Source organism: Poromitra crassiceps (genome assembly GCF_964638095.1).
Source record: "Poromitra crassiceps genome assembly, chromosome: 1".
Lineage (NCBI taxonomy): Eukaryota > Metazoa > Chordata > Actinopteri > Beryciformes > Melamphaidae > Poromitra > Poromitra crassiceps.
This window is the reverse complement of record NC_139623.1, coordinates 7,353,253-7,641,610: the sequence shown is the minus strand read 5'-3', so window position 1 is coordinate 7,641,610 and position 288,358 is coordinate 7,353,253. Positions and strand designations below refer to the sequence as shown.

At 44.2% G+C, this 288,358-nt stretch overlaps 7 protein-coding genes across 9 annotated transcripts; 2 read left to right on the top strand and 5 right to left on the bottom strand.

Moving 5' to 3' along the window:
• Positions 1-2,263: 2,263 nt before the first annotated feature.
• hcst (hematopoietic cell signal transducer) lies at positions 2,264-7,314 on the bottom strand. Its single transcript, XM_083642251.1, has 5 exons — positions 7,204-7,314; positions 6,682-6,754; positions 6,255-6,275; positions 5,918-6,049; positions 2,264-2,584 (listed from the first exon to the last, which is right to left on the bottom strand). The coding sequence occupies exons 2-5, from the start codon at positions 6,722-6,724 to the stop codon at positions 2,535-2,537; spliced, it is 246 nt and encodes an 81-aa protein (XP_083498377.1). The 5' UTR covers positions 6,725-6,754; positions 7,204-7,314; the 3' UTR covers positions 2,264-2,534.
• A 10,398-nt stretch (positions 7,315-17,712) lies between these two features.
• nfkbid (nuclear factor of kappa light polypeptide gene enhancer in B-cells inhibitor, delta) lies at positions 17,713-30,162 on the top strand (the record flags this gene model as incomplete). Its single annotated transcript, XM_083648256.1, has 12 exons — positions 17,713-17,811; positions 21,482-21,591; positions 21,843-21,894; positions 22,856-23,082; positions 25,097-25,290; positions 25,681-25,786; positions 25,906-26,052; positions 26,146-26,197; positions 26,397-26,554; positions 27,862-27,978; positions 29,305-29,469; positions 30,091-30,162. The coding sequence occupies exons 1-12, from the start codon at positions 17,796-17,798 to the stop codon at positions 30,160-30,162; spliced, it is 1,416 nt and encodes a 471-aa protein (XP_083504382.1). The 5' UTR covers positions 17,713-17,795.
• Positions 30,163-37,076: 6,914 nt separating this feature from the next.
• Positions 37,077-43,767, bottom strand: LOC310787719 (FXYD domain-containing ion transport regulator 6-like; the record flags this gene model as incomplete). Its single annotated transcript, XM_083649208.1, has 9 exons — positions 37,077-37,195; positions 37,412-37,449; positions 37,558-37,598; positions 37,749-37,785; positions 38,769-38,843; positions 41,210-41,233; positions 41,528-41,551; positions 43,509-43,535; positions 43,716-43,767. 8 exons carry the CDS (start codon positions 43,765-43,767, stop codon positions 37,442-37,444), a joined length of 288 nt encoding a protein of 95 aa, XP_083505334.1. The 3' UTR covers positions 37,077-37,195; positions 37,412-37,441.
• A 5,650-nt stretch (positions 43,768-49,417) lies between these two features.
• Positions 49,418-62,253, bottom strand: fcgbp (Fc gamma binding protein; the record flags this gene model as incomplete). Its single annotated transcript, XM_083648243.1, has 16 exons — positions 49,418-49,521; positions 49,629-49,683; positions 52,505-52,791; positions 52,920-53,300; positions 53,879-54,078; positions 54,203-54,773; positions 54,897-55,495; positions 56,079-56,646; positions 56,979-57,577; positions 58,693-59,275; positions 59,362-59,690; positions 59,844-59,985; positions 60,353-60,552; positions 60,675-61,248; positions 61,674-62,015; positions 62,143-62,253. 15 exons carry the CDS (start codon positions 62,251-62,253, stop codon positions 49,674-49,676), a joined length of 5,496 nt encoding a protein of 1,831 aa, XP_083504369.1. The 3' UTR covers positions 49,418-49,521; positions 49,629-49,673.
• A 34,786-nt stretch (positions 62,254-97,039) lies between these two features.
• LOC310783956 (uncharacterized protein) lies at positions 97,040-125,841 on the top strand. Of its 3 annotated transcripts, none has more exons than XM_083644895.1 (8): positions 97,040-97,137; positions 110,291-110,348; positions 111,382-111,417; positions 113,579-113,614; positions 119,238-119,321; positions 121,002-121,070; positions 121,290-121,332; positions 123,298-125,841. In XM_083644895.1, the coding sequence occupies exons 2-8, from the start codon at positions 110,300-110,302 to the stop codon at positions 123,341-123,343; spliced, it is 363 nt and encodes a 120-aa protein (XP_083501021.1). In that variant the 5' UTR covers positions 97,040-97,137; positions 110,291-110,299; the 3' UTR covers positions 123,344-125,841. The 3 variants fall into 3 exon arrangements, with proteins under 3 accessions (XP_083501021.1, XP_083501023.1, XP_083501022.1); XM_083644897.1 differs by lacking the exon at positions 97,040-97,137 and adding an exon at positions 100,011-100,087; XM_083644896.1 differs by lacking the exon at positions 97,040-97,137 and adding an exon at positions 110,075-110,204.
• On the bottom strand, positions 123,780-141,401 carry LOC310783946 (uncharacterized protein). The gene is made up of 11 exons (XM_083644882.1): positions 141,123-141,401; positions 139,785-139,830; positions 137,748-138,038; positions 135,801-135,875; positions 134,978-135,106; positions 130,112-130,162; positions 129,463-129,501; positions 129,011-129,052; positions 128,442-128,516; positions 128,232-128,277; positions 123,780-127,376 (listed from the first exon to the last, which is right to left on the bottom strand). Exons 1-11 carry the CDS (start codon positions 141,171-141,173, stop codon positions 127,352-127,354), a joined length of 870 nt encoding a protein of 289 aa, XP_083501008.1. The 5' UTR covers positions 141,174-141,401; the 3' UTR covers positions 123,780-127,351.
• A 14,357-nt stretch (positions 141,402-155,758) lies between these two features.
• nphs1 (NPHS1 adhesion molecule, nephrin) lies at positions 155,759-286,460 on the bottom strand (the record flags this gene model as incomplete). The annotated part of the gene is given in 33 exon segments (XM_083648232.1): positions 155,759-155,833; positions 156,203-156,392; positions 172,236-172,315; positions 172,436-172,605; positions 174,017-174,095; positions 174,699-174,831; positions 175,401-175,449; positions 184,698-184,820; positions 185,995-186,045; positions 186,440-186,621; positions 187,299-187,410; positions 206,790-206,941; positions 209,417-209,573; positions 209,740-209,899; positions 210,685-210,806; positions 216,368-216,508; positions 217,133-217,273; positions 218,054-218,226; positions 218,368-218,497; positions 218,706-218,874; positions 223,963-224,087; positions 224,481-224,622; positions 225,337-225,494; positions 226,992-227,163; positions 227,782-227,903; positions 234,778-234,881; positions 238,173-238,254; positions 244,780-244,902; positions 266,724-266,846; positions 278,729-278,915; positions 283,725-283,766; positions 283,768-283,824; positions 286,437-286,460. Coding segments are annotated over 32 exon segments (3,996 nt in total). The 5' UTR covers positions 283,795-283,824; positions 286,437-286,460.
• Positions 286,461-288,358: the final 1,898 nt, after the last annotated feature.

Genomic DNA, 288,358 nt, shown 5'->3' with positions numbered 1-288,358 from the left:
GACTGGCAGGCAATTAGACCAGAGGTTCTCAAATGTTTTTCAGCCAAGGACCCCTTCCTTACAAGATAGAAAATATACCGGGGACCCCCTCATTCTGATTTGTGATTTTGGGCTAAGCTTAATTGTTTCCACGGTAACGTGCTTGACTTTTAAATTGATAGGTTTGTTAGATTAGAATGTAATCCATGAACCATTTTAGATTTAAAGCATAACATATTTTTGTTGAAATATGAAGCTTTTGCAAAAAAAAAAAAAAAAAAAAAAAAAAATGTAAGACTTAAGACCCCCTTGCAAAGTGCCATGGACCCCGATTTGAGAACCACTGAATTAGACAGATGGGCATTAATATGCTTTTTATGTGGAAGGAAAGGATTCAATTACATTTGTTAACACTACACTAAATATAATTATAAAATATAATAAAAATATATATTATATTCTTTATTTATTATACTCTAGTATTAACAAAGACAGTATAACTGAATCATTTCCTTCCCCATAAAGATGTTTTTTTTAAGCATTTCCATTCATTTGCTGAGGCCCCCCTATAGTACCCCCTGGCCGCCCCCACATTGAAAACCACTGGGCTAGACAGCTGTGTGTGTGTATGCGTGTGTGTGTGTGTGTGTGTGTGTGTGTGTGTGTGCATGCATGCATGTACATGCGTGTGTGTGTGCGCGTGTGTCCGTGTGTGTGTGTGTGTGTGTTTGTGTATGTGTGTGCATGTGAATGTGAGAAGCCTGGGTTAACATGTTCTGTTTGTTTGACTGAAAGGACAGGCAGACGTTTAACCACACCAACAAGTTTAATCACCTCCAACTTCTTCTAACAGATCTACAGCATGATCAAATGGATAAATAATAAAATAAACATTTAAGAAGTAAATGGAAAAGATGTGCAACTGAGTAAGCAAAAAAAACGACAACAAGCATGTGAACTCAGTCAACAGTCAGTCAAAATCATGAAATATACAGCTTTTGAAAATGTAAAATATATTTATATCTATGCTCTTAACAATAATAATGGAAAAAAAGATACAGCACTAACGAATCATTCTCTGTGACAGTCACACTCTCTCATATCTTTGGAATCTGACAGTCCTCTTTTCTCCACATGGTTTCTTTTCATCAGTGTGTTTACTGTATGCAATGCATGACTGTAAGCAGAGCTCCAGCAACGTGCTCTTTCCTGAACAAGTTTAAAAATATGTTCAACACACTATTGTAAATCAGTCTAAAGCCAAAGGGTTTAGTATACTTAAACCCTTAATTCAACCATTAATACTTAATGCGTCCTTAATGTGTGCTCTGTGTTTGGGGAACAACAGGATGTAAAATATAACGATTCAAAAAGTGCTATTATGATTTGCAGAACCGTGGAAGATAGACGTATGACCTTTCCTGACTTTAAACTGTCTGGTAATGTTCTGAATGTCTGCAGTGAAGTGAAATATCTTGGTCACGTGATCACAGACCAACTCACAGATGACGAGGACATTTATCGTCAGTGTCGTATGTTGTATGTGCGAGCAAATGTATTGTCACGTAAATTTGGTTGTTGAACTGATGGAGTGAAGCTGACTCTGTTTACAGCATTGTTCACCTTTGTACACTGCACATCTGTGGTTGAACTATAAAAAAGCCAGCCTTCAGAGACTGCAAGTGGCATATAATGATGCTCTGAGAATACTGCTAAAAAAGGCCCAGGTGGACTAGTGCGAGTGAGATGTTTGTGAGTGCTGGAGTGAACACACTGCAAGCTGTCTTGAGAAATGTAATGTACAGGTTTATCTGTCGGTTAAATGATTCTGAAAATCAACTTGTTGTGGTGCTGGTGAACATTGCATACAGTGCCACACGCTGCACGTCTCAGTTTTGGGAGCACTGGTATAGGTGTCTTTTAAAATGAGTCACTAGACTATTTTTTATTTTGTGTTTTCTTTTAATCTTTTTTGTATTGTGTGTATTTGATTGTATTTTTGTATGGACCTTGAGTCTGGAATAAATAAAATATATCTATCTATCTATATATCTATCTATCTATCTATACTAGATGGCACAGTGCCAGCACGCTATTTGTTAGTCTGGGGTTACCCACCTTCAAAGCGCTTCTCAGGAACCTAATGTACAGTTTTATGTGTCGCCTGAATGTTTCTGTCAATGACATCATAATGAAACTAACAGACCCGGCCAAAAGCTCATATAGATTCAGCTCCAGCCTACGGCGCCACTGGCGCAGGAGCCTATTTTTGTATGTGAATTGATTCTTTTAAATGTAGGCCTCTTTTATGTTTTTTTTTTTTTTTTTTTTTTTATGTCAGTATGTAATGTTTTTCTATGGATCCTCTGTGAACTCCTGAATAAAGATTTATATATATACAAGAGTTTGCTTTCACCTTATACCAAAGGGCTTATTATACAAGCGTTTGATTTAAAACAGTTCAGTTAATCTTAAGTTGACATTTTGTAATCATTACAAAAACAAATGATCTACAAAAATGTGAACATAACTTCTTAATATACTGCATAGCATCTTCAGGTCTTGGACTTGCAGTTTGCCCTGACATTCATATACACCTTATCAGCTGTGAAGAGATGAGAAGAGAGAAAGAGAGCGAGAGAGAGATAATTATATACTTCCAAACTTACCAAATACACCAAGAACATGCTGGGATAAAATTAATACAGTGATGATTCCAATTTCCCTCTAATGACCTAACACACCCTTAGCAGGGACACAAAAGGTCAAAAACGTTGGGGTTGTCCTACAACCCAGGTTTTACGAGTGAGAATGAGGAATCTCACACTAATGGCTCAATTCCACCACATTTTACAGCCCTGCACAGCCCGTCACCACTCGGCTCTACTTGCTTCAACCCGATGGACGTTCTGCTTCGACCGCCGTTCATCTGCCCCCGCCCACACCTGGTCGTCATAGCGACCGCATATCTGCCCTCCACCCATGTTCCGAAGTAGGCTATAACATATAACGTTACAATTAAATCCATACACAGAACTTTTAAACTGTTTATGAAATACTGGTGCCTCTAAATGACCTACAGTGTGTGTGTGTGTGTGTGTGTGTGTGTGTGTGAGAGAGAGAGAGAGAGAGAGCAGTGCTGGCATGACCACAGTCCTTGATCCTGGCCTGAGCAGCCAGCTCATAGCATCACAGCATGTTGGGCGGGTGTTACAGTGTACATGGGCAAATGTGACAATCGACCAGGAGAATGGATATCACTTTGTTGTTAGTCAAAACTCACAAGCGCTGCGCGAGGGACGGGCACGAGGGACGGGGGTTGCGCTAGAGTGAAGCCTCTACCTCCGCGGCCTCTCACCAGGCAAGACTGCGGCTTCACCAAGCGCCTGCGGCCTAGCAGAGCCGACACAGCACTGAACTACACAAGCGCTTCAGAGCAGCGGACTTTTGGACAATTGAAACCACCGCGCCGATTTTATTTCACCAGAGGCGAAGGCAGCAACACAAAAGACTGATGGAAAAGCATAACAGAAGAGAAGGTAATCCCCACTAAACTGGTATGCAGCGCTGCATTGACAGTCAGTAGGATAGAGAGTAAACACGATTCTGCCTGACCAATCAGTCGTCTACAATGTTTTCACGTCACCGTATGAACCCGGGTTCGCAGAATAGAACCCCGACGAGGCAGGGACGAAAAGTAGCACGACTCAGCCTCAAATCAAACCGGGCTGGGCCGGTTTATACCGGTGGGATGAGACCATTTATCGAGTCGAGCGGAGCGGGACCGCGCTACTAGCTGCGGTGGAATTGGGCCATTAGCCAAGCTGCTCCCTGCAGCACACCAACTGGAACATGTCTATTTTCTCAAAATTAACCCCTATAAAACCATCCACTGCGCCTGAAGGAGTCATGGCATCTGGCTTATGACGTGGCCACCCGCTCCGCCCCGTGACCACAACGTCACATCCGCGCCATATTGCCCAGATCGTCACTCAAAATGTCCAGCAACCCACTGTTCCGAAGAAGCAGCAAGGCTAGATGTGTGACATTCCTCGTTCTCACTCGTAAAACCTGCGTTGTAGGACAACCCCAACGTTTTACTTCGTTTCGAACTTCGGAATCTCACACTATGCCCATATCCAACCAACCTCGCTGCAAGGAAGCACCTTGTGCGACCCTGAGACCCGAGGCTGGCAACGGAGCACATGGCCTCAGCCCATGGCAAACCGTAGGCCTAAGAGTGACTTAAAGCAGGACTAAACCCCAAAACACTTTTTTCAGCTTTTAACCAATATGACTTTGGGGGTGGTGTGTGAAGAATTCTGGTCAAAATCTCCACATTTGAGACCAAACTGTTACCATTGTACCATTTGTATCATTTTCAGCAGCATAAGTTCCCTCTATGGGTTGAACACTGCTTTTTTTGTGCCCTCAAATGAATGGGATATTTGGTACATCGTGACATCACAGTGGGTTTAGCACGCGCCCCACTCATGTGAAAAATAGTTTTTTTCCCCATTGATTATTACTGTAGTTCACGCGGCGCGAGCCCTTTAAGACCAATGCATCCCTGGGTAATGCCTACTGTGGCTAATATTAGCCGCTAGTTATGTTATATGGCAGTAAAATGCCACTGAATGACCAAATTGATATAACTTTTAACCATTTCGAGTAACACTGTTTCCATACGGATCACCAGCGTTAGTTTGTTGTTTATAACGTGGCTATATTCATAACGTAATCTCGGATGCGTTATTTCGAATCCCACATAGGTTACGCCAAAACCCACATAGGTTACGCCTCGAATCCCACATAGGTTACGCTAAAACCACCACCGCAAAGCGTGTGGGTTTCAGGACGAAACAGTCTCGAGCCACTAACGTTATCTTTAGAGCACAATATTCCTGGAATGCAAGTTTAACTAAACAGTTACATGTCCTCTGCATTCTACATAAAATTAAGATATTACGGGTTGTTTTATTTTGTATGTTACATAATTATTGGCCAAGATATGTTACTTTATGGGGGAGGAATTCTGCCAGCTAAGGAGGAGTGTGGGCGGCCATCTTGCCTGCGGGGTTTTCGGATCGAGTGGAGTGCCGTTTTGCAAGAAATCTGGGGGGTTTAGTCCTGCTTTAAGGAACTACTGCAAAAAAATGTGTAAGACAAATGTCTTCCACTGACACACCACGCAACAACGCCCAGGATGTCGCGAAACCTCGCGTAGAGTGGGCCGTAACGTGTCCTGCCCACGTAGGCCAGGATCGCCCGCACCGGGCAAAGCGTGTTCAAGCGTTGCTCCACCTCCGAGCTGAAAGGAGGGGGACAAAAGGCATCCAGGTCCACGACCATAGATCTGAAACTGGCGTTGATATTCTTAGGCTGGTAGGCGGGGTTGGGCCGAAGCGTAACCCTTCGCTCGTCATCAGCAAATACCAAGCAAGACTGCTGGACCGACAGGGCAAATCAACGAGAGAAATACTCTTAGCTTTCATAGTAGGTCCCGCCGTTCCTGGCGAAGAGAACCGGGTCGACAGAATGTCCCTCAGTCCTCGTCCGCCGCTCCCGTTACGGTTGGTGGAACACAAGGGGACGGGTATCCACTACTGGCTAAGAGCTAACTGTTAGCTAGCAAGGGTCAAGAGAAGACACGTCTCAATGGGTTGCTGGACAAAAGCAGAGTGACGATCTGGGCAATATGGCGCGGGCGTGACGTGGTGGTCACGGTGCGGAGCGGGTGGCACCTTCAGGCGCAATGGATGGTTTTATAGGGGTCGATTTTGAGAAAATAGACATGTTCCAGTTGGTGCGCTGCATGGAGCAGCTTGGCATAGTGTGAGATTCCGAAGTTCGAAACAAACTCAAACTCCCAAAATATTTAAACACTGTGACAACATGGTTGCTTTTGTGAAGACATGTCATGACCCTGTTTCCTTACCGTCTTCGCTCCTCTGACGCCGAGAGCTGGCACACTTGTAGGTGACAACGACAATGACGAGAGTGAGCACCAAGTCTGCAGAGATGATGCCGGCCAGTGTGCCCGGCTCGATCCTGTAGCATGACACGCAGTCTGGCAGGAAGACAGTGAACACAGACAGCACAGATGAGTAGGATGGAAGAAGAGGTGTGACCTGAGATAGGACTGGAAATACTGACTCATCATGTGACCCTATCTCGCTAAACGCCTGTATGTCTTTTGCTTAGTGTACTCTTTCAAACTTAAACTACATTATTTTTGGGAAAAACCTATTTTACATCCAGTTTGTTGTACACACCTGCATCTGCCATGGCCAAGGCTTAGGGAGACAAAGAGAAGAAAAATAAAAGGTCAATTTCAGTGAAATTCACTGCGTGCAGCAAAACCTCGACACCTCCATTCCTACAGAGGTGTTGCTTTGCTGCATGAAGTGAAGTTTCCATCTGTTGCAACATATCTGTGGTTTCATTTTCCTGTGAAAGACCCCCTATTGTGTGTGTGTGTGTGTGTGTGTGTGTGTGTGTGTGTGTGTGTGTGTGCGTGTGTGCGTGTGTGTGTGCGTGTGTGTGTTGGGTGTGTGTTGGGTGTGCGTGTGTGTGTGTGTGTGTGTGTGTGCGTGTGTGTGTGTTGGGTGTGTGTTGGGTGTGCGTGTGTGTGTGTGTGTGTTGTGTGGCTGTGAGAGAGAGAGAGAGAGAGAGAGCATGATGCCATGAAAGTTTACTTACAGAGAGAAAGCAGGAGAACCATCAACACTTTTGTGTCTGCCATAGTCGAGTGAGAAACTCTGTCATGTGCTTCCTGAAAGTGAACGGGGTTGAATTTAGTTTCATTTCATTTCTAAGCCAAACTAACTGAAACTGTTTGAGACAGCGGACACATTTGTCTAAAGACTTTGACCTATGTTGTCCCCGCACCTATGCCACATGAAGTATGTCTGTATCAGAATGAGCCATGTTGCTGTGTGGCCATTAAAAGATCCAATGTAAAAAGCACAAATCCTATCTTCAACTTTAAAAAGATCTCCAAAATGAAATCATTACAAGTCAAGAAGAAAAAGAAGTTCAGTCAATTAAACATTTCATGCGTAATGTGCTGTCTTTCCAGTTGTATAAAGTCAAGTGAAAAGATAGACACAACCATTTGGATCAATGGATGTGACTTCACAGATGCAGCAGATATTAGGACATGAGGAAGAGAAGGGCTAGGATTAGGAAGAGAAAATCAGCACCATGTTAAGATCCTCGTACCTGCTCTGCTACGACTGCGTCTGTCCTATGGGAACCAATAGATGTGTGTGACTGACTGTGGCTTACTATTAGTTTTCACTTTTGAGTGCTGACGTCAAATTTGTCTTCCTTCCCCTGCCCAGAGAGTAATTGAAACACTGCCCGTTTGTCGGCATTTCATCACAAAAATAAGCCAACACCGTCTCACTTGAGGAGTAGTAGGGTTAAGAATGAAATGAGTCTGTACTGACTTTCACTAGCTGCTAGATCTTACCAGATTCAGCATTCACACTATCGCTGAAAACCAATATTAATGCAGAAGTGTTGAGGTTGTTGAGTGTCACTCATGTCCCCATGAATAATTGCTCTAGTCACTGCTGCCTCTTAGTGGCCAGGCAATGAAACGTGCGTTTTTATTTGGTAAACTGCATTCAGGATGATGAAAACATGTTTTCATGGCTTTTTTTTTCCTAAATTGTATCATGAATTGAATTGTATGCGCTGCCATCCGTCCCATTCACTTTGACTCAAGGATGAACTGATTCGATTTTGGTGGTCAAAGGAGAAAGTTCAAGGTCACTGTGACTGTCCGTCCGTCTGTAAAATGTGCTCTTTTTAGTCGTTTTGAAATTGTATTTCACACATTTTGTAGGTCACACATTCTTTAGGCCAATTTCACACATTCTGGAAATCATCTCGGGGGCCACCCAGTGATGTCCCGCGACCCCTACTTTGGGAACCACTGTACTAAGTGGGCAATGTTTGTTTGTTTCAATTTTTGTCCCACTGATGATGTCACAATGTCTATGACATCATCCGTGATGTCATCAGTGACATCATCATTGACCAAAATCATCTTATGACATCACTGATGATGTCATGGCATTGTGACATGCCAATAGCCGTAGCCGTAGCTGTCACACTGACACCTGTCTTCCGGGTTAGAGCACTGCTGGCGTCTCTGCTTCGACTGCCGCTTCCACTTGCGTCCTCAACTAGTTTAACGTGACCTGTTTTCTTGTCTACTTGTTTTCGTGCCCTTGTCCTCGTCTTTTAGTACACTTTTACTTTTTCCCTGCCAACGATTAACGCGTTACCTCCCCTCCGCCGGCTCGGACACGTCATCATCAGCCTCCCGCCTGCCTCTCCCACCACTGGATTACCAGCAAAGCCGATATCCTCTGCAGACGCCGTTACGTCCACCGAGGCCCCTGTCACAACCGAAACCGGACTCCACACTACTCCGAAGGCACAAACATCCCCTCTTTCTGGACTAACTCTCGCACACCCGTCATCATCGCACACCGCACCGCTAACCTCAACAACCCCCCCCCCCCCGCTCCTCCCTCCATCTCCCTTGCACTGCTGAACACTCGCTCTCTCTCCAATAAATCACCTGTCATATCTGAACTGATACTGGACAATATCATCGACCTGCTCCTCCTCACTGAACCCTGGCAACAGCCCTTGGAATTTTACTCACTAAATCAGGCGACCCCCCCCCCCCCCCCCCGCCTAACTATCTCTAGACCCCGCCTCTCTGGGCGAGGGGCTGGTCTTGCCGTTCTCCATAAACAAACTTTATCCATCACTGAACTTGACCTCAACCTCCCACCCATGTCATCCTTTGAACAGCTTGCCTTTAAACTCCCCAACTCCATAACTAATCCAACCCCCCCCCCCCCCCCCCCCCCAAGCCTCACCCCTCTTTTCTCTCTGAACTATCTGAACTCCTCACCATTGCTGCCTCCCTTTCCACCCGCCTCCTCCTCACCGGTGATTTGAACATCCACATCGACCAACCCAACTGTCACCTAACGTCTGATTTCCTCTCTCTCCTCGACTGCTTCCACCTTACCCAGCACATTCACTTCCCCACCCATGTAAAAGGCCACACACTTGATCTAGTCTGCACTGCCTCTCTACCCATATCCAACCTCCACCCTCTCTCATTTACACTCTCCGACCACCACTGTATCCTCTTCTCTGCCCCTCTGCCCTCACCCCATCACCCCAACAAACGCTCCATCTCTTTCCGTAATATCGAATCTGTCTCTCTCTCCCAGTCTACAGTATATCCTCTGCCCTCCCCCCTGACTCCGCCCCCTCCTCTCCTGACGACTATGCCATCTTACTCAACTCTGTACTCTCCGACTCCCTCGACTCACTGGCCCCCCTGAAAACCTCTACAGTCTCATTCACCACCTCCTCCCCCTGGTACACTCCTGAACTCCGCACCATGAAACAGACCTGCCATCAACTGGAAAGACTTTACAAAAAAAACACCTCACCGTCCACGCTGAAGCCTGAACACATCTCCTCCTACCGTGACGCACTCCAAGTTGCAAAATCTGCCCACTTCTCCACCCTCATCAACACCACCAACAGAAACCCCCCGCACCCTCTTCTCCACCATCATCAAGAAACTACTCCAACCCCCGGACAATAACACACTTTCCTTCCCTGATCTCTGCAACTCCTTTCTCGACTCTTTCAATAACAAAATCTCCCAAATCAACAGCTCACTGACTGCTTCCATAACTCCTCCACCCCTGCACCGCCCACTTTCCTCTCCCGCACGCCTGACCACCCCCCTCCCCCCTCTCTGACTGCCTTCTCCCCCGTTGACTCCTCCCTCATCACTGACATCATCACCACCTCCAAGACAACCCCCTCCCTTGACCCCCCTCCCCACCACTCTAACCAAGGCCTGCCTCCCCGCCCTCATCCCCCCCCACCTCACCGCCATCTTCAATCAGTCACTATCACAAGGTCACGTCCCCTCTGTCTACAAACTTGCCGCTGTCACCCCAATCCTTAAAAAGCCCACTCTCGACCCAGCCAACCTCTCCAACTAGCGTCCCATCTCCAACCTACCTTTCCTTTCCAAAACCCTTGAATGCATCGTCGCCACCCAACTTCACTCCCATCTTCAGTCCAACAACCCCTTCAGTCTGGCTTCCGCCCATCTCACAGCACCGAAACCGCCCTTGTAAAAGTCATCAACGATCTTCTCACCTCTGCAGACTCAGGTGCCCTTAACATCCTGATACTACTAGACCTCAGCGCAGCCTTTGATACAGTGAGCCATTCCATCCTCCTCCAGAGGCTGCACCAACTGAATGTTGGGGGCACCGCACTGGACTGGCTCACCTCATACCTCACCGACAGACAACAGTTCATCTCCCTCTCCGGTCACACCTCCACCCTCTCCTCTGTCACACAGGGGGTCCCCCATGGCTCACTCCTTGGCCGCCTGCTCTTCATCTGCTACATACTCCCCCTTGGTCACATCATCTGCAAATTCAACCTGGATTTCCACTGCTACGCCGAAGATACCCAGATCTACATCAGCACCAAATCCCTTCAGAACCCACCCCTCACCCACATCGATACCTGCATATCTGCAATAAAAACCTGGCTGACCCACAACATCTTCAAACTCAACAGTGACAAAACCGAACTTCTTCTCATTGGCACCAAATCCACACTCAGCAAAACCGGACCCATCACTCTCACTATCGACGACTCAACCATCACCCTCTCCCCCCTGGCTCGCAACCTTGGTTTCATCCTGGACTTCACCCTCTCATTTCGATCCCCATGTCAGCTCCATCATCAAGACCTCATACTTCCACCTCCGCAACATTGCTAAAATCACACTGCCTCTCCCCCCCTGCTGCTGAATCCCTCATCCATGCCTTCATCTCCTCCCGCCTTGACTACTGCAACTCCCTCCTCACCAGCATCACCTCCCGCTCTCTCCATAGACTCCAGATGGTTCAGAACTCAGCCACCCGCCTGCTCACCCATACCCGGTCCCGTGACCACATCACTCCTGTCCTCCACTCTCTCCACTGGCTCCCCGTCAAAGAACGCATCAACTTCAAATTACTCCTCACCTTTAAAGCCCTCCACAGCCTGGCCCCCCCTTATCTGACTGACCTCCTCCCCCCCATCGCCCCTCCCGAACCCTCCGATCCTCTTCCACTGCTACCCTCACCATCCCACCATCCAAACTCAAAAGCTTTGGTGACAGAGCATTCTCCAGAGCATCACCCCAACTTTAGAACTCCCTCCCCCAAACTGTCAAGAGACTCACCGTCACTCTCCACTTTCAAATCCCGACTAAAAACCTACCTGTTCTCCCAAGCTTACAACCTGCCCTACCCATAACCACCTCCTCCACCCTCGCCACCTCCATCTCTCCTTCCCTCTCTCCTCTGTCTCTCCCTCACGCTCCCTCCCTCCCATCTGTTCTCCATATATCCCTGACTAGACATCTTAATTGTTACTTGTATCTGTTGCCTGTTCCTTGTTTTCTATTTTCTTGTTTTTGGGTCATTGAAAAGCAGTATATAAAATAAATGAATTATTATTATTATTAATAGAGCAGGCGAGGCCATGCAGCAGCCGAGCTGCGTGTTTCGCCCTGAATGGACCGATACCCTAGTTTTGGGGCCAATACCCTAGTTATTACAAAATTTCACACAAATGTCTAATAGGATAAAATGATGAAGTGATTACATTTTATATCTAAAAGTTTCAAGGTCAACTTCACTGTAGTCTCGCTGGCCAGCCTCCCCTCCCTTCCGTGAGAGGAGTCTGGCTGCACGGAAACAGGCTACTGGGATAAGCCCTCCCCTGCTTTATAGCTGCTCCCCAGTGGAGCAACTTTTTCATTCGCTGCCGGATGTCCGCTCCCCGCTTATTACAAGCTCTGTCATTGGCTCCGACCATGTCAATCAGAGCGGCTTCCGCTCCCTCCTTCCTGTGTGTCGCTGTAAACAGTGCCCTGCCGCCTCAGTGAAAACAACAACGCTAACTAGCTAGCAAGCTAACGGCAGAAACCTACACGCTAGCTCGTTGCTACACGCTGAAAATGGCAAGTTGGATTGTTGGAAACTATTTTCCAAGGGCACTGACGCCAAGCGCCGCCCATCGCAATTCCACAATGGAGACCTGTGCCGCCAGACTCCTCTCACGGAAGGGAGGGGAGGCTGGCCAGCTGGACTAACTTCACTGTGACATCATAATGTTTGCCACTTTAGCCGAGAAAAAGATATTGGGTCATTCTACAACTAGAAATAACCACCTTGCAGTTGTATGCCTCCACCAACAAGTCAAGTTGCAGTCTACATCCATGTCTGTCCAGACTTTTCCAAGCTCAAATACCTTGAAGCCCACGTTGCAGTGGTGTGGCCATTCAGCCTTATGACACTTTATGCAATGTTTTGAGGTACCTCAAAACAGTCAAAGTAAAAAAGTAAAAGTAAAAAAGTAAAAGTACCTCAACAAGATGGATAATTGTTTTCAACATGGAAAATGGTCCTACCCCTATACTCCCACCACCCACACCCCCCTACCCGCCCCTCGTACCCCGACTCTCTACAACAGGGGTTCCCAAACTTTTCAGACCATGTACCACTACATACCAAACCAGATTTCCCAGGGACCACTTCCACTGTGTATACCCCCCTCAATAAAATAAATTAGCTGACTTAACCATGCAATAGCAGAAGATGAACTAAATAACAATATAAGGCTACTAGCTGGTTCAAAATGGACACACACGGACACAGACAGACACACACACACACACACACACACACACACACACACACACACACACACACACACACACACACACACACACACACACACACACACACACACACACACACACACACACACCTGTCAACATTACGTTGTGAAAAAGAGGCTCCACCTTTGTAAAAGTGTTTTCCCCTCGCCAAAATGTAGCCGATTCTGTGTTTGGAGTGTTATTTAGCTACCTTCCTGACAAGCTAGCATGACATGGTTGGTACAAATCAATTCCTTAAGTCTTCTAGTTTCATATGATACCAGAAACTTCACTCTAAAACTGAGCCTGCTGCAGCCTCTGAAAGTAAGTAAAATAAAATTTTGATGTTTCTCAAATATCGCGATATTTCCGAAAATAGGCCCAATCCGGCAACTGCTCAGGGTTAATGTGTATGTAAAAACGGTCTGTAATTCTTTTTTTTTTCAATTCTCTGGCGAACCACCAGGCGGAGCACCGTTTGGGAACCGATGCTCTACAACATTCCTATCTGTAGCTATGGTGCCTTTCCCCTAGCCCCGCCCCTTTCCTCACCACACCCCTCCCACCACCACACACCCCCAGTCAGTCTCCCTACCCACCCCTCAAACCCCAACTCTCTACGACCGTCCTATCCCTAGCTATGGCCCATTTTCCCTAGCCCCGCCCCCTTACTGACCATGCCCCCTCCCACTACCCACATCTCCCTAGCCCTTCCCCCAACCCACCCCTCGAATCCTGACTGTCCACAACCTACCTATCCCTAGCTATGGCCCCTTTTCCTCAGCCCCAACCAACCACAAACACCCACCAACACAGCAATGCAATTTCCCTGGAGTGGCAGACCAGGGTGGTGGTTCCTCTGTTCAAAAAGGGGTCCAGAGGATGTGTGCCAACGAGTAGCGGCTGGTACATTTTTGTTCAGGGAGGGCTATACCAAATATAGGACAATCAATATGATAATCATAAGGGTTATTCTCAATATCAATATCATATGTTTCACGTATGCAAAATCTGTGTTCATCTCATTGAACTGAATGGTGATGTCAAACAAACCTTACATTTTCAAATAATATTCCTGCCATACCTCATTTGATCAGTTTTTAAGTAATATTTGCTTGTCATCATCAATTTAGACAGCAGAAATGTCACTATTAAAATAACTTCATATCATCACGATGATTGTACTGAAAGACAACAAACAATAATAGGCTATTGAATTATCATCCACTCCAGCCCTAAATCAAGCAAGTAGTAACGGACGTTAGCCTACTAGTAGCCTACCTTCTGAATCATATGGGCAACAGATTAGTAGGCATATAAATCACGGAGCAGATTACAGAAATAGACAGTAACCTGGTCAGCAGCCCTCTGATCTCTAAATCAAACTTCCCTAGCATCCATATTTACTTGAAAAGCACATGGCCTAAACACTTTGGAAGAAGGACTTGCCACAGCATGTGAATGAGTTACATTACATTACCTATGAGGAAAGCACGTTCATTCGTGCATGCAAATAGAGTCCTCAAGAATGCATTGCCATTGCTCTACCTGGCCCCACCTCCACCTGGTCGCTAGATCCCAGCGCCCCGAATCGCCCCGAATCCCTTTGTTTTGAGAGCGAACAGCGCATGTGCAATTTACACAGATCCTGGCTTAGCACTGGTGGAAGCCGGAAGTGCCCGGACGGCGTCCGTGGCAGAAAGTAGTTGACCCAAAACAGTACACATGTAGATCATTATGAATCTACATATTTATTGCAGATTATATAGGCTACTCACTATATAATATTCACCTCGCTCATAAAAAAGAATATATATAGGCTATATATATATATATACGTTTTATTTCCCCCTCATTCATGTGCATAGGTGGGGCGGCGCCCTCTAGTGGCCGGCCGCCACTGGTGCCAACTAACCTTGCTTGCAAGATGGATAACCTCGCGAGATCAAAAGAGATTCTCTCGACGTAATCTGGTTTAGTGAAACGTAATGTGGAGCTAAACCGTCCATCTGGTAGCGTCAGGTTAGTGTGCCAACTACAGAGGCATCACATTACTCAGCCTCCCGGGGAAAGTCTACTCTTAGGTGCAGGGCCGCGGGAAGTGGCACCTGCAGCACCCTCTGCTGTTTTGTATTGGAATTGCAATGTCAATAAATATATATGATTAAAATGTGTTTTATATGTTTAATACTGCGATATTTAGGGTTTAGTTGAAGACTATGAGCAAAGCAAAGAGGGTGGAGATGTTATTTTTTACGTTTGGTTTATAATAATAAGATAATAAAATATAATAAGTTCAATGCTTCTGCCTGTGTTGCTGTCTGTTGTAGTGTAAAACGACCTAAAGGGAGAGAAGGTGGTGACATGAAAGTGAGTGAGAAAAGGAGAAAATACAGAATAATGACATCACAACATTATAATCCTAATGTTAATTTAAAATGAGATATTCCTTCTAAATATGGCTAAAAAACATCCAAAAGTCCAAAAAACTTAAATTATTTTTCTCCAAAAGTCCCTTCCTTGCAGCACCCCCTACTTAAAAAGACTTCCAGCTGCCCTGCTAAGGTGCTGGAAAGGAGGGTCCAGCCGGTAGTCGAACCTCAGTTTGAAGAGGAATAATGCAGATTCCGTCCTGGTCATGGAACAACAGACCAGAGCTCTTCACTCTCGCAAGGATCCTGGAGGGGCCCTGGGAGTATGCTCATTCAGTTGTGTTGTGTGGATTTGGAGAAGACTTATGACCATGTTCCCCAGGAGATACTGTGGGAGGTGCAGCAGGAGTATGGCGTGAGGGCGTCACTACTCAGGGCCATCCAATCTCTGTATGCCCAAAGCGAGGGCTGTCTCCGGGTCCTCGGCAGTTAAGTCGGACCTGTTCCTGGTGTGGGTTGGTCTCCGCCAGGGCTGCACCTTTCACCTATCCTCTTTGAAGTGGCTGGGATGAGGATCAGCACCTCTAAATCGGCCATGGTTCTCAGCAGGAAACTGGTGGATTGTCTACTCCAGGTAGGGAAGGAGTTCTTAACCCAAGTGACAGAGATCAAGTATCTCGGGTCTTGTTCTCAAGTGAGGGAACTACAGAGCGGGAGATGGGCCGGAGAATCGGAGCAGTGTGAGCGGTATTGCGTTCGATTTACAGCACCGTTGTGATGAAAAGAGAGCTGAGCCAGAAGGCAAAGCTCTTGATCTTAATTTCTACTTTCACCTATGGTCATGAAGGTTGGGTCATGACCGAAAGAACAAGATTGTAGATACAAGCAGCCGAAATGGGTTTTCTGAGGAGGGTGGCTGGCATCTCCCTTAGGGCTAAGGTGAGAAGCTCAGTCATCCGTGAGGGACTCGGAGTAGAGCCGCTGCTCCTTTGCGTAGAAAGGAGCCAGTTGAGGGGGTTCGGGCATCTGCTGAGGATGCCACCTGGTCGCCTCCCTAGGGATGTGTTCCAGGCATGCCCAGCTGGGAGGAGACCATGTGGCAGACCGAGAGCTAGGTGGAGAGATTATCTCCACGCTGGCCTGGCAACACCTTGGGATCTCCCAGTCAGAGCTGGCTAATGTGGCCAGGGAAACAGAAGGTTGGGGTCCCCTGCTGGAATGGCTACCTCCACGACCCAGCTCCAGATAAGCAGTTGAAGATGAATAGATGATGCAAACACAATAATGCACAAGCATCAGCGTCATCAATATTTCTGCTCCATCCTCCATGCCCAGAAGAGCCAACTCTCCTTGCATGTCAAGTTAATCTGCCTCTTCTGAAAATCCTCAAGGGTACAACTGTGTTTTTATGATTTGTCAGGCAAGGGTCAAATGGTCTTTTATCCGTGATTCATTCTCAGCATCATAGACTCCTTGCAATGGCTATAGGCCTACCAATTCTTCCAATGAGCAGTAGAGGGGGCTATGGCACTTTAAAGCCTTAAAGATTTAGAGCCTAATTATTTAGTGGTTGATTTTGTTAGTTTGTTTATTCATTTGTGTTTGTTTCTTTGTTTCTTCCTTTGTTTGTTTGTTTGTTTGTTTGTTTCTTTCTTTCTTTCTTTCTTTCTTTCTTTCTTTCTTTCTTTTTCTTTCTTTCTTTCTTTCTTTCTTTCTTTCTTTCTTTTCTTTCTTTCTTTCTTTCTTTCTTTCTTCACCACTACTCAAAGTGTTTTTTTCAGCCATCTTCTCTCTCAAATCATAGCATACCAGTCCAATCTTCACTATATAGGCTATAATGAAGTATAGGCTAGGTGATAAAACTGTAACTAGCTGTATGTAGAATGTTATGTATAGGGCCCTAGCTCTGTAAATTACTAGAATAGTGTACATATATATATATATTCCCTTCATACACACACTTACAATATAGATGCTCTTTCATACACTTATTAATAATAATAATAATAATAATAATAATTATTATTATTATTATTATTATTATTGCATTGTATAATGTAGTTAATGCTAATGTTGAATTATCCTTTGTGATTCTTGTTTGTTTTAGCCTGAGCCTACTTTTTCTTTTCTTTTCTTTTGTGTGAGAGTACACTGAGAGTTAAGCGAACCGGAGCCAATTTCCTTGTATGTGTAGTAGCCTACTTACATAGCCTACATAATGCTGATTCTGATAGTCTAAGATTCTTCTTTTGTCCTGACCAACAGTCCACAACCCAACAATTTTAGTAGCTATAATATATTACAGTTCAGAGTTTGAACCAATCCCCCCCCCCCCTCTCTCTCTCTCTCTCTCTCTCTCTCTCTCTCTCTCTCTCTCTCTCTCTCTCCATCCCTCCCCCGCCCCCCCCCCCCCCGCCCCCCCGCCTCTCTCTCTCTCCTGCAGTGCTATTCTATTCTAATTAAGACAGCGGAGGCGTGGCTTGTGGTTTAAGAGGGCGGGGCGGGGGAACAACGTGCTCTGCTCGGTGTATACAAGCTGCGGCCGTGACACAACAAGCAGAGAACACCACAGCAGGAGATCCTGTATGACACTGTAGCTACAGACTGATGATCACACGACAACCTGTTGAGGGTTTCAAAGCAAAAGCGTTTCTGATATGCCCTGGGAGAAATGTGAGTATGATGCTGATTTATTGTGCCTAGCTTGTCCTAGGCTTTTTACCCCCCTTAACTAGTTTAGCAGATTATTCCTCAATGGTGTGTGATTATGATATGTTGACAAACTGATTGATGAGGCTACTGCACATCACATCATTCAGCTACTATGCTACTACATTATATATATATATATATATATATATATATATATATATATATATATATATATATATATATATATATATATATGTATATATATATATATATATGTATATATATATATATATATATATATGTATATATATATATATATATATATATATATATATATATATATATATATATATATATATATATATATATATATATATATATATATATATATATATATATATATATACACTATAAACATACATATATGCCTAACAACATATAGGCCTATAGGCTATATAATGTTTTAGCCTATATCCTATCCCAACCCCTTAAACATTAGGCTACTACTAACTTGTTGAGAGTTGCATGGGTTCGACTTTGGGTCCTGTAGCCTACGTCCTGAAGCTGAATGAAACCTAATTGGTTAAATAAATTACAGAAAGAAAGAAAGAAAGAAAGAAAGAAAGAAAGAAAGAAAGAAAGAAAGAAAGAAAGAAAGAAAGAAAGAAAGAAAAATAATATATTTCAGAATATTTCAAATCATCACTCAAAACAACATGAAGAGATCCGTCGCCTTGACGATGTCTGTGGGGGTTGAATGACGCTGTGCCTCGGGGCGGGTCGGGTGAGGAGTCCTCGGTAGGCTGTGGTGGGGAAACCCTGAAGCCCTCCCGTGTCCAGCCCAGCTCGGATTGTTTTCACTTCCCGTTTTGATACACGAGAAGAGCAACACGTAGCCTACTAAAACTATCACGTAACGTTATACCATCATTTGTCGTGTTCTGCTGAACGTCACTCAAATTGAGGAAATTGCTGCTTTCTCTCTCAGTGCAAGGAGAAAGGTCTTCGGAATCCCCACCTCCCACGCATGTGAGTCAGTGTCCAGGGGTTTCCACACAGCCCCTATTTGAATAGAGCCACACGAGAGAGAGAGAGAGAGAGAGAGAGCGAGAGAGCGAGAGAGCGAGAGAGAGAGAGAAATTCGTGTCAAAACGTCAGTGGAAGACCAGCAGTTTCTCTCCTTATCTGGACTCTAGACTACTTAATTTTTCTTATCAATACCCTAATTTGGAACCAAATCCGAGAATATTCTTTATGATTTTGTCCAGAATTCAATGACTGTCTATCTGTATAGAGAGATAGGCCTACGTATAACCAGTGTTGGGGGTAACTCATTGCAAAAGTAACACATTAGGCAGGCTACATGTAATATATTACTTTTAGCAGTAACTCAGTAATATAACTTATTACCTATAGGATTTCAGTAATATTATACCAGTTACTTTGTCAAGTAACTCAAGTTACAAATTGAGTTACATTTGATTGAATCAAAGCACATAATTTCAAAAAGATACAATCATTTCCTAATCAAACTGTGTTTTTATACAAATAACCACTATAGATGAGAATAACAAAGGAAAATAATAACATTTAGAATTTTGGATTGTTTACACTGATTTCGAGGCGGTTTAAATTATTTTTCGGGATGGTTCCGGGGCAGCGATGTCATTCTGCTGCTGCTGTTGTTTTAGTAAAAGTAATGCAGTAGTGTAATAAGTAACGAGTTAGGCTACTCTACACAGAAAGAAATATCTTAAAGTAACTTATTACTTTCAAATGAAAGTAACTAGTAATATGTAGTATACCGGTATTACATTTTGAAAGTAACTTGCCCAACACTGCGTATAACAGTGAACATATGACCAAAACACAGTCATTACATTACATTCTGTAGCTTAACTTCTGGTCAATAAAATAATGGTGAAGTTCATCAATTTGATTCATCAGTCAATTCATCAATCCAATCACCCCCCCCCCCCCCCCCCCCCGGAACCCCCTCACGAACCCCTGGTGGTCGCCGGGCCACATTGAGAACCACTGCCCAATCATCAAACTACAATTTGCTCAGCTATGTTTGGTAGCCTATAGAATTAGCTCCTGTTGTAATATAGATAGGCCTAATATAGTATGGCTAATTACATAACAATACATCATCAACCAACATCCCAGATGTGACATTCTATTCTAAAGATCAAATGAGTCAAATTGAGAGTTGAGTACAGTATAGTAACACCTTGTGAATTTGAAAGTGAAACTATGTATCAGTGAGTGATGTCAACAGCATTCTGAGAAAGTGACCTTTATGTTGTGGTGGGTCACATGATATTGTTAAGGGCAGGGTTTTCATACCAAGGTGACATCATTATAGTAGAGAGAAGACGACTAACTGACAGAAATCGAACAATCGAATCAGTGGACTCATGTTTCTCTCCCCTTATGCATCAGGGGGTACATTTGCATGAGTATATTTTTGTCGAGGTACACCTGCTTCTGATTTGCACCAGTGGACAGCGCTGTCTGGTGTGGCTTACCATAGGACAGTATTCCCTCTGTCACTATTCAAAAGTCTCACACTTTAATCAGAGAAACGACAGAGGGAAATGTCCCATCTGTCTGTCTCTGCTTTGTCTCTGTGTCTTTGCTAGACAGCACATGGCAGTTGCACATGTTTTGACGTGACGCGGCCTGTGACACACACCAAAGGCAGGAAGATGTGGTTTGCGTTCAGCGTAACGGAGCGAAACAGGAAGAAGATGTCATAGAAAATGAGTAGTGGCAATCCCATAGCACAGTCTTCTGGTGAATCTCTCTGCTGAGACTGTTCCTAATGGAGGAGGTGTCTCAGAGTGTTATCTTCTGCGTGCTGGTTCCACATAACAGGGTGGAAATATCACTTTATCTTTCACGTGTGGGGTGAAGTCTTTGAGGAAACAAACCCGTCTGGTCACATTATGTCAACTGGAAACATCAGAGAATTCTACTTTGTGACATTTTTTCCCTGATTCTTGTTTCCTGTACCTGCTTAATGGAAATGCTATTTTTGTGAAACACTAGGGGAAAACATACTCATATTATCATAGGCTTGATAATATACTGATGTATGTCCCAAGCAGAGCAGAAAAATGACATCATGGTGAAACTGAGAATGCGTCATCATCATCATCATCATCATCACCACCACCCAAGTGATAACAAATTGTAGAAATGTTATCATCTTACTCCTATTATATAGCGCCTATGTCAAAATGGATAATCCAAATCTATGTCACATTTGATGTTACTTCCATGGTCAAACAGCTCAGTCTAAATGTGACTGACTGCCTCTCTTGAGACTTGAATACTGGAGCTGAGAGACTAGGCATAATGATCCAGATTTCTGTGGTGATCTGGGCATCTTTTGTGGCTCATAATGATAAGAAAAGAGAAGTCACCTGGAAGTGACTGTCTCCATGTCACTAGGGGGGGGGGGGGTTTGTCTTTAATAACACAGATGACTTTGATTAGTGATTGATCATGTTCTGACAGCAATAACATGAATAGTTTTGTTTCAATATGTGGACATGAAATCCAGCTCAGATGAGATTTTCATCACATCTAGTGAGCAAAACGTATCTGGACACATCATGTTGGGGTCAAAACGTATCTGGACACATCATGTTGGGGTCATTCTGGTGCAATGTTGCTTCCACAGCGCAAAAGGAGAAGCCGTGTTACACTCTGCCCACAGTGAAGAAACTCTTGGAGCAGAAGAGAAAGCGTGAGACGTCCAGAACAAGTCCTGTCCCTCCCACCACTGTTCCAGTAAGGCACCAGCACACACACACACACACACACACACACACACACACACACACACACACACACACACACACACACACACACACACACACACAGAGCGGGGGGGGGGGGGGGGGGGGGGGCAGCATACACCTGCCAACATTAGGCTGTGAAAGAGAGGGAGGTTTCGGCAAAAGGACTTCCCCTGTCCATTTATGCTGCCTTGTTGAAAAATGTTTGCACCGCCCTCTCGAAAAATGCTACGTGATCTGTAGCGGGCAGACTTGTGGGTGCCCACAGAACCCATTTTCATCCAGATATCTGGAGGTGAGAGGTCAGGGGACCACTTTGAAAGTGGGTTTTCCCTAAATTTAGCCTAATTTTGGAGTGTTGACGTAGCATGACATGTTTGGTACCAATGGATGCCTCTTAGGTCATCTCGTTGAATATAACACCAGAACGTTCACTCTGGCTTTAAGACTGGGCCCACTACAACCTCTGAAATACAGAACGTTCACTCTGGCTTTAAGACTGGGCCCACTACAACCTCTGAAATACAGAACGTTCACTCTGGCTTTAAGACTGGGCCCACTACAACCTCTGAAATACAGAACGTTCACTCTGGCTTTAAGTCTGGGCCCACTACAACCTCTGAAATACAGAACGTTCACTCTGGCTTTAAGACTGGGCCCACTACAACCTCTGAAATACAGAACGTTCACTCTGGCTTTAAGACTGGGCCCACTACAACCTCTGAAATACAGAACGTTCACTCTGGCTTTAAGACTGGGCCCACTACAACCTCTGAAATACAGAACGTTCACTCTGGCTTTAAGACTGGGCCCACTACAACCTCTGAAATACAGAACGTTCACTCTGGCTTTAAGACTGGGCCCACTACAACCTCTGAAATACAGAACGTTCACTCTGGCTTTAAGACTGGGCCCACTACAACCTCTGAAATACGGGAGAAATTACCAATCGGGAGCACAGCAGGAGAAAGGGGTAGAAATAGGGAGACTCCCATGAGAATGGGGAGTGTTGGCAGGTATGGGGCTCAGCATCACTACAGAGATTTATATGGGCACGTTTGCCTATGATTCACTTTTCTCTCTCTCTCCTAACAGGTGTCAACACCAGAACCATCGATCTGTCCAGGTAAGACTTGGATACAACACTTTCACTCACCAATCCTGATCATAATGTTGATGATGAAAACATGTAATACTAATAGTCATAGATCAAGTCACTATGGTGATGAATAGCAGCCTATCTCCTGTCGTTCCAGGTGCATCGAGCAGCTACTCAGACATGGCAGTAGGAGCAATGGACGCCGGCACCAGAGTCTACTCTCAGTTACTAGAGCAATGGACGCCGGCACCAGAGTCTACTCTCAGTTACTACTCCTCTTCCCAAGACGTCAGCTATGCTACCAACTACAGCCTCCCAGCAGCGCCTGCATACAGCACACAGCAGCAGATCCAGGGATATGAAGATACAATGTGTCAGACATATGTAAGAGATACTTCTTATTTGCAAAGACTATATGCACTGCAGCAGGCAGACACCACACCCTAGCATTTTAAAGATGCGCTCAGTTTTTTGAGTAACTTACTGTACTTTTCAACACTAATACACCGATCATTATCAGATTTCTGGAGTTACGAAATTATTCAAGTGGTCATAAACTGATATGCTTTATGCTTAATCAGATAATCAGATATTTAGTGTTTTGGTTATCTGCTCATGTCACCTTTCAACAGTGCACATGTAATGCTGTCAAATGTCAATCAATCAAATGTTGCTGCTGTATGTGAATAAACTGTGTTTGATTGAAATGATACAGGCTTTCACAAACTACAGATAGCTATGGACGTTAGATCTTCAATGCAAATACACTTGGGAATTTGATGATGTTTACATTATATAAAAGAATATGGGCTCTATCTTCCGACAGGCGCTATCCCTAAATAGCGATTTGCGCACTGTTTGCGCGTGCCTTAAGGCACGGAAGATAGCATTCCGCCTTGCGCCGTCCGCCAGGTGTTCTGCCGAGTTTTGCTCCCCCGCCGAGCAGCAAACAAAAGCATCCCCACCTCACGGGAGCTACTTACTTGTAATGATTTATACAGAAATGTAACTGTTTAAAAGTGATATAATGATATAATAAAGACGTGACCTCCCTGATTTCTAAGTTAAAACAGCCCCGAAATATGTTGGGGATGCAATTCTCGGCGGGCATGCGGAAACGTTCACGGCACCTGTCGCAAGCGCAAATTAGAGCCGTGGCAAAATCATCTGCGCCCCAAAATCCCTGCGCAAATGTGATTTGGGCGGTCTTAACTACCAGAATTATTCACAGGCGTGGCCAGGCAAGGCTGGGCATTACGTCAATCAAAACCAATCAGATTCCCATCTTGCAATGGCTGTTTGCCCGAGGCAATGCGCGAGGCATGCAATATGCTGCCTGTAATTCTCTCCATGCATAATAGACTGTACTCACTCGTGCGAGGACAGAGGGAGCTTATTGACAGATCGTCTGTGGTGCCAACGACCCTTCGGGTTATGAAGGTAAATAGCCTATGTCCATTGTCCAACCAGTTTTCTCAATTAATTTCCCTCTTTGCGATGTGATAGAAGTTTCTCAGTGAGTTATAGTTGATTGCCTCACTGAATTATCTGCTAATACCCAGTTTTAGCAGCATAATTTGATGTCTTGGCGTGGCAAGGCTGTGCGTATGACATATCCAAAAGGAATTCCAGCGCAAATACCTCTCTGCTGGGAGCGCAGCCGTAATCTCCGTGCAGAGCACCCAGCGCAGACAGGTATTTCCGCGTAAGAGGTCCTTTTCAAAGCTCTTAGCGCAAACTAATTGCGCGCTGCTGACGATAGGGTAACGCCATCTATCCCACATTTTAGTGCTGAAACGCCTGCTTTGGCATGGGGCAGCCAATGCCCAGTACAATTACCACAGGCATACGCTTGTGTCCGCCCCCAATTTGCATTGCGCACGGCGTTAAACGAGCGCAAACGCTAAATTAGCGCTTTTGGGAAGATATAGCCCTACATGTATATATCTGCAGAAGATACCTACTGGGTATTTAGTGTGGAATCATATACAGTACTGATATCTTATTTATTTATTTATTTATTTGACAGGGACAATACCTAAGCATTGCTACATTTAAATGAAGTGCAACCGATGCAGTGTATATAGGACTTCTAGCCATAGCTAATTTGCAGCCCTTGTCCCTGGTTAGGCTTTAAAAAAATACATACATACATATACAGTCTTATAGCAAAACACTAATACATAAATAAAAACTCCAATACACAATAAAATGCACAATAAAACAAACATTAAACAAACAACCATTACAGACAGTAATTGATGCAACATACAATGACTGAAGGTTACATTTGAGAAAGTAAGTACGTATAGTAAGTACGTAAGTAGTATGTACAGTAGACAAGCCTTCACTCCTCTGTCAAAAAGCCTGATGGTTTGTCCTGCTTTCTTTTGAACAGGAGTGCCCTGTGACAGTGTCGAGTCCTGGTCTGTCGAGTCCTGGTCTGACATCATCCTGGTCCTTTCAGGGCCCAAGTCAGAACGGACTTGTCTTTGGTTCTCAGCTGGATGCCTCCAAGCTGGAGGAGGCCAGGAGGCTGCTCAGAGGGATGGACTACAGCCGGACCACCGGCCAGGACGAGGATGGAGACACGTGAGTGCTTGTTACGTGTGTGTGTGTGTGTGTGTGTGTGTGTGTGTGTGTGTGCGCGCGCGCGCGCGTGCGCGTGTGTGCGCGTGTGTACCCACCACTGTATATTTAATGATGAAAGAGTTTCCCTGTGTTTTAGGTAGTGAGCTAAATGTGAGAGCCATGTGTGCCATCTAGCAATCCTAGTAAGATTTCAAATCAACATTTATAGGATGAGTCAGCCAGTTACATCTGTAGGATTAGAAACCTAGATGACAAACGATGACATATACAACATGGAAAGTTCATTTTCACTAAGAAGGGACTATTGTCAAATTGGTCATGGGGATTTACACTATTTTGAACCCTACGAATCATCCGAAAGCAATGTGTCACGTGTTGTTGTTTTGTCAGCATCCTGCACATCTACACTGCCAAGGGGCTCAGGGAGTGTGCCATCGCTGCTGCAGAGAGGCTCAGCCACTTAGGGAGGCTCGACGCCAAAGAACACAAGGGCAAGGTACAGACACACCACTCTATGGCAGAATATAGATCATATTATTTTGTGACAAAATACAAATTGCAATACAAGCATTTCTTTCTAAATCAAGTTGTGTAATCGTGTTGCTTCTGCACCAGACTGCTTTGCTGGTGGCCGTGACGGCGAACCAGCCAGAAATCGTCCAGGATCTGCTGTCATTTGGGGCAGACGTCAATGCGTGTGATGTCAAAGGTCAAACTGCCCTTCATCTGGCTGCAAACGATGGCTTCCCTGCGGTTCTACAGGTAAAGCAGCATCCAGATTGACTTCCTTCAGCAGGTCAGAGAAGAGGTGGTAGCCCTGATCAGACCCCAAACTGGTTACATTTGTCTTTGTAGGTTATTCTATCTAGCGGAGCTGCAGTGAACCTGGAAGCCCGCAACTTTGAAGGTAATTCTATTTCATGCCAATTGTAATAACTGCGGGAATAAAGTATGAACCATATAGAGAAATGGTCTTAGAATGTTTTGTAAACGTATGATTTGGACATTATTTTGTGTAAAGCCTTGCAACTTCACATCAACACAAGCATTATTACATTATTATTAATAATTCACGTGTCACGGTGTCTGCTCCTTCCTTGCCACAGGCATGACTCCTCTGCACTGTGCAGCCATTTCCCACAGTGCCACCATGAAGGCTCTGTCAGCCAGTGGGCAGGGAGATGTTAGCCTTCAGCCCAAGGCTGCGGAGAAGCTGTCCTGTCTGCAGATGCTGCTCAGTGCAGGGGCGTGTCTGCTCAGCCAGGTACAGTGCAGCTCTCCCACTGCTCAGTGTCACTGTTAGGATGAGGGCTAGCCTAGCTCTGGATCCACTGCTGTGTGTTAAAGCTAGTTCAGAGGGGGAGTAAATGCCACTCTATTGGTGAGTCAAGAAGGTGGGCCCCGGGCTCAATTCTAAGGCATCAGTATCTTTAAGGTTAGCAAATCCACCATAGATCAATCTGATATTTACAATATTTACAATATAGAAACATAATTACATAGAAAAATAGAATATTTTGTATATACCACATATAGTGGTACAATATAGATGATTGATTCCAATACTTTACTGGTTCAATCATCGCGATGATGCCCCTGAGCAAGGCATTGAAATCGAATCTGTTAACTCTTACCTTTCATCAAATAGATAAATAGACAGACAGACAGACAGACAGACAGACAGACAGACAGACAGACAGACAGACAGACAGACAGACAGACAGACAGACAGACAGACAGATAGATAGATAGATAGATAGATAGATAGATTGATAGATAGATGGATAAATAGATAGATGGATAGATAGATAGATAGACAGACAGACAGACAGACAGACAGACAGACAGACAGACAGACAGATAGATAGATAGATAGATAGATAGATAGATAGATAGATGGATAAATAGATATATAGATACAGTAGGTAGATAGACAGACAGACAGACTGACAGACAGACAGACAGACAGACAGACAGACAGACAGACAGACAGACAGACAGACAGACAGACAGATAGATACTATAGACAGACAGACAGACAGACAGACAGACAGACAGACAGACAGACAGACAGACAGACAGATAGACAGACAGATAGATACTGTAGATAGATAGACAGACAGACAGACAGACAGACAGACAGACAGACAGACAGACAGACAGACAGACAGACAGACAGACAGATAGATACTATAGACAGACAGACAGACAGACAAACAGACAGACAGATAGACAGACAGATAGATACTGTAGATAGATAGACAGACAGACAGACAGACAGACAGACAGACAGACAGATAGATACTATAGACAGACAGACAGACAGACAGACAGACAGACAGACAAACAGACAGACAGATAGACAGACAGATAGATACTGTAGATAGATAGACAGACAGACAGACAGACAGACAGACAGACAGACAGACAGACACAGACAGACAGACAGACAGACAGACAGACAGACAGACAGACACAGACAGACAGACTTTTGTTTGGGAATTTAACTCCCTCTTCTTGTTGTTTCCCTTTGACTCGTCATGTTTTCGTTAACATGGGCTCCAATTCCAGGAAATCAAAAGTAACAAGACCGTCCTGCACCTGGCTGTGAAGGAGGGCAACATGGATCTGGTTCGTGATCTGCTAAGGATTCAACTGCCGAACATGAAGGATTTTGTCAACATGAAGGCAAGTCCCAGGAGGGCATGAAATTCAAAACTGGATTTGACTGTATTGTTACAAGTTCGGTAGATTGGTTCTATTTAAGCTGGAGTCTAGGGGCAACTAAATGGCACGGAAAGTCTGCAACATGAAAGTGACAGGGCTGCCATTAGAGAGAATGACAGTATGGCTCACCTGGGGTATCTGGCGGGGTCTAGCCCAGGTGTGCTGTTGCGGTGGCCTCCCTCGAACAGCTCAGGCCGATGGGACAGGTAGCGGTTGGTGAGGTTCCGCTGTCCCGTTCATTTAGACCAGGGGGGCCACATGAGAAACCCAGATTGTCATGCCGTAACCCATGGATGGGCAATTTTGATGATAGAGAGGGCCACAAAAAAATTTCCTCGCTACCAGATTTTGCTGAGGGCTGAACGGCGCCAGTTGTGATGTCATTATTCAGTCTTTAACCAAAAAATATGTGATATTTTTCTCACTCACTCCTATGTCACCACCTGCTCTCCATGCAGGGCTTGAAATGAACTTTTTTGACCACCTGCCAATATGGCTGCTAGATTTTAAAGTTACCAGCCAATTAGAATTTCCACTAGCCGAAATGTCTTTCTTGAAATAAACCAGAATATGAGTGGGTTAATTTAAGCATAAGTATCAGTAAGTGGCCCGGGATTCTCAAAGCCTGTGTTGAGGGTCACACAAACAAAAATGCACTCTTGAAGCTAAATAAATCCAAAACCAACAAGTTAATTATTTAAATTTCTACTTCAATGTAGAACAGTCATTTCTTACACACGAGATTACTTTTAGTCTTTTAGTCATAAAGATTATTGAAAGACATTCCATATTCCAGACTGAAATGTTATAACTGAAGTGGAGTATTGACCAGAATGACATGAACATTTGGACACTTATTCAGCGGCTATCTATTTTTTTTGCAATTCCATCGTGGGCGCCCGCGGGCCGTATTTTGCCCATGTGTGATTTAGACGCTTAACATAAGTTAGAGACACAACTCATAAATAATGTGACATAAAGGAAAGAAAAGGGGACCTGTGCAAGCCGCTGTCTCGCTCCTCTTCTGCATTGATCTTATGAGAGAGAGATCGCCGCTTCCGGGGCATGCTAAATACTAGCATGCTAAATACTAGCCTGTGACATCATTTCCTGAGCCAACCCCCTTCTCTTCAATGACAGACAGAAAAATAGGAAAGAATATGTATGACGTATAACGATGAATACCGCTATATTTATGAGAGAGGGTAGCGAACTGTAACAGTATGTCCCTGTCTGTGTTTGACTGTATCTGTGGATGTAAATAGAGTGTCATGTCATGTTATACAGGCTCATGGTCACACAGCCTTACACATGGCAGCTGGTCTCCATGGTAGCTTCCACCAGGAAGACATCCTGCGCCTGCTGCTGAGCAAAGGGGCCGACCCCAGCATCCGAAACCTGGAGAACGACCAGCCCGCCCACCTCCTGCAGAGCGGCCAGCGTGGAGAGCAGGTGAGCCACCAGTAACTCTTAAGAGCCAATCATGTCAGGTCAGCAGGGTCTAGTTTAACTTGTAGGGGCTATTTGTTCACAATGTCTGTCTTTTTTTTATCAAATGTTTTTTTCCGGATTTTTCTCTAATTTTCCCCCCCAATTGTACTTGGCCAATTCCCCCTGCTGTCCTGGTCGTTGCTCCACCCTCTCTGCCGATCTGGGGAGAGCCGTAGACTAGCACATGCTTCCTCCGATACATGGGCAATCACCAGCCGATTTTTTTCACCTGACAGTGGGAGGGTCACACTATTCCCCCAGTTGCCCTCCCCCCAAACAGGTGCCTTGACCGACCAGAGGAGGCACTAGTGCAGGGGCCAAGACCATAGGCCAAGACACATACCCTTAATCCGGCCTCCCATAGCCAATTGTGTCTGTAGGAACGTCTGACCGAGCCGGAAGTACCGCTACCGGAAATGGAACCCCCGGTCTCGTCGGTGGTAGGCGACGAGGCCAGTGTTTTGACCTCGACACTACCCAGACGCCCCCTGGTGGTAGGCGACGAGGCCAGTGTTTTGACCTCGAGACTACCCAGACGCCCATTTGTTCACAATGTCTTGCTTGTCATCTTTTCATCTCTAGCTCAAGCTCATCCTGAAGAAACGGAGTGCCTCGACTCGTCGACGCATAGTGTCCTTGCAGGGCCAAGAGTAGTCCCATGTGTGGACGCATAGTGTCCTTACAGGGCCTAGAGTAGTCCCATGTGTGGACGCATAGTGTGCTTACAGGGCCTAGAGTAGTCCCATGTGTTCCACTGCCTCTGGGAGGAAAAGAGTCTCAATGCTGTCTATTGTTCCTCTGATGAGGAGGGGATTGAGGGTTTAGGGAGTCTCTGGCCTGTATATTGTCACAGTGTTTTGTTTTTGACTAGTTTGACAATTCATATTGAAATGATGAAATGTTGCTTTAGTCCTTAAAGCCTGGATCATCTGTAATGAAGTGATGCAAGATATAACTTATTTGACTGTCCTACTTGCAGGTTATCAAGTGTCCATCTGCAATTGAAGTTTCATTTTCAAAATTAGATATTTGCTATCGACCCTTGGTCATAAAGATGTTGTCATGTTTTTGAGGATAGATGCAATGCAATGCAATGTTGGGTGATCATCAAGAAGCACATTTATTGCCAAAAATGAAACTCTTCAATTTAATAGGAATTAGGGTCACAAGTTATGCGTGGGCTAACCACAACGGGAAAGTTTTTAAATGTTTATGTGCTGTGTTTTCCTAGAAGGTCACACACACAGTCTCAAGTTGATTTCTATGAAATCATGAACATGACTTCAGGGTCAGTCTCTCTGAAACCTCTCAATCCCTTGTCAAAACTACCCATCATGAGAAGTAATCATATTGGTTCATTGAATGATGGTCACGATTTCAATCATCACGTGTGCTTATATTAAGAATCCTGCTCTCTAAACGCTTATATTCTATCGTATAACTTAACGTTTCTTTCTGTATGCATCATACTTGTGTATGTAACAGACAATAGAATGCTATTATCCTCTATGGACTGATTTACTTTGTGGAAAGAGAAACTTGATTTTACTATGTAAACCTACTATGTATTTGGAACCATTGTTGTATGACAAAGAATGTGTTTTCTTACCAGAGAGAAATTACTTGTGACAAATTGTCTGACTAATTACACATTTCAGTCATGAGTCATGAATAAAAGTACAGTGTGAATTCAAAAGTTCCATGTTGTTCACAGTGCCCTTTGAAATATAGTCACATTGACATTTGATTGTAGAAATTAACAAGATGGAAAATAGACTCACTAGAAAACATCTTTGGTAATTATTTGCAACAATCACATAGATATTTATATTTCAAGCCTGATTTCCCCTGACCGTTGGTGACATTATAGGAAGCCTTAGTCACAGAAGAATAAGATGTCTGTTTGATGTCATTGTAACGTGATGGGTGAATGAGTTCACTTCTGTCTTCACTTTATGATAGTGTCATATTGGTGCCCAGCCCACATGGGCTTACAAGAAGTGAAACAAAGTGATCAAACAAAGGTACAATACATATTGTCATCTATAATTCACTTTAAAATGTCATTACAAACAATGGATTTCAGTATCATAGTATCCAATATCTAATTCTGAACTCAACATAAATAAGGATTCCTTCCTTCTTCCCGCACCTTAGAGATACAATAGGGAATAGGCTATATTGGGCAGGGTCAAAGTAATTTGCTATTAGACTAGCTTCTTTGCATCCTCCTCATACGCACCTGTCATACACTTTGGTGTGCAGAGACTGTATTCACTACTATTAGACTGTTGGAAATACTTGGACTGCACAGGGAACAGATACAGTACAGTAGGTAACTAGAGACCAATCACACCAGCCATGACTTAAAACGAATGTGGGCCAGGGGTTTAAAGTGGAAGGGGGGGGCCTATTTCTGCCCCCCTCGCTTGGACCACACCCGTTTTCAAACTTGGCTTTCCTTTTAATGTGAACTACAACCTGTAAAGTTTTGTGACTGCATCTTGCATGGTTGTGACGCTGTCGCGTTCACTAAATCTGTCCACAGACAGACATAAACCACACACAGACTCACAAGGTGAAAACAATACCAGCCCTTCATAAAATGGTGTTCATGGCACTGGCACTAGCATTCTATTTTCTCATTTAACTGCCTCTGATTGCTGCATTGCAATCCAACACCAAGCACAAGATCACACACATGATCCAAGTCACAAATGAACATTAAAAACATGTTGAAACAATGACATGGACATCTCTTTGGGTAGACAAATGGGTAGACATGATTTTTTTTTATTTCAGCAGTGGCCTCATTGGTTGTATGGATAATTCAGTTTTTTTGCCTATAGAGTCAGGCCTTATAACGTAGATGATATCGGCTTAAAAATAGAATGTATTAAAAAAATCCAAAATCAAACTATAATTACATTACATCCATACAGAACATTTCATCCATTAGACTGGATTTCAGAGCAGTTTTATTACATACAATAATTTTGAACCCCAAATTTCCATCAAGATATTATGCTTGAGAACATTCTACTGGTTTCATAATGACATGCTAGTTTGAAGTCTGTCTAAAGACAACATTAAAAACAGAGAAAAAAGGAAGAAATTGACAGCAACAAAACAGAATAATAAACAGATGGAAAATACAAGAGCTACAACTGGTCAGTGCATGCACTTCACTGATGAAACCTGAAGATTTGATTGGCTCATTGTTGTGTTACAAAGTTGTGCGCTTCTAAAAATGTGCAGTAAGTATTATGCAACTATCATTAATTATGGATTCATGCAGTCATCTTTATTGTTTAGGAGTAGGCTAAAATATGAGAGAGAGAGAGAACTATTGTTGAACTGGTTGGATCAAAAGTAAGTACCCTGTTGAATGTCATGATTTACTTTCACACAGCCATTGTCATAGGCCATATACTTTTTTGCTTCTGGTCTTGGGGGTGAAAGTGAATGCAACTGAAACCTGACCAGCACTAAGCCATTTCCTCCCTTGTATTTAAATGTGAAGCACCAGTGTCAATGGCAAAATTTGCAGACAGTTGCATCTTAGTGCAAGTTGAATGAAATGTATGTCAGTTGCATCTTAGTACAAGTTGAATGAAATGTATGTCAGTTGCATCCTAGTACAAGTTGAATGAAATGTATGTCAGTTGCATCCTAGTACAAGTTGAATGAAATGTATGTTAGTCTTGGACAAGTTTTTGGCTTTGTTTGAGAAATCTGCCCCAACAGTCACAAAGACATTTACCCATTGATATATGTTAGAATTTCTGAAGGATTCAGTTGTAGACTCAAAAACACTAGGTGGGATGTGTTGGAAATCCATGGTCGCTGCTGCTGGCACCTGTATATACGACTGGTTGTGACGAGATCGTGTGTGTACACGTGTGTGTGTGTGTGTGTGTGTGTGTGTGTGTGTGTGTGTGAGTGTGTGTGTGAGTGAGTGTATTCGTTGCCATGGATCCCACGATGAATTCTCTCTCTGTCAAGCGTACAGTATTTCCTATACAGTTTGAGGAGGTACTGTAAAAAAAGAAAGCAAATCAGAGTTACACAGACAAACACATTACAATCACAATTAAACATAATGATCATCTCCCGCTACAGTTCCCCCCAGCAAAATGAGCTTACTCTCTGTCTTTGGTATTTGAGTGCCAGATGAACTGGAGCTGCAAATGGGAAGAAGGGAAGAAATGAGCAAAAATGTGTCACTTATCAGTTCCCCAAATGCAAGAAAAAAACCATAGTGCAGTTTGAAAACTGTGGCCACAACTTCAGTTGTACATGAATCAAGTGGATTTGGATGACATAGATCCAGGTACCAAAATAGTTGAAGCCACAGAGTTCTGAGGTGATTGATGTTTAACTAACAGACAGACCGAATGCACATTTTTCATCTTGTTCTGTTGAGACAGCAGCTTGTCATCTCTGAGTTGCCATACAAGCGGCATGCCATCAGCAAACAATATAGTGACACCACCCACTCACTATACCAACACATTCATGAGGATATACCTTAATATATGTAGACTAAATAAAATATGATTTTCGAGACCATATAGAGATACAAATATCAGATGTGTTTCTGTCAGATAATGTTCTGGTTAAGCTCTTGAGTGTGTTGGAAGTGTGTTTGGGTTGTGTACAGTATGGAGGACAGGGGAGGGGCATTTGGAGAGAAGCATCCAGGGCAGGGAGAGGAGGGTGTGGGTACTGGGAGAGGAGGGTGTGGGTACTGGGAGAGGAGGGTGTGGGTACTGGGAGAGGAGGGTGTGGGTACTGGGAGAGGAGGGTGTGGGTACTGGGAGAGGAGGGTGTGGGTACTGGGAGAGGAGGGTGTGGGTACTGGGAGAGGAGGGTGTGGGTACTGGGGAACATTGTGTTTTAGGAATAGAAGGAATATTGGACAAATCCTTGTCCACACATGGAGTTCTCCTCAAGAGTCCAATTCATACAGCATGCACAGGCTGATATCATCCACCAAGCCTTGGGCAAACTCTTACTTGGATGAGGGTTTTACACATTTTGTCAATTTTTTACCTGTTTAAGGAATGATAAATTACATAAGTTAGGCTACATAGGTAGAGAATGTGTGTATACGTGATGTAGCCTATATATGTATGCACTGAATATGCAAGAGAGAGGAAAGAGAGTCTAAACTTACTCAGGGCTATTAAAATGCCAGAGACAAACATGATTATAGCAAGGACAAGTCCTACGGTCCGCAATGTATCATAATCTGTAAGGGCCACAACAGCATTGCATTTATTATAAGTTATGGTCAAACAGACCCATCAAACTCTGGCATGGACTTCAAGTAATATCAGATACAAAGTAAAATAACAATACAATAACAATGATGTCCTGATTGGTGTGAATCTTACCATATTGAAAGTCACTTTGGTCTGGAAACATGGCTTCTGCAAAGAAGCAAGGAAAGGCTCTCATTAGTAATAGACTCTTCATGAGACCCTTTCATGTGGGTGTGTACCGGGTTCAGCACCATGGACAGCAATGTTATGTGGATGTGTGCCGGGTTCAGCAGCACCATGTAGAACTGCAGTGCAAAGCGCCTTCTCCTGAGAGATTTCTACTGAGGAGCGCTCACTGCAGCTGCAGCACCTGTGCTCAGCAGAAAACGATGCGCCACAGAAAGTGGGTTACAAGCCAGCAGTAACATCATCTGGAGAAAAAAAACACTTAAGTCTGAGTGTGTGTAGTAGACTGACAAGAGGAGCACGGGCCAATCGAGCTGCCAGACCATTTCTGATGCATATTAATGATAGGGTATACTGCTAAGCATGATCGGCTACTCTTGACGAGTATAGGCTATCAGAGCTACAATTATGAAGATTTAGCGTTGCGGGCGGTATGCCACATTACTATCGGCGTGATCGACAATGCGGCTTGTGTTGCTGAACCCCCACTTTCTGTTTGGCTTAGTGGGCGCTTTCCATTTCTCCCCTCCTCTTCCAGAAATGCGGAGTGGTCAGTTTGAAAGAAACCAATAGGCCTACTAAATATATTTATTATATTATTTAATATATATAAGTAAATATGTGTCCATTCCAATGAGTTTAAAGGAGAACTAGTAGGCCTTATTCACAATAGTGAATAAGAATGCCGCAGCAGTAAGCTAATTAGAAATGACTTGGCCTAGTGCACCAATGCACCAATTTACAATCAATTATAGGCTACATGACATGACAGAATGGGACTAAAATAAACATTGTAGCATTAGCCTATTCATCTAGAAGAAATTGTGTATCCAAATTAATACATTTAGGTATCAAACTTAAAGACAACTTAAAACTTAAAACACTGCAATGTAGCCATTCCACACACTTATAAGTCCCCTAAATGTAGGAAAAAAAGACACAAACCTCCCTCAGTTGTCATCACTGCAGTGTAGAAAGGCGATGTGTCACCTCGGTTACCACAAATTTAGCGGCTTGTTGGGTCGCAGGTGCAGAATGGACACAATACTAGACACAACTGCGTGTCTATCCGCTATGTTAACATTTAGCATGGGCCCTCTGGTGGCAAAAGTCAGGCATTGCATCTATAGTTCAGGGAGTGCTGCAGCCCAGCCTTTAGGTATTCCCCGTAGTGAGACTGCCAGACAGTGCCAAGCAATGCGGAAGGTTTTCCTAGAGTAGCCTACAAAGTGATTCGCACATCAGTAGCCTATGCTTTCTCCATAAAGAAAAGGAAACATATTAATGGAATAAGTTGTAAACTGTAGGCCTATCACAAACTGTATGGCACTATAGGAATATTAGGCTATCATAGGACATTCAATCAGATCAGATCGCTATGGAAACTAACTAAATATTTTAGAATTATTTGTCGTTAGTGTAGTATCACACAGATGAAATAGGCCTACTACCAATGGATAGCCTACCTATAAGCCCTATGAATAGATCCATTTTTATGTTTTCTGGGCATTTCTGGGTGGCTTTTTTGGGCTACCCATTCACCCCTTGCTATAATCGTGGCCGGTAATGCTGAACATATATTTAAATTAAAGATGTGTGCTCCAAGTGCACCAGCTTTATTGCTGTGTTTTGTGCAGTGCAGTCACCCTCCCCTGTTAGCCTACTCCATGGAGAAAATCTGCATAAGCTGCTTTTTTCCGCACTTTCACTGGGCTACACAATTCATAGCTGCTTAATTCTTTTCGGACAAGAATCTGTGCATAAACATAACTGGATTGTCATCATTGAATTGAGCTGAAATATCAAAACATCCTTTTCCAAGAAGAAAGCAGTGCATAGATCAATAACACTGTCATTATCGGTGACCATTATGTGTGACTGAACAGCAAAGTCAGCAGAAGCAGATGTGCTGCATTGGCACAGAACTGTTTACTACCAGTGGCAGAGAAAACAACTAGCATAATAATAACAATCATTACAAAAAATATTTGCTTTATTTTGCATCAATTTATTTGAAAGTCAAGAACAATACAATTTACAATCACATCATTACTACCACATGGAACTGGCATTGTCTGATAACAGTCATTATAGATAAAGACATTGAAAAATGAGAAGCAAAAATACGGTATATCAAAAGAGCACATTATGGTGAAATTGAAAGAATCTTCATGTGATTGTCCTCAGCTCTGATCACGTCCTTTGCTGCCACCTAATGGCAAGAGTCAGCATCACTGTAGGAAAGAGAGGAGGGCATGCGAAAAATGTTTGTTTGTTCTGCAACAACTTCTTTTTTTGATTGATTGATTGATTGATTTTTTTGATTGAAGTGTTTATTTCGAATATGAAAGCAAAATAATAAAATAAAAGCCATTTCAGAAACAAAGAAAAATAGAATATATACATATCCATACTTTAAAAATCCTATTGTGTTTTTTTAAGATACGTACCAGTCATCCACCCCTCTATGTCCATCTCAACTACTCAGCTGCAGAAAGAGTTTAAGATTATAATGAATATATCTGATAGACATTTAACATTCCTATTACAGTCTTATTATTCCATTGAAATATGTAAGAGAAAGGGAAATGTTTACCCCTTGGAACTTCTGATTCTCCTGCATCAGGACCCCTGGGCCTGAGGGAAATTAACAGCAATTTAGACATCTTTTCCAAATCATTTACACATTAAGAACTTATGTTCTGTTCACCTGAAATATTTTCTTAGCATGAAGGACATTTGCTTTATGTAATGTTTATTTAGATTTTTTTCTTCCCAAAAACCTACCTTGGCTTCTCACTCTTTGAACAATTACACTTTCGGCCTGTAGAAGGGGGAAATGTAGTTACTGTAATATAATAGTCTCAAGCTGCCACTTTATGTAGGCTACTCTTAATGAAACCCTTTGACCAGTTGCTATTGAGACATCTATATCAATCAAAATAGGCAAGGAATAGCAGGTTAACCTGCTTATCAATTATACTCCATGATGCCATACATTTACACAGCTCTTCAAGTGGAGTAGTTTATTTTTATTTTTTTATTGAAAGGATCCCCATTAGCTGACGCCATGGCGACAGCTAATCTTCCTGGGGTCCACAAAAAAAACGACAAGACATACAAAGTACATGCAATACAATGCATAACATAGAACATACATTAAAATGATACTGTGCAATCAAATGCTTAGGTGCACAGTATCAGTGCAAACAATACAATAGAAGTTAGAACAGAATAGGAAAATTAACCAAACTACATTTGGTTCAGTCACATGGTCAGCTGCATTAGGTGTGTCTTGAGTTGATTTTTAAATGACGATTTATTTTGTGTCTGAGTTATATGAGGAGGTAGTGAGTTCCAGTTTAGAATTCACTCTGATCATGACTTGCAGGAGCAGAACTGGAGTGGGACAGCGTGCGTGCGTGTGTGTGTGTGTGTGTGTGTGTGTGTGTGTGTGTGTGTGTGTGTGTGTGTGTGTCCATTAATAATGTATTGCTTGCTCTTGGTTACAGGGCTACCACTGGCAGTGACAGCGTGTGCTGGTAGAGTACGAGGGGGAGTCTTGGAAGGACCAATACATAGGCTCCTGTACTCCAAGTGAAAAGTGGGATACTGTATGTAGGGCAAAGCGATATGTTACATGGTGCATGAGGGGTTGTGCAAGATGCTGCATGACCTCTGAGAGAGACACAAGTTTGCCTTGTTCATCAGGATGGCGGTGAACATCGTGACACATACAGGGAATGCAATGTGATGACAATGACAGGCAACACATCTGCTGTGCACTTCAGGCGATCAAACACTTACTGACGATGAGGGCGATGCCCATGAAGAACAGTACCACTGCAAAAACCAGGCCACCGATTCTCAGAGATTCATAATCTGAAATGGAACAAATTCATAGTTTGTGAATACCTGTAGACTTAACCTGTGCAAAATCGGTCATTTTTCTTGCAAAGCTTTCATCTCCAAAATCCCAGAAACTTTGATCATAATTCGGAGACCTTTCCAACCAGTTTGATTCAACTGAGGCATTGCAAAGCATTCTAGAGCCCCCTAGCGGCCATGTTGGAAGACATAACTCAAAGCAGCTACAGCACCTATAGTCCGACTGCTGCTGTCAACACTGCAAACATCATGGTCAACTTTAGTTGTGTGAGGGGGGGGCTGCAGTAAGGTATGAAAATGGCAGAGAAGTAACAGCCTGGGGAGACTGTTTTGGTGGGATGATTGTCCAAAAAAATAAAAAAATAAAAACTCCCATGATGATTAAATCTCCCATACCAATGATTAATGTAGTATATAAAGCTATATAAACTATATATAAACAGTTAAAAAAAAACATTTCAGTGAGTGAGTGAAATCAGTGTGTGAATGTGTGCAAGTGTCGGTGCAAAAATCATTTGGCTCCAATTTCAGATCGGACAGGCATTTGATTGGCTGCACGTGGTGGGATTAACGTGTGCAAAATGGCCGACAGCTTTAGATTAGCTGACAAGCTAATGCTAAACTGATGTTACCAGACATGATAGACATTAAAAATATGAATCAGGGTTAGGGTTAGACCCATGGGTTAGACCCCGTTGTGGACCCCGAGCCGAGCACTTCCGGTAGGACGAACAGAATCGGTGAAGTGGCTGAATGAGCAAAGTCTGCCAGGTCAAGATGCGGACCAGGAGAGATATGTGAAGGTGGACCACCTGAAAGCAACGTTATACCGCCAATGTAAGGTGCAGCGGCGGGAGGGGGAGGTCGCAAACCCCAGCCTGAAGTTTCTTTCTCAAAAAAGGTTGAGAAGCACTGAATGAGACCACAGTAGATTGAGCACCATCTATTGCTCTCATTCCTTAATGCAAAAGAGGCGTCACATTCACAAATGTGCTTACATGGCTGTTTGTTTATTTGGCGTTAGGCCTGGTATGGCTTTAGCATGACTACAGAGTACTGCAGGGATGATGTATTTTTGTAGGCTTAACCAGAAATCGCCACCATTTTGGTTCGTCAGTGGCCAAGTCTGGGGTTTTAGAATGGGGATTTCACTTATATGCGTCAAATACGGTCTGTGGTTAACAAGTTTATGGGAACGCGAATTTGGGTTCAGCAGGCTAATCTTCACAAACGTTAATCACTTTTATGCCTTTTGAAGCGCTTTCTAAAAATCGCGTTTAAAAGTCATAAAAGATTATCCTGCTGAACCCAAATTCACGTTCCCATAAACCTTTGTTAACCACAGACCTTATTTTATGCATCTAAGTGAAATCCCCATTCTAAAACCCCATTCACTTTTCCCCTGACGAACCCGGAAATATACTTCCGGATTAATTACTGCGGTTCGCTATAATGTTACTTTGCAAGATTTTGGACAACTGATTGTTTTCCTTAAGTGAGTGACGAGTAGTGTTGTGAGTATCTAGTTACTAAGTAACTAGTTACTGTAACATAACTACTTTTCGCAGTAACTAGTAATCTAACGAATTACTTTTCAAATTTGGTAACTCGGTTACAGTTACTAAAATAGTAACTGGGCTAGTTACTAGTTACTTTATAGGACATGAAAATAACGGACAACTTCAGAGGATTATCCGGTTTCTGATCCTCAGACCTCGTTCGGGGAGAGAGCTGCAGCTGCAGCCAGAGCCCCAGAGGCTAATGACCTTGGGTAGGCTATAAGCCTCCCCAATAAGCGAATGTTCAATGCCACACTGTAAGACAATTGAAGCGGACTTTTAAAAGTAACGCAAAAGTTACTTTCCCTAGTAACTAATTACTTTGGAGTAACTAGTAACTTTAAAGTAATTAAATTACTTTTTGAGAGAAGTAACTAGTAACTGTAACTAATTACCAATTTTCAGTAACTTGCCCAACACTGGTGACGAGCTGCTGGTTTTCTCCCCCTGCTCTTAGTGGGCATCAGGTATATAGGTGCTACAGCATTTAGAAGACTTTTGCAAAGGGCCTATTCCATTAGAAAGTTAAACTACTGATAAAACACAAGCACACACCTAGGTCAACTACCATGATGGGTATTTGCAAATCTAAATTACAATGTTGAATCCATCTGTGTAGGCTGGTGCCTAAGATGGACTCAAAAAGCATAGCACTAGGCAGGATCAGAACTATTTGGCAGTGGGACTCCGGAAGCTTGGCCTCAGGGTGAATATTTTCCATGGCTCCTGGAAAAACAACCCCATCTTGACCTCCCAGATGTTTCCTGTGCAGGGTCGCACGTCCATCTGCTCCACACTCACCATAATTAAAGGCACTGTCATCATCTGGCAGGGGAGAAGAAGGAAGAGGAGAAACGGATGAGATGCAGATTTACCCACTGACACACTTCAGAGAATATACTGCCTGTGATAACAGAGCTATTCAGCACTTTTGGGGCCAGCGTCGTTAATTTAGTCATATAAGACCGAGTCAAGTGCCAACTGCATGTGCATGCCAGCTGAAACGAGGTACGCAACTTAGCTTCATTCAGCTAAGTGGATGATCTAACCCTGTAATACATTCTATATATAAGCTACTATTCAATTGAAACAAAAGCATGCCAATAAAAAGAAACTCACCTTTTGCGCCATCTGCTGCTGAAGCTGCAAAAAAAAGAGGAAAAAAGAGAGAAGGGAGACCATTAGCATTTATAACACGTTCAATTAGGTGGTGTGAGGGAAATGACGTCAGCAATTGGTAATATTGATGGTGGTGGAGCAAAACAACTCAAAGTGGGTGGATATGTGCACTAACTTCAAACTCAACTTGTACTTTGTGGAACTTTTTGTTGAACTTGAATAATCCCTTAAAGCAATGCAATATGAGGAAAACTCTGTAGAAATTTGCTTCCAAAATATTCTTAAGATCAGGACATTTCTCAATATCTCTATTACAGTGTGTGTTTGTCACAATACTAACTTTCATGGCAAATATGACTACTACTCATCTAATACTGACCAGTAGTTGAACTATTAACCCTAACAAAACTCAAAATGACCAATGTTTATTTCTTTGCTCTTTCAAGAACCTGATGACACATGACGGGAGACTAGAGACCCCTCCCCTTTGTCACATGTCTCTGTACTGTCCCATGTGCTGAAGCATGTTGTGAACATCTGCTGTTACTGAATGTTTTGTAGTCATTTGCATTGTAAAGTCATTTTACATGAAGTGATTGTTAAACCTTAATATACTGTCACAGTGGAGAGCATCTACTTTTGTTCCACAGTCAGTTTATGGCTTCTTAATTTTGCTGGTAGCATATTATCGTAATGTGTTGGGAAAATAACCAGAATAACAAAGAAAATCTTGACAAATGATTACTATAGTATTAATGACACAATGCAGATTAGTTTGACATTGGTTATATGAACAATAACTTTGGACCGAGAACAATGTAGCAGTGTAGCAATGTGGTAGTTGCACACTGAATTAATTTCGCAGGGGTAAGTTTATGCAGGGGATCTTGATACAATTTTCCTTCAAATATTCATGGAGCTGTGTTCTACTGCTCAGCAAACTGATGATTTAGTGATGTACAGTTTGGTTGTTGAAAACTGCACGAATGAAAATCTTCATAGACTTAATGGACTTGTGGTGTTATGTCCCTGGACCTATCTGAAATATCACTGACATTTCAAGAGGTTGCAGCAAACACAATAAACATGGTTTATGTAATACAGCGGAAAATAGGAATGGTAACACAGAAAGTCACTTCGCTCTGTCTACAGAGATGTGACTAAATGGAGATGTTTGTGTTTCCAGCTAAAACAAGTACATCAACTGTACTGAGTTTGGGTGTTGACACGCATGGCTGCACATAGGTGAGAGACTTTTATGAGGTCCAGTATGGGGGGATGGCTACGAGCTGTTGGCCGCTAGCTGTCAGCCACTGATCTATGTAATTAAGTTAGATGACTTTAATGTCTGTCTGACATCCGCAATTACAGATGGTAGAGTTCACGTTGGCTTCATTGCCAGGCAGTAAATGCTGATGATGTCACTCTCTTCCTCTTAGAAATAAAAATCACATCTTGGCTAAATGTCGCTGAGGAGCCTTTAGAAGCAGGTCTGACCCTACAGCCACAGTATCCCACATATAGCATTTAGCTAATGCTGTTGTTTCAGTGGCAGGAAGTGTAGTTTGCTTTTGTAAAAAAAAGAAAAGAAAGGTAGGCAATCTGCTCAAGATCAAGTTGAACTGATGGCATGCGCTGCACACAGAAAAACAACTCAGGGCCTAATAGCCTTACAATAACATGAGAAACTCGGCAACAGTCCAGAGAAGGGATTAGTACAGCTACTCCAATACTTTGCCTGAAGAAGAATGGTTTACACTAGTTTGACTTGGCCTCTCGTCACAGCGGTGAGCTCGTTCAGATGCAATATTATTGTATTATGTAGTTATGCTGAAAATCGGTATCATTGTAAAGGTAATTTGAAGGTTTCACATTTTAATATGAGTGCATCGCAAGCAGCCAACCAAACAAAGTAGCAGCCAAAACCAAGACAATGACCATGCATTGCCGCGGAGGGACCATTCCGATGCAGTCAACTTACCCAGCATCTCCCTGCCAAACGCTGATCCTGTTATATAGACAGACCAGCTCATTTAGGATTGCAGGAGCTTAGAACAAACCAAAAAGTTAAGCCTGCAGAATAAACTACTATGGAAGCACGAGCTTGACACAAGCTTCTATTCCTCCAGCGGAACGGGCCTCCTGCAAAGCTTGTGAACCTCTGCTGAAAATGATGTTAATTGCTTACCCAATGCAGGAGCTAGCCAGGAGCAGAAAGCCACCAATGCTGCAAGTTCCATTCTACTGTACCTGCTGATAAGAAACAAACAGGCATGGATGTCAGTTCAAGTAGAAATAGCACAACAATAAACTGAAGAAAAGTACTGTCGTTACTTGTTTACGTGGTGATTGACTTCTATTTTTGGTACACAATGGTTGCATCTTGAGGAGGAGATCTGCTGGACTGACGGGTAAAGTGGGGCCTTGGTTGCCTTTTTACAGATGAAACTTTGTAACTTGCTGACTCCCTCCGACCATAGAAAACTCAGCAACTTTAACTGCCTTGCTAACAGAGAGGGTCTGTTTTCAAAATCAATGCCAGCTACTCGCTTCTCCCAAATATGACCAACTAGCCAGCCTAGAGAAAGTTTAGGTTAGAGTGAACTTTTCTCAGTGGCTCAGTGGTAGAGCTGTTGTCTCACAGCTAGAAGGTCCTGGGTTCGATTCCCACCTGGGACTCTGTGAGCGCTGAAGGAGCGCGTGCCCGTCCGCATGTCCTCGAGTGCCCACCGCCCGGGTGGGGTCGTCAAAAGGGCCTTTCTGTGTGGAGTTTGCATGTTCTCCCCGTGCCCCCTGGTGGTTTCCTTCATATAGGAACCCCACACCAAAACATGCAATATCCTAGTTGCTGAAGTGGTTCCTCCTCTGGCCTTTAGGGGCGCCTGTTCGGAGGGAGGGGAACTGGTTGGAATAGCGTGAACCTCCCACATGCTATGTCCTACCGGTGAAGCTTCCCCTGTCAGGTGAAAAGAAGCGGCTGGCTACTGCCCATGTCTCGGAGGAAGCATGGAGCCAGTTTCGGCTCTCCCCACATCGACAGAGGGTGGAGCAGCAACCAGGATAAATAAATTAAAATTAGCACTACTGGGGGATAAAAAATCTGGAAAAAATATACCAAAAAAAGAAAGAGAAAAAGAGTGGACTTTTCTCATTCTCCACATCCATTAGAAATCAGGAATGAGGCCACTCTTAGTGTATCTATCAACTGTTATTGTATATTGAATTGAAGCTTGGAGTGACATGATTGTTTTAGCCTTGGCTAGGCACTGTAACATAATAACAGGGTCTTATTAGATATGCCGCACATCTTACAGTGACCTTCTGACTGCGGGTAAGAGAAGAGCAGCTATTTCAGGCTCAGAACATGGGGCTTGGCAGTGGAGGGCTGCAAGGCACGGCCAGTGTTGAGTTACTTTCTTACTATCTTTTCTCTCAGGCATCATTCATTAGCATTGGCTTGGCGGCGGGTCAGAGAGCCTACACATGGATCCCGGGTGTCATGACATGAACCAACCAGGCTGTTTTTCCCACAGCTTTCTCTCTACACTATTCTTTGAGTACTCTCTTACACCAGGCCACGCTTCCACAACCCGTCTCTCACTCATGGTAGTACAGGGCCTGCAGTAGTACTGAGCTATTCTAAAAAGAACCAAATCCAATAACCTTGTTTGTTAGCCTTCTGACTGATGTAGTTGAGACAGGAAAAGGAAGTTCAAGCAACACTTGAAATTAACTTGGCTTTTTTTTTTAAGTTGGATTTACATGTCATATGGACACAGCTTGTATTTAAATAAAAGACAAAGATAGGCCATTACATTATAATAAATAATAGGCAAGGTACAGGCCCACCCTGTTGTCCTTTTAGCAATATTTTAACAATGGAAATAGATGATCACTATATCACAGATAACAGGTTCTGATGAGAACCATTGTAAACATGTCTACTCTCTCAAACAAGTTTAGGCTACCGACTCAAGGCCTTATGGTTGCCCATGAATGCCTGTGTTAGATGTGTTTTGGACTTTGTAGTAGAGCGGATAAGCACAATAATTGTGCACATTTTGAAAGAAACGTGAAATTTCACACATAGTTAGGAAATTCGATAAGGTTTATTTTCAGATTGAGAGGGAAGTCAGATTTGACAATAAATCCAAGATGGCCGCCATTTCCCCGGGTCTAATGTAAAAATTTGCACTTTAAAAAAAACGAAATTTCTCACATAGTGAGTGAATACCATAAGGTTTATTGTGAGATGTGGAGGGAAGGCGGATTTGACCTCAAATCCAAGATGGCCACCATTCCCCTGAGTCCAATGTACAAATGTGCTTATAAAGATTGCGCACCTTTTCAGAGACGCATGACATTTCTCACGTAGTGAGTGAATACCATAAGCTTTATTGTCAGATGTGGAGGGAAGGCGGATTTGGTCTCAAATCCAAGATGGCTGCCACTCCCCCAGGTCTAATGTACAAATGTGGTTAGAACACGTGTGCACTGCTTCAAAAAAGCATGAAATTTCTCACATAGTGAGTGAATACCATACGGTTTATGGCCGCCACAAGATGGCCGCCATTCCTCCCTAGTCTAATGTTCAAGTGTGCTCATACCATGATAAAAGTTTCACAAATCTGAAAGTATTTATTGGTGAGAGTGTAGGGTCCCCTTGGTGATCTAGCCCAGATTTGACATGTGTAAATGTAATGGTCTTTGAACTGGACCTGGTTTGATGCGGTCTAGATGCGGAAAAACAATGAAATCTCAGTGAAAATGCTGGCCATCTTGGATTTGAGGTCAAATCTGACTTCCCTCCACATCTGAAAATAAACCTTATGGTATTCACTCACTATCTGATTTGTGAAAACTAAAATAATGTGTGATTTCACTGAGATTTCATTGTTGTTTCTTTCAAAAAAGTGCACGATTCCTCTATTTTTGGGAGCTTATCCGCTATTGCATTTTTGAGGGGGGACTATTGAGTTGGCTTCCATTCAATGTACAATGTAGCTGCTTCATTGATACTTATGTGCAACATTTTTACGTGTAGACTACATGAAAAACAAACAATGTAGCAATTTAGAAAATCTTGCTAAAGGAGTAATAAGCAGCCACAATTTTACAGGTAACTTGGCAGTTGATAAGATAGATACATGTAGCCGCATGACATTTATTTTCTGTTCCACAGCTCCAGACAGACAGATGTTCTGATAACGCTGCTGTGTGATACCGGGAAAAAATCCTGTAGCCTAAATATTGATGCTCGCAGGAGAGGGGATACGAATATACTCTCAATTGAAAATGTTACAAATTGAATCTCCCAAGACTGTGTGGCAAGTTCTGGCAACTAGGCAGCACAGACCATAACGTAACACTGGAAAACACTGTACATATAATGATCTTTCCCCCTTTGTGGGAAAACAGATTTAGTTTGTGCGTCAAAGCGTTGAATTTGAAAAGCACGTCGCTGAACGAGCGGTTTGCTGGAATTAACATGGTCACATGTTCAGAAAGGCATTCATTCAGATGATGTTAGTTGTAAAAGATGGGGGTTGGAAACCGTGTTTGCGGGGAAACGGTTTAAAAAAGATATTGATCGTGCAAGTTAAAGCGCTTCTTTTGAATCCAGTTGGAAATATGCACATTTGTAACCGTCGCACTGGTAGCCTGTATGCAATCTGGGAAATAATTTAAGAAGCATACATTCGTATAGGTAAACTTACCGTGTATAAGTTACCAAATGCTTTTAATAATGACTTTTTCCCCCGCCCGAGTGCGCCAAACCTCTGATGTTTGAAGAAGAGACTTGAAGACAGAACATAAAATGAAAATAACAGATTACAAAGTAATTATTGTTGCATTCTGTGGAGATTTGGCTGCGTTAAGTCAATGCTGCTCCTCTGGTCTTTACTCGTAGCCTCCTGCTTGTAATCTGTCTCAGGAATGAGAGAGAGGAGGGGGTGGGGGTGGGGTGGGGGTGGGGTGCTGGTGTGAGAGTTACACCCCAAAATTAGGCTACCCCAGGCTGCCCTGCTGCACCGAGGTAAACAGCACGGGGAGAGGGAGTGCTACACTAGAGCTACTGTGCAGGGAAATTATTCTCTGTATGTTTGGTGCAAACAATGATACCAAAATATTATTTCACAATGAACTGTAGGCCTAAATCTAGTCACTAGCCTAAATCTAACCTTAAAGAAGAAAACATGATGAGAAAAAAAAAAGTGTAAGAAATATAAACTATTACAAAGAGACACAGTATCAAAACACAGAAAACGGTTGCATTGAATTGTAAATGACAGGCTTATGAGACTGGGTAAAGGTGAACTCCAAGCACAAAACACCATGGTCTTCAACAACACGGTCAGCGAGCTGCAGTTTTCTCTCAGCAGTGAGAACTGGCTTGACCCTAAACACACACCACACTGCCACATTCAGCCAGCCTCCTGTGATATTCCACCAGCAAACAGACGGTCAGAGCCACTTCACATTTGGTAGCCTAGGCAGTTAGTGGTGGTTCTTCTCAACCTTTTTCACATCAAGGACCCCCCTAAACTGACACAAATCACAGTCCCCCATTTGGTCAGATGTTGTCCCAGGCCCCCCCATCTGATAAGATTTGAGCTTTTTTGACAACCCTCCAACTCCTGGCCATGTCTTGCAGGAGCCTAGTGGTCGTTAGGCTGATTGGGTGCACCTGAGACCAGTGCACTTGGGCTTAAGAATACCTTGATCTTCAGTCTCTCTCCCTCCTCACCGATGCACTTTTTGTTATGTTCCGTTTGTTTAATGTAATTTGTGTTGTCTTATTTTCTCTTAGTTTTATAGTTAATAATAAAGTATTCTTTTCACTTTTACTTTGTTGTGACTCCCCTCGTTTCCTAGGCCTAGTGAAAATAAAGTACCATTTTTGATGGGGACCCCGGAAGTTCCCGGACCCCACTTTGAGAACCACTGACCTAGAAGTTACAGAAAGTTAAACAGCCTGACTTGGCTGTTTAACTTAAACAATATTGGTGAATCCAGAAAGCACTTTATTTTTAAGATTTCATAGTTTGGACAAATGTTAGGTCACCCTTGTGTTTTTTTTTTTTTTTACCTTTATTTATACAGGGGGAGTCTCACTGAGAGCAATGCTCTCTTTTTCAGGAGCGCCCTGTTCACATTCACACACACATTCACACCTGGAAGCTGCCCAGTACAACCACAGTCTGATCTGCTGGCCACTGATCAGCTCCACTGGAGCAGTTGGGTTAAGGGCCTTGCTCAAGGGCACCTCAGTGGTGGTAATGAGGGAGGGGCAAGCGCTGCCATTTCACTTTCCCACCCAGATTTATCCTGCCGGTCCCGGGGATTGAACCGACGACCTTCCGGTCACAAGGTCGCTTCTCTTGGTTAGTTTCAGACCGTTTATGGAATTTCATGTTTTTGTAAACTTGCTATCTTTCTCCTCCTACACCAAGGCCCATCGAGTGCTGATAGCTAGTGGCTTGTCAGTTCACACAGGATTCTTCTTTCACTATCTGCCAGCTGTGGTAGATACAGCAGGAGCCCGGCAACATTGTAGCCCTGCAGTTATACATTTATAATTCAGATTGGAAAAACACAGAATGCTGTGTTAGCTGCAAAACATACACATACCATATTGAAAAAAGTGTTTATTGTAAAGAGTAGTTACTGTAACAGTAAGGAGATAGTATTTTGTAAAACGTACACAGGTTCAAAACATTACTGTATAAAGACAAGCTGGACAAGTTCGTTTTGACAGCTGATTATGCTCAGCTTCTGAGTGTTGTGGAACGCAGACACAGACACAGAGAGGCTATGCTTTCTTACTCCACTAGATGGAGTTGTTGGTTAAATGATACAGATCAAGTTCACAAGTCCTGTATCTATTGCTGAAAAGTGAACCAGGGGGAATTGCAAGAATCAAGAGAAATGCAGAAGGGTAATAGCTAATATTACTGTAAACAACTTCAGTTGACGACTTCACAATCTTCATCCTGTTTAATGAGGGCAAAAACAAGGATTTCAGTTACATGTGGCCCCTTGATTGAGCGGGAAATATCACTCCGTTGTTTTTGGAAGAAAATGGACTGTTATTTTTTACCTGCTGTGCACCAGAAGCTTTTCTATCACCAAAGATTCAACACCTCTACAGGTTGCTGGAATATAAAAGAGAAAGAGTGTGGTCACAGTGAAGTCACGTTCACTCAGGCAGAATAAAGGGATTACAAACAACACTTTTGGTAACTGCTGTTTTTAAAGGCCCATGCAAACACTCAGGGGCAAAACTGTGGCTCCAAGACAATAGAACCAAACACCTAAGCGCTCCCTAGCTTGTGTTTTTAGTGTATTGATGAGGAAAAAACTCCCTAAAAGGCATCGGCACTGTCTGGAGGCAGAGGAAAGGTGATGCACAAAAGTTCATTCTCTAAGGGACTGACTTGAGGCTGGTGCACAGCACTGAAGATGAGGCCTCAAATTAATATTGCACCCAGATGAGACTTAACTGTCCTTGGATGACAAGGAGCGATTGGATTGCAAGCTTGGTAGGTTTTGATGGCCCTGCCTGTCGCAGCCTCACCTGCTTTTTAATCAGTAACTACCATAGGGGATTCTCTGGCATTTCTTAATTAAATTGGACCAAATGCAATTAAAAACCACACTCCCATTCCCTTAAAAGGGCTCTGCGGAGTCCTTGTTTAGTTCTTGCTGTTAAGAGAATAAGCGGTTGAATGGTCATAGCACCGTGCCGTCTCTCGCTGATCTGCGCCTGATCATTTCAGTGGCCAAATTAAGTTTGCAGTTTGCATAATAAAGGGCAAGATAGAGTTCAAGATTAAAACGCCTGTTTTAACGAGAATTTAAGATTAAAAGCACAGGAGGAGGAGGAAGCAAAGTGGTTGTGGTATTACAGCAATGACACGTAACATCAGCAGTCACACAGTTATTACAATGTAGTGATTATGAGGGGAAGGGGGGACAGCAAGTCCCTAGAATTTATTTGTTTTCTTTCATGCAGATCTGACTATTTCTGACAAGCACCCCTATCCCACAAAGACCAGTTTATTGTATGTAAATAAAAAAGGCAAATCCAATGCTCTTCATAAGATTAAAAAGCTTTAATTAAAATAATAGTTCATAATAGAACAGATCAAATCAAGCCAACATGTTTAAGCCAAACATGGCCTTGGTTAGGGTGTAACAATGAAGCAGTTCACATCACATAGCGTATAAAACGTAGTATGACATCAGTCACATGACAGTCAGCTGGTGAGGAAGTAGGCTCTTAACAACGATGCATGTCATGTGAACACAATACACGCACACAATATACAAATCAAATCAATCTATAGAAAATAAATCATATCAATAGCGTCATTCAAACCCGGAAACGCCATAGCCTGGAGCTTATGGATCCAGCGGCTCTCTTTTTGGTTGAGTGTTCTCTCTCTCTCTCTATCCTCTGCGACATGAACTATACCGAAAGCTGTGAAAGAGACAGAGTCACCATTGTGAGGGTCCTTAAAGTATGTCACAATAGCATCATCACAATTACCAGTTTTGACAACATATTTATGTTCAGCCAAATTATCATGAAGATGTCGTTTTAGTACGTCCCACAAAGAACAAGAAAGTAGATATAACGTGTATTCTTACAGTTAATACAATGCCTAGCGGTTTAGCGGTAGCCCTAGTGGTATATAGCTGTTGTGTTCCTGGGTGGGTAAAAGCGTTTGATTACACTACAACAGGCATGTCCAAAGTCCGGCCCGGGGGCCAGATGCGTCCCTTTGAGCGATCTTAAGTGGCCCTCGGCTTGTCTCTCAAAATGCATCTTGCCCTCCACAAAGTATTGGTTAATCAAGCAAGTTCAATTCACATTTTTCCCGTTCACCCAACGATGACAGCACTATCATACAGTTTGTAGACAAGCACCAAGTAGGAACAACACAGGCAGAACTAATGTTTTCAGATGGTAAACAAAATCCTTAGAGTACAATTGTATTGTATCTGATTTATTTATTTGTTTTTATAACCCATATGATGCGAGAAGCAGCTGGCTGCATGCCCCCCCCCCCCCCCGGTAATGTCACATGATCTCATCTGGCCCCCATTCAAAAATGTTTGGACACCCCTGCACTACAATGTCACATTGTTTACAATGGCCACACTTAAAGGTAGCCTAGGTAAACCCAGCCCCCACGTGACCTGCTCTCTCAGTTCCCAGTCACTAGCATAGTGCACATAGTGACTGCAGGTCTGAGAGCAGGTCACGTGGGGGATGGGTTTACCCAGGCTAACTTAAAGGTACCACTGGGTACCTAAGCCACGTGACTTGTTTAACAGGTAGGTGACTATGCACCAGTGCATCACCAAGGGTAGGAGCTCTCCAGAAAGAACAGAACAGAACTAAGGTTCATATCATGAGCCTACTTGCTCACCAGCCGATTGTCAGTGACTGATGTCAACCTATTGTATGTTCTATATCAGTGATACTCAACTTGCAGCCCGGGGGCCACATGCGGCCCGCGACAGGGTGCAGAGTGGCCCCCCCGACCATTTTCTAATAATTTCACGTTAGTTTTCATTGTGAATTAGAATCTAATTCACAATAATAAAACTAACGTGAAATAAAGTTTGACAGCTCCAGCAATCCGTTACAGAGAAATCTATACAGTGTTGTTTGTTTATTAACTGGCCCCTGGCCTCCTATCATTTCACAAAAGTGGCCCCCGGGCAAAGCAAGATGAGCCTGTTGATGAAAGCATTCTAATCTCATGAAGGATGCATTGGATTCTTTTTGATTTTTTCTTGCATTTCCCAATTTTCTGACCTAAGAGCACCTTCTTACAACTTTGCTTCACCTGCCTAGTCCTGTTAATAAGCAGCTTATTGTGTTGGCGTAACACCAAATATAGTGATGTATTTTTGCCCATTACATTTCTATAGAACATAATGCTGTGCTTTTCAGATACTCACCATGTAGAGAAGTCCTCAGCCATCCAAGAGCCAACAACCGCAGACACATAAGTGGTGGTTTTCCCATCTGCAGTCCTCATGTCATCTTTGGAGTCGTCATTGTTGTTTCCACAGGCACCACACAGTTGACCGGATAGGTGAGCGTCAACAGTGACGGTGACCTCCTGTGAAATGGAGTAGGTTACCCGCACAGCAGATGCCCTTTCAATGATCACAGCTTGGTCCGCGATCTGGACAGATATGTCACTGGTCAGTTTGCTGGGAAGAGACACCTTCCTGCCATTTACCTGGACAGAGGAAGAAAACAAACACAAAGCCCAATAAAGATGATGGAATCACAAATCGTGTATATATGAATATCAAAAAGTTTATTGTCATCTTCCAACACAAACTATTCTCCCCCAGCCCCTCTCACCCAGGTGACATGTTGGCTGGTCACAGTGACGGTGGTGTCATTGAAGAACACATAGACGGTGGCCACACTGGGAGATGCGCCTTTACCGCAGACCCTGACGTCCACAACGACACGGAACCACAGGGAAGCAGTCTGATCGCACAGAGATGCCGCCTCAAACGCGCCGAGAGCGCCTGCGGCTCCGGACACGCCATCAAAGGAGATGAGGTGGGCAGTGGCACTGACCTTGCAGTGGCTCTGCTTGGCTTGACAACCTCTGACCCCATCTCTTACACTGCAAACATCCCCACTGGCACAGAGCAGCTCTTCACACTTCACCAGCCCCGAGGCCTGGCACACACACTTGGACTTACAGTCTTTGTTCACCACCACTTGGCCCGCCTGGAAACATAAATTGTATTGTGTTAAAAATAAAAATTATTTCAAAAGAATGTCAAAAAGGGCCTTTCTGTGTGGAGTTTGCATGTTCTCCCCGTGCCCCCTAGGGGTTTCCTTCATATAGGAACCCCACACCAAAACATGCAATATCCTGGTCACTGAAGTGGTGCTTCCTCTGGTCGTTAGGGGCGCCTGTTCGGAGGGAGGGGAACTCGTTGGAATAGCGTGATCCTCCCACGTGCTATGTCCTACCGGTGAAGCTTCCCCTGTCAGGTGAAAAGAAGCGGCTGGCTACTGCCCATGTCTCGGAGGAAGCATGGAGCCAGTTTCAGCTCTCCCCAGATTGGCAGAGGGTGGAGCAGCAACCAGGATAAATACATTAAAATTAGCACTAACGGAGGATAAAAATGGGGGGGGGGGGCAATTGGCAAATTGTGTCTGTAGGAACGTCTGACCAAGACAGAAGTAGCACTGCTGGGACTTGAACTCGGGTCATAATTATGCCAATTGTACCGTTATTCCATTTCTTCACATTACCCATGTATAACAACAGTTTAAAATGGATTTGAGCGCAGTCTCACCGTCAGGTATCTGCCATCATGGATGCACCCACAGTTGTCCAAGGGAACACACTGACTGCCATCAGAAACAAAGCCTGCGTCACACTGGCATCCCTCAAAGCAGCTGTCAGAACAGCTAATGGGGTAGATAAGGCTGGCACAGGACCTCCCACAAGTGTCAGCACACAACTCATAGTGGCTGTTGGCAGAACAGGTAGCAGCTGCAGGGGAAGAAGGTATTTGTAAGACACACCTAGATTAAACAAATAGTATAAAACATAACAAAAATATTGACAATTCTTTAGCAGTGGATTGAAATAAGTGTTGTGTGTGTGTTGAACTCACGGCAGAAGGAGTTGCTCCTCCATGGCTGGATCTGAACCCCGGTGTTCTGGCAGGCCAGAACGTAGCCCTGGACACTGTCACACAGGGTGTCTTTGTCCCCTCCCAGGGCGCAAACATCAAACACACAGTCGGAAACATATGGCGCTGGGTCCACCTTACTGTGGCAAGCTTTGAAAGGCCCGTCAGGAGCACTGATGATGCCACAGGAGGCAGATTTGCTGTACAGGGCAGCCTTGGCCTTGTCACATACCGGGCACTGCCCCCCACAGCCCCCATCACACACCCGCCCGGGCAGGTCCAGCGCCCACGCCTTCCCAAAGTCGTCCACCTTGTTCGTATTTCTGCCACCAGGAAGTGCGAAGTCATCGCGGGGGTTCTCGTTGTAGTTGCCACAAAGGCCACACATCTTACGCTGGTATGTGGATGGTATGATCACCTCGACGTAGTAGACAGTGTCATAGAGGACTTTCAGGCCAAAATCGGTCCGGAGGATTATGTTACGACCCTCCTGGGTGACTGTGACACGGCCGTTATCCAGGTTGAGAGGAAGATTCAACTCCTCCTCGTCCACCTGGACATAGGAGGCGGGAGAACAGAATCAGTGTGACACATGTTTCTGTGAATATGTAAAGTATGTAAAAAAAACACACACACACAATCACAGAAGTGAGTTGGAAAAAAATGATTAACTCACAATGACTTTCCATGCCGTTCTCTGCTGGATGTAAATGACGTAATCGTAGACTGTCACTGCAACCGACTTGGTGACAGCGACTCTTCCATTTCCATACTTCTCGTTCCCCTGAGTTATGGTGAATGGTGTCAGCTGGCTTTTGACGCCGTCGCACACTTTGGCCAAGGTATAGACGCAGGTACCCTGGAAATCAAACCTCCGGCCATCAAAGGAAGTGTAATGCGGGTCACCGGAAGCCACGCACTTGCCTTGTCCCTCAGGGTGGCAACCTTTGACTCCCTTCACAAGCTTACAGGCCTCTCCTGGACCACACTTGGTCTTTTGGCAGGACACGGCACCATTTTCTCCGCAGGTGCACTGCTCCACGCACTTGGCCTCTGGGTAGAAGACCTCTCCCTTCCTATAGTACTGACCACCGTAGGAGCAGCCACAGTGTCCAACAGGCACGCACACATCCCCGCTCAGCAGGTAGCCACTGTCACACAGGCAGGCCTCTGTACAGGGCCTGCGGCAGGCGCTAATGGAGGTCAAGCTGGCACAGGTGGTAGGGCAAGCCGAGGCACACAGAGTATAATGGCTGTTAGTGGGACACACCATTGCTGTGGAACAGAGAGGGGGGGGGGGGGGGGGGGGAGAAGAATGAATGGTAAAGGATGGGAGAGGCATTTAGTGCTGGGAGATTAGTTTATGCATTTTAAAGGTAAAAGGTTATGTGACGATAACTTTCTTGAAATAGATTGAGGCAAAGTGACCGCCGCCTACTTCCTGCTTCAGTACTGTACCAGAGATTTTCATCCGCCATTTATTTTCCCATACACATTTAGTAAAATGCGTATAAAATAGTTTTACTGGTTCAAACCAAACGCTACAGATCTATTTAGAAACAGGAGAGATCGCGTAACATTTCACTGGGACCAAAACGTAAAAAGAAAATGCGGGTTTAAAGAAAACTTTTTTTGATGTTGTTTTTTTAAGTTTTGGTCCGAGTGAAATGTTCTATGGTCTCTCCCGATTATAGCGTTAGCTGAACCGTTTGGTTCGACGAAGTACAACTATTTTATAAGCATTTTACGAAATGTCTATGGGAAAATAAATGGCGGATGAAAATCTCTGGTACAGTGCTGAAGCAGGAAGTGACGTTCCACTTTGCCTCTCTATATGAAAACACAGACCGGGACTTACGACAGAAGCTGTCTGACCGCCAGGAGTGGATGGTGACCCCGAGGGCCTGGCAGGCCGAGACATAGACTCCCACGGCATCGCAAACGGAACCCTGGTGACCGCGATACTGACAGGCATCGTACACGCAGTCGTCCAGGTAGGGAGCGGGGTCCACGCGGCTGTGACACTTCCCGAAAGGCCCTTTCTTGTCTGCGATAATTCCGCAGTACTTCTGGGCACTGTACACTTTCCTCTGGGAGTCTGAGCAGCCATCGCACCCTGGCCCCCGGCAGACCGACGAGCAGCCTGGCACCAGCGCCACCTGCCAACTCTCCCCCAGCTCGGTGACATCGGCGGCGGCCTGACCCTTCCGCATGACCAGGTCATCCTGAGGCTTCCCGTTGTAGTTGCCGCACAGGCCGCAGACTGCCCCCTGGTAGTTGCTGAGCAGAGTAACAGTCACCCGACTACCCCAGTCAAAGGTCACGGTGATACCGGACGCTGTCTCCACTACAGCCGTCCGGCCACTGCGATACACATTCAGCTGGCCGTTGTAGTCCAACGGCAAGGAAACCAGCTGTCCAATGAGCTGCAGAGCAGAGAACGAGAGGGGGAGGAATATTTATAGGAGATTATAGATTTAATAATTCTCCAGCGCTGGCTAATCCATTCTAATGCGCAGTTAAGGCTTAGTTTAATTAAGTACGCCTGGATCACAAATTCTAATGTGTAATTAAATATATATGTGAAAGAGCACCGGGGATAGCAGAATTAGCACAATGACGGAAGGCATTATCACCGAGGCTCAGAATATCTGTCCTGTTTTTAGGTTTAATACTGTAACTATCCTTTCCCTCCATAAAGTTACCCATTCAGTCTTCATCAAAGCAGCCCTAGCCATACCTCCCTCTTCACACTTACCAGGACCTTGAAGGGGTACTCTCTGCTGATGGTGAGGGAGACCCCGTAGATGGTGACGGTGACAGTCTTGGTGTAGGATACCCTCTGGCTTCCCCGGTGGTCGTTGGCCACAGTCACCTTGAACGGCTCTAGCCCGGCTTGCTCAGAGCACAGTGCCACCAGCTGATAGATACATGTGCCCTGGAAATCAAACCTCCGCCCGTCAAATGTCCGGTAGTGCGGGTCGCCAGAGGCCGTACACTCGGCGTAACCCATTGGTCGGCACGTGCGCTCCCCGTCCACAAGGTCGCACTTCTCATTGGCGGAGCAAGAAGCCTCTCGGCACGTCACCATGCCCAGTGTGCTGTCACACTCACATAGGCGACCGCATGCCTCGTAATGCCAGAAGCGCTGACCTGACTTGTAGTAGCGGCCCTGATAGGAGCAACCGCATGTTTGAGCAGGCACACAGACACCGGCGCTGAGGACATAACCCTTATCACACACACAGGTGTCCACACAGGCGCCGGGACAGGTCAGCCGCTGCTCGGGGAAGGGGCAGGATGCCTGGCATGGGCTAGTGCAGTCCTCATAGTGGCTGTGCGGCTGACAGTTCATCGCTGGATCAAAGAAGAGCACATTTTAAATTCAAAGACCATTAACACATTGACTGCCAGCCGTTTTTTTTTTACTGTAGGTAGCTTCTGCCAGGCCTTTTTTTGAGGATTCTGGCTCATTTTACAAGAGCCGAGCATAATTTTCTGGTTGGACTTTGTGAACACAAAGTTCAGAAAAGTACTAATAGAATGTGTGCTTTCTCTGTCTAAAAGAGTTAGTTTGTAGAGTTAGTAGTTATGTAGATATTAGCCGTTGAGTACAGCATGGTTTCAGCGTCTGGAAATTTATTCAGAGATAAATGGCTTTTTGTGAAATTCGATAGAAAAGTCACTTTAACCATTCATTTTTGGCATCAGTAAGACCGTCAGACATTCTAAACAATAGTTTTGAACAGTAATTTCCTCCATAACAACAGGAAACACCCCTCTCATTCAAACTCCTCCCTCCGTGTGTCTTCTCCTCCTTCCTCCTGGCTCTACAGCGGGCGTGTCAGAAGCGCGTTGCTGCTGCCTGCCTGCCTGCCTGCGTGCCTGCCTGCCTGCGTGCGGACGCTCCTTGTGCGAGTCAAGATGGGCCGGGGAATGCGTGGGCGATGGGCAGATGTTGATTCTGGCCTTTCTGAGGTGTTTCAAAGTGTGTTTCACCTATAATCTATTTTGCAAATCGCTCTCCGCTCTCTGTGTGCTGCTGCCTGCGCGGTCGCTCTCGGGCAAGACAAGTGTGGATTACTGTAAAATCGCCTCGCCATTTCCTTGAATGGCTTGCTCCCGCGGCAGTTTTTTCTTTGATTTCGCTCGTCTGGGGGAGCACTGTCAACACTTAGTGGGTCGGTAAAATAGATTATACACATTCAATACCTCCAATAATTGTATAGGAGACGTAAAAGGGATTGATCAACGCCCCACCGTCAAAAAAAAAAAACGATTTTTTTGACGTATCAATACGTCGCTGGCAGTCTACGGTTGGATTCTGCTTGACGTATCAATACGTCGTTGGCAGTTAACGTGTTAAGCAAAAAAAAAAAAAAAAGGTACTGTACTTCAATTATTTATTGACTGAAATATGTATTTTTGATGGATTCAAAAGTTCAAATAGTTTTGCACAGTCCGATACTTACGGCAGCCAAACTCTTTCCGCCAACCCTTGATTCTAATGCCTTCCTCGCGACACTGCTCAGTGTAAGAGGCCAGCGCCTGGCACAGCATCCTCTTGTCTCCATGATTCAAACACATGTCGTACACACAGCTGTCCATGAAGGCCCGGGGGTCCAATTTTGCGTGACACCTCCGGAACACACTCTTGGTCTTGTCTGTGAGGGCCTCGCAGGCGGCCTCCGTCTCGTACAGCTTACGTTGATCATCGTCACATGTGGGGCAGCTTCCCTCGCATGTGTTCCAGCATGGAGAGGCCTCGTCCTGGTCAGCCGTTTGCCAGCTCTTGCCCCACTCCGTCACTACGCCCACAGCTTGGCCCGCTGGGGTCTGCAGCTCATCACGCCGGTCGCCGTTGAAGTTGCCACACAGACCGCACACTTTGCCGTAGTAACTGCTCGGTAGCTGGATGACCAGTTTCCAGTTCCAGTCGTAGGTGACACGTAGGCCGAAGTCTGTCTGCACCACTGCAGTGTGACCACGCTGGGATACGGACACCTCGTCCTCCTCGCCTAGTTGTAGAGGTAGATTCAGCATCTCCCCGTTCATCTGAGGGAAATGGATCAGACTATAAAAAACACTACAGGTCAAATATATTGTAACCTTTCAGGCCAGAAGCTCAGCTCAACCCTTACCGTGACGCGACCAATTTGGTTCTTGCGTATGGTGATGGTGAACCCGTATACGGTCACGTCTACCTCCCTGACGTAGGAAACGGCGGTGTTCCCTCGGTTATCATTCCTCTCAGTGACTGAGAAGGGAACTAGGCCAGTCAGGTTCCCACAGGTTGTGGAGATGGTGTACCTGCAGGTGCCCTGGAAGTCGTAGTTGTGACCATCAAACGTATGGTAGTGGGGGTCGCCCCAGGCCCAGCAGGTGCCCATGTACTCGGGGACACACACAGCCTCACCCTTCCTGATACGACACGTCTCCTTGACACGGCAGTTGGCATCTTTGCAAGGATCTACACAGGTTAAACACAAAAATGACAATTGTACAGATATTAAAGTATTTACCATCTATGGATGATATTGTTATCAATTATATCGCTTATTTTGACAGTTTGAGGGCACTCAGTTACTCAGGGATGAGTTAATAATATATGTTTGTGCCTTGCCTGTGTTGTAACATGCTCTGATTCCTTTCCTGACCATGCATTTGGTGTTTTTGGGGCAGGAGTGACCTTCACAGACCAGGCCCTTCGCTGGATCACAAGTGCACTTTTTGTTACAGTCCTCTTCATACACCACTTCACCAGGCTGTGTTCCATTATACAGGGGAAATTACAGGATAACAAGTGGCTCATCTTATTTCACACTTATTCCACTTGCAAGGACAGGCAAGGACAAAATGTAGACAGTCTTCTGAATAACTCCCAGGGGGAATTGTCAGTGCACATGTCAATGATCAATGTGATTGTCTACCACTGTGGAAATTTGCCTTGGGCTATACATAATATCAAAAAAATCTACTGTAATATATAAAACACAATATATAAATCAAACAATAGTACAAATGTATGCATGAGAGCAATGAAGTCACTCATCCTCTTCTGAAGCTCTCTCCTTAACATATATGATGTATGGAATGACTTTTTTTTTAATAGACAGAGGTGTTTAACTATACCGTGTAAGTCTTTCCATTGTCATAGCAACCACACTGACTCTCCTTAACACAGGTCTGTCCATTGAATAAGCAGCCATCGTCACAGTCACAGCCTTCTGTGCAGCTGGTGGAGCACTCGACCATCTCCTGCAGGCCTGGGCAGGCTGAGGAGCAGGCATCTGAACACACCTCATAGTGACTATTGGCTGGGCACTTCATGGCTGAGATCAATAATCAGGAGATAGAGAAAGATGAGATTATAAACCATTGTGTAGACATAAGATTCAACTCCAACAAGAATCATTGTTTTCATTATGGAAGTTAATTTCTCCTTGTCACTCACGACAGAATGACGGCGTCCTCCAGTTGTTGACGTCCACTCCTGCCATGTGACAGTTGAGGGCATAGGCAGCCACACTGTCACACAGGACCTCTCCATCCCCGTTGGAAGCGCACACGTCAAACACACAGTCGTTAAAGTAGGGCCGCGGGTCCAGCTTACTGTGGCATGGTGCAAAGGGACCTTTGGGCGCTGCGACAACACCACAGTAAGTGGGCTTTATGAACACAGTCTTTCGAGCTAGGTCACACTTGGGACAGTTGTTCCCTTCACAGCCGTTATCACACACCACACCAGGGTTGGTGACCTTCCATGATTTCCCAAACACATTCACGTTTTTGGTGAGCCGACGGTTGGACATCTGGAAGTCGTCTCTGCGGTTACCGTTGAAGTTTCCACACAGGCCGCAGGTCTTTCCACGGTAGTTACCAGGTACTGTGACCCTGACGTGGTAAACCCGATCATAGGTGACAAGCAGGCCAAAGTCTGTGATGAGAACATAACGGACTCCCTCCTGATAGACCTTCACTGCCCCATCATTCAGACTCAGAGGGAGGTGGTTGAACTCTCCATTCACCTGAAAGAAAGGCACAGGTCTTGTTTAAAGGAGTTCACCCAAAAATGAAAATTCAGTATCTACTCATCCACATGTTGGCCACCCAAATGGCTGTTTTTTTTTTTTTTTTTTTTTTTTTTGGGTGACATTTTTTAGTCCACAAAACATCATAAGGTTGAGAAGATAATGACAGAATTTTCATATTTGGGTGAACTTATCCTTTAAAATAAAAAGATAATATCAAGAATATTAAAAATCTGTTTATCTGGCTTGCATTACATCTCTTAGACATTTTCTGCTATATATCTTCCACTGCACGATAAAAGCACTAGATATGATTTAATGTATTAATAAAATGATGATTATTATGTTATTATTATTATTATTAATAATTATTATTACTACGTGCTGATATAGAGCTTTGTTCAACAGGTGTCTTTGCTCACCAGAACTCCGGACATCTTGTTCCTCATGATGACAGTGAAGCCGTAGACCTGCAGGGCCACCAGCTTGGTGACAGACACCTTCCTGTGCTTCCTCATCCGGTTCCACTGCACATTCTCCACCTGAACTGAGAAGGCCACCAGGTGGGTGCCTTCCAGACCACAGCTCTTGGTGAGTGTGTATGTACAGGTGCCCTGGAAATCGAACCTTAGCCCATCAAAAGAGCGATAATGGGGGTCACCAGAGACGTGGCACACACCCTTACCAACAGGGTGGCATTTCTGGGTGCCGTTCTCCACCTTACACTTCTCATTAGGGCCACAGGAGAACTTCTTACACTCAACCTATTCAAAACAAGATGTTCAGAAATAAGGATAATGTTGCTATGCGTCATATTTACACTGATATAGTATCAACCCATTCTAATATTCATTACCTCTCCATCCTGTTTGCACTTGCACTCCTCCTCACACTTCCCTTTGGGATAAAACACTTGGCCGACGCGGTAGTAATGGTCATCATAGAGGCAGCCACACTGTGAGAAAGGCACACAGCTATCTCCACTGAGGATGTATCCCTCATCACAGGAACAGCCCTCTTCACAGTGGGCCTGGCAACTCCGTGGAGCGGACAGAGTTTGGCAAGTGGCAGGACAGGCAGGCGAACACACTTCGTAGTGGCTGTGGAGTGGACATTCCGCAGCTGTAGACAGAAACATTAATTAAAGGTGAGGTGATGTTATTACCATTGTAAATTGAAAGCTAGGAGACATATTCAATTTAGAATGCATAATGTAGGAAGGGTTTGTAAAGCTACTACTCTGAAAACACCTTGCCAAGCGTGGCTAGAAAGGGGCTAGACTCACAGAGCAGTTTAAATAAAAAATTATGTCGTTCTTTAAATTGATTGACCTTCTGGTGGAAGCAGAAAGACAATGCAATCAATCCTTATTTTACACATAGTCCCAGTTGTATTATGCGTGATGTCAAATGTTTGGTATTTGTATCATTAATATGTCATGAACAAAATTTGTATCGTTAATATGTCATGTGTGCCTAAGAAATACTTTAATAGCTAAGTTCACTATACCTGGCTGTATACATTGTGCTGGGGCACCATAACCAGTCATATGGGCAACTCCTATACTGTAGACAGCAAAGCGGGACCCAGAGCCGGACATGATGTGTCTGTTGCTAGATGTCTGTTGACTCAGCTCATAGGACACCTCTGCCCAGGAGAGATCTGTCCCTGAAACGTGTCTCCACTTGACAGTACGGGGCAGGGTTGCACCATCAATGCGCAGCTCTACCAATGCACTGTTTTTAGCCACAACCAGGGCTTTGTTATTGAAGCCCTCCTGAGCTTCTAGGGCGTATGAGGAGCAGAAGCGGTTGGTGGGCAGGACGGTCATCAAGAAAGGGTCATAGTACTCGAGTACACCGTTGAATAAGAGAAGGACCTGAATGCCATGGTCGGCCCGAATGGACATAGCCTCGGGATGGCGTATGCTGATGTCCTTTGAGTCTCCCCTCTTCAAATTCAAAATCTCTTCACGCTTCCCCTTCTGGACAGTGACTCGGGTGGGCTGGGAGGCCTGGATGTAGACATTGTCATATTTCGTCTGGAAGCTCACGGGAGGCACAACAAAGTCGGATCCCCAGCGGCTGACTGGCAGCAGCTGCTCAAAAACATGGTTGCACATAGAGAAGCGTTTTGTGCAGGTGTGGCCTGTGAAGACAGCGACGGGCTGCTGAGAGGCAACTCTAGAGCCAGAAAGACAAGAAGTACTCTGGAGCTGCACACTCTCATAGGGCTGGAGATCAATTACCATCCGGCTGCCAGAGGTATAGACACGACGTTGGAACTTAATGGCACCACTTGGGAAGACTTCTACTGTGTTCTTCTGCTTTCCATTGATCACAGAGAATTCTTTAAAGGTGCCTTTGCTAGAATCTAAAGGTGTAAAGACGAAGTACTCTGTGCCCCACTCAGTGACAGGATATACCACAGAGGTGTCTGCTGTGGCCTTCTTGTAGCTTAAGCAGGATACAGTCACGTGTGCTGACGCCTCGATTCGCACCACTTCGGAGGACTTCCGGGAGCGGTACATCTCAACACGAGTAGGAACACTGATGGTGACGCCCTCCCCAGCCTTCACAGTTTTCTCCTGCTTGAAGCGTATCCGGGGTACTTTCACCGTCACTTTAGCATCGGTCTGGAGGGCACTGATGTAAAGCTGGAAGCGAGGGCTATCGTAACCTGGTTTATAATTCTGCATGAAGACAACGGCAAACTCCCGCCCTGACCAGTCCGCACAAGATGGACCTGTCAGACAAGACAAAGAGCAGGGAAGCATATGAAAAAAGATAAATATACATACATACATACATACATACATACATTATATATATATATATATATATATATATATATATATATATATATATATATATATATATATATATATATATATATATAATATATATATATATATATATACACTTGAATATATATTTAAAATTAAGAAAATAACCATTATTTTTTTAATTGTATTTTTGATGTTCCTGCAACCGACCAGCACCTAATCGCACTGGCTGTGCGTGGGGATCCTCTTTACTATTCAAGTTACCAAAATGTAGGTAGTCAAGTACAAAACACTGCTTCTCAAAGCTCATGTAAGAATATAATACGTCAAAACGCATTAGGAAACGAATAGGACAAATTTTGTGCCAAGATAATCGAAAGGATTCACAGACTGGAAATACAAAACTTGGCTTGAGACTTCTTGGATTGCATTCACAGTACAAAGAAACAATATGACACTGCAAGAAAATACGTTCACTGTACTTCAGAGTTAAAAAAGAAGGATGACTGCCATTCTATAATGGATGGATTCCTTTTTTCCTTGATAACAGTTGTGAGAGTTTTACACTCAGGAATAGTCACTTGGCTGCTTCTCAGCAGCACTCAATAAGTCACTTATGCAGACAATACAATTGCATAATGGAAGTCTCATCAATATCTGTGCGTTTGCTGTGGCAAGAACATTTTCCGGGTTCAGTCAGGGCCTGAGGGATTTAGATGACTGTTTCACCCATTCAGTATAATAGTTCCAATAGAAGCTGATCGAAGGTAAATGCTCTTCTTAACAAAAGCAAATCTCAATTTAGATGCCCATCTTTTGTGTTACACTCTCAAATTCTTCACCTGTTTAATATTCTACTCCATTCATTCACCATGCACCTAGAATGGCTGCAGTTGACAACATGGATACATTGATTCAAATTGAGCGATCACTTGGCAACATGTCATGCTGAGGAATTCGACACCATGGTTTGAGGAAAGCCACTGCAATTGATAAGTGAGGTGCCAATTTGAATCAGGTTCAGTATTAGTGGTTAATGGTGGCTAGGATTATTAGGTGGATTGGATATAACAATTTAAGATTTTCCATAATTATACAATTTACATCATAATTCATATCGCTTCATGCCCAAAACATAGTGCCAATTACATGACAAATTTCAAAGAGGACACAAGTGGTTATTTCACATTAGATTGAAAATGTGCAACATTGAAGTAGGTCCCGAAAACCCCAGAAAGATTCTGGTGACATTTAAACTTGATACATTTGATCAAATGTCCACAGTACCACAAAAGAAACACTTACAGCTGAGTAGAGCCACCAAACCACACAACAGCAATTGAGTCCCCATGGCTGAAAGAATGTGGAGAACAAAATAAAGATAACGGTTCTCAATTTCAGTTACAGTATTTGTGAATAACTGACTAATATGATTGATTTAATACGATAAAACTGACAATATAAGTAATCTGTCTTTTTTTAAAAATGCTTACCTGTAAGGGACATTAGCATGCATGATGCACCCCACATAATTCCATCCTTATTTATACTCTTATGAATGAAAACAAATAGCCAATCACAAGGCCAAGAGGTAGGGCTTTGAGAGGGAAATTGACACCTATCTCTAAAACAAACTAGGGCAGAACCTGGCAATTATATTTAGGTCCTGCTGTATATTTACATAGGTGCAGGTCCAATAACAACTACTTTTGCAATATACCACTGCACTGTTGCGTGAGTCAGAACACACCCAGATACACACAAACTGTACTGTACATCCTGACATCCAGGAATTCATCATGCATGAGAGACACATTGATGCTGTCAGTATCAGCATTTCCTGCCCCATGGATCTGTACTCTATTGAAAAATACAATCATCCCATCATCCCTTATAGCGTGGTTTTTGTTTATATTGTATGCTTTCATGAAATTGTTAATAATATTGGTTACATTTTTTAGGTGAAATACCTCGAATAAGGGTTTTCTGTCTCTACCTGCACAAACTTATTTTTATCTACTTATTTCCCGTTGTTTTTTTAAATACCGGTATGTGCAAATATAAATAAACTATAATTGCTTTCTCTTGAAGCCCATACAGTATGTACCATTTCCCAGGGATGCAACGTATTTGGATAGCATAGTGATTAATATCACATTGATCATGATTTTCTTTCTTTATGTTTATTTAACATGACCCAGTTTTGTTTTTTAATCAGCACAGATTATAATGCCAGCATGTGCAAAACCAGGCAGATACAGGTCAATCTAGATAGAATATTCACCCACTTTCAATACATTCTGGTGTAACCAATTATAATGATCCATTTTGGACCGGGCAAAGCAGGAGTGTGATACGACCAAAAAAGCAGGAGTGTGATACGACCAAAACCAGCTTATCCACAGACTTTGCCAAGGATTCTCCTATCAAACAAGGTAGTCTCATATCTAGTTGGGACACATCATTTATCCATCTCTCACCATGTGTGTGTGTGTGTGTGTGTGTGTGTGTGTGTGTGTGTGTGTGTGTGTGTGTGTGTGTGTGTGTGTGTGTGTGTGTGTGTGTGTGTGTGTGTGTGTGTGTACCAGAGGAGGTTTTTCCAGTGAGGCATAGGAGGATGGTCCTCCTCTATTAGATTGGGGATTTTATATAAAAAAAAATATATATTAAAAAAATATATTTTTTATTTTTATTTTTATATTTTTCATTTTTCATATTTTTTTTTATAATAAAATATCAATCAAATGTGTTTTTTCTTATGTGCAGACGCTCATTTTTTCATTCATTATATAGCTCCATGCAGACGAGTCACTCTGGCCCTGGTCCCAGCATGGGGGAGGGGATTAAAAAACACCCGCCCTGTGGGCTTGATTTATTTGGTAATTTATCTAATGAAAAAATAAGATTGGTTGAAAAAGACTTGCAATTCACAGAAAACAGTGAGAGTGATGTGTTTTCCAACGAATCAGATTGAGGAGGAGGGGAGCTCTCCCTTAGCCCGTGAAACCAGGTGAAACCCTAATTGGTTGTTGTTTGATTGATAGATTGCTTGACATTGATTGACATTCTGTATTGTCCAATGCTGAATACGTCTGAAAATCGGCAACGTTGTTCCACTGGCTGGTCTGTGGTCACGCTGAATCAAGGAGGTGAAATCCACTGCTTGACCTGACAGGAAGGATTTACTGAGACAGTAGCAGCATATCATATTTCCCTCTTATTTTTATTTACTTTTTTATCAATCAGTAAGTGTTCACAAGCCAGACAGTCGTTGATATTGGATTACCACCAAAACGAGTTTCGAGTTGCGGGGAGACTTGAGCTGCGCGATACGGGCTTTTTGCAATGTCAGAAAACTGGAATATTTGCAACGTCTCGACTGCAGCGTTTCCCCTACAGACAGCACGGATATTCAAGTAAGTCAATTGATTTCAAGTTATCCGAACCTTCTATTAAATTCGGCGTGGAAATGGTTCACCGAGCAGCGCTATTTTTGTCGTATTGAAGTTTCATCCTGTAATTTCTTATACTAAAACCCGCGAAGCTTAAATTCACACATTTTTTAACTGAATTTGGCCTGTAAATCGATAGCTGACAGCGGGCTCAATTTTAAAGCTTGAGTGGTGATATTTATATCATATGAAAGTAGAAGAAATAAGGAATCGATTGGGATGAAGCATGTCAACCTAGGATGTCGGGAAGGGGGGGTAAATAACGCTCCAAAGTTGATAACTAAATGAGTAGTGCAGCACTGTGCACATGAAGACACACTCTCGTTCCAGATGCAATTAAGTGTAATTTAACGCTATTTGACAACAGTTTCGGCCATAGACTTTGTCAAGTATCATACAAACAGTGCAAGACAGCCATTATAAAGACAGGTTAGCTGATTGAATGGACAACACCTGTCTTGTGAAAGCACACCTGAGTGTGAGACATCATAGGATGAATCAAAACATTGATGTCACAGGTAGGCTGTATACCATAATATATCATGAATCTATGTGAATAAATAGATTTATATAAATCACAGCCTAATGTATAGAGATAAATCCTGAAACCTTCTCGCAACAGTTCTAGCCTAAGCCAGTGGTTTTCAAAGTGGGGTCCCCAGCAAAAAGGGGGGATAATCTATTTTCACTATAATTCTATGCCATCCATAAGTAACACAATCTAAGATAGTGTAGAAGTGAGTAACTAGGCTAATTATAACCATAACAGCACAAATAATTGACAAAAATCTCGAAATAAATATACAGTATTTACTCTGAGAAATGAAATAATGAGAAAAGGAACAATTATTGATGGTTAAAACTGAATAATGACATCACAACAGTCTAATCCTAATGCTAATTTAAAATGATATTTGGGCGTTTTGGGCAAAAACTGCTTGTGGGTGAGAGTATCAGCAGCAGAGCACACGTCATATTTTCCCTGGGACCGCCTCAGGTGCCAGGTGCTGTTCCGTGCTGTAGTCCTCTCACTGGGTGCTAATGCAATGCTCCTCACTGGGTGGAAAGCTAAGAGGCTTGACAGCATGGGAAACATGGCAAATACACACACACACATGCGCGCACGCGCGCGCGCACACGTGAAAAAAAAAAGCCCACCTTCGGTCGCCGCACTAGCTTCCTCCCCTGTTTCCAAGCTCACCAGCCACCACTGGTGTGTACACAGTGGTGGCTGGCTCGAGTATTCAAGAGAGCCGTGTTCTATATATATATTTAGAACATGGCTCTCTCGAATACTCGATTCTGATTGGTCAATCAACAATATTCACCGGTCATTATTTCTCGACAACCGACCGCTGCTCTGCCACACCTGGATTAATCAGTTGGTAAGAGCATTTTGTCCGCAGACGCTACTAATTAGGCCAACCAGTTGCAGCTGTGGTGTCTTGTGTGCCAATTACGAATGAAACCGCTTTGTGTTGAAAACGCTATTAAAAAATCTATTTGAATAATTATTTTTGTCAGATTATTGAATGATTTAGTTGTAGGCCGTGTTCTAAGCGGGATAATGTATACTGAGCCGGTGATTACTGGAAATAATGACCTTCAGGTGAATATTAAGCCCTCCGCTGCGCGTCGGGCTAAATCATTCACCTGTCGGTCATTATTTCCACAGTAATCACCGGCTCAGTATACATTATCCCTTACACATATATATATATATATATATATATATATATATATATATATATATATATATATATATATATATATATATATACTGTATATATGAAAACCTAATGGATATTCAGTGCCCTGAACTTTTTGCTGGACTTTTCTTCTTTCCTCTTCACTTTTCTTCCACTCAGCGTTTTTTAAGGGATAAATAATTGATGGAAGAGATGAGGATATTTTGATCAGTTACTTTCGCACCACCAACAATGCATCATTCATGATGCTAGCGCATAAGAACTTACTCATAATACACTAATCTGAATTTCTAGCAATGCCCTATTTGCAGTGTTAGGCAGTAATACAATACTAAAGTATATTCCGTAATATATTACCTTCCCCAGTAACGAGTAGTGTAACAGATTACAATTTCCACGTCATAATATTACAGTTACTAATCCAAGTAACTTCAAGTTACTGCATTATTTTCTTCTGTGCTGACTCAGGTTAATGTTGCAGGTCTACTGTATTTGTGACACAAACTTGTTATGCAAACATGTACATTGTGTAATGATAGAATGTGTTTGCACTTGTTGGCCTTTTTTCATCTTGTCATCATTTTGTTTGGGTCTACCTGTTTCACATTTTACAATTGCATTATTAAAAACAGAAGCTTTTTCAAATATTGTGTCTCGTCATTACTTTGAGCCAGGTGTGCTCTTCATCAAGCCTTTTATGGATTCATTCATAGACTGTAGATAAAAAAAGATAGTTTGAAGCCTTAAAGGCAAAGTGAATAGGCCTATATTCTCACACGTACTGTACGCACATATGCAAAGTCTGAATTTTAATGCGAAAGGACGCAATTAGAAATTTTGTGGGGTGTAACGGAAAAGTAATATAACGAGTAGTGTAACAACAAATTACTTTTGGCAGGGAGTAATAAGTAAATAATATTACTTTTGAAAATATTAACGAGTCATAGATTAATGTCTTTAGTAATGAGCCCAACACTGCCTATTTGGCAGGGAAGGCTCATGATTAGATTCTATTTTACAGTTCTGGGGCACTACTTCTAATTGATCAGTAAAAAGTCAGGCAGACATGATACATTCCATAAAAGTAATGCAGAGGTGTGATGTTTAAATAAATTAGTTTAGTTATTTCATCTGAGGAAGCCCATCAGACCCAGTGTCCCATTAAACTAGTCCATATGTAAACAAAGACGTGAGGTGGATAAGCCCAGTCAGGTGAGGTGGCTAATCCCGCTCAATAGAAATGGAATTGATAAAACAAATATTGTTAAAACTAATATTGGTGTATTAGACTGGCGTTAGTTGACCTTAGAGGTTTGTTAGTTTAGTGTGTCAGAACTAACATGATGATTGATTGATGAAATCTTCAAGTCAAATATTTAATCCATCTACATTTAATCAGAAGCCTGTGGGCTTAGTTACGGTACACATATTGTAGACATAGAAAAGGCGTGCCCTCATAATATTGTTTTATTGTAATGCAGACAAGGCAGCAATTGTACAAGGTAAAAACAACTTGGCCCTCAAAAGGTTTGTATTCTAAGTTTGCTCATCAAGTCAAATATTTAACTGATCTGCATTTATTCATAAACCAGTAAGCCTGGTTTAATAATGTATCCATATTGTGGAGTTCGAAAAAGGTACGCCCTCATTACGCCACATCTTCTTTTGCAAGACAAACGCAAGGTCAGGACTTTATCTAACAACTAGAATGACCGCACCGCGGATTTATGCCTCCGCCATTAGTTCATTATTGAGGCAAATTGGAAGAAATTCCATCAAGGCGCTCCTGAGATGTTGCATTACAGAGTTTGAAAATGGCGTTGGAGAGGTCACAGTGACCTTGACCTTTGACCTTTGACCACCAAAATCTAATCAGTTCATGCTTGAGTCCCAGTCGATGTTTGAGGCAAATTTGATGAAATTCCGTCAAGACATTCCTGAGATATCGCGTTAACAAGCTTGAAAATGGCGTTCGAGAGGTCACAGTGACCTTGGCCTTTGACCTTTGACCACCAAAATCTAATCAGATCATCCTTGAGTCTAAGTCGATGTTTGAGGCAAATTTGATGAAATTCCGTCAAGGTGTTCCTCAGATATCGGACGGACGTACGGACAACCCGGATCCATAATGCCTCCGGCCTGGCTATCGCCGGCGGAGGCATAAAAAGTGTCGGGGCTTATCACATAAGGATGACACCCACCATAGGTGACACCATGTGAGGAATGACAAAAGTTTGTATTCAACACTACACAGTGAACACCACACATTTTTGAAAATATTAAAATGGTCAGTCTTCATCCACTGAAGCCACTGTGGAAAGAGAAAAAAGAACAATGAAAAAAATGTATTTATCTCCGACCTGGAAAATACACAAAACATTAATAAAAGTCAATCAAATGAAGCCACACAAACATGCTGCACACCGCCTCGCTCAGCTGGTTCTGCTTGTGGGCTATCGGCATTGCGGGCTGTCCGGCAGTGCGGACATCATTCAAGCCGCAACACCAGCTAACGTAGTGTTAGCTAGTTAGCTAACGTCCTAAATGCTTGTGACTAATAGCGGGGCCTCTCGTAGCAAAGGCTACACGGACCAAACAAAAATGAGGACTTGGAGAAGTCAGCAAGTTGGACTAACGTTACAAGTTCTGAACATGTGTGCCTTCGTCATTCCAGCTATTATGTTCATATGTTAGATGAAAGGCAGCTGTGCTAGGCTATATATACAGTAGCAATGTTACTTAGCGCTTCCTAGCACAGCAGGTTGGTTCGCAGTACAACTGATGCTGGAATGAGACATATTTTCAGAACTTACCACTTCAGTCCTACATCCTTGCTCAAGTCGTCTCCTTGCTTTTGCGGCCCTGAATCCGTTGAGAATTCCATGAGACTACTGATGTGTGCGCGAGCCAGTCTGACAGCCAGGTTGGCAAGGCAACAAGTCCTAGCTGACGTCACCTAGACCTGTGGCTCTCGCACAAATCTCGTACCATCTCGTGTACGGGATTTCATGGGGGGGGAGCGGGGATCATGGGGGTAACATTGAAATACTTTCACCTATTTATTTGAAGCTTAGCCCACGTTTAATATGACCATCTTGTAACAGCTATATGATACAAAATTATGAAATGCATAATATGGCCCCTTTAATGCCGAACAAACGTGACCTCTTCACAGCGTAGTGTAACAGTTGACATCTGTCAGGGGGGAACTAGTTGCACATACCATGTATCCCCTGCAAGCTGCTCAAGTACCCCTTGGGGTACACGTACCCCTGGTTGGGAAACACTGAGTAGAGGATCACCTTTGAAGTTGCCACATAGCGTGCCCTTGTGTGGGTTCAGAGTCACAATGGTGGAGCTCCAGTCCAAGACGTCCTGCATGCCAAAGTCAGTCTTCAGTAGAACCTTTCCTTCCCTGTGGGACACCTGGATTACCCCGTACTAAACTGACAGCACCACCACACCATTAACCTGGAAATGAAGGGAAAAACACATGAACGCAAACAACAAAACCCGAGCAATCTTGTCATTCAGAAATACACCACTACTCAGCCATACTCTATTTCTCTCTGCTGAGCGTGATGATGAGCCCATAAGCCTGTATGGTCACCAACCGCGACCGGGTCACTCTTCTGCGACACACCTCAGCTGGTTGCAAGCAGGTAGATGCAGGTACAGGGTATGGTGGCGCAGTCGGTAGCGCTGTCGCCTCACAGCTAGAAGGTCCTGAGTTTGATTCTCGCCTGGGACGCTGTGGGCGCTGGAGTTGTGACCCCCCCATATCTTCAGTGCCTACTGCCCAGGTGGGCTATCTCGTCGAAAGGGCCTTTCTGTGTGGAGTTTGCATGTTCTCCCCGTACCCCCCAGGGGGTTCCTCCGTACATAACCCCCCACTAAAAACATGCAGAAGATCGCCATCCGACCAGTGACGACAACATCTGAAGTTGGTCCAATGATCGTCCAATGATGGTCCCCGGGCGCTGGAAAGAAATAGCGACCACTGCTCCTGGCCTGCCCCCTGGAGGAAAGGACAAGCCTGGATGGGTCAAATGCAGAGGACATATTTCACCGGCCACCGTCAGCATGAGTGTGTGTTGTGGCCGCATGCATGTGTTGTAGTGTGTTCGTGTGACAATAAAGATGGGCTTCCATCTGAAATCGTGTTTTAATCGTACCCTCAGGTAGATGCAGGTACCCTCGACTCGAGCTGATCAAAGGTGCTCAGGGAACATCTCTCTGATTCATCACGTCCTCACATGGATCTGGGCTTTCCACTACTAAAAGAAAGGTACAATTAATTCAGTGTTAACACCACAGATGTTAAGTACTTTAATGGCACCAGCAGGAGCTATCCTATATAAATTGCTATTGTACATTAAAAAAAATCTATTTGAAATGTCATTCAGTAGATAACGTAATTGTTGTAACACAGCCAATACTTACCAGCCTTGCTGCAGCCCATGGTTCATTCTGAAACTATGACAGCCTTCACACACCAGAAGTGCATTTCATGGTGTGCTTTTGTAGAATTTTGCTCTCAGAGGCCTGAATAGAAACACAGGAGAGTCAAAAGTTAATATAGCCAATGCAAAAACGGTATAGGCAAAATACTTTGTGAGGAGGCAAAATGCTCATTAAAACATATGAGGCAAAATGCTCACTCAAACTAAGAGTCTTGGAATTCAGTGGGTTTTAATTTGCGATATGGCATTTTTGTTGTTGTTGACTTAAGCTTCATGCATGCTTGGCTGATGCATCTAAAACAATCTAACCATTCTTAGACTGTTTACACAGTCATGGTTTATTCTTTCACCTTAAACCTCCTCCCACCATGGCCTGTTGACACACTGGCATGGCCATCGTAGAGGTATCCAGCATCACACTGACAGCCTTCCTCACACTCTCTAACCCTAACCCATCATGGAGGTATCCAGCATCACACTGAGAGCCTCCCTCACACTCTCTAACCCTAACCCATCATGGAGGTATCCAGCATCACACTGGCAGCCTCCCACACTCTCTAACCCTAACTCATCATGGAGGTATCCAGCATCACACTGACAGCCTCCCTCACACTCTCTAACCCTAACCCATCATGGAGGTATCCAGCATCACACTGAGAGCCTCCCTCACACTCTCTAACCCTAACCCATCATGGAGGTATCCAGCATCACACTGGCAGCCTCCCTCACACTCTCTAACCCTAACTCATCATGGAGGTATCCAACATCACACTGAGAGCCTCTCTCACACTCTCTAACCCTAACTCATCATGGATGTATCCAGCATCACACTGGCAGCCTCCCTCACACTCTCTAACCCTAACCCATCATGGATGTATCCAACATCACACTGAGAGCCTCCCTCACACTCTCTAACCCTAACCCATCATGGAGGTATCCAGCATCACACTGACAGCCTTCCTCACACTCTCTAACCCTAACTCATCATGGAGGTATCCAGCATCACACTGAGAGCCTCCCTCACACTCTCTAACCCTAACCCATCATGGAGGTATCCAGCATCACACTGGCAGCCTCCCTCACACTCTCTAACCCTAACTCATCATGGATGTATCCAACATCACACTGAGAGCCTCCCTCACACTCTCTAACCCTAACTCATCATGGAGGTATCCAACATCACACTGAGAGCCTCCCTCACACTCTCTAACCCTAACTCATCATGGATGTATCCAGCATCACACTGAGAGCCTCCCTCACACTCTCTAACCCTAACCCATCATGGAGGTATCCAGCATCACACTGAGAGCCTCCCTCACACTCTCTAACCCTAACCCATCATGGAGGTATCCAACATCACACTGAGAGCCTCCCTCACACTCTCTAACCCTAACCCATCATGGAGGTATCCAACATCACACTGAGAGCCTCCCTCACACTCTCTAACCCTAACTCATCATGGATGTATCCAGCATCACACTGAGAGCCTCCCTCACAGTCTCTAACCCTAACCCATCATGGAGGTATCCAACATCACACTGAGAGCCTCCCTCACACTCTCTAACCCTAACCCATCATGGAGGTATCCAGCATCACACTGAGAGCCTCCCTCACACTCTCTAACCCTAACCCATCATGGAGGTATCCAACATCACACTGAGAGCCTCCCTCACACTCTCTAACCCTAACCCATCATGGAGGTATCCAGCATCACACTGGCAGCCTCCCTCACACTCTCTAACCCTAACCCATCATGGAGGTATCCAACATCACACTGAGAGCCTCCCTCACACTCTCTAACCCTAACCCATCATGGAGGTATCCAGCATCACACTGAGAACCTTCCTCACACTCTCTAACCCTAACTCATCATGGAGGTATCCAACATCACACTCTCTTGGGCACTGCCTGTCCAACATCAGCAGACAGCGAGGAGCAGGGATTGGCACACCAGCTGTGGTGGGTGAACTGGGGGCACTGGTATGCTGAAGGGGGGGGGGGGGGGGGGGAGGACATCAGTAGAAATTAATACTGTATACAATACATACCGTTTCCCATACTGTATTCTTATTTTTCTTATTCTTATCTTATATTTTACATCATGCATTTATTTATGAAGGTAATTGTAACAATTGTTTTGAAACATGCTGTATACGCATACGATATATATGCATCTCCAGAGGCAAACCTTCACTACCTACATTTATACACTGCATTAATTTATTGATGGAATATGTACCACATTTTCTATGTTGTGCATTTGTGTGTATCAACATTAGATATACATAATAAATCACCAAAATTATGGGAAATCATGGGCCAGTGATAATGTACAAGGGGCTAGTAAAACTCTGATCTACTGGCCAAGTGGACCAGTGGGGAAAATGTCACGTTGAACACAAGGTTAGGGTTGACCAGTGATGCATTAGTACCATCTAGTGGCACAATGGCAGCTGGGAGGTTGTGGCCTCAATACCAATTATAGCTGCTCAGCCACAGGGTACTCTATCTAAGTCACACTACATTTTTCAAGTCATAAATGCACAAGGAAACAAACTCTACATTATGTGTACCTAGAGGCATGTATCTGATCCATATGCAAATAATCACAGTGGCATTTCCTTTTGATATGTGATCAATAACAACTAACCAAACATGATGAAATGTTGTGAACTTGTGCTCTCTCACATGCTTCTGCACTCCGCCCCCCCCCCCCCCTTTCATTTGGTGTGCAATGGTGCTATCATGCTGAACTCCAAACATCACATCACTTTACATTTGTAGAGAATATTAATTTAAATGACTTGCATAAGAACTGGAAGCATATCAAGACTCGCAGCAGAATGTTGAATCCAGGCATAAACGGCAGCCTTGTGGAAACGGCCGACCTCAGTACAGTCAGCCAGGGAGTTGCACAGTGCAGACTGGAGACCTCCGTGAAGACACAGGTCACTGACACAGCGCTTTTAAAAGCTGGATGGGCCCACTTTGCCATGACAGTGTCTGAATGGTCCATTAACCTCCAGAATCTTCCCACAAGCCCCTGGGTCAGAGTAGTCAGCCAGATGCTCAGATGAGAATTTTGGACAACTTCCTCCTAGACAGCCCTCCACACACACCAAGGATTGTGTCCACCTCTCCAGGCTTTTCCAAACTGCTCAGGGCTAAGACACTCCTGGGTGACAGTGCCAGTCGCTGTGAGGTCAATGGGGTCCGAGTTGAAGTTACCACACAGGCCACGCCCACGGGTAGCACTGGCATATTTAGTGAGAGGCTACTTTTGACTGTGCCCGGTACACTGAGGCGGAACACAAACCCCAAGTCTGTGTGAATGTAAGTGTGCATCCCCAGAGAGGATGCCATAGTACCGGGGCTGAGTAGATAGTGCATGCTCATTTTGACACCATTCACCTGTAGGGGGTGCCAACATTGCATTCAGTAGAGGGCAACACATTTTCAGAATTAATCTCTCATATCCAATGACATAGTTGTTAAGGCTGCTTTGATTGTAATAGTTCATACATCATTTGATTCTCTAGCGGCGAGCGCGTAGCATATTGACGCTTTGTCCCATCCCTTGTGCGTCGCTTGTTACTAACATGGTACCCTTGAGCGACACATGAAACGACTTGGGCTTTCCGACTAAACTCAATGCAAACCCATGGAAGTAATCTTTGACGCTTATGGCAACTGCTCCCCCATTAGCCTAACTGCTCACCCATTAGCCTAACTGCAGACCCATTAGGGTCTGGAGGAGCTAACCTCTCCCAGACCCTAACCCTAAACCTAACCTCTCCCACCCCATGCCTAAACCTAACCTCTCCCAGACCCTAACCCTAACCCTAACCTCTCCCACCTCATGCCTAAACCTAACCTCCCCCAGACCCTAAACCTAACCTCTCCCACCTCCCACGCCTAAACCTAACCTCCCCCCAGACGCTAATGGGGCAGCAGTTGACTAATGGGTGAGCAGTTAGGCTAATGGGGGCGCAGTTGCCATAAGCGTCAAAGTTGACTTCTATGGGTTTGCATTGAGTTTAGTCGGAAAGCCCAAGTCGTTTCATGGGTCGCTCAAGGGTACCATGTTAGTAACAAGTGGCGCATAAGGGACGGGACAAAGCGTCAATATGCTACGTGCTCGGAGTGAGAACGTGTTGCCAGAATTCATAGATGAGTGACAGTCATCGAATGCTTTGTGTGGCATGAACATTTATGAGGTAGAACATTTAAACAGAAGTCATGCTAACAGACAGTGGGATACTGGCACTCACCTGTATCCTGTCAGTGTTTTTGCTGTTCATCTCCACCAGTGTATCACTCACATTGACCAATGAAGAGGTGACTCTATATTCACCTTATTCTTTGCCCATACAAGGACGCTTCTGCATGACGTCATTTCGTAATCGTCTTTCCGGTTTTAAACACGGAAGTAGAGTACGCCTACCGCAGTCATTTAGACTTGCCAAAAAGCTGTTTTCAAGCTAAAAAACCCCAAACTGTTTTAAAGTTTTAATATTTGTCGGGAACGTAACATATATGTGACCAGTTTATCAGAATAACGCCTATTGGAAATCTTTAACGAGCAGCGAGGACCGGGAGCGCTGGCTGTGCTGACACCGGTCAGACTAGCTATCTGTCAAACCCCACTGTAGGCTACTGGCAGTGAGAAAACACTGTCGACGTGCTTTTGTAACTAACGTTAAATGCCGACCGGGTACAGCCATCGGCTCCTCACAGCAGTAACGTTATGAACATGTAACTGAAGTTGGCCGCAGTGTAGCTTAATTCTGAATGTTGCCAAACTTCATTCATACTGATGTTTTATTTTGAAAATGGCCGCCAACTAGCGCTGAACCGGAAGAACAAATACGTTGCGTCAAACGCGGAAGAGAGAAAAAGTGGGCGTGGTGAATAAGGTGAATAGAGTCACCTCTTCATTGGTCAAATTGGATCAGCTGGTGTCTGCTGTTAATTGAGCAGAGTTGAACCACAGACAAACTCCTGTCCCATATAACCTCAGACAAGTCAACACCAAGTTCCTCCTGCCACGCCTCCTTAATCCTCTCACTGGGGGCTCTGACACGGTCATCAAACAGACACACAAATCTAGAGACAAGATGCCTGGAGTGAGGGGGGATTGACAAAACATCAAAAAAAGCATGTTCATTTGGGATAACTTCAAAATCACGAATCTCGGATCGAACATAGTTGCTGACTTCTAGGTATCTGAACCAGTGCGAGTTGGGCAAGTCAAATTTCCCCCTCAAAATATAAAAGGATGCAAAGTGACCATCCATGTATAGGTCTCTGATGGAGACTAGACCCTTCTCACTCCAGGCAGGAGTGAGAAGTAGTTTCTGTCTGACCATGGAGCTGGTTGTCCCGGTTTTTGACTGGTGGAAAGCTACAAAAAAGCGAGTGGAGCCGGGCCAATACCAGCGGTGGAAATGGGCCAATAATGGCTATTCACTGGGCAGGACATTGCTGGGAGACAGAAGGTGGGGGAGGATCATAAGAGTGATCAGTGATACACACACACCAACTAGTATCTTCTCAGCCTCATTTTGATAGAAACAACTGTTGGGTTATGAATACGATCACTAAGTGACAGGACGTGGGGAGCAAAAAACAATCACCTTTGTGGTGTCAATCACAGGTTTCGGAAAATCCCTGGCAAGATGCACAAATCGACTGTACATAATGTGAACAATACTTAGCCTGTGAGGAAATGTCAACCAACCCAGCAGAACCAGCATGGCCTACCTTTTCCCCGCACAGCCCCAGGTCTGGTAAAGGGTGCAGCTCAGTCCCTCAGGCTCACAGCACACGGTAGCAGAGGCAGAGCAGTTACACCGCTCAGAGCATCCCTCAGCCCAAGACGTCTCCCCCATCTACAGAGAACAATGAGTCACTGTTAGTGTGTGTTACTCAACTGTTTTCTAAACACCAAACATCCAACTGACAACCCAGGGTCACACAAAGGCCGGGATTGTGGGCTTAGTCATGCAGCACGTACAGGTGAGAGATGTGCTTTCAGCCAGGCCATTCATGAGTCATGTTAAAGTGCACGGACCAACGGAGGCATGTTACACTGGTTTAGCTATGTGGCAACATGCTCATGTCTGCACCTGCAGTGGAGTCCGATGGAAATGTGCAACTGTGTCATAACAGAATACACCCTCCTCAGCATTCAAATGGGTTTCTCAGAAGTGAAGGAAACCGCATGTTAGCAATTTAGTTTCTGGCGGTAAAACCACACATGAAGAGGGAGGCAAAATGTAAAAACCAAATAATTTACAGTCACGCATCTCATAGTACATTACATTACATTACATTATGTCATTTGGCAGATGCTTTTATCCAAAGCGACTTACAATAACACATTTTTGTCAGCAATAGAGCAATCAACTATGCAACACAGTCTATGACAACTACAACTTCTGAGTATAGTAGTGCCCATGGCAGAAGCAAACACACTGCTTGGCTTTGATACAGCTCTTCACATTTTGCACATAGCCAGAGTGACATTGGCATCCCTCAAAACAGGGCCACAGGCATATCTATCTATCTATCTATCTATCTATCTATCTATCTATCTATCTATCTATCTATCTATCTATCTATCTATCTATCTATCTTTATACAACAGGTAGTTCCGGCCGAGCAATTTGATTGGACAAGAGGGATCCTACCAGTGCCTATATTTCACGATAATGCACTGGCGCTTCACTGTGTGTAGATCACTCCGCTTCACAGCTGCCCTAATCAACAAAATGCTTCACAGCTGTAGAGTACAGTAGTAAAGTAGACAGCCTGCAGTTAATTAGGCTGATTAGGCTACATTTTCTGCAAAGGGAAAGCTGGGGGGACTATTTTTGTTGGCGGAGGAATAAATACAGAAATCATCTATTTTCTCAGCTTTTTGTCATTTTTTTTATCAGCTTTGTTTAATAGAACTGTTGTATAAAAGCAATATCACACTCGAGGTCATGCATTGTTGTCTAATATTGGCACTGCTGTGATTATCTACGGCACTCGGCCTGCGGCCTCGTGCCTGCGACCGAATCACAGCAGTGCCAATATTAGCCAACAATGCACTCCCTCTCGTGTGATATTGCTTAAATCTATCTATCTATCTATCTATCTGTCTGTCTGTCTGTCTGTCTGTCTGTCTGTCTGTCTATCTATCTATCTATCTTTATACAACAGGTAGTTCCGGCCGAGCAATTTGATTGGACAAGAGGGATCCTACGAGTGCCTATATTTCACGATAATGCACTGGCGCTTCACTGTGTGTAGATCACTCCGCTTCACAGCTGCCCTAATCAACAAAACGCTTCACAGCTCTAGAGTAGACAGTAGTAAAGTAGACAGCCTGCAGTTAATTAGGCTGATTAGGCTACATTTTCAGCAAAGCAGAAAGCTGAGGGGACTATTTTTGTTGGCGGAGGAATAAATACAGAAATCATCTATTTTCTCAGCTTTTTGTCATTTTTTTAATCAGCTTTGTTTAATAGAACTGTTGTATAAAAGCAATATCACACTCGAGGTCGTGCATTGTTGTCTAATATTGGCACTGCTGTGATTATCTACGGCACTCGGCCTGCGGCCTCGTGCCTGCGACCGAATCACAGCAGTGCCAATATTAGCCAACAATGCACGACCTCTCGTGTGATATTGCTTAAATCTATCCATCCATCCATCCATCCATCCATCCATCCATCCATCCATCCATCCATCCATCCACATCCATATCTATAAATTTGGCAATGTGGACTCTGTCTGTTTCAAGAATTTTGTCCGGCCACAGCTATGCCGTTTTACGTGCGATCGAGCTGAAACCTTCAGGGTGTGTACAGGGCACCCATGCGGGTGACCTGCCAGAGCCAGATTTTTAAATTAGGCTAATTAGCTAATGATGTGATGTCATCAGTCAAAAATGACATCATAAGGGTGCGCACACATATGAATTCTTTATTTGATTCCACAAATCACATTAGAATATTGTGGGGAGTCAAATATAAAAAGGGTTTAGACAATTCATCGTCACTTATGGATACATATGACATCTTCTCCTACACACAGCCAAGCTGCCTATGATGGCAGAGATAGAGCAGTACTTGGCGAGTTGTTTGGCTTTACATTTAAGCTGTGTTCACACCGAGATATTTATCTTTCTCTCTGTCGCTCGACTGAACCCTTTGGAATCGCTCTGTCACTCTGTTTAAATCGCTTATCAATAGGCACAATAATTGACGGACATCTGGGGGCTATTCACCTTATGTAGCCACGCCCATTTGACCCGGTTCTGTGGCCGTCCTACGACTTCCGGCTAAAAATAATAATAAAATAAAATAAAAAATGGCTGCGCTGCTCCAATATCATCTAACTCTGAATTAACTAATAATTTAGCCAATTGTATGTAACATACCAAATAAAAGCAAACGGCAATGTCTAAGAATGCAACGCCATGTAACTGGCTTGTTAAGTCTCGCATTCCAGGGAATTACGTTAACGTCTGCGGGTCTTATTGACGTAAGTGGCTCGTGCTGGCTCGGAGGAGAGAAAACCATCCGAAACTTTCTTTGTTGGAGTCCAGGTATGTTTTACAAGAAAGTGCTCGTCATTGTCGACGATAACGTTATCTGACCTGGCTAACAGTGGATACTCCGCTTGCTTGCTGTGTACCGAGCTCAAAGTAGTAGGCTACGTTCTTTATTTTACACCCTGCGCTGTCCACTACAAAAACGACTCTCTTCTTCATGACGTTCTTTCATATTTGGCACCATGACCGCCGGAAGTGTTAGACGGACCCTGCTCTCAGACCTATTCTCAGTCACTAGGTGACTGGGAACTGAGAGAGCAGGTCACGTGGGGGCTGGGTTTACCTAGGCTAATAGGAGGGCACGCGCACACACACACACACACACACACACACACACACACACACACACACACACACACACACACACAGAGATGATGTCATCAGTGATATCATAATGGGGCACACACACACACACACACACACACACATACACACACACACACACACACACACACAAGGAGGCATTGTGACAAGACTGATCAGTGATGTGTGATGTCATAGGAGGGCATGCACACACACACACACACACACACACACACAGATTACGTCATCAGTGATATCATAATGGGGCACACACACACACACACACACGGAGGCATTGTGACATCACTGATGCAAGAACATTTAGTTAGCAACACACACACCCGCAGGTGTAAGCGAGGCCACGCAGCAGCCGAGCTGACTAGGAGCTGACTAGGCATCTCGCAAGCTACGCGCGCTCGATGCCTAGTCAGATAAAATAGCACAGGACCCAGGACATGCACTGACACATTTGGTAACCCTTTATTTTACAGGTACCCTAGTTACATATGAACTATTTGTAATTACACATGAACACCAAATGTAATTACACAGTAATTACCAATAGTTATAAATTACGTTCATATGTAGTTACATTGTAACAGACCTGTAAAATGGAGTGAGTCTGTTCAACTGTAGTTCATATGTAGTTACATTGTAACAGGCCTGTAAAATGGAGTGAGTCTGTTCAACTGTAGTTCATATGTAGTTACATTGTAACAGACCTGTAAAATGAAGTGAGTCTGTTCAACTGTAGTTCATATGTAGTTACATTGTAACGGACCTGTAAAGTGGAGTGAGACCGTTCAACTGTAGTTCATATGTAGTTACATTGTAACGGACCTGTAAAGTGGAGTGAGACCGTTCAACTGTAGTTCATATGTAGTTACATGGTACCGGACCTGTAAAGTGGAGTGAGTCTGTTCAACTGTAGTTCATATGTAGTTACATGGTACCGGACCTGTAAAGTGGAGTGAGTCTTTTCAACTGTGGGTCATATGTAGTTACATGGTACCGGACCTGTAAAGAAGCTCCGGGCTGGGACAGAGATTGCTAAAACCCAGTGGTGGATTCGAACCACTGAACTTCTGATTGCAAAGCAAGCGGCTTTAACCACTCAGCCACGAGGGCTTTCCAAATTTCATGGTGGAGTTTAAGAGGATAACTGTATGTCAGTCAGATGTAGTTGCTGTCACTTCATAGCTTTGTTATTATACACAGAGACTTGGGGGAAAATATTGATACTTTATTTAGTTGTAGGTATGATTTTGTCCAGAATTCCAATACAAAAATTATAATAAGTATTGTATATATATATATATATATATATATATATATATATATATATATATATAGTATAAGTATTGTAGATATAGAGGTAACAGTGAAACTATAATCAAAATAGCCATTCTTCTACATTCTAATTGTTAGCTTATTGTAAATAAATTTGGCACAGTCACACTGCAGAAATGCATTCACATTAATCAATATTGCCTGTCTTTCAAGCTACAACTAACAAAGTATCAACATTTTCCCCCAAGTCTATGCTTATAATAACAAAGCTAGGAAGTGACAACTACATCTGACTGACATACAGTTATCCTCTCAAACTCCACTAAGAAAGTTGGAAAGCCCTTGTGGCTGAGTGGTTAAAGCCACCTGCTTTGCAATCTGAAGTTCAGTGGTTCGAATCCCCCACTGGCTTTTAGCAATCTCTGTCCCAGCCCGGAGCTTCTTTACAGGTCCGGTACCATGTAACTACAGTTAAATAGACTCACTCCACTTTACAGGTCCGGTACCATGTAACTACATATGAACTACAGTTGAATAGACTCACTCCACTTTACAGGTCCGTTACAATGTAACTACATATGAACTACAGTTGAATAGACTCACTCCACTTTACAGGTCCGTTACAATGTAACTACATATGACCTACAGTTGAATATACTCACTCCACTTTACAGGTCTGTTACCATGTAACTACATATGAACTACAGTTGAACAGACTCACTCCATTTTACAGGTCTGTTACAATGTAACTACATATGAACATCATTTATAACTATTGGTAATTACTGTGTAATTACATTTGGTGTTCATGTGTAATTACAAATAGTTCATATGTAACTAGGGTACCTGTAAAATAAAGGGTTACCACACATTTATTGTAGTGGGAGTTTTTAGGGCATGAGAGTGCTGTGGGGAAAAATAGAGTACAAAAACAGAGCAGAGACACCCTTTCATGAATTTGGCAACATCACTGTGACAGCTTGTTAGATTCAGTCAGATGTACATGTACTGGCACATCATGACCTAATAGAAAATTAAGACAGTCAAGAGCAGTAATACTTGTAGCACTGCTACCAGTCAGTTACAGTCAGAGCTGCAGGAGAGAGCAGCAACAAGCTCTCCTCCTTGTCAGTCAGATGAGTCAAGCCAGCAGCTTGACAGCAGGAGGCCCCAGCTGTATGTGTGTGTATGTATATACTGTCAAATCCTAATAGTTCCAGATGTATCTTTAGTAACCTAAACAGTTATCTTGATATTGCCTTGATGTCAATGGAATTGTGGTTAATTGCCAGACATTGCAACTAAAGTTGAAACATGTCAATTATGTGTGTAGAACTGGGAAGCTTTATATTACATTTGTATGGTGCTACTCTGTGTGATTGATGGGTCTATTTCTCTTAAATTATGCTTTAAACACAGGAACGTAAGACACAGTAATGTTACTAATTAAAGTAGATATATGTAGTCTAGTTGGGACGAACATGGTAAATTAACGCTATTCTGACGTGTGCCGTGTGCGTGCACAGTGCGAGCGAGTGCGTGTGTTTTTTTGGCTAAAAGTCCAAAAAACGTCAAATTTTCTTCGGCACCGCCCTTGCGGGTGGCGCCGTGGCCACCCCTTCCTAAGTCTGTGCCCCACTTGTGCCACCCTGGTAAAAAAAAGTCTGGACACGCCACTGCCCCTTCCAGGTTGCCCATATGGTAGATCCGGCCCTGGTCATTGTATACCTTTACTTTGCCCCAATTCTCCATCTCCAAAGTCAGGTCCACTCCATAGTAGACCCTTAGGTACATCCAGCCTTGTTGGATATGAATGATGGCATCAGACTGTTCCTTGTCACAATCCTGGGATAGAATATAACGCTAATATATAGAATATAACGGCAGCTTCTCATATGAAAGTCAAAGCTATGTCCATCATAGGTCCTGAAGTGCCTGCCTGCCACTCAGCCACTCATCCACTATCTCACATTTCTTCGCATATGAAACTTGATTGGACAGAATCTACACCAATGTGGATAAACAGCTTTGTGACAGCTCTGGAATGCTCCCTCTTTATCAGGTAACCTCCCACAGAAGGTTGCTGGGGAAACCCTGGGACTCCCTGAAGGACCAGGGCTTAAAATTCACTTTGCACACTGGGGGGAATTCGCCCCTTATGTTCTTCAGATCGATCGATCAATCAATCAATCAATCAATCAATCAATCAATCAATCAATCAATCAATCATTTAAAGGTCCCATTCCGTGCAAAAGCTGTTTTTACTTGTAAATGCATATATACTGCTGTCATCCCTCCCTGTAATGAGTGGTCACAAGCTCAGAACTGCCACAGTTGGATTTGTCCCTATCCAGCTTCCCCCTGCAGTCTCCTTCAAGCCACGCCCCCTAACGCTCTGTTCCCCAGACGGGGTATTGGGACGTCACGATGGTCCTCAAGCATACTGCGCGCGTCTCTCTCACACAAGCTACCTGCACCATTTTGTCTATAGCCACAAAATGAACACTTCTAGCTGGAGCGACGCCAACTGTACGTGATCCAGAAACTGCGGAGATGCATTCGGTAAGTCTAGGCATTTTGAGATGTCCTCTTTAGCGTAGCGTTGCTAACGTTAGTTGTGGACACAACCTAGCGTGCTGGTCCACAGACGCTAATTTGATTGGCCGCTGGGAGCCTGGGGCGGGCTCTCCCTCAGCGGCCAATGGGAACTGTTAGTTCTGAATTATAGAAACAGACCATTCTTGGGATGCAACGAGATGAGGAAGGGACAACTCCGTCACAACAAACGGGGTTGCTATATTTTTGACAAATTAATCCAGAATCATGTTTTATGGACCAGAGACACACGTTTTTAAGAGGTTACAGCTGCACGAATTGGGACCTTTAATTTATTTAACCAGGTAAAAAAACTAATTGAGATTAAAACCTCTTTTCCAAGAGCGACCTGGCCAAAACGGCAGCATAAAGACAGTTTCATCAATACACACAAACACAAAATAAACAGATAAAACACAGTCAGTCACACTCAGGAAACAATAGTGAGGTTACACCGCAGGGCAATCACAAGAGCCAAGAGAACTCATTTATCTGTCTCTTAAGATTGACCTGAATTCCCCCAGAGTTATAAGATTAGATAGTTTCAAGTCCTTCTGCACATCATTCCAGGTGGTAGAGGGGGCAGAAAATTTAAAAGCGTTTTTATCCAGTTCAGTTCTGACTCTCGGGACCTGCATCTGAATGATATCCTGAGAGCGCAGGCCATAATGGCTCAGGTTTCTACACATGTGTAAACACAGATATGTAGGAAGAAGCCCAAGAATAGATTTATAGATAAAAGTCAGCCAGTGAGAGAATCTACGAACAGATAGAGATGGACAACAGCATACAAAGTGCAATGATAGCTGCAATGACACGATAGCTGCTAGTCGTAAAACGCAAAGCACAGTGGTACACTGTGTCCAGTTTCTTTAAGTACGGGTCAGGAGCATTCATGAAAAGTTGTCGTGATCAAGGGTTTCCTGACTTGAGATGAGAAACAAACTAACAACTAAAAAAGAAACCTAATTTAAGTTTCAGCTTACAAACAAGTTTAACAACATGAGATTTAAAAGACAAGTTCTCATCAATTAAAATTAAAATTTGTAAGATGTGACCATTTCAATTTCAACCCCTTGAGCAGATAGGGGGATTGATAGAATTTGGGGGGGATCTATAGACTTTGGGGGGGATTTTTCCAGCTGATACTATAACCGACAAATATCTGCCTCTCATGTCCGATAATAAGCGATAATAATTTAACATTTTTGTATTTAAAAAAGGAAGTTCACCGATAGTTTATGCACACCTGAATCTAAATTACTATGGCTTTTGTCATTGTGTTTTATCTGCAAACTAACAGTCATAGGCTTTTGGTTCTATCAAAGCCTTTATTTTTTGTATTGAGTGATCACTCATATCATATTATATCAGAAGTGTTCTTTGTTTTGTGTTCACAATAGTGATGTCAGTTAGATTTGGTTACATCTGCCTTTCTTACTGTCATGTTACTGACAAAGCTGTTCGAATTTTGCATTGGGGAGAGTTCTATCACGTGAATGGGCAGGCTTTGGAAGTCTGTCCCACTATAAACCATTATTTGTGTCGTTCCACTTTATTGAAAATGTTTCCACCTGATTAAAGAAAAGACATCATGTGATTTTGATGTTTTTATGTATTGCATCAAATATTACATGTTTTCTTTAATCAGGTGGAAGGAAATTTTCAATCAGAAGTGAAAGGATGCAGATATTATGGTTTATAGAGGGACTGACTTACCCTGCAATTTAATGTTAGCTCCCGTTAGCCACCGTAACGTTAGCCGGCTGTTTATGGAGCCACCGACCTACACAAAACCTGGACGTTTCATTTCGAGTAAAACAAGAGGGTTTTTTATATGGATTACGCCAGCTCTGGGAGTATGAAGTTCTTTGAATGCGGGGATATTTGGTCACAAGAAGCGGTTTGCTGTGATAGAGAATTTTTCTCCAACAGCTGCTTGCCGAGTGAAGCTATGTCGTCAAATCTGTCCGACCAGTCGGCAACGTTGGTTCGGCACCGTCGGCGCACAAACAATGCGCGACTTCTTCCGCATTATAAATTACAATTCTGCGGGAATTGACAAAAATATGCGCGATTCTCGCAATCCCGCACCAAATTTTAAGCCCTGGATCCTCTGGCAGATGCTGGCATAGGCTGTCATGAGCCTGCACATAGCAGAGGCAGCAACAGGCTGTCATGAGCCATGCACATAGAAGATGCAGCACCAGGCTGTCATGAACCTGCACATAGCAGAGGTAGCACCAGGCTGTCATGAACCTGCACATAGCAGAGGCAGCACCAGGCTGTCATGAGCCTGCACATAGCAGATGCAGCACCAGGCTGTCATGAGCCTGCACATAGCAGAGGCAGCACCACGGCTGTCATGAGCCTGCACATAGCAGAGGCAGCACCAGGCTGTCATGAGCCTGCACATAGCAGAGGCAGCACCAGGCTGTCATGAGCCTGCACATAGCAGAGGCAGCACCAGGCTGTCATGAGCCTGCACATAGCAGAGGCAGCACCAGGCTGTCATGAGCCTGCACATAGCATAGGCTGTCATGAGCCTGTACATAGCAGAGGCAGCACCTGTCATGAGACTGTACATAGCATAGGCTGTCATGAGCCTGCACATAGCAGAGGCAGCACCAGGCTGTCATGAACCTGCACATAGCAGAGGCAGCATAGGCTGTCATGAGCCTGCACATAGCAGAGGCAGCACCAGGCTGTCATGAGCCTGCACATAGCAGAGGCAGCACCAGGCTGTCATGAGCCTGCACATAGCAGAGGCAGCACCAGGCTGTCATGAACCTGCACATAGCAGAGGCAGCACCAGGCTGTCATGAGCCTGCACATAGCAGAGGCAGCACCAGGCTGTCATGAGCCTGCACATAGCAGAGGCAGCACCAGGCTGTCATGAACCTGCACATAGCAGAGGCAGCACCAGGCTGTCATGAGCCTGCACATAGCAGAGGCAGCACCAGGCTGTCATGAGCCTGCACATAGCAGAGGCAGCATAGGCTGTCATGAGCCTGCACATAGCAGAGGCAGCATAGGCTGTCATGAGCCTGCACATAGCAGAGGCAGCATAGGCTGTCATGAGCCTGCACATAGCAGAGGCAGCACCAGGCTGTCATGAGCCTGTACATAGCAGAGGCAGCACCAGGCTGTCATGAACCTGCACATAGCAGAGGCAGCACCAGGCTGTCATGAGCCTGCACATAGCAGAGGCAGCACCAGGCTGTCATGAGCCTGCACATAGCAGAGGCAGCACCAGGCTGTCATGAGCCTGCACATAGCAGAGGCAGCACCAGGCTGTCATGAACCTGCACATAGCAGAGGCAGCACCAGGCTGTCATGAGCCTGCACATAGCAGAGGCAGCACCAGGCTGTCATGAGCCTGCACATAGCAGAGGCAGCACCAGGCTGTCATGAACCTGCACATAGCAGAGGCAGCACCAGGCTGTCATGAGCCTGCACATAGCACAGGCAGCACCAGGCTGTCATGAGCCTGCACATAGCAGAGGCAGCACCAGGCTGTCATGAGCCTGCACATAGCAGAGGCAGCATAGGCTGTCATGAGCCTGCACATAGCAGAGGCAGCACCAGGCTGTCATGAACCTGCACATAGCAGAGGCAGCACCAGGCTGTCATGAACCTGCACATAGCAGAGGCAGCACCAGGCTGTCATGAGACTGTACATAGCAGAGGCAGCACCAGGCTGTCATGAGCCTGCACATAGCAGAGGCAGCATAGGCTGTCATGAGCCTGCACATAGCAGAGGCAGCACCAGGCTGTCATGAACCTGCACATAGCAGAGGCAGCACCAGGCTGTCATGAACCTGCACATAGCAGAGGCAGCACCAGGCTGTCATGAGCCTGCACATAGCAGAGGGGGGACACCCCGGCATTCCGAAATGTCGGCACTCCGAAATACCGGCATTCCGACAAAATTGACGGAATGGAGATCTGTCTCGCCATTGCGAAATAACCCTAACCCTAACCCTAACCCGGGGGACCGGCTGGAGCTAACCTCTCCCAGCCCCCACGTCTAAACCTAACCTCTCCCACCCCCCATGCCTAAACCTAACCTCCTGCAGACCCTAACCCTAAACCTAACCTCTCCCACCCCCCACACCTAAACCTAACCTCCCCCAGAACCTAACCCTAAACCTAACCTCTCCCACCCCTGTAGGCTAAATAACTCAAGATGCTATGTCGGAATGGCGGACCTAATATCTTTCGCAATGGCAAAACCTTTTTTGGAGATAAAAAGGGCCACCTCTCCGAAAGCATAGAAGTCAATGATCGGAATGCCGACACTTCGGGAATGGCGAGAGGACCCCTAGCAGAGGCAGCATAGGCTGTCATGAGCCTGCACATAGCAGAGGCAGCACCATTGGCAACACACAGATGAGTCATAAAGCTAAGAACATATGGCTCAGGATCAATATAGGAGTGGCATTCAGCACCAGGTCCCTCACTGCCCTGCAAGAGAGTGCAACCAGTCCCCACAGTGTTATGTTTAATGTCACCAGGAAATTGGCAATTCTCTGTACAGATGCCTGTATGACTACACTATCCAAAGTAGGATCCATCCAAGTCCACAGCCTGGGTCTCACGGGCCCCATCAGGGCCAATTAATTCACCCATGGAGGTTTGACTGGCATTTCCACACAGGAGTCCACATAGCTCTGGGCTAACTTCAACCTGGAGGTGGTGGTCCCAGTCATACTGCAGAACCAGGCAAAAGTAATACAACTACTAAGACAATGCTGGAGGCACTTGGATAGAAGTTCAGGGATCCATTCCACCTAAGATAAAGGGAGTTTCTTTTCTGTCCATCTGTGATTGTAAAAGCAAAAAATGGTTAACACACTGCATCCAAACATTGGCAGAGTCAGGCACATATCATCTACTGCAGTGGTTCCCAAACTCGGGTATATGCATACCCCTAAAGGTACATGGAGGTACTACTAGGGGGTACTTGAACTAGAAATTGGAAAGTGTAAGAATAAATGATGAAAATAAATGAAAGCTTAAAGTAAATCTGCTCAGGAGGCACTCATTTGAACTCTTTCACTGCATTTCTTATTTTGTATAACATTACAAAATAAGAGATGGAGTGAAAGAGTTAAAATGTGTATTATTCTTCAAAAGGTGCATTGTCATTCATTCACTGCACATGCTATAGTTTTCTCTTGCAGTTTTCTAAGCAAAATGTTGTAGTTGGGTAAAGGCAGTACTTGGATGCAGGAATCAGAGAAAGGGGGTACTGAAGCCCCAAAAAAGTTTGACAACCGTCCACTGATCTACTGAATGCAGTACTACTAGAGATGAGTAACGCTGTCCATTGCTTGTCCGAAGTAAACAAGTTGAAGAGGATTGTGGCTAGCAATGTGGATCTCAGCCGAACACATCATGAGTAGGATGATGGCCATGACACCACTAACAACAGACACCCAGCGACATCTAGCTCAGAATTGATAGTAGCCATTGCCAACAAGAAATTAGAGCTCATGCCAGTGTTTACCAAGGGAGGGATAATGTAATCAAAATCCTAGTGAGAGACTTGTTCCAAATCAGTAAATCCATAAAAGCAACTACCAGTGGTTGGTGTGTAGCAGGTAAAACCAACCACAACACATACTGTACAGCCTCTTTGGAGTGTATCTCTGAGCCAGAGAGGGGGGTGTTGCTTTGGAGATGAACACTCTCCAGTGCCCCTATACCTAAGTTAAGAGGATATACCCCTGTGGTACAAATTGCCCTCGAAGACCACTTCCCCTGAGAGGGCCACATGTCTCATGGTCCAAGTTGGTGATCACCATCTGGCTGACATCAGTTTGGTCAGGGAACTTCGGGGTGATGGGATATCATGGGATAGTAGTGGGTCCCCCCAGGAATACACATAATGAAGGAGGCAATGATCACAACCGGTTTGAGTGCAGAATGAGGCCAGAAGAATGAGGCCAGATCTGAGTCGTCCTTACTCTATGTGGAGGAAACATCATGAGAAACCTCCAACCAGTTTTCAAGAACCAATGTGCTCACTCCAAAAAAGTCTTGTTGGCCAGCGGGAGCTGGCGCTACAAGAGGCCTTGTCGGGAAGGAATCTTGAAACAACTTCACGCACGAGTTCTGTTCAGTGAGTTCTGTTGAGTGACGTCTGCTCCACAACAATCAGAGCAAGCCTTCCAGCCTTTGGGTGGGAGCTGCGGGACTCAGCCAATCAGGGCCACTCCTGTTGAGTGATGTCTGTTGCATGCCAATCAGATGAAGCCTTTGGGTGGGACCTGCGGTACTCAGCCAATCAGGTCCACTCCTGTTGAGTGATGTCTGCTGCACGTCAATCCGATGAAGCCTTTCAGGCTTTGGATGGGATTTAGCCAAGAAATGCGGACTGGATTGGAACAAGGACATGCTCCAGCTGACACCTCAATGTGTTTATTTGTGTTTTTACAAGATAACCGCTGTGAAACCATCAGAAAACAAGACGACTTCGTCAACCACAACTTCTACTTCAAGTTGTTTTTGCACGCCACGGTGACAAGGCGAGTTCTACTTCAAGTTGTTTTGCCACGCCACGGTCAGTGCACTGTACTGCATCTGTCTCCTGTTCGTGTTTGAAGCGTAGCAAGCTGCAGTTTACTGCACAGCGCATTATAAACAGGGTTCGTAGTACGGTCATCAAAAACCTGGAAAAGTCATTGCAATTTAAAATACAATTTCCAGGTCCTGCAAAAGTTATGAAAAAATATATATATTTGGAACGTTTTGGAAAAGTCATGGATATTCGTTTCATAAATATTTTGATGTCGTTCATTTATGCTGAGTTTACAATAATTCACATGCTAAGAAACAACATAACATTCACAAGCAGGCACGTGCTCACTAATGTTAGGCTACCTGAAAACTAGTTTGGGTTACCTGACTACTAGTTTCGTGGTGCCCTGTTTCCATAAACTCGGGGAGGAAGGCAGCTAGCGAGCTAGCAGGCTAACACAGCTCAGGCAGTCTGCTGTGGACTGGAGCACACTGACCGGGTTCATCTTGTGACTTTCACATTTAGAAACAGTAGGTAATGGCCCATTTCCACCGCTGGTATCAACGCGGCCCCGCCCAGCTCGTCTCGCTTTTTTGTTTCATTCCACCGATCAAAAACCTGGACAGCCCGGGTTGAGTCGGGGTTGAGTCGTGCTAGTTTTGGTCCCTGCTCTGTTGAGGTTCCAGCGCTGTGAACCCGGTACCATACCGTGACGTGAAAACACTGCAGACGACTGATTGGTCAGCCAGAATCATGTTTACTGTATCTACTGACTGTCAATGCTGGATACCAGTTTAGTGGGGCTTACCTTCTCTTCTGTTAATGTTATTTCCATCAGTCTTTTGTGTTGCTGCCTTCGGCTCTGGTGAAATAAAATCGATCTCCTTGCTCAGCTTTAACATGGCGGTGGTTTTCAATTGTTTTGAGAGAGAAAAAGTCCGCTCCTCGGGAAGCCCTTTGTTTGTGTGTAACGTCGGCTCAACTCCCGTCCCCCGCGCAGTGCATGCATGTGAGTTTGAGTAACAACAAAGTGATATCCATTCTCCTGGCCGATTGTCACATTTGCCCATGTACACTGTAGGTCATTTAGAGGCACCAGTATTTCATAATCAGTTTAAAAGTTCTGTGTATGGATTTAATTTTAACATTATACATTATAGCCTACTTCGGCTATGGGCGGAGGGCAGATATGCGGTCGCTATGACGACCAGGTGTGGGCGGAGGCGAGTAAACTTGCTATGGGAACAGAAGGCTCTTTCACACACAGATCCGCAAAAAGGCTTTGCAGAAAGCCTGCAAAGCCTGGCAGCCTCGCCACAGAAATTGCTTTCACACACAGGCCAGCAGGACCGCGACATTCCCGTCTCGCGGTGTCCTTTCAGGCGACAGCCACTGCTCCCGGATTGAAAGGCGAGCCGCTGGAGGCATTTCCACTCAGCTCCTCGCTCAAATTAATATTTTCATAGGTTAGTGTAGCCTAGCCTACTGTATGATGAATTGATTTCGAGAGGGAATATGCTCAGACCAACTCGCCACAGACAGCTATAGCCCTCTGAAGCTTATTATTATATCCGTTAATTTTACCTACTAATGTCAACATCGTTTGAGCATAAAGCCTAACCGCACGGAGCATTCCTCCTGGCGTCCCTGCAGCCATGATTGTATAGGCTACTTTTTTTACTTTCACTCGTGCACTTTCTTGAAACATGAGGTGATTTCCCCTGTAATTCTTTTATGAATGAGCTGACCATTCGCACCTTTTCCGGCTCGCTGCGACGACGCTTTCAAATGGAGGCGGGTTGCCAGGTAACCCGGCGTTGTGACTACCTACCGTGGCGGGACAAAAGGCGTAAAACAATTATCCACCAACCCACGTTCACGACTTTCACATTGGAGGCGCGAATCCTATTTTCCGTGCATTTTTCGGCTTTCAAGGCCGGTGTGAAAGAGCCTAGAGTCTATATCAAGTATAGACCATGGATGTATTAAAATAACTGCATAGGGGACGTGCCACGCCCACCCATGCATTCGGACGGAGGTTGCTCACTGGCGCATGAAGCCTCATGGGCGGTTTTTCTTCCTGATTACTTCCTGACCATGCAGCCCAAGGCGAAGTGCGCATGTGTGCCATGACGTGTTCCATGACGTCTCCCACCCCTCCCACCCATGGATTGTATTACAAGAAGAAAATACACCCGTATACGGCTCTTAGTGGCTTCTGAAGAAAAAATGCCCCATAAAAAATTTGTTGATAATTAAAAGAGTCGTTTTATACTTTGAGTGACACCCGGAAAAAATTCCCCTGGGTTTAACAGCTGCCGGGGTCCCCATGCAAGTGGATGGGAATTTTCCTTTCTGGGCTGCATGGCGTCACGTGACTTGCAATACAGAGCTTCGCCACCATGTTCAAATGGCTTCACAGCCCAGTGCTATTCCTGGGGGCTTGGTAGAGACGAGTAAGACCAGGTCGAGTAGAGCTGTACTGTGCTGTTATATGTGGTGGAAATGAGCCATAAGAAGCTATTTTTCATCCTGTGTCTGTCTGTCAGCCAGCCAGCAGAGTGTTGTTTCTGTTAGATCATACTAGCGTAGCAATGCTGCCCAGCCCAGCTGAACTAACGTTATGTGACCACTGTTTTGCGTTTACATGCTATCCCCCAGAGAGGGCAGAAGTGGACAACGCTACGGACGACCTCTGACCATGTGAAATCAAAAGTATATTGTGGAATAACATCTGTTACACCTCAATGGAACAATGGACTTACCTTGAAGCTTGTTGGGACTGAACTGTCAAAGTACCGTTATGTGACATAATGCTAAACATTTACTTGAAAATCTTATCACATGTCATGTTTATTTGAATAAAGTTGTTTTCTATACACACAAACTTGATTCCCCACCCCCCCAGCGTCAACCTACTGCTTGTAGCTATGGATCGCTGGTGAATATAAGACTTCCGGTGCATGATTTTCAAAGTAAAAGAATGATTCTGCACACGTACAGTGCACACAGAAGCCACAGAGAAATTATTATTTTGCAAATTAAAAACAGTACAAGAAGCTATACAATACAAATTATGTTTCTGGATGACAATAACATTGACAACGTTCTTCTCAGTATCTATTCTAAATAGTAGTAGCTGGTCTCAGGACAAGACGTCCTGTCAATCTTTTTTCAAAATAAGATGAATGTAAAATGTATGGTCTGACAATTGCCAGTTGTGGCACTTTTGACAGTACAGGTGCATTTTAAGTTCTTTGAAGTAGAAGTACAAATTAGCAGCACAAAAAAGAGAAAAAGGAAAATCTCTAATATATTTAGCAAAATGTTTAAGGAGACAGCGTAGGCTATTTCATGATGATTTTGGGATACTGCTAACTGGGAGAGATGTAATTAGAACAATAGAAGTTGAAGAAAATGCACCATGAGGCTATACATAGGGGTGGGGTCCTTTTAATGCGACAATAAATAAATAAAAGTTTTACAATAAATACACACACTCACACCCCACTAAGTTATCGGAGGAAACCATTGATTTCTTTTATTTTTACACGATGACCGTCTGGCTGCACTATCAATGGTCATCATGCAAAACATAATACAAAAAAATCAAAACAGTTTTGTGAGTTTATACTTTATTGAAACCTCCTACCAGCCTGCAGAAGAACAATATAAAATTGATTAACACTGTTTATGGAATGTTGAATGGAAATAAAACCAATCCAAAACAAATGTTTTTAGGATGATGTTCCCACGTCACAACTGCAGGACATATGCATGTAGTCACAAGGGAAAGTCTGAACCATATGATTAGGCTAAAGATAAACTACTCTCTGATGATGATTTTGTGACAGGAAATAATACACTTGCAGCAAAGTGATGACATCGATCCATTGTGAGTAGAGTTATGTTTCCCACCATGATGCACATGTGTAAGTAAAGTCTAGCTGTGTAACAGATAAGAGTGGCGGTGTCAGGTTTCAACAGGCTCAGCAGCCAATGACACAGCTCAGAGTTCCTGACTGGAGTACCTCTGTCTGTATCAACATGCACACTCAGTCTCAGGAAGTTTCCATGATAACAAGGATCCTGGCGTGGGAGCAACGGCATACCAGTAGTAAATAGAATCACCTCTACACAACAACTCAACATCTAAATGTAAGTCTACCTTTTAACCAATACAATATATTGTGATTGTGTATGAGGGTGACTTGCATAGGACTATAATTTTATCTGTTCAATTATCTCTTAGCACAAGCATAATGCTACATGGATTGCCATAGCAACTAATAGCTATATCAATACATGTGTGGTAATGTAAAAAGGAGGAAGCAGAATTCCAAAGAAATTCAACAAAGGTTTTCCTATCCACAATTCACTGTAAGTTATAGTGATAGCACTGACAGATAAGATAATGTGCTGTGAGTTTTTTTTTTTACTAAAGTACTTCCTATAATCACATACCAATGGAGAGAAAACACAAGGTTGAAACTTTGTCAGACATATATGCACTGACAATCATTCATTTGAACATGATCAAGATGAGTGATTGTTGTTTGAAGGCCTGAGAGATAGCCACACCCCAGCCATAACTCAAACTAGACAAATACAAGCCTCTTAAGGTAGACAGCAGAACTGTTGAGACTTGACAGGCTTCAGGGTATACATGTAGCCAAATGACGATGCAAGCTTACTAAACATTCACTACTAAGTCAAATGTGGACATGGCCTCGAGTCTGCGTGAACAAGGTCTGGACAGTATCCTCTGCCTGCAGATTGTGGAATATGTTTTGTAGACTATCACATTCAAACACACACATGGATTGTAGCCTTTTGTGTTATGCCACTTACCAAATCCTAAGAGGCCCACCTGGAGCAGCAACACAAACTGCATTACTGGAAACAAGAAAACTCTGATTACATGTGCAGAATGATTGCTTCATGTCCGTTTAACCCTAACTTGATATTTTAAAGGCTATTTGCACTCCTACGGAAATGCCAAACATCCAAACCTATTGCTGTGATAACGGAGCAATGCCAGGGACAAGAAATATAAAGAGATAGCAACATGACGAATGACCAATCAACCTCTCATCAGTCCACTACAGAGCTGCCAAGTTTCACCCAAAATTTGGAGTGAGACTTTGGAGGAAGGGACCGAGAGAATTGTGGCCGCTTGAAGCCATATTTAGAGGAATTTATCATTTTAAATTAACAGGATTATAGTGATGCCATTATTAGTCCCATCAATATTTGCTAATTTTCTTGTGATTTCCTTATGATTATCATGATATTGATTTCAACCATATCATCCAGCCCTACTTTTTGGTATAGCCTCCCTGGACAAAAATGCACCAGCCGCCCCTGGAGGTCCGTCTACAAAGTAACATTATTTAAACCATGAGTCAATGAGCAAGACCGTCTGTTATGCTAAATAACAAACAACATAATTGGTAGAATATGTACGTAAGTAAGAAGCTCTACAGATAGAATGATTCACAACAACACAGCCATGGCACCAGGATTTAAATTTTGGATGAGCCAATGTAATTTTGGATTGGCATTTCAATTAGGACAGGGGATTACTGTCTGAGACTGTGGGCCTCCCCCCAGACAAAGCTTGGAAAAAGGAGCCCCCCTTGCTCAATTCCTGGAAGCCTATGGTATCATGATTATGTTTTTTGATCTCATAGACACTCAACAATTGAGCCAAGATAGCCTGATATTGCTGTTTGACATTCATACTACACCAAATACATAAAAGGTCTGTCTGAAGGCTGTTTGTTTCTGAGTCTGGGGAAAGTGGGAAAAACTGTCAAATTCCCCCAAACTACTGTATCTATCTCTTTAACCAAATCACACACATTTAGCCTGAGAGTAAGCCTGGGAGTAACCTCCTTTTAATAACTATTGTAATATTTTTTCCACTTCCATTCGCTGAGCCTCCCCTGAAACTGCTTGGAGCCCCCCTGGGGAGGCCTGCCTCCCACTTTGAAAATCTCTGAATTATGGCACCTTCACACCTGCCGGAGCAACGCTCAACCTAAGCTCAACCTACGCTGAACCCACAAGTTTCATTTTGGCGTCTTTGTTAACAGGCGAAGCCTCAAGGCACACTCACGCCACGCTCAAATGATCATTCAGGATTCAGTCCTATTTTCCAAGCGTGACGCGTGACGCGAGTTGTGGGCGGGTTCAATGCGCACCGAGCAAGGCGCTGAGGAAAAGAGAGGATCTGGTGTGACCGGTTAAGCGTGAGCTCAACTTTAGCATGAGCTCAACTTCAATTCTGCTTATGGTAAGCGCCAGGTGTGAACAAAGGCTTAGGTTCAAATCGTGCAAAAATACAGAAATGTAGCATTTTTCTAAGGTTTGGTTCTCAAACCTTTTCATCTTGGAACCCAAAAGACAAATTTGCAGTGAGGAGGTGTGGTGTGAGATGGTGTGAAGAGGGTCATTTGAGTGAGTCTCACTCATTTCACTCTCAATGAGTGAGTCTCACGCATCTCACTCTCAATGAGTGAGTCTCACTCATCTCACTGTCAATGAGTGAGACTTGGCAGCTATAGGACGTCATCATCTGTCGACTAATTAGTGACAGTTGCAGCTGCCAGGCCAGGTGATCTCTGCAGGCTACTAGTAGCTAGCTAGACTATAATATATAAAACCACCATACAGTCAAATATAGAATACTTTTCAAATTCAAGTCACATAATGTGCCTGCTACAATCCATTATATCCATCGAAAATGTTGGAGCAGGTGCCTTTTTCATTTCCATCATATACTTTCCAAATTTGATCATAGTGGTAACTTTTAGGATGAACTAAAGATAAGAAAGGGAAAAAAGTCATATTGGGTTCCACTTATCACCAGAACTTATGGCAAATATATGTACGTTACACAGAGAGAATTTGCCTCTTATTTTTTTTTTGTATTTTTTTTGTATTTTCCGCTGCGGCAAAGTTTGACTGAAACAAGAGTATATATTTTCATTTGGTAGAATTGGCTGTGAATCCCCTACTCGGTGTAAGTTCTTCTCAGCAAGGCAGAGCGGCAGAGAGCTTCCTGTCGTCGGAGAGTTGAGTTGAGTTCACAGCTTCTGTAGTGGTAGGTAAGGTTATATATAGCCTAATCTCTGTATCTATAGCCTAGCATTGCAATATGCTAGGCAAACGAGGTAATCGAGACTTAACATTTGCATCACCTTGTAGCTACTGCACTCTTTGATGCTCCTCATGCTATCATGGCTGTAGTTTTCTTTTACCTTAGCTGGTAACCCTTTATTTTACAGGTACCCTAGTTACATAAACTATTTGTAATTACACATGAACACCAAATGTAATTACACAGTAATTACCAATAGTTGTAAATGATGTTCATATGTAGTTACATTGTAACGGACCTGTAAAATGGAGTGAGTGGGAGGATAACTGTATGTCAGTCAGATGTAGGTGCCACTTCGTAGCTTTGTTATTATAAACAGAGACTTGGTGAAAAATGTTGATACTGTGTTAGCTGTAGCTTAAAAGACAGGCAATATTGATTAATGTGAAGGCATTTCTGCAGTGTGACTGTGCCAGCCCCCCCCACCCCCCCATGAGCTGTAAGTGGCTCATGTGGCTATTTATGATTATAGTTTCACTGTTACCTCTATACCTACAATACTTTAATTTTAACTTTTGTATGCGAATTCTTGACGGAATCATATGTACAACTAACAAAGTATCAAACATTTTCCCCAAGTCTCTGCTTATAATAACAAAGCTACAACGTGACAACTACATCTGACTGACATACAGTTATCCTCTCAAACTCTACCATGAACTTTGGAAAGCCCTCGTGGCTGAGTGGTTAAAGCCGCCTGCTTTGCTCAGTTTAGTGGTTTGAATCTACCACTGGGTTTCAGCAATCTCTCTCCCAGGCCGGAGATGATACCACAACTACATACTAACAGACTCAGTCCATTTTACAGGTCCGTTACAATGTAACTACATATGTACTACAGTTGAACAGACTCAGTCCATTTTACAGGTCCGTTACAATGTAACTACATATGTACTACAGTTGAACAGACTCACTCCATTTTACAGGTCTGTTACAATGTAACTACATATGTACTACAGTTGAACAGACTCAGTCCATTTTACAGGTCCGTTACAATGTAACTACATATGTACTACAGTTGAACAGACTCACTCCATTTTACAGGGTACCTGTTAAGGCTGTTAGGGCTAAGGCTTAGCTTTGTTATCAACAAGCTCACCCATTCAGGGAACTCCTTGATCAGCGTCATCTGTTTCATCCAGCGACTGTAACTCGTGGAGAGGAGGGCTGAAAACAAACGCAGATCTGATTTATACAAAAGACGTCAACGTGACCGTAACTTGAATTTGCCATTCAAATGTTCAGATTGTTCCATAAGGAAGCAGGTTTATTGTAATCTGTTAGGTGACGCTGCTGTAAATTGAAACTCACTTAACTGACTTGGCAGAGGCAAGAACTGTCAGCTCACTTCCTGTGTGTGTGTGTGTGTGTGTGTGTGTGTGTGTGTGTGTGTGTGTGTGTGTGTGTGTGTGTGTGTGTGTGTGTGTGTGTGTGCGCGTGCGTGCGTGCCTGCGTGCGTGTGTGTGTATGTGCGTGTGTGTGTGTGTGTGCGTGTGTGAGATGTCTCTCTGGAGTGTCAGTGTACCTTTTTGGTGTAGGCTATACCTTCAATTCAAATGTCTTTTAGCATGAAATACCTGAGTACATGTTGCCAAAGCAAAGGTATAGAGGCCCTGTTGTAATAAACAGAATATAGAATGATGAGTTACAGTTATTGTTGAATATAAATAGGAAAAACTTTAATTGGGATAATAATCAAATTTAAACAGACCGACAGAGAAATGAGCTAAGCTGTTGTCTCTCAGACTAATAGCAGGCAAATGTTGCCGTTGCATGCCCACAGACTCTTCTCTTCATTCCAAGCAGGCTACAACTGCTATACTGCAGTTTCATTTTGTTAGAACAGAGAGAGAAGTTTGGAATACATTTGAAATTTGACATCATACGCTGCTTCCCCATGAGTTTGAGACGAGAAGCAGTACTGACACCAAATGTCTATAATTCAGTGGAAACTTTGTAGCCAATGCAGAGCTTTTTGAACCCTCTGTATTGCTTATTTCTTGGAGCAAGGATGAAAGGCCTCAGTGTGTGACTGTGATAGGTAGCTAGCTAATGCCTACAGTAGTTTACACTACAAGACATCCCTCCTGATTTTACACAGGATTTCCAGTTGGGCTCTGTCTTTGTTGACTCTAGTCTGCAGTTGTTGTCTGCAGTTGTTGTGCCAGTCGGCAGCAAAATCTGTTATACTGGGTACAGATTTTTAATCTCTTAGTGTAAACTGCCTCCAGATTTATAGTCTTCAAGTGTAAACTGCGTCCCGATGCCAGTCGGAGCCACAAAGATTACCGTATATCATGCATGTTTGAATTTCAAAGTGATAAAATTTCAAAGTCGTGATAAAAAAAATCTTAATGAACCAGTCTTGTAGTGTAAACAAACCCTTTTCATGAACTGCTAAGATTTTCAAAGTCTTCTAGTGTGTCACAGGCATAACGTGGCTCTAGTGGTGTTAACAAAACAAAGAACATCGGTAGAGTCTGCATCTGATAACAATTTACCCAGGCAGTGTGTACTTCATACTCAGTGTCCTCCTGTAGACCCAATTCTGTGTTCATTCTCGTTTATTCCATGGTTTCATTCATACACACACAACCACAGAGAGAGAGACAGATTGAAAGTAGCAGAGAGAGAGAGAGAGAGAGAGAGAGAGAGAGAGAGAGGAGGAGACAGACAGGATATGCGTCTCCAAGACATTCTCAGAAACAGCCTCATATCCTCTGAACTCTGGTCTACTGATGACCTTATTGTGCTAATGCAAAATGTGTCATTATTAAACTCCACTTGAGTTGAGAATAACAACTCGGATGTCATCCTCATTGTTTGGCATGCTTGGCACTGATAGAGGTATTGTGAGTTGGGTTATTTTTCTGTACGAGTTTCCTTGTTGATATCGTTTGTGGCCCATGCAGTGGCACGCTGGAATATGTTACTTTAGAGATATACTGTACAGTCGGGGGGGGGTGGGGGAAATAAAATAAAATAAATCCGTGGCATCAACCTCACCTATATAAACAGCTCCTATAGAGATGACAGAGTTGAGTAAACATTTCAATAAGAATCTTTTCTCTCCTCACTGAGCCATACTAAGCGAGTACATTTTGAAATTGAATGGCAATGAATAACAAATGATCTGGGAGCGTTTCTCCCGCTCTCAGTCTCTTTCCCCCTCCCTCACTCTCACTCAGCCTCTTGTCTGTTCTCAATCTTTCTTAGAGGCCATTTGTCTCCGTTTTGCCACACCATCTTCATCATCGTCACTAACATTTTCTTTGCTCCTTAGCTGTCTTCGGATTTCCCCTCCCATTCACTCTCTGTCTCTCTCCCAGTCCCCCGCTACTTGTCTTCTCCTGTGTACTTCCCAGTCTCCAGTAATTCTAATATCTATTCACATTGGTGATTGTTATCACTCGTGTCAAAGTCATGTCAGCAGTGTGCGGTGGAGCAGAGAGGGTGGTTGTTATCTGTGTGTGAGCGGATAAGAAAGAGATATACAGTCTGTGTTGCCGTGTACAGTGCTGTTTGTGGGTGTGGGTGTTTTGTTTATAGGTTCGACTGGGTGGGGTGGGAGGAGTGGTTAGTGCTCATTATTCAAAACTAAGCCTGGTAAACAAGATGTAGGTGTTCTGTGGGCCTAGCCTGGCCAGACAGGTACTGGGCCCTATCTTGGTACACGCAATATCTCCTATTTGCGCTTGCACACCTGTTTGCGTGCCTTAACGATAGCAGACCGCCTTGCGCACTTGTCCAGGTGTTATGCCAAGTTTTGCAGCCCCGCCCGGCAACAGCTAAACGTATCCCCACCTCACGGGAACATATTGTAATGATTTATACAGAAACACAACTGTTTAAAAATGATATAATTGTTTGGGTAGACGTGACCTCCCTGTTTTTAAGTTAAAACAGCCCCAAAATATGGTGGGGATGCAATTACTCGCGGGGGAGCATAACTCATCACAACAACGGGCTCAAGCGCAGATTAGAGGCGTGCCAAATCATTTATGCACGGTGCAAACGGGATTTGGGCGGTGTTATCCATCAGAATTATTCACAGGTGTGGCCTGGCAATGCCTGGGTGTTACATCAAACCAAATTCCCGTCTTGCAGTCCCTGTAATAGGCTACAGTTTGCATGAGGCATGCTGTAATTCCCCATGCGTAATTTGGATAGGTGTAGGCCTATTGACTCTATATATTATCCCTATCTCATAACGACACCATACATCATATACCTGTTAAAAACATCTGAGTTTTGATGTAATTCGGGTTATTTTGTTGACTGGGGTGGGACAATAGAAACGTGTTTGCAGCGGGTAAACGGCAGAGACAAAAGAAAAGATTGGAGGATTTACAGTGGACTCAAAACTGGGTGAAACATTGAGCTGCCGACTCGTGCCGAGGACAGAGAGAGATGGAGAGAGCTTGTGACAGATTGGCTCTGGTGCCAACGACCCTCCGGGTTATAGCAGGTGAAGGTGAATAGCCTATTGTAGGCTGCAATGTACAAGTTTTCTCAATTAATTTACCATAACCCCTCCTTGCGATGTGATAAAAGTTTCTCAGTGAATTATAGTTGATTGCCTCACCGAATAATCTGCTGGTTACCCAATTTTAGCAGCAGAATTTGATATCCTGGCGTGGAACGTCGGTGCGTAATGACGTTTCTGCGCTGCGCAGTGCGGATATTATGGTGCGCTCAAGCACAGCAAGTATTTTAGCGCCTAAGAGGTGCTTTTCAAAGCTCTTAGCGCAAAGCAATTGCTCGCTGCTGACGATAGGATAATGCCATATATCCCCACATTTGTGTGCTGAAACGCCTGTTTGGCATGTGGCATGCCTATGTCCAGCAGGCCCGTATCCAGGGTTTCGAAATTGGGGAGGTCCAGACATGGCGGGCACCGCCGGAAAAAAATGGAGTCCCCCCCCCTCCCTTTTTTAGCCATATTTAGAGTAATGTATCATTAAAAAAAAAAAAAAAAAAATCTTTACCTTTTTTAGCCATATTTAGAGGAATATCTCATTTTTAATTAACATTAGGATACTGTTGTGATGTAATTATTCAGTATTTTCTCCTTTTCTCACTCATTCAGAGCAAAGAGGGAGATATATAGCATGATGATAATGCTCTATATCTCCCTATTTGCTCTGAATACACCAGTTAACATGACACAGACTTAACATGATAGAAATATTATCAGCAAACTTAATGACTAGACTAATTATTCTGATCTGAATGGCATATATCAAGAAACATTGACTCCTCTCTTTGCTGTATAGTGGGAGGTGCATTTTTGAGTAGGCTATTAAAATAGCATGTCAAGTTCACATTTCTTTATTGCCAGATTAAACAATTCTTATTGGTTGTTGGTTGGTTCAACACAACATGTGCGTGCATGCGCGCTTCTTCTTCTTCTCTAGCCTACAAGCATGTAACTTCCTTGATTGTTATTGTTGATAATTCTATTTAAATAGGCTACATTTTCATTTCCCGAAACATTCTTAAAGTGTAACTAACCCTCAAAACACTTTTTTTCAGCTTTTAACCAATATATATGACTTTGGGGGTGATGTGTGAAGAATGCTGGTCAAAATTTCCACATTTGTGACCAAACTGTTGCCATTTTACCATTTGTATCCTTTTTCAGCAGCATACCTGGCATAAGCCCCTCTAAGGGTGGAACACTGCTTTTTTTTGCCCTCAAATGAATGGGAGATTTGGTACAACCTGACGTCAGGTTGTCCCCAAAGACTATGGGATTTCAAGATAGTTACTCCCCTACTCCCCCTGTACCCTTTCGGCTCCTCACAACTCCAAGCCTATTCCCATGATGTCACTTGACCTGTTAATCACCTGTAAATTGATTACAATCGCCTGTTATTTTCCTATCAACTCCTATGTAACACAATACTATCAATAAACGCCACTCTAATCATAAAAGGAAGGACATGGCATTGTGTTGCTGTAAATCACTCCCAACCAAAAACCCTGTGCTCTTAAAATACTGAACTGTTGTCATATTTGACGCATGTCTTCATTGTAGACAGTTTATCGCTGAATGTGTCATTACATTATTAATATCTTACCTGGATAAGCTCAAATGATGATGTTTATATTATCAGTCCGACTGTCCGAGTTGGAAGCACTGTCTCCAGGCCAGTCAGGCCGTATCCTCATGCATGAGCCCCCAAGCTCCGGGGGCACGGGCAGCAGCAGCTGTGCTCTCTCAGCCAGAGAGAGCACAGTCTGACATTTCCGCAAACAAATCTCATCGCAGTTTAGCGCACATGTAAAATATAACACTATACTACGACGTGACAACGTGACAAAGCTTCTCTAAACACATCGGCTACTATAATATATTTCCCTGCATCTCCTACTGAGATTATATCGGTATTGAGTTTGGACAGACTGAATGGGCTGACTGAGGAGGAGAAGAGCTCTGCAGATCTGCCCTGCGCTGCCTGCGCCCTGAGAGGAAAAATCAGAGGTGCTGTAACTTTTAACAAGAATCACGAAAAGCCCCAAAACGCAAATTAAAAACGGATTTCATGGCGCGGTTTATCGCTAGTTAGACGAGGGAATGACGTGGAGAAATCTCGCATTGTGTTACCCCAGAGCGGGGGGTTTGTCCTATTGTCCGGTGTGCTGCGGTAACGAACCTCGCGTCACTTTGCTCTTAGCGATAGATACACGCTACATACACACACATGCAGAAAAATAATTAAATTTCTAGTTCGCCACTGAATTACCAAATTGATATAACTTTCAACCATTTTGAGCAACACTGTTTCCATACAGGCCAGCAGCGTTGGCTAGTTGTTGATATTTATAAAGATATTGCAGCTCTCAAATAAATTATTTTCGAGGCGGTGGGCAAACTGTAATTTCCGAAAAAAATTCCTCAGCTGAACACAGCCAAAGAGTTTAGTATAGACAAGAGCTTATGTCATTTCTTGGTTTTTTCCATAGGTATTTTCAAATCACTGTTCTGATACATATCTGGGGGGTTAGTCCCCCTTTAAACAAGAAAGGAACATAGGGCACTGCAAAATATTTTTAATTACATTTGTAAAAAAAAAAAAAAAAAAAAAAAAAAAAAAGTTTGGATTTCTTTTTTCTTTTCTCTGAAATTATTAGGGAGGTCCGGACCTCCCTGTCCTCATAGTTGGGACATGGGCCTGATGTCCAGTACAATTATATAACAGGCATGTGGTTATGCACGCCCCCAATTTGCATTGTTAAACGCTAAATTACCGCTTTTGCGAAGATAGGGCCCACTGTCTGCTGCTTGGGGTTAATCCTAACAGAGGGGAACTACATTTTGGAAACAAAGGGAACAAAAACAGGAGCAGTTCACCTTGTACTTAACCTGATATCAGACTGAATTGTTACACTCCATTTTCATCTTCTAGAAGCAGCCAAAACTCAGCTCGGTGGAGTGGGCGGATTGGAAGGTCTGGACCCAGGCAACCTTGTACTAGTAGCAGTACACTTTCTGTCTTAATTGCAGTGCTGCGCTCACTGCTTTATGATTCATAGGTTTTTATATTCATGATCTATGATGTTTGAATCTCTGGCCTGAGGATAGCCAGCATGTCTCTTCTCCTTTATAAGCAAGCCGCTGCTTATCATAAGTTGCAAATTGGGTCTGGTATTAAAGAGCAAATTCAATCGGCATTCAAATGTACAAGAATATATTACCCAATTTGAAAAATAATACAAGCTTCAGGAGCCATTTTGATACAGAGGCGGTGGACTGTGTTGATAAATATTTCCAAATTGGATCAGCTTATTATTTCACCCAAAGCCACTCTGAAAAGCAAATTGGATACAGAAGGGGATTTTATTTGCGGCTTCTTGGGTTGTTTGCTTTGGAGATTTACTGCAGCTATTCGTGAGGCCAGAGCAGCCCAGATTACGCTCCCTCTCAAATCAGTCCTCAGTCATCTGATTAACATCTTTAACCAACATATTTCTCCTTCCATGCCACGTTCTTCTGCTGATTTAGCAGCCTTGCAGTGGACTGGGCCAGACTCACTCTCTCTCTGCAGGATGGACGTTTGTGTACCATGCAATTTTGTAGACATCATGTATAGGGCTGGATGATAGGCACCAAAAATCATGTCTCGATATGTTTAGGCTATTTACACAATGAGATTTTCTAAAATAAATAATCACCAGTAATGTGAATATAGATGGTTTTTAACTTGACAACAAAAACATTCTAAATTGAACCCGAGCTCACTTCCTGTTGTAGTGTTTGCTATGGACAGAAAATAAAAAAAAACATTAAAGTGGAGGACTGACCATTCCATGAAAAACCATCTATAATGACGAAGTGGGAAAAGGCAAACAAAACAAAAGCTAGAACATTCTGGTAAGTTCAAAAAACGACATCACTTTTATTGTAATGCAACATTTAAAACCAGGGAAAAACAACACTTATGCCATATTGCCATATCCAAAATCTAAGACGATATCTAGCCTCAGATCACACTATCGATATAATATCAATATATTGCACCACCCTAATCAGCTAAGGCAGCATGTACAAATGAAATGATATGCCCAGTCAGATTCTTCATGTCAGGCCTTTCTCAGGAATCTGATCCCTTAATGACCAAATGAACTGATTCTCCACCAGCTCAATGGCCCTACCTAGTGTCCTCTAGAGAGAGAGTGGCGTCAGCGGAGGACCAAAATGCATGACTCATTAGCCAATGAACAGCCAGGAAGGGGTCTCGCGCTACTTTTGCATGCTAAAATAAAGCTGATAATGTACGTAATCACGTATGTAATTTGATTCTAAAAAAAGAAAAAAACAATTTTGCTGCAACTCGACAGTGCTGCTTAATCCAGGACCTTACTTCATGGAACTCCTGAGAGTAAAAAACTGGTCCATTGGAGTGAATGGAGATGTCGCCACTCTTCTATATACACGGCTCTGAACCCTACCTCCCTCTCCCCTTACACTTCCACTCACCAAATATGGACACTCTGCTTCCGTAGATTACAGTCATGAGTGTGGGGCCGTAGTCGGTGAGTACGTGTGTGGTGTGAGAGGCTTGCTGCTTTGCTACTGTGTTTGATAGTCTGTCCCTTAACAATGCAGGTCACCTCCGCTTCCAAATAGTCATTAACTATAGAGGAAATAAGCACACAATGGGCATGGCTAACAATGAAGAGGCGCCTGTAACATTTGGCACACATGTCAATGGGAGAAGTCTCCTAGTCTAGTGTGCCATGGCCCATGGGTCTGTATTGTGTTCTGGTTCTGTGCCAGCCGGCCTAAATCTGACCAATGAGACTTTATCCGTCCGGCGGGACCTCCACTGGAGAAGAGGTCATTCCCAAGTTTCCACGTTTAAAAATACCGCCGATTGTGTTCTGCTCACCCAGCTGGCTGCTGGGGATCTTTGTTTAGCGCGCCAAGCACATCTGTGTTTGACATCTGCGTGGTGGTGAATGTGGAGCAGAGGCAGGTCTGCTTTGAGCCCTGTGCCATCAGAAAGTTCTCAAGAAGAACAAGGAAAATCAATCACCCACAGCCAAAGCAAAATGTGACTTTTGCTCTCTCTGATAAAGGGTGAAGTGTCAACACTGAGATAAATGTTTAAGTTGCCATAAAGCTCATACTCTTTTCTTTTTTTTCATGAGGCGCTAAATTAATTAATTTGCTTTTTTGTTTTGTTTTCCTTTGTTTTGTTTGTATTTTTACTGGTGCAAATCAGCACCTGGCCTACACAGGGAGAGAGGAAAATGTTGAATAGACACTTGTTGCCAGCTGACTGTGACGGAATGCCCCAGAGAACAGGTTTTTGCTGAGCACTGTGGGAAATGCGGTTCTCATTCACTGACCCCCTTGCCTCCACCCACCTCAGATTACATTCTAGATTTACACGCAGACCATATACGAGTTGACAGAGTGCACGGACTGGTTGGCAGTCGGTGGGTCTTGAAATGTGTAGTTTTCCACTGACTAGGAGTATATGATTCTGAAATAATTTTGGTAGAGAGGATATCCAGCCAGACAAGCTCCAATAATAGAGACTGTTGCTGAGTGAGCTACAACACCAAGATTTCACCCACATCAATGGCAGAATATTAATATCATGTATTTTAACTTGGTTTCTTCTCCCCATGCAGCATTTGAAGATGATGCGATTGCTGCTCTTCCTGTGTCTGCTGCTGCCAGCTGCTACCGGTACGTTCTCTTCTCCACGCAACTTTCAGCTGATAAACATCTAATCAGGCTCAACACATCTCTACGCCTGCATGTTCTCCTCACCTATGTACGTGCAGTACCTGTACTGTGTACAACAGGATAAATGCATGCACACACTTTTGAATCATATGGTTACCTAAGACAGAAGGTGGAAACTATTAATACATACAAGAAAAACAGGAAAGAAATGAGCAATGATATTCACATTACTGTAATTTCCTGGTAGAGCTGCACGATATGCTATGTATATATATATATATATATATATATATATATATATATATATATGCGTGCGTGCGTGCGTTGGTGCGTGCGTGTGTGTGTGTGTGTAAGCATTTATGGAATGGTAATTTTTGCATTTCTTTTTCATTGAAAAAATATATAAACATTATGACGTAATTTTTCCTGCAGTCTATACCAAAACAAACATGTTCCCTTACATCTGGAGAATATGATTTGTAAGCCAGGGCATCTCTGTAGCGCCACAATGCTTCATTTAATGCTATGTTGTGCGACACATTTTAGCTTTATCAAACAATTGCAGCTCCTGCTATTTGGATATTCCACTTGGCCATATTGCAATTTCGATAATATTTCAGTTAATTGTGCAGCCCTGTTATTTCCTGGTATAGGCAACCAAGTCCTACCCATACGGTATTTCAAGTTATTCCTGTAGATAAGTAGCACTGCACACATATTGCATATGAGTGGCATTAAATGGATGAGTGGCATTAAATGGCTGTTTCTGTGCACAAAAAGCTATTGGGGAAACTATTATTCATGGCGTTGCTATAGATAGACTCCACTAAATACTATAGTGACAAAGAAACACATTGAGAAAGTATAGCATTAAAGTGACTGTAGAGCTACACACAGCAGGCTTTCTATCGTACAGCACAGTCTGTCTACAGGTTCTCTGAGAGTGGCTGTGCTCTGGAGCAGATATGTCATGAATAACGTTTGGTGAAATTGTATTGTGAGTTAATGTTCCTTACTCCACACCTTCATGCAGTTTCGTCGGAGGAGAGTGAAGGATCAGCTGATGAAGGTATGTAGTCATGCATCTTTATCTGTCAAATGAAGAGAAACACAGGCAGGTTGATCTGTCAAGCCTTTTATTCAACAGTGTGCCTTGTCTAGACTCTCTTAATTCTACTCTATTTTTCTCTATGCCCAACCTATAAATGCCATGACTCACTAGCCATAGTGTTATCCAAGAGTTGTAAACAAATGACTTTAACAGCTTTCTACTCCAAAGCCTTTGTCATCTCAGTAAGTAGTGTTGCTAAAAGATTAGACGTGTTTTCAGCATTTGTTATATTATTTACAGCTGGCAAGCATTTTAAGTAACGCTAAGCTTGCTTTCACTCGCTTTCACTCGTTTTTACTGTGTTGTCGCACTCGAGTCCAGGACTCACTGGCGCCGGAAAAAGGGGGACATGGGGACATTTTGTCCCCCTTAAAATTTGGTCCCCCTAAAAAAAAAAAAAAAAAATGTTTTTTTTTTTTTTAATCTGAGGGGGCAACTGCCCCTGACGCTTAGAGCCGACTTTACACTGTTTAAGCTTCTGGCATACTCTTCACGCACGCGCTGGAGGCGGGGCTCCGAGGAGGGCGCGCGCACTCTGCGCGGGCCAAAACAGAACATACTCAGTGCGCAGCTCCAGGCTCCAGACAGTCTGAATTAAATTGAATGTAACGTTCCCAATTCTATGTATTAAATTATAAAAAACGACCCTCAACATTTGGGAAGGCTAAGCCACACAACTAGTTCGTTATAATCGAACGCCATGCTTCAAAGGCAACTTTACGACGGTGAGGACTCAATCACAGCACATATCCGCTGATAGCCTACCACGGAGATCTCACAGGCACAGGCAGCAAAACCCGACGCGCTGCGCTCAGGCCTCGCCCCCCGACACGCCCCGTGCGATGACGTCATAATCGCCGTGCGCCCTATGCGCTTGGCTGGGCGCGAAGAGTATGCCACAAGCTTTACACAGCCTGTGATGCTTGTTAAAGCCGTGATCGTTGTGGGATTATTACACCTGAGACAGACAGACCCAGGGATCAAGTTACAGAGAGCCCACTTTACACTGTTTACACAGCCTGTGACACTTGTTAAAGCCGTGATCATTGTGGGATTATTACACCTGAGAGACAGACAGACCTGGACTCTGTACTGCACTCACTGTCATTGGCTGCTGCTATAATCGTATACGGTTATTGTTATTTTATTTTTGTGTTGAGATGACAAGTTTTGCACTGTGTTTCGAAGTGATAATAATAATAATAATAAGTTCAGTGTTTCTGCCTGTGTTGCTGTCTGTTGTAGTGTAATTATAAAATGACCTAAAGGGAGAGCAGGTCACCAAGTGAGTGAGAAAAGGAAAAATACTGAATAATTACATTACTACAGTATAATCCTAATGTTAATTTAAAATTAGATATTCATCTAAATATGGCTAAAAATCATCCAAACGTCCATAAAAACGTCAATTTTTCGTCGGCGCCCTCATGGGCGCCGTCTAAAGAAGAAAAAAAAATATATATATTAGAAAAAAAAAAATGTGTCCCCCTTATTGCAAACTCGTTCCGGCGCCACTGCCAGGACTCTCAGACTCGAGTCTGAGTCCTGGACTCATTTTCGGGACTTGTGCCTGGACTTAGACTTGAGCACTGATGACTCGTAACCTGACTCTGCCTAATGGTCTGTTTAAAAAAAAAATGTCGTGTGATCGTGATCTCATGATCTTGTGTGAATCCAGCTGCCTTGCAAAGTTAGATGACCCAGACTTGGACTCGATCATTCATGCATTCGGACTCGTAAGCTGGAGACGAGGACTCAGACTTATTAATTGATAAAGACTGTTTTTTTGTTTTTTTTGTTTTGGGTTTTTTTGTTTTTATAATAGGCCCTGGCATACAATATTGATAGCTATATTAATACCGTGACATTATTCAATTTCATACAAGGGCATGCACGTGCGTTCCACCTACAGTACATGTGGATTCACACTCATGTTCAGTATCTCCGGACTCGGACTAGTCTTTGGTGACTTGGACTTGGACTCTGACTTGAACCCTGGAGACTCGATTCGGACACGAGATATATACAGTAGTGACCTGACTACAACACTGGTTTCTCTGTGTACACACATTTGTGTACATGCTTTTTTACATGCACCATATTTCTCTTTGTTCCACAGGTCTTGATGATGATGAGGATTTAAACAAGACAAAAGGTGAGTTACTGTATATGGGGTTGAATGTCCTGGGAGGGGAAGCAGGGGGATTTCCAGTTCACTTACAGCCCTTGTAAGTGCAGTAGTCCAGAGGAGAGTATGTGAGGTCATGACCTCTGTCGTGATGGTCAGGTAGGTCAGCATGGTGTACAGGCTGTTCTAGCCCAGTGAGACATGTGAGGGGCTGTGGCCCCTGTTGCCTCCTCTTCTTCCCAATCATTAAACCCAGAATGGAATCAATTAGCTCCCGGGAGGAGTCCTGTGGATTCTGCCCAGGGGCCAATGAACACGTCGACATCTCCGCCGTCCTGCCAGTCAGCTAATCAACATTGGCATTCTCATTCTCTCTGTGCACCTCTCCCCGTTCTCTCTGTGCACCTCTCCCCGTCACTTCTCTCTCTGTGCACCTCTCCCCGTCTCTTCTCTCTCTGTGCACCTCTCCCTGTCACTTCTCATCTCTCTATGATGGACCTTTGATACAATTACTGATCTGTTTAGGACAGGGCTGCAGCCAGTCCGCTCTTAGAGGAGCAACCTCCCAGCAAGGACCCAGGCCTCCTCTGATCAACCCCCGTCCTCCACACACGCAATCACGCACGCACGCACGCACGCACGCACGCACGCACGCACGCACGCACGCACGCACACACACACACACACACACACACACACACACACACACACACACACACACACACACACACACACACACACACACACACACACACCTCTTGATGACGATCGCCGTTATGGGTCCAAACAACATAGTTAAGATGATCACCTGATGAATTGAATGACTTTACTGTTAAAACTCTCAGCATTTTGAAAAGGCAATGTTTATCATGAAGTCAGCAGACCATTGTTTAGTGTGATCATTGCATTGGTTATGCTGGGTTTTTTTTTGGGTAAATGTACACATACTATCAGTGGCATAACGAGTCAACACTGGGCTCCAATGCAAGATGGTCAAAGCGGGCCCTGCTCATCATAATGCAAAACAGACATCAAAAATCAAAAACAAAATCTGGTGTCGGAGCACCATAACAGATGAAAACATATTCGGCGACAGCACAGCACACTTATGTATTGAATGCAATGTTATGTACGTTCTGTGAGGATCATTCTATTTTGAGAGAAACTCAGGCTAGGTTTAGAAAGAGCTACTCCACCATAGATCACATCTTTCTACTGAAACACATAGTGTATCTGTTTTGTTTTGTTCCTTTATTGAGTATAGTAAGGCGTTTGATACAGTCTGGAGGGATGCACTCTGCTATAAATTGTGTATTAATGGTAAATTCTTGGATGTGGTAATGATAATGTACAAAAATATCAAGTCATGTGTTTTTGTAAATCATAATTTTGTGTAAGCCAGGCAGGAGTCAGACAGGGTGAAAACCTTTCTCCATTATTGTTTGCATTGTTCATTAATAATTTAGAGGATTATTTACTACAGAACGGCTGTCAGCCTATCAATCTTGATGATACAGTGATTGATAGTTATATGCAGCTTATGGTACTGATGTACACGGATGACACAATTATCATGTCCACAACAAAAGAAGGGTTACAGAAAGAAATAGACCATATGTGTGAATTTGGTCAGAAATGGAAATTAAAGGTTAATAGTGATAAAACTAAAGTCACAGTTTTTGGTTCTCGAAAAATTTACAGTAATACATTTAAGTTTAAATGTTTATTGTTTATTGTTTATTGTGGATCCCCATTAGTCTGCACCAAGGTGAGACTACTCTTCCTGGGGTCCAAACACATAACATAAAAACATAATACAATAACATTGTCAACAAGTTGAGAAGTGATGAGGAGAACTTAGAAGTTGTCCATTGTTTCAAGTATCTTGGTGTCATTATGAACTATAATGGATCATTTAAGATCGCCATTGAGGAGCTGTATAAGCAAGCCTCTCGTGCTGCCTATGTTTTCCCTTTTTTCTAAATGTATACATAAATATTATTTACCTGGACCTGGACCTTTTCGACAAGTTGGTTTCACCAGTTGTATTCGTGTGAAGCTTGGGGGTTTGAAAAAATGTATATATTGGAAAAGCTACATCTCAGATTTCTCAAGTATATTTTAAAAGTTACAACGACAATGTGCAATATGGTCTATGGGGAGCTGGGGAGATACATTACCCACTCTGTGTCACTGTCAAAAAAAGAATGATCGGCTACTACTGGGCAAGGTTGATTGAAGGCAAGGAGAACAAACTTAGCCGTATCATGTATAAGTGCCTGCTTGATTTGCACAACTCTGGCGTCTATGCGTCGCCGTGGGTCGTGCGGGTTAAACAGATTCTGGATGACTGTGGCTTGTCTTACCTCTGGCTTACACAGCAGTGCAAAAGCTCTGATTGGTTGAAGCTAACTGTCAAGCAAAGTCTTAAGGATCAGTTTATGCAGAAATGGCAAAGTGAGCTCAGAAGCATGACATCCTGTGACTTGTATGTAGAATTCAAACAAGCACTCAAACTGGAAAGTTATCTGCTGTATGTAAACCAAAGGTACAGTATAGACATGCAATGTGTAACTTCAGGGTTAATAACAGCAGAATCCCCAAGGTTTTTGGCAGATATAAAGGACTGCATAGAAGTATGAGGATCTGTAACCTCGGTGGTGATGATGGCTGTGTGGGAGACGAGTATCATATTGTGTTTGAATGTAAGAATGCAATTATTTTGAATTTGAGAGAGTTATATTTACACAGATATTATTTAACTCGCCCATCTATGTTTAAACTGCTGATCTTACTACTACAATCAGAGAGACCAAGAGTTACGTGTAAACTAGGTGCTTTTCTATAGAATGTCTTGCCTATGACATATGCACTAGCCATGCCGTGTGCCATTGTATATTGTTTTTGGATTGTTTTGATTGTGCTCCATACCATGTGATCTTCCCACTGGCGTTAAACGCAAAAAAACGCGCCTTGCGCCTGCCTGGGGAAGATAGCAACATGGTTTTAGGCCCCGAAATGCGCTTTACGCCAAAGAGGCGTGGCGCAGTGCCAGAATAGGCCAGAATGGGCGTTTCGGCCTTAAATACCGGCCTAACGATATCTTCCCGCCTGGCGTTAATTTAGCGCTTAGCGCTTTTCATAAACCAGGCCTTATTCAGTGCGCCGCAGATATTACTGTGCGTATTTACGCACAGCTCTCCTCTGCCGATCTCACAATCTCTCCCCCTCTCTCTCTCTCTCTCCCTCTCTCGCGCGTCTCTCTCTCTCTCTCTCTCTTCCTCTCTCTCGCGCGTCAGACAGGCACAAAGACCGATGGAAAAAAAGTTGTTATATCTAGTTTTGAGCCCCTGTCATTCAGAGGCTGTTGAGCCACATGTGAAATCTCCCAGCATGCATTGAGGCTAATACATTTCGACAAGAAATATCAACCAAATCAGCCTAAATTGCCTAAAGTGGTAGATAGAAATAATGTTTATGTTCACACAACATGCAATTCTCGAACATTTCAATATTGGCCAAAATAAAACAGAAATCCAAACACAACCCTATGTGAAACATGGAATCCAAACATAGAAATCCAAACACAACCCTATGTGAAACATATATCTAATCCAGGTGGTATATATATCCCTCGCAGATATAACGTGATTTAGATGAGTGACAGCCGTAACACGGTTCTACTGTGATGTCCGCTCCAATAAGACTTCTTACTTCACATTTACTTTTACAATAAAAACACATTTATGCAATGACTTTACATAATGTAGGCTATATTTATGTGCATCATCCTACCTGTGCAGCAGAGGAGAACAAAAGGTACTGAGAGAAAACGATATCATTCTGGACAAACTTTCACCAATCTAATCTCACCATGACATAGGGATAGGCTATATTTTTCTAGCCTGCATTTAGAACATTCTTTTCACTTTGATCTTGCTATAGTGTAGCGTATTTACATGCTTGCAGTATTTAAACTGCAGTGAGATTGGTTTGAGAAGCATAATAATATGGAATATTATATATGGAGACAGACGGGGATGAAACAGGGGGGGAGCTCAGAGCACTTTGGTCGGCTTTTCTGACCAGACTGGATCGCTCCGTGGAATTGGAGGTTAAAAGGGAAGCTTGTGATTCGTTTACTGCACTTCTCCAATGAGCAGCTTGTGCATAATTTTACGCTTAAAAGGCGTGGTTATAATGCTTAAGGCCCGTGTAGCGCCGACACCAAAATATCGAGTGGGCCGGTCCACGCCCACTAATCTGCGCTGCGCCTGGCACTAAGCGCTGTTTTTAGGCTGTTGCAACGATAGAGCCCATAGTGTTTCCATTAAGACAGCCTGGATAGGGTTATTAAGGGTTGATGTACTCAGGACAAGTCTGAGCCCAGCTGGGATCACTGTTTAGAGAAGTCCAGACAATGCTCTTAAAATGATTGATTAAAATAGATATTTGGCTCCTACATGCATACTCAGATCAATCTTCTTTTTGTTATAACATTATTATTACTATGTTTCTGGACTCCTAATTTACCACCTGGAAATTCCACAACAGCACCTTGATACTATATGTAAAATAATATATGTAAAACAGTTTTTTTTACGTTATTGTATTGTTATTTATTTGGTGAATGAAAGATGTATGTGACACCATGGAACAGATGCACTGGCTCATTGAGTACTACATACTGCTTACTGGTAAAGCTTAGTGGTTGCATGTATACTGTAGTCAGTATCATAGATCTGGAGAGTTTTATGATACAATTAACCTCGCGTCACCAGGCTCTCTCAGAGCCTGGCATGCGTTACTGAGGCAGGAAGACAAAAGAAGACCCGCCCCTGTCTTCCGGTGGCCTGTGCTGCAGTGTTTTCGTGCACAGCACAGTCTTCCGCCCATAGCCGGAAAACTCGGAGCGAGGTTTTTCAATCCAGGCTAGATACAATATATAGTGAGATAAAGAGGAGGGGCCGTGAGGGCGGGCCCTAAACCTTTGAGAGGCCCAATGCAGCTGCATTAGCTGCATATACAGTATGGTAGTTACACCTCTGCATACTATTAAAGGATGGCTTTACCGTTAATCAACCCACTTTGTATCATTAATAATCTCTGTAATATAAGCACATGGGCAGTGATTACCTTCTCTCTCTGTTTGTAATATAAGCACATGGGCAGTGATTACCTTCTCTCTCTGTTTGTAATATAAGCACATTGGCAGTGTTTACCTTCTCGCTCTGTTTTCCTCACAGAGATCTCCCATTTCCTCCTCTGGCAAAAGCGCTCCGTTGTGACGCGTTTTACGTCACAACGCGTCACAACGGAGCTGCGGAAGTTCTGCTGGAGAGGCAGAATCTGCTCCGAGGGCGGCTGTTATTGTTTATTTTTATTTTTTAAGTATGCGCACATCCATGGAGAATCGCATGGAGAGCCTTAACGAGCCTTAATGACTTGCAGCTGGTGGGGGCGGAGTTTCTGCAGGCAGCAGCAGGAGCATTTTTCTCCATGAGGTAAACAGAGAGAGAAGGTAAAACACTGCCCATGTGCTTACATTAGCGAGATTATATATGATACAAAGTGGGTTGATTACTGGCAAACCCATCCTTTAATGTACAATTAATAGCTTGTTATCTCTTACTCTCTTTGCCTTTTATAGTGACTCCAGGCCAAAACTCCATCGTGGACGAAGGTGATCCTGGCACTATTGTAGACAAAACTACAGGAGAAGCAGAAACCTCAGGTTGGAATATGCTGTATCTGAACTATATAAATCTGTTTTCATTTTGAACTGATTCTTTTAGGGTTTATCTCCCAGGCGATATTGTATGCTATAGGCCTTATGCTGAAGGTCACGTGACCAAACCGGAATACGATACTCCCAGCTTCCGCTGCTTAGCTGGCCTCGCTGTAAACATTGAATTGACGGCGGCGATATACTGTAACATGTACAATCACTAAGATCACATTTGTTTTTACTGTTTTGATTTGATTATCCTTTTTGAATATGGTGTTATTTTATACAAGATGCCCCCAGGAGCTACCAAATATGAGCATAACCGATGTCTATCGCAAATGCAGGGTGACATCTAAAACCCCTGATACCAAAATGGATTTAGAGTTTTAAGCTTGATGCTTCTTCACACACATGTGACTACGTCAGATATGTATTTGTCCCAAACAAGCATAAGGAAACGTTAATTGTGTTATGTCCCTAGCTGACGCTAATCTGTCACTCTGCAAATTTCGGATACTTGCTAACATTAGCTAGCTAGCTATAAAGTTAACGTAGCCTACAGCCTACGGAGCCTACAGCATAAGAATTTCACACGTGCGTACTTGTACTACGGAGTGACAATAAAAATCTTGAATCTTGAAGATGTCCCGAACAAGCATAATGAAACCATATGCCACTAGCTAACGCTAATCTGATATAAAACCTGTCACTCTGCAAATTTCTGATTAACGTTACTTGTAGCCTATGTTTGCTAACGTTATCTAGCTGATGATATAACGTTAAGGTATAAGACCTAATCACGTTGTCACTTCCCTTCCCCAGTATCAAACAAAGACAGGCTGACTGGTGCTGTCAGCATCAGGGCAGCCTTGAAGAAAAACGAAAAGCCACACAGCCCGAGAGTAACGTTAGGGATGCAGAGAGGCTTCAAAGCTGTCCCTGAACTGGAACAGAGAACTCGGAACAGAACCCAACCCGTGCATCCCTTACTAACCTAACGATGCAGAGCTAATGTTAGCAAACATAGGCTACAAGTAACGTTAATCAGAACGTTAGCTAGTGACATAAGTAAGGTTTCATTATGCTTGTTCGGGACATCTACGTTAACGCTAGCTAAATGTAAGCACAGGTGGGTATACCTGCTGGGCATTGCAGCCTGACGCACCTCCGACTGTGCCACAAACGGTGACACGTTTTCTATCAGATTAGCGTCAGCTAGTGACATAACACAAGTAACGTTCCATTATGCTTGTTCGGGACAAATACATCTAGTCACAGATGTGTGAAGAAGCATAAAGCTTAAAACTCTAAATCCATTTTGGTGACAGGAGTTTTAGATGTCACCCTGCATTTGCGATGGACATCGGTTATGCTCATCTTTGGTAGCTCCTGGGGGCATCTTGTATAAAATAGCGCCATATTCAAAAAGGATAATCAAATCAAAACAGTAAAAACAAATGTGATCTTAGTCATTGGACATGTTACAGTATATCGCCGCCGTCAATTCAATGTTTACAGCGAGCCCAGCTAGGCAGCGGAAGCTGAGAGTATCGTATTCCGGTTTGGTCACGTGACCTTCAGCATAAGGCCTATTCATAGTGTGCAGCTATCATCCTATCAACTTATTTTGTTGTTTATTTCTTCCAAGTGAAGCTATAACCTAACATCACTGATGTTGTGTTTTAGATCAGTTCACTCTAATCGTGGTGGTGGTAGCTGTGAGTGTACTGGCTCTATCAGTCGCAGCGATAGTCGGTAAGTATTCAAAGTCTTAACGAGGCATACTTTTTAGTTTTCTGTGAAAACGCTGCCTGTTACGCTCCCACAGTTAACGAGCACACTGCTGTTAAGCCCTGTGGTACTTGACCTGAATTGCTGTAGTTCACCTGTGGCCCGTAAAGCTCTGTTAATACTTAAGCAAATATGAACTCTTCTCTTGTGCAGCTCTGACCTTTTCATTTTTCTCTCTTGCAGCCATAGTTTTGTTGAGACGCAACATGCACAACAGGCAGCAAGGGTAAGGTCACATTTCGTTGCACTTTTTCCTTTACTCTCAGTTAAGTTTGTATTTGTCTTTGGTTTGTAAAACGTTTTTATTTTATTTTATTATTATTATTTTTAAAGAGGGTTTTTGTTCATAGTGATCGCCCACGGCCAATTTTTGTTTACTTCACTAGCAGCACTCAAACAAATGCTTCCCTCCTGTAGCGGCTGAACATACCAGTCTCTTACAGACATGTATGCTCCACTTGATGCTAAGTCAGTCAGCAGGTGACAGAACCAGTCTGGTGGGTAACAGTCTTTGCCAATTTGATCTACTTCACCCAACTCATCAGCCTCAACACCGGAAAACAACATCATGTGGCAAAACCCAGCTGAGGCTGTCTGGACTGAGCATCCACCCAGCTGAGCCTGTCTGGACTGAGCATCCACCCACCTGAGCCTGTCTGGACTGAGCATCCACCCACCTGAGCCTGTCTGGACTGAGCCTCCACCCAGCTGAGCCTGTCTGAGCCTCCACCCAGCTGAGCCTGTATGGACTGAGCATCCACCCAGCTGAGCCTGTCTGGACTGAGCCTCCACCCAGCTGAGCCTGTCTGGACTGAGCATCCACCCACCTGAGCCTGTCTGGACTGAGCATCCACCCACCTGAGCCTGTCTGGACTGAGCATCCACCCACCTGAGCATGTCTGGACTGAGCATCCACCCACCTGAGCATGTCTGGACTGAGCATCCACCCACCTGAGCCTGTCTGGACTGAGCATCCACCCACCTGAGCATGTCTGGACTGAGCATCCACCCACCTGAGCCTGTCTGGACTGAGCATCCACCCAGCTGAGCCTGTCTGGACTGAGCCTCCACCCAGCTGAGCCTGTCTGAGCCTCCACCCAGCTGAGCCTGTCTGGACTGAGCATCCACCCACCTGAGCCTGTCTGGACTGAGCATCCACCCACCTGAGCCTGTCTGGACTGAGCCTCCACCCAGCTGAGCCCGTCTGGACTTGTACAGCAATTAGCATGACACACAGCCTGGGGCCCTCCACCTGCGCCAGTACACCCCCTCCACCCATCACCTTCTCCATCTCAGTCATCAGACAATAGTCGAGAGAGAGAGAGAGAGAGAGAGAGAGAGAGAGAGAGAGAGAGAGAGAGAGAGAGAGAGAGAGAGAGAGAGAGCGAGCAAGCGAGCCTGCGGGCCTGTATGACCAAATGGGAAAGGAGCTAACATGTCCCAAGCTCCCCCTTGAACTGAGGCCTGCCTTGACAACTCTGCTGAAGAAGAAACTAACCTTGTAAGCAGTAAACCTCATCCTGGCATCATGACAACAATGTGCCAGCAGCCATCAGAAAGCAGAACAGCCTAAACCAGTTGAGCAGAGAGTCTCTCTCTCTGCCTCCTCCTCCCACCTTGCTCTTGTGTAACCATGGTTGGCTCTGTAGGGCCGGCTTTGTGCGGCGCAATCACTTTCTTTTGTTCTGGGGTGCAGGAATACAGTACCGTGACCTGCCAGTTGGGGGTTAGTGGGGTTACAGAGTTCAGATTAGTCTCCAGAGATCTCCGAGCGCCAGGGGATCCAGGCATTGTGGAGCAGACACCCAAGTCAATCTGTAAGGGTTAAATTCCTCTACAGGATTACTGGCTGCCTCCCGGAGGGCTGCAGTCAGCTCTGGCAGTGTTTGGTGCTGACTGATCGCTCTGCTGAAAAGAGGCTTAATCGCACAGCAACCCCGTGCTTGTTGGCTTAACAGTGCCCTGCCAGCTTTTAGAAGTCCCACCTGGGGATGAGCTGTGTTTTGAGGTGATGCAGTCACCTCCTCCTGTACCTTGTCAGACGCCTGCAGCACAAGCCGCACATGCTATCCCTGCTAACAAAACTGTGGAAAAACCCTCAATATCCAAAAGATGAACTAAATTGGGTTTCACCCTGTCTCCCGTCTTGATTTCTCCCTCTCTCCTTCCTGTCTGTCCTCCCTCTCTCTAGGATCTACTCTGTGCCTACAGAGCAGGGCCAGAAAGGGGCAGTCTAGTCCCCTGGAACGGACCGCTCCAATCGCCACAGCACACCAGCGAGAGATGACCAACGATGCACTGAGCTCTATCATATAATGTCTTTGCACAACAGCCTGCTTCTTACAGTATGGTTCCCTGCTCCGCGCTCCTACACCACGCCGTCAACTCAAAATGTAATATAGCTGTTGTGTTGGTTTGTCTCTGTCCCAGACATTTGTTCTGCTTACAGTATACCAGTAGCACCGTTTAGCCTGGGACATTTGGAACACGTTCAAACCTTCTAATTGGTTTCTATTTGAGGCATCCAAAGCCATTGAATATGGCTTAAAGTGGAAAAGCTTTCTTTGTTTAAAGGGATGATTTAGCACAGCCCCATTTTCTACCACCTGAAACGAGAAATTATTCCCACCAGCTATTTGCTGAAACGATATATTTGCGTTTTGATTCGGTGCATTTGAACAGACCTGCCTGTGTGTGTGTGGAGTGTGTGGCTCTTGTTTGAATAAGAAGACAAACCATGCTAATCCATAGTAAGCCAGCCCAGTTCTCACTTCATTCTCCCATTCAGTTGTCTGACATCTCCTGTCCGTGGCCCATTAGGAGTGACAAGGGGCGATGCAGTAGGGAGATGAAGCTTGTTCCACCCTCTTCTCAGGCTGGGTAAAAAAAAGGAACACGTGGAAAAAGCCAGTGTGAACAGCCTCTTCCAAGGCAGCAAATGAATCGACCGCCATGAATGATGTTGTTTTCTTTTCCCCTTCTCTTTTTCCTTTCAAAGGCTTTTTTCACACAACGTCGGCGGCCTCACACATTGTAAATAGCTCTCTGATGGCCGGGGAGGGTTAGATTAATGCCTCATACAACAAGAGACTGTGGGTGTGGGAGGGAGGGGGGGTGATTGGGAATATACCCACAATGCCCATGTTTCATTCATACCGAGCATGACGGCACATTCGCTGCTTCTCCTTTTCATTTAGATGGAAATCAACTGTGCCGTGTGAACAGAAGCGTTGGGACCGAGGCACCCGTTGGCTTATCTGCTCCTATTATGAGTTGCCTTGGCGAAGGTTAAAGGAGAAGGGCACATCCTGGTGATGTTTGGCACCACGCAGGTTTTCATTTGTAGCTTCACGAGGAGTACTTATTGTAGAGTCGACACATCTGAGAATGGCCACATGGGCTTGAAACCACTGGATTGGTTAAAACAGCATCACATGTTTTTCCTACACTCAACCTCCTTGCTTGCAACTCTAATCTCATGAGTGGAGGCCGGGTTTGGCTTGATTCCAGCCAGACTTTTAGAGAGAGCAAAAACAAGTGGAGTGTAGCCTGGATGGAGATCTTTTCTATAGTGCCTTCATGACAATTAAGCCTCCCAGTTTATTTGAATGAGACAACTCGTCAGGTGTGATTGTTGCTCGTTTGTGTGTGTGTGTACAGTATGTTTGAGTGTTCACATTTGAGCACTGTGTACATGTGTATGTGGTATTTCTAATAAGCAGAGTGTAGCCCAGTAAGCCTTCCCTATGTGTCAGCATTTCAAAGGGAGTATTTGACACATGCAGTACAAAACATTTCAGTTGAAGTCTTTGTAGTCTAACCATTCATATTCATATCCTATTCATGGAAAAAACGCTATTTCTGTTGGACAAACAAACCACTATGCAATAACTTCTGAATGTCTTCTCTTTGAATGCTTTTCCAAAATGTACAGTACAAAGCAAACAGATTTGTGGAATGAGCCGAGGACCAAACAATGTGCAGAAAGCCAAAGAGAAATATTTTGTCCAGTCTGCCCCACACGTGATCACTCTCTATTCCACTGTTCTTCCAGTAAAGCCTCTCCGCTATGACGCTGCTCTTGTCAAATTAACAAACGTTGCTGTGCTTTGTTTCTGTCTCATCATATATTGTGGAAAGGACATGCATTTTTTAAATCAGGCTATTCTTTTGTACTTGGGCTTAGAATACTGTATCATTAGGTATTCACTAATCAACCAAGCTATGCACTTGCAATGTGCCTTTTTATGGAAAAGAAATATCTTGGCTAAAAGGACTTTTTATATGCTTGATCAGGTCAGGGATGATGCCTTTTCTGCACACTTTTTTTTTGTAACGTTTTATTTGCCAAAAAGTCTGTATGTACAATATTGGTGTTTTTGTGTGTTTTATTGCAATAACAAAGTTGAATTTTGGACAATACATTTTACTTATCCTCATATGCACTCATTAATCCAGGTTAATCCATATGTCTAATATTGTTTGCCAAGGACATTCACAGTGGTTTTCATTTATATGTACTTTAACTTTTTTGTTAACAACTTAACAAAGTGTTTCAATAATACCAGACCATATCTTTCATAAAACAATTACAGTAGGTATATCATGATTTAATTCCTTTTGTACAGCAGTCTCAACTTTGTTCTGATATCAATTAGAAAAGTGAATACTATATTATGTAGCTACAGTATACTACTGATTGTGTTGATTTTAACATTAAATCTGTTATATAATTTACTGTGTTTTTGTCATTGTTGTCTGCATTGGTGCCATAAACATTATGTGCCAGTGGATCTTGTCTAATCTTAGGCTTTACTCACAAGCACAGAGCCACTAAGAGGCTTAGACACCGCTTACATCACATTTTAGTTGAGATCAAAAGTATAAAGAGCATGCAGAAACTATCAGGAAGGGGAAGTGGCCTAGCTCCGTTTTTAGACCCTGATAGAACTTGAGGGTAAAAGATTGTCAAATACGAGATGTTATGGGTTGTTTTTCATAACCTTTAATAATCCTGCATGCTGCTGTTATCGGTTATAAGATTCTTTTTACTTTTTACGTTTTTATTCCACATATATATGACAAACGGAGATACATATACAATTACACTTATTTTGCAACATATCCTTCCTGTCTGATCCATACATTGATGTAAATGTAGTCTTCTTCGATTGTAATTATATCTGTTCCGGGACAGCGTACATCAAATGGTGTCCTATCTTTACCAATGAATTGACAGTACACTAATTTTAATCCAACACAAATTGTGGATTACTCAAGACAGAAGGGGAAAACAAGGCATATACACACATCCATACAAGTGTAACAGCATATCTATCTATCTATCTATCTATCTACAGTATATAAAAGCGGTAAGTGGGCAATCTCTGTCTGTCTGTTCTCTGTTTCAATTTCTGTCCCACTGATGATGTCATAGTGATGTCATAAGAGTAAAATCATCTTATGACATCACTGATGATGTCATAGGCACTGTTGATGTCATAGGCGCATGCCTATAGGGCAGGCGAGGGCACGCAGCAGCCGCGCTGCGGGCGAGGCTGCGTAGCGGGCGAGCTGCGTATGCGAGCTGCAGGGCTCAGCGGGTGAGCCGGAATCGAGCGCGTGAGATGCCTAGTATTAAAATAAAACCAAAAAAATTATGAAGAAAATAAAATAAGAAAAGATAAAAGAGGTGACTACAGGTCAGACATTGCTTGTATTAAATGAGCCCATCTCACATCAAACATGTCTATTCAACTGTAATTTTGCTGTGATTTTCTCAGTGATTGTTTACCCTTTCTCTCCATTGTGTTCTGCAGGGGGGCTGCGGCTTCAACCAGGAAACCTATCATTTTTTGGGTTACAAGATTTTCAAAGAAACAATATGGAAACTAGCCTTCTTGATGGTTGAGGTGTGATTAACATATGAATCATCTCTTCATTAGCCACCAGGCTAGATAATCAATTTACTTTTCAGTTCATGTTGGCAAAGTAATGGAAATAACATTTAACAAAGATTAACCGGGTCATAATGCCTCTTTCCTTCACTTGTCAGCATGATTCATTTTACTTTGTTTATTCAGTGTTTTTCCATCTCGCTGTTCCTAAGCAAGGTACAGTCATTTAACCCACGCGCATGTGCACAATGATGCGTGTGTGTCTGCGCACACCAGCTGTTGATTGGTGTTTTTCTCGGATGGTTCCCTGTAGCTCGGTGTATCTCTCACTGTACAATTGTCCTCTGCTTATGCTCTGCCCACTTGATATGACCTGTAAAATAAACACACGGAACACTTGGACAATAAGACTAATTAATCAAACAATAAGTCAAGCCTAAATGTACCACACAATCAGGAAAATGATCAACATTTTGTTATGCAGTTCAGTCTATTATAGTATTGCCCAACAGATTGCCTAATCGTAATTGTTGTCATCCATGAATCATCATCACATGGATTTTAGTCAGCAGTCCGAGTTATTAGGTGTGTCTGAAGTGACTAATTATTTACCGTATATTATCCAGTATCATACGAGCTCAAAACCATTCACTTAACCTGTTCAACTGCAATTTATAGCAACATTATATAAACACAGCTGTCCTTCAGGCACATTTGATTTACTAAACAATCAAATGTTTGTTGTTCTCAAATGTTCAATGTTGTTGCTGGCAGCATACTTTTAAACCAATGATAATCAACCATTTTTATATCAAGGATCCTAATTTAGGCCCACAACACCCCCATTTGATTTGATCTTGTCTCTCAAACCTAAATCTGAGAATATTGTTATTGTCAGATATGGTTTTGTCCAGAGCTCCATAATAACTTTCTGTATTGTAGGCAGAGAGATAACAATATGGTCCTTCTTCTACAATCTCTAATCGTGTTAACTTCTTGTGAATTAAATAATGCTGACATTTAACAATCCATCAATTTGCTGCCCCCCCCCCCCGGAACCCCTTCAAGGACTCCTGGTGGTCCCCAGATGCCATGTTGAGAACACACTTTTGTGCAATTACAAAATGTAAAGATGATTTAATGTTCTTGAAGTACAAATGGAAGAATACAGTACTGTACATCATGCCCCCTAAGCATTACAATCTTTGTAATCTTTGCATATACTTACTTCTTCTTTGACCCCACGCGACACTTATGACACTTGACCTTGCCACCTACAACGAGTGATGAAGAAAAAGAAAGATAGCGAGGGTGGTTTGAGTGGTCAGTAACAGTCATATTAATAATAATAGTATAACAATAATAGTAATAATACAGTAATGGTTCAAAAAATGCAAGAGATACTATAGACAGGAGTGACTTTAAGTGTCATACTTACAGCCGATGACCATGATGCCCATGAGGAAGAGCACCCCTGCGATGGTCAGTCCAGCAACACGGAGAGAATGGTAATCTGGACATGTGAAACACAATGAGGCCATTTACACCTGGTGCTAACATGTGTTTTCTGTGATCAGATTGCAATCAGATTGTGTTTTATCACTTGAAATGCCAGGTGTAAACACCCCCAAAACGCATTGAAGAAGGATTGCAATCTGATCGGCCAAACCACCTCCGGAGGTGGTCAGGGATGCATTGTGTACACATTGAACACAAGTGTAAATGCATAGTGTCCTCTCAATCTGGAGACAGCAACTTTATGCGGATTGAGACGACACCCATTTCTGCAATCTGATTGCAATCAGATTGCAATCAGATAGCAGAAAATGCATGTTAACGCCAGGTGTAAATGGAATCAGGCTGAAGTGATCAAATACAATCTGATTGCAATCTGATCACAGAAAACACATGTTAATGCCAGGTGTAAATGGCCTCAATGCTGTTAATGTGCTGCACTTGAGGTGTATCAAAGCTTGGTTGAAAACAATCAAATTGAGCCTCTCTTACCATAGGTGAAACGTTTCTCCAATTCTGGATCTATAATAGTAGCTAAGAAGCAAAGTAGAGGGAAATGTATTGAATTAACTTTGACTGTACAACACAGGAAGCATCTACAGTGAGAGAAAAAAAGTCACCAGAGAACAACAGTCAGAGATGGTGTAACAGATCTACTGGCCCAGTTGACGTGCTGCTGATGGTGTATCAAAAGCCTATTTATGGTAAAAGCAGCACAGCATGGGGGACATACTGTACATATCCTATCTCTTGTGTGAGGTACAATCAAGCATTCATATGTTGGCAAGAGATGAAGTGAGGTGCTCTGTTCTCCCAGTCCTCTGTGGGTTTTGTTTGGGAGATTTGGGAATTGTGATACTGTCAAGTCTGCTCTGAGATAACGGCAAAACCGCGATGCCTGTGGCATTTAAGGTATCTATTGGAGTAGGAATTTTTTTAGTTACCATTGGTAGGTGTAGCTCGGGAGGATGTCCCATTGGATGCTGAGAAAATAGACAAAAACCATTCATTAGTTTCCCTGAATTATTTCATTTTCTCAATCTCTTTTCCCTCTTTCTTTAATATTTATAATATCAAATGCCCAGTTTTATAATCATATAGCGTAATTTCACATATTGGAACATAGTCTGTATTTTTGTCTGGGGCATACTGACTCCTTATCTTTGCCATATGAGTCCATACATAATTACTTCTCATTAAATTCCAGGTGCATTGCCACGTTTAACTCATTTTTTAATTGAATTTCTGCATATTTCAATAGTACGACCCTCAGAGGAAATTTAGTCTAACGACACTTTTTAAAACATATCAGCACTCCCCCCCCGTCTCTCTCTCTCTCCCCAGTGCTGTGAAATGCAGTAGAAATACTCCTCTGTATATCTCAACAAGGCCTGGGACTTTAACATTTCTAATTAGCCTACCTGATAATTAGTTTTTAAGCTTTCTGCATTCTTGATGTGAAAGCTTAAGTGTTTGCAATTGGTGTGAGGGGGCTGTGATACCAGAGTGCTCATGGTCTATCTTCCAGCCAAACGCAATGGCTCCACCAACAGGGTGTTGACAGTCAAGTCAATGAGAGGGACATGCTCGTACCTTGAGTGGTGTTTGTGAGCTTGGCTTTTGGTGTTGTCTGCGTCCTGGGAGCTAAGGCGCAGAAACATGAAAATGACATTCGTTTAATTTGAATTACAGTACATCAGATGCTCTTGTGTACAGTGGTAATGAGAGACCAGACTCAATGCATTACTATCAAGAACAGTTTAGTTCAGTTATGTTTATAGCCCCTTATCACAAGCATCACAATCATGTCTGTCTCACAGGGTTTTACATTGCATCATCACAGTCATATACTACAACATATATCCACACGCAACAATATACATGTTTTGGTAACGCTTTAGAATACAGCCCGCAAATAAGCATGTAGTTATAGTATAACAACGGGGTTTAGGGCTGTAGTTATAGTCTAACTATGGGGTTTAAGGAGTGAATTATAAGATCTGTACTTATAGTCTAACTACGGGGTTTAAGGAGTGTAGTTATAGTATAACAACGGGGTTTAAGGAGTGTAGTTATGGTATAACAACGGGGTTTAAGGAGTGTAGTTATGGTATAACAACGGGTTTAAGGAGTGTAGTTATGGTATAACGGGGTTTAAGGAGTGTAGTTAGAGTATAACAACGGGGTTTAAGGAGTGTAGTTATAGTATAACAACGGGGTTTAAGGAGTGTAGTTATAGTATAACAACGGGGTTTAAGGAGTGTAGTTAGAGTATAACAACGGGGTTTAAGGAGTGTAGTTATGGTATAACAACGGGGTTTAAGGAGTGTAGTTATGGTATAACGGGGTTTAAGGAGTGTAGTTATGGTATAACAACGGGGTTTAAGGAGTGTAGTTAGAGTATAACAACGGGGTTTAAGGAGTGTAGTTATGGTATAACAACGGGGTTTAAGGAGTGTAGTTATGGTATAACAACGGGGTTTAAGGAGTGTAGTTATGGTATAACAACGGGGTTTAAGGAGTGTAGTTATGGTATAACGGGGTTTAAGGAGTGTAGTTAGAGTATAACAACGGGGTTTAAGGAGTGTAGTTATAGTATAACAACGGGGTTTAAGGAGTGTAGTTATGGTATAACAACGGGGTTTAAGGAGTGTAGTTATGGTATAACAACGGGGTTTAAGGAGTGTAGTTATGGTATAACGGGGTTTAAGGAGTGTAGTTAGAGTATAACAACGGGGTTTAAGGAGTGTAGTTATGGTATAACAACGGGGTTTAAGGAGTGTAGTTATAGTATAACAACGGGGTTTAAGGAGTGTAGTTATGGTATAACAACGGGGTTTAAGGAGTGTAGTTATGGTATAACGGGGTTTAAGGAGTGTAGTTAGAGTATAACAACGGGGTTTAAGGAGTGTAGTTAGAGTATAACTACGGGGTTTAAGGAGTGAAAAAATACTTTAACTAGAGGGTAACAAGATCTGTACTTATAGTCTAACTACGGGGTCGCGGGCTGTATTATAAAGCAGGGGACAAATGTTTGTACTTATAGGCTAATTACGGGGTACCACACTGTACTTACAGGGTAACTACGGGGTTTAAGGAGTGTAGTTAGAGTATAACAACGGGGTTTAAGGAGTGTAGTTAGAGTATAACAACGGGGTTTAAGGAGTCTAGTTAGAGTATAACAACGGGGTTTAAGGAGTGTAGTTAGAGTATAACAACGGGGTTTAAGGAGTGTAGTTAGAGTATAACAACGGGGTTTAAGGAGTGTAGTTAGAGTATAACAACGGGGTTTAAGGAGTGTAGTTAGAGTATAACAACGGGGTTTAAGGAGTGTAGTTAGAGTATAACAACAGGGTTTAAGGAGTGTAGTTAGAGTATAACAACGGGGTTTAAGGAGTGTAGTTAGAGTATAACAACGGGGTTTAAGGAGTGTAGTTAGAGTATAACAACGGGGTTTAAGGAGTGTAGTTAGAGTATAACAACGGGGTTTAAGGAGTGTAGTTAGAGTATAACAACGGGGTTTAAGGAGTGTAGTTAGAGTATAACAACAGGGTTTAAGGAGTCTAGTTAGAGTATAACAACGGGGTTTAAGGAGTGTAGTTAGAGTATAACAACGGGGTTTAAGGAGTGTAGTTAGAGTATAACAACAGGGTTTAAGGAGTCTAGTTAGAGTATAACAACGGGGTTTAAGGAGTGTAGTTAGAGTATAACAACAGGGTTTAAGGAGTCTAGTTAGAGTATAACAACGGGGTTTAAGGAGTGTAGTTATGGTATAACAACAGGGTTTAAGGAGTGTAGTTATAGTCTAACAACAGGGTTTAAGGAGTGTAGTTATACTCTAACTACACTCCTTAAACCCCGTTGTTATACTCTAACTACACTCCTTAAACCCCGTTGTTATACTCTAACTAGACTCCTTAAACCCTGTTGTTATACTCTAACTACACTCCTTAAACCCCGTTGTTATACTCTAACTACACTCCTTAAACCCCGTTGTTATACTCTAACTACATGCTTATTTGCGGGCTGTATTCTAAAGCGTTACCCATGTTTTACTAGATTATGATACTACACAAACAGACAGAGCATAGACTGTGGGAGGAAACCACGAAAACACAGGGAGAACATGCAAACCCCCTAGCCCCATATGTGACGCTCGTTCTCTTGCTATACACTCACGTACTAGCGTCACACGGACTTCCATAAGGCAATAGGGGGGAACAGCTGTTCAAAACGCTCTCCTCCCCATCTCCGATGTCCGATTGCAGATCCGAAGACATGATAGTCCTCCTACGGAAGCCAGTAATTTAGCCGGAGCGGTTAAAATGATACTGCTGCATGAAACAACCGTTTAAAAGCCATCTTTCCACAGCCTGTGCTGAATTTACAGCAGGGTGTGTTTGATCTCACTATCATGGTGCACCACTTGCACGTGGCGAGCAAACACATGCAGTCACACGGAGACGGAGGCGGCTGTCAGTGATCAAATCATCCAAATAATCCAGCGCACCTGGGAAGCAAAACATGTCATGAAATACTCAAACTCCCAAGGTTCCTGTCGGCACTAGGAAGCTTCTCCTCTCCTAAATACGGCACAGGCTGTGGAAAGACTGCTTTTAAACTGTTGTTTCATGCAGCAGTATCATTTTAACCATTCGAGGATTATTATATCTTTGGATCTGCAATCGGATGTCGGAGACGGGTAGGAGAGCGTTTTGAACAGCCGTTCCCCCATTGCCTTATGGAAGTCCGTGTGACGCTAGTACGAGTGTATAGCGAGGAAACTAGCATGACATGATATGGGGATAGCAAACCCCATGCAGATCCGGGGTGGAGATTCAAACCCACGACCTACTTGCTGTGGGGCGACGGTGCTATGCCGCACAATTGATTCCAAAAACATCTTGAAACAAATTGACTTGCATGGAAAACTAGAACGGGCTAAATTTCCTTAAGAAAATGTAATTGTGCTTGCTGCCCTCGCGACGCCCCCTCCCCCTTGCAATGCCCCTGCCCTTGATCCCGCCCTTCCATCCAGTATAAATACAGCCCCAATCGGCAATGTGTAGCTAGGATGTCTCTATAGACGGTTACAATGGCGTACTAACTGGTTGCTAGGGCTGATCGCTATGGCATTTGTAAATGTTTGTTAGGCTGTACTAAGTAATTGTGGGCGGGAAATGGGCAGGCGTATGTGAGTAGAAGTGGGAGGAGCCAAGGAAACCAGGGCAGAAATAATTTTGATTGTAGAAGCTAGAGTTCCAAAGTTATGGACCAAAACATTTAGAGGGCAGCTATAGCGCCAGCGTGAGGTCAATCGGTGTAATTTTTTAGGCCCAAGTTGAAGAGTACTCTATGAACCTATGTACCCAATTTGGGAACAGTCGGTCTTATGGTTTGTAAGATACAGGTACTTAATGTTGCTATAGCACCCCCTATAGGCGAAATGACACAATTTGATTTGTCTCAGCTAAGAGTATATACGTGCACACCTGGACCAGGTTGGTTCGCATCGGACAATATGGTCCGGAGTTATGGTGGTTTTTGTGAAATAGGCCCCACCCACAAACATTCAGGAGTCGATTATATCTTTAAAAAAAAAAAAAAAAAATTATGCAGGGCAGTCCACACACACTGTGTGATGTGGTTTGGTGAAGATCGGACAAAATTTGAAGGAGAAATAGTGAAAAAACGCTTTTGGACCAAATTCAAAATGGCGGAAAATCTAGTTAGACGGAAATGGGCGGCGCCTATATCAGCAGATCCGGGATGACCCAAGGAATCCAGGGAAAAATACGTTTGATTGTAGATGCTACGGTTCAAAAGTTATGGACCAAAACTATGTGAACTTTGGGGGTAGCGCCCCGGGGTGGTGAATGGGGGGAATGGGCACTGCACTAGTAATACGTATGCCCCTGAAGAAAAGTTATTTTTTTAATCTTCAGATATTGCACGTGAAAATGATAAAATTGTGTACTACTGACTCTTAAATATATGTGGTATTTTGGATTTCAATATGAATTTATTCACCAATTTATTGTATTAGTCCCTAAAAATTAACTTAAATTCAATTAAAAATGCATTCACCAATCTCATCCATTCTCACAAGGTGGTCTATTTAAATGGGGCTGCCTTCTACACTGGTCTTTGCTACTCCAATGCTACCACACACATCGCTGCTGCCAAGCTTTGCCTAGTTCAGAGTCTTGCACGGCTCAAAGGTGAAACATGTATTCAATGTCTTGCTTTGGGCTCACTCTTGTATAGCCATCAGGGATTCTGCATCATGCTCCCTGATTAGCTTAGCATGCTCCTTGGCTAATCCAGCATATCTTCTGTAAAGAGCGGAGCCAACAGCGCCAAACATCAATGTATTTCCATTCGTTGCAACAAAAAAAAAAAATGTTAAATTTATGACAAGTGTCTCTGCAATGAATGACTATTTTGCAGTGTGGCTACCTGTTGGAGCCTTAGTTGCTGCTGTGATGGAGTTGTTGGTCACTGGCTTGTTGGCAGTAATGTTCTGGTCGGCATTCAGTTTAGGAGGGGAAGCACCTGTTGAAGGCTCCGCCTCTCGGGTGACTCTTCCTGTTACACAAAGGTATGGCTGTCACATTAGGGAAGACTGAAAGCCTTCTGTCCTTTTTGTTATGCTCAAAGGAGAACTTCACCAAAAAGCAATGCGGATTTATCTTGCATATCTCACACATATCCGAAGACTGTAAACAGTTTTGCAGTCATTTATTTAGTTTGACAGTTATTGAGAGTTAATTTAAGTTGTGGACCAGTGATGTCATTCATGCACAAATGACTACATCACTGGTCCACAACTGAACTCAAATCAACTCTTAATAACTGTGAATGCCTGCAGAACTGCTTACAGTTTTCGGACATGTGTGCGATCATCTGCAAAATAAATCAACATTGTTTTTCGGTGAAGTTCTCCTTAAGGTGCTGTGAAGGAAATTGTTTTGTTATTATGGGGCCAGGAGGGGTTAATAGGAATTTGAAACTTAATTTAAATTGAATAAAATACAAATAGGAAAAGAAAAAGAAAATATCTACAGACCTGAAAACAAAGAGCCATTAAAAGCTCGGGTGTACAAGCCAATAGTGCAATATGCACATTGATTTCTATTCATCGTCCAGATTTTAAGAGCAGCCTTTATTAGAACAAGGTCCTGAGATGAATGAGCATGGAAAGCTACTGGGAAAATATGAAATAGTCTGCAGACTCTAAAGGCTGCAAAGTGGCATCTCAGAATAGCCAAGAGGACTTTACCAGCGGGAGGAGGAGCAGGGGTGGGCGTTGCTGAGCGTGCCATAATGCTGCTGGTCATATTCACCGTTGTTAGATCTGTGGGGGGGGTGAGGAAAAGATACATTTGAACACACCAAAAACACAGATTAAGCCTCGTAGTGCGGCAATGTTACTTTGCAGCAAGAACAAAGAACAGTGTACTTTCCCCAACAATGCTGTGATGTATTCCTGGCGGGGGACTTGAGAATGTGTCTGCCAGGCTACAGAAGGGAAATAGGGCTGCTGCAGTCGCACAGAGTAAGTCATAATAATAGTCCTGTGAGGGGGGCAGAGTGGCTTCTGGCTAAAACAGAGCTAGCTTGTTGTATTGAGGCGAGGGGACAGTGAGGCCATTGTCACTGTACTCACTCAGCACATTCTAATTAATGAAGCACTACAAAGCCCTACTTTCTGAAGCTACTACTGTGATTACAACTCAATTATTGAACCCATGTTAAGCTGACTTCAACATTTTACTGAGGGGGCTTCTGAATTATAGATGAATTCTTATTTATTTATTTTTATTATTATTATTATTATTATTATTATTATTACAGTACTAGAAATTTTGCATGCTCAATTTCTAAGGTGGAGACAATGTAGCGCGGGGAGCCAGGGGAGGATAATCATCTGTGTGACATTCTCCAGCTCTGTCCCCGTCTTGTCTGCCTTGGCCTGGGCCAGAGCATCCTGCAGCCCGTTGTGCAGGTCTGCTCTCAACCTGTCTTGGTGGTTCTTCAGGTATAGTTCAGTCTGGCCTGGTCGCACTGTACTATTGGGCTAGTCTCTTCTCTTCAACTCCAGCATAGCGTAACCTGGAGTTAGGCCCCCCTCGTCTGGAACATGACATCATCACTGATGACATCACCGATGACATCATCACTGATGAAATCATCACTGACATCACTGATGACATCACATCATTAGGTAATCAGGGCAATCAGCTAATTAAAAAACCCAGGTCCGTCAGGTCACCCGCACGGGTGCTCTTTACAACCCCTGAAAGTTTCAGCCCAATCGCACGTAAAATGGCACAGCGGCGGAAGGACAAAATTCAGCTCATTCACTCACACGCATGCACACGGACACTTCTCAAATTATAATAAGATAGATAGATAGATACATAGATAGATAGATACATAGATAGACTAGGCATCTCACGCGCGCACTGTGCGGGCGAGCCTAGGAGCCATGACATCATCACTGATGACATCACTGATGACATCAGTAGTAACTGATGACATCATCAGTGACATCATCACTGAACTATAGCCTCAGACTTAGGGCAAACAGCCTTAGGGCAATTGATATGCCCAAATAAAAAAATCTGGCTCAGTCAGGTCGCCACACTGAAAGTTTCCGCTCGATCGCACGTAAAACAGCATAGCTGTGGCCGGACAAAATTTTGGGGAAAAAAAAAGAGTCCACTTTGCCAAATTTATAGTATATAATAATAGACTTATATTTATAGTATATAGTATATACTTGAAAAAGGTCTTGTACTGAAACGTATTAAAATTTCCATTTTTGAGCAAGTGAAGACAGTGAGCCATTCTTTTTCTCATTTTTAAGCGGTGCAACTGCTTTTCTGAGTGACTTTGTGTGTATGAGCGAAGAGTTCACCTGAGATGTAGTCACCGAAAAGTTCACCTGGAAGGGGATAGGGTGATTAACTGATCACTCGAGCAACTGTGATCTTATCTTAGTCACAATTTTGTGACTAATGATGTCAGTCGGGCAGTGTGTGTGTGTGTGTGAAGTGATGTCACTCAACTGGAAATTATGTCACGCAATCCCTTGCATGGCTTACACCCGGGTGTGATTTTTTTATTTTATTGTTTTGACTTTGAAAAGCCCTGCTAGAGACTTGTAGAGGTTATAAGAAAGAACAGCTGCAGAATGCACAAGGCGGATGAAAACAAGACTTACTGTAAAGAAGCACTGTTAGGTTCAGGTTCTTTAGACACTTGTTAGTCCCATTTGGTAGGAGCTGGTTGATGAAGCATTTGGGAGTGATGTTCCCGTCGGTTAGGTTCTCCACTGTCCAGGTCACATGGTTGACACCCTCCTGTAGACCTATGGGGCTTCCCACAGAAGCCTCCCAGCCCATCCCCTCATGTCGTGCTGATGTGCTGCAGTTGACTGACACGGAGCCTCCATATCGCACCACCACAGTGGGAGGGCTCAGCTCAATGGGACAGGAGGCACTCATCACATGGCCTGCAGGTAAACAGCACGGGACAATGCAGGGTCAAAAACAAAGAAGCATGCCTACAATACACTACAGTGAGATACAAGTGGTAATAAAACTATATCTTCAATTTAAAAAAATAAATTCTATACCGCTGCGATAGCTACAAATAATTTATCCCATTGACCAAGTCATTTGATTCATTCATGCACAAATGACATCACTGACGATAAGCTTGGCATGGCAACCTTACCTGATGCTGCCAGACCAGGGCGGTATTGTGTTCACAACAATACCGCCCCCATCTGGCAGCATCAGGTTAATGGCAACGCATCCATCCCATTGTCCTGATGTTGGAGAGGAACTGGTGGGAATGGCTGTCACTGTGTAGAGAGAGAGTCTGCAGCTCAGTGCTGGGGACTGGGTTAGAGAAGGGAGTGAGAGCTTGATGGCTCCATAGCCACAGCACTTGCTGAACATCTTCGCTCCCTACTTCTTCCTGGCCTACTCCCACCCTGGCCTTGTTCTAACCTCAGCACGGAAGGATTTATGACATCCTAGATGACATCACCATGTCTATGACATCAATGATGATGTCATGGATTGTGGATGTTGATTGTGTTCGATCACTGATGACGTCACAATAATCGCCGTGTTCGGAATGGTTCACTCATTCATTTACTCACTATTCCGAGCTACTGTAGTGACTTTCTTCTTCTCCTTCGGCAAAGACAACCAACCGCATTGCATCGTGGTATACCGGCTAAAATGTAGGGTACATTCACTGTTCACTAGAAATCGCTGTGCATTGTGGTTATTTTATAGTGGACTACATAGTGAATCAAATTAACAGTTGAGAATTCGGACACTAGTACAAGTGAACACACTGAATAGCCCACTATTTCTGTCATAGGGACCGATTCCAAACAGGGCTATTTTCTATGACATCACTGATGATGTCACAATGTCTATGACATCACTGATTATGTCATAGGATTGTAGATGTGTGGGAGTGTGGGTGTGGAATCCGCCCGGTCCACAGATTCAGGCTTCCTCATCTGTTGAGTGGATGAGATGTTGCTTTGAACGAAGCTGTCATTCGAGCAAATGTGATGTCATCAGTGATGTCACCAGTGATGTCACTCAAGCAATTATGATGTCACCAGTGATGTCACTTTGAGCAATTCTTTCTTCATCCCCCCCCACACACAGCACTCACAGCGCGGAGCAAAGTGGCAAAATCGAGCTGTGCGCGTCGCCAAGGGGAGCGCTGCCACCTAGTTGACCCAGCGAGCATTTTTCCGTTGAAAAGACATTTAAAAAAAAGACAAGTTCAAAAGTTAAAGTTTTTTCACCCACTATTTGCAGACGTTGTTGATTGAACGTTCACATTTAGACCATATTTCACCAGGATCTTAATTTAAAAATGCAACGCCCCGCACGGGATTCAAACTGCCGATCTCCCACATTCAGGCCACCGTGCTCCACTAAGGGGCTCTCCCCCATAGGAAAACAACAGGACAGCGGAGAGCGCAGCGCTGTTTTAGTCACACCCCAAGTATGACTTCGATCCAACGAACGGTTCTCGAGATACAGACATGTATCATACAGACATGCAGATACAGACAGATGGTCTTGGTATTATAGATAGATAGATATATAGATAGATATATAATTATAGATTGTTGGATTTGTGCAGAGGGTAAGTTGTGAATTCACCCGTAGCGTGAGGTGTTTGAGTGCAGAGGAGATAAAAGGAGATTTTGTGTACTCACCTTTTAATATGAGAAACATGAAAAAGGTCATGCAAGTCAAATGAATCTGAAAGAGAAAAGACATGAGAGTAGAAGAGTCAAACACATTCTCCATGGTGTTGCAACGTGTTGTCTCCTGTCATTAATGCAAGATGAAGCTCTGCTACTTCAACTGAAATCTGCTAAATCATCTGAAGCCCCTTGGGTCACACAGGTGACTCTATAATGAATACAGGTCACATAAATGCACATCTCATTAGTACATAAAGACACTGTTGATATGTAATCTGTCTCTATAGTCACAGGAATGTTTTTCAAATTGTTATACCAGGACAAGAGTACAAGCAAGGTCTTCTCAGATGGTTCTACTAAGAGAATCCTCCACGGAACAATTTGTACTGTCAAACCCTGTTGTTCTGTATTCAGTTACTCAGGTTCTACATGTGACTAACAGACAGGAAGACATGCTCAGGAAGGCAGGGAGCTGCTTTTAACGTTTCATGGGGCTGATATCACCCACATACCTCACACAGTAAGATAGATTATTATTTTGAATATCAAACAGTATAAGTTTCCCAACATAACCAGCTTTGTCTCATTTGTCAAAGAAAAATGATTGAGCCCACATGTAGGGTTACATCTGGAATCCTCCCACACACGCCTTTTGAACTTTTCTCCACTACTGATCAAACCTCATCATATTTTTTAGCTTGCCACTGCCACAAATTAAAAGCCAAATTATGAGGACGCTTCAATACGGTAATAAAAATGCTCTGGGTCCGAGGGTAGCATTCTGAGAGGGAACAATATTTCTCCTCCCTCTCAAATTTTTTTATTGACCTCATGAGTAAAATAACTCTAAAATAGATGAAAAACAAAAAACCGGTCCAATACTGTATTATTTCACAGCAGCACAGGCAGCAGAGACGACAGAGGATGCAGGGGGAGAGCTATGGGTCTGGGCCAGTGGCTTGTTGGTTTGAATCCATCGCCCGGCAGAAATTAACCTCGATCTTTGACCTATCCCGGTGGCAGCTCGTCCTCGGGGGGCTCGGGACACTGTGACAGGTGAGCGTGGCCATCATGGACTGTGACAGCATCAGATTAGCGGCTCGTGCCAGTCTTCATTTCACTCCAGAGCATATGTCAAGATGAGGCCTCATTTCCCTCCAGGCTGTACAAGCGTGTCTCCCTCCCCGGCCTAATGCGGCCTATACACTGACCCACCTGCCTGTTTGTCACATCATCCAGCACGCTGTTCGTCCATTTGTCTGTCATCCTCCATCAATCTCTTCTCGGCTTCCTCCACCAACAACACCCCTCTGCCCTCTGATATTTAGCCATCCATATTATGCTCACCTTAGTATCCATCCTGTGGTGTGCCTTCCACATTGGTATCCAGAGCCTCATCGTCCACGGTGCTGTCCTCTCTGTATGTCACGGTGCTGTCCTCTCTGTAGTAATGGCTGATGGAGCAACGGTTAGTCAACCACACCCGTGTGCTAACCATCACAACTTCCTCATCCAACTGCCTGAAATCTCTCTCGCTCACCCACTCTCATTCACATGACATGGCCGCCTCCTCTGTCTTCCTCTTATGCAGCTCTACTTCTTGTCCTTCAGATTCCTCTCTTTCATTTTGTCTGAGGCATGTCTGTTTGCAGCTCAGCTGTCTCCCAACATGGTAGCCCGTCTTCCTATTTCTGTATCCTTTGATTTGTCTGTGTCTGTGTTTTTGTATGTGCGTGTTCACCTTTGTTTTGGGCTTTGCCTGCCTGTCACTCTGTCTATTTGACTTTCTCTCTGTGTGTTTGTATGTCTCCCAACCCATCTGTCATGTGTTTTCCTGAATGCTACTATCTCAACAAATGAGAATGCTGGCCTTTTGCGGTAATTGGCGATAGCTGGTAAAAGTACACTCACTATAAGCAATGTAAGATGTATTGGCGGAAATTAAATTAAATTTTTACATTTGAACACACTGACATTGACGTTTATTCTGAAATATTTGTGGCCCTCAAGTCCATTAAATACCGACTTCATCCAGCATCTATAGAAGTGATTGTTTTTGTCACATTTTATAATAACAATAATAATAATTATAGCTGCTGCGCAGCAATGGGTCGTGGCCGGGCAAGTCTCAAGTCTTTTAGCTATAGTCCAAGTCACGTCTCAAGTTTTTAGTCACAAGTCCAACTTATGTAGAGGAAGCATGAACGATTAATAGATGACATCATCAGTGATGTCACAACACTGATGACATCAATGATGACATCATCAGTGATGTCACAATGCACAATTGTGCAATGTTGCATAAATACAACATTGCATTTAAACAATAAAACGTTATAAGTTACCACTCATACTAGGGTTGCTAATATATTATTATTTTTCGTCTCCATAAAAAGTGCACAGACATACAGACAGGCAGTCACACACGCAAGTTACTTGCCTCCTTGCTGTTGTGAAGGAGTGGATGAGGTACTGAGAGAGCTGATGTTAGATGCACTGGAGAGGGAGGCTGAGTGACTAGTAGCCACTTGGGAAGCTTGTCTTCTCTGTCCTAGGGTGCAGCTGAACCCTTGCTTCCTAAAACACAATAAAACACTATCATATGTTAACACTCATACTACGGCTAGAAATATTTCTTCATCTCCAGAAAGGTGTACAGACAATCAGACACACAAGTTACTTGCCTCCTTGCTGTTGTGGAGTGGATGAGGTACTGGGAGAGATGGAGAGGAAGGCTGAGCAATTTATAGATGAAGATGACATCATCAGTGATGTCAAAAACTGATGACATCATTGATGACATCATCAGTGATGTCACAATGCACAATTGCTCAAGTGACATCACTGATGACATCAGTTATGACATCATAAGTGTGTATGTTTTCCCAGGATGGTGAGGGCATGTCCTACCATTCCACAGGATGGCAAAGGCATCGGTGCTGTAGTCTACATGAGGGCAGAATTCAAAATATTGTCAAAAGTTCAGTTTTTGAGATAGCATTCTGATATTTTACACACTTCAACTATACTGTGAAAGCAAAACTTGGTCGTTTTTTTCCGTGAAGTTTTGAGCTTTATTTAGCGAGAATTTGCACTAGGTGTTTACAGTACCATTTACAGTAAAACATTTTGATGCACTGTAGGCTCAATTTTTGATCTATCAAAAATCTGTTTTTATACTTTTGTGTAGGACAGTAACGATGCAGATGCTGGAGTTTGGTGTCGTTTGAAGAAAAAATGTGGGAGGAGTAGGGTTTAATTCGTTTTACAGTTTTACAGTCTTTAGACTTCATAATTGGCCATAGGTTGCAGTGTACAAAAGTTTCTCCTCATTTGGGCGCACATTTCGGTGGAAGTGCCAAAGCTGTAGCCCATATGCCTGATTTGTTATGAATTTTCAAAGTTTGAAACTTTAGACGGTCGCTGTAGCGCCACCATCAGGACTATTGGCGCCAAATTCACGTCAACTTAGTTTGGCATGGGACTAGACCTTTGTGCAAAGTTTGGTTTATTTTCATGCATGGGAAGTCGTAACTTCCCGGGAGAAGAAGAATACAGGCAAATACAATAAGTGGCCCTGCCGCTTCGCTGGCCCGGCCACTAATAATAATAATTATTATTACTGCTACTCTTATTATTTTAAAATTTATTTTTTGCCCTCAAGAGGTCCAGCTCTGTCCAACCTAATAAATTAAATGTTTTTGTAAATACACCTGATGCTTGCATTGGAAGGAGAAGATCAAGCAGATATTCAGGTCTCACACTGAAATGCAGTTAAATGGTGGCATTGCAAAGCTGGTAAAATGGGATATTTGCAGATTGTGTAGCTTCAAGGCCACAGGAGCAGTGTCTACAGTATGACTGTAACCCTACCACATTACCCAACAGAGCACAATTCAGCCTGTTACAATGGACAAAGACTGCAATTCAACCTGCCAAACAGAGAGGACAGTCTTTGTCACAGCAGTCGGGGGAGCTTTGGCATCAGCTTGTCCACTCACCGGTCACATTCTCCACCTCTGGTTTCTCAAAAGAAGTTTACAATAATGAATAATGAATTGACAGGATCAACATTACTTATATACCATTTTATTGTTAACTATCAAGTAATTAATTCTATGGCTTAACAGTTTACTAAAGATTCGTAAATGCTATAATGTTTAAATGGATGGTCAAGGATTGGCCATAACAAACACCATGTTCGAGCATAAGGATGCTCATAAGTGTACGTAGTACCAAGGTCAATGAGTGATTTTGTCATCGTGTCATCTGACCTGAGGCCGCATGTCTTGGACAGTCACATGAAGAGAGGGGCAGAGCTGTCAACTCACCATCTGATGGTGGTGAGGGTGAACTGGGAATGTCTGGCGGAAGCCCCTGTCCAGGAGACCTTCAACTACCTCTGGCGGAACTTTTCTGGCATCCCTGTGGAGGCTGATCGGACATCGAACCAGAGGGCTTAGTGTTCAAAGCTTCCATTGCTGAAGCTGTGGTTTCAACTGGAAATGCAACTCTGGGGCTGTATACAAGAAGGGGCAGAGTAGACTTTCTGAGGAAGCTTAGATCCTTCAATGTATGCAGCAAGATGTTGCATATCTTTTACCAGTCTGTGGTGGCAAGTGCAATCCTCTTTGCAGCCACCAGTTGGGGCAGCAGCATTGGAGCCGGGTGACTAAGAAACTGAACAAACTGATACAGAGAGCTGGCTCGGTGCTGGGGACCACTCTGGACTCGTCTGGAGGCCCTGGAGGTGGTTGTGGAAAGATGTTGCACAAAGTGCTCAAAATAATAGACGACACGACACACCCCCTACACAACACGACACACCCCCTACACAACATGACACACCCCCGACACAACATGACACACCCCCTACACAACACGACACACCCCAACCTACTTGGCTGGACAACGGAGTGTTTTCAGTTAGAGGCTCCGTCAGCTCCCATGCAGTAAAGACCGTTACAGGAGGTATTTCGTGCCCACCGGAATAACCATATATAATAACTCCCATACATGCAGAGAGAGGAGACTCCTCCTTTCCCTCCCTCTCCCTCTCTCCTCCCCTCCCATAAAGGCACTACTTAACTCACATTGCACACTGTACACTTTTTGTACACACAGCACACGTGTACTTGGAATGATAGTAATAATAGTATTATATTATAATATGATACACGTGGACAGTAGTAGTTGTGTAAAATATGTATATATTGTTTCAATGTATACAGTATATATACTGTATTATATATTTATGGTATGTACGTATATACCATCTATATACAACCCTAACCCTTTTCTTTGTGTGTTTTTGAAATAAGTATGTTATGTTACTGTCATTGACTCGCTGCTGTAACCCAAGAATTTCCCTCCGAGGATAAATAAAGTACTCTCTCACTCTTTCTCTATCTGTCTATCTATCTAGATATCTACGGTATCTACAGTATCTATCTATATCTTTTCAACATTGTGTTTGTCATGATATTCAAATCAAAAACATCACGAAACTTGGTATCAACTATTTCACAATCTGCACTGCTTATTGAAATGTCCCAAGGTCTAAACAGCTATCAATTCTAAAAACTACGGTAACTTCTCACACCCTCAAATATTCTCTACTACTCCATTCTTGTCTCCTACACTCCCCATCACACTCTAAGTCAAATAATTTATGATTCACTATTCTCAATCTCTAATTCTTATTTCGATAATAATTTGTTTACTTACCTGTCAATTTTTTGTCTATGTAGATATTTAATTTGATTGATTTACATATTTTTCTTATTAATATTTTTTTTGCATCTCAGTGCATATTATATTGGTGTAATTATGTGGATAGGTACACATGAAAAAAGGGAAGGTCCGCACACTGAAGGTCCAATTTACCGTTTATTTAGCCATCCAGCAGCAAGTGACGTTTTGAGCCATCCCTCTTCCTCAGACAGGTACAGATAGGTACACATGCAAATAATTTTTTATGAATGCATATTTGTATACATTAGGGTCTTCATTCTCTAAACAAATGCAAACAAAAGCAAATGTGTTAATGAGAAACATTCAATACACTCAGGTTGATATAGGATTACAAGCATGAACTTTTTTCCCTCATAATCTTTTTGTTAAATGTAAACCTTTGGGCAAAAACATGAGGGGAAAAATAAATATGAACTGCTACGTGAAATGGAAATAAAATAGCAAAAATAATAATAAATATAGCCGCAAGCGGCGATGCGGGGTTCACGCTTCCGGTGACTTGGGGGTTATACATCAGATATACCAAATAGTGCACATTTAGTCAGAGATATGTGGACAAGTGCACCAAGTTTGGTTTAGATCCGGTGACCTGGGGGTTAAATGTGACATAGACACCAAATAGTGCACATTTAGTCAGCGTGTGAGGTTAAATGTGACATACAGATGCCAATGAATAGAATAGAAAGTTAATGTCATGTGGAGTAGGTTGATTAGAAGATTTTAGATATGAATGAGAAGCAATTCATTTGTTTTATTAATTCCTTCATCGCCAGCACACTTTGGAGGACATACAGTTTTTACATTTTGATTGTATAGCAATTATTTTACATGCTTTACTTTACTTTGTTTATTTAGACAGGACACATTAATAAGACAGTTTTACACATACAGAATCATCCATATGTGACAACGGTAAATGTGCCAGGATTAGCCGAAGCTAATTTTCACCCGCAGTCCTCGGGACATAGACAACTAAAAATTACAAGATAAATACAGGATACGGGAATAAAAAAAGCAATATAATAAAAATGCACAAGGGATAACAATACATACACAGGATAAAAGCAATACACACAAACAAGATAAACAGATAAAATAATAAAATGATAAAAAGATTAAATGTCTGTAGAGAAGGCTACTTATTATGGGTGCAGTGTTGTTTCGTTTTGAGCCATTCCTTGAGTTTGACTTTAAAGGTAGGGTATGTGGGGCATTCCCTTACTACGGCCAGGAGATTGTTCCAGACCTTTCCGCCCACAATGGACAGGACGTTTTTTCCGAATGCGGTGCGTCTGTGGCCTAACTCAGTCTCCTCTTTGACACGCCCCGGTGGTCATGCCCTCCACGGACCTCCGCTTAAAAAACTCCCAGAGTGGGTGGGGCAAGACCATGGAGACACTTAAAAACAAAGCAGGCCTGTCTGAAGGTTTTAAAATTGTCAAAATCAAGGAAATTATGCTTCTTTATAATGTTACAGATATGAGCGAAGATGGGTTTTTTATCGAAGATCTTTAGGGCTTTCAGAGAGATTCAATCGGCTTAAGAGTTGTTTTACAAGCCAAACACCAGGGGCCGGTTGCACCAACTGGTCTTAACTATGCCTGGTCGTAACTCCTACGTCGGTCTTAGTTAAGACCATGGATTTACGCCTGTTGCACCAACACGGCTTACGTCTGGTCTTAACTATGCTGGTCGTAGCAATGCGCGTCCATGTGAATTGCCAGGGAATGCACCCTGATTGGATGATGTTGCAAAAAATGTGCCTCGCGACCTGTTTGGAGCACTGTGCCACTGGCCACTACGCTCTCTCAGCCACTACTGTAAAACACCCTCCCTCCTCTCACCCTCCCTCGCTCCGGGGGGAAAATGGCGGCGATTGAGCCAGAAAGACAGTCTGAATGAAATTGAATGTAACGTTCCCAATTCTATGTATTACATTCTAAAAAATTAACGGCAACATTTTGGAAGGCTAAGCCACACAACTAGTTAGTTATAATCTAACGTCGTGCTTTCAAAGACGGCGAACTGGCGGTGTTACGACGATGACGGTCAAAAAGGTCTCCGCGGAGATCTCTGTTACAGGCAGGCTCTACGCCTCCTCCTGACCAGGCGTAGGAGTTACGCGTGGTCGTAGTGAAAATAAGGCTTAAGCCGTCTTGGTGCAACCGGCGTAGCTGTTAGGTCATAAAGTTACGACCAACTTAGCTTAAGACCAGTGTAAGACCAGTTGGTGCAACCGGCCCCAGTTCGTTAAGCAGTAGTCAATGTGGGAAAAAATCATAGGGTGTAAGAACATCAAGGCAGCATCGTCCGTCAGGAAATTTCTGATTTGTCTGAAGTTCGCCAGATTGTATTTGACTGAGTTGGTCACTTTCTTAATGTGTTTCTGAAAGGTGAGGGTTGAGTCCAGGGTGACCCCGAGATATTTGAACTCGTTTACTAGAGCGAGTTCCTCACCGTTCAGGAATACACCTGAGTGACAGTTTTGTAATTTTTTTGGTGAACATCATACAGACAGTTTTTTTTTGTATTCAAGAGACAGGAATCTTTGAGCCATTCCTGGACGTGGAACATCGCTGCCGTGAGGGTTTGTGCAGCATCCGCGGCGTTTGCTGCAGCCGTAAAGATTATGGCGTCGTCCGCATATAACTGTGCATGGACATTTTTGCATACATCAAAAAAATCATTAATATATAAAGAAAATAAGATCGGGCCGAGAATGGATCCTTGGGGGACCCCTAGTGGACAGTCTATGTATGGTGATTTGACTTAGCCTGGGTGAACCCAGCCTCCACGTGACCTGCTCTCAGACCTGTTCTCAGTCACTACAGTCTGGAGCCTGAGCCATTCAAACCGATTTCTAGCGGGTGTTGGGCCCCCCTCGATAGACCACTCCACCAGCCAACCGTCATCCAATCAGCTTGGTGCACAGAGCACATGCGCAGTGCAACAGATGGCGTCATCACTCTGCGACCTTTGTTGTTAGCACTCGAGCTAACACCTTCTTCATTCACTAGGCTACAGCTTGCAACCACAACAGGAGTGGGAAAACGGCTCTAGTCTGCCTTGTCTGTCAGGACTCAAAAAGCCACAGAGAACACACATTCAGACCAATCAGCAAAGCTGCTGAGGAGCTCGAGGGCTTAGCTTGGTTTAATCACAAGATCTTGTTGCGCATGCGTGTGAACTCAGAGATTTTTAGTGACCTGCGATGAAATGGCAGAACACATTAAGGTCCAGGCAGAGCACTCTGAGAAGCAGATTACGCAGGAGTTCTGGAAGCTACACCAGTTTCTGCATGAGGAAGAGCGGGCCATGGTAGCTGCACTGAGGGAGGAAGAACACCAGAAGAGCTGTGCGATGGAGGAGAACATTAAGTGTTTGAGAAGACAGATACACCTTTCAGACAAAATCCGAACCACAGAGGAGGTGATGAAACTTAATGAAGATATAACATCTCCTGAGCAGAAGATCTCTTTCCTCCAGAAGTACAAGGCCATAATAAAAGTAACGGAGCTCCCACTGTATGATCTACCGGAGGTCACTGGGGCTCTCATCAATGTGCCCAAACACATGGGCAACCTGACGTTCAGAGTGTGGGAGAAAATGGAGAAGTTTGCATCCTACACCCCAGTGATTCTAGACCCCAACACTGCAGACTGCAGTCTCCTCCTATCAGAAGATCTCACCGGCGTCTCATTCATAGGTTATGAGGATAAACAGATGCTTCCTCACAACCCAGAAAGGTTTGAGTGTCCTGGAGTCATGGGATCTCAGGGCTTTGTCTCAGGAATTCACAGCTGGGACGTTGAGGTTGGAGACAGTGAGTACTTTGAAGTAGGCATAGTAGCTGAAGGTATTGACCGATACGATCAGCTGGCAGGCCGATGGCTGTTCCGACTTGATCAAGGGGAGTACAAAGTATCCAGGCCAGACCAGAGTATAGAAGACACTTTGAGCTTCCTGGTAACAGAGTTGGGGACGCCTCTGGGAATCACCCGCAAACCCCGGAGAATCCGAGTGCATCTGGATTGTGATGGTGGATCTTTGCTGTTCACTGATGTTGAGACCCAGGAGGTGCTACACCGTTTTGATGCCACATTCACTGAGAAAGTGTTTCCCTACATCGGTAACTGCTGCCCCCTCCACCCTAGTGACTGGGAACTGAGAGAGCAGGTCACGTGGGGGCTGGGTTTACCTAGGCTAGATTTGACTCCATTGATCACCACGCACTGTTTTCTGTTGGAGAGATATGATTTAATCCAATTGTGTGCCTGGGCCGAGAAATTAAAAATGGGCCAGCTTGGTCAGCAGTACACGGTGGTCGACTGTATCAAAGGCCCTCTTGAGATCGAGGAACAGAGCACCGACACAGCCATTCTTGTCTAGGAGACATTTGGTTCTTTCAATTAACATGCTTATAGCCGATTCTGTGGAGTGGTGGGCGCGGAAACGGAATTGCATTGGGTGCAGGGCTGTGAGGCCACTGTTGAGATGTTCTATCAATTGTTTGACCACCCATTTTTCTATGATTTTTGAGATAGCTGGGAGAATATCACCTTCGCTGAGATTTCATTTGTATATATCATATATTTTATGTGTCATCGATAGACTTCTTTTTTCTGTTTTTCTTTTATAAAGTACAATTGTGTAATATTAAGGTTTTGATATTTGAAGGACCCCAGTGGAAATAAGCAGGCTTCTAGTTTGTAACTTTAAGCTGCTTTACTGGGTTATCCTTGGATCATTTTACTTTCGTTTTACATATTGTGTACTTTTTTTACTACTGTATTAATTGTAAATTTGTAATGGTTTTTATGCATTTCTTGATCCGAAATAAACCAAACCAATATCGATATGTCTGTAATTATTAATGTCGGATTTACTTCCGGATTTAAAAATTGGGGTAACCATGCGGCGGGCAGTATTTTAAATACATGTATTTCAAATACATTTGTGTATTTTGTCATTTGTATTTGGCTGGACCGAGAAAAATAAGATGTAATTTGTATCAAGATACTTTCAGACCTTGTATTTTGTGTATTTTAAATACATAAAATACTTTTTTCTTTAATTCTATTCTCAAATTGACACATTCTTACCATTGACACAGGTTTAAACTGTGGAGATTTTTTTTTTGACATGTCACTGTCACTACCTACTACTCTACCTCTGATTGGCTTACCCTCAGAACAAACTCAACGACAAATCAGAGGCACATCACTTCTTCGTCTAGTATGAAGCCTTGTATTGGTGGAAATTCCCTCAGAGATAAATTACTAATATAAATTGATGATTAGATATTGCTTGCACTGGCCTATCAGGCACTGGCATTTGAAACGGTTTACTGCATATTCAAACCAGTGTATCATATTGTATGTATCAAGACACAACTAATTATCTTCGGCAAAGTGGTGGCAGTGTGTGTCATGATTGTGATGTCATCAGTGATGTCACTCGAGCCACTGATTGCCCAACTGTAATGTTACTCAGGCAGTTGTGATGTCATCAGTGATGTCACTCGAGCAACTCTGATGTAGTATGAGCCGATGGCGCACATTTGCACGATGGCACCAAGGTGGGTGGGCAGTGTCTGTCTGTCAGTCATGATTTTGGGAGCCCGTGGAGCCGGCGATTTCCATAACTGCAGCCATGGCACATCATCTCCAGGGATACTGTTATGTCAGATATCTAGGGCTAACATGGTCAAAGTTCCAAAACTTGAGGTTAACATGTAGAAATGCTGCCTGTAAGTCAAAAGCCCTCACCGAAGGTGATTAACAGCTGAAGTGAGGGAGAAATTAGCTGTGCTGAAAAACAGCTAAAACTGAAATGAAAGAACTTTAATGTGTTAGAGGGTACACAATAGGGTTGTGCAATGTCACCTAAATAACCATCGCGATGGTTCCACAGTGAAACATCGCGATGGACGATTGCATCGTCGTTGATGGGGGGTGGGGTTAATTAATGATTTATGAAGTCCATGCGGTGCCGTTTGGCTGCGCCACTGCAATGTACGTTCACGTTTACAACAGGACAGGTGAGCTCTACATGTCATGAGAGACCAGCAGGCTTGGATAGGCTACTACTACAGCACAGAGCCAGGCAATTCAAACAGTAGGCTATCACTACCAGCAATATTGAAAGGCGCAAAACAATCAAAACGTTAACGTTACAGATCGTGACAAACAACGTGTGTGTTTAATTTAACTAGCTGGCAGAAAAGGGGCAGAATTACTGGCGGCTAACGTTAGATTTGTGTGGGCTCAGTTTTGAATCTAACATTGGGTTACGTTAAGGAGAAATAGAAACACAGCAGCAGGCAGCCTACACAGTATGTAATGGAGAGAGTTCCTGTTAACAGGCGAGTTGAATTCACAGTTGAAGACTTGTAACATTACTCACATTGGGTTGAAAACAGGAAAGAACGTGAAGTTTCTTCTTAACATTTTCACAACACAACCGACTTCTGCTTATCTTCTATTCCTCTCCGCGCACTTTACCACTTCTCTGAACTGGGGATAAGGTACGCTTCGCCGCTTGTTTAATGCCGCCTGTGCGTCCCCCGTGTGTCGCGGTTGAGTGGAGTTAGCCTTTTTTATTATTAAATCTGCCAAATTTTTAATTCGAACAGATAATCACGATGGTCCGATGTAGAAGGGTCAGAGGTCGATGGGGGTCGGCCCATCGACGATGGTCGATGCCATCATCCATGGTGCCAACCCTATTACACAAAGGAGAATACTGTCACAGAGGACTAAGAGATGATTTACCATCTAAGGAAACCAGAAAATTTCACATTTGAGAAGTTGGAATCAGAGAATTAGGACATTTTCCTTACAGAAATGGCTCAAAATGAACAGATTATCAAAATAGGCAATTAATGTAATATTTGGCAATTAATTGATGGATTGACTAATTGTTGCAGCTCTTCATCAGTTTTTATCAAATGTATTTTTATGTATTTTCAAAATACAGGTGAGGTCTCCAGACCATATTTCAAGGCCACTCATGCATAATCCGATCATCCCCTGACGACAGTCAAGTCCTAGCATAACGTGGTCAGTCAAAGTCCTAGTATGACGTCTGCTATGACGTCAAATATGACGTCAGTTAATCCTCATATATATAGCAAGGGTTCTACGTCACCTCTCTCTCTCTGGCCGATCATAGCAGCAGTAGCTTCACGGCAGTCCATCTCCCTCGAAGCCGTCCTCCGAAGCGTTGTTTTGCACCAGATCTGCAGACCGAATCAGCACCCACAAGCCTTCTCTACCCGTGGAAGACGTTGGCGAAGCGACCGGACCACAGGCTGCCAGCATAGCCCCGACGAGAAGGCCCAGCGCGCGTTCCCGTGGCACGGGGCGCGCCACTGCGACGGCCCCGGTAGGAGAGCAGAAGACGAAGCGCCGCGCCGTGGACGCCCAAGAACGCGTGCGAGCGTGCCGGAGGGAGAGGCCGCTCGGCGCGGACGTGCGAGAGGCCGCGGGCGAAGACCAGTAGAGGCAGCTGCCCCGAGAGCCGGGAGCCGCTGGGGAAATGCAGGCCGCGGGGCCGCCGCGAGACGCCACGTACTTCCTGGTCGCACTGACCTCCAGGCCGCCGGGCAGATTCACGGTGATTGACGGGAACCGGCTTGGAGAAGCGCTGAAGCTGGAGTGCCGTAGCATCTCGGGCACTCTGGGCAGACCGAAAGGTCCATGGGGCGAACGGTTCATTCTGGCGGCAACAGCTGAAATGTAGTGCAATTTGCTTTCCCTTCCAAATCCAGCGACGTAAAATAATCCATTCACGAAAAGAATAAGCACTCCCAGGAATACATGGACGATAAAATTTTAACGTTACATGCAGTTAAGCAGAAAGTCGCACTCGGCAGTAAAACTCGCATCCATGTAACGTTAATCGGAGGGCACCTGCATAGGCTAGGAGATCCCCTCCATTGGCCAGTGGCGCTGCTCTTGAGGCAAGAGGAGGGCACCTGCATAGGCTAGGAGATCCCCCCCCCGTGGGGGATCAGGAGTCAAGACTCGTTGGTGGCGGACTGGGGAGGTGGGTGGGGCAAAACAACGCTTCGGAGGACGGCTTCGAGGGAGATGGAAGCTACTGCTGCTACAGTATGATCGGCCAGAGAGAGAGAGGTGACGTAGAACCCTTGCTATATATATGAGGATTAACTGACGTCATAGCAGACGTCATAGCAGACGTCATACTAGGACTTTGACTGACCACGTTATGCTAGGACTTGACTGTCGTCAGGGGATGATCGGATTATGCATGAGTGGCCTTCAGCTTGAAATATGGTCTGGAGACCTCACTTCAATCATGAGAGGCCAGTTGGTAGGATTAGACAAACTTTATTTAGCAATCGGCATGCATGGCAAATACTTTGGCGCTTGACTCCATTGGCCAGTGGCGCTGCTCTTGAGGCAAGAGGAGGGCACCTGCATAGGTTAGGAGATCCCCCAAAAGGAAGATCTGATTACCGGAGGTTAATTGAGATCTGCAGGCGCCAGTAGTTGATTGTACTTTTCCCTTCGACCTTTTTAGCGACTTACAGCTATTTGCGGCTGGCGCTCCCAACTCGGTCGGGCACCTCGCGATAGCGCTTCCCAGCTTGGCCTACCTGGCCGCCTTGGCGCTTCGCGATTGTACTTTTCCGGCCTTCGACCTTTTTAGCGACTTACAGCTATTTGCGGCTGGCGCTCCCAACTCGGTCGGGCCTTCGATCTTGGTACATTAAAGTTTAGCTTGGCGCTTCCCGGCTTGGCCTACTTGGCTGCCTTGGCGCAACTACCCTGACTTTCTCCGACTCTCTCTTTCTCTATCCCCCCCAATCTTTCAAACCAGTATTTTGCATTTGTATTGTGATACATTTTTTGAGCAAGTATTTGTAATTTGTATCAAAATACTTTATGATGTATTTTCGCCCATCTCTGACCATGCCCACCTTCCATGCGGCCGGGACAACAGTGTTTTATCGATAGGTTTATCAGGTTTATCAGGTGTGTAATAGGGCAAATCAGAGAGTCCAATTATGTTCTTTCAGAAAGTTGGTATCCAGGCCATAGACGTCTTTCGCATGAGATTTATTCAAGGAGAAGATGATTTTAGCTACTTCTGTTTCTGATATTTGATTTATGGTCAAGGTCATTGATGCACAGAACAACATGCGTTGTTCTGAGGTCCATTTTGACTTGACACAGATGTAGATACAGCACATAGTCTCTCTTAGGATATACATAGTCAAATATACATTCAACTACTATATAAACAGGAATTGCATATAGGTCTCCATCCATCCAACATACATAGTACAATGGTTATCCAGGCACAAACCTAACTCAGTGGAGGAGCAATATTACACTGACAATATTCAGAAAGACTCAGGAGATGGTTTGATTTCAGAAAAAGGTACCTTGTATTAGAAAAACAAAGAAAATAAATAGACAAATACATTATGGCCAAATAGAATTGCATTTGGATACAAATACAGGCCAATCTTTGCCTCCATGTTTAAAAAAAAAAAAAAAAAAAAAAGTCATGCAAAAAAGAAATTGAGCACTCAAGTAAAATCTGGAAATAAACATTGGTGCCAAAACAGAAGTTACAGTGTCACCTCTAGTAAGGCGTTGTCATTGGGCTCGAGGTTGTCTTGGGTTGCATCGGGGTTGGTTGGGTTGTCAGTCATGGGAGTGAACCAGGTTATTTGATCAGTCATGTCGAGTTGGATGTTGTCTAGTCGCATCAGGGTTTCTTCTATTTCGTCGGTGGTCATGTCGGTCGGTGGGGTTGACAGTAGTGGGGTGATGAGTGGCAGTGGGATTGTCTATGCATTTTCTGGAGTTTTATTGTTGACTAGTAGCATGATTTGTATGTGTATCTTGCAGATGGCAGTTTTGGTTTTGCGGCGTTGGTTGCATTTGTATGTGTGGGTGTCCGGGTTAATTGTTTGCATGAATGCTGTACAAGTGCAGAAGTATTTACGTGTAACTGTGGCTCCTCGGATCTCGGATGTGTTTGACTGATGGTGCTGGCATATGAGGTCCAGGTGCAGTGGTGGGTGTTGATGTGGTGGTTTTGGTGGTGGATAAACATTTCTTGCCTTGGAAGGATCGGATGGAAAGGTTAGTGAGGTTGTACCAGTAGTCTAGGGTGATGTCTGAGTCGCCCCCCCCATACAGCCAAGTCGATAGTCCCGGTCGAGTCACTGATGAGGTACTTGGTGATGGTCATGGTGGAGCCGAAGATATTGTTGCTTCAGTGGAGGGGTTTTGGATTTGGAGGGTTTTGGCAGTGATGTTGATCTGCGGATGAGAATGGCATAGACATGAGGAAAATGATGAAGCATGTTTTGCCTGATATTGTATGTTTTAACCTCTACTTGACATTGATATGACCATTTATATAAAGGTTGACTGAGAAAATCGGGTGTCATGCATTGTGTAATGCATGTCTATAATAGACAGTGGCAGTTTATAGACTCAAGGGATATGGGCCAAGGTTCAGTAGGTGCAATTTGTGTTGTTTACATGCCATGTGCCATCCAATGTACGGTAACTTCTGTGGCATTGTATAAATGGCCTGCATTTATATAGCGCTTTTATCCAAAGCGCTTTACAGTCAGTAGGTACATTCACCCATGTATAGTGTGCAAGGAAAAGCAGTAGACTTACTTTTTGGTATTCGATGCCTTCAGCTTGAATTTGGGCAATGCTGATTTGGGTGGGTTTTGATGTGAAGGCTGCATCATACATAAATGGGAGTTCACGCAGAGGGCTGATGGGTGACTGATGGTTGACTTTGATGTCCGGTTTGGAGTGGAAGGAGGTGGTGAAAGTTCTATTCTCCAGTTTGACAGGGTGTCTAGAGAGAAGAGTACAGGCATGATGAGAACAAGCAGCTGTGATGAGTCACTGGCTGGCTGGGCAAAGGCATTGAGCGGCAGACAGCCTAATTGTAGGAAAGCAGTAACATAAGTGAAAGAAAGATAGATTGTTTAGTGGCTACAGGAAATGGCTATATGTATGTAAAGTGTGGGTAGATTAGGTGAAATGAAGGCACAACTAAAAGGGGGGGCAGTACAGTCAGATGAAGGGAACAGACAATAAAATTGCTAAGAATGTAAAAGACTTGCTATTTTGAGCAGCCAAGAAGGGGTTATGGAGTTTTGAGTTGAAGGAGACGATGTCTGTAAATCTGTCAGCTTCTTGTAGCATGGTGGGGTCCTTTGTGAAGCATTTCAGGAGGCTCACCTCATGTATATATCCACAGAACTCTAGTTTTGGAGTTTTGGCTTTTCATTGTTAACTTGAAATGGAGGTAAAAGTTGCAGCATTGTTAGTTATTGGCATAATTTCTTGTCCATTAGTATATTGTATTGATAGAGATTCCAAAAAATTCTTACCTTTCTTTGACTTAGTTGTAGCAGCAGTAGTAGCAAACTTGGCCTGCATAAGCACAAAGCCAGAACTCTTACTCTTAAAATAGTTTGCATTATTAAACAGAGGATAAGAATACATTTCAAATTACATCAGCACAGTTACTATGTTACTTAAAATTAGATCCATAGTCTCTTTAAAGTGAACAGAATTGGCATAAGATGTTGACACATAAGGTTGTGTAAACTTCCCTTCAACTCAATGCAAACCAAACACCTATTAGCTTATCAGGCTACTGGTTAATAAGCTAGCATGTAAAACATTTGACTCATTCAATTCTGGTGGACATTATGAATCAGCAATACCCTTACACCTCATGTTAAGATTGTAATAATGAATTGGATGTAGCTTACCTTCTACCAACCTGGCGCTCTATGCAGCTTCAATCAGGTTGATTCACAGCATCAGGGGTATACAGAACCTGAGTCAACTCTGATTGGCTGACAGTGGTGTTAATCGCACTGGAGGATTATGAGCAGTAATTGGGGTTCAATTAGCAAATTGTATTCACTTTATGCAGTAGGCTATGTATTACACATGTATTACGACTTTCTGTTCAAAACGCTCCCCCAGTTCTCCAGATAGCACTACACACCTGATGTTATATATTGACTGAGTTATGCCCCTAGATTGTGTGAAGTGAATTTTGTATAGATCCATGAGTTTGGCTGTTGTGGGCCTTATGGTTTCTGAGATCCACACACTTTTAGGGCAGAATAAGAACAAAAACAAATAGACACTAGATAATATATGAAACAAATTAACAGATTTGTGAGGAGAGAAACTGCAAGATCTGAAGATGATCTTGAGCCCAATGAGTGCACTGGGCCCAGGTGCCCCCAATCATCCTAATGACCCTAACAGCAGGCCTGTGAAAGATAGGACCAGGAGAGTGGGAAGATCATTTTTTGTTGCAATTTGTGTGACCTCATATCATATGATGTCAATACTAAGAGTACATTCATTGTATATAGACATTTACAAAATCAAGAACATCCAAATTAGAATAATCCATTTTATGTTTCAGCAGGTATACATTACATATTAGGAGTAGGAGTATAATAAAGGACATGCAGGTTGATGCTGTTCACTTCATTCCATTGCATGAATTGTGTTGTACCATGTTTTGTAACTAGCTGACCTAGCAGCATTAGCTCAGCACACCCAAGATAAATATAGTCTACATCATCTAGTTGCATAGCACTATGTTCATCATCATGCTTTCTCAGTCCAAAACTTTGGACGACAACATTGCAGTACAAGTTACACATTGCATAGACCAAAGGATTCCTTTAAGGAAATAACTTATTGTGCAACACATTTCATGATGCTTACCTTTGTGCTTCCTGAGCAAGTCTGCTTGTAACGATGTCACATGACACCAAGTCCTCTTCTTCTTCTTTTGGTTGGATTATTGGTTGACAGCTAGCTTTTGGGTGCAGTACTGCCACCTACTGATCTGGAGTGTAACATTAAACTCATCTTTGATCTATCAAACTATAAACACAATAGACAATGGCATGAAAGGAACCAAGTGATACTAATCGCCTCTGACTCTATTCATGTATCTTCTTAATATTAAATACCAGGACTATCTAATACTTATTCCATAATATGGCAGAAAATCAGGTACCAAAATGGTTTCCAATAGTTGGATACAAAATTGCCATCTTCAGGCCAAATTAAATGATATAATTCCAACCTGTAAAACAAACAAAATAGTTTCTACTGAATACATTTTGCAACATATAAAACAAAAAATTACATTACATTGGAGGTTAAAAAAAGGGGGGATTTGGTGTGATAATCAGAATGTCATGCATGACTCGTGTATTATAACATTGCACCCGACCTGAAACATGTATTACTCACTAGCTGCATTTACATGCACACTTTTTCCTCAATCTGATTGAAATCAATCGCTTTGAAGATTCCAGGGCAAGTGTTTACATGGGAGGTGATTAATACGATCTGGTGTTTACTTGTGCGACGCATTTAAATCAATGTGAAGTGAACAGCTGTGTGACATGCCCAAAAGTAATGGGCTAGAATTCCGCCAACTCTCGCATTGTCCGTGAGACTCAACCAATTGACAGTTCTCACAGGCTACTTCTTCTCTCTTCAAGTAGGCTATATTTCCTCAGTGAAAAATAAATTAATACTGTAATGTGTAAGTGTAGTTGTGTGTGTGTGCGTGTACGTGTGTGTGTGGGGTCCAAGCTTCCGGTGACTTGGGGGTTATACGTCAGATATACCAAATAGTGCACATTTAGTCAGAGATATGTGGACAAGTGCACCAAGTTTGGTTTAGATCCGGTGACCTGGGGGTTAAATGTGACAGACACCAAATAGTGCACATTTAGTCAGAGTTGGTAAGTGCAAAGAGGCACCAATTTTGGCAATGTGCATTGGAGCTAGGTGCTGAAGTACACCAACTAGGGTACAACCTTGCTACAGTGAACATTTAAGCTTGAATCAGGGTGTAAATTACATTTTCAAGTCAACTTGGCATCTCAGGGCTTGTGGAGACTTTGATTACACCAGGTGAGCAGTATGGAAGCATTTTATGTATTCAGTTTTTTACATTTTTGCTCATGGCCAACTTCACTCAGCAGACTGCTTTCTGTGCCTGTTGTGGTTGGAGTGCAGTACTCCCATCAGTGTGTGATGCGTCGAGTGCTTTACCCAGTACACTGACTGCATGCAAGTACCGCATAGGACCCCACTTCAAATAAACCAAAATATACCTTTCACAAATCAACTCAATAAGTGTCAAAGTAAATTAATGCCTGCAAAAGTGTTTTCGGATATGTGTGAGATTATGTGCAAAATAAATCAGCATTGATTTTTGGAGTGTCCCTTTAAGGCCAAAACTCCTTAACATCTTAGTTGGCTTTAATTAAACACAAGGATAGGAATACATTTCAAATCACAACACATTACTGTCACTTAAAATTACGTTCATACCTCCCTTTACATAACATTGAAATTATATTTCAGATTGTGTAAACCTCCCTTTACTCACCGATTTGGCTTTGAGGTTTCATTCAGCAGGTTTCAATAAGATTTACCTTAATTGGATGTAAAAAAAAAAAAAAAAAAAAAAACTTTCCCTCTACACTGCCAACTGTCTTGCACCATCTCCATTCATCTGAATGATTCAATGCACCTGGTAAAGCCTGACCACAGCCCAACTCTGATTGGCTCAGAGTGATGTCAGTCACACATCAGGATTACAAGCCCCGCCAACTACTGTTTCATGTAAAATGCATTGGTGATACATTTTGCAGTGTAAACATTGGTGACCTGAGTTTACAATTATCAAATTGTGTGTTCTTAAAGTCCCTGGAAACCAGAAATATTTCTTTATTATTTAGCATTTTGAGTTCATCACATCACAGGACCCTATGTTAATAAGCCACCAGCCAAATTTGAACGATGATGAACGTCGCAAAGTATATAAATTTAGGTTTGACAGTCTGGCAAAACTCATGAGAAAATCATTATTTTTTAGAGTGTATTTCTCCCGCGGACTGTGTGGGCGTGTCCCATCTACAGCAGGTTTTCAGAGAGAGAGAGAGCGCGAGACAGAGGGGGGAGGGAAACGGAGAAAGAGATCAAGTTACACAGCACTTGCGAGTGTGTGTGTGTGTGTGTGTGTGTGTGTGTGTGTGTGAGAGAGCCACCAGCCTGTGTGTCTCTCGCTCTCTCTCACTAGTCCAGAGAGAGAGAGAGAGAGAGAGAGAGAGAGAGAGAGAGAGAGAGAGAGAGAGAGAGAGAGAGAGAGAGAGAGAGAGAGAAGCACATGGCCTGAAATCCGACACCTTGCTAATCTCACAAGCATAGCGCTTGGCAGACGGCACACAGAGTGGGAGGCAGACGGACACTGAGGGAGCGCTGTCACTGGGGGCAAAGAACGGACTTGCCATAGGTGGGTGCGGATTGCGCGCGTGTACAAAGGTTATATAGAGCTTATGACGTCATAAGCTCCTGCGTTTTAGCACCTCGCGCACTGCTGTCTTCAATGAGGAAGTACTTTGTAGAATCTTGTAGAAAAGTGGCGATTTTAAGGCTTTGGGTTGAAAGTAATGTATAATAATTTCGGAGGCACAAAATTACTAACATAAGACCCTAAATAACATAGTTAGAACGTTTTTGTGGATTTTGGTTTCCAGGGACTTTAAGTTAAAGCAACTCTGCTCAACATGTGGTAAAATCGGCCAGGATGAGCGGTAATGAGTGTCACACCTATGAACAGGTGAGGGCAATGTGACCCCTCAGCACTGGACCCAGATACAACTACAAGAAAAGATGGCAGACACAGCAGGACAAGGTGCTGGGTGATTTTATTTTCCCAACATCAAAAGTGATAGTGAGGCAATCAGCATGTTGCCTGTGGATAACAAGAACACAGATTTGCCCAAATAAACAATGTTAACAAGCAATCCAAATGACATCAAATTAGCAATAAACAAACAATCGAAGCAACAATAAAGCGCCCTTTTAAGAATTTGAGCCCCTGCCCCTCTAATGTTCTCTGCACATCCCGGCTCTCTTCTGTTATTTCCATCAGTCTTTTGTGTTGCTGCCTTCGGCTCTGGTGAAATAAAATCGATCTCCTTGCTCAGCTTTAACATGACGGTGGTTTTCAATTGTTTTGAGAGAGAAAAAGTCCGCTCCTCAGAAAGCCCTTTGTAGTTGCGTGTAACGTCGGCTCCGCTAGGCCGGAGGCGGGGGTTTAGCGAAGCCGCGGTCTTGCCTAGTGAGTTGCCGCCGGGGTAGAGGCTTCCCTTCTGCCCGTAGCGCAACTCCCATCCCCCGCGCAGTGCATGCATGTGAGTTTGAGTAACAACAAAGTGATATCCATTCTCCTGGCCGATTCTCATATTTGCTCATGTACACTGTAGGTAATTTACAGGCACCAGTATTTCATAACCAGTTTAAAAGTTCTGTGTATGGATTTAATTTTAACGTTATACGTTATAGCCTACTTTGGCTATGGGCGGAGGACAGATATGCAGTCGCTACTGTATGACGACCAGGTGTGGGCGGAGGCGAGTAAACTTGCTATGGAAACAGAGTCTATATCAAGTAGAGACGAGTAAGACCAGGTCGAGTAGAGCTGTACTGTGCTGTTATATGTGGTGGAAATGAGCCATTGGTTGAGATCCGGTGATGTGACGGGGTCCTAAGCAGTAGTAGTAGTAGTAGTAGCAGTAGTGGTAATAGTAGTAGTAGTAGTGGTAGTAGTAGTAGTGGATTTAGTCAGTTGATATGTACACAAGTGCACAAAGTTTGGTTGAGATCCGGTGACCTGACGGGGTCCAAGCGGTAGTAGCAGTAGTAGTAATAGTAGTGGGAGTAGTGGGAGTGGATTTAGCCAGAGTTGATATGTGCACAAGTGCACAATGTTTGGTTGAGATCTGGTGACCTGATGGGGTCCAAGCGGTAGTAGCAGTAGTAGTAATAGTAGTGGGAGTAGTGGGAGTGGATTTAGTCAGTTGATATGTACACAAGTGCACAAAGTTTGGTTGAGATCCGGTGACCTGACGGGGTCCAAGCGGTAGTAGCAGTAGTAGTAATAGTAGTGGGAGTAGTGGGAGTGGATTTAGGCAGAGTTGATATGTGCACAAGTGCACAAAGTTTGGTTGAGATCCAGTGACCTGATGGGGTCCAAGCGGTAGTAGCAGTAGTAGTAATAGTAGTAGTGGGAGTAGTGGGTTTTTGACGTGCATACTGTTTAGGGGTCGACCGATTATCGGTTTATCGAGGCCGATATTTAGCATTTTACCGATTATCTGTATCGGCATTTTCATTGGCTGTTTGCCGATATAATAAATGTATTAAAAAATGCGCTAATTTGCGGCTGCTGCACCTGGAAGAAGCCTCTCCTACAGTAGTTCCCTCTGTGTGATCTGGAGCAATGTCCCGCCCACAACGCTATCTGATTGGTTACACATCGAGCAATAGCCTATCAGAGGGCTCAGAGATTAAATCTGACACCTCAGTGCTCTCTCTCTTCAGCCTGCACAGAGGCTCATCGGTCGTCGGAGCTCTGCTGCCTGAGCGAGTGCAGCGGACTCGAGTTGGCTGTTGTGACTGTGACAGTCACAGTGTTAAGGTAAAGCAGCAGATATTGCCATGCCGAAGTTGTAATAAAGTGAATATACATCATAATTACCTACGCTGACATTGCAAAAACACCACGATCTTATGAGCGATTCATATGAAGCGCTGCCTGGCAGCCTCGCACAGTGCAAAGTGTGGAGATAGGTCTGTCTATGTGAGAGAGATGAAGCAGTTTCATTGAAAATGCGTGCATGCACTTTGTTGCAGTGATAACGCGATAACAAGATAAGAGAGATTATTTGTGTACCGATAGCATAATATATCTTTGAGTAACGTTGGTGCCTGCAGTGCTGTGCAACTCAAACTTATCACCCCCGCTGTTGAAAAGGGCAATAGCCTAGTAAACCTCACAAAGCATTGGGGCACTAGTTTTTAGTTCCATAGTAGCGTGTCCACGGTGTAGCGTCGCTCTTTTTGAATCAAATGGCCATGGTTGTCAGTAGCAAAGCTGTTTTATTGATCCAGTCGCGCTGCGTGTCCAAAAAATACATTGGCATGTCTGGGCAAGCAGAGCGGACTTTTTTTCTGTTCTCTGCCTCTGTTTGGAACAAGGAACCGAATAAACTAGGACGATACATTTCGTCAGCGGACTCTCTGTTTGTTTGGAATGAAACAAGGAACCGAATAAACAAGGATGAGACATTACGTCAGCGGATGCACGGATGAACGTGTTTGTTTCAGTATTCTCCTTTGAGAGCCTGGGGGTGAGGTTAGTGTCAGGTGTAAGCAGAGGGAAACCCTCTATTATTTTGTTACTGTAGTGAGTCGGTGTTAGTTTGTTAAAAGTATAAGTCCACAGCTTTATCTTGATAATATGCCCAAGTCTCCACTAGATTGAGCACACACACACACACACACACACACACACACACACACACACACACACACACACACACACACACACACACACACACACACACACACCACTTTGCTTAATGTTAATAGTGTGACTATTTTCAATGGGTTGTGTTATTAAAAATTTTGACACCAAGATTTTCAATTTTACTGCAAATGTATATTGGTTCCAAAATATCGGTTATCGGTCTGCTTGACTCGCGATAATTGGTATCGGCCATGAAAAAACCATATCGGTCGATCCCTACTGTTTCAGCGGAGAAGTAAAATAATAATAAACCGTACAATTACAATAGGGATCCTAGCACTTCGTGCTTGGACCCCTAATAACACAACAATACAGCATCTGATACTGGAGAGACCCATGTGGTGTTTAACAGTGCGATGTTTAGATAACCATAACTCAACTCAACTCCTTTGATTTGCAACCCCCCTGGACCATTAGGCTACATGCAAATGTCATTAGTCTTCTATGCTACCATTTGAATGGATGGTTTTATTTTGTGTTCTCTCTCCATGTGGCCTGGTACAGTATCCATGCCAGGCCATCAAAACCATTAACCAACATCCATAGTTAAAGAGGATCACAATGCTCTTTTACTTTCAGCATGCATTCAAATTGCTCCTCATCAAATATTAACATTTCATTGTGTTTTCATTTCAAAGTTGTCTTTCATGGACTGATGTTATATTCATTCAGGTCTATTTTTCCATCCATATTGGAAGGCAATTTATGTTCCCTTCACTGACACTGGGAGAGCAGAGCCACAGACAGAGTGATAATATTAGCCAATTAATTCATCTTCTAATTTGTAAGACCTGTTTTTTTTATTTATCTTTAATGCAAATAGAAATATCTGAATGAGAGCAATGACAGAATTGCAGAACTCAAGTTAGTTCCTTACTGATAACACACCGAATGATAGTGATAAAGGAGTATTATTATTCAATAAAAATGTTATTATTTAAAATAAAAACATTCAGGAGAGGGATATAAGCACATGGAAATGGAAACAATGCTGAGCTAATTAAAGTCTCTTATTTGTTTCTCTTTTAACTAAATTGTGCACTCATGCAGGCTGTGTGTTCCAGCTCCCTCGGGACCTTCCTTCTGTATATAACATATCAAAATATGCATGAAACGAGGGAAGAAAAATGGATGTTGATGTACAGCATTGAGCTGTCAAACCTTCAGTTTAGCACATTATTGTTCCTCCCTGAGCAGAAATAATGCATGGAGTGAGAGCAGCCTTTGGTAAAAACACAGCAGTCAGCTTGACAGGAACTTAAACAATTGTTCAGTAATGAGACAAACATGCCTTGACAGTTCATGATGGAGAATAGCAAGCCTAATTGAGAGAAAGCGCCACCAGTTCAGTGAATCATTGAGATTTATCTCCCAGCAGTCCCCACTGAGGAAACAAATGTTGTTGGTGTGGAGAAATGCGTGGACAGTACCAGTGTAGCCATCTCTCAATATCACCTCTCACATAAGTAAATATTTCCGTGGCAATTATTGTTTGAAAATGATTTGATGAGAGTGTTCTATTGTACTACAGTAAATATGAGATCTCGTGGGAACATTGGCCCAGAAATAGAACAACGCTTGAAACAGTCCAAATCATCCTCATTAAAATAGAAAAACTGTGGCTTATTATATTTCCCTCCATGGGATCAGTAAATAAAGATAATAATGTGTGTGTGTGTGTGTGTGTGTGTGTGTGTGTGTGTGTGAGAGAGAGAGATGTGTGTGTGTGTGTGTGTGTGTGAGAGAGATATGTGTGTGTGTGTGTGTGTGTGTGTGAGAGAGAGAGAGAGAGATGTGTGTGTGTGTGTGTGTGTGTGTGTGTGTGTGAGAGAGAGAGAGAGAGAGAGATGTGTGTGTGTGTGTGTGTGTGTGTGTGTGTGTGTGTGTGTGTCATTGTGCATGTGTGTGTTCATGAAACTGATGTGACAAATCAAGCTTGAGGGAGAATGAGGAAGCAGAAACAGCATGCGTGTGTGTGTGTGTGTGTGTAGGGATAGGAGCCCAGTGACTGTTCGAGTAATACATACAATGAGGCAGAAGGAACTTGGAGAAGCGATGGAAACTTTGAGGAAGTTGTATTTTTTGACTCAAATTTGACACACAGAGCACACAGACCCTGTTACTGGAATATAAGAACATACTGTACCCAATAAGTATGCATATACTGTCTATTGTCAGGATGATATAACGTGTAACAACAAACCTCTTTGTAGCATATGTACGTCATAAATAGATGTATATTGGTCAGATCTGACCATGTTGACAGAGGAGCAAAATCCTGCAATTAACTACTTTTCCTTGAACTACCATGCACTGTCTTGCACAATAATGAAAACCAACGAAAGGACAAGAGTAGACTTGCTGTAATAGCCACAGCTGCAGCTTAGCTCAACCCCAGCATCCCCCCCTCTCTCTAAGACATCTCCCCCTCTCTCCCTGCATCTCCCCCTCTCTCTAAGACATCTCCCCCTCTCTCTCTAAGACATCTCCCCCTCTCTCCCTGCATCTCCCCCTCTCTCTAAGACATCTCCCCCTCTCTCCCTGCATCTCCCCCTCTCTCTAAGACATCTCCCCCTCTCTCCCTGCATCTCCCCCTCTCTCTAAGACATCTCCCCCTCTCTCTCTGCATCTCCCCTCTCTCTCTAAGACATCTCCCCCTCTCTCTCTGCATCTCCCCTCTCTCTCTAAGACATCTCCCCCTCTCTCCCTGCATCTCCCCCTCTCTCTAAGACATCTCCCCCTCTCTCCCTGCATCTCCCCCTCTCTCTCTAAGACATCTCCCCCTCTCTCCCTGCATCTCCCCCTCTCTCTAAGACATCCCCCCCTCTCTCCCTGCATCCCCCCTCTCTCTCTAAGACATCTCCCCCTCTCTCCCTGCATCCCCCCTCTCTCTCTAAGACATCTCCCCCTCTCTCCCTGCATCCCCCCTCTCTCTCCCTGCATCCCTCTCTCTCTAAGACATCTCCCCCTCTCTCCCTGCATCCCCCCTCTCTCTCTAAGACATCTCCCCCTCTCTCCCTGCATCCCCCCTCTCTCTCTAAGACATCTCCCCCTCTCTCTCTAAGACATCTCCCCCTCTCTCTCTAAGACATCTCCCCCTCTCTCCCTGCATCCCCCCTCTCTCTCTAAGACATCTCCCCCTCTCTCCCTGCATCCCCCCTCTCTCTCTAAGATATCTCCCCCTCTCTCCCTGCATCCCCCCTCTCTCCCTGCAACCCCTCTCTCTCTAAGACATCTCCCCCTCTCTCTCTCTGCATCTCCCCCTCTCTCCCTGCATCCCCCCTCTCTCTCTAAGACATCTCCCCCTCTCTCTCTGCATCTCCCCCTCTCCCTGCCCCCCTCTCTCTCTGCATCTCCCCCTCTCTCTCTAAGACATCTCCCCCTCTCTCCCTGCATCCCCCCTCTCTCTGTAAGACATCTCCCCCTCTCTCTGCATCTCCCCCTCTCTCTAAGACATCTCCCCCTCTCTCTCTGCATCCCCCCTCTCTCTAAGACATCTCCCCCTCTCTCCCTGCATCCCCCTCTCTCTGTAAGACATCTCCCCCTCTCCCTGCATCCCCCTCTCTCTCTGCATCTCCCCCTCTCTCCCTGCATCCCCCCTCTCTCTGTAAGACATCTCCCCCTCTCTCTGCATCCCCCCTCTCTCTAAGACATCTCCCCCTCTCTCCCTGCACACCCCTCTCTCTAAGACATCTCCCCCTCTCTCTAAGACAAATTCCCTGTAAGGTTTCTCTCTCTCGCTGATTTTGGGAGTTGAACTTCAATCTGAGAGAAAACAAGATGAGGAGTCTGGCTCAAGATATGGCTTTACCTTCTGAATACATTATCACGCCCAATTAGCATTTTGTATTAGCCCATTGTAGAGACAGGAGTGGCTAGCTGGGAGCTCCAAACCTCTTGGTATGGGCCAAAGGAGGGGAAGGCCACTGGCAATAGGTCCTCGTCTGTCTGTCATTACATTAGGTCATTTGGCAGACGCTTTTATCCAAAGCGACTTACAATAACACATTTCTGTCAGCAATAGAGAAATCAACTATGCAACACAGTCTATGACAACTACAACTTCTGAAGGAATAGTGGTAAAGTTTAGTTAGTAGTTTTTGTTTGGTTTTTGTTTGTTTTTTTTAATTGAGAGAGAGAAAGAAGTTAGATCAAGAAGGGCTCAGATGGAGCCTGAAAAGGTGCGTATTTAGTCTTTTCCAAAAGATCGGCAGTGATTCAGCCGTCCTGACCGAAGGTGGAAGCTCGTTCCACCATTGAGGTGCCAGGGACGAGAAGAGTCACGAACGGGATGAGCGACTTTTGAGCCCCCGTAGTGGAGGAGGGGCGAGGCGTCCCGCACTGGTGGAGGAGCGGAGGGAGCGCTGAGAGTTTTGGAACCTGACCATAGATTGAAGGTACAGAGGGGCTGTCTGGTGTACTGCCCTGTAGGCCAGAACCAGTGTCTTGAATTTAATGCGTGGAGAGATGGGAAGCCAGTGAAGGTCCCGGAAGAGGGGAATGACATGAGAGAATTGGGGTTGGTTGAATACCAGACGGGCTGCAGCGTTCTGGATGAGCTGAAGTGGTCGGATGTCAGCGGCAGGTCAGATGCCCGGAGCGACACATGTCAACTCTGGATTGTGCAAAAGGGCAGCAGATTGCAGCAGGGCATCGTGATGACTATGTGCTGCTTCTACCACAGTGCCAGCCAGAGCGATATGAATCAGACTGTTAGCATTGACTCTATCTGACTGACTCATGTCTGTGTATGTGCAGGCCAAAGCAGGGGGGGACTGACTCATGTCTGTGTATGTGCAGGCCAAAGCAGGGGGACTGACTCATGTCTGTGTATGTGCAGGCCAAAGCAGGGGGGGACTGACTCATGTCTGTGTATGTGCAGGCCAAAGCAGGGGGGACTGACTCATGTCTGTGTATATGCAGGCCAAAGCAGGGGGGACTGACTCATGTCTGCCTGTGTATGTGCAGGCCAAAGCAGGGGGGACTGACTCATGTCTGTGTATGTGCAGGCCAAAGCAGGGGGGACTGACTCATGTCTGCCTGTGTATGTGCAGGCCAAAGCAGGGGGGACTGACTCATGTCTGTGTATGTGCAGGCCAAAGCAGGGGGAACTGACTCATGTCTGTGTATGTGCAGGCCAAAGCAGGGGGGACTGACTCATGTCTGTGTATGTGCAGGCCAAAGCAGGGGGAACTGACTCATGTCTGTGTATGTGCAGGCCAAAGCAGGGGGGACTGACTCATGTCTGTGTATGTGCAGGCCAAAGCAGGGGGAACTGACTCATGTCTGTGTATGTGCAGGCCAAAGCAGGGGGGACTGACTCATGTCTGTGTATGTGCAGGCCAAAGCAGGGGGGACTGACTCATGTCTGTGTATGTGCAGGCCAAAGCAGGGGGACTGACTCATGTCTGTATATATGCAGGCCAAAGCAGGGGGACTGACTCATGTCTGTGTATGTGCAGGCCAAAGCAGGGGACTGACTCATGTCTGTGTATGTGCAGGCCAAAGCAGGGGGGACTGACTCATGTCTGTGTATGTGCAGGCCAAAGCAGGGGGACTGACTCATGTCTGTGTATGTGCAGGCCAAAGCAGGGGGGACTGACTCATGTCTGTGTATGTGCAGGCCAAAGCAGGGGGACTGACTCATGTCTGTGTATGTGCAGGCCAAAGCAGGGGACTGACTCATGTCTGTGTATGTGCAGGCCAAAGCAGGGTGAACTGACTCATGTCTGTGTATATGCAGGCCAAAGCAGGGGGGACTGACTCATGTCTGCCTGTGTATGTGCAGGCCAAAGCAGGGGGGACTGACTCATGTCTGTGTATGTGCAGGCCAAAGCAGGGGGGACTGACTCATGTCTGTGTATGTGCAGGCCAAAGCAGGGGACTGACTCATGTCTGTGTATGTGCAGGCCAAAGCAGGGGGGACTGACTCATGTCTGTGTATGTGCAGGCCAAAGCAGGGGACTGACTCATGTCTGTGTATGTGCAGGCCAAAGCAGGGGGGACTGACTCATGTCTGTGTATGTGCAGGCCAAAGCAGGGGGGACTGACTCATGTCTGTGTATGTGCAGGCCAAAGCAGGGGACTGACTCATGTCTGTGTATGTGCAGGCCAAAGCAGGAGGGACTGACTCATGTCTGTGTATGTGCAGGCCAAAGCAGGGGGGACTGACTCATGTCTGTGTATGTGCAGGCCAAAGCAGGGGACTGACTCATGTCTGTGTATGTGCAGGCCAAAGCAGGGGGGACTGACTCATGTCTGTGTATGTGCAGGCCAAAGCAGGGGGGACTGACTCATGTCTGTGTATGTGCAGGCCAAAGCAGGGGGGACTGACTCATGTCTGTCTGTGTATGTGCAGGCCAAAGCAGGGGGGACTGACTCATGTCTGTATATGTGCAGGCCAAAGCAGGGGGGACTGACTCATGTCTGTGTATGTGCAGGCCAAAGCAGGGGGAACTGACTCATGTCTGTGTATGTGCAGGCCAAAGCAGGGGGGACTGACTCATGTCTGTGTATGTGCAGGCCAAAGCAGGGGGAACTGACTCATGTCTGTGTATGTGCAGGCCAAAGCAGGGGGGGCTGACTCATGTCTGTGTATGTGCAGGCCAAAGCAGGGGGAACTGACTCATGTCTGTGTATGTGCAGGCCAAAGCAGAGGGGACTGACTCATGTCTGTATATGTGCAGGCCAAAGCAGGGGGAACTGACTCATGTCTGCCTGTGTATATATGCAGGCCAAAGCAGGGGGGACTGACTCATGTCTGCCTGTGTATATACTGTATGCAGGCCAAAGCAGGGGGGACTGACTCATGTCTGTGTATGTGCAGGCCAAAGCAGGGGGGACTGACTCATGTCTGTGTATGTGCAGGCCAAAGCAGGGGGGACTGACTCATGTCTGTGTATGTGCAGGCCAAAGCAGGGGGGACTGACTCATGTCTGTGTATGTGCAGGCCAAAGCAGGGGGGACTGACTCATGTCTGTGTATGTGCAGGCCAAAGCAGGGGGGACTGACTCATGTCTGTGTATGTGCAGGCCAAAGCAGGGGGGACTGACTCATGTCTGTGTATGTGCAGGCCAAAGCAGGGGGGACTGACTCATGTCTGTGTATGTGCAGGCCAAAGGAGGGGGGACTGACTCATGTCTGTGTATGTGCAGGCCAAAGCAGGGGGGACTGACTCATGTCTGCCTGTGTATGTGCAGGCCAAAGCAGGGGGGACTGACTCATGTCTGTGTATGTGCAGGCCAAAGCAGGGGGAACTGACTCATGTCTGCCTGTGTATGTGCAGGCCAAAGCAGGGGGGACTGACTCATGTCTGTGTATGTGCAGGCCAAAGGAGGGGGGACTGACTCATGTCTGTGTATGTGCAGGCCAAAGCAGGGGGGACTGACTCATGTCTGCCTGTGTATGTGCAGGCCAAAGCAGGGGGGACTGACTCATGTCTGTGTATGTGCAGGCCAAAGCAGGGGGGACTGACTCATGTCTGTGTATGTGCAGGCCAAAGCAGGGGGGACTGACTCATGTCTGTGTATGTGCAGGCCAAAGCAGGGGGGACTGACTCATGTCTGTGTATGTGCAGGCCAAAGGAGGGGGGACTGACTCATGTCTGTGTATGTGCAGGCCAAAGCAGGGGGGACTGACTCATGTCTGCCTGTGTATGTGCAGGCCAAAGCAGGGGGGGACTGACTCATGTCTGTGTATATGTGCAGGCCAAAGCAGGGGGGGACTGACTCATGTCTGCCTGTGTATGTGCAGGCCAAAGCAGGGGGGGACTGACTCATGTCTGCCTGTGTATGTGCAGGCCAAAGCAGGGGGACTGTGGGTACTGACCTTGATGGGGCTGCAGCAGAACAAAGTGAGGTTCGTGGGGAGGTGGGAAGACGGAATTGAGCTGGTGGTGTAGTGGGGATCATGTTGGGGGGGAAATAATGTATGGTTTCATATTCTGACATACTGGACTGTATGAGCTTTCTGAAGCTTCCAAATCACTCCGCCTTGCTTCTGCTCAGCCGGTCACACCACTTTACATTCAAAGCTTTTGAAGAAAACATTTATGATTGAAAAAAAGAAAGAAAAGAAACATATGCTGGCCAAAATAATAAACCCTAATTGCATTCAAGACAGCTTGAGAAAATGCCATTCAAATATAATTAAATAAATACGTTTATACAACATTGAACTGAATGTCTGCTGTTGAGTCAGAAGTGCTGCATTGTGGTTGCTGAACAAAGCTCTGACCTTCTCGCTCTCTAGACTAACTCGCCTCGAAGTTCAAATGGCAGATCATAATCTCTGTGCGGTGGTCGATCATCTATGGACTCCTTGACTCTGCCAGTCTCCTGGTGATAGACAGGTTGCATCAGCATTAGTGTTATTAAGGCATGTGATCTACCTTGCTGAGATGTTCTGGACTGCATGAAGACATTGAAGTCTTGTATGGCTTGCTTATTGCTACAGACCTGAGGGTAGTAGGCAGGTGGCATCCAGTTGCCCCTCTGATGTGGCAATCTGTGGTCAAACAAGGCAGGAGGGGCAGGGAGAGAGGAGCCAGGGACATCCTGATACAGATGGCAGTCTCTTACATCCTCATACACATGGCTTTGACATTCCACTGGGTAGCGGGTGACATCTTGAAGAATGACAGCAGAAGGAAATAAATACACATATCACAACCTGAAGATAGACAAAGGGATGTTAAACAAACTTAAAAAAAATATGCCTCTGACTCAAAAGTTGCTAATCATTAACTTAAGATTAAGTGATCCTTTATTTATCCCCATGGGGAAACTCATCCTCTGCATTTGACCCATCCTCTACTAGGAACCTTCCTAGAACTAGGAGCAGTGGGCAGCCATAGTGCAGTGCCCGGGGACCAACTCCAGTTCTTTTTGCCAGCCTTGGTCAGGGGCACTGACAGGAGTCTTAACCAGGCCCGGTTTTACAGGGGTGCAAAAGCCCGCATTGCACCCTTATTTTAATTGTCTGCATGCTCAGTTGAAAAGAGTGGTAACTTCTTTTTTTTTAATAAATGCTGCAGCTGCACACTTACTGTTTAAACTTGAATTATAATTGTTGTTTTTCTTTGTTCTTTTATGTGAATTTATGGCTTTTTGGCACCTATATGTAACCTTTTCAGGTTGAGACAGAGCCGTATAGATAGAAGAGTCCCGACATCTCCATTGACTCCAATGGACCAGTTTTTTACTCTCAAGAGTTCCAGGAAGTAAGGTCCTGGATTAAGCAGCACTGTCGAGTTGCAGCAAAATAGACAGTTTGTGTTGTACTCTGAAAGGGATTTTCCCCCCTTGAATCAAATTGTACATTATCAGCTTTATTTTAGCATGCAAAAGTAGCGCAAGACCCATTCCTGGCTGTTCATTGGCTAATGAGTCTCGCATTATTTTTGGTCCTCCGCTGACGCCACTCTCTCTCTAGAGGACACTAGGTTGAGATAATTGTATTATCAATGATAATACAAATATTTGGACCATATAATGATAATTTTTTATTATATGGTCCAAATATTTCAGTAAAGCACTTGAAACACTTGAAATATTCTTGATTGGCTGGTATCATTCTACTTGAAATGATGGTAAAATGCATTATTTTTTAGTAAAATAACATGTCAAATTTTTTGGCACGGGTCGGCCCGTGCATGTGCACCCCTTCCTATCTAGGATGCATCCCTAGTCATCTTGTTCTGGAACCGGCCCTGGTCTTAACCCTAACATACATGTCTTTGATGGTGGGAGGAAACTGGAGCACCCGGAGAAAAACCACACGAACACGGGGAGAACATGCAAACTCCACACAGAAAGGACCTGGGTTCGAACCCGGGACCTTCTTGCTGTGTGCTAACCACTGAGCCACCGTGCCATCTATACTGTAAATATTAAGATAATATGGAATTGAAAGAGGATGATTAAATGAGAGAAGGCCTATTTCTGTATATTTGAGATGAGGATAACATTTGGTGACATTATGTTACGTGAACAACGACTTAGGTGATTGATTGCCTCTGTGGTCTGGGTGTGTCTCACCAAGCCTGTGTGTTTCCTCTGGGTGTGGACACAGAGGAGGCCAGTATTCAGCAGTGGGGTAATAGTAGTGGGAGCTTTGCTGGAATGAGTCAAACAGAAACAAGAGATAAAATTAGGTTACAACTTTGACCTCTAATTGACTTAAGTGAATTATAATTCCATGTGTTTTAACAGGGGTGTACATGATGACGCCGCGTAGAAGCGTGCCGCTGAGTGCATAAAGTGTGAATTGTTTTAAATCACGGCTAGCTAAAGCCTGTCTCCATGGGGAGTTACGGTTTCATTAGAACACATCCTGGATGACAGAACAGTGCTATCTGTCTTGTTATACCTCACTCAACATTTCTCTTCAAGGTTCAAATCCTCGTTTCACAAAGTGCAATAATCATTTCTCTGACATCGATGTGTATTTTGAATGCTAATTGTGGGTTATTGATCTGTGTTCCATCTCTGAGCACAGCTAAAGGTTTTCATTAGTTTATCTATCCATTCCCCTTGTTATGCCTGCATTGTTACACTTCCTCTCCTGGCAGATGCCTTCACCCCCGGCCCAACCTCTTCTCCTCTCCTCACCTGTTTACTCAACCTTTTCCCTGTCTTTACATATTTTCTCGATTGCCCTTTTCTCTCCCTCCATCCCCGCTCTCCTCCCTCCTCCTCCTCTCTCTCTATCTGTTCTCACCCCAGCGTAGCTCTCGTACACGTTGCCGTCTGTTTCAGATCCAGAGTCGATGAGGAGCGTGCGCTGGGCCGCGGCGTTGATCTTCTCTCTGCTCTCATACCTATTGGAGGTGCTTCCAGTGGACTGGCTGGACCTGAAAGGAGAGGGGCAGATTCTTCACGTGACATCTCTTGCCCCGGAAGTGAGTTTCCCCATTCATTTCTTCCATAGACAGTTTGCCAACCAGTGACCTACTGAATCGTGAGTGACCATAAAACATTTCAGTTTGAATTTTTTGTTTTATTTTTTTGTTTTTGCTCCAACTGAAATGTTTTATGGTCACTCACGATTTTTTGAAATGTCTATGGAGAAAATGAAGGGGAAACTCACTTCCAGGGCAAGAGATGTCACATGACTGTTCAGCTCTATAGCTGTTAATCCCCAACATCAAACACAGATACACACAAAGAGCTCATAACAGCATCCTTTATACGTGTTATGAGCTCTTTAATGAGAAAGCGGTTAGCTTGTGATACATGGAACCAATTAATGCAGGATTGCGGTGGCTGCTTGATGACACTAATCTAAATGGAAAGTGACAGGAGCCTGTTGTTCTGCCTGTTGGGCTGTTGTAGCTGCTGGATCAGCTGGTCAGGTCTCAGACTTTGTCAAGTGGATTGGATGTAGCCTCTCTATTAGTTCTCGTGCAGAAGCTTAACCTACCTTTCGTCTTCACTCTTCTTTCCATCCAACACACTGTCTTCTCTAGCACCTGCAGGTGGAAGAGAGACATTCAACACACTGTCTTCTCTAGCACCTGCAGGTGGAAGAGAGACATTCAACACACTGTCTTCTCTAGCACCTGCAGGTGGAAGAGAGACATTCAACACACTGTCTTCTCTAGCACCTGCAGGTGGAAGAGAGACATTCAACACACTGTCTTCTCTAGCACCTGCAGGTGGAAGAGAGACATTCAACACACTGTCTTCTCTAGCACCTGCAGGTGGAAGAGAGACATTCAACACACTGTCTTCTCTAGCACCTGCAGGTGGAAGAGAGACATTCAACACACTGTCTTCTCTAGCACCTGCAGGTGGAAGAGAGACATTCAACACACTGTCTTCTCTAGCACCTGCAGGTGGAAGAGACACATTCAACACACTGTCTTCTCTAGCACCTGCAGGTGGAAGAGAGACATTCAACACACTGTCTTCTCTAGCACCTGCAGGTGGAAGAGAGACATTCAACACACTGTCTTCTCTAGCACCTGCAGGTGGAAGAGAGACATTCAACACACTGTCTTCTCTAGCACCTGCAGGTGGAAGAGAGACATTCAACACACTGTCTTCTCCAGCACCTGCAGGTGGAAGAGAGACATTCAACACACTGTCTTCTCTAGCACCTGCAGGTGGAAGAGAGACATTCAACACACTGTCTTCTCTAGCACCTGCAGGTGGAAGAGAAACAGCTATCACTATTAGCAAATGAGAACTTGAAGAGAGGGGCATCATCTGAAGTTCTAAGCACTGAAATAGGTCAGAGCAGTTGAAGAGGCCATAGAGTGAAAAATAAAGACATAGCAAAGTAGCCTGGTAAAGCCATCTTGATAACATGACCTCATATTCTGTTTCACTCTACATATCAGTCTGGACCTCCAGCCACCCACAGCGATTTCAGTGGGCGGGAGAACTCCTTCAGCCAATCAGTGTCGCCAAATCTAATCCAAATCCACTCGGAAAACTATGAAAATGACTTTTGTGTGGAGAAAATCCGCCTGTGCATACCCTTGTTCTTGTTTAATTGTTGTATATTTCTGCAATAACTATACTTATGGCTCTGTTACTCTGCTAACGTTAACATTACAGCTGGTTGCTTCAGGAGATGTCATTACTACTATTATTATCTACACTTTGATATATTGCACATGTGGGATGGTAACACAAACTTGGCCACAGCCTGGAGCCTTTGAAGATCTAGTTGAGCTCAGAACCTCCCTTATACAAGGCACATAATAACCCTCTTCCCATCTGCATTCAGAAATTGTTTTCACCCCGAGTCAGCCGGTACAAACTAAGGGGAACCTGCATGTTCAAACAAATGAGAGTAAGAACAAACTTTAAAAGTAGATGCATCTCTGTCAAAGGTGTACAACTGTGGAATAGTCTCTGCGATGAGTTAAAATTGTGGAATTCTATATGTAAATTCAAAAAAATGTTTAAACTAAGAGCACTTAACAAATACAAAACCCTAGTACGACCAAGTACTTATAAGCTATCATTAGGGCTTCTACGATCTATTGCAAACTTTCCTTCTCGTTGTTAACTGATTCTTGCAACTATCTTATTTTTTGTTTTTGTTTTTTGATGTAATGAGATGTAAAAAAGGGTAGCATTCATAAGCTGCGGCTTCAGCCTACACCTTTTCGGTCTCCTATATGTAAACGCACATTATTACTGTAATGCATTTATGTGAAACTGACAAATTGACGGAAATAAATTATTATTTACTTACGTCTAGTAAAAAAAGAAAATAACAAAATTTGGTCTTTTTCTCTTTCTTTTTTTATTACAAGCACCCATGTGTGCCTGTTGACATTTTATAGATGCTGCTAGATTAAGAAGTGCAGTTAAAAGAGATGTGATTTAGACCTCCATCTCTGAAACCGCACATCAGATCTCAATGGAAATCTTATCTAAGTCTCACTAAAAACAAGCAAACAGTAAACATCTTGTCCCCCACCAGTGATCCACCCTTAGGTCAGAGACTGAGCCATTCCAAACCTTGCATCACTCCCTCCGCTCCTCCACCCGGCCAGATCGCATCGCCCCTCCACCGCTACATGGGCTCAAAATCGCTCGTCCCGATCGCGACTCTTCTCGTCCCTGGCGCCACAATGTTGGAACGAGCTCCCCCCTTCCTTCAGAACGGCTGTATCGCTGCCAATCTTTTGGCAGAGACTAAAAACTCACCTTTTCAGGCTACACCTCGGCCCTTCTTGAAGTAACATATTTCTCTCTCTTCTTAAACAAGGCCAGGTCGAAACCTGGCATACGGCCGGTGCAGATCGTCACCCATGTATACCCATACACATTTTAACAATCAACATAACACATATAAGCCGTCATCTGATTTTCCAACTTTTTTCCCTGTTTGAGGGCGGCTTTAGCTCAGGAGGTAGAGCGGGTCAGCCAATGACGCAAGGGTTGGCGGTTCGATCCCCGCTCCCTCCCAGCTGTTAATCGTTGTGTCCCTGGGCAAGACACTTAACCCTCCTTGCCTGGTATGATTGGTATGATTGGTATGAATGTAAGACATGAATGGTATGATTGGTATGATTGGTATGAATGTAGACATGAATGATGATGGTGGTTCGGAGGGACCGTTGAGCGCCAATGTGTGGCTGCCACGCTTCTGAACCACCGGTACGAATGGTGTGAACGAATAATGATTCTGTGTAAGCGCTTTGAGCCTTGGAAAGGCGCTATATAAATCCAATCATTATTATTATTATTATTGTGTTTAGGGATGCAGGATAAAGATTTTTTTTATTTATTTTTTTATAAATGCTGCAGCTGCACACTTACTGTTTAAACTTTAATTATAATTGTTGTTTTTCTTTGTTCTTTGATGTGAATTTATGGCTTTTTGGCACCTATATGTAACCTTTTAAGGTTGAGATAATTGTATTATCATTATATGGTCCAAATATTTCAGTAAAGCACTTGAAACACTTGAAATATTCTTGCTTGGGTGGTATCATTCTACTTGAAATGATGGTAAAATGTATTATTTTTAGTAAAATAACATGTCACGTGTACAATGCAATATTTGTAATGGAATCATTATGGGACACGGCTATAGGGCTGTCCCAAACGATTATTTTCTTATCGATTCGACTAAGGATTATTTTTTCGATTAGTCGATTAATCTAATGATTATTATTATTATTCTTTTTTTATTATATAACAATAAATTTACCCAAAACAAATAAATAACCAAAAACTTCTCAATTTCTGTATTTTATTTAACCATCTCATTCTCTTTAACTCATTCAGTGCCAGCCACTTTTGGAGAACGGATGCTCCCAGTGCCAGAGTTTTCAGAGCGTTTTCAGTGATTTCTCGAGGCCCACAGAATATTGTGTGATATTACTATGTAAACACCGAACACGCACAAGAACGAGCTGGCTCTATTGTATCATCAGCAAAAAAAAGTTTATTGATACCATTTTCCGTTCTTTAGTTATGAGCCGGAGAAGATAGGTTGTTTTCAGCGTTTTCAGGCTTTTCAAATTATTAGCTGAGATAATCCGCCTTTTGTGAAATGCAGCATTTCAAGCACATTCACTGAGTCTGAAGATAATATTTTCTGATGTAGTGACGTAGTTGTTGTGTGATGCCCTGCGTGCACCACCCCCCTCCCCCCCTCCCCCCGTAAACTCCTCCCCACACTGCACACAGCCTCACGCAACCATTATATTTTCGGAGTGCTGCGTTTGTGTGCTGCTGTCGGCTCTCAGCGCCACAGCAGGGAAGAGCCAACCCGGATTGCTGAATGGTTTGGCGTCAGGGGCTGCTTTCCTGGCTGCTAATCGGTTGGAGAAACTATACAGACAGACAGACAGACAGACAGGGACAGAGGGGCTCAGTTGTGAGCGCGGATTGACTCCTGTTCGGAGCCAATGTCAGCTCCCGCGACAGAGCAAATGGCTCTGGGAGCATGCATCGGGTTGTCTTTGATCCACGGCTTTTAGGCTGTTTCTCGGACCTGTCTCTAATCTGGACTGCACCGAGCAAGCACTGTCGCCACCTAATGAGTCCGTAAAATAGGTTATACACCTCCAATAGCTACTATAGTTGTACAGGAGCTGCGGAAGGCTTTGATCGACGTCCCACCGTCAAAAAACGCATTGGACGTCGAAGGACGTCCGTGGCATTCTACGTCACTATTTAATTGGACGTCGAAGGACGTCCATGGCATTCAATGAGTTAACAGTCCAACATAAAATCTCTCAAATAAAATTAAAGCAAGAGCTTGTCCTCAAATAAAATGAATATAGTGCAATTCAAAATAAAATAGTAGAATAAATTAAATTCAAGTCACTTTCAGGAGGAATACCAAAAACCTTGTGCAATGTCAACTGAGTTTAGCAGCAGTCCAACATAAAATCATCATCTTACAGTACAATGGTGTACAATTTTCAGTAACAGTGCTCTTAACACGTTCACTGCCAATGGCGAGTTGAGTCGTCAAAAAAAATCCAACGGTTGACTGCCAATGACGAGTTGAGTCGTCAAAAAAAAAAAAAATTGACGGTGGGACGTTGATCAACGCCCCCCACGTCTCCTATAAAAATATTGGAGCCACCGAACGTGTACAACCCATTCCACCGACCCACTAAGTGGCGACAGTGCACTCCATTCTAGAAAAAGTCGAGCCAAAACTGCAGGGGAACGCGCGATGAAACCATTCTCCTACTGTAAAATGGATTGGCGAAAACGCTTTCGCTTTCGCGCTGATTGCTGGCGGTGCGGGATTGCAAATTTGCATAATAGATTATGGGTGCAACACACTTTGAAACACGCAGCATAAATAAGACCACAATCGCAAAAGAAACCCCGTTTCTTGGGGTTTCTCAACCGAAAACCCAGAAACGAACGAGCCTCATTCTCATACTGTAGGCGAAAACGCTTTCACCTGGCGCACACGGGCGCACAATGGTGGGGGGTTCCAAAAATAGACTGGGTGGAAAACACACTTTGAAACACGCAGCATAAAGCCTAGAATCGCACAAAGCTTCATCAAAGCTCTCAAACCCAAGAAACGAGTGAGCCCCATCCACACTCCCAGGGAGGGAGGCTGCTCACTGCTCAGACAGGCAGTAGAAACTGCTTGTGACAAACGCGCTGCTGAAAGCCACCAGACACGCCCACGGAGGGAGGAGTTTGAAGGAGAGGGCGTTCAGAACTATATTGTTTAGATGTCTGATATCTCACTGATGCCAAAAATAAATGGTTAAAGTGACTGTTCTGCCTGTTTGATTGAATTTCACAAAACTGCGATTATCTCAGCTTTCAGTCTCAGACGCTGAAACCATGCTGTACTCAACGGCTAATATCTACATAACTACTAACTCTACAAACTAACTCTTTTAGACAGAGAAAGCACACATTCTATTAGTACTTTTGTGAACTTTGTGTTCACAAAGTCCAAGCAGAAAATAATCCTTTTGGAGAAAGACAAATGCTCCATGTAAGATGGTCACACATCATCCAGACACAAGGCTGTTAGAAGAGTGTGCTGACGTCAAATGACGCTGCGCTGATGGGTAAGCGCTATGTTAGCGGCTAATTGTTACTTGTCGTTACTTTAAATGGCAGTAAAACGCCACTGAATGACCAAATTGATTTAACTTTTAACACATTGACTGCCAGCCATTTTTTTCTTGCTGTAGGTAGCTTCTGCCAGGTTTTTTTTTGAGGATTCTAGGCTCATTTTACAAGAGCCGAGGTTTCTCTTCTGTTACGACTTCGTGAACACCAATCATCTAAAAATAACTAATAGAATGTGTGCTTTCTCTGTCTAAAAGAGTTAGTTTGTAGAGTTAGTAGTTATGTAAGCATTAGCACTTGAATACAGCATGGTTTCAGCATCAGAAAAAATATTTAGAGATAAACGGCTTTTTGTGAAATTCGATATTACAGTCACTTTAACCATTCATTTTTGGCATCAGTAAGACCTAAACAATAGTTTGAACAGTAATTTCCTCCATAACAGCAGTAAACTTCCCTCTGCTCAACTCCTCCCTCCTGTGGGCGTTCTTTTTTGCTGCAGCGGTGTCACAAGCACTTTCCTACCTTTGCAAATGCACTTTCTCATACTCTCGACCTCTCAAATAAATTTCTGAATAGAAATTAAATTACTCTAAATTATAGCGAAAAAGAAACAAAAAAGAATGGGTTGAAAATCCCATTCTAAAAGCCTTTTAGAATGGGATTTGTTTCCAATTTGGTGTCGGACTAGGGGGCAGTCCCCGCTTGTCACCATTGCTTTGCTGCTGCTGTGCGGGTGTGTGCCTGTCTGTGCGGCCGCTCTTTGAGGAAGTCTGGTTGGACTCGCTCGCGTCTTGGAGTTTTGGTTGAGGGCTTTGATGAAGCTTTTGCGATTCTGGTCATATTATGCTGCGTGTTTCAAAGTGTGTCCCACCCGCAATCCACTATGCAAATCTGCAATCCCGCACCGCCAGCAATCAGCGCGAAAATGAAAGCGCCTTCGCCAATCCACCTTCATGAGAATGGCTTCAGTCACACTGCTTTTTGCTTGCCTTCCTCCTTCCTTGTCGCCACTTAGTGGGTCGGTGGAATGGGTTGTACACGTTGTACACGTCCAATACCTATATAAGAGATGTAAAAGGCTTAGATGCACAACCTACCGTCAAAAAAAAAAAATCGATTTTTTTGACGAGTACACTCGTCGCTGGCAGTTAACACATTGACTGCCAGACGTTTTTTTTTGCTGTAGGTAGCTTCTGCCAAGCCGTTTTTTGAGGATTATGGCTCATTTTATAAGAGCCGAGGATTCGTTTCAGCTTGGAGTTTGTGAACATACAATATCTCAAAAGTACTAATAGAATGTGTACTTTCTCTGTCTAAAAGAGTTAGTTTGTAGAGTTAGTAGTTATGTAAGCATTAGCAGTTGAATACAGCATGGTTTTAGCGTGAAAAAGAATATTCAGAGATAAACGGCTTTTTGTGAAATTGGATGGAACTGTCACTTTAACCATTCATTTTTGGCTCTCTCTCTCTCTCTCTCCCTCCCCCTCTCGCTCTCTCTCTCTCTCTCCCTCCCTCTCGCTCTCCCTCCCTCTCTCTCTCTCTCTCTCTCTCTCTCTCTCTCCCTCCCTCTCGAGTTGCTTCAACTCCGCCCTCCGTGGGCGGACAAGCTTGTCACCAGTCAGTGCTTTGCTGCTCTCCTGTGCCTGTCTGGCCTGTCTGCACGGCCGCTGTTTGAGGAAGTCGGGATGGACTCGCTTGTTTGGAGTTTTGGTTGAGAGAAGCTTTTGCGATTCTGGTCATATTTATGCTGCGTGTTTCAAAGTGTGTTCCTCCACCTGTTATCTATCACCCGATCATAGTAGATCGGCTGAATCTATTATGTAAATTTGCAATCCCGCATCGCCAGCAATCAGCGCGAAAAGGAGAATGGCTGGGCTGAGAATGGCTTGACAAGTTAAAAAAATGCTTTCCTTTCTCTAGCAAGGAGAGCACTGTTGCCACTTAGTGGGTCGGTGGAATGGGTTGTAAACGTTCGGTGGCTCCAATAATTATATAAGAGATGTAAAAGGCTTAGATGCACAACCCACCGTCAAAAAAAAAAAATCGATGCCAAAAACGTGTAAACACGTTGTTGGCAGGGAACAGCTGGATTCTGAAAACGTGTTCATACGTTGTTGGCAGGGAATGTGTTAACAGCTGGATTGTGTTTGACGAGTACACTCGTCGCTGGCAATCAAGGTGTTAACCATTTCGATTTCCACTTTCCATACGGACCCCAGTATTGGTTAGTTGTTTATAACGTGACTATATTTATAACATTTATAACGTAGGCTACTCCGGTTTCCAGTTTATAACTCGGGTCTACAGCCAGAGTGCTGAGGGGTTGGAGCTATAGACCCTTCTCACGGGGGCCATTTTGTGTCGAAAAGGCAGGGTCAACACAGGTGCAAGCAAAACACTAATGAGGGTTTCCAACTTCCATGATTGGAATTTGGAAACCCTCATTAGTGTTTTGCTTGCACCTGTGTTGACCCTGCCTTTTCGACACAAAATGGCCCCCGTGAAAAGGGTCTATTGCGCAACACACAGATTCAGCCCGCAAACCGGAGTAATATTAACGTTATAAATATAGTCACGACGTTAACAACTAACCAATGCTGGGGGTCCGTATTGAAAGTGGAAATCGAAATGGTTAAAAGTTAAATCAATTTGGTCATTCAGTGGCATTTTACTGCCATGTAAAGTAACGAAAAGTAACAGTTAGCCGCTAAGATTAGCCACACGTGACGGACAGGAAGTCCGAAACCGGACATTCGTCAAATAAAACAAATTTCAAAGTAAAAGCCCATCTTGATGAAAGGGTGCCAGAAAGGGTGCCAGGAGTGGTGACTGCAGCGATTGGGACAGACATGCTCCTATAGGCCAGTGCAAGCACCGGCCTAAAAAAGAAAACTAATGTTACTCATTCTTTCTCAAACTACTTTCTACAAAGTGTTACTCTAGTCTAGTCCATCAAAAGGTCTTAGCTGTCATTGATTGTGTTGCATAGTTGTTTTCTCTACTGTTGACAAAATGTGATATTGTAAGTCGCTTTCGATAAAAGTGTCTGCTAAATGACACAATGTAATGTCATGTAATTACTGTTTTGTTTTTCCCTGATCGGCTGGTTACATTGTCAACTATGGTGCAGTTCCTGATTGGCCGGTTACATTCTAATTTGAGAAATTGGCTGTAGAAGTCCAGACTGATCCGTGGAGCGAAACAGAATGTGAGTTTTGACGTGATCAGTTTTACCAACCAGGCTAACGGCAAAGTACAAAGAAGTAAGAGGTGAAAAGTCTATGCAAAAGTTAGAGGGCAGAAGAAGGCGAGGTGTGGAAAGTAAAAGATTGGAGGGGGACAAAGTGACAGTTATGCTGAAAAACAAATAGAAAGAGACAGATGGGGAGATAGAGGACAGACATGAAGCTAGCAAATGAGATAAAAGGAACAGAAGAAACACAGAAGGGACAGCTTTGAAGGATGAATGTGTGAGGCAGGGAGGAAGAGAGAGAGCAGAAGGAGAGGAGACAGAGAGAGGGACAAGGAGAGATGAGAGGAGACCGAGAGAGGTGAGGTGACAGTTGCACCAAGGTTCAGAGTAATCTCTTTGAAGTCTTGTTGAAGGCCTGGGACATTGTAATGACAGAGAGTGTGGGAGAAAACAACTTTCACGTTTATAGATGGAAAAGATCACTATGGTTACCTGTCTGGCCCCGCCTCTTTTTCCACCTCAATCCCAGGAAGCAACCCAATGAATTCAGTGTCAGCAGGACTCCAAACACCACGGTCAACGTTATTGTCAAATAGGTCGGCAGGCCGGTTGCACCTACCGTAGTTCACAAGACAACCCAACAATTACGAACATTAGTTTAAAGTCGAGCTGAACTCATAAATGACATTTCTTTTCTTTTAGTTCAAATACCTGGGTATGCACTGTGCACCTATTTAATAATGTATGCAAACAAAATCACAAAAGTCTAATTTCTTTAGTTTTTCACACTTTTTCACATCAAAAGTTCATTTTTCAAGATTTCATTGATAACAGTAATGTACAGTTTGCTGACGTCACCCAGTACTATCAAATTTCTACCCCATTTCAACCAATCATATCACGACATGCAGCTGTCAATCAAATCTTCATTTCAGGATACTTTTCTCTTCCAAATGAAGTAGAAAATGGCGCCTAGTGCCTGTCATCTGGCAGAATTCCTATCCCATAGACTAACTACTAACTTGGCCAATTGTTAGAAACATGAACACAAAACAAAAACTATAATCTCTAAGAATGCAAAGAAATGTAACTGGCTCGTTAAAACGCGCATTCCAGGGATATCGTATTTACAGAAATAGCGTAAAAGGCGCACGCTTGAGAGCATTTGAGAACGTGGTTGTCAGGGGTCTGCCCTCGGAGATCCAGGCGGGCGGGCAGCACCCATTCATCGGATTGTCCGCTCCCTCCGCACGAAGCAGCTGGCTGCCTGGTACTCCGCGGATCCCACTCGCGTAGCACGACAACACGTTGAATCCCACTTGATTTGGGGGTGGAACACGCCATGATTGACCAATGCCAAAGCCAGTCGACAGAATTGTCAAATCAAATCATCGACATGATACTATGACCCGCCTCTCAATTTGTCATCTTAGACAAATTATGTTTTCAGTCTGAAACGGACTGCGACGCACGTGACGATACGGGTTCAGTTCGACTTTAATGCATAATAATGTGAATGAAAGAGAGGAAGATGGAAATTTGTGATGATAAAAAAAATTATTGATTGGAGACCCAATCACTCTCTCAATTGTCTTTATTGATTAAATTGCAGATGGGGAAAGGTATGGGTGGGTGCCATGACAACCGCTAGCTCTCAAAGAGCAAACATTAAGAGCCTTGGAGGTGCATACATTAACATGATTTAGCCAAATGAAGCTAGCTGCTGTGCAAACAGCAATTTCCAACTGCCCTTAAGAGCTTTTTCGGGGAGTTGTGATAAAAGACTTACTTTGTGAGCCTGAGTCATCGTCTGTTGGGACCTCCTCTGCCTCTGGCATTTCTGTAGAGAAGGACGGCAGAAAAGAGAATTGCACAAATAGCATACCACACTGCTAGAAAACCTTGTGGAATGAGCACGTTTATTGCTGTTGTCCTGTGAAAAAAACCCATAATTCAAATGTTTGTGTTTTTCATGTTTTGACTTAAATTGAAGAATTCCATGCTTCTTTATGGGTTGAGAAACCCCTTGGGCTACTAAATGGATAAACTGAAAAATGCATGGGGGGAGGGGGGGGGGGATGAAAAAGGTTGTCTTTTCTTAAAAAGTCTGCATTTTGAACAGACAAGGTTTTCACCTGACAGCAACGTTATGTTATATTTAAAAAATTGATCGTGGAATGGAATGGATCATATTTGTCCTGTCAGTGTGAAGTTGGGGGTTACTCCAAACTGACCCTCGGTGGTGATGGTCAGTACTGCGTTGTTGTCAGCATAGCCACTCTCTCCCATTGCATTGAGGGCGTTTACAGAAAGGTTGTAGGTGGTGACAGGGGAAAGACCGGTGACCGTGAAGGTAGTTGCTCTGGACGGGAAGACATCCACATACAGGTAGCTGTGTGACTGCGGCCAGCGGTATCTGTCAAGCAAAAAGGCATTGTGAACCATTTCCTGTTACTCGCCCATGTTTGATGATGAAAGGATGTCATTGACTACGTTTACATGCACACAATATTCCGGTTTTTGCCCATATTCGGAAAATGACAATATTCCGACTAAATTAATAATCCACTAATATTCCCGTTTACATGCAGCCGTAGCTCGTCCTCCCCGACACGAGGGAGGGGGGGGGGGAGAGAGAGAGATGTAGCACTATTCTTACCAGCATCACTTGGTCCATTTCAGGAGCCTGCTGCTGAAAAGTTTGGCGTTGCGCATCCAAGTCTTTCATAACTCTCTTTAAATATCTCTCTCTTTAAATTGATGTTTCTCATCTCCTCCCGATCAGAAATGTCGGCTTTTCTTTTCGCATGCCAGAGATGATGAATTATATGATTATATCGCCTCTTCTAGTGCTTTCTAGCACACATCAGTTGACCACAAACAGGCAACATGCATCGCAAACTGCGGTAAAAATCATGATTGAGACACATATTACAAATGCGTTGTATACATGATCAAAGAATCCTCCTAAAACCCGAATACTACTGGAATAACCCAGATGTCTTAATCGAGAAAATGCTAAATTCGGAAAAAGGAATAATTAGTGGAATATTGTGTGCATGTAAACGTAGTCATTCTTTCATGACAGTTCACCTGATACGAAAACGCTGCTGCAAGCCGCCATCAAAGCCGGGTATCCACTCCAGAGTGATCGAGTCCTGGGTGACACCGACTCGGCGGAATGATGAGGGAGGGTCCGGGCGATCTGGTGTGTGTGAGGACAAGAGAAGAGAGGGTGTGAGGGAGGGTCCGGGCGATCTGGTGTGTGTGAGGACAAGAGAAGAGAGGGTGTGAGGGAGGGTCCGGGCGATCTGGTGTGTGTGAGGACAAGAGAAGAGAGGGTGTGAGGGAGGGTCCGGGCGATCTGGTGTGTGTGAGAACAAGAGAAGAGAGGCTGTGAGGGAGGGTCCGGGCGATCTGGTGTGTGTGAGGACAAGAGAAGAGAGGCTGTGAGGGAGGGTCCGGGCGATCTGGTGTGTGTGAGGACAAGAGAAGAGAGGCTGTGAGGGAGGGTCCGGGCGATCTGGTGTGTGTGAGGACAAGAGAAGAGAGGGTGTGAGGGAGGGTCCGGGCGATCTGGTGTGTGTGAGGACAAGAGAAGAGAGGGTGTGAGGGAGGGTCCGGGCGATCTGGTGTGTGTGAGGACAAGAGAAGAGAGGCTGTTAAAAGCAAAGGTACACTGGATGCTGCAAGAATGCTGACCAGGAGTGTAACACCCCCAGTGGCTATTTAAAAACGCTTCATGTGCTCAAAAACGGAGCTGTGTGCCCAGGGACACTTGATTCTATGATATGCGCTGCCTCTGGAGTCACACTCACACATGTGCCCCAGCTGGCCTAGAATCCAGTCCAAATAGAACTTTGTCTCATGTGTCTTCCCCTACTGTCTCCCTCCTGCTTTGAAACTGTTATAAACTGAAAATAGAAATGCTGAAGGTGAGAGCAGTTCCGTCTCTCAGTTCCCTCTCTCCTAAAATGAGATATTATTGTCTTTTCCCCATTTATACAGATTCTGCAGGCTACCTCACGTGCTGTGCCTTTTTACAATATTATTGTTTTGATTGAAAACTTGATTTTCTTTTTTGTTGCAGCTCAAGAAATCTTTTTCATCACTTATGTTAATAAAGTCTGAAAAAGGCAGGCTGCTACAACATCTTATTTAGAGTTTCCTCGAACTGTTCCTCTCAGTAAAACGTCTGATCTGTGAGTGTCTGTTTGTGAGAGTCAGCCTAATTATGTCACTGACGCTCAACACACATTTATTTTTTTGCTTCAGAGGACACATTCCTAGTTCTACAGCGGGCTCGTTGTTGATACATTTAAAATGTGCAACATTTAATAAAGAAAATTGGAAATAACTGCTAATGACAGCTAAAAACAACAACTGAATGCAATGTAATCAAGGAGGAGACATAAGCATAATTACATGATTACATCTCCCCTCTCCCTGTGGAGGACTATGGAGTCCCGGATCTGCCGTATCAACAAATAAATGAATAAATGTATAAATGAGCAGATAAATACATATATATGTATCATAAATATATGTAGAAATAAATGTAGATGACATAAATGTATATATATGTGTATTTTCCTATTTTTGTACGTTTTATATATTTATTTAATGATTTATAGGTGTATTTATACATTTATACATTTATTTATACATTTATACATTTATTTATACATTTATACATTTATTTATACATTTATACATTTATTTATACATTTATACATTTATACATTTTTTTATACATTTATACATTTATTTATACATTTATACATTTATTTATACATTTATACATTTATTTATGGCATTTATTTATGTGTGTTTTATTTTATTTATGTCTGTTTTATTTACCTCCCATTTATTTATGTGCCTTGTATTTAGTGATGTCTCCTTTGTATTTAGTGATGCGTCCTTGCTTCCTTTCCTTTTCTGTATGCATTTCTGCCTACTCAATGCAAATTAGGGGGGCGGCCCGTGCATTTATGCCTGCTGCTCAATGCAGATTAGGGGGCTGGCCGTCATGGGCTCAAGTCTTTGCCTATTGGCTCGAATGCACATTGTCCTATCTGCTCCAAACTTGTCATGCATGATAAGTGTCCATGCCTGAAGATATCTGCACATCAATATCCATTTACACTCATAGCGCCACCTACTGGCAACAGGAAATGACATGTTTTACACTTACATGAACTGCTCAGAGTGGGTTGAACACATCCACCTCGGATGTGGTCAGAAAATCCTTTACCACCCAATGCAGCTTCATTTTGACGATTATGAGTGCTCATTGACTGGCGTGGGCGTGGCGCCATGGCGAATGTTGATGTTTCGCCATCACACAGGAAGTTGGAGTAACTTCATTGTAGATTGTCCAATCTGCTCCAAACTTGTCATGCATGATAACTGTACATGCCTGAACACATCTAGATGTCAATATCCATTTATAGTCATAGCGCCCCCTACTGGCAACACAGAAAGTGCTTTGTAACTTGGCCCTACATGCTCACACGTGCACCAAACTTCACATGTTTGATGAGCATCCCAGCCTGAAGACATCTAGATGACGATTTCGAGTGATAGGCAGAGCACCCCCTACTGGCCACGCAGAAAGCGGTTTGTAACTCGGCCGTACATGGTCACACCCGCAACAAACTTCACATGTTTCATGAGCATCCCAGACTTCACATGGAGTCTGGGATGTCTGGGATGCCACTAACTCCAAATGGTCCTATAGATGTCTTCAGGCTGGGATGTTCATCAAACATGTGACGTTTGGTGCGCGTGTGAGCATGTAGGGCCGGGTTACAAACCACTGTCTGTGTTGGCAGTAGGGGGCGCTATGACTATAAATGGATGTTGACATCTAGATGTCTTCAGGTATGTACACTGATCATGCATGACAAGTTTGGAGCAGATTGGACAATCTACAATGGAGTTACTCCAACTCCCTGTGTGGCCAGAAGGGGGCGCTCTGCCTATCACTCAAAATGTTCATCTAGATGTCTTCAGGCTGGGATGGTCATCAAACATGTGTATTTTGGTGCGCGGGGGACCATGTACTGCCGAGTTACAAAATGATTTATGTGTTGGCAGTAGGGGGTGCTATGACTATAAATGGATATTGACATATCAATGTCTTACCCATAATCCTCACAATGAAGGTTAATCGAGAGCTTGAGGCTTTTCTGACCACATCTGAGGTGGATGTGGTCAACCCACTATGAGCAGTTCATGTACGTGTAAAACTTGTGTCATTTCCTTTTGCCAGTAGGTGGCGCTGTAACTATCACTGAATATTGATCTGCAGATATCTTCAGGCATGGACACTTATCATGCACGACAAGTTTGGAGCAGATAGGACAACGTTCAGTTGAGTTACAATCAACTTCATGTGTTGCCAGTAGGAGGCGCTCTGCCTATAATGCTATATTGGCATGTACATGTGTGAAGTCTGGGATGCTCATGAAACATGTGAAGTTTGTTGCGGGTGTGACCATGTACGGCCGAGTTACAAACCGCTTTCTGCGTGGCCAGTAGGGGGTGCTCTGCCTATCACTCGAAATCGTCATCTAGATGTCTTCAGGCTGGGATGCTCATCAAACATGTGAAGTTTGGTGCACGTGTGAGCATGTAGGGCCAAGTTACAAAGCACTTTCATTTCATTTCATTTATTTATTTAGAAGATGGGACATTGCACATTAATGGACAGTACAGCCGTACAGTAAATATGCCAGGTTTTAGCCCAAGGGCTAGTTTCCACCTGTAGTCCCATGGCACTTTCTGTGTTGCCAGTAGGGGGCGCTATGACTATAAATGGATATTGACATCTAGATGTGTTCAGGCATGTACAGTTATCATGCATGACAAGTTTGGAGCAGATTGGACAATCTACAATGAAGTTACTCCAACTTCCTGTGTGATGGCGAAACATCAACATTCGCCATGGCGCCACGCCCACGCCAGTCAATGAGCACTCATAATCGTCAAAATGAAGCTGCATTGGGTGGTAAAGGATTTTCTGACCACATCCGAGGTGGATGTGTTCAACCCACTCTGAGCAGTTCATGTAAGTGTAAAACATGTCATTTCCTGTTGCCAGTAGGTGGCGCTATGAGTGTAAATGGATATTGATGTGCAGATATCTTCAGGCATGGACACTTATCATGCATGACAAGTTTGGAGCAGATAGGACAATGTGCATTCGAGCCAATAGGCAAAGACTTGAGCCCATGACGGCCAGCCCCCTAATCTGCATTGAGCAGCAGGCATAAATGCACGGGCCGCCCCCCTAATTTGCATTGAGTAGGCAGAAATGCATACAGAAAAGGAAAGGAAGCAAGGACGCATCACTAAATACAAAGGAGACATCACTAAATACAAGGCACATAAATAAATGGGAGGTAAATAAAACAGACATAAATAAAATAAAACACACATAAATAAATGCCATAAATAAATGTATAAATGTATAAATAAATGTATAAATGTATAAATAAATGTATAAATAAATGTATAAATGTATAAATGTATAAATAAATGTATAAATGTATAAATAAATGTATAAATGTATAAATACACCTATAAATCATTAAATAAATATATAAAACGTACAAAAATAGGAAAATACACATATATATACATTTATGTCATCTACATTTATTTCTACATATATTTATGATACATATATATGTATTTATCTGCTCATTTATACATTTATTCATTTATTTGTTGATACGGCAGATCCGGGACTCCATAGAGGACCGAGTTACAGCCCCCTAGACGCTGGGAGTCGCTGCTGCCCATTCATTTTGTATTGGATGCGTCGCTCACCGCCTTGCAAAGCATGCTGCGATACCTGGCGGCACATGACAATGACAATCCAATCAATCCAACTTTATTTATAAAGCGCTTTAAAACAACCAGAGGAGGACCAAAGTGCTGTACAGAGTACTGAAGAGCAATCAGCTAAAAACAATAAATCAATAAAATCAGATTAAATCAATAAAATGAGTAAACATAATAAAAGACGCTATGTAAAATATATAAAAGCAAAATCAATAAAATGCATAAAAAACAAAAACAAAATAAAAAGTAAAGCAAATCAGCAAATTTATTCACGTGTAGGTGTTGGGAGTCGCTGCTGCCCATTCATTTTGTATTGGATAGGTTGCTCATCGCCTTGCAAAGCATGCTGGGAATGGGATACCTGGCGGCGCACGACAGCGACAAGAGGAGGAGCCAATTTGAAATCGACCAATTCAAAACGGAAAGACAGCAAGACAGCCAATCAAGCTGCAGCACCAAGCAAGCAGCTACGTGAATGGTAAATGGTAAATGGACTGCATTTATATAATGCTTTTATTCAAAGCGCTTTACAGTGTGCCTACATTGACCCATTCACACACCGAAGGCGGCAAGCTGCCACGCAGGGTGCTGGCACAGCCATCGGGAGCAATTTGGGGTACAGTGTCTTGCCCAAGGACACTTCGACATGCGGACTGGCGCCGGGGATCGAACCACGACCTTCTGATTAGATTACTGATCTGATTAGTGAATACATGTAAATATCTTCACTCTGTGCAGGGACCGTTACAGCCCCCACACAGCACAGCATGTAGATGCGGCTGCCCATTCATTTTGTATTGAATACGCCGCTCATCGCCTTGCAAAGCATGCTGGGATACCTGACGGCGGAGGAAAGCGATGAGAGGAGGGGCTAATTTGAAATCGACCAATCCAAGAGGGAAAGACAGCAAGTCAGCAAATCAAGCTGCAGCAACAAGCAAGCAGCTACGCAAATAGTACGTGAGAATACCGTCGCTGTGGTGTGTAGGGGCCGTTAGGGGGAATAAGGTCACTGTGGTGTGTAGGGGTCGTTAGAGGGAATAAGGTCACTGTGGTGTGTAGGGGTCGTTAGAGGGAATAAGGTCACTGTGGTGTGTAGGGGTCGTTAGAGGGAATAAGGTCACTGTGGTGTGTAGGGGTCGTTAGAGGGAATAAGGTCACTGTGGTGTGTAGGGGTCGTTAGAGGGAATAAGGTCACTGTGGTGTGTAGGGGCCGTTAGGGGGAATAAGGTCACTGTGGTGTGTAGGGGTCGTTAGAGGGAATAAGGTCACTGTGGTGTGTAGGGGTCGTTAGAGGGAATAAGGTCACTGTGGTGTGTAGGGGTCGTTAGGGGGAATAAGGTCACTGTGGTGTGTAGGGGTCGTTAGAGGGAATAAGGTCACTGTGGTGTGTAGGGGTCGTTAGAGGGAATAAGGTCACTGTGGTGTGTAGGGGTCGTTAGAGGGAATAAGGTCACTGTGGTGTGTAGGGGTCGTTAGAGGGAATAAGGTCACTGTGGTGTGTAGGGGTCGTTAGGGGGAATAAGGTCACTGTGGTGTGTAGGGGTCGTTAGGAGGAATAAGGTCACTGTGGTGTGTAGGGGTCGTTAGGAGGAATAAGGTCACTGTGGTGTGTAGGGGTCGTTAGAGGGAATAAGGTCACTGTGGTGTGTAGGGGCCGTTAGAGGGAATAAGGTCACTGTGGTGTGTAGGGGTCGTTAGGGGGAATAAGGTCACTGTGGTGTGTAGGGGTCGTTAGAGGGAATAAGGTCACTGTGGTGTGTAGGGGTCGTTAGAGGGAATAAGGTCACTGTGGTGTGTAGGGGTCGTTAGAGGGAATAAGGTCACTGTGGTGTGTAGGGGCCGTTAGAGGGAATACCGTCACTGTGGTGTGTAGGGGTCGTTAGAGGGAATAAGGTCACTGTGGTGTGTAGGGGTCGTTAGGGGGAATAAGGTCACTGTGGTGTGTAGGGGCCGTTAGAGGGAATAAGGTCACTGTGGTGTGTAGGGGCCGTTAGAGGGAATAAGGTCACTGTGGTGTGTAGGGATCGTTAGAGGGAATAAGGTCACTGTGGTGTGTAGGGGTCGTTAGGAGGAATAAGGTCACTGTGGTGTGTAGGGGTCGTTAGGAGGAATAAGGTCACTGTGGTGTGTAGGGGTCGTTAGAGGGAATAAGGTCACTGTGGTGTGTAGGGGTCGTTAGGAGGAATAAGGTCACTGTGGTGTGTAGGGGTCGTTAGAGGGAATAAGGTCACTGTGGTGTGTAGGGGTCGTTAGAGGGAATAAGGTCACTGTGGTGTGAAGGGGTCGTTAGAGGGAATAAGGTCACTGTGGTGTGTAGGGGCCGTTAGGGGGAATAAGGTCACTGTGGTGTGTAGGGGCCGTTAGGGGGAATAAGGTCACTGTGGTGTGTAGGGGTCGTTAGAGGGAATAAGGTCACTGTGGTGTGAAGGGGTCGTTAGAGGGAATAAGGTCACTGTGGTGTGTAGGGGCCGTTAGGGGGAATAAGGTCACTGTGGTGTGTAGGGGTCGTTAGAGGGAATAAGGTCACTGTGGTGTGTAGGGGCCGTTAGGGGGAATAAGGTCACTGTGGTGTGTAGGGGTCGTTAGAGGGAATAAGGTCACTGTGGTGTGAAGGGGTCGTTAGAGGGAATAAGGTCACTGTGGTGTGTAGGGGCCGTTAGAGGGAATAAGGTCACTGTGGTGTGTAGGGGTCGTTAGGGGGAATAAGGTCACTGTGGTGTGTAGGGGTCGTTAGGGGGAATAAGGTCACTGTGGTGTGTAGGGGTCGTTAGGGGGAATAAGGTCACTGTGGTGTGTAGGGGCCGTTAGAGGGAATAAGGTCACTGTGGTGTGTAGGGGTCGTTAGAGGGAATAAGGTCACTGTGGTGTGTAGGGGCCGTTAGAGGGAATAAGGTCACTGTGGTGTGTAGGGGCCGTTAGAGGGAATAAGGTCACTGTGGTGTGTAGGGGCCGTTAGGGGGAATAAGGTCACTGTGGTGTGTAGGGGCCGTTAGAGGGAATAAGGTCACTGTGGTGTGTAGGGGTCGTTAGGGGGAATAAGGTCACTGTGGTGTGTAGGGATCGTTAGAGGGAATAAGGTCACTGTGGTGTGTAGGGGTCGTTAGGGGGAATAAGGTCACTGTGGTGTGTAGGGGCCGTTAGAGGGAATAAGGTCACTGTGGTGTGTAGGGGTCGTTAGAGGGAATAAGGTCACTGTGGTGTGTAGGGGTCGTTAGAGGGAATAAGGTCACTGTGGTGTGTAGGGGTCGTTAGGGGGAATAAGGTCACTGTGGTGTGTAGGGGCCGTTAGAGGGAATAAGGTCACTGTGGTGTGTAGGGGTCGTTAGAGGGAATAAGGTCACTGTGGTGTGTAGGGGTCGTTAGGGGGAATAAGGTCACTGTGGTGTGTAGGGGCCGTTAGAGGGAATAAGGTCACTGTGGTGTGTAGGGGTCGTTAGAGGGAATAAGGTCACTGTGGTGTGTAGGGGCCGTTAGAGGGAATAAGGTCACTGTGGTGTGTAGGGGCCGTTAGAGGGAATAAGGTCACTGTGGTGTGTAGGGGTCGTTAGAGGGAATAAGGTCACTGTGGTGTGTAGGGGCCGTTAGAGGGAATAAGGTCACTGTGGTGTGTAGGGGTCGTTAGGGGGAATAAGGTCACTGTGGTGTGTAGGGGCCGTTAGAGGGAATAAGGTCACTGTGGTGTGTAGGGGTCGTTAGAGGGAATAAGGTCACTGTGGTGTGTAGGGGTCGTTAGAGGGAATAAGGTCACTGTGGTGTGTAGGGGTCGTTAGAGGGAATAAGGTCACTGTGGTGTGTAGGGGCCGTTAGGGGGAATAAGGTCACTGTGGTGTGTAGGGGTCGTTAGGAGGAATAAGGTCACTGTGGTGTGTAGGGGTCGTTAGGAGGAATAAGGTCACTGTGGTGTGTAGGGGTCGTTAGGGGGAATAAGGTCACTGTGGTGTGTAGGGGTCGTTAGAGGGAATAAGGTCACTGTGGTGTGTAGGGGCCGTTAGGGGGAATAAGGTCACTGTGGTGTGTAGGGGTCGTTAGGGGGAATAAGGTCACTGTGGTGTGTAGGGGTCGTTAGAGGGAATAAGGTCACTGTGGTGTGTAGGGGCCGTTAGAGGGAATAAGGTCACTGTGGTGTGTAGGGGCCGTTAGAGGGAATACCGCCACTGTGGTGTGTAGGGGCCGTTAGGGGGAATAAGGTCACTGTGGTGTGTAGGGGTCGTTACGAGGAATAAGGTCACTGTGGTGTGTAGGGGTCGTTAGGAGGAATAAGGTCACTGTGGTGTGTAGGGGTCGTTAGGGGGAATAAGGTCACTGTGGTGTGTAGGGGTCGTTAGAGGGAATAAGGTCACTGTGGTGTGTAGGGGCCGTTAGAGGGAATACCGCCACTGTGGTGTGTAGGGGTCGTTAGAGGGAATAAGGTCACTGTGGTGTGTAGGGGCCGTTAGAGGGAATAAGGTCACTGTGGTGTGTAGGGGTCGTTAGGGGGAATAAGGTCACTGTGGTGTGTAGGGGCCGTTAGAGGGAATAAGGTCACTGTGGAGTGTAGGGGTCGTTAGAGGGAATAAGGTCACTGTGGTGTGTAGGGGTCGTTAGGGGGAATAAGGTCACTGTGGTGTGTAGGGGTCGTTAGAGGGAATAAGGTCACTGTGGTGTGTAGGGGTCGTTAGAGGGAATAAGGTCACTGTGGTGTGTAGGGGCCGTTAGGGGGAATAAGGTCACTGTGGTGTGTAGGGGTCGTTAGGGGGAATAAGGTCACTGTGGTGTGTAGGGGTCGTTAGAGGGAATAAGGTCACTGTGGTGTGTAGGGGTCGTTAGAGGGAATAAGGTCACTGTGGTGTGTAGGGGCCGTTAGAGGGAATAAGGTCACTGTGGTGTGTAGGGGCCGTTAGAGGGAATAAGGTCACTGTGGTGTGTAGGGGCCGTTAGAGGGAATAAGGTCACTGTGGTGTGTAGGGGTCGTTAGAGGGAATAAGGTCACTGTGGTGTGTAGGGGTCGTTAGAGGGAATAAGGTCACTGTGGTGTGTAGGGGTCGTTAGAGGGAATAAGGTCACTGTGGTGTGTAGGGGCCGTTAGGGGGAATAAGGTCACTGTGGTGTGTAGGGGTCGTTAGGAGGAATAAGGTCACTGTGGTGTGTAGGGGTCGTTAGGAGGAATAAGGTCACTGTGGTGTGTAGGGGTCGTTAGGGGGAATAAGGTCACTGTGGTGTGTAGGGGCCGTTAGGGGGAATAAGGTCACTGTGGTGTGTAGGGGTCGTTAGGGGGAATAAGGTCACTGTGGTGTGTAGGGGTCGTTAGAGGGAATAAGGTCACTGTGGTGTGTAGGGGCCGTTAGAGGGAATAAGGTCACTGTGGTGTGTAGGGGTCGTTAGAGGGAATAAGGTCACTGTGGTGTGTAGGGGCCGTTAGAGGGAATACCGCCACTGTGGTGTGTAGGGGCCGTTAGGGGGAATAAGGTCACTGTGGTGTGTAGGGGTCGTTAGGAGGAATAAGGTCACTGTGGTGTGTATGGGTCGTTAGGGGGAATAAGGTCACTGTGGTGTGTAGGGGTCGTTAGAGGGAATAAGGTCACTGTGGTGTGTAGGGGTCGTTAGAGGGAATAAGGTCACTGTGGTGTGTAGGAGCCGTTAGAGGGAATAAGGTCACTGTGGTGTGTAGGGGTCGTTAGGGGGAATAAGGTCACTGTGGTGTGTAGGGGCCGTTAGAGGGAATAAGGTCACTGTGGTGTGTAGGGGTCGTTAGAGGGAATAAGGTCACTGTGGTGTGTAGGGGTCGTTAGGGGGAATAAGGTCACTGTGGTGTGTAGGGGTCGTTAGAGGGAATAAGGTCACTGTGGTGTGTAGGGGTCGTTAGAGGGAATAAGGTCACTGTGGTGTGTAGGGGCCGTTAGGGGGAATAAGGTCACTGTGGTGTGTAGGGGTCGTTAGGGGGAATAAGGTCACTGTGGTGTGTAGGGGCCGTTAGGGGGAATAAGGTCACTGTGGTGTGTAGGGGCCGTTAGGGGGAATAAGGTCACTGTGGTGTGTAGGGGTCGTTAGGGGGAATAAGGTCACTGTGGTGTGTAGGGGTCGTTAGGGGGAATAAGGTCACTGTGGTGTGTAGGGGCCGTTAGGGGGAATAAGGTCACTGTGGTGTGTAGGGGCCGTTAGGGGGAATAAGGTCACTGTGGTGTGTAGGGGCCGTTAGGGGGAATAAGGTCACTGTGGTGTGTAGGGGTCGTTAGGGGGAATAAGGTCACTGTGGTGTGTAGGGGTCGTTAGGGGGAATAAGGTCACTGTGGTGTGTAGGGGCCGTTAGAGGGAATAAGGTCACTGTGGTGTGTAGGGGCCGTTAGGGGGAATAAGGTCACTGTGGTGTGTAGGGGTCGTTAGAGGGAATAAGGTCACTGTGGTGTGTAGGGGTCGTTAGAGGGAATAAGGTCACTGTGGTGTGTAGGGGCCGTTAGAGGGAATAAGGTCACTGTGGTGTGTAGGGGTCGTTAGAGGGAATAAGGTCACTGTGGTGTGTAGGGGCCGTTAGGGGGAATAAGGTCACTGTGGTGTGTAGGGGTCGTTAGGGGGAATAAGGTCACTGTGGTGTGTAGGGGTCGTTAGAGGGAATAAGGTCACTGTGGTGTGTAGGGGCCGTTAGAGGGAATAAGGTCACTGTGGTGTGTAGGGGTCGTTAGAGGGAATAAGGTCACTGTGGTGTGTAGGGGTCGTTAGAGGGAATAAGGTCACTGTGGTGTGTAGGGGTCGTTAGAGGGAATAAGGTCACTGTGGTGTGTAGGGGCCGTTAGAGGGAATAAGGTCACTGTGGTGTGTAGGGGCCGTTAGGGGGAATAAGGTCACTGTGGTGTGTAGGGGTCGTTAGGGGGAATAAGGTCACTGTGGTGTGTAGGGGTCGTTAGAGGGAATAAGGTCACTGTGGTGTGTAGGGGCCGTTAGAGGGAATAAGGTCACTGTGGTGTGTAGGGGCCGTTAGAGGGAATAAGGTCACTGTGGTGTGTAGGGGCCGTTAGGGGGAATAAGGTCACTGTGGTGTGTAGGGGTCGTTAGAGGGAATAAGGTCACTGTGGTGTGTAGGGGTCGTTAGAGGGAATAAGGTCACTGTGGTGTGTAGGGGTCGTTAGGGGGAATAAGGTCACTGTGGTGTGTAGGGGCCGTTAGAGGGAATAAGGTCACTGTGGTGTGTAGGGGTCGTTAGAGGGAATAAGGTCACTGTGGTGTGTAGGGGTCGTTAGAGGGAATAAGGTCACTGTGGTGTGTAGGGGTCGTTAGGGGGAATAAGGTCACTGTGGTGTGTAGGGGTCGTTAGAGGGAATAAGGTCACTGTGGTGTGTAGGGGCCGTTAGAGGGAATAAGGTCACTGTGGTGTGTAGGGGCCGTTAGAGGGAATAAGGTCACTGTGGTGTGTAGGGGTCGTTAGAGGGAATAAGGTCACTGTGGTGTGTAGGGGTCGTTAGGGGGAATAAGGTCACTGTGGTGTGTAGGGGCCGTTAGAGGGAATAAGGTCACTGTGGTGTGTAGGGGTCGTTAGAGGGAATAAGGTCACTGTGGTGTGTAGGGGTCGTTAGGGGGAATAAGGTCACTGTGGTGTGTAGGGGCCGTTAGAGGGAATAAGGTCACTGTGGTGTGTAGGGGTCGTTAGAGGGAATAAGGTCACTGTGGTGTGTAGGGGTCGTTAGGGGGAATAAGGTCACTGTGGTGTGTAGGGGCCGTTAGAGGGAATAAGGTCACTGTGGTGTGTAGGGGTCGTTAGAGGGAATAAGGTCACTGTGGTGTGTAGGGGCCGTTAGAGGGAATAAGGTCACTGTGGTGTGTAGGGGTCGTTAGAGGGAATAAGGTCACTGTGGTGTGTAGGGGTCGTTAGAGGGAATAAGGTCACTGTGGTGTGTAGGGGTCGTTAGAGGGAATAAGGTCACTGTGGTGTGTAGGGGTCGTTAGGGGGAATAAGGTCACTGTGGTGTGTAGGGGTCGTTAGGGGGAATAAGGTCGCTGTGGTGTGTAGGGGTCGTTAGAGGGAATAAGGTCGCTGTGGTGTGTAGGGGCCGTTAGGGGGAATAAGGTCGCTGTGGTGTGTAGGGGCCGTTAGAGGGAATAAGGTCACTGTGGTGTGTAGGGGTCGTTAGAGGGAATAAGGTCACTGTGGTGTGTAGGGGTCGTTAGAGGGAATAAGGTCACTGTGGTGTGTAGGGGTCGTTAGAGGGAATAAGGTCACTGTGGTGTGTAGGGGTCGTTAGAGGGAATAAGGTCACTGTGGTGTGTAGGGGTCGTTAGGGGGAATAAGGTCACTGTGGTGTGTAGGGGTCGTTAGGGGGAATAAGGTCGCTGTGGTGTGTAGGGTCGTTAGAGGGAATAAGGTCGCTGTGGTGTGTAGGGGTCGTTAGAGGGAATAAGGTCGCTGTGGTGTGTAGGGGTCGTTAGAGGGAATAAGGTCACTGTGGTGTGTAGGGGTCGTTAGGGGAAATGAGAGGACAGTCGCTTCCCCCCATACAGTGAGTGATGCCGTCCAAGAGGAGCAGAAAGAGAAGACAGCAAGACAGGTAGACGGTGAGGCAGTAAAACAAGCAATCACTGATTACTTGGCTTTGTATGTCTCCTGTGATATTGCTGACTGGACTTTTTCATACTATAAAAATCCATGCTGTCACTAGTTGTGTTTCCATTACCCTCAGAAATGCGCAAAATCTAAATATCGCAATAGAAATTGGGTAATGGAAACACGTGAATTTCGAAAAACCTCCCAAATATCGCAAAAAGTTTTTTCGCTCTCATGAGGTGGTTTTTCAGACGTGTCGATATAGAAGTTTATCGCAAAAGTGTAATGGAAACACATTTTTCGCATTTGCACGTCATGTGACCCATATTATCCCTTGGAAAAGGAGCGGAAAATAAGTTTGGTAAGTAAGGTTCGATAGCCGTGTCAAAACCTCCGCAGCAAGTGGAAAACTTTGAAGCAACGCTACCTAGCAGAAAGACGAGTGTTATGCAAAAGCGTAGCCGGGCAAATTAGATAATGTTTAATGGCAGAAATCGGTCCATGGTGACAGCAGGCTGCCTGTGTGCGCGCATTTGGCACAGCGGCGAGATGAGAGGATGAAAAGCACACACTGGTGCGGTGGTGCTGTCTGAAGTGAATACAGTGACTGTGAGTAGGCTAATACATTGCACACGTTTCAGGTGCAATTATAGAACCAAATCAGCCTTTTCCCCCCTCCATCTCTAAATCGGACCAGTTGTAGGCTATTAGGCTACCTTTTTTCCTCTGCCTGTCGCGCTGACTGCATTCACGCAGCCAGCAACATTTTGCGACTCATTTTCTTTTGAATTGATAATCAGGCTCGTTTATATGCATTGTAACTTCATGTTGGGATTTGCATTGACCATTGGTTGGATTTGAGCATGCAGGGGACGGGATATGGGGCAGATCCCCGTGCGTAATCACTGTGGCAGCTGCTGCAACGGGGAATCACTCAAACGCAACTTCAATGGAAACGCCTACAAGTCGCAATTGTACATTGTCGAAGTTGTAGAAATATCGCAATTCTTTTGCGAAAAACTGTAATGGAAACACAGCTACTGTCACAGTGGTTGCAGTAATTGATTGCTGACTGGGTGTTTGCTGCTTTGCTCAGTTGACACATGTCCCCCTGGTCAAGGCATGCAGATCTAAAGATGTCACTGTGAATCATCTCAATGAAGGCATCATGTTAGTTTTTTTGAGAACGGCACTTTGTTTTTCCACACTGTATCTGTTGTATCATTTCCAGACCATACTGCCAATTCTCATCATGATTTATTTACCCTGTTTTCCAAAGAGCACCTTTTTGACAGCAGCAACTTTGCATTTTTGAACAGTGCAGCTCTCCTTATCCCCTAATGATGCTTTTCTACACATTATCTAGTACATGACATTAGCCTACATGACATGACATGATGTCATTTAGCAGACGCTGTGGCAGCTAGGGGTCAGCACTGTGTGAATGAGTGAAGGAGGGGAAACACGAGCAGAGCTAAAAGCCCATCCCTCTCAGAACAAAGTGGCTGATTTGTTCAATTTATCCAACCAAGGTCTTGCTCTGAAGGATGCAGCTGCACGATTATGATCCAATTCGTGGACAAAGATCAACCAGGCTAACAAGGCCTTCAGTCTGACACAGGCCCCTTCAGTCAGGGGAGTGAGGGAGGAGAAAGTGGCTTATTTTGCATTTGGAGGATGCGGGAAAACGAGGGGTGGTTTTGGGGGCAGAGGGCGGGGGAGAGATAGGCAAGGAGAGGAGGAGGAGGAGGAGGAGGAGGAGGAGGAGGAGGAGGAGGAGGAGGAGGAGGAGGAGGAGGAGAGATGGAGCAGCAGCAACATATGAGGGGGATGCTCCACTCGTCTCTGTCTGCAGGCTGCAGCTCCGTTTGCAGAGTAAATAATTCCCACAGTCAGCTCCACTCATAAGATGCCAGGGCAAAGAGGTCAGCCTCATTTGGCTCTCTGGCTCCTTCAAAATGTAAAAAAGCACCAGGCGATGGAAAGAAGTCTCTCTTCCTCTCAGGCGCTCAAATGATAAGCAAGCATATCAAATGTATTATCGCTGTGTCAGATTAATTATGAATATTCACAGCGCCCAAAAAAAACTGAGTGGGGGGAAAACAAGGGTGTTGTATTTTACGCCTTTTATGGTCAACATTAAAATGTGTCCAAATGATGGCTTTGCTGAGAGGGGGACTTTGTGTTGATGGTGGTGGATACACTGCTAACCTTGGAGGCATGCTGGGAGAGGGAAACGTATCGCTGCAGCATTATCTGAGAGAGAAGAAGAGAAGTAGTGCTATAGGCTCAATAATAAGCTCGAGATATGGCAATGGAATAAGTTCCCTAAAGGGTTGACGCTCGGGAGGACCGACTCTCTCCGGCAGAGACAATTCAGCATGCTCAAGGGCCTATACACAGACACTGTTGTAACTATACACAGACACTATTGTAACGGCGCTGGAAAAGCAAGGAAATACAGACACAACAACAATACTATGTATTCATGTTCAATTAAAGGATTTTTTTTTATATATCACAGTGCCTCGGATGCTGTTTTTGACTGCCACCTGCAACATGTGGACTTCCTTTGGTAATTGAGCTGCACAGTCGCTGCCTTTTGATCTTTATTCCTGTTTGCCCCATCCTTGAAGAGCACCTGATTTCTACTCTCCAACACTGGCTTGGCTTATTGGCCCACCGCAGAACTCCCATCTCTATCTACACCACAGACACCATCTCTATCTACACCACAGACACCATCTCTATCTACACCACAGACACCATCTCTATCTACACCACAGACACCATCTCTATCTACACCACAGACACCATCTCTATCTACACCACAGACACCATCTCTATCTACACCACAGACACCATCTCTATCTACACCACAGACACCATCTCTATCTACACCACAGACACCATCTCTATCTACACGACAGACACCATCTCTATCTACACGACAGACACCATCTCTATCTACACGACAGACACCATCTCTCTCTACACCACAGACACCATCTCTATCTACACGACAGACACCATCTCTATCTACACGACAGACACCATCTCTATCTACACCACAGACACCATCTCTCTCTACACCACAGACACCATCTCTATCTACACCACAGACACCATCTCTATCTACACGACAGACACCATCTCTATCTACACGACAGACACCATCTCTCTCTACACGACAGACACCATCTCTATCTACACCACAGACACCATCTCTCTCTACACAACAGACACCATCTCTATCTACACGACAGACACCATCTCTATCTACACGACAGACACCATCTCTATCTACACCACAGACACCATCTCTATCTACACCACAGACACCATCTCTATCTACATGACAGACACCATCTCTATCTACACGACAGACACCATCTCTATCTACACCACAGACACCATCTCTATCTACACCACAGACACCATCTCTATCTACACGACAGACACCATCTCTATCTACACGACAGACACCATCTCTATCTACACCACAGACACCATCTCTATCTACACGACAGACACCATCTCTCTCTACACGACAGACACCATCTCTATCTACACGACAGACACCATCTCTATCTACACCACAGACACCATCTCTATCTACACCACAGACACCATCTCTATCTACACGACAGACACCATCTCTCTCTACACCACAGACACCATCTCTATCTACACCACAGACACCATCTCTATCTACACCACAGACACCATCTCTATCTACACCACAGACACCATCTCTATCTACACCACAGACACCATCTCTATCTACACGACAGACACCATCTCTATCTACACCACAGACACCATCTCTATCTACACCACAGACACCATCTCTATCTACACCACAGACACCATCTCTATCTACACGACAGACACCATCTCTATCTACACGACAGACACCATCTCTATCTACACCACAGACACCATCTCTATCTACACCACAGACACCATCTCTATCTACACCACAGACACCATCTCTATCTACACCACAGACACCATCTCTATCTACACCACAGACACCATCTCTATCTACACCACAGACACCATCTCTATCTACACCACAGACACCATCTCTATCTACACGACAGACACCATCTCTCTCTACACGACAGACACCACCATTTTGAGATGCTCGCTGCCAAATTAAGGCCAAAAGGAAATTTGTGCTCCTGGATGTTAAACAGATGAAACAGAACTAGTGGACTTGGCACCAGGTCTGAAACTAGAGGCGACTGCAAGGTCCAGCGCAGACTGACCACGTTTGGTCAGAACGTCCTCTCAGTTAAAGGCAGCCAAACGTGGAACAGTCTGCCAGGCCCCATAAGGGGAAGTCCCTCACTTGCCACTTTTAAGGGTTCACTGAAGGAATGGCTGAAAAGCCACCAGTCTTGTGGCCACAGGTAAAAAGGTCAATTTCTGAACTTTTTTTTATTTTTTTATTTTTTTATTTTCTTCTTTTTAATGTATACTGTTGTGTTTTTTGAGTGTATTACTGCTGCTTGTGTTTTGCTGTTTTGCACATGTATACTTGTTTTACGGGTGTAAAGCACTTTGATGCCTATGTTTTGTTGTTTTATATATTCTGTTTTTATGTTTTTGTGTTTTATGTTTCGGGGACAACGGATGGAAACTAGCCTTGTGCTAAATCCGGCGATTTTTACACTTTTATTATGTTCCAGATGTTTTTATCTGTTCCATGGTTATTGTGTTCATTAATTTTGCATTGTCCCGTCTAAATAAATCAATCAAATCAAATCAAAGTTATGTGACCTTTAACTTTGGTCATTTGCCATTCATTTAATATGTGTTTTGATTTGCCATTCATTTAATGTGTTTTGATTTGCCATTTATTTAATATGTGTTTTGATTTGCCATTTATTTAATATGTGTTTTGATTTGCCATTTATTTAATATGTGTTTTGATTTGCCATTCATTTAATATGAGTTTTGATTTGCCATTCATTTAATATGTGTTTTGATTTGCCATTCATTTAAAGGTCCCATTCCGTGCAAAAGCTGTTTTTACTTGTAAATGCATATATACTGCTGTCAGCCCTCCCTGTAATGAGTGGTCACACGCTCAGAACTGCCACAGTTGGATTTGTCCCTATCCAGCGTCCCTCTGCAGTCTCCTCCAAGCCACACCCCCAAACGCTTCGTTTGCCCAGAGGGGAATCTGGGGGAATCGGGACGTCACTAGCTTCCTCCTGCATACTGCGCGGGTCTCTCTCACACAAGCTACCTGCACCATTTAGGCTATAGCCACAAAATTAACACTTCTAGCTGGAGCGACGCCAACTGTACGTGATCCAGCAACTGCAGAGGTGCATTCGGTAAGTGTAGGCATTTTGAGATGTCCTCTTTAGCGTAGTACCGTTTAGTTAACGATAACTCGCAACCTAGCGTGCTGGTCCACAGACGCTAATCTGATTGGCCGCTGGGAGCCTGGGGCGGGCTCTCCCTCAGCGGCCAATGGGAACTGTTAGTTCTGAATATATTATAGAAACAGGCCGTTCTTGGGAAGCGACCAGATGAGGAAGTGAGAACTCCGTCACAACAAACGGGTTTGCTATATTTTCAACAGATTAATCCAGAATCATGTTTTATGGACCAGAGACACACGTTTTTAAGAGGTTACAGCTGCACGAATTGGGACCTTTAATATGTGTTTTGGATGGAAAGACACTCACTCTTTGTATGAGGGCCACAAAGGAAATACGTCTTTTTGACTTTATTGACCCCAAGCCCGTCCACGAGCAGTGTGGTGCCCCTCCCCCCAATATTTGTAACACTTGTGGGCACTTGGAAAATGTATAGATTCCATCCTTTTTAAATTTGGGTAAAATTAATTATCAAAGAAATTCAACCTATGCTTCCCCCAAACCCTCCCCCCTCCCTTATGATTTATGACATATAACTTATACTGCACTGCAAGATATTTTTCAGTTCTACTTCTAGCCATGGTGCTGTTTCCATATAGGTGCAGGACCTATATATGCAGTGGAAAATGAGACCACAGCGAGTACAAATGTGACAGGAGCAACTAGAGCAACAAACAAAAAAAGAACTTGGGGGACCAAGGGTTAATTCCACAATAATTGTACTATGTGTGTTTGCGACTTAAGGGCTATATCATCTATGTTTTTAAATCTGTCAAATAAAATCAATCAATCAATCACACAATGCACACAGACATAGCCTACTTGTGCTGACAAGCTGGATGTCTAGAGTGTCTTCCCCCAGGGAGTTGTGGGCGGTGCAGGTAAAGACAGCGTAGTCCAGCGCAGCGCTCACATTCACCACTACCACTGTGCTGGTGTGAAAGGAGCCCTCCCGCACAGTCCGCTCCTCATACCTACAGCATACACACATGCACACACGTGCGTGCACGCACACACACACACACACACACACACACACACACGCGCGTGCGCGCACACACTCACACACGCACACACACACACACACACGCACACACACACACACACACACACACACACACACACACACACGCACACACACGCAAAGAGATAAGTCCTTAGCAAGCAGACAGCAGGGATTGTGATGTCCTGCAGATTGCACTAAGGCTATGTTCACACAGCCATCCTTAGTGCTTGAATCTAATCTTTTCCCCTCTAAGTGACTCCGGTCAGTCTTTTTCATGACTGTGTGAACAGTAGGCCTACAAGTCACATTGAAAGTGACTTTTTTAAAGACGACCTGGGCTACTTTCAAATGTGGAAAAACATCAGATTCGAATTTGATGTTTTGGAATGTGACTCCAGTGTGAACAGACATCTGGCCCATATCTGACTTAATGCTTCAATGTGACTTTTACGTCATTCCAGAGCGACATTCGTCACTATTCTGCGCTGGCAGGAGGAGGGAGGACTTGTGATTGTGATTACAAACATGGAGGACAGCTGCGAGGGAGCTAATCAGTGGAGGGACAGTGAGGTTTTAGACCTTATAAGTATTAGCAAGAAGTAGCAGCTATTTCTCCACAGAAAGCCATTATTAAAAGTTTGGCTCTCTTTCTCCTCTTCCTCGCTATCATCTGCTCCCGTCTTCGCTGGCTTCCACTGCAGAATAACTTGTAAATTAAACCCTAAACAACAGATGAAACAACATCATCAGCTACCGCCATGTTTACTGCTGTCTTCTTCCGGGTTTACGTAGAACAGTAGCCTGTACTACGAAGCTAGTTTAATGCCTTATCCGAGTAAGTTTGAGTTTAAACCTGGTTTAGCCGTACTACAAAGCAAGTTAACTTTCAATCACCATGGCAACTGACGCTGCAAAGCTAACCTGGTCGCGACCAGGTTAGCTTCAGAGGATAAGATCAAAATCCATGACAGACCCATATAATCGGCTCTCTGGAGTCACTCACCGTTCATATAAGATCGCCATATGAAAAATAGATTGCAATCAACTGAGAATGTAACAAGAAAAACATTTGTGGCTCTGTAGGCTACATAATTAAATTAAGCCTACTTACCACTTTATGTCTTAACAGCTCAACGATGCGTGGAGAAATATGATCACTATTAATCACGCAGCGCATATCATACACGGAGCCTCAAATGGAGTGAGGGTGATATTCTCCTACATGCCAGAAAAGCCTATACATATAATATAGATATGGGATAAATATGGGATAGCCCCAATAGGCTACTAAATATGCAGGCAATTCTTGCATGTTTCAGCTGGAACTGTGTCCTGTAGGCTGTATGCCAATATATGAGCAAAAATAGGCTAGTTTTTATCAATGAAAACTATGCCCACATCGTCTCAATTCAGTTCAGCAGTTTTCTCTTTTATATTAGGCATCAGCATTATCATTATTTTATATATTAATTATTCGATCAGTGCAACTACACACATAATGAGTGATAGAGATCATTATTCATTGAGCATGCGTTTCTAAATCTATGGTCTAAATAGGTTTACAGATTGTGGAAATTTATAGGCTGAGATTACACATTTAGGGGACAGAAATCGCTGATCAAAGTAAATCAAATGACTGATGTGAATACAAGCGGCAGCTTTAGCAGTCCTTCAGCAGACTATATCCAACGCGGATTTTCATTCTGACATAGGTTACATTAAATATCCGCTAAAACTCTGATCACGCACTGCGCTTTCATTGAATGAGGAAATGGGTGTAGAAATGGGTGTGGGCGTGGATCAACTCAGCTGTTCATAATGTGATTGGCTAGCGCACCTCTTTCGCGTGGACGCGCGCCTGTGCACGAGCGAAAAACGTGCGCGTGCACAGGCAGATCCCAGATAAAGCCAGCTTCAGTTATCGAGTAGAAAACCAGCGTCGTAGTATCGGTTAACTAGATAGCTTTGATCCTGTTCAGTCAAACCAGATCAAAGGGACTCATCGCGGATCTGTTAAGATAGCTTCGTAGTACAGGCTACAGCAGTGTGCTGCGTGTGACGTTATTGTTGTTGTTCTGCACATGCAGGTCAATTCAGGTCCGTGATCTGTTCACACTGGAGTCTGATATGGGCCACTTTTAAAAAGTCTGTGGCAACAGCCACACAAAAAATCTGATCTGATCAAAAAATCTGATTCGAGCACTAAAGGTTTGCTGTGTGAACTAAGTCCCCCAATTTCACACATCAAAGAAGCATTAAACAGGTATTTGCATAGTGAAAAGCAAAGTATAAAAATGCACTAAATCTGGATTTAGTATAGGCCTAATATTAGGGTAGAACCTAATCTAATTGTGAGGATTCATCAATATGCAACCAAATGCTGACAGTAGCCCCAGTGATAATGGTGAAAGAATGATTATTACAGTTTTACAGTTTTTCCAACCTGGGATTTGCAAAGTCTATGGGCATGCCGTTTTTGGCCCAGGAGAAGTGGACTCGTGGGACGCCCTCTGCCTGACACACCACCTCAGCTGTAGTGGCACCATCCCCTCGACTCGCCACCTTCCTCCATTGGGCTCCCTTCTGAAGCTCTGGTTGGACTGCACAAGGCAGAGCAGGCATGGAGGTGACCCATGCATAAACACATGCAATGCTTTACAGATGCATACACGTGTATTCACTGACAGGTGCAAAACCATGCGTATGATGATCCCACAAACAATTCCCTCCCCCCCCTTTCCACCTTTAACCTATTAGTAAACTCACAGTGCACCACCAGTTGCACATCTGCACTGGCAGGGGGCGCTATGCCATTACTGGCTGTGCACTGGTAACGTCCGGCATGAGCCCGAGTCGCCTCGCGGATGGTCAGCAGGCCGGATTGCTCTTCTTGCGTCTCCTCTCCCATCTCCATCTCCGCCTCCCCTTCCCCCTGTGGAAGACAGAGTGAGGGGGCAATGAGAGGCGGACAGCGCCTATCCCTCCATACACTCCCTCCCCTGCTCCTGGGTGAGAGCTGGAGAAGGGGTTGTGTGCGGCGGTGTGCAGTGAGCGATGCCTTGCATGGAGAGCGGAGAGAGAGCAAGACAGGTAAGACAGAGAGTGAGAGTAGAGGAGAGGCGCATCAGGGCCAGTCGGGGAGGAGGATAGAGAGAGATAATGCAAGGGTTGGAGAGCCAGGGGGGGAAGGAGGAGGAGAGGAGCAGAGAGAGGAGGAGGAGGAGGAGGGGATGTAGATGGAGTGCAGGACACAGCACAGCCAGGGGGGGTGGGAGAGAGGCTGAGACGCAGAGACCACGCCGTCGCCACGGTGACGAATGTGCCCTTTAGTCGCGCGGCCGTAATGAAAGCTATTTTTCTGGATTTGGGCTGAGTGTGGAACAGGGAGAGGTGGGGTGGAGGGATAGTTAGAGCCGGTGAAAAATGGTGCATCTGTACATTTAGAAGGACGAGTGATGAACGGTAAAAACGGATAAAATAATAAAAAGAAAAAGCCAGATCAAGGAAATACAATGCAGGGGCTGACCAGACCGTGTTTCTGTGTGTGTGTGTGTGTGTGTGTGTGTGTGTGTGTGTGTGTGTGTGTGTCTGTGTGTGTGTGTGTGTGTGTCTGTGTGTGTGTCTGTGTGTGTGTGTGTGTGTGTGTGTGTGTGTGTGTGTGTGTGTGTGTGTGTGTGTGTGTGTGTGTGTGTGTCTACATGCAGATCTCACCAGCCACTGCCAGGAAAACATGCCAGATGTAATGGGGTTGGCGTCTGCCACACATATCAGGTCCGCTGTTTCCCCCAGGTTCACATGCACACGGTCTTTCTCCGCTTTGACACTGGGGGCATCTGGGAGAAGCAAAGAGCCTGGGTTAAGGTAAGGAGAAGCTGGCTTAAGGTAAGGCAAAGAGCCTGGGCTAAGGTAAGGTTAAGGTGAGCCAGTGGTTTCCAACCTTAGGGTCGCGACCCTCTTATTTTTATTTTATTTAGATTAAAATCTTTGAGATTATAACTTTAAATCAGGATCCTGAGAATAAAGTCAGAATTCTGAGATTAAAGTCAGAATTCTGCAGGAAAAAAGAAGCATACTATGTGACATCACTGATGATATTATCGATGGTGTACTGGAATTTGAATGTCTCGGGGCCCTAGATCTTTGTGACGTCAAAGTGGGGTCACGAGCCAAAAAAGGTTGGGAACCCCTGAGGTAAACTAAAGGCAAAAAGGTTCAACTGCCAACCCATTACACAAACATGCCACATTGCTATAATTACCCATACACTCTTTTGTCTTTCAACTTGTTCATAACCCTTATCCTAAGTGGCCTCTGTAATGGAAATACATTAACCTCTGGATATGTTGCTACAGTACAGATGCTTATCTAACCAAGCTGAGGATGAGTCATATGATCCAGAGGAATGCCCTCCACTGACAGCACGTGTCTAAAGCAGACTGGCTGGTCACCCATGCATCCATCCACCATCTCCTCATCATACATGTCCTGGCTGCATGGCTCCTCTACTCGTCTGCATCCCTCCCCAGCTTCCCGTGGGTGTGATGTACTTATAACAATAAGGCCATTAGTGGGTGCTTGTCTAAACCTATGTTCACACACACACAGAACAGTGGCCTCGCACAGACCTCTGGGTTGGCGGGAGCCACCCGCATCTGCCCGTTAACCAGGAACGACATTGTTAAGTGGGTTACACCGCCACCCATAAAAGCTATTACAATCCTCCATGCATAATGAATATCTACAACTGTCAAGTCGAATCAGATCAAGACGGCAGTATCCATTAGGCTTGTACTGTGGGCTTTGGTGGAACAGTCAGACCTACATTTTCAACACTGCTATTATTAAATCATTACTAGTGGGGGCAGAGGGCCTGGGGCTGGAGACTGGCCCCGGGGCGGCTGTGGAGGTGGAGGGGCTTTGCATGTGGGGCTAATGAACGAAGCAGGTTCACTGGGTTGTGGCTGAAAGTCTGTGTGTGTAAGTGTGTGTGTGTGTGTGTGTGCGTGTGCGTGTGCGTGTGTGCGCGTGTGCGTGTGTGTGTCTGTGTGTGTGTGTGTGTGGCAATGTGCATACACTGATGGTTGTAGTGCTTAATAGCTTTGACTTGAAAAGTAAAACCAGCACTTTCATTGACTAATCGTTAACAATTTATTTGGGCAGTATGTCAACAGCCTATACAGTCGCTTAGTGATTTTACTATGGTCGTCCATTAAAAGCCCTGGCTTATTGTCTTACAATATATGAAGTTTTGCAAAAACAGGTAAACGCCATTCTTAAAATGAATAAACAACACCTGTTTGATACACCCTGGACTGCACATACAAAACATTTTTGAGGTAATTTATGTGAAAGTTACCAGATAAATATGTTTTAGTTGTGATTGATAGTAAAAAATATACCAAAAATAAATGAATTACAATATAAATACATCAATATCTAATTTGAAACCATAAAAAATACAAACGGAGATCTGTTTTTGCAAATTAACTCTTTATATTACAGTATTTTCAACATTTTATAGTATTTTGTTGTTGAAATGTTAATGTTCTATTATCTGTATAGGAACTCGCTATATGATTAGTCACATGACTGCCCATCACCTGCATGTAAACATGTGTCAATGGGAATTGCTTCCTTTCAAGTTGTTGTGTTTTTGAAGTGGAGTGGGCAGATTGGGAGTTCTGGACCCAGGCAAGCAAAAGTGGACAATTAACAAGCAAAATCCTGCCCTGCAGTAAAAGTAATTATTATTAATTATTTAATGGAGACTAGTGATGACTTCCTCATGGAGCATACCTGCAGATCAGGCAGGTTAGGTTCAGGAAAAAGAATGAATTATTGTGGGTGGATTCCTGGAGAAAATAAAATATTAGTTTTAAAAAGTACAATAGATCTGTGGCTATACAAGTTCATTTTCCATATTTGTCATCAGGCATGTGTGATGCCTTTTGCCTTGAGCTCCAAAGGGTAATCTAGAAATCTAATTGCTGTAAACTATTGAACAAGCTTGCTAAGATCATTGTGAAGAATGTGAACAAACCATCAAAACACTTGGAATTGAACTTAGATTTGGGGGAATCTTCAGATATCATGCTGGTGCCACTTTTAATGAATGCAAACCAATCTACCTGTATTGACAGGCATGAACAAAGATGACACAGCATGTACATGGGGTAAGGAAAAGGCCAGTGAAACCAAAACAAACTGTAGTCTTACATTGGTGCAGAGAGCAGCAGTGTTTGTTATACAAAAATGTTTCACTGGATTTTTTCTCAGCCACCAGCACCTCACTGAGACTCCACGGTGTGTGTTTTCTTTACTTTGATGCGACCATCATCATACGTTGTGCGGGGGCCTGTGTGTTTGTTGATTCTTTGCAATGGCCGGTGCTCAGGAGAAAGATGTGCTCTTTAGGGCAAGTAATCATTCAATCATTCGTACTGGTCAGCAACTGTTGACCCCCCACAGATATGTGATGGTCACTTAGTAGTGCTATGGGGCTGTTTATATCAATGCTCACTACTGTGTTCTGTTATAGAAGGTCATTTCTCACAGCTGAGGCCAGGGGCGGTTTTAGGATCAGACCTTTAGGGGTAGCTCTAGCCCCCAATTAAAGTATCGCAGACCGCAGACCCCCCTAGGGGGGTCCGGGAGCATGTCCCCCCCCGGGAGAAAATCTTGTACATTTTAAAGTAAAGATGAATCAATCTGGTGCACTTTGAGAGCAAAATGAAGAGGCTACATCTATAAAGAACTACACACATAATATCCTTTTTACTGTTCTGTGCCTTTACAATGATGAAAAAATAATTGTCTCCATATATATTATCTGCATACAGGTAGAATGGCAGTAGAATATTGCTTGCTTAAATACAATGGTGGCCCATCTATACCAAAATCACTTCCAGGGGAGAAATCAAGTACAAAGTAACATTTGCTTTGTAGGCATAAACAAAAGTAAAATAATACAATAACAAAAGGGGAATTTCCTAACTTTGTGCAATGATGTTCAGGCAAGACAATACCTATATACACTGTAAGCCCTAAAGCAGGAGTTTGCAGTCAACTAGTTGAAATTAATATGTGGCAGTCAAAATCAATTTTTGTGGCGATCAAAATCTATTTGTGGTGTACCGCCATAGAGTGAGGATTTGTTCCAATGCTTCAATTCACTGTCCATAAACGTTCTGTAAATATACCATAAACCACAATTCAGAATAAGAAACACTGTGGCCCCTATCTTTGCATCGGCGTAGAAACTAGGCTGAGTGCCTGGCGCAGCGCTGATCAGTGGGCGTGGACCAGCGCACTTGATATCTTGGTGTTGGCGCTACACGCAGCCTAAAACATTACAACCACGCCTTTTAAGCGTAAAATTATGCACCGTCATGCTCATTGGATAAGTGCAATAAACAAATCACACGCTTGCCTTTTAAGCTCCAATTCCAGTGGTCCAGCAAAACCAGACAAAGCCAAGCGCTCTGCTCCCCCCCCCTCCCTTCATCCCGTCTGTCTGTCTCCATATATAGGCTATTATTGAAAGTGAAAGTTTGTCCAGAAAGATATCGTTTTCTCTCCCCTGCTGCAGGTAGGATGATACACATAAATATAGCCTACATTATGTAAAGTCATTGCATAAATGTGTTTTTATTGTAAAACTAAAATGTGAAGTAGAGCCAATTTATTGGAGCGGACATCACAGTAGGACATGACAGTAGAAGCGCGTTACGCTGTCACTTATCTAAATCACGTTAAATCGACAAGGGATATATATAGGCCCAGGATGACATATAGGTTTCACATAGGGTGGTGTTTTCATTTCGATGTTTTATTTGGTCCAATATTGAAATGTTCTACAATTGCAGGTTGTGTTACCATTACACATTATTTAGAACTACCTTTATATCTATTTCGGCTCATTTGGTTGCTATTTAGTAGTGAAATGGAGTAGCACAATGCATGCTGGGACATTACACAGGCAGTGAACTTACAACTTCTTTTTCCTATGGGACGTGTTGTGTCTGTCTGAGCGAGGGAGTCAGAGAGAGAGAGTTGTATTGTGCCTGTCAGACTGAGGAGAGAGAGGGAGTGACACAGAGAAGGGTGACAGAGGAGAGCCAGAGGAGTGCTCCGCGCAACCAGCGCACTGAATAGGCCTGGTTTTCAAAAGCGCAAAGCGCTAAATTTACACCAGTTGGGAAGATATCATTAGGCCGATATTTAAGGCCGAAACGCCCATTCTCGCTCATTCAGGGAGTGCGCCACGCCCATTCAGCGTAAAGCACATTTACCAGCCTAAAGCCCTGTTGATATCTTCCCGAGGCAGGCGCAAGGCACGTTTTTTAGCGCCGAAGGCCCGTTTTAGCGCCGAAGGCCTGTGGGAGAATAGGGGCCTGTGACTACTTTAACTAAAATAATAAAGTGCATTGGTTAAAAACTCCCCAAAACACCACCTCATGACCTTATCACCTTGGGGGGAAAAGGTGATGCTGTGTATCAATGACTTTTGAGAATTGGAGATTTTGTGCGATTTTGACAATGTTGACGATTGGATGACCAGCACTATTTTCTGAAAATGGCTCAGAAAATCACACTTATCTTCCATGTACCTGGACACCCCATACAATTTTATGTATCTACATTCTGGGTCTAGAATAGAGAGTTTAACAAGGCTGTGATGATCCAAGAGCTGACAATAGGTCATTTTATACGGTATAAGGTCAAGTAAAAAAAGTTGTATGATCACATTTTGAGATGGTTACTATGAGGCCATATTTCATCGCATCATTAATGTGATTGGGCTCTTTAGATTCACAAGAGTCGCAGCTTTGTAGCCATACCCAATTTATACAATTCCATGTTTTGGTACCACAGTGGGCAGAAATGGGGAAACAAAAAAGGCAAGAATAACATATTTTCACTGCATGCAGAACACTGGCTCATAAACCCTATGTAGCTGACATATGTCAGATATGGCTGTAAAGCTAAGACTAATTAGCCCAATTTCATTCAGATATCTTGATGTGAGAGGTCAAGGGACCCAATTGAGTAGTCATGCCCATTTATATTTGTCAAAAATGTTGCCCGAATTTGGAGCTACATGTATGTTACACCCGCTTCCCAGCGAGCTTAATATTTTTCCCAAAAATGAGGCATACCACGAAACGGGAAATGAAGCCCTCTTTCCCGGGAATCCCGGGAAATATATATATATATTTTTTATGCATCAAGGAGAAATATACCTATTAGTTCCCAACCTGACCGAATGTATTATTTGGTGGCATTAATATTTATTAATTAAGGCAAAACATCGCAATTTAATTAACTTTTTAGGCTGTATAGGCTGTATGTGTAAGTGTCTGTTCTTGTCCATGTGCTGTGTATAGGTGCTTACACTGGACGTCCAGGGTGATGGAGGTGTGGTTGACACCCTCGTCGTTCGTACACTGTACATTGTAAACCCCGGCGTCTGTCCTTGTCACATTCTTGATCTCCAATGAGGAATCCTCTGACCAGTAGTAGCGTGGATCCCTCTCTTTACAAACATACACATATACGCACGCACGCACGCTCACGGACACGCACACACACACACACACACACACGCACACGCACACACACACGGTAAAATGGTAAATGAAGTATTCATTACATGCTCATCAAGTGCATGTCCTCTGGCCACTGGTCTCTAAGTGACATCTAATCCTGCATTATTGATTGGCCGGCACGATTCCCACATGAAGCCACAATAGGCTGTGATAGGCTGTGTGAGGGACACCTTCTGCACCACAGCACTCCACATGGAAGAGGTGGGCTTCCACATTGGGGAGAGAGGAAGTTTGTGGTGGGGGGGCAGGTCTACGGTGTAGGTAATGGAGTTAATGAAGAGAGAGAATGCGGCTACAGTAGTGTCCTCATGACGACACCGGCGTTGAGCACAAGCCAGGTTTGGAATGGCTGTGTTGTATTCAGAGAGACAGCAATCCTCATTTAGGCTGCATACATTACAGCCATAATGAGAATCGCATTTGGCAGGCTCCCATGCTGGCTAACCTGCCATGTTTTATTCAGACCCCTGAATGGCAGAGCGGAGTGCTTAGCTGCTGGCTCAGCTCGACTAGGACCCGGTTATAGAGGCATCACAGAGCCCATGCATCACCTTTGACCAGCTTCTCCCGGCGGCGCAGCCAAATGCAAGAGATCTCTCCTGGGTTAGCAGAGACCAACAGTGGGACGGTTGCCATCTCATCCTCCACCACCTGGACCTGCTTCAGCTGCTCTGCGCTGAACTCTGGCGGGTCTAATACAGACACAGTAACACACAGACACGGATGTGCACAAATTCGGATTCACGAGGACAGGCACAGATACAAACTCCGGCGTGCAGAAAGACAAGAAGCAGCAAGATAGAACACAAAGACACGCACGCACACACACACGCGCGGCGCGCGCACACACACACACACACACACACACACACACACACACACACACACACCCACACACACACACACACACACACACACGTGTTGAGCACAGAAGCAGAGAGAGACAGTAATGAGAGTCAAAGCAGTAGAAAGTCGACATCCCACCAATAATTCCAGATCTAACCGACTCCACACAGGAAGGCAACGGGGGAGTGAAGTGAGGCGAGGTGTGGGAGGGAGAGGGACAGCCATTCAAACAGCGAGTGACAGTGCTGTTGTCCAAGCGCAGCTCCACACAAACAAACGGTGACATTCCTCCATGCTCGTACACAGCAGCAGGCTTTGAAGCAGGGGCTGGCTGCTGCCTGTGAAATGGCATCAAAGACAAACATGGCCATGCTAGCAAAGCAAATGCACAATTAGGACACACTGCTGCAGAGCTCAACACAGCACAACACATCACAACAAAGGTTTCCAGTAAACAACAACAAACACACGTATGCATACTGTACTATACAGTGTCATGGACAGCTCCACACAAAAGCACACCAGCGAAGCAGCATACATCCATGCCATTTTGGATTATTATGTATCATTAAGATATATGCGACAGAGAGAGAGAGAGAGAGAGAGAGAGAGAGACTTTGACTTACACAGCACATTGAGTGTGTAGAAGGTGTTAACCCCCTCAGCCAGCAGAGGGCTGTACGCGTGGCAGACGACCCTCTGCCTGTGCTGCTGTGAAGCCAGACTCAAGGAGACGGTGCTACGGACCGACACACCGCCAAACTCTGCCCTCCTGGGTGGCTGGTCCACCCCTTTGAGCCTATAGCACACATCCCAGGGAGCATGGTCAAGATCACTCAGCCTCCAGTTTGACTTGCAGTTCATGTATTCTTTATGAAAAAGCCTTCATCATGTCTGTGCAAATTGGCCCCTGTGCTGTCGGTGGCATCGCTACCCTAACCTGAGCGAGCCCAAGCTCCAGGAGATGTTGGCCTTGGGGTTACTGCTTCCTGACAGGCACTCCAGGCTGATGGTCTGGCCCCCACGAAGCTCCTTCTGTTTGGCTATGATCTTCACACTCACTGCTGGAACTGAGGATCAGTGGAGTGAACAAGAAAAGTCTAACTTTGCTGACCTACTCCCAGATCAAAAGTATAACATTTAGTGGCTGGAAATCTATGTGAATGAGTTTATATCAAATCCATGTTTCAGTTCATCCAATATTGTAGTTATTGATTGGAATAAAGGTCAGGATATGATGATGTATTATATCTCGGCTAGCGCTCCAGTATAACTCACACTGAACCATGAGCTTGGTCTGGGCAGAGATGACCTTCTTTGCCTCGTTTCTTGCATCACAGCGGTAGGCGGCCATGTTGTCACTCGGGCTCAGGACCAGGATCAGTTCTCGAGACACACCCTTATCAAAAGACATCTGCCTCAATGCACCTGGCACGGTCTTTCCATCCTAAAACAGAAGTTATACAGAGAACTTGAAATGTACTTGTATTATTTTGATTACAGTAGTAGTGAAACCTTACTCCTGGATAGGGGGTTGAACTCTATTCTTTTCCAGAGTTGCCCAAGGTGTGACGCGCCAGGCGGGTGTGGGGATATTCACAAATCATCGGCTGAGTGTCGCTACGTTGGAGTTCACCCCAGTAGACGGGTCACCTCCCTATGTCTAAGGGTTATGGGAAGAAGACTCGTGACTATTGTTGGGAGATTTAACGTGCACGTGCAGGGCAACGATGGAGACACGTGGAGGGGCGTGATTGGAAGGACCGATTGAACCGGAGCGGTGGCTTGTTATTGGACTTCTGTGCAAAGTCATGGATTGTCCATAACGAACACCATGTTCAAGCCTAAGGATGCTCATAAGTGTACATGGTACCAGAGCACCCTATAGGCCAAAGGTCAATGATCAGTTTTGTTATCGTATCATCTGATCTGAGGCCGCATGTATTGGACACTCGGGTGAAGAGAGGGGCAGAGCTGTCAACTGATCACCATTTGGTGGTGAGTTGGGTCAGGTGGCTGGTTGGGTCAGGTGGCTGTGAGTTGGGTCAGGTGGCTGTGAGTTGGGTCAGGTGGCTGGTTGGGTCAGGTGGCTGTGAGTTGGGTCAGGTGGCTGGTTGGGTCAGGTGGCTGGTTGGGTCAGGTGGCTGGTTGGGTCAGGTGGCTGGTTGGGTCAGGTGGCTGGGGGAAGCCTCTGGACAGACCTGGCAAGCCCAAACGTGTAGTGCGGGTGAAGTGGGAACGTCTGGAGGAGCCCCTTGTTCGGGGAGACCTTCAACTCCCACCTCCGGCAGAGCTTTTCTGGAATCCCTGTGGAGATTGGGGACATTGAACCAGAGTGGCTGATGTTCAGAACTTCCATTGCTGAAGCTGCGGCTGGGAGCTGTGGTGTCAAGGTCATAGGTCATAGGTCATCACCCTCTGTGATGGAGACAGAGCTGGAGGATGAAGGAGGTCACTGAGGTAGTCAAACGACTGCACAGTGGCAAAGCCCGGGGATTCAGGGCTTAAAATTCACTTTGCAAACTAGGGGGGAATTCCCCGCTCATGTTCTTCAGATAGGGGGGATTTATAGATTTTGGGGGGGAATCTATAGACTTTGGGGGGGATTTATAGACTTTGGGGCGAGACACTGACCTGAGTTCAACTATGTGTCTTACATTGTCCTATTCTTCCCAGGCACCATGATGGCAGTACACAATTCCCAGTAAAATTGCAAATACTCAACTAAAAATAGACTCAGGTACTGTAGAAGTTGAAGATCCTTTATAGCCTACTCAACTCATATTATAAAAGTACATAGTTACAGAATGTTAAGCAGCTGAATTCACTACAGTATGTAATTCACACAGCATCATGCATTTTACGAATTGAGCAGGTCATTTCACCCTCCTTATGCTCAAGCCATGGAAATAGTATGTACCATTTCTGCTGAAACTTATTTTTAGGTTTGATCTTTTTCGTCTTTACATTATGGGTGCTGCGTGTCTCGGGTTCATTAACGTCATTCTCGTTCTCTGGGTCATCAACAACGTCGTCATCACTGGCACTCGGCATCGGGAGAATTAACGTTATTAATGTCATTGTCACTATCGATTTCTTCATCGTCAATAACGTAAACATCACTGACACTGATGTTACTCGGTGTTACGTTAACGTTACCACTAGAAGTGCCTTGTTGTTCGACTTGTCCCGTTTGTTTTTTCTGAGCGGGTCCCCCTTCTGATGACGTACTGACTGAGCGGACAGAGCTAGCGTGCTAATGTTTGTTGTCAACTGGCTAAAGGGAGTGAAATTTGGTCCGCGCGTGTAACGCGTCTGGCCAGCAACGTTCCGCACAAACACAGATTGGTCCACACAAACCATTGCGGGATTACTCCCCCTTTATAAATTGAAAATATGGGGGAATTCGGGAAAAAATGCGGGATTCCCGCAATCCCGCGCCGGGAATTTTAAACCCTGGGATTATTGAGATCCCTCCGGAAATTCTGAACGCTCTGGGTGTTGAGGGGCTGTCATGGATGACATAGTCTCTCCCCAGACTCAAATATTACGTTGAATCGCTGCGCTCCGCATACTACATAAGTGAGTCTGTGCCACTTCACAGCCACGGCTGGTTTTTGAAGGCAGGTTGAAATTGAATGACAGGTCGTAGCACTGATGAGAGAGCGGTTCGAAAAATGGGCTGCGCCTCCAGTGTCGTCTGATCGCAAAGTCGTTACTGATAGGGAGGACTGAATCCATCACTGGCATATGACTGGCCAAGTGAACGGTTCCCTCCCATAACCAGCCCTCTGAGGGAAAGTGTCCCAGACCCAGAGAGAGCTCTTCAGCATGCAGTAACGTAGTGTATCAGCGTAAGAACTCTCATGGGTCTGGCGTTGAGACTATGGATGACAAGTCTCATCAACATTGCGTGGAAGTCTGGGGCCGTGCCAAAGGAGTGGCAGACAGAGGTGGTATAGCTCCCCTGTTCAAAAAGGGGAACCAGAGGATGTCTGCCAACTACAGAGGCATCACATTACTCAGCCTCCCGGGGAAAGTCTACTCTAAGGTGCTGGAAAGGGAAAGGAGGGTCCGGACGGTAGTCGAACCTCGGATTGAAGACGAACAATGCAGATTCCGTCCTGGTCATGGAACAATGGACCAGCTCTTCACTCTCGTAAGGATCCTGGAGGGGGCCTGCGTGGGAGTATGCTCATCCGGTCTACAGTATGTTTTGTGGATTTCTTATGACTGTTCACTGGGAGATACTATGGGAGGTGCTGCTGGGGTATTGGGGTCAGGGGGTCATTACTTCACAACGTTGGCACGGTAGCATGTATCGAAAACAAGAAATGTGATAGGAAACAGCTTTAGCGAATTTGTAACCAAACTCCATTCAAAAACATGCCGTTTTAACAGAGTCCATTCCGACAACGAGGGGTGGCATTGTGCCAAAAATGAGGCAGTCAAAATAGTGGTCGCACTGTCGTCAATCACTGTGGGTGATTTATTTTACAAGTGGCATTCAAGTCATATCTGACTAGTTTTAAATGTATTTCCCCCCACAAAAGTTTGATAGCCTATCAGTCAGTCAGCTCCTATCCACTCCGCAGTGTGGACGCACAGTCACACAACACTGCCTGCCTGAAATGGCTGCCTCACACAATAGAATTGGCTGCATCACGTTAGCGACAAATCTGGAGACTTCCATGCTGTTTTAACGGAGTCCATTCCGACAACGAGGGGTGGCAATGTGCCAAAAATTAGCGCGATTGATTTGATTGATTGATCACTAGGCCTATGTCTCACTTTTTCTGACATGGATCAGCAGCGCAGCAGGAAGCTCTCTCCTCTCCTCGGTATGATGGACCTGCCTGCCTGCATAGCCGAAGCGCGTTGGGATCCCTAGCTCTACCAAACAATTCAAAGCCGTTTGCAGCACTTGAGGAAACCGTGAGTTTGCTCGTTTAATTCGTTGATATAAGCGATTGCCCGAACGATTCATTAATTAATAAACTAGTGAACGTGAAGTGAAGTGAGTCACGAAGAGCCACACCCGCCCACTCAGACGGATCTGCGGATAATGACCTGCCACTGTTTAACTGCAGCTGCGATTGCGTGGAAGCGGATCTTATACCGGCGGTCGAGGTGAATAAGATATGGACTCGCGGGAGTGCGCGTAGGCTGGCTAATTGTTGTTTAACATGCAGGCCAACCGGCTAGGAGCAGGTTATAATACGGATTCCACTGCATGTTAACTCATTGAGTGCCATTGACATCTAAAGACGTCAATTCAAATAGTAACGTAGAGTGCCATTGACGTCTAAAGACGTCAATTGCGTTTTTTGACGGTGGGACGTGGATTAAAGCCTGATGCATCTCCTGTAAAAATATGGGGGATTTTGAAGGTGTATAAGCTATTTTACGGACCCATTAGGTGGCGACAGTGCTCTCCAGATTAGAGAAAGGTGAGGAAAAAACAGAGAAGAAGCCGTGGGGAAACGGAAACCGATGCATGCTGGAGCTAACGTTAGCTGTGCCTGTGAACAGCAGCCAATCTGCTCCCACAATTGATCCTTTCTGTCTCTGTTGCGATAGTTTCTCCATATGATTAGTTGCCAGAAAAGGAGCACCCGACACCAGCGTCTTTCTGAAAAGTTAAATTATTCTCAGCTGAGAGCGCTGGGAGCCGGCACACAAAAACGGCGGAGCGCTCTGAAAATAGACGTTGGGTGCAGCGCACTTTGAAACGTGCAGCAGAAAATTCAGAGCAGAGAGCCACCAGAGACACTCCCACGGAGAAGGAGTTTGCAGTTGAGGGGGGTGGGGCACGCAGGGCACCATACAACACCGAGACAGCAGGCTCAATGGACAGATTGGCAAACACAAGCTGGAATACCTGATGCCCACCAGCAGTAAATCAAGACCAGCAAGAAGGTGTAGGGTCTGCGCACGCAGGGGCCAGCGCTGCTGGTTGCAGCTAAAAAATATTATTTTGCCATCAAAATTCCTTTGTTTTTGCTGTTTTATTGAAGGAAATTACTGTTCAGATATTTGAGGTGTCACTACATCAGACAATATTAGCTTCAGAGTCAGTGATGTGCTTGAAATGCTTCATTTCACAAAAGGCTCATTATCTCTGGTTCTAGTTTGAAACATCTGTTTTTGGTGAAACCAACCTATCTTCTACTGCTGATAACTAAAGAACGGAAAATTATATAAATAAACTTTTTTTTGCTGATGATACAAGAGAGTCTCATCGTTCTTTGGGCGTGTTCGGTGTTTACATAGTAATATCACACAATATTCTGTGGGTCTTGAGAAATCACTGAAAACGCTCTGAAAGGGCTGGCACTGGGAGCGTCCGTTTTCCAGAAATGGCTGGCAGCCAATGAGTTAAGAAGTGGCTACACACACACACACACACACACACACACACACACACACACACACACACACACACACACACACACAAACTCCTACACACAAACTCCTACACCCACCCACCCACACACACACACACACACACACACACACACACACACACACACACCTTGAACCAGGCGAGGGTCCCAGTGGGATTGCCCCCACTAGAGAAGCAGATGAGACGGACTGTGGTTCCTGAGCGCAGAGGAAGCTCTTGGGGAGGAACATCAAGCCAAACCTTCAGAGGAGGATCTGACATAAAGGCGGTGGGGTCAAACAGAGTTGGAGTGACATTCCATAGAATATTTTCAACACTTGTAGTTAACATACAGTACCTCTAGGAGTCCATAAACAAACAAACAAACAAAAAAGGTCTTAAAAACATGGCAAAGTAGGCCCAGGGTCATACTTTCGCAATTATTCATAGAGATGGTCAAAAGACAAATCCCTGAATGCTGGAGGTGACATTATCTCCCTGGCAGTTGACTGCTCCTGAACTACTATGGCAATGCAGTTGGTAAAATGTCAACATATTGTACCAAAGTGAAATATCACTTCACTTCAGGTGAAAGATACATTTTCCTTTTGGAATTTTCGTGGCGTGCCGATGCCTCCTAGAAACAGAACTGTCAGAAGCTCACTCACAGTAGACGTTGAGGTTGGTGGTGCGGCTCTTGGAGAAGCGCGTGCCCTTGTTGAAGGCCTCACAGGTGAGTGGCAGCCCGTTTTCCTCACGGGAGACCCGGTGGGTCATGTTAGACATGGTTGTCATCCCACCGTTGTCTCCCTGCAGACACAAAGCACACATGGCAGTTCAGTCTGGGGACATGCCAGCAGCCTCTGGGCTCTGGCAGACTCTGTCTAAGGAGGGAGAAGCAACATCTACAGAAGAAAAACAAGCCCACACTGTACTGTCTCGGCGAACACAGATGGCAAATTAGCTGCTGTACTAATTGGTGTTGTGCATGGTCGATAATAAATAAGCAAATTCATCTGACTGTTGTTCCTCTTTGCACACTGGTAATAAATTGAGCAAAGCAGCATTTTGCACCTGTATGCTAGTGGTCGTGCCTTTGCAGCTCATGTGGTTATTAAGGCTATTACTGTGATGATTACGGTAAAAGCCACTGCCAGGAAGGCTCGAACAAAGAGATTGGACAGAAGTGTCAGTCTTCATGAACCTCACACTGTTTCAGGTGCATTAAAGTCACACACAGCACACTCAGTGCTGTTTCAGATGCATTAAAGTCACACTCAGTGCTGTTTCAGATGCATTAAAGTCACACACAGCACACTCAGTGCCTGCTGGAAGATCAAATGAACCAAAAGCTGGTTTAATAATACTCATCTGCCGTGTCAGCTTTTATTCACTTTGATCTTATTAACATACACAGAAGAGACGAAGAAGAGCAGCAGAATACTAATTTCATTTGCAAAGCAGGCCTATTGAATTCAATTAAAGATCTATGCTTGGTGTCGAGTGTGAAAATCCTAGCTGCACCTCTTCCATGGTGACAACAGTGGTGTTGAGCTCCCTGAAGCCCAGCCACCAGCGAATCTGGACTGGAGGGTTACTGGAGGTGGCGTAGCAGCACAGAGTCAACTCCTTCCCCTCGATGGCTTTGAAGGAACCTGACACCATCACCTCTTCTGGCTCAACTGATACACACACACACACACATACACACACACACGCACGCACGCACGCACGCACACACACACACACACGCGCGCGCACGCACACACACACACACACACACACACACACACACACACACACACACACACACACACACACACACACACTCACACACACACACACAAATATGCAAAGACGAGTCAGTAAAAACACCGGCCCGTGAATAGCAGATGGAACAGCTACCTATTCTGATCACAGTGGCAGTGCGACTATTTTTGGATGTGAAAAGCAGTTGTATCAGGGGTGAGGAGGAAAATCACTTTGACTGGCAACTTGTCTTCTCTGGAGATTTTCAATATGGTTTCTAAAGTCTGCTAAGTTTCAAGCACAAGGGGAGACAATGTACAATAGCTGCAGGCAAAGAGATGCAGCCTCATAAAGCCCCAGGGGGAATACCAAAGCCGGGGACTAACCTGGAGATATGGGTGGGGGGTGGGGGGGGTACCATGCGTATATATCATATGCATATTGGAGTGTATTCCACATGAGACACAGAAAGGGGGCGCAGACGTGCACGCCACACACAAAGAGCGTGGAAATGACGTAGGCGCCGTAAGGCAAAAGAGTCATATTCATATCACAGCAGCAAAACTCATTCTGTGCCCTCCAGCTTCTGCCAGCGCCTAAAGCACAGACAGGCAGTCAGCAACCCATTTTCCACATCTCTGAGTGGATGGCTGGGAGGTACGGCACCTCTGAGTGGATGGCTGGGAGGTACGGCACCAGGGCTCGGTGAGGGCTTAGTGAGGAAGGGAGATCGACGCATTGCTGCAACTTCAGCCACTTTGTCACAGCACGGGCGAGAGATTTCTTCCAGGGCCGAACCCCAATTCAAAACATATTTAGATAAGATAAGTGCATTCATCGAATAGCGTTTAACAATCTGGCTTACATCCATCGTCTGGCTCTTAGTGGAAATCAGGGTATTGTTAGATCCATAGAAGGAAAGTATAATCTATTAACCATTTGGCGTTATCATGGCACAAAGCGAAGCCTTCACTGCCTCAGGATTGTGCATTGAAGCAATTCTCCTAAATGAGCTGGCTATGAAAGAGCATGCCGTGACTCTAATGCAGAGGGAAATATGGGCTGAAGCCATAATAAGCATTAGTTTCATTAACAATATTAGCATTAGACTTTGTGCAGGGACAGCAGAAGGATTGGTATTGGAGTTAAGAGCAGAATTATTATGGCTCTGCCTCATGACCATACCCTCAATAATCCATATAGCTCTTGAGTCCTGCCAGGGCTGTGTGTGTGTGTGTGTGTGTGTGTGTGTGTGTGTGTGTGTGTGTGTGTGTGTGTGTGTGTGTGTGTGTGTGTGTGTGTGTGTGTGTGTGTGTGTGTGTGTGTGTGTGTGTGTGTGTGTGTGTGTGTGTGTGTGTGTGTGTGTGTGTGTGTGTGTGCGTGCGTGCGTGCGTGCACTGTGCACTATGTTAAGTGTTATTTCCACTCACACTGCACAGTGATTGTGCGGCTGAGAGCCAGAGGCTTGAGGGACACCAGGTTGGAGCTCTCGCAGCACAGCACTGCCTGGTTTTCCTCCGGGGTCACCTGTAGGTACAGCACACTGCTGGACCTCCGTGCCTCAATGTCTTCTTCCCAACTGGTGGACAGAACTTCCCCATTCTGACACACACGCACGGACACACGCACGCACGCGCACACATACACACAAACTGTATACTTCAGCAGATGTTTTGATTGAATTCAAATGACACAAAAGCATGTTTGTAGGCTTCATGTAGATGATGTACTGCAGTGGTTCTCAAATGGTCCTTGGGGGGGTTCCAGGGGGTCCCCAGCCAAAAGGGGGGTAATTTATTTTCGCTATAATTCCATTCATAAGTAACACAATTACTATTTTGGTCATGGGTTTTATACACTTTCTGTAATAAAACATCTAAAAGCATCAATCTTATTATCATATGGGGGACCGTGGGACAAAATCCTATCAGATGGGGGTCCGTGGTCTAATCTTTTAGGGGTCCTTCATGTGAAAAAATGTGAGAACCACTGATGTACTGTATATTAAAAATATATTTGTAAAATTATTTTGTTTCACTGTTGACATCTATATCCAAAATATATCTGGACAATCAAATATTTTCCTGTATAGCACAGTCAATGCAGTTCAGTTGCTCTGGGTTACACTGCGAGTTCTTGATCTACTATTGCTCATTTCCCCCAGTTTCTTTGGTGTGTTCTGAGTAGCTCCTGGAGCTGATGATGCAGCAGCAGCTTTACCTTGGTCCAGTGAAGAGTGGCTAGGGGGTTCCCACCCTGAGATACACACACCAACTTGAGCGTTCTCCCTGCATTGACTTCCTCTCTCTCCAGACCCTCAATGACTGGAGGCTGCGGTGGGACTGCCAGGAAGCAAGAGAGGGACACAACATGGATTTGCAAAAGGTGGCGAATGGTGGTAACCCTAACCCTAGCTAACCCTAACCCTAAAGCCTCAGACACACCAGGAGAACTACAAAGGATTAGCGGCAACGAAGCACGACTGTTGCGTCAGCTCGTGTCGTAGCCAAAAGTTGCACTTGAACACACCACAAATACTACAGCCGACGGTCAACTAGCACGTATGTTCTGTGTTAGCATGAGACCTGGGACTGCGGATATACAACACAGGAAGTGGAAAAAGAAAGAGATATAGCACTAAACGGGTGATACAGCGAAAGGCTCAAGGGGCTTTCCTGAAGGCCATGCAGTTGTGAAAATATTTGTGTATTGGAATGATTCAATTAGATGAAGTTGAAAAATCTCTTCTTGTGCTCTGATTTGCTTTGCTGACCACCAGCCAATCAGACTGATTTGCTTTGCTGACCACCAGCCAATCAGAGTGATTTCTCTCGTCGACTGATGCCTGACGTCAAGGCCGATAGAGCCAATGGTGTGGGACACACCGCAAAGACAAGGGCGACAGACACTCACCGAGCGACATACGCCCGCCGGAAATCTTTGGTGTGTCTGTGCTTTAAGGGCATTGAGCCTAATGTGAAGGCAATTCTAAAGAAAAGCCATCAGCGCTTGTTCTTTTTAAGGAAGCTAAGAAAGTTTTAACGTAGACACGTCACTTTTGAAAATGTTCTATTCATCTTGTATTGAGTCAGTCCTCACCTTTGCATGTATTTGTTGGTTTGGGAACCTAAACTTGACAAACAAGAACATGCTAAAGAAAATTGTCAGGACGAGCTCCAAAATCACAGGCTGCAACCAGTAGCGGCTCCAGCCAATTGTGGCTGGGGGGGGGCTAAGGGGGGGCTTAAATATTTACAGCGGGGGCTAACTTTTTCTACATAGACAGTGGTTCTCTTCTCAACCTGTGGTACGCGGGGGCCCCTCCCTCTCATACATTCATATGGTGGTAATTTCTCAGGTACTTGTGTAAAAAGGTTGAGAACCACTAATATAAGAAATAATAATAATATGATTGATAGGGTGTGAATTAGGCTCTACTATTAGACAAGGAGGGCCCACTGCTTTTCCATTGAGAGCCAAATCCCCAACCCAACATTATGCATGTAAGTGCTTCAATGAGCTGAAGACTGACTGTGTATTTAGCCCTATGCCACACTGTATGTTGAGACTGATGAGTCCAGTTACACAAGGCTATATGCAGCACACACATTTAGATGGTAAATCAAGAGTTTATATTCACAAGTTACACAAAAGATTTAAAATGTGCTATATTTTAGAGACAAATTAGGCTAATCACTGCATATAGGCTATATGTAAATAAACAGTGCCACATACACAGGCACATCCATTCATCAATAGTCTGTGCCAGAGTAAAAAGAAATAGAACCATTCATATAGACTGCACTATATAACAATCACACCAGTGACAAGACTGTATAGTGACTGAGCTGGACAACAGGCGTTTTGATACTTTTATCAAAACCAGCTCAGTGGCCTTGTGGTCCGAGTGTCCGCCCTGAGACTGAGCACACAAACGGGGCCTGAAAGAGGCGCCCACTTCCCACGCAGAAGTTGTGATCTAAAACAACAAACTTTCATGGGAGAACAACAGTTATGTAACAGTCAGCAACAGTCCAATAGGTTTGATATGCATACAGCAGCTTCACATGCCTCAGAGAAACGCCATCCCCGACACAACTGCCCGGCGCCACAAGGCAGCACATCGTCCTTGTACTGTACATGAAGCGCACACGTCATGAAATAAGACTCTAACTATACAAACACTGAAACACATTCACACCACACGCATGAGCACGGCATGGCGGCCAAAAAACCCAACAGCACAGTAGGCAACACAGTCTTAACAAAGCCATTATGTATATCAAATATAAATTCCATGCTTTGAGCAGAGCAGAGGGGAGGTCATTCTCTCACACCATGTCATAATCACTTGCCAGTAGGGGGAGAACCCCTCTATAAAAAATGGGCCGGCCCGGTGCAGCGCATGGGTCAGACGCAGCCAGCCAGCCACGGGGGTGTGTAAATGCTGTGTTCAAGGAGGCTGGGAATTTTCACTTCTACTATTGATGAACAGAGCACCAATACATCGATCAGTGGATTATTTTTTTAATTAATTGATATTTTTAGAATAAACTTCAGAATATTTGTGTATTAGTATATATGTATTAGTATATATATATAGTATCTAGTTTAGTTGTTATAAATTAAGTTTTTGTTCCAAAGAAATTTCCAGGGGGGGCTTAGGGGGGGGCTTGGCTAATTTTAGGGGGGGGCTCAAGCCCCCTCTAGCCCCCCCTTCCGCCGCAGCTGGCTGCAACTTGAATGACCTGTCTTCTATATAAGAGGGTTCTCAGGAAGGCACAGGGTGTCCTACGTGACCCACAGCACCCTCTTTACCCTGAGTTTTCCCTCCTTCCTTCTGGGCGCAGGTATAGGATGCCCCGCTGTTGCAGGAACAGATACAGCCATTCTTTTGTTCCTGAGGCTATTCGCTGTCTGAACTGTTGAATTGAATAGTAGCCTACTTCATGCCCCTTTTATTTACTGTTACAACGTGCATGGTTTTCCTGTCCTTTTAAACATACTGTTTTAAGACATCCCTACTTTTTTTTTTACTGTTTTATGTCTTGTATGTTTTTAAATTCAAATTATTTTTGTTATGCTGCATATGAATTGCCCCAGGGGGGATAAATAAAGATTTACTCTACTCTACTCTACTCTAGGAGGGTGATGGAAAAGTGATGAAAAAAAGGTGAGGAGGAAAAATGGAGTGATGAAGCTACTCGGGGAAAGAAGGGGACGGAGTGACCACCAATAGAGTGACCACCAATAGAGGGACCACCAATAGAGTGACCACCAATAGAGTGACCACCAATAGAGTGACCACCAATAGGATAGAAAGGATATTAAAGGAAGAGAAGAGTAAAGAATACAAACTGAGATGAGAGGAACACTCTTTTCAATTGAGTAGGGAGCTTCCCTATTTTATTGAGACAGGGCCAATAAATTGGGCCCATTCAACACGACCGTGGGATAAGAGGTGTAGATCTGATGAAAGCATTAGGTATGAGGGGAGCAGCGAGCTGGATCCAGTCCATAAAGCAAAATAACAGATGTTTAAACAGTCATAAGGCAACGTTGGAATATGAATAAATTACAGCCTCCTTGAATAAAATATAGGCGGTAAAATAAACGAGGGGACGACGGGTCTTTTGTTATTGCTGCAATCAGTTTCAGAGAGCGGGGGCTGCAGACCCTGGGCCAGCGTGACAAATTGCCACCTTGCTAACAATCTGGCTGGCTGAAAATGGCCACCGCGCTGGGCTGGCTGTGATGGGCCGGTGTGCTGAGTAAGCCTGCCGCGGTGGTCCCTGGACGTTCTGCAACATTAGCACTTAGCGCATAGAGCCCCGCTGCACAGAGCAGAGAAGATAGCGAGGAGGAGGAGTGTTCACCGTTATTGGTGGCGTTTAAAACAGTCTAGATAGAGACAACATGAAGGTGTCTAGTCAGCCTAAGCTGTGGAGAATACGGGGGTGGTGGCAGCAGAGCTGGAGGGAGAGGCACTACTGTGTTCACTGCTCCACTTTAATCAACAACATGATTTAGGCCCAGGAGAAGCAGGTGGGCAGACTCTCAGGCCTAAACAATCAATGACTTCAACTGATCAACAACACAGTCTGGAGAAAAGGAAATGCAAGACCTGGTAAACAGTTAGCTGGGGTGTCACACAGTTTATGTATTCAACAACACTAGCTCATATTGTTGCATAGAGTACCACAGCGATGACATATTTTTGCAAGCTTAAGCAGAAATTGCCGCCATTTTGGTTCGTCAGTACAAAAGTCTATGGGGTTATAGAACGGGGATTTCACTTAACTGAAACAAATAATCTGTGGTTAACAAAAGTTTATGAGAACGCGAATTTGGGTTCAGCAGGATAGTCTTCACAAACGTTATCACTTTTATGGCTTTTGAAAAGTTTTTTTAAAATGTGTGTAAAAAAAACGCATTTACGTTCCAAAAGTCATAAAACGTATTAACGTTTGTGAAGATTATTCTGCTGAACCCAAATTCGCGTTCTCATAAAATGTTGTTAACCACAGACCTTATTTCATGAAATCCCCATTCTAAGACCCCATTCACTTTTCCCCTGACAAACCCGGAAGTATACTTCCTTCCACACTCATTCCTGCGGCACTATATTGCCATGTCACACGAGAAAAACAGCAAGACCAAATGTGGAGAAACAGCATGTATGTAAACTTACGTTATATAACTTCAAAGGGTTTGTGACACAAACATGAAAGATAAAGCAATATACAGTAACCTATCCCCCCCCCCACTCCTGCCTCAGTGGATTCTAAATTAATTTGAGCTGATGATCGTAAAAGTTGCGGGTTGTTTTGTATAATCCATTATTATCAATGTGGCTGTGCTGTAACTTCACATATTAGTCATTATGATTACATTGTAAAATAATACTTGCTCTTGAAGCCTCATTATTATAATCATTCTCACTTAGTCTAATGTTTGGGTTATGCGTTTTGTTTAACATTGGAGAAATAAGACTTGAGGCATCTATGAAATGATCGTAAATGATCGTAATTATTAGAGTAGTAAATGTAAACTAAACTTATTCAAATCTTATGCCGGCAGTGTATGATTTTACACTGTTTACCACCGAGTAGGCAGAGTGCCGTAGTCTAAAGCAGCTGGTTCCCAAACTTTTCAGACCAAGTACCAAACCAAATTTCCGGGGGGACCACTTCCACTGCGTATAAACGGTTTTAACTTGAGAACAAAAACATTCTAAATTAAATCCCAGGTCACTTCCTGTTGCAGTGTTTGCTAGTACAGGACATTAGAGCTGTGAGCAGGACCGTGAAAACCATCTATAGCAAATTTGTTCCCCCTATGAAATAAAATTAACTGATTTAACCATGAAATAGCAGCAGAAAGGCTAAATAACAATATAAGGCTACTGGCTCAAAACGGACGCACCCACAACCACACCCACACACATTAGTCTGTGAAAAAGAGGACCCCATTGAAAAGGTTTTTTCTAGGGGTGGCAAGATGATCAACGATCCAACTGCATCGATCCACAGTGAAAACATCGATATTAATCGCTATGACCCGCCATAAAAGAAATAAAAATGATGCTTTATTAAAAAGAATAGATTGTTTTTAATTTAAATGTCTAAGAGATCAACAATAAAATTGTCAAATGATATTTTAGTTGCTTTTTTTTCTAACTGATTGTTTAACTGATTGTGGACATATCATGGGGCATATCGTCTAATATCGATCGCAGCCCCCTGAATCGAATCAAATTGCATGATAGTGGCAGACTTTGTGATATCGGCAGAAATCGCATCGTTGTCAAATTAATCGATATCGGCTCGCATCGTGATCAAACTTGTGATTCCCACCCCTAGTTTTTTCCCCCTCACCAAAAGTTGGCCTAAATTTGGAGTGTTATTTAGCCACCTTCCTGACAAGCTAGCATGACTTGGGTACCATTTGATGCCTTAGGTATTATAGTTTCATATGATACCAGAAACTTCACCCTGGCTTTAAAACTGAGCCCACTACAGCCTCTAAAAGGAAATTCAAAATTGTGATATTTCCCAAATATCGCGATAATTATTTCCTAAAATCCTCTGAGAAAGTCTGTATTCGCGAAGACTGCTTTCTCCTTTAAAGCAATAAAGGAGTGGAATAAGTTACCCAGTAATATAAAGAACTTTCCAACCTACAATAGTTTCTCCCGTGAAGCTAAGAAGTGGTTCCTGAGCAACCAGTGTTGCCAGCACTAACCACATGGTGGTACTGTCTGGTGTGTGTGTGTGTGTGTGTGTGTGTGTGTGTGTGTGTGTGTGTGTGTGTGTGTGTGTGTGTGTGTGTGTGTGTGTGGTGTTTTATTTTTGGAATCTGTATAGATGTATGCATGTACAGTATGTATTCTATACTCGTATATTCTATACTTCTATACTGTTGCCTGCTGCTGTCTGGTATCTGGATGTTTTTTTATATATATTTATTTTACTTTATTGTCCATATTATTTTATCTTGTGATCTTTTGTACTAACCAATGCCCTTTCCATATTTGAATGTGTACTGTTAGTACCTGTTTAATTGCAGGTCCTTCTTTTTGCTCAGTAGGATATTGCATGTTTTCACTTTATGTATTCTATTGTGTTTTCTTAACTCTGAATGGTTTCTGAAACCACCTGCCCAGGGACTCCAGATGGAAATGAGCCTATGGCTAAATCTGTTACAGTGCATCTCTTCCCCTATGGGGTTTAATGTCTTATTGTATATGCGTGTTGACAAATAAACTAATAAATAATAAACAAACAAATAGGCCCAAGCCGGATACTCCTCAGCATTAATGTGTATATTATGTAAAAACTGTTGTCTGTATTAAAAAAAACAGAAAAACAAATAAAAACAATTCTCTGGCGGACCACCAGGCCGAGCCAGTTTGGGAACCAATGGTCTCCTGTTGTCGTATCAATCTCTGTCCTCCGGGGGCAGCGTTGTGACCAGTGGGCAGCCACATTCAGTGCTTTTCCGCAGCAGGTGTGAGTCTCAGGTTGAACATTTCTCCTTGGACTGCTAACACAGACTGAGCACACAAGGCCGCATACCCTTGGGCCTCCCTGCGGTTGGGTCAGTGTGTGTTTGTGTTTGTGGTGGGGTGGAGGTGAGGTTGGGGTGGGGTTTGGGGGGGGTGGAGGTGAGGGTGGGATGGGGTTGGGTGTGTTCCAGACAGGTCGAGACACTCACAGTACACCCTCATGGTCACTGTGGTCTCCAGAGCCCGGGCGAGGGCGGGGCTCCCGGCGTGACATGCCAGCTGCCTCCCGTTGTCAGAGCTCAGAGCCGTGACCCTGTGGAAGGGAAAACGGAGAAGAGGAAGGGAAGAAAAGAAAGGTTCACATCAGGCAACACAAAGCTAACAAGGGCAAATTCGTCCCAGGACCACGTGCGGCGTGTGGCCACCGCGGCGGCAGGCATCCCTGGGTTGTGGCTAGATGGGGTACAGCCACGGATGGAGTGACGCAAAATCGTGTCAATTGTTATACCATGTAATTTGTGTTACTTCTTGTATAGTGTCATGACGAAAGCAAAGATACAACAGGGTGAGATAAAGGATACTTCCCCCCAATATTCAAGTAGCCTATAATAGTGTGTGTGTGTGTGTGTGTGTGTGTGTGTGTGTGTGTGTGTGTGTGTGTGTGTGTGTGTGTGTGTGTGTGTGTGTGTGTGTGAGTATTCCCCTACAGATGTCTAGATAGCCAGATGTGTTCTATGTATATTAAGCTATTTCTGTGCCCAATTTGGCACTTTTAACACTAAATGAACAATAGCCACACTAATAGGCGTATAATGTACACACAAAATATAATGAAGTGACCAATTACTTTGTCAAAGTCCATATAATTTTGAATGAGTATTTGTATTTGGTTCTCAGGCTTACTAGGATCTATATTATGTCTGGTATTGCATGTGTGTCCATTGGAATAGGAAATGTTGACAAATTGATGGTGGCCATTTTGAAAAATGTGTGCCACGGCCACCAAGGGGCAAATTTGCGATGTTCCAATATCCAGTTTTGTTCAGAATATATCTATGAACATATCTGCAAAATTTGGTGCTTATATCACAAAATGAACGATTGGTCTCATATGTTGAGCTACGGCTGGTGGCCATTTTTGAAAATGGTCATAGAAATGCCAATCTGCAATGCCCCAATATCCAGATGTCTTCTACAGATATTAACACATTCAGTGCCAAGGACGTCTGTGCACGTCCTAAAAAAAAGTAACGTTCAGTGCCAAGGACGTCTGTGGACGTCCTAAAATCATAATTCATATTATTCCATAATTCTGCTGTTTAAGGTCGTACCCAGCCAGTGAGCATGAATCCCTTCAAGGGATCACACGGCGCCACCTTAAACATCGTCACAGGAGCTGCTCCACCCACCTCAGATCCTTTACTTTGTACAGGAGACAGCGGAGAAAGCCGTGGAAACCGATGCATGCTTTATGCCAGAGCCGTATATATTGCTCCGTCTACAGCGAGAGTGGGCTCGGCTGCATCCGCGCTCACAACTGAGCTCTTATGCTTCTATCTATCTCCACACGATTTCCTAGAAAGCCAGCATCCGAAGCCGAACGGGCCAAGCCTTTTCGTTCAGTCGCGTTTGCCAGCGCGCATCATTTCCTTGATGCCCATCAAGGAAATGATGCGCGCAGCAAAGCTGGGATCTGTCCGGGGCAAAAACAGAGTCGAGAAAGCAAACTCTGTGCGTGTGGGAGGAGCCCGCAGCTCAGAGGTGGAGAGGGGGGGGGGGGGGGGGGAGAGGGGTGTGTGGCTGCACAGAAACCACACCACACGCCACCACATCAGAAAACACCAGCCAGAGTCAGTGAATGTGCTCGAAATTAGGGTGCAAAAGGTATTCATAAAAGGGGCTATATCTTGGAAAGAAAAAAAAAACGACAGAAAACCCTTGAAAGTGCACTTTTTTGAGAGGCTGTAATTTCATAATGGAACTGTCTAGAAACAAAATTTCTTCTTTGGAAGAAGCAGGAGTGTTCAATGTTTCATTAAAGTCCAGCCCCGTTAATATAGCCATAATAGAAAAAATTCTATAGCTGTTTTCAACTGAATGGAAGTGAATCTGGCACAGGCTCCAGACAATTTTACTGAAGCGCTGTGGCACTGAATGTGTTAAGCTATTTCTGTGGCAAATTTGGCACTTTTATCACAAAATGAACAATAGCCACACTAATAGGCCTATAATGTACACACAGAATATAATGAAATGACCAATTACTTTGTAAAAGTCCATGTAATTTCAAATGAGTACCGGTATTTCTATTTGGTTCTCAGGCTTACTAGGATCTATATTATGTCTGGTATTGCATGTGTGTCCAATGGGACAGTAAATAATTGACAAATCGATGGTGGCCATTTTGAAAAATGTCTGCCACGGCCACCAGGGGGCAAATTTGCGATGCCCCAATATCCATTTTTTTCCCAGAATATATATCTGAACACATCTGCAAAATGTGCTGCTTTTATCACAAAATGAACCATTGGTCTCATATATTGAGCTATGCCGCCCCACTAAATGGAGAATATATGTCTGATAAAAAGTTGCAGATGGCACTGGCGTTGTCAGCCCGCCTGGTCTTTTGCTTCTGGAAGAAGAAAGGAAGAGGCTGATGTGAAAAATAAGGAGAAACCACACTACTGTAAATGGGTGATACCATACAGTGACATGATCAAGAGGCTTTCGGTCACGTCTGTGTAAAGATATTTGTGTATTGGAATCATCGGATGAGATATAGTTGAAAAGTGAGAAGAACGTTTTGTGCGTGCCCTCTCTTCTCCTGCACTGCTTCACTTAACCAGCTGACCAGCCAATCAGAGTGATTTCTTTCACTGACTCCCTGACGCCGATTCAGCATGTAGCATCGGCCAATCAATAAAGCCGCCGACATGTACAATGGTGCGGGAGTGTGGGACAGACAGCAAAGACGCTCACCGACAGCCCAGACTCACTTTGCCGACCGCCGATTATGGGCTGTGTGTGTCAGGGGTTTAAGGTTCACTAACAAGTCCCCTGACGTACTGGACAACCAACCACCAGCAATAACCTGGAATTATTGTCAGCCCACTTCACTGTTTCTGGGCTATGTCCTCAATGTCAAATGACAGTGCTGCTATGTCTATCACACCTGGACATGGCCCAGTGGCATATAGGCTCAATGCAAATAGGAGGAAGGTGCATAAATATTGCTTATATATTGCTTAAGACAGCGCAGCAGCACCTCAGTACCAATGTTATCTCTGAATATGACAAGAGGTTATTATCTTTGAAATAGAGGAGACAGGCAGGATTAAACTCATCTATGGCCCTGTTTAATGTATATAGGCACCTGGTGAACCAGCAAGGATTGGATCTATCTTGCTGCTGAAATGTAATTTTGTGTCTTTGACAAAAGGTAATTCACTCACACAGTGTGTGTAGACATTCATTACACTCACTAAGACAGAAAGAGAAAAATAAGAGGGCTGTGAAAACAAGAGATAGAAGAAAGGAAGACAGACTGGGACAGATTGAGCAGGTCGCTGAGGAGAATGGGTCTGGCAGGCAGGCCGACACATACGTTACTTCAGCATGCGTGTTCAGGAGCTTATCCTTTGAGCCAGACCTGGTGGAAGACTCTGCACCTGTCAGCTCCACTCCGTCTGAAAGACACAATGGGGGGGAGGACAGAAAAGGAAGAATATTGTCTGTAAATGTGTGCATGCTATGCCTGTGTGTAAGAATGAGTGAGGGCGGGTTCACACCAGCCTTGTTTAGTCCGGTCTATCGGACCTTTCCCCTTTAGTACGGTCCATAGGGTCGGTGTGAACGCTCCTACTCGAACTCTGGTGCGGACTAAAAACCGCGGCTCTGGTTCGCCTGTGAGAGGTGGTCTCGGTCTGCTCTCAAGCGAACTCTGGAGCGGCCCATTTCTGGTGTGAACCCCACCCGGACTAGTCGCTGTGCTCCGCATACGCATATGTAGTATGCGGAGCACAGCGATTCAACGTAATATTTGAGTCTGGGGAGAGACTACGTCTAGCTTGACACAACACAGCCCGTCTATGTACCTGTCTGGAAACGTTGCAGCTGAGCTGATAAATGCCGACTTGTTCAACGAGCAACAGGTTAGCGGATGTGATAGAAAACACTATTAGGCTACATTCCCAAAACTAGTGTTATTTTGTAACGGGCAAACTTTTAACGTCGGAGTTCAACAAGGAAATGCGATGTGAGGAGGCACGCGCTGCATGTCATGGGCTGCAGTGCAGATTACCCCGCTAGCCGGGCGCTTCTCGCTCATACAGTGCAGAGTAGTATCCAGGCAGCGTAAAGCCAGCGTAAACACACAGCTGCTCACGTTCTAGTCCGGATATTGCTCCCAGAATTATTTTACAGCGGAGCCTCACAAAAATAAGGTGGATAAACAGAACAAGATTTCTGCCCACGTGACTTTGGTCCGTGTGGGCAGGACTAGTGGATTTTGGCCTTGTGAACGCAAACCGAACCAGCTGAAAAACGAAACAATGTATCATCCTCTTCTCTGGCCCGAACCAAGGACCCGCCCTGAGAGTGATGTTTACGTGATACACATGGTGAAATAGATACAGTATTTATTTCTATCTATCTATCTATCTATCTATCTATCTATCTATCTATCTATCTATCTATCTATCTATCTATCTATCTATCTACCTATCTATCTATCTATCTACCTATCTATCTACCTATAGTCCAGGTCCTTATGTATTTTCGTTAAATTTTTTTGGAGAGTTTGTAAACTATACATTTTTGGAAAGCTTAGAGTGTGACGAAACCCAAAACCAATGTTGCCATTTTTTTCAAAGTCACTATGGTGGCCATCTTGGCCTTTCAAAATGGCGACCACCAAAATTAAACACCTGCACTGGAAATCCCTATATGACCCAGCAATGTAGTTTCCTATGAGCTTTTATGAATGGAATGTCATCTATAGGCCTAGTGAATGAAATTGAACTTGGTTGCTAAGAGTTGCATGTTGAGAAATTTGAGTAATTCACATAATGAGCCAATTAATTGCCGAAAACTGGAAAATGGCTATAACTTTGCTTCCAGTTAACTTAGAAAGATGATCTAAGAGTCTAACTCCATGTTTGTTATGTGCAGGAATTCATCTATTGCCATAGTGCAGTCATGCAACCTTTCCTAATTAGCATAATTAGTATAGATTTGGTTAAAAAAAGGTAACAATCAGGAAATCTTCTGTTTTGGGCAACTTAGAACGATTATCTTAGAGTCTAAGTCTATGTTTTGATGTCTAGAAATTAATGTCTTGCCATAACTAAATCATGCAACCTTTGTTCATTAGCATAATTAGCATAAATTATATGATTAGGCTGAAATGGACATCTATATTTTGGCTTTAGTCAATTCCATTTTGGATTTTAAAAACGACAAATGTTCAAAACACTTTAAGGAAAAAGGGAAGGAAAATCAATTGGATATAATATAAAGTAAATATATTTATAATTTGAATTCAAGCATCCATAACAAATGGATTGTAACAAAGATCTCTGTACGTCAAGGCATATTGAAATTCATCATTTGCAATTATAACTAACTTCTGTTAGTTAAAAACCCATCTAATTCAAGATCTTCAGCATCACTGCCATCTGAATCCCGGTTTTCAGATCTTGAATCCTCATTGTTCTCACATTGTGTACTGCAAAGGCAAAGGTCAGTGCATTGTAAGTTTCTCTTCCTACAGGAGCATCTTTGTGTTGAACAATCTCCTTTGCAGCGGCATCTCACCATTTCAATGTTGGACTCAGGAGCTGGTAGTACATCAGTGGTAGTGGGTCTTAACTGGCCTTTATCAGCCTTGAAGTAGCCATTTTTTAGAGGATTTAAAGGTACTTGCTGCTCAACGCTTGCCTGTCCCCAAACATGAGCTTGCACATGTACCCTATCAATGTGCTTTTTCAAGGCACCCTCTGTAGGTGGTAGCCTTTAACTCTCTGCCATATACTTGCAGAACATGTGCCAATGCAGCTCTGGAATGTTTCTTAATGTTTCTTCCTTTTGGGCAGTAGGCAGCACACACAAACCTAGCCAAGCATTTCTGTTGTTCCTCCATTACTCTGGAGTCATCTGAAAGCTTCCGTACTTTAGCACGCATAGTGCACAGACTTGAATGCTCTTACCTTTTATTCCATAAAAGTTAACCTTTCGAACCACCCAGGTGACGTGACGTGACGTGGAACACCGCAGCCGCTCCTGAAGGCATCACCTGGCCGAACCCTGTCTGTGATTGGATGCGACCGTCAGCCATTTTGTAGCGGCCCGCCAGACAGGGAACCCCACTCCAAGCATTCAACATTGAGCCAAGTATATACCCGGACAGCAAGGCTGGATAGTGAGAGCTCTCGCTTTCACTCGTAAAACCTGGGTTGTTGCACAACCCCTACGTTTTACTAATGCTACCTACAACCGTCCTTGCTGCAACGAAGCACCGCGGTGCGACCTTCGGACGAAAAAGGGCCGTCATGGCATAGCGCACGGGAAGAAGATAAGACGGTGTGAGCGAACGTTGTGCCTACCACGTCCAAGCTATAATACCTCAAGAAGGTGTCGTGGGTTGACCATGATGCCACAGCACACATGTCCTCTACCGATACACCGCGCAATCGCGCCCAAGATGAAGCAACACCCCGCATAGAGTGAGCTTTAATGCCCTCCGGTGGAATCTTCCCAACGGCAGAGTAGGTTAGTGGCCTCAACTATCCAATGCGACAAGCGCTCCTTGGACAGAGGCTTACCTAAAGCCTGAGCTCCATGGCACACCAAGAGCTGGTTAGAAGTGCGCAATGTGCGCGTCATATTCACATAGGCTAGAAGCGCCCGTACGGGGCAAAGCGCCTGGAGTCTCCTCTCCTCCATTGGATCCGAGTAAGGAGGGTTAAACGCTACCAGATCTATGGTCATAGACCTGAACCCGGCCCTAATGTTCTTGGGCTGGTAAGCGGGGTTGGGGCGAAGCGTGACCCTGCGCTCATCATCAGAGAACACCATGCATGACTGTTGCACCGACAGGGCAATCAAGTCACCAACTCTTGCCGGAAGACAAAGCTAGCAGCAATGCCGTCTTCAGCGAAAGGTGTTTCAGACTGATTGTGTCAATCGGTTCGAAGGGAGGGCCCGAGAGACCCTCCAACACCATAACCAAGTCCCATTTAGGGAAGACGCTCCTCGTATGGGGGCGAAGCTTGCGGACGCCCTTCATAAAGCGAGAAACCAAAGACAGGCTTCCCACTGTCTTGCCCTCAGTCTCCATGTGGCAGGCAGAGATTGCGGCCAAGTATACTTTGAGGGACTGTGGCGACTGGCCCGCTTCGTACAGGCCTTGGAGGAAGCAGAGAATGCACTGTATGCCATAATACACTGGATCCAGGTCCTTTTCCGCACACCAGCGCGCGAAGGACTGCCACTTGTGAGTATACTGTGCACGAGTGGAGCTAGCTCTAGCGCTCTGTATGGTCTGTACCACGTTCATCGGTAGGCCCTGGGCTAACAACCGTTCCCCTTCAGGAACCAAGCTGCCAACTTCCACTTGTGTGGGGAAGGGTGCAGAATCTCCCCGCCTGCCTGCGACAGTAGGTCCACTCGACGTGGCAACAGCCACGGAGCCTCCTGCGCCAGAGCAATCAGGTCCGCGAACCAGATCTGCGACGGCCAATGTGGGGCTACCAGAATGAGCTGCAGGCCCTGCTGCCTCACCCTGGCTAGCACCTGTGGGATCAGGGGGATTGGGGGAACGCGTAGAGGGCCTCCCCCGGCCAGACGTGCGGCAGTGGCCCAACGGTGGGTCGTCCCCGATGACAGAGAACCACTGGGGGCAATGGTGTGCGTGCCGCGATGCGAAGAGATCGACGCCAGCTCGACCGAACTTGGCCCAAATTTGTTCCACCACCTGTGGGTGGAGAACCCATTCTGAGTTGTGCAGGTTGCCCCGCAACAAGTCTGCGCCCAGGTTGAGGTGGCCCCGAATGTGGGCCGCCGACAGGGATAGCACGTGAACACGAGCCCACTCGTGGATGTCCGTCGCTAGTTCGTTCAAGGCCTGCGACCAGACACCGCCCTGGCGATTGATATACGCCACCGTGGCAGTCTTGTCCAAGCGTATCAGTATATGGTGACCCAATATCAAAGAAAGATCATCATTCTAAGATGACTAAAAGTGAAAGATCTAGCCATTTCCTAATTGTGACCTAATTTTTACATACCTTATGCAAATCATGCAAATTAGGAAATGTTGCATGTCTGCACTATGGTAATAGATGCATTTCTGGACATGACAAACATGGACTTGGACTCTTAGATCGCCTTTCTAGGTTAACTTGAAGCAAAATTTTAGCGATTTGGCGATTAATTAGCTCATTATGCTAATTACTCAAATTGCTCAAGATGCAACTTTTAGAAACCACTTTTAATTTCATCCACTAGGCCTATAGATGACATTTCAGTCATAAAAGATTATAGGAAATAACATTGCTGGGCCATATAGGGGTTTCCAGTGCAGGCGTTTAATTTCGGTGGTCGCCATTTTGAAAGGCCAAGATGGTGACCATAGAGACTTTGAAAAAAATGGCAACATTGGTTTTGGGTTTCGTCACACTCTAAGCTTTCCAAAAATGTATAGTTTACAAACTCTCCAAAAATTTTGAACGAAGGTTGAAATCAGAACATTAGGAACCTGACTACTATCTATCTATCTATCTATCTATATATCTATCTATCTATCTATCTATCTATCTATCTATCTATCCTCAGAGAGAGAGAGAGAGAGAGAGAGAGTGATGACATTGCCTAAGTGATCATCAGAGGTGATTGCTGAAGTAGTGTCATTCTCCTGTGCAGTGGTAAATATCAGAGTGTTATGTTGGTATATTTTAGGGCTGTGCAATAAAATCGCTACGGCAATATATCGCGATAATTTTTTCCGCAATACTGTATCGAAAAATTTCAGAAAAATATCGTGATATATCACCATATCGATTTTTTTTGCACAGCCGTGTGTTCAGTGACACAATAAGAATACTTTTTATTTCAGTGCGTTCAGTAACACACTCAACACTCAGTAGTTTTGACTCAATTTGTCCACTAAGTTATCAATATGAAGTGATGTACAGTACATATTATTACACTACCTAGGTGGTACACAGTGTGTTGCAATATAATATGTAACAATATAACAATATGTATTGTATCGCAATGTCTCATGATACAATCGTATCGCGACCCATGTATCGTGATACGTATCGTATCGTGAGGTCCTTGCCAATACCCAGCCCTAGTATATTTATATATATTCATTCTTTCTCTCTCTCTCACTCCCACCCCCCCAGGGAAGGTACAGTATACTAAGGGTGAATTGGGAGAAAAAGGCAGAAACAGAAAATAGTGGCTATTATTCTAAACTACTGGAAACGTGTGATATACCCACTGTACATGTGGCACTGTAAACACAGTGGAATTGGAATTTCAAATGTTCAGGCTATTTCCTCCCACACAAAGTCTGCTCCTTTCAACTGTGCTATTGGAAGAATGTGGAAGAAGAAATTGTCCCTGAACTCTCATTTTATCCTCTGCACTGTTTTATGTTGAGGAATTCAAGGTGTGTTGATCTACAGAGATGCCACAATGCAGAATAGACTGTATGAGAAATGCTAATTACCCTTTGTTGTAACCTGTCACTCCAATCAACTGTTGACGATTTTTAAACTCTCAATCCATGTTTTATTCCCATGGTGGCCAGACACACTCTGTCACACTTCTGTAATGTGATCATAACTTGAGATTCAAGATTCAAGATTCAAAATTTTTATTGTCACTCCATGGTACAAGTATCACGTGTGAAATTCTTGTGCTGTGGACTCCGTTTACAACATAGTACAAATATAACAAGGCATATGAGTGCAAAAACAACAAGAGACACAACAAGCAATAAGGCAGTATAGTGAAAAGACAAGTTAGGGACAGTGGCATATTCACTGCACATAGGTGCACATGTCATGTGCATACTTTAGACGTGCTTAAACATTTTAAATTTGACGTATTTGACATACAGGTGCAAATAGCATATACCTTATTAAACATACAATTAAACATTAGACATACGTAATGGTAGCATAGTGGAAAGGCTGACTCACCTTTATAAAGTGTGACTTCAGCCTCTGGTTTGCCATCGGGGGCGACGCAGGTGACTGTGTACGTCTTCCCTGCCACCCAAGGTGCTGCCAGGTCCACCTCAAAGTAGGGCTTGGAAAGGGGTACTGCATGATCAAGAGTAACACAGCGGTAATATCAAAGAGTATATAAGCCATTTTTTCAGTGCTGCTGTCATCTTGGCCTGAAAACACCACCTTGCACCAATGGGAAACAGCACAGAACATGACAGAGAGACACACACACACACACACACCATGACCGGGAATGGAGGATTTGCTGTGCACTGATGATGCAATGGAACAACTTATTAGCCTTCAGTTCTTAGCTATGTCATAGCTTTGGTCATATTCATTCATCACAACAGTTTGGGAAGTTATCACAGATGCATAATCAGATGGGTTTATTCAAGGATATGATAATAAGCTCATATAACATGTGGGAGTGACTGGGATGTCATGCTGTCAGGTTTTGAGTGATTTATACAGTGAGCTTTGATGTTCGCTTGAGTTGGAATACAAATTGTGGACAAGAGGAGAATACAGAGATGAAGTGGTGATGAAACTTAACCGAGCCAATGCTAATCATAGCAAACGCCAAACACGTCTCTTCTCAAATCAGCCCGAGCTAAATCAGTGCTTTCTGGACTGATCAAAGCAGCCTTCACTTCTCCACACTATATTCTACTCCACACTCCTTTCATCTGACCATAAACAGGGATTCCAGGAGAAAAGTAGCTTTTAACACAAGGGACAGGAAATTGTTTGGCAGTGAATTGAGAAATCTGTCACCAACTAAATCATCAAAGAGATTTCAGCAGATCCGTGAGCCTCTCTCTTTACCAAGAGACTATCAGTTCAATCATGCACACACTACACAAACTTGATGGAGTGGAGCAAAAGGAACAAATCCAATGTTGTGCCAGCTTTCAGTGAGTGGGTGAGCCTGCAGAATTAGAAACTAAGGTTACTGTTAAGGTTGTTTTTTTTCCAGCAGAGATCAACTGCAAAGGCTGCCTGAGTTCAGAGACGGAAGAGGGAGTTGGAAACTAAGTAAAGGAAGGAAAAGTTCATGTGTGAGAGAGATGAAAGACTTTGACAGAGAAGCAGAGAGAGATGGGGCCAGAATGGAAAGTTGAATGTACAGGTTGCAAGAGGAGAGCCGAGAGGAAGGAGAGAGAGGAGTGGAGAGCTATTATCTTTGTTTATCACCTCATCATCGAGCAGAAGACCTCGAGCGCCGAATGCCCATGTTAACCCACTGCTTATGTGTGGATAAACACAGCTGGACCAGCCTTCCATCCATCCAGGCAGCCTCTCTCTCCCCTACTGGCCAACTCCCCGCCACTAGGAGGAGCTGTTGCTGTGTTGCAGAGTGGCCCTATTGGCTGCTAGTCTGCTATTGAGACAGATGAGATGTGGCTGCAGCTTCAAACTGATTTAAAAGAAGCAATTGAATCTGTGTGGACCGTGATGGGTTACCCAGAGCACTGCAGAGGCGCGCACTGCAATAATGAGATGCATTTGTTTCTTTCTTTCTCCCCCCCCCCCTCTTCCCTGAGACGATGACTGGGGCCATGCATCTATCGACAGCACCTGCACTCTCAATCTACTCAGGGACCCAGGATTCACATAGGCACATCACTTGTTGTGCTTGAGGAGCATCTGGCGGCATAACCCATGCTCAAATAAGAATAATGACATGTTCGCAAAGCAGGCGGGCAGGTATGTCATTTTGCCCTCGCTCGCTCATGGTCGCCTGCTCTTATCTGCCTTTGGCTCCATCATCTCTCTGTAGCAGCCCTACATGCTGGAGCCCACAACCTCTGTGTAGCAGCCCTATATGCTGGAGCCCACAACCTCTGTGTAGCAGCCCTATATGCTGGAGCCCACAACCTCTGTGTAGCAGCCCTATATGCTGGAGCCCACAACCTCTGTGTAGCAGCCCTATATGCTGGAGCCCACATCCTCTGTGTAGCAGCCCTATATGCTGGAGCCCACAACTTCTGTGTAGCAGCCCTATATGCTGGAGCCCACAACCTCTGTGTAGCAGCCCTATATGCTGGAGCCCACATCCTCTGTGTAGCAGCCCTATATGCTGGAGCCCACAACCTCTGTGTAGCAGCCCTATATGCTGGAGCCCACAACCTCTGTGTAGCAGCCCTATATGCTGGAGCCCACATCCTCTGTGTAGCAGCCCTATATGCTGGAGCCCACAACCTCTCTGTAGCAGCCCTATATGCTGGAGCCCACAACCTCTGTGTAGCAGCCCTATATGCTGGAGCCCACAACCACCTCTGTGTAGCAGCCCTATATGCTGGAGCCCACATCCTCTGTGTAGCAGCCCTACATGCTGGAGCCCACAACCTCTGTGTAGCAGCCCTACATGCTGGAGCCCACAACCTCTGTGTAGCAGCCCTATATGCTGGAGCCCACAACCTCTGTGTAGCAGCCCTATATGCTGGAGCCCACAACCTCTGTGTAGCAGCCCTATATGCTGGAGCCCACATCCTCTTCCCATGCCGGCCTTCTTTCACTGCAGTTCAACTGCGGAAGTGTGGGGGAAGGTGTGTTCCAGCCCTGCATCCATCACTTCCACTCTGGCAAGCCATGTGACCCAATCAGCCCAGTCAGGGTGAACGCGTCGCAGACACACGCACGCACGCACACACGCATGCATGCATGCACATAAACGGCACGCACACAAACACACGCATGCGCACACGCGCACGCGCGCGCGCACACACACACACAGGCTATATATACTGTATAGTGATGCAAAGTGACCGCCTACTTCCTGCTTCAGCACTGTACCATAGATTTTCATCCGCCATTTATTTCCCCATAGACATTTCGTAAAATGCTTATAAAAATAGTTTTACTTCGTCAAGCTAAACGGTTCAGCTATATTTCGAATCGGGAGAGACCATAGAACATTTCACTCAGACCAAAACTACATAAAAAAAAAAAAAACTACATAGAAAAAATATTTAAATCTGCAATTCTCTTACGTTTTGGTCTGAGTGAAATGTTATGTGGCCTCTCCTGTTTCTAAATATATCTGAACTGTTTGGATTGACCTCTGTGTAGCAGCCCTATATGCTGGAGCCCACAACCTCTGTGTAGCAGCCCTATATGCTGGAGCCCACAACCTCTGTGTAGCAGCCCTATATGCTGGAGCCCACAACCTCTGTGTAGCAGCCCTATATGCTGGAGCCCACATCCTCTGTGTAGCAGCCCTATATGCTGGAGCCCACAACCTCTGTGTAGCAGCCCTATATGCTGGAGCCCACAACCTCTCTGTAGCAGCCCTACATGCTGGAGCCCACAACCTCTCTGTAGCAGCCCTATATGCTGGAGCCCACAACCTCTGTGTAGCAGCCCTATATGCTGGAGCCCACAACCTCTGTGTAGCAGCCCTATATGCTGGAGCCCACAACCTCTGTGTAGCAGCCCTATATGCTGGAGCCCACAACCTCTGTGTAGCAGCCCTATATGCTGGAGCCCACCTCTGTGTAGCAGCCCTATATGCTGGAGCCCACCTCTGTGTAGCAGCCCTATATGCTGGAGCCCACATCCTCTGTGTAGCAGCCCTATATGCTGGAGCCCACATCCTCTTCCCATGCCGGCCTTCTTTCACTGCAGTTCAACTGCGGAAGTGTGGGGGAAGGTGTGTTCCAGCCCTGCATCCATCACTTCCACTCTGGCAAGCCATGTGACCCAATCAGCCCAGTCAGGGTGAACGCGTCGCAGACACACGCACGCACGCACACGCACATGCATGCATGCACATAAACGGCACGCACACAAACACACGCATGCGCACACGCGCGCACACACACACACACACACACACACACAGGCTATATATACTGTATAGAGATGCAAAGTGACCGCCTACTTCCTGCTTCAGCACTGTACCAGAGATTTTCATCCGCCATTTATTTCCCCATAGACATTTCGTAAAATGCTTATAAAAATAGTTTTACTTCGTCAAGCTAAACGGTTCAGCTATATTTCGAATCGGGAGAGACCATAGAACATTTCACTCAGACCAAAACTTTAAAAAAAAACTACATAGAAAAAATATTTAAATCTGCAATTCTCTTACGTTTTGGTCTGAGTGAAATGTTATGTGGCCTCTCCTGTTTCTAAATATATCTGAACTGTTTGGATTGAACAAGTAAAACTATTTTTTATAAGCATTTTACGAAATGTCTATGGGAAAATAGGGGTCATCCCTATGTTCCCCGGGTCCTATGTTCCCCGTTTTTGTGGGACCGGGGAACATAGAACCCCGCTATGTTCCCTGGGAGAGGTTAGGTTTTGGGTTAGGGTCTGGGGGAGGTTAGGTTTAGGCGTGGGGGGTGGGAGAGGTTAGGTTTTGGGTTAGGGTCTGGGGGAGGTTAGGTTCGGTCCCACAAAAACGGGGAACATAGGACCCGGGGAATATAGGACCCGGGGAACATAGGTACGCTCCCGGAAAATAAATGGCGGATGAAAATATCTGGTACAGTGCTGAAGCAGGAAGTAGGCGGTCGCTTTGCCTCTCTATACAGACACAATAGCCCATGAGGACATTAACAAAAACACATTCTATTCAATTTAGACATGCACACAAGTCAATGAGCAGAGTCTACACATCCTTCTCTTAATTACCTCTTTCTCCTGCTTTTTGTCTGCTTGCTTGCTTGTTTCTCTGCTTATCTAGTTCCCTCTCTCTCTCTAGTGAGCCGCAAAATTCACTTCATTTAAACAAATACAGACGGATGGATGGATAAGGCAGATAAGAAGCAGATTAACACACACATCAATATGCAGAAGCAGCTCTTTGCACCTATAGTCTCTCACTCACTCACTCGCTCACTCACATACAGATGCTCTCTCTCTCTCTCACTTGCACACAAGCACCCAAAGATAAACTCAAGTCTACATGCAGATTTGCATGCACAAACACACTGACACAGATGAGTGAATGTGCAGAGAAGCTACCTTCATCTCAGGTCAATCTAAAAACTAGGCATGCCATGCATGATATTGGATTTTTTATTTACGATACCCGATATGCCGATATTTTCAAAACTCTTTTGGGCGATTGCCGACGCCGATATATGCGCACATCTTCCCCTCCACACACACGCACGCATGCACACGCACACACACACACACACACACACATGAGCGCACACTCACACGCACACCTAAATTCAGAGAACATCAAGTCTCTCCTGTAGTGGAATTAACACATTATTATGCCCACTCTTAAGGAGGGCACGGTGGCGCAGTGGTAAGCGCTGTCGCCTCACAGCTAGAAGGTCCTGGGTTCGATTCCCACCTGGGACGCTGAAGGAGAGTGCGTGGCCGTCCGCATGTCCTCGAGTGCCCACCGCCCGGGTGGGGTCGTCAAAAGGGCCTTTCTGTGTGGAGTTTGCATGTTCTCCCCGTGCCCCCTGGGGGTTTCCTTCATATAGGAACCCCACACCAAAACATGCAACATCCTGGTCACTGATGTGGTGCCTCCTCTGGTCGTTCGGGGCGCCTGTTCGGAGGGAGGGGAACTGGTTGGAATAGCGTGAACCTCCCACGTGCTATGTCCTACCGGTGAAGCTTCCCCTGTCAGATGAAAAGAAGCGGCTGGCTACTGCCCATGTCTCGGAGGAAGCATGGAGCCAGTTTCGGCTCTCCCCAGATCGGCAGAGGGTGGAGCAGCAACCAGGATAAATAAATTAAAATTAGCACTAATGGGGGATAAAAATTAGATAAGAAATCGGGGGGGAAATATTGGAAAAAATAATTATGCCCAATCTTACCCTGGTAGATCCAGACACAATGTTAAATACAGTGCTTTTCAAAATGTACACATTCATTGGGCAAAATAAGAACACTACTTCAACTTAGATTATATAAAACATGCCATATTTTCATGGCATGTTAACTAGTATGAGTTGTGCCAAACAAACATTAATATCTCAAAAAGTATAGATCACATCGCTTATATTTTTGACATTCTGGGTGCGAGCAGAAGTAGCTCAAGAGTTTGATGTATAATATATGCATGTCGTGTTAAGGTTGTGTGAACTGTCGCAGCTTTTAAATTGTAAACACGGTCAGCCGGCTAGAGTCAGACGCTCAAACTCAGGCTCCATAGGGTTCCATTGCCGTTGCCACCCAGTGATGCGGTTTGTTTACCAAAATGCTGCTCGGCTGATCGTTCGTATACTAAAAACAGACTACAGCGTATAGAGGGTCTAACATGCGTCACCAAGCGGATTCCCTAGAACATATTGGAGAAGAGCCGGCAGGTAAAAAGAGTGTAAGAAGCTAAATTGATGGAGGGGAAATGATAGAGAGCAGTTAGAGCAGCCTTCTCATCAGCACCAGGCACACTAGACACACACTAGACACCAGACACACACTAGACAGCCTAAATAGATCAGCTTTATCCCTGGAACACATGGATGATCACAGATGAGCTCAAACCAGAGAAGCTGTGTTTGCACACTCATACATGCAGTATGTAGCCTACATAAAGACATGGACATCTCTATCTCTCTCTCTCTCTCTCTCTCACACACACACACGCACGCACGCACGCATGCACGCACGCACGCACGCACACACACACACACACACACACACACACACACACACACACACACACACACACACACACACACACATTCTCTGGGAATAAACATATCTGAAACAGTCCTTTTTTCTTTCTGTTTCTCCTCTGTTCTGAGGAAGAAGTGGAGCAGGTGTCTGGGACAGAAATAACCCCCACAGCCCCCTTAACCCCCCTTCCCCCGCCGGCTCGCCCCTTTGCATTTTGTTTGTGGGTCCATTACATAACAGTTAACAGCATCCCTCTTCCCCAGCTAGCAACCATAACACAGCAAGTAGTAGCACACACAAACACACAGGAGCAAGGAGAAACAAGACCATTTAAGACATTTCAGTTGTTCCTCGACAGTGTCTCCCCACATCGCTAATAGTGCTGCACAGGGCTATAGTGGTAAATAAGGGATGTCAAAGATACGGCCTGCGGGCCGGATCCGTAGCCTGGGTAAACCCATCCCCCACGTGACCTGCTCTCAGACCTGTTCTCAGTCACTATGGTCTGGAATCCCACCATTGTTAATCGATTTCCTGCGGTTGTTGGGCCCCCCCCGATAGACCACTCCATTGCGCAACCATCATCCAACCAGTTTAGTGCACAGAGCACATGCGCAGTGCAGCAGATGGCGTCATCACTCTGCGACCTTTGTTGTTAGCGCTCGAGCTAACTCCACCTAGCTAACTCACTAGGCTACTGCTAGCAACCACAGGTTGCAGGTTGTGTAAGATAAACCTTTGTTCTAAAGGCAAGTTGGGCAGCTGCAAACCACTCGAGAAGGGGGTATTTCTACGCCTGGAGAGGGTTGGTGTGAAACTACACCAACAGGATTGCAAATCATGTCGGATTTGCCAGAGTCTGACTGAGGTATGTACTTATAACCTAATGTACTAGTGCTGCACGATTAATCTCCACTTCCCCCGTGCACTCCCGCAAATAAGTAATGTTATGCGCAGCCAGTTTATCAGATAATTTCGCCGTAAAATGTGTCCAGGTGATGAGAAGCCCCAGCTTGTACAAGCTGTCCTTTGTATGGTCGCTGCCCGTCCGCTCAGACCCGATTTCGATATAGCGTTTGGTGATCTTTTGATCAACAGACCTCATAACGGGGATATACTGTTACGTGTGTCTACCAACATCACTAAAAGATCATAAATGTAACGCTGTTTTAATCGATGGCTACGTTGCTAGCTACTAGCTAGCCGCAGACCAGCTATGAACCCGTTTGGATGATCGCTGCCCGTCCACTAAAACGCGATTTCGATATAGCTTGAGGTGATATTTTGATCAACAGACCTCATAACGGGGATCTATACTGTTACATGTGTCTACTGTACTGACGTCCTCTCTGTTTATTCTTTCAGGTATTAATTCTAAACCCTTCTCAGTCAGCTGCTGCCAACCTGATGAGGAAACAGGCGTGCTTGTTGGACACTGAATGCAAGAGCCTAGCCAGTCTGCAGACTTCATCCTCCGGTGCTGTTCGCCTCAGGACTTGAAGGCCTAACGTTGTACCATGGACTGTATACATTCTGTGCTAATAATGCTAGCATGCTAACATCCTTTTCACACACACACACTGAATATACCGAAATGCTAGATTTGATCATGGACTTAACGCTAATGTTAATCAAAAACGGCCGCAGTCATAACGGTAAGGTGTGTTTGACCTAATTGAAATATTAACGTTAATGCCCTCACATTTCAGCGTGGTTACAGATAAACCTATTTAACGCTAGCTAGCTACAGTAGATTTTTGGAGGCGTTAATGTGAATGTCATGACCTATAGCGTAGTATTATACTGTATATTATACATAATCCAGATGTAACCTAGCTATAGCTAGACGTTAAGAGGTTAGCGTGAATGCGACTGAGACCTGACATTACTGGCTTGATATCATATTCCAGGTGCAACCTAGCTAGATGAGCTTCACACTGCTGTATGAGTAGGCTACAAATGTATCAAGCCTTGATATCATATTCCAGATCCAACCTAGCTAGCTATATGTTAAGAGGTAGGAATATACCGAAATGCTGTATATTATACATAATCCAGATCATATTCCAGATGCAACCTAGCTAGATGTTAAGCCATTAATAATGACATCAGGTGACAAGCTGAAATGTAAATTCTTATAGCAAATCTAGGTAAATTTCAGACTTTAACGTAGTGTCTTGTCTGAAGTGAATACAAGTGACCTATATTTTTCAATCCTGTCTTTGAATAAAAGTTGTACATTGTGTTATACTTGAAAACCATGTCTTTGATCCCTTATTTGTGTTCACAATTACAACAAATCTGTATGGTTTATCTGTTGGCATTAAACCGTGGTATTTCCTTGGGTGATATTCCATATTTGTCATTAACCTAGCTGTTCACATCTGCATTTTCTACGTGAGATATCACAAGTAGCCTACTTTTATTAAAAAACAAAATAAAATGCAAAGAGAGGTTTCCTTCTCTAACTATTGGTGCGTTCACAAAATATTTACACAATGAGATTTTTTTTATAAATAATCATCAATAACGTGGATAATGACATCTGCAGCTGCTGGACGAGAGAGTGAGCCCACCATACCACTGGACTGTAGGCTACAGTATTGCTGTGATGTGTTACATGTTATGTTTTTATAACTGGCTCACTCTGAATGTAGTTAACACTTGCTTTGGAGAATTGTCTGATTGATGACTGCAGAACAAGTTATGAATGTATAACTTTAACTACACTTTTTTTGCTAAATAAACAAGCACAGGTCTAGCATCACATTCAGTTTAAGGATCCTTATGTGGAAACATTTTGAGAACCACTGTTTTGAAGTACTATTAATATAGCTGTTTTCATTCTCACATGACAATACAACAGAATAGAGTATCAAACAAAAACATTTTTATTCAGTTCCATTCAAAAAAGTACAATTTGAGTATGAACAGTACAACATGCAGTACAGTATGGAAACAATATGAAGTTCTGTTGGCTGCCATTAACCTCACAAATCAACCATTGCAGCCGGACTGGTCATTTGGTTCAGCATCAACATGGGCTGAGAGATTGAGTAGGCTAAATAAACAATACACATGAGAATTACAGTTAACGTTACAGCATTTAATAACGTTAATTTTCGTGTACCCGATGCCAGGATATTTTGTCACTTTGTTTTCATCAAGTTCTCTGGACTTATATACACAAGCTCACAGCGTCCTAACAGGTTAACGTTATAATCTCAGAAGAGATTGAGTAGGCTAAATAAACCATACACATGAGAATTACCGTTAACGTTACAGCATTTAATAACGTTAATTTTCGTGTAGCCGGTGCCAGCATATTTCGCCACTTTTTCTTCATCAAGGCCTCTGGACTTGCATACACAAGCTTGCAGTGTCCATGTCCTTGTCTTTATCATTCACCCCACCGATCTGCAACGCCTTGATTCCCAGATTAGAAGCCTCGCGTATCTGGTCCTCCATTAGCGCATTTAACGGCGACACAACAATACGTAGCTGTAGCTGTCATAGCCATAGCTAGTAGCTAGCTCGGGAGCTATGCTTTGGAAAGACCAAAAGCTAATGGCTAGCCGCTGCAGCTGTTATACGTCATTGACAAAGACGCACTCTCTGATTGGCCGATCACGGCAGGACTGATGTTGGCAGTCACGCCGTCACTCATTGGCTGCGGGGTGGCTGCGGGTCTGCGGGAGTCTTTCAACCGCCGCGGAAATCGATTTGAATGGCCCGTTCGCTAGACGATAGTGACTGGGAACTGAGAGAGCAGGTCACGTGGTGGCTGGGTTTACCTAGGCTACCGGATCCGGCCCGCGGGCAGGTTTCATCCGGCCCGCGAGATGTTTTGGAATATTAAAAAAAAAAAAAAAATTAAATTAAATAATTATTATTATTATTAAATTCGCACCCCATTATCATGAAGTACGTGTGGCTAATAAGCAAGCTAAGAGTTCATTCATAAGTTAATTAACCTGCACTACAAGGAAGTATGTCAGTAGGTCATCAGGTGTAAACAAAGCCGCCATCATGCCACGCGGGAATTGAATCGCGCATTCGGCTACCTACCAAAAAACAAAGGAATCAACAAGATGCTGTCGAAAAAGAGAAAGGTTGACACGGAATGCAGGCAGTTTCAAGAGAAATGGAAAGAGCAGTATTTATTTTGTGAAGTAAATGGGTAAATGAGTCGAATTGATTTTAGTAAAAAAAGAAATCCGGCCCCCATGAGGTCTCAGTTGAACAAATCCGGCCCTCTACCTAATTCCTAATATGAGTCTGACACCCCTGTCGTAAATACAGAGGTGTGTAAACTACCCAATGTGAGTCGTTTACCCACCTTAGTTGTTTCCCTTATTGATTGATATAGGTGATCTGAAGATAGGTGAGTAAAGTCTCTGCGTCATTTCAAAGAGGAGGGTAAACTGCATTTACTTGCGTTTACCCTCCACTACACCCCCGGGGGGCGAGCATGGACAAAATGATCATCACAATTATTTTTGATGAATAGACGTCCGGGGAGTGCAGCCAGCGGTGGATTCCCTGCCTATATCAACACAAGGGTTGCAGGTTCGTATCCCTGTGTTACCTCCGGCTTGGCATCCACAGGCACAATTGGCCATGGGAAGCCGGATTAAGGGTATGTGTCTTGATCGCTGCACTAGTGCCTCCTCTGGTCGGTCGGAGCGCCTGTTGGGGGGAGAGTAAGGCCCCATTCACATACAATCCATTGCTTGGATTGTGCCCCCCCCCCCCCCCCCCCCCCGCTCCATTCATAGTCAATGGGGGTAGTCCGTCAGGCTCCGATACTTCCACGCGCTATGTCCTGACGGTGAACTATTCTGGCTGGGAGAATATATATGAGATGGTTTGATAGCAAGATCATTCATATTGGACATTTCTACACAAAGTTGCCCCCAAAATAGTATTTCTGGGCTGGAAATGGCGACCATCTTGGAAAAATCTAGATTTTTGCATGGCTAATAGGTTTTTATCAAAAGAACAATTCCCAAGGAGTATTTGTGCCAATTTTAGTACGATTTTTCTTTAATCTGCTCTACTATTCAGTTGCCATGGCTTGCGGCTCACTCTAAAGTGTTTCCCCTATCCACCTTATTTCTATGGTTCCATGGATGCCTCTGGGTGCTTCTTCCGGTGTGATCCTCCCAGCCTTGTTGCTGACAGCTTGACACCCGTCTGGGCCAACGGAGCAAATCACTAATCAGGTCCAGCTTGGCAGAAATCTCGTCAATAAATATCCCTTTAAGAGCGCAGTGCATTCATGGGTAATCGCTAGGGATGGGCATTTCTAGCAAAAACACTATTCGAAATTCGCTGGCCAAAGTCGACTTTTAATCGAAATTCGGAAAAAAAAAAAAAAATGTAAAAAAAATTAAAAATGTAAAAGAAAAAAAAAAAGAAAAAAAAAAAATATGAGTGAAATGTTGCATTGTCTCCCCTGATTCTAAGTATAGTCGAATCGCTTGGTTTGAGCAAGTAAAACAATTTTTATAAGCATTTTAAGCAAGGTTTATGGAAAAATGAATGGCGGATGAAATCCCATGAAGAGGGAGAGGTTGCTTATAAAGATTGTTTTACTTGCTCAAACCAAGCGATTCAACTATACTTAGAATCAGGGGAGACAATGCAACATTTCACTCACAGAAAAAAAAAGAAAAAACTTTTTTTTTTTTTTTCAATAAACGAATTTCGAATTTCAATAATAAAAGTCGACCTTGATAATAACAACGATTATTCGAAAATTCGAAATTCGATGCCCATCCCTAGTAATCGCCTGCTGTGGCTAATATTAGCCGCTAGTTAGTTATGTTACATGGCAGTAAAACCCCACTGAATGACCAAATTGATATAACTTTTAACCATTTCGGGCAAAACCGTTTCCATCAGCGTTGCTTAGTTGTTTATAACGTGGCTGGCTATATTTCTAATGTTCTATCTATCTATCTCTGCACACTGGAAATACTGGGAGGCGGGCCATAGCTCTGTCGATGATTTGATTGGACAGTTCTGGGCACTGGCGTTGGCGTTGGCCAATCCTGGCGTGTTCCACCCCCAAATCGATTGTGTTCTGGCGCAAAGCGAGTGGCTTCTAGGACGAACAGGCTCTCTGACCCGCGCGCCACTAACGTTATTTTAGAGCAGCGCAGTAAATACAATATTCCTGGAACACGAGTTTAACGAAACAGTTACATGCCCTCTGCATTCTACATCAAATAAAGACATTACTGTTTGTTTTATTTGGTATGTTACATACTTATTGGCCAAGTTATGTTCAATTCAGCCAGGGTACAAGGGAGTGTAGGCGGCCATCTTTTCAAATCAAGTAGAATACCGTTTTAGGAAATGGCAAGCTGCAACAATAAGTCACGTTAAACCGGAACTTGTACCCACACAATTATTTGTACAGCGGGGCATTCAAAAATAAGATGGATATGCAAAATAAATAAATTAAATTAAATTAAAAAATCCAGATTTTCATGATTGTGCGAAGTCAAAATTCTGTCAGTAGGAGGGGGGGGGATTCAACTGTGTTCAGGGGGTAGTGGGAGTTCATATAGGGTCATTAGAGGGGGCTTTCGGGCCTTGTTGATGAGGCCGATGGCAGTTGGGAAGAAGCTGTTCTTGTGGCGAGAGGTTTTGGTCTTTACAGACCTCAGTCTCTTGCCGAGGGGGAGCATTTCAAAGAGTTTGTGTCCGGGGGTGGGAGGGGTCGAGTATGATTTTACGAGACCGTTTCAGCGTCCTGGCAGTGTGCAGGTCCTGAAGGGATGGTAGGTTGCATCCGATCACCTTCTCAGCACCGGATGATGTGATGTGCTGCAGTCAGGGGTTGTAGTGTGGTACTGTAAATACAGAGGTCTGTAAACTATCCGAGGTGAGTAGTTTAGCCACCTTGTTTTGCCCTCGTTGATTGATACAGTTGATCTGAAAATAGGTGAGTAAACTATCTGCTTCATTTCAAAGAGGTGGGTAAACGGCGTTTACCCTCCACTACACCCACCCCAGTCTGTTGATGTCCTTGAGAGTGGCAGCAGCGCACCAGACGGTGATGGAGGAGGTGAGGATGGACTCAACGATGGAGGTGTAGAAGTGCACCATTGTTGCCTTTGGCACTTTGAATTTCTTCAGCTGCCGCACAAAGTACATCCTCTGCTGTGGTGAGAGCTCTGATGTTCAGCTCCCATGTCAGGTCCTGGCTGATGATGGTTCCCAGGAAGCAGAAGGACTCCACAGTGTTGGGAGATCACATAGAATAGCCTAAATGTGTGTGATTTGGTTGAAGAGATAGTTCAGAGATATGTCGTTTGTGGGGAATTGTACTGCCTTCTGATGCCTAAACAGCAATATCAGGCTATCTTGGCTCAATGTGTTGAGTGGCAATGGGATAAAATAACATAATCATGATTGGGGGGAGGGGGGCTTTGTCCAAGTGTCAGCGCCTGAGGGGAGGCCCACAGTCTCAGACTTTGAAAACCTGTGGTATAGACCATATCCCTTAAACACATGGCACTATTAGTACCGTATTCACACTACATCGTCTGATGGGTTATATTTTAAGCAAAATGATGAACAAAGATGAATAAAGTCATGTTCTATGTTGTTTATACGTTCATTTATAAGTTGTTCCATTATTCATCACAGGGAATCATAAAATGAATATACTCTTCAGAAACAAAGCTCCGTGAGCAGAAAAGGAGGAAGAAAATGGGTATATTGGCAAGTTCAGCTTCAAATCGAGAAAGATGTCCTGCATTTTGGGTGAGAGAGAGAGAGAGAGAGAGCGCGTCATCTCTCCCCGTCTGTCTCGTCTCTCACCGTGGCAGAGAGAGTGAGAGACAGACGGAGAACGGGAGGGGGGGGGGGCTGAGAGATGTGTATTCCCAGTAACTAGTAGCAATAATAACAATATTACCAATGGCCAAATACTTACCCATACTAATGATAATAGCTACCCATATTAATACAACAGTGCATCTTTGCACAAAGCTCTCAGGTTTAAGGTAGCCTACAGTACCTCGGTTTAAGGTAGATTTAGAACAGATTAAAAACATTCTATTAATTTCCGATTAATCGTGATTAACTATGGACAATCATGCGATTAATCGCGATTAAATATTTTAATCGATTGACAGCCCTAATAGAGACACTGTGGATCGCGTCATCATTCAGAAACCACGGCCAAAACGGGGGGAAACAAAAACTCCCCCCGACCCCCCCAATCCTGGCATTCTCCTATGTCGCATGTTGCACACAAATATCATATATACGGAAGATGAACACTCCAACTTACTTCCTTGACAGATAGATTCACATTTTTCTTCTCGCCAATTCTCAATGGCTTCCTTGTTTTGCTCGGGAGTACAAAAAAACTTTAATTGGCGATTTTTTACATTTCCTCACTCCTCCACACCCATCTTAGCTTTTATGTTTTATGTGCTGCTGGTTTGTTCTGGTGTGTACTTTTTGATGGTTGGCTCTTGCCTGTGGTAACCTGTCTGTCATCATCGGTTAGCTTTTGCATCTGCTGTTAGCCTGCTAACATATTGGGCCTTAGCCCTCGTTCACACAGGACGCCGAACGTAAGCAGAGCTGAAGCTTGAAGCAGCACAAGCTGATCTGACGCCTAACTGTTCACACAAGAAGCCTTCTCTTTTTCTCTCAGCGCCCCCTCGGCGCGCCTTGAACCCGCCCACAACTCCCATTGACTTCATGCCTAGCAGCTTCAAGCTTCACGCGTCACGCCTGGAAAAATAGGACTGAATCCTGAACGATCGCTCCAGCGGGGCTTCAGCGCTTCGGCGTGGCGTGGGGCTGGTGTGAACGGTCTCACCTGTTGACAACAAGGATGCCGAAATGAAACGGCGTGGCTTCAGCGTGGCTTTGGTGTTGCTTCAGTATGGCATTGGCATTGCTTCGGCGTATAGTGTGAAGGGCCACTTATGCTTAGTCACACTAAATCTATAATCTTGTCTCCTAAGAAGCAATAGGGCAGGGGTGGCCAAACTACGGCCCGCGGGCCAACTGCGGCCCGCTGCCCGTTTTTAACTCATTGAGTGCCAAGGACGAGTATGTTCGTCAATTCAGATACTAACGTAGAGTGCCAAGGACGAGTATGTTCGTCAATTGCGTTTTTTGACGGTGGGACGTGGATCAAAGCCTCAGGCATCTCCTGTACAAATATTGTAGCTATTGAAGGTGTATAACCTATTTTACGGACTCATTAGGTGGCGACAGTGCTCTCCAGATTAGAGAAAGGTCCGGAAAACAGCAGGAAAAAGCCCCGTGATGAAAGAGAAACCGCTCATGCTGCAGCTCTGTCTGGAGCTGACGTTGGCTGCGAACAGCAGTCAATCCGCGCCCACAACTGAGCCCCTCTGCCTCTGTCTGTCTGTCTGTCTGCATAGTTTCTCCACACGATTAGCCGCCAGAAAGGCAGCACCCGACGCCGAAGGGCCAAACCTTTCCCTGCAGTCCGGTTTGGCATTTCCGTGTCGCGCTGGGAGGCGGCGCACAAAAACGGAGCGCTCCGAAAATAGACTGGGTGCGTGTTAGGCTGTGTGTTAGTGTGGGGAGGAGTTTGCAGCTGAGGGGGGGAGAGGGGGGTGGGGCACGCAGGGCACCACACAACTACACCACGTCACTACATCAGAAAATATTAGCTTCAGACTCAGTGAATGTGCTTGAAATGCTTCATTTCACAAAAGGCGGAATAACTCAGCTTCTAATTTGAAACGTGTCTTTTTGCTCAAAACAACCTATCTTCTCCGGCTCATAACTAAAGAATGGAAAATGGTATCAATAAACTTTTTTTTGCAGATGATAGAAGAGAGTCTCATCGTTCTTTGTGCGTGTTCGGTGTTTACATAGTAATATCACACAATATTCTGTGGGCCTCGAGAAATCACTGAAAACGCTCTGAAACTCTGGCACTGGGAGCGTCCGTTCTCCAAAAGTGGCTGGCCCTCAATGAGTTAAGTGGCCCGCCATGAATTTAGAAAAAAAAAAAAAAAAAAAAATTGTTGCTAAAAACGTTTTTCCGTTTTTCTGTTTCAAAGTTTAAAACGGAAAACGAAAACGAAAACGGGGGAAAAAACGGAAAAAAAAAACATTAAGAAAAAGAAACTGAAAAACAAAAACAAAAAAACGGATTCCCCCCATTTCATTTTTTCAATTTAAAACCATTGAAAATGGGTTATACTTTGGCACCCTGACATGGTCTATTTATTAAAAAAAAAAAAAAAAATACTGAATTAATGTTTAATACTAATGTTATGTTAAATTATCTCTGTCTTAACCTGTTGGCACAGGAAAAGAAAATTTGATAACATACAGAAATACCCATTGTAATATAGGTGAGCGCATCAATAAACTATGTGTCATATATTTATTTAGGTAGAAATTCAATTTTTGATGGCACAAGGGTTTTCTGGTCCAATTTTTTTGCCGCGAAAACTGCCGCGCTTAATATTGTTTGGCCCGCGACTCCTTATATTTTTCTGTATGCGGCCCACAACCAAAAAAGTTTGGCCACCCCTGCAATAGGGGTTAACTGCCATTTTTGTTGTAGTTTTGTTTTCTCCTGTTCCTTTGCATAGGGAGGTAGGCCTTAGCAAAATGTATTTTGGTTATTTCTTTTGTGTAGGGATTTAGTGAGGTTATGTAATTACCGGTAGTTGTTTGCTTCCTTTTGTTTCTTTATCTTTTGGGCATTTAGTTCTCCCCGAAGTTGATGCCTCTCTGTGAAAACTCCAGTTTCTATGCTGCAATATTTATTCACGTGTCAAATAAATGGCACACTCGTGTCACTTTTATGTTGCGGCAGCTGACCCTATAGACCAGGTTGGTAACAACATGCACACACACGCACACACCTCCATGAGACCCAGCCATGGCAACTGAATGATTAACATGTCCTAAAAGCACTGTACAGGCATGCAGGGGGCATCTAACAGGCATGCAGTTCAGAGAGAGAGAGAGCCGTGTTCATTAATAACAGGATTAAAGCTAATGGTATAAACGGAGACAGAGGATGTGTCAGGTACAAATAGGGAAGTGACGGGCTCAGTGCGGGGTACGTTTCAGCAGGAGGATGGGGAAGGGAGAAGGGCTGGCTGAGGTTGTTATTGTCATGGATTACCCTCTGCCACTTGATCTGCCTATTGCAGTAATCCCCTATCTAAGCTCCACAGGAAGGCAAAAACACACAGGAGTTATGTTGCAGCGATAGAAATGTCTTGAAAACATCTCTTATAAGCCCGCGGACGGAGCTTATTGACATTTTTGCCTCCATCTCCGCTATTCACTGCCTGCCGGTGATCTGTCTTGAATTAGCCAGTCATGATCTCGCTCCCTCTGACCCAGGAATCCAATTAGACGACCAGCACTCTCTGTTTTGTTTTCCACACCCCCCCCTCTCCCCCACTCTGTCTCCTCATAAAGACTTTATGCTGTTTTGATTTGATGCGGGCCTTGATGGGATGCGGTCACGGCTGACTGGTCAGGGAGTGTGGGGCCTCGGGAGCTGTAGTTCAGTGATGGAGACGTCTGTGGGGAACCATCACAGATAGTGCTCTTCAAAAGGATGCACACTTTCCAGTCCCGCTTCAGCACTAACAAGAGATTGAATTCATCAGCTCGTTATCAAGCCTCAGATGAGTATTTAAATCAGTGGAGTTGGTGGGGTGGAACACATGACCCTTTAGGACCAAGGGCTGCAGTACTGTTATACCTCTGCCACAGTCCAGCTGCTGACGTGCGGAGGGCTTTCAGATCGGAGCATGTCGGGAACACGGGGGTGTTCAGCAGCAGGTGTATCGCTCACGCTAAATAAATACGACCAGCACCAAAAACCACATGCAACACACACATATTTCCCACATGTTTGAATGACCTTTTCCACTCACCAAAAGACTTCTCTGGACTTTGTGAATTTGGGGCGCGCGTGCAATCACACTCTCAGTGGTGATAAATGTGGGAGTGAGGCCTGCTGGAGCTGCAGGTGTAGGCCTGCTGTAGGACACGAGACTGCTGGGTCTGTGCCTCTCCCTATCCCATACCGCCCAGCGCCCCTCCCACACCGCCCAGCGCCCCTCCCACCATACCGCCCAGCGCCCCTCCCACCATACCGCCCAGCACCCCTCCCACCATACCACCCAGCAACCCTCCCACCACCCCCTTGATGTCAGAAAAACATGCTCTCTTCCCAGAGGAGTGAGAAGCCGCTAGAATCGCCACAGAAACCCCCACCACCGCACACATGCACACACACGCACGCACGCACACACACACACACACACCACCCCTCACCCCCCCCCCCCCCAGCTAATAGATTCTCCATGGTCACCAAAGAGAAAGCATGAGAGAGAGAGAGAGAGAGAGAGAGAGAGAGAGAGTGAGTGAGAGAAATGGTGCGATGGAGAGAATGGGGAGGGGGATGTAAGTAAATGAACTGTGCCTCGAGAAGAAAGGTTCTTTTAGAGTCCTCTCCTCACCACATATGGGCTAGCTCCCACAAGCAAGAGGGATAGGAAGAGAGAGCGAGAGAGGACAGAGAGAGGGACAGAGAGAGAGCTGTTTGTTATAACGCGCCAACAGGTGGTCTGGTGTAGTCGCACAATTATGCCAGCGTATGTCTGAGTAGGAACTTTTCAATCACTTCTGTTATAATGTATTCCTGTGCAAGGGAGAGACACGGATCACCTGGAGGCTGCCAGGGAAAGAAAGCAGGCTCTACTGAAGCTATGCTGTGCAGCTGCTGGTTAAAGCCATAGACCTGTTGGCACATAGTGCTTTCCTGTCCAAGAAATAAATATTGGTTGAGAAGTCGAGTCGAATCGAATCGACGTTTTTCTCATGGTCTAGCGTGCTTTTGTGGCAATGACGATGTTGCAGTGTCCGGAGCGTACAGCTTCAAAGCAACGATGAACTGCTCTTAATAGAAACCGCAGTGAATCCTACTGAATTCTATTTGATCAAGGACACATTGAATTAGGGATGCACAATATATCGGCAATCATATCGTATCGGCCGATGTTTGTAGTCATTTTTTAACATATCAGCATCGGTATCAGCCACATTTTTCATATTGAGAGGAAATAATGTGGTAAATCTATGATTTAGGTTTTGGAAATAAAGAAATGCATGACTTTTTCAAATTCACGGTGTTTACATGTGTTTTTCCAGTATGTAAAAAATGTGATTATCATATAAATGTGTTTTTATTGGGGCTGTCAAACGATTAATTTTCTTAATCGTGATTAATCTTGCGATTAATCGCATCTTTGTATCGCATGTTTAAAATGCCATTATTTTGCATTTCAAAATTTCATTGCATTGCATTTCATTTTTAGCTGTGGAGCAGTCGAAACTAGAGATGGCCCGATACCGATGCCAGTATCGGTATATATTTTGCTGTACTCGTACTTGCCCGATACTGACACGGCCGCGCGCCCGATACCACTTTACACCTAGGGCATGCAACGTGACATTAACCTAGCAAGCCAGCGTCAGGCTCACACAGCTGTTAATGCATGCAGAGAAGCTTCACTATAACAGCCTGTTTGTTTGCATCTCTACCTGGAGCGCTTTGTGAGGAGAAATAAAAAGCTATCAGGTCAGTAATCAGCTGAGTGAGCTACAGCCTGCACCGCTTCGCTCGCCTATTCACTGTCTGACTGATTAGCTCTGCAGTTAGCCGCGTAGCCTGCAACAAGCTAAAACACTTTCTGTTCAACTTACAGGTTAACATTAGTTGCTCTTCTAGCAGACAACACAGTGCTGTGGAACAAGCAAAGGCTTACCAGATCGTTGTAATACGTGCTACGTGTCCCGTAATCCATACTGCCTTAAAGTTTAACGTTTTAAAAGTGGAACGTAACGTTAAAGTGGAACGTAACGTTAATGCAAATTTAGCAACAATTGTCACAATTTCATTTCGGTTTTGCCTTCAAAATAAAAGCACAATAAAGTTTGTTTTTACAATAAACATTAAAGTACCGTAGTAATCTAACTACGAGACCCAACATAATGAACATAAGAACACAAGGAACCTCTATTTTAATGTTTGAATGAAAATAGACCAGCAGAACAAATACAAAGTTTCCAATTATTTAATTGGAAACCTTATTTCCTTATTTAATGGGAAACTTTTGTTTCATAAGGCATCAAGAGAAGAGACTATCAAGTATAGGTGATACCCATTATGCGAAATTTCTGTGGTCTTGCGAAAACTAGGTAGCCTACTTCTGCAGATAATATATACTAAAGAAAATCACTAAAACCCATAATCTTGAAAATGTATCTTTTAATTAACCATACGGTGTAACAAAAACACGTTGTCAACCACGAATTAAATACACGGTATCGGTATTCGGTATCGGCAAGTACCCAGATGTCAGTACTCGTACTCGTACTTGGTCAGCAAAAAAGTGGTATCGGGACAACCCTAGTCGAAACCCAAAATGACACAGCCGAAGAAGGCTGTGTCTGAGCTAAAAACTTTGGCACTTCCATGTGAATAATGGATCGGTATTGGAAACTGTGTATTGATAACGTGTATATCGCGTGAAGCCATTGGAGCCGACCTCCCAGTGGTTAGAGGACCCGCGCATCCGAGACTCTGAAGGAAGAATGAGTGATGAGTCTCGCGCTAGCTAACTGGCCGCTAGCTGCTCCGGTATGCTTAGCCTACTGCTCTTGACTTGTCCACTTTTTTAAGTAAAATTAGCCATTTAGAAGTATATTGCTGTCTTTCTCTTCCATGCCTGCACAAGCAGGAGACAGGAAACCGCTGCGAACGGCTTGACTACAAGTACAGGTGCGACGAAGGGACAAAATAGTGGCATGCGATTAACGCGATAAAAAAAAAAAGCGTTATGGTCGGCCCTTAATCGCATCACGATTAACGCGTTAACGCTGACAGCCCTAGTTTTTATACAGATCATATTGAGATCTGTAAACATCGGTTATCAGCCATAACAGCAATGTTAATATCAGTTATCGGTATCGGCCAAATTTTTCACATCGGTGCATCCCTACATTGAATTAAAATGTCTCTCTTTATGTGTGCACTGCTTCAAGAGTAACTGCCTTATCTTTACCGGAATAATCAATATAAATGAATATTTAACAGCTCTTTATATGCAGATTACAGGTCAGGAGGTCGTATGTTTCTGGGGTGCTGGGGAAGTTCACTGTGCATTTGTACACCTGGTAAATACATTATTTTCATGGTCCGTCATAAAATAAGCGCTCATACAGTAACACCCACATTCCAACCCCATGGTTTTACTCACTCTGCACATTGAGCCAGGCTGGATTGGAAACGATTGCCCGACTGCTCTCGGACTGGCCCACTTGACATTCATAAGGGGCGTCATCTTCCAGTTCGACCCTTTCAATCTGGAGATGGTATTGTCCTGGAAGAGAGATGGTCAGATTTATTCCCATTATAATGACACATTATCTTGTGATTGTGAGGACTTGCACAATAGTAATTAAAACGAGGATGGGTTCATTTATTTCTCTTGTTCACACTCTGAAAATAACGCTCTTTGTTCAGATCTGTATGTATATCCACCTACTGTACGCCCTGATTCTTTTGTGATGATGTTAGAGTGGCTGAGCTAATACAGTAGGCAATTATCAACGTGTGAAATATGGGGAAATGAACAATAAAAGCAGTTTCTCATTTGTCAGTTTCATTTGTCTAATTGTTATAATGATATGCTTTGTAGTGAGCCACTTGGAACTCTGAAGTAGCCCATCATACTGCTTTATGGTCAGATTGAAAATCTGCATAAACTGAAAACACTATTCTCGAACAGACTGCTGACTTTTGTCAGGGTATTTGATTCTGAATAGACTATTTCTGTATGATGGAAACATTGCAGTTGCTGAGAACCTCCTGCTGCAGGCATTTGCAGTGACATGCATGTGTAAGTTGTGTATATTCAGAAATATGTTTGTCTCAGAATGAATTTCCAGTATGGTAAATGAAATCCAATTGCAGATGCAAAACATTGACTGAATAAACTGTCTATTTAATTGATGCCAGGCAGAGTTCTTCTCTCTGTATCTCTCTGCTGATTGTCTGGCATGTCAACAGAGCTTGATTTGTTTGATGCATTGCCATAACTTGTGTGGATTAGATGGTGTTCAGGGGTGGTTTTCCAGCTCTGTTGTCTGGCTTGCAGCCTACTAACATGTGCAAAATAGTATCTTGGTCTGACAACCACCCATGCCTAAAAATGTATGTGTCAAGTTAGCTGGCAAGATAATTAACACCAAGCAGCAGAAGCAATTTTCACATCTAAGTTATCATTAAGTGCAGAGAGAGAGAGAGAGAGAGAGAGAGAGAGAGAGAGAGAGAGAGAGAGAGAGAGAGAGAGAGAGACACACACACACACACACACACACACACACACACACACACACACACACACACATTTAAGTTATTAATCAGTTTCCCCTTTCCTGAAATTACTCACAAATGGTGCAATCAAGTTGCAGAGAGTGTGTATTTATGGTAGCGGAGATGGTGGATGGTTGCAACACGTTTTGCTCATTTGTCCATAACTCTGTTTATTTCAGCTACAGCCTTCAGAAATGTTGTATGTCTAAATCGCTGCCTCTCTGTTAGGGGTGGGACAAAATATCGATACCCACGTTATCGCGATATTTCCACCCGCGATACGTTATCGATACACTGGCGCCAAGTATCGATATGTTTATTAATTAATTTTTTTTTTTTTTTTTTTTAATAAACAGGCTAAAATATTATGCTGTGTGTGGTAGTTGAAACATAGTTTCAAGTTGACTTTATTTATGTTTGTAGTTGAAACAAAAACATAACTACTGTAGGCTACATGAATGGAAATGTTTGATCATTAATATCTACTTTTAGAAATTATATAGGTAGGTAGGTAGGTTATATAGGTTTTCTTGTTTTAATAGTAATAATAAAAAGACTTAATGTGTAACTTTTCCTCCGTGGTATCGAAAATGGTATGAGTGAGTGAGTGAACTCAGAGAGTTCATGTCAATTCTGCTAATAAATGCATAATACATGATTTTTTGCCTTCAGAGGTATTTTTTTCACTTGTTACACAGGTATCGTGATGTATCGTCTTCCAATATATCGCAGTATCGCAGTATCGCAGTATCGTGATATATCGTTATCGAGGGCCAAGTATCGTGACGATATCGTATCGTGAGCTACTCAGCGATTCCCACCCCTACTCTCTGTAGCAAAATATATTGCATCTTCTCCCAAGTGAGAATGTGTATAATGGCCTCAAAGCCAAAGATGCATTTTGTCACAATCTACCCTAATGTAATTACAGCTCATAATAAGAATTAGGGGGAAAATCAATAACTAATAATACTATATATAGAATATATAAGTTAGAAATAGAAGAGTAGTTAGAACAGATAGAATAATAGAATAGTTAGAATAGAACTATAAGTTCAAAGTAATTAATTATGACAGTCCTTTTTCATGTAGTCTCATCTAACGACAGAATGGTGTTTTTGTCAGTATTTGTTTGGACTACATCTAATTTATATTCATTGAACAAAAACATGAACATCATTATTGACATTGTACTGTTTTCATTGCAAGAACTACAGTTGTTAGTCATTTACACACACACACCATATTGTACTGTTTTCATTGCAAGAACTACAGTTGTTAGTCATTTACACACACACACACACACACACACTCTCTCACACACACGTGTGTGTGTGTGTGTGTGTGTGTGTGTGTGCGTGCGTGCGTGCGTGCGTGCGTGCGTGCGTGCGTGTGTGAGAGAGAGAGTTTTTAGGGGTGTGATGATACATCGATCTTGGAGTATTGGAAGAGAGGCTTTGGATAAAATCCAAAAGTACTGTAGCACACGGATCAAGTAGAAACTTTTATTGAACCAACGTTTCGACGCAGGGTGCGTCTTCATCAGAGTTCTGAATAACAATGAAATGTTTTCTTTTAAATAACCTCCCAATCATTAAGACTGATCCAGCCCAGGCTGGAGGAAGAGGGAGGAGGTGACAAGTGGACAGAATTAATGTACATAATTGCATAATTGCAAGGTTAAAACCATACATGTTTGAAGGTTACAAAATACAGAAAAATACGTCAGATCATTTATACATCTTGGAGTATTGTTATATTGATTGATATCGTATCGATGCGAAGTGAAACATCGATACATATCATCTTTAAGATACACTTTATAAATCCAAGGTGATGAAGCATAGATGTGCATGGCTTACTTGTATGTCCATAAATGAAAGGTCACCAAGGGCTCTTTAAAAAAAAAAAAACATTTGCACTAAACATATAAATGTAACTGATTGTGTTAAATTGGCAAATAATGTCATCTCACATCGATCACAGGCCCCTGAATTGAATCTAAATCGCATCATGGAAGACTTTGTGATTTCAGCAAATATCGTATCATTGTCCAAAGAATCAATATAATATTGTATCGTGATGAAACTTGTGATTCCCACAGCAAATATGTTTTTTCATATTTGAATTTGCATGAACTTACTGTAACTGTAACAACTTATCGATAGTGTTATAGAGAGCTATAAGGACAAATAGAGCAATCATTCTCTGACACCCCCCCACACACACACACACACACTATACAATCTGCGTGAAAGGCGCCTTATAAAATAAATGTATTATTATTATTATTAATCTCTGTCCTCATATTTAAACTTTATTCTATATGGTTAACATTGCACTGTCAGGAGCCATTCATGTATGCCTGCCTACACAGATAGATGGGGGAGTTGCAGTTTGGAGGGAAGCTGAGTAGTGTCTACTGGTGATCCTGACAGACAACCAATTTGCATCATTCTGTTAGCTGAGCACCAAATATGATTTGCATCCATATTGTTTTGTTATGTGAGAAACAGGCTTTATGTTGGAGGAACATTTCACAATTTTAGAGTCATTCATTGTACGAGCTCCCCCTGCTCCCTCCCCTCCCGACTCCAACCACCTGGTTTTGCAATTTGTTAATCTTTTTACTCTGACTCTCTGTAACCGCCAACCATCTCACATAGGTTTGCATTGTCATGTGTTCAGTGCTGCTCTATAAATACCAGGTAGGCTACAACCTGATCCAATAGCCTTTACACAGTCTTCACTATTCAAAAACCAAGCTAAACAGTTTTTACACATCAGGCAGCTGAAATGTCTTTATTAGATCTTTTTCTGGCTCTGTCCTGTATTTCACAGGTTTCAAAAGTAACTGACCAGAACTTTGCCATTTTGAGATGCTCAGAAACCACCATTATCTTTCAATTAATCTTATAATGAACAAAATTGTATATTGGTTAGGTTTGCAGCTGTAACACTTACTAAGGGCCAAAGTAGTATTGTAGTATAGGACTGAACATGCACAATTACTACAATAAAATATATCAATAAAGGCTTAACTCAATGTATGGGCTGTATCTACACTATAATTGGACTACCGCAGTGATACTCAACTTGCAGCCCGCGGGCCGTGTGTGGCACCGTGATGGAATTGCAAAAAAAACAAAAAAAACAATTGCAATTCCATCGCGGGCCGCACAGGGGGCGCCCGCGGGCCGCATGTGGCCCGCGATGGAATTGCAAAAAAAAAAGACAGTGCACCTGAACGCAACATGCAAGATACCCGCTGGATAAGTGTCCAAATGTTCATGTCATTCTGGCCAATACTCCACTTCTGTTATAGCATTTCAGTCTGGAATATGGAATATCTTTCAATAATCTATGATTTAGCTGCTAAATTGTCAAATACCGCCGTCTGCTCGCTATACCCGATGTGCACAACATTGTCAGATTAAACTCCGGCTGACACCCCAAAAACCTACAATCCACTACAGAAAAATGTATATTGTTTGTTTATTAACTGGCCCCTGGCCTTCTATCATTTCACAAAAGTAGCCCCCGGGCAAAGCAAGTAGCCCTGGACTAGCGCGTCTCTCTGTCCGTCTCTCTGTCCTTCGCGTATCTCGGGAACCGTTGGTCGGATCGACTTCAAACTTGCGCAGTGTGTCAACGTGGACCTGACGGAGTGCAGACCACTGTTTTTGTTCATTCAATATTAATAGAACGTTCAATATGAATTAATTTCTGATCGTTTCTGCTCCATCCGTGTGAACAACAAATCGAACGCTCCTCTCTGGAGCGACGAGAGCACAAAGAAACCATTGCGTGATGTCACCACTTCTGGTCAGTAATAGAGTACCGCAGGGAAGATGGATTTTTGTAGTCGGAACGCAGAAGTCCCGGACTTCCGGGTTCTTCACTGTTTCTGCCTATGGGATTTTTGAATGGGTTTTTGTCGCACTGCTTCAAATAAGGTCTGTGGGCAACGCAAGCTTATTCAAATGCGAACCTGCGTTCAGCGAGATAATCTTCACACGAGGACCACTTTCATGAGTTTTGAAGCGTAAATGCGAACCCTAGAAGTAAAAAGCTCATGCTAAGCTATTCCAAAACTACACACAGTGTCGCATAGGCTTCCACGTCACGTCACCACTCAACCTAGAGTGTTGTTGATGTGTGCGCTGCTGTGCACTGATTACCCCGGGCTGAACCAGGTGAGGGAAAGAGAATTTCCGTGTTCGTCCTTTGAAGTGATGATGTTATTGACGTATAATATCCCCATCGACTCAACAGTGTAGTCTCATTTAGCCGTTTGCTAGCTAGCCACCCTTTTAACGGCACGTAAAAGCTTCAAAACTCATAAAAGTGGTCCTCATGTGTGAAGATTATCCTGCTGAACACTGGTTCGCGTTTGAATAAGCTTGCGTTAACCACAGACCTTATTTGAAGCATCACGCCAAAAACCCATCCAAAAATTCCATAGGCAGAAACAGTGAAGAACCGGAAGTGTTAGTGTTACAGGTCCCAAGGCATTGGGCTCTGTATGCAGATAGTTGTGTAGGGTGTCCTGTATTTAACAGGGAAACGGGGGGAAACACGAGACAGGGAGATTAGATGATGTTGTTCCCTGAGTCTGCTCAGTCAATTATTTATTTTCACAATAATCTTAAATTTCTTTTTCTTTCTTTATATAAAAAATAATAAACATTCCAGTCACCAACATTGGTTTCCATATTCCCATTTCTTTTCACAACTATATTTCAAATATAGTTCAGTGTGTTTACTTTATATCAGTAAATTATATTTGCACACAATCAGTGTTGCAACCAGCAGTCACTGTGTGAATTACAGTGGCTTTCAACATAAAATGCATTAAAACGTCAAAATAAATATCTGAGTGACTTGACATATCAGAGAAAACCTTATTTCTAAATCATTTTAACCTTATAAACTGTTCAACATTCATACAACTAAATACGTTCACATAGCACATGCACCAGTATAGGCTATTAGCTTAACACATTCAGTGCCAAGGACGTCTGTGGACGTCCTAAAAAAAAGTAACGAGGAGTGCCAAGGACGTCTGTGGACGTCCTAAAATCATAATTCATATTATTCCATAATTCTGCTGTTTAAGGTCGTACCTAGCCAGTGAGCATGAATCCCTTCAAGGGATCACACGGCGCCACCTTAAACATCGTCACAGGAGCTGCTCCACCCACCTCAGATCCTTTACTTTGTACAGGAGACAGCGGAGAAAGTGGAAACCGATGCATGCTTTCTGCCAGCGCCGTATATATTGCTCTGCCTACAGCGGAGAGTGGGCTCGGCTGCATCCGCGCTCACAACTGAGCTCTTATGCTTCTATCTATCTCCACACGATTTCCTAGAAAGGCAGCATCCGAAGCCGAACGGCCATGCCTTTTCGTTCAGTCGCGTTTGCCCATCAAGGAAATGATGCGCGCTGGGATCTGTCCGGGGCAAAAACGAGAAAACAAACTGTGCGTGTGGGAGGAGCCCGCAGCTCAGAGGTGGAGAGGGGAGAGGGGGGAGGGAGGGAGGGGGGGGGGGGGGGGAGGGAGGGGGGGGGGGGGGGGGAGAGGTGTGTGTGTCACACAGGCTTCACAGAAACCACACCACACGCCACCACATCAGAAAACACCAGCCAGAGTCAGTGAATGTGGTCGAAATTAGAGTGCAAAAGGTATTCATAAAAGGGCCTATAACTTGGAAAGTAAAAAAAAACGACAGAAAACCATTGAAAGTGCACTTTTTTGAGAGGCTGTAATTTCATAATGGAACTGTCTAGAAACAAAATTTCTTCTTTGGAAGAAGCAGGAGTGTTCAATCTTTCATTAAAGTCCAGCCCCGTTAATATAGCCATAATAGAAAAAATTCTATAGCTGTTTTCAACTGAATGGAAGTGAATCTGGCACAGGCTCCAGACAATTTTACTGAAGCGCTGTGGCACTGAATGTGTTAACAGCAGGCTAACTCTTAGGACATAATGCTACTCACTAGCTTCATTAGCACTGGGCTATCGACAATTTACATAAATAAACCCATTCCCAAAACGACTTGACACTTGGTACAATGGACAGTACACCTTCACAGCTCATTCCCCCACCCCACAATGACAATTACAATCCCCAAAACACAATAGGACCAAATTCAGTTCACTAAAGCAACGAAAATAATGTAAATAAATGCGGTCGGCCATCTTGTCCCATCCGCTCCCATTATAAAGCTGTTAGCTATGTTAGCCAGCTATGTTAGCCTTTAGCTACCAAACATAACTTGTAAAATAATTATTACTTCTTTTTAACCCCACGTATTTGGCACGTTATATGACACCTTATAGATTCATTATCTAGCAGTGTGTTTTAATACTAACCTGTATTTAACAGGGAAACGGGGAAAACACGAGACAGGGGTGATTAGATGACGTTGTTCCCTGAGTCTGCTCAGTCAATTCTGAGGTGACGTCAGGTTCCGGTTCCTACATCACGCTGTGGACGCGACAGCGCCTCCGTGTGGTGTAAACTCGAATCACACTGTATCAACCCAAGTGTACAAAGCAACTACATAGAGGTGTAAAATTAAATTAATTTGGCCTATACCATAAAACAAAATGTGACTACTTTTATGGGTGTCACATTAGCATCGATGTTTTCTGGACTCATTCCTGCGGCTCTCTATGGAGACCACTGAGACGCTGTTTTGAGCGGACACGGACACATTTTCACTGCTAAGTACACAATCAGAGAGAGATTTCTGCCTTCAGATCAGCTGGCATTCATGCAATGTTACATATATCAGCAGTGTATTGACAATATAGACAGCTAACGTTAGCTAGAAAGAGCTAGCTAAGTAAAGTTAGGCAGAGCTGGGTCATCTCTGCAACCATAATGTTCCAAAAGCGTAATGTGAAGATTTTTCACTGTTAAAGGGATAGTTTGGTTTGTTTGAAGTTGGGTCCTATCAGCTAGTTTGATACACTAACTTAATTAGGTACAGTGTTCTGGAGGCTGGGCGCATTGTGGAACAAGACCCGGCACTCAGAGCAGCAACCAAACCAGCCTTTTCTCTGTAAGTACGTGGGGTCAACAACTAAAATGTAATTCAGCCACCTAAAACAACGCTCACCTAAACAAATCGATATCTGTGTACATGCACGCTCTATTTTGACAATTTTCAGCGCTTTACTTTTCCGCAAAACAGCAGTTTCATTCGGCACTGCTTTTTCTCCCAACCGTACAACTACCGTATTCCTCCGCTAAAAGCCAGCACAGAGCACAGAGCCGCGGTTTACAAAACAGGAAGGCTTAGAAGAGAGATAAATCGCCTCATAAATCCAAGGTGATGAAGCATAGACTCACATAGGCTTATGTTCATAATTGAAAGGTCATGAAGGACTCTAAGTTAACTGACAGTAAACATGAGAAATGTGGCACTTTATAGTTTATTCTTTATTATTAAAAATAATGGATTGTTTTTTATTCAAAGCAGCTATGACAAACTTTTATATTTTGTGTTGATTTTAGCGGCCCCTGTGGCCAAAAGGGGTAGTGTTCTCCTGGAATGAAGACTGCATTTGAACACGTCTCCCCCCACTGGGACCAGTGGGTTGGGCGAGCTGCGAGAGGCCGGCCAGGGCTTCTCCGAGCCCGCCTGGACATCGAGCCTCCCACTCTATTTTATTTTATTTATTACATAAGGTTTAACGTTATTGGTTAATTTGCTGGCCAGCACAAAAATTACAAGCTGTCTCGACCTGGGCACAAGAATTTGGAAAAACGACATAAAGATTGTCAATCTCCTCGCTGATGGTCTCATTTAAAAACACGATTTAAAAAAAACACGATTTCAGACGGACAAGCCCGTCTTTATTGTCACACGATTACACATCAACACATGCACGGAGGGCCACAAACACACACATGCTGACGGTGGCCGGTTAAATTTGTCCTCTGCATTTAACCCATCCTGGCTTTGTCCTTTCCTCCGGGGGGCAGGCCAGGAGCAGTGGTCGCTTTCTCGTACAGCGCCCGGGGACCGACTTCGGGTGTTGTCGTCACTGGTCGGATGACGATGACGATCTGATCTTCTGCATGTTTTTAATGGGGGGGGGTTATACTCCCCCATCTCATACTCCATAAAGAGTATGAGATGCTGCCGTCAGGCAGAAGGAATTTTCCTTTGTCCCACTGTCCATTAAAGCACTCAATAGTAAGAGATAACGCAGACCAACTTAGTACAGCTCATCATGTTCTATTCTTAGGGAAGCGGTGCAATATTTAATAATTTTTCATTTCAACATTTTTCTCTTTTTTTTTTTGTGGAGGGCTGGTGCAATACTTTACCACTGGGTACGCTTGATGTATATGTACACTGTAGGAATTTAATGTTAATTGTCGTCTGATTGCACTGTCTATATGTCAATATGTATATGTCTAACGCTGTGTCTCTTGATGCCCAAAAAGAATTTCTCCCAAGGGAGACAATAAAGGCTAATTCAATTCAATTCAATTATATACGGAGGAACCCCCCTGGGGGAGCACGGGGAGAACATGCAAACTCCACACAGACAGAAAGGCCCTTACGACGAGATACCCCACCTGGGCAGTGGGCACTGAAGATATGGGGGGGAACACAACCACAGCGCTCACAGTGTCCCAGGCGAGAATCGAACTCAGGACCTTCTGACTGCGAGGCGACAGCTCTACCACTGAGCCACCGTGCCCCCGTTTGCTGAGGTAAGTAAGATGTGAGCCATTAGTATTAAATTTAGACTGTTTCATAACCAGTTAAAAGTTCCTCATAGCTGCTTTAAATGTCTGGAAGAGCTCAGAAATAAAATTGTCAAATCATATTTTTGTTGCTTTTTGTGATATAAATGTAAATGATTGTTTTAAATGGGCATATAATATTGTCTCATATTGATTGCAGACCCCTGAATTTAATCAAAATCGTATAGTGGCAGACTTTGTGATATCAGGAAATATCGAAGAATCAAACTATCAATATACCCTAACATTGTATCGTGATTAAACTTGTGTTTCCCACCCCTATGTCTGTACAGGATCTGTGTTTGTTTTACAAGTTGGAGGTTTGTTTTTCCAGTTGCTCCCATGTCATTGGTACACTGTATTCGTGGGAGTAGTCTGGTCATTCATAATTACATGTATTGTAGCCTGAATGTAGGCTGATGGTTCAAAATACAATTTTACAAAAACTTACATTTTGTGCTTTAGTATCTACAATAATTTGTATCTGTGTGTGTGGGTGTGTCAAATCTGCATAGCTGCACACAAACTCGTGCATATTTACACTCTGTTAGAGAAACAGTGGGTGTTACAGTGACAGAGTAACAGGCAATGTACACCAGATGCATTACGGCTGTGCTGCGGATCCGGTAAAACTGACGGATCGACTCTCACCCATGTTAATTGATGGGTGATTCATGCGGTACGGAAAAACTACGCACCTGTTCTATTTTTGTCGGATCCCGCATCCGTGTGACAGATTACATGAGTGTGGGTCTGTTCGCAGCCGTACCGGAGCTGTACCGCATCTCTTCCGGAGGCGGTGTACATTAGACCTAAGTCTATGTTAAAATCATCACAGGTCTCTTCTATTGTGTGAATGTGTGATTTCAGGTGTTCTTAAGTATCAATAAACATCACTGATGGTGACAATCAGTGATATCATGTGCAGTCAAGTGTCATGTTAAAGTGATTTTGCCCTTACTCTGCTATGTAAAGTGATTGCATGTATTTGTCTGCGGGCCAAAGTATCCCTTGCATTTTCTATTTGTGGTAATGTGCTCCTGTGTTGATGGATGTTATTCATGAGTTTATGTTTGAGTGTTTAGCAGTTTGTGAGACTGTGTAGCCTACATGTGTACTGCAATGTATGTGTGTTGCCTGTGTCATTGGACAGTTTCCAACTTTTTTTCCTAACACTGTACGTGCGGTCATGCTTGATTGGCTGATTGGCAACTAATCACTCGGCAACTGTTTTTGTGTTTCATGTTTGTCTGTGTGTGCACTCCAGGCATGAATAGGCATGGACAGTGTGTGCACTCCAGGCATGAATAGGCATGGACAGTGTGTGCACTGGCATCTGTGTCTGTCAATGTTGTTGTGTGTCAGTGGGCGCCTATGCAAGCTCCCACTCTGTGGAACAGGGACACGCGCCTTGTCGCGTTGCCGGCTGATCAGGAACAGATGCTCTTCTCTTACTCAGGATTGCCTTCTAATTGGCAATTACTTTTTTATAGACTGTGGTGCAGATACTGCAACACACTTTATTCCCTGCAACAATTCACTGATGCACTGACAATCTGAGTTTTTTTTTGTTTTTTTCACACATGTTTGAGTGACAGTGAGGGGGATGTTTGAGAGGCTGTTGACAATCAAGTCACCTCCACAGTCCCAGATGGTCCCTGAGTGGAGAGCCAGTGTGCCATAAGGTCCCCGAGATCTCGGTTTGTTTATTACAGCACTTTGAAGCCATAGCAACAACATAAACGCATTTACTTTAGACTACATGTACATCACACCGTTCTGTATGTTACCTGAGCTGACAGCAGCACTCCATAATTAACACCATGCCATCTACAAGATGTCATAATAAAAATTTGAAAAATGAAGACAAATCTAATAGTGATAGCTATGTTATTTTCTTCCCTTGTACATTATTCTTGACCCTATCTGTCATCATGCCTTTGGTGAAGTTAGGCAGCTAAGTTCTGGAGACTGATTCTGGTGTCTGTCCTCTGGGCTTGTTATTGCAGAAAGTTCATCCATTTAGCTTGAATAGGTCCAGCAAGGCCCAAGAGACCCAACACCTCATTCCCAATACTCATCACTGTGAAAGGCTCCTCTAAGTGTCCTTGTTTACCTCTCTCGGGGCTTCCGATCATGCTGTAGCGTGGGAAGCCCGGCAGGCTGCTCTGGGGTCCCAGGAGGAGGCCATCTTTCACCCACTGTACGGCCCCCGAGGCCCGCAGCACCTCACACCTTAACACAGCTGTGGCCCCCATGCGCACAGTCAGGTTCCTGGGCTCGCGCCTAAAGGCCTGCTGTGCCTCCACTCCTGGAGATGTGAAAGCGAGGAGGAGGATGGTGTGATTTTTGTTAAAGGGGGAGAAGAAGGGAGTGATGATGTCGGTTTCCATTTGTATTGGGAACTACAGTAGGAATTTATAGGGTCAAAGGTCGGGAACCCCCCTTGTGATGTCACCTGCCCTTGGGTTTCCTACTCCAATCTCGGGGGAGCCTCACCAGCCCCGATCTCAAAATCCAAGATGGCAGCTCCGCGCTCCAACAGTGGTGAGAGTTGCAGTAAATACTGTTTATGGGCACTTCTGTCTTATTTGTGTCTCATTAAATCAATTGTCCACACAGCACTGTTATAACTTCGATCTGTGGACATGTTGCTATAAGGTGTTTGTATGCTCAAAATATCGCAAGATGTGTTGTTATCAACTGTTATTGCTAACAATGGCTAGCCTGGCTAGAGCTAACCCTGGCTGGTTTCCTGACTGTTCCTGACTGGAATGTGGTGCCGTCACACAACTAGGATATTCCTAGTTCCCAATACAAAAGGAATGCGCCGTGAGTATGGAGGAGCAAGTTGTTTACAGGAAATGAGAGGAGGAGAGAGGAGAGCTAGGGCAGGGAGGACGACATAAACATACACCACAGGGAGGCAGTCTCATGGTCTTTTGTCTGAGAAGGAACCCCATTGTGTCTGGCCACATGATTCATCCTGGCATATGTTTTATTGATGGGAAACTGGAGTGATACGGCCCTGCAAATGAGTCAATAAAGTAATTACTGTGAATTAAATCCCCCCCTCGGCCATGCAGATAGGGAAAGGGGGGAGGAGAGAAGAAGGGGGCACCTGAGACCTGTTTCACCTGCGGTTTTTCTTCACTGTCGATGTCCCACCAGCTAATTCCTCCAGGGGAGAGTAATGATTATCACTTTAATCCCCCTTGTTTGTCATAGGTGGGGTTGGCCATCCCTCAAGCAGGCTCTGAGGTGACACGCTGTGGTCCGCTGCACTTGTGGCAGCAAGGTAACCTCAGAGCAGACCACCCATGAGCTTCTAAGGCTGGGGGCCAGGATTATCGGCTAATTATACACCGGGGTTTGTGGATGAATTCAATCCAACAGCCAAATACAACTGCTTGGGCTAATTAGCGGCTAATATGTAAGTGTGAATGTGGTTGAAACAATGGCCCCACAGCGAGAACAGGCTGCTTGCATCTTGACCTTGATTGAAACAATGAGCAAGTTGTTTGTGAAGTGCATCGCTCTGCTGCGCCTGACAACATGACTGAGCGGCACAGCTCTCACATCAAGCCTGAACCAGTCACCTCACGTCAAGGGCAAGATTGGCCGTTAAAGAGGATGCATGCAAACAACCAAACACAGAGGCACATTTGCATACAGTTGACATAAATGAATACTCAAGAGTGATGTACAATAGCCGTTGAAGTACTATTATGGTAAATAATACTCTAGTAAAATAAATTAATGCTGTAGGGGCCACATTGAATTTTCATCTCTTTCTTGAGGTAGTGCTAACTAAATGGATTGATTGACTGATTGATCTCCACTGCTTATTCTCCAGAGGTTGTTTGATTGGGTAATGATAGGGGTTTAACTCAAGAAATCTGCTGCTCCAGCTGTTCTGAACTGTTCTTTCTGCATCCATTAGCCCTGTGTTTGAAAACGCAAGTGCCATGTCTACATTAGGCTGTTTTTTAGGGATATGCAATTAATTTGCATCTATAATTGTCTACTACATTGGTTCCCAAACTGTGGTCCGCGGACTCCGCCTGGTGGTCCGCCTGAGAATTGAAAAAGAATATATACTGTATATATATATACAAACAGTTTTTACATACACATTAACCCTGAGCAGTTGCCGATTAATCGTGCGATTAACTATAATTAATCACGATTAATCGCATCTTTGTATCGCATGTTTAAAATGCTATTATTTTGCATTTCAAAGCATTTTTAATTAGATATTAATAATTATTACCAGTGTGTCGTGATTGGGAATCAAATGAATGCAAATAAATGTACTTTGTGATCTTGAATTTTAGATTTATTTTAAATTCCATAGAAGTGCAATGTAGACAGGAGGTAACAATGTCTACAAAATGTATCTTGAATAGAAAATAAATGCACAATTGTAAACAGTGCAGTATACGCTCCAGAACCGATACTTCCGGCGGGGGCGCTGTGGAGCAGTCGAAACCCAAAATGACACAGCCGAAGAAGGGTGTATCTGAGCTAAAAACTTTGGCACTTCCATGTGAATAATGGCTCGGTATTGGAAACTGTGTATTGATAATGTGTATATCGCGTGAAGCCATTGGAGCCGACCTCCCAGTGGTTAGAGGACCCGCGCATCCGAGACTCTGAAGGAAGAATGAGTGATGAGCCTCGCGCTAGCTAGCTGGCCGCTAGCTGGCCGCTAGCTGGCCGCTAGCTGCTCTGGTATGCTTAGCTTTTAGGTGGTAGCTCAAACTCGATGTACGTCGGTGATATTTTAATTCCGTTTTACATAAGGTGCAAACTACTGCTCTTGACTTGTCCCATTTGGGACAAGTCAACAATGACAACAATGATGCCAGTGGCAGAAGTGGAATTGTGTCAATATTTAAATAAAAAGACTGTTCAATGCCAGAGGTGAAAGGAGGAGAAAGGGACATGAACATCATCATGTCATTCAAACTGCTGCGTTACCTTGAGTTAAAGCAGCAAGCAGCACTAACTACGTTTACATGCACCCAGTGACCTGGCTATTGGCCACTATAGCCAGGGTATATTATTCAGGCTGTTTCCATGAACCGCTGATAGCCATGGCATTGAGTCTCCCTGTTCCAATGAATATACACGTTAACAGAATATTTCTTTGTCCAGCGCACAGGTAGAATGGTTCCACAGCAAAACAGGGTAACGCTTTAGAATACAGCCCGCAACTTACAGGCCTGCGCCCCTGTAGTTACCTTGTAGTTACAGATGTTAAAATTAAGATGTTAAGATGTTTTTTTGTATTCTAAAGCGTTACCAAAAAACATCAACATCTTCGTCTTGACATATATAACTACATGATAACTACAGGGCTGTATTCTAAAGCAATGTTAACTCCCTCATAGTTACATAGTAACTACATTGTAAGTACAGGGGCATGGTAATTTCCCATCTTGTACCCTGTAAGTACAGATTTGGTATCCTGTACTTACCCTCTAAGTACAGATTTTGTACCCTTGTTACCATGTACTTAGCCTGTAAGTACAGATTTTGTACCCTTGTTGATTTTGTTACCCTGTACTTACCCTGTAAGTTGTGGGCTGTTTTCTAAAATGTTACCTGCTGCTCCCCCTCTCTGACTGAGCAAGCAGTTACTTCTAATACAGGGGAAGGGAAGGCTTTATTTGTTTAAAGTCAAGCTGAACCCAAAAATGACATTTCTTTTCTTTTCGTTCAAATACCTGGGTATCGTGTTTAAATCGTGTTTAAATCGTGTCTATTTAATAATGTATGCAAACAAAATCACAAAAGTCTAATTTCTTTCGTTTTTCACACTTTTTCACATCAAAAGTTCATTTTTCAAGATTTCATTGATAACAGTAATGTACAGTTTGCTGACGTCACCTAGTACTATCAAATTTCTACCCCATTTCAACCAATCATATCACGACATGCAGCTGTCAATCAAATCTTCATTTCAGGATAATTTTCTCTTCCAAAAGAAAGAGAAAATGGCGCCTAGTGCCTGTCATCTGGCAGAATCCCTATCCCATTAACTAACTACTAACTTGGCGAATTGTTAGAAACATGAACAAAAAACAAAAACTATAATCTCTAAGAGTGCAAAGAAATGTAACTGGCTCGTTAAAACACACATTCCAGGAATATTATTTACATTTATAACGATAATGGCGCGCGCCTCCGAGCCTGACAGACAAACTCTCGGAGTTTCCAGGCGGGCGGGCAGCACCCATGCATCGGATTGTCCGCTCGCTCCGCACGAAGCAGCCTGGTTGCCTGGTAGTCCCCGGATCCCACTCGCGTAGCACAACAACACGCTGAATCCCACCCGATTTGGGGGTGGAACACGCCAGGATTGGCCAATGCCAAAGCCAGTCCTCAGAATTGTCAAATCAAATAATCGACACCGTATATGGTCCGCCTCTCAATTTGTTTTCAGTCTGAAATGGACTCAGATGCACGTGACGAACGGGTTCACCTCGACTTTAAATGAATCCTCATTAGTTACTACCTATGTAGGTACTAGGTAGCAACTAGTCTTCCTGGGGTCATAATGGTGATAGTGATAATGGTAAATACTGCATACCACCATGGATTTTGTTGACATCAAAATGTAGCCGCTATGCAAGTCTGAATTGTGCAAGCAAAAACCAAAAGTGAAAAGATAATGATATTTTCATGCCATATTAACCCATTTAATACTGGAATAATACAGGCATTTTAACTGGGTTTCTAATCGGAGTATTAACCAGGTTAGTCTAACTGAGTTATGATCTTTACATGCATCAATTTAAACCCCTGTTTATTTGGGCAGACGGGCTGAGAAGAGAATTCTCGGTGCCATGAAAACGCAGCCGTTGTGTTACACAGAAAATGTGATGAAGTCCTCAACAATGTCAAGGTGCCCACTGACACACACACACACACACACACACACACACACACACACACACACACACACACACACACACACACACACACACACACACACACACACACACACACACACACGTGCCCACTGCTCAGCTGAATGGACGTGACTCAGAAGGGCCGCAGCTGTTGTAATGAGAACTCCTCTGTGTGACATCTGATTCTCTTACCCCAGAGCCCAGAGAACAAGAGTGCTGCAGAGGAGAGGGCGAGGACCATCCAAGCACACAAGAAGTCCATTTCCACTCGGACGCCTGACCTTCAACAGTCCTGGAACAACCAAGTGAAGAAAAATCTACAAACATTAGATAAAGATGATTAGAATAGATTATACAGTATGGGATTATGGAGATGATACTGTATTTACCTATCGTTTCCCCCCTCAATGAATGTCCTATGGATAAGTCATGATGCATTGTCAGGATCACTGCATGCTCTTTTTTGTGAATGGACATTTTGGAGTTGAGACTGTATAGACCATGCTGTGGGTCTGTGCCCATTACATGCCATACACATCGAATACTGTTCCTTTAGTTGGCTTGGAAGAGCCCACTGTGCATTTTAAGCCTGTTTCTAATCACTCCAATTTATCTGCTGCTGCGGTGGAACAAATAATAGTGATTTACTTAATTGAAAACTAAATATTTTCTCATCTGAATAGACAAAATGAATTGAAGGCAACAGCTCTTTGAGGCGTCTCCCCTCAGTCGATTAGTTGCACTCCAACAGGCTTTGATAAGAATTAACTCACACTCAATTATTTCTCACTCTCCAAAACATTTGTGTATTTCAGAGGCCCCAACATCCACTTTGAACACACAAGGGCAATTTCCTCCCTGTTCAATGAAGAAGAAGTCTTTTTAAAGTACCCATCTTCTCTCTCTCTCTCTCTCTCTCTCTCTCTCTCTCTCTCTCTTCCCCAGACTTTCGGTCTGTCTCTCTTTTTATGCCTCTCACTGACACACACACACACACACACACACACACACACACACACACACACACACACACACACACACACACACACACACACACACACGTTTTACCCTGCCTACATTTGATGTTGGCCAATTTCTTTTTCTTTTTCTCATCTATCATTTCCATTTGGCCATCTCCAGACCAGAAGCTGTATTTGGTGTCTCTCTAATAAAACAGTCAAGTCATAACCTACAGGTCCTAACTGCAGCTCCTAACTGCAGGTCCTAACTGCAGCTCCTAACTGCAGGTCCTAACTGCAGGTCCTAACTGCAGCTCCTAACTGCAGCTCAGGTTCTAACTGCAGCTCAGGTTCTAACTGCAGGTCCTAACTGCAGGTTCTAACTGCAGGTCCTAACTGCAGCTCCTAACTGCAGGTCCTAACTGCAGCTCCTAACTGCAGCTTCTAACTGCAGGTCCTAACTGCGGCTCCTAACTGCAGGTCCAAACTGCAGGTTCTAACTGCAGGTTCAAACTGCAGGTCCTAACTGGGGGGAAGAGGAGGGACTGGACAACAATGAAGGGCTTGTGCTGGACACACGACTCGTGCTGGACACACGACTCAGCGTTTTCTTGGAGACCCTTAATGAGAGCAGACAGCCTGCCTGACCTCCCACACTGCTATTACCTAGTCAAATACCCGCCTTAATTGCTTAAAAAGTACGGCCAGCCACAAAGATGTTGATTTGCTGATACATGCTCTTTTATATCTTTTCCTTCCATTGTATGCAAAACCATTTCTAGGTGATAGGATTTGTGGAACAATTGTGTTGTGTCATTTAACAGTTATTACAAATGAAATGCCAGTTTGAAAGACCGTTTAATTTGTCATCAAATAATGGATGGAATTCTTTAACCTAAGAAAGAGCTTTTTTCACAGTCGTACCCAGCTGCCACAAGTTTTTTTGACCTTGTCCCTCTCCAACTTTTTACAAATGCAAATTGGAAAGTTTGATTTGAAATTTGATTCGCTTACAGAGACAAGCCAGCCACTCTGCCCGCAAGGGCATTAGAGGCAGCTGAACCATTCAGCGTGACCCCGACAGGTAGATTTTTAATGGCTTCTTTCATAACATCATCAAACGACTCAATACACTCAATCCTGCACCAATTTGACGCGAAACCCCATGAAATCAGTCAATGTGCAGAAAATGAAGTTTCAACCTCCGTGCAGCCATGCAATTCAGCCGAACCCCCTATACCCACCAGTTGCCTGTGGGTTCAATTACTGTAGCTCATAGAAGCTATGTTGTGAACCCATTACTGCTTTAACACTGAACCAATGATGGAGAGGCCCTCCAAAAGATGCAGATTAGATTATCAACAGAACCTAATCACATCAAAATCATTAATTGTGCATGAAAAGATGGCATTCCTTTGGCAGTCTGATTAGAGTTGTCTGGCTATGCTAAGCGCAGACAGAGCAGACCTCAGCCAAGGACAGACAGGCTAAATCACATCAGCATGGACCACTAGTTCAGCAGCAGCACAGAAACCAAGTGTGTGTGTGTGTGTGTGTGTGTGTGTGTGTGTGCGTGCGTGTGTGTGTGTGTGTGTGTGTGTGTGTGTGTTGTTTCTGTCTCTGTCTTCTTCAGCTCAAAGCCTTCAAGTTTACTGGATCGCTCTGACATACCCCCCCCCCTCCCCTCACACACACACACACACACACACACACACACACACACACACACACACACTCTCCCCAGCAGAAAGTTGAGACAGAGAGGCAAAACCTTTTTTCAACCTCCACCAACTCCTGCTCATCTGTCTGCCAAGAGTGCACAGAGAGAAAGAGAGACAGACAGACAGAGAGACAGAGAGAGAGAGGTCGTATACCTCCTTCTAAAAAGCCAAGAATCTTTGACTAGGTGTGTGAATTTGCATGAGAGAAAGAGAGCTGTGCTTACCTGTTGAGTGACGCCTAGGCTCATGAGTGTCTGCCTGATCTACAGATGGCTCTCTGAACACAAGTGAGATACGGAGATGTTAAGGAATGCCAGTGGGACTCCCCCTCTCTCACTCCTCATTCTAAGACAGAGGAAAACAGATCAGGAGAGAGAGGGAGGGAGGGAGGAGGCAGAGAGACAATGAGAGAGAATGAGAAGAGAGGTGTGCGACTCCCTCAAATATTCTGTGAAATCTATATTTTTAAGGTCATAGTAATGGTAAATGGCCTGCATTTATATAGCGCTTTTATCCAAAGTGCTTTACAATCAGTAGGTACATTCACCCATTCACACACCGATGGCGGCAGGCTACCACGCAGGGTGCTGGCACACCATCGGGAGCAATTTGGGGTTCAGTGTCTTGCCCAAGGACACTTCGACATGCAGACTGGAGGAGCCGGGAATCGAACCACCGACCTCTTTTATCCAAAGCGATTAGTGGACGACCCGCTCTACCTCTTGAGCTACAGCCGCCCATCATAGTAGAGAAGTGACCATTTCAAAAGTTGCAGGACCTTCTTGATTCCCCCATCTTTCGTCTTAATTTCATTCAAAATCAGAATCAGCAAAAGGCTTATACAGATATGTTTCCAGATATTGAACAGCTATAGGCAGTTCAATGTGAACGAGGCTTTGAGTCAGATATTGCACAGTTATTTCCCAGTAAACGTAGATCAAATCAAAATGGTCCGTCTGTGGTAGAAACTGTTTTAGTGTCTGTTGGTTTTGTCATACAGTGCTCTGTAGCGCCTCCCAGAGGGGAGGAGTGTAAACAGATCATGGCCAGGGTGAGATGGGTCAGTGATGATCTTTCCTGCCCTTTTCTTGACTCTGGAGGAGTAACACGTCTTGGATGGAGGGCAGGTTGGCCCTTGGCACTGATGATTCTCTGCAGTCCACCATTGTAGTCTGTGCCTGTCCTGTTTGGTGGCAGACCCAAACCAGACAGAGATGGCGTTGCAGAGGACAGACTGGATGATGGCAGTGTAGAACTGGATCAGCAGCTCCTGGGGCAGTTTGTACTTCATGAGCTGGTGTAGGAAGTACAACCTCCACTGAGCCTTCTTGATGATGGTGTTGGCCTCCCACTTTAGGCCCTGGGAGATTATGGATCCCAGGAATTTATAGGATTAGACCCAGTGCTGTTGGATATCATGAGGGGGGGCAGTGCTGGGGGCTCCTCCTGAAGTCCACTATCACCTCTACAGTTTTGAGCTTGTTCAGCTGAAGGTTGCACCAAAGGACCAGCTGTTCAACCTCCCGTCTGTGTGCAGACTAATGAAAAGCTTGACATAATAGTCAGACACTAATGAGACCAAAGGAGCATGCGGGTGGCTTCTTTCTATTCTTTTCTGGCTGGGCTGTATTCAGGGCTCCATTATTTAGAATGTCACTGTGCTGGCTTGGAAGGAGCAGAGCAGACCTGAAAGATGCAGAGGCAACATGGATGTCTTCACAGCTGCTAGTTTGTAACATTTATGCTCATACATAATAAATGGAATAGAGACTATCCACCTAACTATATTTCCGATACTGAATACTCCTCGGTGATCTGCTCCACTGCAGAGATGGAGAAGGAGACAGCCCAAACAATTCACTTTCAACAGCCCAATATTTGATTTCTTGCTGAATATGGCTTTTTCTTTTCTTTTTACACTTTGTCAATTATATACTTCCAACTGAATGGTTGCTGGAGAATAGCAGAATTTGCTCAGTGAAACGTATTGGAAGCTCTTGTTCTAGCAAGAACAAGGTTGTAGGTTATAGGTCCGGATAGGACGACGTCTGGGTCCGGATGCGGACGGGAGTCCGAACTTTGAGGATCGCTGGTATACTATATAGTACTATTTAACTACTGTGGAAGGGCAGAGCTGCCATCTTGG

What these genes read in the sequence shown, in the direction of transcription:
- LOC310783946 (XM_083644882.1), bottom strand. Translation starts at nt 141,173, where the DNA reads ATGAGGCTCTGGATACCAATGTGGAAGGCACACCACAGGATGGATACT. An exon ending in CATGTTTCTCATATTAAAAG is followed by an intron (nt 138,039 to 139,784) that starts GTGAGTACACAA and finishes GTTTACCTGCAG; the next exon opens with GCCATGTGATGAGTGCCTCC. An exon ending in GCTCACAAACACCACTCAAG is followed by an intron (nt 129,502 to 130,111) that starts GTACGAGCATGT and finishes CTATTTTCTCAG; the next exon opens with CATCCAATGGGACATCCTCC.
- LOC310783956 (XM_083644895.1), top strand. Translation starts at nt 110,300, where the DNA reads ATGATGCGATTGCTGCTCTTCCTGTGTCTGCTGCTGCCAGCTGCTACC. An exon ending in GGATTTAAACAAGACAAAAG is followed by an intron (nt 113,615 to 119,237) that starts GTGAGTTACTGT and finishes TGCCTTTTATAG; the next exon opens with TGACTCCAGGCCAAAACTCC. An exon ending in ATGCACAACAGGCAGCAAGG is followed by an intron (nt 121,333 to 123,297) that starts GTAAGGTCACAT and finishes CCCTCTCTCTAG; the next exon opens with GATCTACTCTGTGCCTACAG.
- hcst (XM_083642251.1), bottom strand. Translation starts at nt 6,724, where the DNA reads ATGGCAGACACAAAAGTGTTGATGGTTCTCCTGCTTTCTCTCT. An exon ending in GGTTCTCCTGCTTTCTCTCT is followed by an intron (nt 6,276 to 6,681) that starts GTAAGTAAACTT and finishes TGTCTCCCTAAG; the next exon opens with CCTTGGCCATGGCAGATGCA. An exon ending in GCGTCAGAGGAGCGAAGACG is followed by an intron (nt 2,585 to 5,917) that starts GTAAGGAAACAG and finishes ATCTCTTCACAG; the next exon opens with CTGATAAGGTGTATATGAAT.